The following is a 255978-nucleotide window of genomic DNA, read 5'->3' on the forward strand; positions in this document are numbered from 1 at the left end:
GAGGAATATAATATAATATATTCGTTAAAATAAGCATAACTAAATCAATAAAATAACCCACGGAGCTCCAAGGGCTGGAATAGTTTTCTACATTTACAAGTGTACTTTTGCTTATATCGGTTGATGTGCTTATGCAGATTGATGGAGCATCAGAAGGAGCTAGAGGTTTTCCGCAAGAAAGACCCTCCAGTATTGACTATGGATGACATGGTGGAGAGTGTTCACGCTGTAGAAGCCCTATCAGCTCTACTGGCCAAGGACAAACACACTGCTGATGTTAGTACTTCTCTGTGATTCAGAATTATTAGGTCATCGGTTTATTTCAGAGAACAGTCAGGATTAAACTATTTTAATCATACATATTTTAGTAGAAGAAGTCATACTTAAAAAAGTCACGCTCAAAAGATTTGTTCTATTTCTAAAACTTACTAAAGCACATTGTTCCCCCAAAAATTGAATAATTCATGAGAACAGAAGTAATGGAGAAAAATGTCTCGAAGGCCTGATTTCAAGGCACCAATAGCAATTTTTGTGACCCAGTAGTCCAGAGTTCACTTTAGGCTGTAGGGCCCACATTTCAAGTAAAAAAGGGCCTCTCAGAATAGAAGAAAATTTTATTGTAGATCTCTATTTATAAAAAGTCATGAAATGTTTATTACTGATTGTAACCAAATAAACAGTTTTTTTGGGACAATCTATAAACAATCCCACTAAGCTCATTGTGGACGATTATGTATAATGTAACGAAAAAGGCAAATTATTGTGTTCCTGCTTTATCTAACTCTTAAATTGCTAAATTTAAAGTTGTCATCTTAAACTTGTTAAGGCGATCAATGCAGAGGAACAGCTACTGGACTTTGAGCAGACTCCGTTCCTGATCTTGATGAACATGCTGAACCAAGTAGAGCCGTTTGATCTGCTCTGGCACACCGTGCTGGAGTTTCATCAGTCGTATGATAAATGGTACTACGGTAAGTATTTTTGTCAAATGGTGAAATAGTTTTGATAATATTAGTTTGGGCATTCACAATCCTTAGAATTTATAAGGGTGGAAATAAATATAAGCCTTCTCATTAACTGAAAGTAAAATTGTTTAAAATGCTTTTTAAATAGTTCTTAAGAACCTTAATAATTACAAAAATAAATTGGTTTATGCATGACCATATTTTTACGAGTAATACAAAAATAAAATAAGATTGTTAAATTATAGTTTTATTTGTTGGCGATTAAATATACTGTATTTTTAACAAATAATACCTACTGGGGTTTATAAATAAACCAAGCAGAATTAGGACGTGGTCCTGTCTTCCACTCTGCCTGGCGGGGTATGGCCCTTGAGGGAACCATTCCGGCATTCGCCTAAGTGAGGAGAGGAACCATACAAACTCTCCTCAGAATGGCCGGCCTGATAGTCAGACCTCCCGAATGTGAGGTGATATTATCAACCTCACTCGGTCAGATTGATGTAAATGTAACAATAAGAAACTTAATACTAAATTACAAATGAAATACTTAATACTAGATTAAATACTTTACAATACTTAATATTAATCAGAACTTCTCCATCTTGTTCTTCAGATTGAGGTCTTGATCACTGTTTTATCCTCTTCTTCCACTAGTACGTACTTGTCTCCAAAAAAGTGTTTGCTTGTTCTTTTGTAATTCATTGAAATTCTCTGATTCTTCTTCAATTTGTGTATCCATTTTATTTATTTTGTCCATGGTTCCTTTGATGTTGTTCCCAAAAAATATTGTTGTTGCCTTATTTTATTCATAACGATCCCTCGTTGAATGTCGGATGTATTTATCATTATCTTCTTTGAGCAGTATACTATGCAATCTGTCATTGTGATTCTCAATCTTCAAGATATTTCTATGATATTTAAGTTCCATTGCCTTCTTCTTATCATTGTGTATAACTTCCATCTTGCTTGAAATTCTTGGTATGTAGTTTATCCTTTACTATGATTTTTATTTAGCTCAAAAACTTCTGCAACTTTTGATTCAATGATTGAATATAAAATTAAATTGTTTCTATAGAAACAAAACTACAGTATTGACTGGTGGTTGTAATGTGTGTATGTGGAGAGCCACTAGTTAGTTGTGTGTAATGCCACCTTTTATTCTGCAGTGCCCCTTGTGTAATTTTTACAATTGTAAAATCTAAATGAATTGTTGAACTCTTATTATATAGCATACTAGCTGTAACCCGCGGGCTTTGCCCCGTTTAACTTCTTAATTATCAAGATTATCTCGTTCGCATGGTTCAATCACGTCCTGGTTGAAGTTTGTTCGCTACGCTCACTCACCTTTATGTTTGAGCTCGTTCGCTACGCTCACTCACCTTTAGGTTGGAGCTCGTTCGCTGCGCTCACTTGCCTTCAGGTTAGCTCGTTCGCTACGCTAACTCGCCTACAGGTTGAAGTTCGTTCGCTACGCTCACTCACCTTTTGGTTGCAAATTAGCTGTTGTCATAAATGTAAAAGAAATAATAGTGCTGCACCCTGTTGGTAATCCTTGTAACTTTAATGCTATTGAACATCATAGAACAGAACCACCTTGTTTAATTTTCAATAATTCCATTTCTCATAAGGTTAACATGGGAAACTCAGGAGCCACTGGGGCGGAGCCTGAAAGGATTTGTGAAATAAGAATATGCCTATATGTTAATTGGGAATGTGAGCTATCATCATGCCAAATTTCAGCCCGATCCGACCAGTATTTTTCGCGTTCACTTGTCACAAACATACATCCATACATCCATACATCCAAACTTTCTCATTTATAATATTAGTAGGATTAAATCATTTTACATGATCTTATTCTGTAATTGAGAATAGTAAATTCTAGTTTCTATAAATATTCTATTTTTGAATATCATCTTAACCAGATCAGATTAATCAATAACGTAAATCTGAAACATTTATCCACTAACCAAATTTGTTTATCTGGTGGTGTAGCTCTGAAGTAGTTATAAATCATCAATATTTTTTATGTTAATACATTTAACAAATAGATAATCGGTAGAAGTTAACCTGAATCATGTTTTTTTCTTCAAGAAAAGCTAGTAGAACAATGGCAAGTGCCAAGGTCTGAAAAATGTTCCATTTCAACACAGTCCTAGCTTCTTAACAAAGTACCTAATGTAATTCCTTTACTGACATTTTGAGGGTTGTAAATTCATTGCCAATTAATTGTATCGTTTTCTTAATATCTTAAATGTAAGAGGTTTAAGTTTCCAGTGAAAACGTAAAACTATAGACTTTTTGTAAGTTTAAAGCTGGGTAGCGGAGTGGTTATAGTGCTCGCCTAACAATTAAGAGGGTAATTGGTTAAATCCTGAGAAAAGTTAGTAGCTTTTTGATGTTTGAAAACTGGACCCAGCCGTCCTTGATCACTGGGCCTTCAAAAAATCACCATGGTTTAACACATATACCGAAACCCCGGTCTGACAGGCCCACGGGAATTTTCAAAAACGCATGTTGGCAGCACTGTTTACTTGGGAGATTTCATTCCCCAAATATCTTCCCCCCTTTTCCTCCCCTACCAATTAATATATTGTTTGTTCATTTTGCATGGGTGCCGTGACCTTGACTGTTATCTGTTCATAACATGTCCGTTTCATAAGCCCAGCGTTAGTGTATTTTTAAGCGGGGTTTTACAGGCCGAGGGTTTCGGTTCGTGTGTTTCTAAGCGGGTTCCATTATTTTTCAAATGGGGTCTCACAGACCGGGGGTTTCGGTTAACGTCAGCCTAGGTAGGATTTCGGTATTAGTGTTAAGAAAACAAAGCTTTGTTGTCCAGTAATATAGCTACGCACTACACAGGTCTTATCACTCCTGTCTTCACTCATCCAGCATTCATATTCAGCTTTAAAAAGACACCTAGATACGATACGTAAAAAAAAATGATAATCTGAACCCTGTGGGAATTTGCTATTGGGATATAAATTATTTATGCTATTGAACAAAAGGTTGAAATCAGATAGTAACAAGACAAGGTTTAGGACCATTCGCTTAAAAATATGTCTATGGTGTATTAGATCAACACAAATACATAAAATAAAAGCTCTAAAGTATTTCTACAAGCTACACATTGTAATTTATAAGATTATCTCTGATGTTAGGCCCATTCAAGGACCTGGATGCTGAGCTCATCAAGGAGAGTGTAGAGACGATGTGGCGAGTGTTGTACAAACTGGCGAAGACACTGTTTGATGTGCCGGGCTCCAAGCGCATTGCTGAGATGGTACGAGCAAAGGTGGAGAAGTTCAAACAGTTTGTACCTGTCCTGCAGACTATCTGCAACCCCGGCATCCAGGAGCGTCATTGGCAACAGGTTTGATAAATGGAGTTGAATTAGTTAGTTATAGTATGTTGCCTAGAAGTATACAAAACCGTGTTTTTTTCTGTGCAGAAAAACTGTAGGTAACCAGACCCATGATGAATTTCAAAATGTGTCAAAAATACTCAAAATGGATTAAAAAAAGAACATTAGTATTTAAGGAAAAGTCTAGAGTTACATGGAAAGTTGGAACCTGATTAATTTTTATATTTTATACATATTTTTAGGTCATGTAACAAGAGGGCTGCAACTTTTTAACTTCAAGACATTATTTTAAGGGTTAAAAAGATAAATTTTTGAAATTTGTTTTAGGTCTGATGCCTGGCAGTTTTACCAATTATTCATTTTTAAGATTACAAGTATCGCCTTTTATCTTTGGAATATACAGTAACTTAAATAATGGATGGCACAATCAAGAAGAAATAATACCTAGATCAATTCAAATATCCTCAACACATAAGAAGCTCTTTTAACACTAATACCGAAACCCCGGTCTGACAGGCCCAAGGTGAATTTTCAAAAACGCATGTTGGCAACACTGTTTACTTGGTAGATTCCATTCCCCCAATACCTTCCCCCTTTTCCTCCCCTACCTATTGATGTATCATTTGTTCACTTTGCATGGGTGCCGTGACCTTGACAGGTCGTCTGTTCATAACATGTCCGTCTCAGAAGCCCAGCGTTAGTGTATTTTAAAGCGGGGTCTCACAGACCGAGGGTTTTGGTTTGTGTGTTTCTAAGCGGGGTCCATTATTTTTCAAATGGGGTCTCACAGACCGGGGGTTTCGGTTAACGTCAGCCTAGGTGGGGTTTCGGTATTAGTGTTAAAATCTTTCAAAGTACTATTGACCTTAATTGCCATCGGTTTGATAATGGGTCAAACCTCAATAATGCATATTAAAAGCAGTTCAAAATAATGTGCACTTTAAATAAGTTATTAAACAGCAAGCACGGTTACTGAGAATGCATATCTTTCATCAAAATACTATTCCATAAAGTAGTTTCAAAATCGTAACTGGAGTACAATTTATATTTATTCATCATTTCCTTTAGATGAGCGAGGCAGTTGGAATCACAATTTCGCCTACTCCAGAATCAACTTTGTCAGATATGATAGAACTGGGACTTACAAAACACATTGCCAAACTGGAAGAGATTGGAGTCACAGCGAGCCGAGAGTTTGCTCTGGAGCAGAGTTTGAGGAAGATGAAGCTGGAATGGGTTGATATCTGTTTCGAACTTGTACCTTACAGGTCTGTAATCCAAAGTATAGTTTAGTGTCCCTACCATACAAATTTATAGCTTTTATAAAACTGGCTTGGTATCTGAAGGTTACAGTGTCTATTCGTGCAAGTTCACTAGTTGGAACTTGAGAAAAGTCTGTTAACTCTTTGTGAGGTTAAAACTGGACACTAATAGATACGAACAGGATGGATAGAAAGATGAATAGATTGAAAAATACCAAACCAAGTTTGAAAACTTTATTAATACAGTAACCATATGTTACAGTACTAATGTATGTAAACAATTCAAGACGGCTTGAAATTAAAATTAGTGGTTTTCTTCTCGCACAGCTAAAAAAGACGCAAGACTTAGTCCATGTCCACCCTATATTTATATTTATATATGTATAAACCATAAATTTGTGTCTGTTGAGGTCTATAAGAAAATGATGCAAAAGAATTATGTAAAAATTGATTTACAGCAAGAGATACCTTTATGTATGATTACACTGTTTTAAGTACACAAATAAAGAAGTACCTTGTTTATATTTTTTGCATACCTTTTTAAGATCTTGAATTTTAAATGTTAGACAATTTTAGCTTCTCCACTCTTGAATAAATCCTGGTTCAGTTAAGATACTGTTATGTACAAAACTTATATTTGACATAACCTTACTTTTCAACAACAATGTTCTGCAGGGAGACGGGTGTCTCTATTCTGTCAGCTGTTGATGACATCCAGGTTATGTTGGATGATCACATCCTCAAGGCCCAGACCATGAGAGGCTCTCCGTATGTGAAGGCGTTCCAGGCGGAGATGCAGCAGTGGGAGGAGAAACTCATCTCTATGCAGGACATCCTCGACGCTTGGCTGCAGGTAAACAGATGGTCCTCTGTGTTGTGGGTCTAATCTAGACATTTACTGATGTCATCCAGTAGTTTTTACTATATAAAGCATAGACAACATTCATTATTTGATGATTTATTTACTAAACATTTTACTGAACTGATGTCTTGTGATTGGCTTATTCCAGGTGCAAGCAACATGGATGTACTTGGAGCCAATATTCAGCTCTGAAGACATCATGCGTCAGATGCCAGAAGAAGCTCGTAACTTCCGTAATGTAGACAAGGCTTGGCGACAAATGATGAAGGAAACCGAAGAAGACACCCATATTCTTACTGCCACTGAATATCCTGGACAGTTGCAGATACTAAAAGATTGTAACAGAGTTTTAGATGAGATTCAAAAGGGACTCAACGACTATCTAGAGAAGAAACGACTGTACTTTCCAAGGTTTTTCTTCTTATCAAACGACGAATTGCTTGAGATTCTGTCTGAGACAAAAGACCCGCTTCGTGTCCAGCCTCACCTTAAGAAGTGCTTTGAAGGCATAGCAGAGTTGCAGTTCACTACTGAGGACGTTCATATCACCGGTATGATTTCAGCGGAGGAAGAAGTCGTACCTTTTTCTGGAATCATTATCCCAGCAGATGCAAAGGGGATGGTAGAGAAGTGGTTGCTGCAAGTTGAAGAACTAATGATAACATCCGTGAAAGATGTGTGTAACTCTGCCATTAAAGCCTATAAGAACGTCGCTAGATACAACTGGGTGCTGGAATGGCCTGGGATGATAGTGATATGTGCGTCTAGTGTTCATTGGACTGCCGAAGTTGCCACTGCCATCCAGACTCAAACCCTAGGGCCATACTTACAAAAATGTAATGAGCAGATAGAAGAGATGGTGGACTTAGTCCGTGGAAAACTTACAACAGGTGGACGCATTACTATTTGTGCTCTCATAGTCATCGACGTCCATGCTCGAGATGTGGTCAAGAGATTGAATGACTTGCAAGTGTCATCAGTAGCAGACTTTAACTGGATCAGTCAACTCAGATATACTGCAAAGGATGGATGCATCTGGGTATCTATGATCACAACAACTATACAGTACGGCTACGAGTACCTGGGCAACACTCCTCGATTAGTAATCACTCCTCTCACAGACCGATGTTATCGGACATTGATGGGCGCTTTGAAATTGAATCTAGGAGGTGCTCCTGAAGGTCCTGCTGGAACTGGTAAAACAGAAACGTGCAAGGATCTAGCTAAAGCTGTGGCTAAACAATGTGTTGTTTTCAACTGCTCAGATGGGCTTGATTATAAAGCGATGGGCAAATTCTTTAAGGGATTAGCACAGTCAGGAGCATGGGCATGTTTTGATGAGTTCAATCGCATAGAGCTGGAAGTATTGTCAGTCATTGCCCAACAGGTGCATAGTATTCAGATGGCTATTGTTCAGAAAAAAGAAAAATTCTTTTTTGAAGGTACCGAAATTTCACTTAACCCGACATGTACAATGTTTATTACTATGAATCCTGGCTATGCGGGTAGACAAGAGTTACCCGACAACCTGAAAGTTTTGTTCCGTACTGTTGCCATGATGGTACCAGACTACGCTATGATAGGAGAGATATCTCTTTACTCTATGGGTTTTGTTGTTGCTCGAAGTCTGGCAGAGAAGATTGTCGATACTTATAAGTTGTGTTCAGAGCAGTTGTCTTCACAGAGCCACTATGACTATGGTATGAGAGCAGTAAAATCAGTGTTGACTGCTGCAGGAAATCTGAAGTTGAAGTACCCTGATCATGACGAGGCAGTAATTGTTCTCAGAGCTATCATTGATGTTAATTTACCCAAGTTCCTCATTCAGGATCTCCCTCTGTTTGAAGGCATATACAAAGACTTGTTCCCTGGAGTTGAGCTACCAGCTCTAGACAGAGATGAGCTGATTGAAGCTTTGAAGGTTAAGTTAGCAGCTCGTAATCTGCAAGCTTCTAGTTGGTATCTAGGGAAAATAATACAAATCTATGAGATGATACTGGTACGACACGGACTAATGATTGTTGGAGAGCCAATGGGAGGAAAGACTTGTGGGTATCAGAGTTTAGCAGAGGCACTGACTGATATAAATGCTAACAAGAAATCAAAGATGGGGGAGTTTAAGGTGAATTATCGAATTATAAATCCCAAAGCCATAACAATGGGACAACTTTATGGACAGTTTGATCCTGCATCTCATGAGTGGTCTGATGGTAAGATTAACCTGTTTGTAGAAAGTAGAATGCAGTTGTGGTAGCCTGTAGATTTTACTTAGCATAAATAATTCAGTTATTGTGAGGTACCTATTGGCATCAATTTGTTCAAGTCATAGGGGAAATGCTAGTCCAAGAGCGGAGTCCAAAACTTTGAGGTTTTATTGTATGGTATTTAAATTTTATTTCCAAATATTTTTTTACATGTACCGGTAGTATTAATCTGCTAATGTGTTGTAGGAATACTTGCAAACACATTTAGAGAATTTGCAACCAACACAATGCCAGATAGAAAATGGATCATGTTTGATGGTCCCGTAGATGCAGTGTGGATAGAAAACATGAATACAGTCCTTGATGACAACAAGAAACTATGTCTCATGTCAGGAGAAATCATCCAGGTTTGTTCAGATCACTTGTAGCTTAAAACTGTTTTTTGATATTTTTTGGTGTCAGGCTCTTTAAAAAGTGTTTGAAATATTTCTTAGGACCAAACTTGTCCTAAGCATTCTAAATAATTGAGCAAATGAATAACCTACATTTTAACTTATACTTACTTTATTCATGTTTTCAACATACTTGAAAGAGATTTCCCATTATGCATTGTAATCTTGTGTTGCGTTAACATGTCCACATGAGCCTCAGGCCTGTGCATTGAACACATCAAGCAGTTCAAGGGATGAGCTGTTACATTGTAAAATGAACTTTACTGATAAATTTTCAGTGGTGGCATTGGGAATGCAAATCAACAACATACATGCCTTGGTTTTGAAGTTCATAGCGCAACCAACTCTCCCAATAACAATTGATAAACACACTAGATACCTTTAGCTCTGTTATTACAGCTGAAGCCGTGATTGCAATACAAGTAAAAATAGAGTCTTCAGATACTCTTTTCTATTAAAAATGAAACTTGCAATTACCAACTAACTAATCTACAGTAATTCTTTTTTTGCAGATGTCAAATAAAATGAATATGATTTTTGAGCCAGCAGATTTGGAACAAGCATCCCCAGCTACTGTCTCAAGATGTGGTATGTTAATTTTTGTTGTCAGTATCAATCAGTATGGTAGCCTAGAAGCTGTTGTATCAACTTTTAGTATATTCAGAATAAACTACTGGTACATTCAAACTGTCCCTTGTGCCAGGTATGATTTACTTGGAGCCCAAGACCCTGGGTTGGCGGCCACTCATGGACTCCTACTCTGCTATCTTGCTGCAGAAGATACTTCCAGAACAGTATGAGCTACTAGAGGAGCTTGTGGATTGGCTCGTCCCATCATGCCTCACCTTTATACACCAAAACTGCAAACTGTTCATTGAAACATCCGACTTACACCTCTTCCATGTTGGTTTCTTTGTTTTTATGTTTCGATGATTTAATTTTCTGACAGGGATTTTTGAACAGGAATAGAGTTCAGTTAGCTTACTTGAAAAAAATTCCTGATGTAAGAATTCTTTAGAGAGTGTGCTGAGGAGAGTGTAGTATCGAGTAGGACAAAATATCAGTGTCATGTTTAGTGTTCTTTTACCGTGTATGGACTCTAATTTTCTCATTTAATCTAGTTGAACTCTTTTCATTTTCCAAAAAAAAACCTTACTAGGCAATTGGCTTTACTTTGAAATATAACTTAAATTTTTTGACAGTATATGTTACTACAACTCTGGTTCCTTTGTCTTCCTCACATATTAGTCTTAGGTTTTACCAATTGTATTCGATATTATACTATTACTGATATCTGATAAATATTCTCAGAGTTAAATTTGCCTTTTGGCTCGAATCTGTATATAATTAATAATAATGCAACGGCCAATCTACCTTACTAATGGTTTGTTTTTTTCATACCATGTGATTTTTTTGTTCTTACTCTTACCTCATCTGTCCCAGAGCTTCACTCGTCTGATGACGTGTATGCTGGAGGGAGAGTCCCAGAGTGGAGTCAGCACTCAGTGGCTACAGTGTGTGTTTCTCTTCTCCCTGTTGTGGGGTATAGGCTCCACACTCACAGGTAACTATGTTACGTTACACTTCGATTTGGTTACTTATTACTTTATAACATGATTATTTGACTTATATGTACTTATTAGACTTATGTCCTGTTACCTTTTGACCGTGTGTAATGGATTAAATTAAAATTAAACCCTATGTTAATCATTTCTGAGTCATAAAATTACAAAAAGAAATTCTCCCAGGCACATGATTGCGTAGAGGATTGTGACTTTGAGTACAAGGGTATATACTTTTCATTTTGACTACCTACCTGACTCTGCTGCTGGGTACTACCTAAGTCTTGGATAATGTTGTACATAATATATTTGAAATGACACTCAAGTTTGGGGAAGGATTACTTTGTGATACTGTAGACCTATGTGGCTATGCTAGAAAATGCGTACCGCTCTTATAATTTGATTATTATTTATTGAATTACAAATAAAACATGAAATTTTGTTGTGCAAGCCATTCTGGTTACTCATGTGTGTCAATGATAATTGCTCTCAGATTGATAAATACATTAATAACTGTCCTCAGGTCTAGAAAAGACAATTGGGTTTGAACTAACACCATTTTTTTTATCTCAAAGCTTATTACCTATATTATTTTATGATCTAACTTTAAGGGAATGTTGCTGAAAGTCAACAGTCCCGGAAGATCAAATAATTTATACCTGTGCCGCTAGGTCAAAAACTACAATGTTTGCAGTGTCTGTAGATCAAAAGTCCCAGTAAGTCAAATAGTACAGTCCGAGCTAAAAACGTGGTCTATGTTAAAGCAATTGACTTATTGGGAATTTGACCTAATGCAACAGCAGTTTTAATATAACGAAATACGGTAAAATACAAGTTCAGTTTCGCTGAGTCAACAGTGCCGGAAGATCAAAAGCAATAAAAGTGAACGTCGATTCAGTGTAAAGTAGACCTCCTGCAACGCTTACTACACCAACAAAACTTGCTTTTAGTTACTTCGTGTTTTGTCATAATTAGAATAGAGCTAAAATTATCATATTTGGTACATAGCTTATCTATTAATGCTTCTTGCCAACTGTTTGGTCAACACTGTAAATAGGTATAGTTTATGTAATGAAAAGCCTTTCGTCAAAATTTGTGGCATAAAATACACGCAAGGACGATCTGAAAATTTCTGGTTATTATATACGTTTGTAAAAGGAGATCCATTTAATTTTAGAACTATTTTATAAGTTTTAATGTAGTCTACACATAAACTGTGTAAATGTATTACGCCTCGGAAGGGTTGAAACCTGTCCAAACTATCATATATATTATTAAAAAGTAAATATGGTTTTTTCACATTCTGAATCAACCAGTCGACGGATTTTCATTATTTTTGTGTTGAAAGAAAGATAATTTTGAGAACTAGGGAATGTCAAAGCCATAATTATAATTAAGGGTCCCAGTTTTTTAGAAATTAAGTTTTAATTTTTTTAAAGTCTAGCAGCCGACGCTAACCTTCTAAGCCAGCTTTTAGTACAATATAATTTGCTTAGCATAACAGCTGTAAACATTCAGCATTTGTGACACAAATTCAGCATTTGGAAACAAATTTAAAGACATATTTAGAGTTGACTTATTTATACTATGTGTAATGCTGACCATTGATACATTTAATTCCTAGGTATGAGGATGGCAGATTATTTAAATTTGCATAGAAAAATAGTAGGGTGTTCAAATTATTTTTTAAAGGAATCTTTGTAATCATCGATTTGTTTTAGTCCCATATAATTTGTTTTAACTAACAGCTGGTTGAATGTAATATTGTTCTATATAACTATTAGGTTTTTGGCGAATTTCCCATATAGGGAATAAGCTATTACCGTAGTACTTATGGTAACACCTGGACCCGGGACCGATTTAATTTTTCGTTTTGAGGTCCCTAGAGGCCAAAAACACCATCCGTTCAAATTCATATATACAGGGTGATCAACTCAAGGAGGCCACCATTGGGAAGTCGGAAACGGTAAGAATTAGAGAAAACATTAAATGGGGGACATTCCTTTATTTTTTGTGGCAGTTAAAAATATGATTTTAGTTTTTTTATCATGTTTTCGGGTAGAATATGCAATTTAAAAACTTTTTTAGCCTTGACACTTTTTCGATAAACCCACTCGTTTAGGAGTACAGCCTATGGAAAAATGACTTCCGGTGTACATTTTACATCATGTAGCTCCTAAACGAGTAAGTTTAGAGCAAAATTGCAAAAAGTAAATTAGTCTTAGAATTGCATCTTCATTCCTTAAAGACTATAAAATAAAAAGTTTTCCACTTTTCAAGTTTGCCGCCATTTTTTTAAATAATATAATTTATATTTTTAATTAATTTTATGGTCTTTTTGGAATGTGGATGCAATTGTAAGACTTTTTTACTCCTCGTATTTTTGCTTACTTGTTTAGGAGCTACATGATTTAATATGTACACCGGAAGTCATTTTTCCATAGGCTGTAACTCCTAAACGAGTGGGTTTATCGAAAAAATGTCAAGGATAAAAAAGTTTTAAAATTGCCTATTATGTCCGAAAACATGATAAAATATAGGGTGTTCGATAAGAAATGTCAAATTTGGCCGCCATTTTTGAAAATGGCGGCTAAATTTCAAACGACTAAAATCGTATTTTAAACTGCCACAAAAAATAAAGGAATGTCTTCCATTTTAAGTTTTCTCTAATTTTTACCGTTTCCGATATCCCAATGGTGGCCTCCTTAAGTTGATCACCCTGTATAGCCTATATTTATTTATTTATATATTTTTCCTGGGGGGAACCCCAAGACCCCCTCCTTTTTGGGGGGTATTCCATACCCCCCAGGCCTCCGATGACCCCCCCCCCCCCAAAATATATGTCTAGGAGCGCCCTTGTCTTCTTTACCTATAAAACACATGGGATACAGCCTTTTCTTCACTGATCACGTAATGCGAGATTTTCTATAAAGTCTTGGAAAAATAAAAGGTAAAATAGATAGAATAAAGGTGTACTGTATGTGGTTTACACACAAATATTCATCAAACTCTGTGATATTTTGTTATTGCAATGAACAATTTGGGAGTATCGTATTGTTTAAGTCGATGGAAAATCTCTGTTGATCCTGTTTTACAAGCAAACCAAAAAGATACATTAGTCACCACTCTATGCGACATATTCTAACCAGAAAATTGTAATCGTATGATTCTATAAGCATTGATAGGATTGCAAAGTACTTCACAAACATTATTTCAAGGGTAATAACAGTCACAATTTCCGCCGACTATAAAAGAGTCAACTAAACTACTATACTAATGGACACACAACTAAATGAAACAACTAATGGAACAACTCACGATGTACATATAACAGTTCGATATAAGCATTGAGTATACACGTCAGTGAATACGTGTATACCGTACCCAATGATATAAGCAACGGTTCTTGCAATTTATTGCTTATTGTTTTTTAGAGTTGTTTTCGGACTTACTCTGTTTTCGGACGTACTCACACTCGTATAAGGTTGTCCACGTTTGTCATTGATAATGTAGCCATGTTACATGGTTACACCCGTTGTCAAGAATATGGTTACAAGTTTTCCGTCTGTTTTTGAATAGCGATACATTTTTTCACATACAACCACCTGATTTCGTGCATTACATGTTCGTCTCAATTTTAATTGCTTTAGTAGTCATTATTTTGGTTGATGAGGACTTCAATCGGTCCTTTAAATGATAGCTCATGAAATATAGTACTTTGTCCATTAATTTTATTGTTTGGTAAAATGGATTAAATTATCCTGCAAACCCAAATAGAAATAGTAAATATAGTATTTGAAACAAATCAGTAACATGTTAATAATGTAACCTACATTATTTCCTTGAATTGCATAACAGCAATTAACTGGGCTGATCCTAATATAAATAAATCAATATGTTCTTCATAGGCATAACATGGGTTCATAACATGAGCCGCTGGGGCTGAGCCCAAGGGATTTAAAAATGTAAGGTTGGTTTGCAAATGTACGTGACACGCTCTTTCTAATGAGACATGAATGGTCAAAATCACCTAAGAAATTCGGAGGAGTTCAACGGATAAATTTCGTGTTGGCGTTATACAGTATGGTTGAAAAGTCCTGGATTGGCTATATTTTTTTAACAATATAGATAAAGTAGTGAGACTTGGTATATCAATAATATTATAATAGCCATAAATATCTACTGTCTTAAGCTATTATCACTGTTTAATCCCTTAAGGGGGATGGACCACAAAGACCACAGAAAACGTACTGCACAGTGCACAAAGACTAAGACAAAATTCTTATATAATTTATTACTATTTTACCTGTTTTTGAAATGGCGACCATACAAATGTATGCATTTTAAGCCAAGTATGAATGGAGTTGAGTGTGTGATGAGTGGAGCGATCTTGTTGTCCTGTTAGTGACTAAGGCCGATGTAATCCTTAGACACAGCTGTTAATTAATAGTCCATACAGTCAATTAATAGCAGCAGAGGTCAAGTTTGGTAGGTATCAAATTAAAGGTTTTAATTATAAAAATACATTGCCGCAAACCCAAACTCAAACGCTGATGATGATAATAATGTTAATGATGTAGCTAAAACGTATCGTTTGAAATTTAACAGCTGAAAATAAGTTAAATAGAAAAGGTTTTGGTTAAATCCATCAAATTGTTATTGGACACTAGTAAGTACTAGTGCACTTTTTTATATTGATTATATGATTATATTGATTTACTTTGGATTTTAAAAATGTGAAGGTTTTATTTTATTAAAGATTTATGGTGATACGTAAATATTGTGGTGTAGTAAAGTATATTATATTGTAGTTAAGTGTTAAATTTTGAAATTTTAGGGTGAATCGAGATGAATCTTTTTTTATAACATGGGTCTCTCCTACCTACATACCAAGTTGGATACATACCAAGTTTCATAAACATCGGTTGGAAAAGTGTAAAGATAAATATTTGTATGTAAAAAATACAAAATGGCAGATATCTGGTTAACGAAACGATTTTGGAAAAAATGTTATCCTTCATTTTCTGTTTATTTTGACCCAAGGAATTACTAGGTAAAGTATCTCCCCGCTTATTTTTAACACCCTGTTTATGATGTATTCTTATAAGTGAAAAATGTATGCTGGTAATACAGAAAGATGTTTTATAAATAATATGAATGTACTGGTGATCTGTATATTCATCTTTTTCTTGTTCTTAGAACTGTAAATTAAAAGTCCACTCAGCAGTCGCATCGTACGATGTAGTTATTTCCATGCGTTGCGAAATGTTAAATTTGCCGTCCTCTTCAACCCAAGTTATCTATTAAACCACTGATTGTAAAAAATTCAAAAAAATATATTTTACGCATCACACTTTTGGCTACAACTTTGCCACAGACAAAACCTCCTTAACCCAAAAACAAACAAAAAATCTCGCATGCTAACTTTTTCATGCTAGAAATCATGATTTAAAACTATTTTACCATACATATCAATTTTTATTAATTAGATCGGTAAATAGTTTAAAGTTCCAACAAAATAGTCATCGAGTAGGACTAACCAAGAAGCTCTGTGCCAATTTTCAAAATTTTAGCACAACTTTAAGTACACCAAAACACGAAATTATTGAAGTCATGCGTCGAGAGGACTATCGCTGTTTTTAACAGATTATACTTTTGACCTTCCGGCACTGTTGACTCAGCGAAACTGAACTTATATTTGATCTTATTTCGTTATATTAAAACTGCTGTTGCATTAGGTCAAATTCCCAATAAATCAATTGCTTTAACATAGACCACGTTTTTAGCTCGGACTGTACTATTTGACTTACTGGGATTTTTGATCTACAGACACTGCAAACATTGTAGTTTTTGACCTAGTGGCACAGGTATAAATTATTTGACCTTCCGGGACTGTTGACTTTCTGCAACGCGTCCAACTTTAAATAGTGCTTTCATTACATTATTGTGGACATTTTACAGGAGAGAGCAAGAAGCTTTTTGATGTGTTCTACCGTTCCATTCTACTTGGAGAACAGCCTAACTATCCCAAACCAGTAAAGTTCAAGCTCAACAAGCACCAGCTGTTTCCTGAGAAAGGCACGGTCTGGGACTGGATTTATGACAAGAAGAACAACGGCTGCTGGATCAGCTGGATGGAGACAGTTGACAAAGTTCAACCCCTCTCTCCCACAGCCAAGGTCTGGATTTAGTTGACAGTTATAAGTACTATAGCTATATTTAAAATATTAATTGAAATAAAACTGAACTTGATAAAATGTGTGTTTTGTAAATCCAAAAGGTTGACAAGTTGTGTTTCTGTCAGAACTTCACTCTTGTATTTGTGTTTCAGGTGACTGATTTAATAATTCAAACAGACGAGACTGCTCTTCAGAGGTTCTTCTTACGAACATACTTGGCAATGAACATTCCTATTTTGTTTGTGGGCCCGACCGGCACTGGAAAGTCAGCCATTGTTCTCAACTATTTAGTCAATCTTCCGAAAGAGAAGTTCATTGCCAATGTGATTAACTTCTCAGCAAGAACATCAGCGAACCAGACTCAAGAAATAATAATGTCAAAACTTGACAGGTCTATTATTTAATATTTTGTTAACTAGAGATGTGTAATTGATTTTCTATAAGATATTAAAACAAAACATATCTGGTATCCCAAGAACTAAAAGTCATCATAAAGCCATTTTTATCAAAGTATTTTAAAGCAAAAGAAAAAAAAGAAAAAAATAAGCCCCAAATAATAATACAAAAAATAACAATAATAATTTAATTTAACCAAAAACTATTAATTAAGCCACATTTCAGTGGTCTTTGGCCAGTCTTGAAACCATTACCTTTGACTATTAATACACAACATTACCCACATACTGTAATACCGTACTTCAAATTTACTCTTGTACTTTTCCCCTTCACAAAATTTACCCCTTCAGGATTTTTCAAATTTTTTAAAAAGTCATTGCTATTTTAGGGTATTCTTCTAAAGTAAACAAGAAACATTCTGAAAAACAATTTATGCAAGGGCTTATTAACAGTTTTCAATGAGGGATTCTAAAAGTCACCTAGAAGTAGACTTCATGTTTCACAGCAAAATTAAAAACCAATCTACTTCAGGAAATTTCTAGCACTTTTTCTTCAAGGTATCATCTTTGACTATTAATATCATGCACGTTCAATCCTGGGAAAATGCAGAAGCATTTTGATGGTTCAAAACTGGACCCAGCTGTTCCTGATTGTCAGTTTTTAGTTTCTTTTTTAAGTTCCAGCTGATCCTAGTCAGAAACATTACTATAACCTCATAATTTCAACCCTCATGTTTCAGTCATCATCACTTGTAAGATGTACTGTAATGTGACAGCATTACACTAGACTTCCTCTTATCCGGACTCCTCAGGACAGAGGCCAGTCCGGATAACTGGTTTTCCGGTTAAACCGACGTCCTCAAAAACTCGTTAAAACAAACTGTTTACTGTGATATTCGACTTAAATTTATGAGAGCATTGTATTTAGGCACGTGATCACTGGTCTCAAATCTTTCCCACGAGAACATCGTTTCAGTACAGTACTGCCTACTTCCTGCCGATCTAGTCCAGTTAAACCAAAAATGTGCTGATAAAAATTGTCCGGTTAAAGAGATGTAATTTCTGCTGAGTGTAGTCCGGTTAAACCGATGTCCGGTTAAAGGGTGTCCGGATAAGAGGGAGTCTACTGTATTAAAATCCTACCTAATCCAATTTATGGATTGTAAAAGGTATTTTTTAAGAAATTGTCCAAGCCAAATTGCTTCATGATGTGAAAATATCACTGATGGTTTTTAGTTATTTTTATTTCACTTTCACAAGCTGTAAACATAATGTTTATGTCTCAATGTTTGTTGGCAGACGTCGCAAGGGTGTGTTTGGCCCAGCGATGGGCAAGCACTGTGTATTGTTTGTGGACGACGTCAGTATGCCGCTCAAGGAGGCGTATGGAGCACAGCCTCCTATAGAGTTGCTGCGGCAGTGGATTGACCACGGTCATTGGTACGACCTAAAGGACACTACGCGGTTGGACCTCGTCGATATTGTGAGCATTATATGTACACTCTTCCTAAATATCCATTCCACTGAAGATTTCAATGGAAAAACGCATCAAAATAAAAAAAAAAATGAAATTAGGCCTATAAAGAGTTTATATTAAAACTAAACCTTAGATACTGTAATGTTGATACTTACTTTTTTTTGTGGCAAATTGTGAAGTCCATAAAGTATTATTATATACATACATTATATTATATGAAGTTTGCTAAACATGTTTTGTCCTGCCTTGGTAGTTGTTTGTCGGAGCTATGCAGCCCGCAGGAGGAGGCTCTAACTTGGTAACATCCCGTTTCATAAGACACATGAACATCATCAGCATTGATGTGTTTGACGAGTCGACCCTCAGCAAAATATTCAACAGCATCATGGAATGGCACTTCAACAAAGGCTTTGATGAAAAAGTTTCTCGATTAGGGAAGGTAGGTTTCTGGGCTATGGCATTTGAAATACATCGTATCAACTGACAGAATCACCTCTAAATTAGGTTTGCTCTCTTTTTTGTGCTGAAATGAAGACAGTTTCTTTTGTATGAAATATATCAAATGAACTATAACATAAAAAACAAACTGTATTAAAAAAATTGCGTTGAGGTTTTTAGCTTAAGCAAGTTTAAAAATCTCTTTTCAGAATGTATGACTGCTATTGAGCTCAAAAGAAGTTGGAGCTTGTACATTCCAAAACAAGGTTATTATCTGTATACTTCCTTCATATCATAGGATGTTAGAACACGTCCTATAACTGTTTTACACATTACATCACACAAGACCTGGAGGGTCACAGCATTATCACATGGCTAAAGGCATTGATGATTGGTGGTTGTTGAACCCGGGCCTCATAGACCAAAGCCTATTGACCAGTTACTACATTCCATACTAGTATAAACCCAGTTAATTGTTGCATTGCTGTCCTGTGGCTTTGCTGTTAGTTGAAATCTAAAATTTGTCCATTGCTCAGAAGGAGATAAAATTATAAAGGAACTTCAAGGGTGTTTTCTATTAATCCATGATCTTTAACACCTCATTTGACCGGATTAATGCTTTGAAATAATTTTAAAATTTATTTTTTAGAACTTTGTTGTAAAAACAAACTATAGCAAATGTTTTAATTTGAACAAAATTATAAAACAATGTAGTCAATATAAGGGTTTACATTTATATAGCAATGTGCATTACAAGACACCTTCATTTGTCAATATTTCCTCAGCCAATAGTGAGCGCCACAATGGAGGTTTACCAGATGGCGATGCTGTCATTCTTGCCGATCCCAGCCAAGTCACACTACACGTTCAACTTGCGAGACTTTGCCAGAGTGATCCACGGTGTGTTGTTGGTGCCTGCTTTCCGCATTGCCGATCAGGAGAAGATCATGAGACTCTGGGTCCACGAGACATTCAGAGTCTTCTACGACAGACTGGTGGATCAGGAGGACAGGTGAAACACTTTTCATAATTCCTTCGAGTATTAGATAATGTCGATTAGAATGGCGAGCGGGATTTGGATGCACACCCTTCACCGACGAGTGTGGCTTTTGTTACTTTTGTACGGTCATCCCAACAATTAACGTGGATTAATTCAATATCACTAGTATATTGTGGAATGTTGTGTGACTCTGAGCCTTCCCTCATCTCTCAACACACAGCATCCTAATTGACAGGACTTTTATCTCTTCAAACATTGATCGCCTACTCTTTATTTTGGAGCTCCAACATCTGTTTTTGTAAACTTCTATTATTCTAGTTACATATTATCTGATACCTACTTCTTGTGTGATAAATGACCAAAGACTCTTTGGGAAACTTTATTCTCGGAAACAATAAGTATAATTTGTAAATCACCAAAATGCTTCAGTCTGGAAATAAATTAGTTGTGTTTATTGCAGATTTATATTATCTGTTATCGTTAGTCACAATATTAGAAGAATCATATATTCCATTGTTTAACGCAGCTTGGTACCATTTATCCCCAATGCCCTTTCTAGGATTTGATGGCATATCATTCATTTTTTAAAACATTACCAATTCGGTAAGAACAGGCAAATTCAGAAAGCATTAAATGAGTTACACTAAAAATGTTCAAACTATGTGTACAATTAAAGACACTACTGAATTGCAGAAAGTACAATATCCAACCAAAACTCAATCTTGTTAACACATTCATCCACTCTAGAGAGAAGCTTTTCGATGTTGTCAAGACTGCTTGCCAGCGACATATCCGCACACCCCTTGACAAGCTGTTGGCAGACCTGATCCCAGAGGGTGAGGCCAAGTTACAGGTTGACCACTTGCGCTCTCTCTTCTTTGGTAACTACATGGAACCAGACGCGGATCCTAAGATTTACGATGAGGTAATACTGATCTTGGGAAACTTCAACAAAATTGTATGTCTTGATTATGTTAAGTAATTATCACGAATACAAATTGCTTGTACAATCAACAAATCAGAAAATCTGATCAAATAAAAAAAAAACAGCAATAAAATTTATAAAAATGTACTAATCTACAACAGAATTGTTTAAACATCTAAATATTCTTTCTAAATACTATACAGCCGCTTGTGAAACTAAGGGATACAAATTCTAGACCACTTCAAGAAGTGCTAGGGACTTGAAATTTGGCACGCTTCTTGGTCTTGGGCCTAAACCTCCAGGAAATTTCCAAAAAGCCACATTTTCAAATTTTAACCCCCCTGAAATTGTGTTTTTCTCCCATGTTATTCTTAGAAAGTTACCGACTTTCTTATGCTCATCTGAACCTTTTAGTAAAGGGTTAGAGGCTTGAAATTTGTCAGCTTTCTAGTACTTTATCTTAAATTAACGGTAAAATTTGCAAAAGTCACATTTTAAAATTTTAACCCTTCCCAAAATTTAAAATGGCAATCATCTGAAAATAACAAAAGCAACGTTTTTTAAACGGCTATTACTAGAAAACGGTAAGAGCTATAGAAAAGATTTGAAAAAAATGTTCATGGCCAGGAATTTAATTTTCTACAAAAACCTTATTGAAATTGTACCCCTTCACCCCAAAAAACGCCCTACTTAAAAAAATTGGCAATTTTTATTCAGATTTTAAATGGTTTTCGCTACTTTTTCCTACCTAAGTAATAGTAATTGTAAATGTTTTGTACTCTCAGTAGTTTACCTTAAATTTCAGTCATTACATGTTTTTCATAACCTTACTCCTTGACCCCTAAAATTTAAGTTAATTGTCAAAATTTGAAATAATTTACAACGTTTATGAGGCTTTAACAGTTTCCCATGTTAGGGAATAAGAGCTTGAAAGTGGCTGTGTTTGTTTCTTAACCATTTATAAACGTGATAGAGAGATAAAATTTGGCAAGGATGTAGATAGTGGCCTTGAACTATAACAACAATTTGTAGAACTATATTTTTTCAAATATTAACCACCCCAAAATTCCTAAGTGGAGGACATCTGAAAACGACAAACCACGTTTTTTTTTTAATGGCTATAACTCAAAAACGATAAGAGCTATCAAAGAATTGAAAGAATTTTCATGTTCAGGAATTAAATTTTCTACAAAACTCTCTCTGGAGTTTTCCAAAAGTCGCACCCCTTCACCCCCAAAATACTCCATAACTTCTGAAACTTTTAACTTTTTTTTTTGCTTTCTACATAATTTTCAATTTTTAAAATTACTTTTTGGACATATATTTGTGTTTTAATCGTTCTCTACTTTGAAGAAAAATCGCTAAAATGATATTCTAAAACTTTCAACCAAAAAAAATTTTAAATGGCAGATTTTTGGTAAAGCAGTGATTCACAGAGAGCAAATTTCCCATGTTGGGAATGGTTAATATCCAAATTCCCCTGATGTAATCCTCAAAGTATGCGGCCAAATGGTCCTGGATATTTTTTAAATGTATAAAATTTAAAAATTTTGTAACAACCGAATAACTTACAGCGTTTATTCTCACATTGACTTTAATAAAAAATGCCACTGGCGTATAAAAAAAGAAGAAAAAACTTATAGTTGCAACACCAGGAAACCAAAAATGTAGACTGACCCATTACTTTTTGCATGCTTACTAAGTAGATACTCTGGAATAAATGTTTAACTTTTGAATGAATACACAATGAGTGATCTGAATCCTTCTTTACAATATAATCTTGGGTGACTTTATCAGGTGACAGACCTACAGCTGTTAACTGAGAGGATGCAGTACTACCTAGATGAGTACAACACACTGTCTCGGACACAGATGTCTCTCGTCATGTTCAAGTTTGCCATCGAGCACATCTCTCGTATTAGTCGCATCCTGCAGCAGGACAATGGCCACGCTCTGCTAGTCGGCATCGGCGGCAGTGGACGACAAAGTGCCACCAAGCTGGCCACTGCTATGGCACAGTACGTGCTCTTCCAGGTAAAGTTTGGGCAATAGAATAACCATTGATACAACTGTTTTGAGAAGTGACGACACAACAAATTTGGTTTAAGACAATGTACAGACAAAACTCTAATTTTATTTATAATTAATAATCACACCTAGTCTGTATGACCATTAAAACCTGAGTAAGTTTTTGACTCTCCAACTTGGTTTTGAAGCCTGGCATTCACATTGGTCTTACATCCTCTCATGTGTAACTTAAACATTTTTATCTTTTCACACTTTTTTTAAACTTCGACATAAGTTGTTTTTCTTGCTGTTTATGTCAGTGGATTTTTTTACTGGAGAAATCAGAGGATGAAGTACTTAAACTTTTTTAGAGAAAGCGGTCCAAACCCATATGTGTTGTGGATGTAACGGTAATCAAACCCGTCCCTCCCACACCGAAGTCCGAGATGTTAACCGCTAGACCAGCAACAGACCCTTGTCAATCTAACAAAGATTTAATTGAATAACGGAGTTGGTAGTTAAATTTATTAAATTATAAACTATTTTTGTTCAAATATAAGACTATTAGTATACACTAGTTGATCATCTCTCTGGTTTGCCTTCAGATAGAGATAGTTCGCAACTACGGCATGCTAGAGTGGCGGGAGGACGTCAAGAAGCTGCTACGTCGAGCTGGCTGCGATGGAAAACCACAGGTGTTCTTGTTCTGCGACACGCAGATCCGCGACGAGGCGTTCATAGAGGACATCAACATGATCCTCAACACCGGAGATGTGCCTAATCTCTACGCTGGAGATGAGAAGGCTGAGATCTTAGAGAAGATGACAGAAATTGCTAGGGAGTCTGTGAGTCGTTTTTTGATGGTTTTGGTAGTCCTAGGTGATCATTAAGAATAGTTAAAATATCTCTCACTATTGTAACTTAGGTACTTTTATTAATAACTCTTAGAAACACATAAGGTGTTTATAAATAAGTCTTGGAGTATTTATTTACATGCAACTTAAACTTATAAATGACACATAAAATGGAACTAAGATAGTTTTGTCCGTAAGTCTGCAAACAGTTCGATGTGTGGAATACTCATCACGGGGTACAAATCTAGCCGATATATGAATTATCCTTAACATTGGTAAGTGTACTAGCAGATGTGCATGCAAACTTTCCTGAAAACCCAAAGATAGAAGTTGTAATGGTGTCAGGTTGAAAAATTTCCCAAATTTTTTAAAGTAGCTAGTATACTCAACTTATTCAAATGAAACTCTAAAATGAAACCACAGAAAGATATTATATGGTGTACTACTTTAAAACATGTGGGAAATTTCCAATTAGAAAGTAATTATTCAAACTGTAATATATCTTTTGATCCACAATTATAATTATGTTTTCATTAAGAAAGAAGAGCTAAAAAAAATAACCATCACCGAAATGCATATGTTTGTTTCAGAGCAAGAAGACAGACACAACTCCATTGGCTCTGTACAACCTGTTTCTAGAGAGAGTCAAGGCAAATCTTCACATTGTGTTGGCTATGAGTCCCATTGGAGACAACTTCCGCAACCGGTTGAGAATGTTTCCTTCCCTCATCAATTGCTGCACAATTGACTGGTTTGCTAAATGTTTTTAATATTCAGTCAATAATTATTTTAAAGTACCGGTAGTTATACTAAGCATCATCATCAATAATGTCATTAAATTTTATATAGTTCATAAAAAAATTGAATGTTTAAATCGGTGCAACTGTTATTGTGTGAAAAACATTCTTATCCAGTTGGTTATTTTAAGCTAAAGGTGTTAATGATATTATTGTCAGACTAATATGCAGATTGTAATATTAGCAGTCAATTCAAGTCTGATAATTTTTCTCGACTGATCTTAGGTTCACAACATGGCCTGAGGACGCCCTAGAGAGAGTGGCAGAAACCTTTCTATCCAAGATGGAGTTGGACAACAATATCAGCCTGAAATGTGTTAGTCTTTGCAAGACTTTCCACACCTCTGTTGAGGATGCTTCACTTAGGTAGGAAATGCATACCATTAGATGTCAAATGTTATGCAATATAGTTTTATAATTGAATACTTCTATACTCACAGCTTATGTCTTTTGTGCCATGACATCAAGGGGTAAATGTATAGGTTCGATTGTCTGACACTCCATAACCTGTTAAAGTGTCTCACTTAACACCTATAATCCTATCCTATGGAACGCTTTTGTATAGAATTACACTATTTCAGTTTCTTTTTATTGGTTTGAACACACTGTTTTGTTGGTTCAACTCAACTGGTTTGAAAACAAAGCCAAACTTTTTGACTGTTAATTTAGTTAACCAAGTTTTTCTCTTTCTTCAATGTGAGTGAAATATTTATTTTAATCGTTAATGTAGTTTGTTAAAACCTACACATTTAGATTGATAACCAAACTATATGCTCTAGAAGGGCCAATGTTACAATGTGTTTTACACACAAACGGCGTAATATTGATTGATGTCCTACCTTACCTTCACATCCATTACTCTAGTACTCTATCCCATTGAGTACTCTAGCCCAGAACAGTTTTGCTCAAAAAGCCTTTGGTGATTGCCGGGATCTGAGCCTGGGACCTTGGCGACTGTAGCTTCACAATTGATCTCTAGACCAGGTTGCTCCTCATACACACTCATAGTATAAAATCATTCAAGATGTAGGCTATAGTTTTACGTGTTGAATTACTCAATGAAAAATTCAGGTCTTCTGTGTTATAACTTATTTTTGTCATGAGCCGAACGCTTAACCACAATCGTCTTTTACACTCTTTAGATTCTATGGAGAGTTGAAACGCCATAACTATGTCACTCCCACTTCATACCTGGAGCTCATATTGACGTTTCAAAACCTTTACCAAAGAAAGGTAGAACAAATAACAAGTATGCGTAACAGATACGAGGTTGGGCTGGAACAGCTAGGCTTTGCTGCGGGTCAGGTGAGATTATTTGCGTCTTCTGTTTCATATCAACATTTTTTGTACCAAAACATAACTAATTAGCAAAATACTATATACATATTTATCTAGACATTTTTATTAGGCATGTATTTGCTAAAGCATTTAAACTAAAGAAAACTTACAATTAGTAGAGGATTAAATTATGGAACCAATGAGTAAGCTTCGATACCCTGTTTAAAGTAGTTTGTTATGCAATGGATAAAAATAAAACCTCACTAATATTTGAGTCTTGTAGAAAAAAGGTTTTATCCTTGTTATTCTCTCCTTATCCAACATGCTCATGGATTCTAGGCTGGAAAAATTGTTATGGAAGACATACAGTACAATTTTAACATGTTCTTTCATATACAACCAGTAGCAGCAGCAGCTGAAACGGTAAACACTTGATTTGTCCATCACATTAATAATCTGGTTTTTTTCTAGGTGGCATTGATGCAGGATGAACTCCACAAACTGCAGCCTCAACTGGTCAAGACCTCCGAGGCCACAGAGAAACTGATGGTCAAAATAGAACAAGACACGGTTATTGTAGAGGCCAAGAAAGAGGTAAAGTTTGAGAAACTAAACTTCCAGGAGAGCGAAAGAATGTTACAATTACTACACACTGTACCTCTTTATCAGTAAACAGAGAGGAAACGGTATTATATTAGAATCAACTATTAGAAACTCGGACATGAGTCATTTAGTGAACTTTTTTTTATAGTAGCAATACTACAAAAGTAAGTTGGCTTTGTTGAAAATGCCTGCCTTTTCTATTTATTTGTAATAGTCATACAGATGATATGAATGTTGTTTTTAATATCAGCTGTCTGTTTTGTGTCCAATATTGTTCCTTGTCATGAAAACATTAATGAGAAATAAATTTGATTATTTTATAGTTTAAATTCGTTTTTCGTCGTAGTTTTACTTAGATTATCCCTAAACACCTCCACTTGGGAGAATAATTCAAGAAATTATGGTCGCCAGCATCGTTTTATGTACATAACAGTGTTGGGAAATCTAGTCTACTACGTACACGGTAAGAACAATTTATACTGACTTATTTTTCTGTCTCAATTGGTATATCTTTCGATCGAGTTCGTCCAGCTCTACAAATGGAGTACGTGAAAGGTATAAAACCATTGAAAGGAGCAGAAGATTGGCCGACGTGGAAAGATCGAGTGTTGGACGTTCTAGAGTTGTTCGACGCGGTTGATATCGTCGAGGGAAAGAGAGAAAAGCCTACCCTCTCTGAGCCTCCAACTAAAGCCGAAAAGGAAGAACTTCAGAAATTCAACAAATCCACGACTCAGGCAAAAATAGTTATTTCTCAGTGCGTTAGTGATGATCTACATCAACGTATTTCCGGAAGATTATCAGCTAAGGAAGCGTGGGACATTTTGATCGAGCAGTTCGATAACAAGGCAGAAGATCAGTTGTTTCGTCAGTGTTTGGATTTCTTCAGTATGGAATGGGATGATACCGAGGATACCCCGACCGTGCTTTCAAGATTGAAGAATCAAAACCGCGAATTTGCAGCTGGCCTCAAAACGCGTAACATCCAAACAGTCGAAGATTTTCTTGAGCTCCTGTTTGTGTCAAAAGTGTTACACATTTTGCCGAAGCGTTTTGAATCGTTCAAGTCTAGCTACTTACTTATGAAGGCAAACGAGAGCAAGAAACTTGAAGATGTTTCATCTGCATTGATCCTTCATGAGCGTAATGTTGCTCCTACTTCAAAAGCTGGTGACATTCTTAGTGCCACAAACAGCGGTGGTCAGAAGAATAGGAAACCAAAAGGTGACACTTCGTGCAAATACTGTTCGGGGAAAGGTCATTGGATTCGCCAGTGTTCTAAATGGAAAGCTGACGGCAAGCCTGCGTATCCAGCTCGAGCTAACGGCATTAGCACTAGTTCAAAAGCGAGTGACACTGATAAGAAGAGAACGAAGGGCTCGCAAGTTAACGTGACCGACAACCGAAGTGCGCTGATTTCCATCAGCAGTGACATGAATATCGTGACCACGAACGACCAGTGGTGGATCGACAATGGCGCTACGCGGCACATTACGTCAAATCTGAGTTGGTTCACGGAGTACAAACCTTTTCCTGCAAACTCGAACGCAACAGTAAAGGCGGCGGGAAAGGAAGTTATAAAAGCTCTTGGCAGTGGAGTCGTTGAAGTAGCGAACTATGAAAATGGAAAACTGGAAACGTTCACACTCAATGATGTCTGGTATGTTCCTGATGTTTCTCGGAACTTAGTGTCCATTCTCGCAGCTCATGATCGAAACCCTAATAGCAGGTTTGAATCGACTAATACCGAGTGTCGGTTCACTATTAACGAACAAACTGTATTCAAAGGTACTCGAAACTGTGGTGGAACTTTGTATCGTGCCTCATTTCACACAGTACAACCATCTGAGGTTTGCGCTAATGCAGCAGAAGACAATCGCATTCTGCAGTTATATCATGAGCGCTGGGGTCACATGGATAAACGCTACGTCCGATCGAAGCTCGAATCCGAAATGGGTATCAAAGTGCCAGCCAACTACGAGATCTGCGAACCGTGTCAGTTCGGAAAGGCACACCGTCTACCATTCGGAACACGAGAACGCCCCTCAGCCCCCGGTGAGTTGTTATCCGGTGATGTTTGCGGCCCGTTTGACCCATCCTTCGGAGGTCGCCGATACTTGATCGTCATAAAAGACCACTTTTCAAGGTACCGATACTGTTTTGTCGCAAGGGAAAAATCTGCTGTGAAGGAAGCGTTGCGTGAAGTATTGGCTAAAGCACGCACAATTGGTCATCACGTCAAAGAGTTTCTCAGCAACAACGGTGGTGAGTTTGACAACGCTGAAGTTCTTCAAATCCTTAGAGAATATGGTGTTAACCAACGTCTGACAGCGCCGTATACACCCGAGCAAAATGGTGCTGTAGAGAGAGAGAACAGAACGATCGTCGAAATGGCCCGGACCTTCAAGTACGCCAATCCAAATGTAACATTTCCTGCAGCGATCTGGGCGGAACTTGTCATCACTGCTGGCTACGTTTTGAACCGAGTGGGAAAGTCAGCAGTTGCCAACAAATCACCCTTTGAGCTCTGGTTTGGTCAAAAGCCGAGGATCAAACATCTGCGAGTGGTCAGCTCAAAGTGCTACGTCCATGTTCCTGTTCAGAGGAGGCGAAAAATGGACAAGAAAGCTGTGGTTGGTTACCTGGTTGGATACGATGGTGATGAACGATATCGAATCTACGTCCCGGAGAGATGAGATATCGTAGTCTCTCGTGACGTCGTTTTTCACGAAATCGTCGGAAACTGTGACAAGAAAGTTGAGTGGCCTATCAAGATTGATAAAACCAATTACATCGAAGAAGATTGGCAAGAAGTTGAAGAGACTATTGACGAACCTAGTTCTCCAGTGAAGGGTAATGATGAGCCTATACCGACTGAGGACCCGTCAAGTAGCAGTGATAGTGAAGATGGAGAGTTATCCAACGATCCTGCACCTCGGCACTCGACTCGGGAAAGAAGGCAACCCGAGTGGCTAAACGATTACGTCTCGTCTAACTTTGCCGAAGTTCTTCTTGTTGACGATGAACCTAAGTCTTACACTGAAGCCATCAGTTCAGAAGATAGTGCTGAATGGAAAACAGCAATGGACAAAGAAATGGGGTCCATGCATAAACACGGTGCATGGGAATTGACCGAACTCCCTCCGGGAAAGAAGACTATCAACAACAAGTGGGTCTACCGAATAAAGCGCAATCCTGATGGAAGTGTTGACAAATATCGAGCGAGATTGGTCATCAAAGGATGTGCGCAAAGACCTGGTATTGATTATGCCGAAACCTTCAGCCCGGTTGCTCGTCTGGAGGTCGTTCGATCAATATTGTCCATCGCAGCTGTTGAGAAGATGGTTCTACGGCAGTTTGACGTCTCAACTGCGTTCTTGTACGGAGACGTTGAAGAAGAGATTTTTATGAAGCAGCCTGAAGGATATTCAGATGGGACAAATCGTGTCTGTTGTCTCAAACGCAGCTTATACGGCCTGAAACAGGCACCTCGATGCTGGAATAAACGGTTTGACGACTTCATGAAAGGCTTAGGATTTCGACAGAGCCGTGAAGATCCCTGCGTCTACATTTGTCCTACCCCTGCTGGAAAAATCATCGTTGCACTCTATGTTGATGACGGATTAGTCGCAGCGACTAGTCAGACTGAAATGGACTTATTTATTGGCCAACTTCGTTCACAATTTGAAATTGTTGCTAAAGAAGTGTCATACTTTCTAGGACTCGAAATTTCTCAAAGTGATGGTAACATATTGGTCTGCCAATCAGCGTATATCAAGAAGATCATTTCTCGATTTAACATGGAAGGATGCAAGCCAGTACCATTGAGTATAAACCTAACCCGATGGTTAGGTTAGGTTTATACTCAATGCCAGTACTTACTCCCATAGAGAAGCTCACTGCTCAAACACCAGGGAAAGCCTCCGATTTTCCATACCGATCGGCAGTTGGAGCCCTACTTTATGTTGCTCGTGGTACTCGTTTTGACATTGCATTTAGTGTAAGTGTTCTATCACGTCACTTAGAAAATCCTACACAAGATGATGTCACAAGAGCAAAGCGTGTTATACGCTATTTGACCGGCACTGTGGACCAGAAGCTAGTGTACCAATCCAAACCTAAAACACGTCTACTGGAGTGCTATAGTGACGCGGACTTTGCTGGTTGTCCAACTACAATGCGTTCAACAAGTGGAGTTATTATTAAATACGCGGGTGCAGCTATCACTTGGCTTAGTCGTTGTCAGGAGTTAGTTGCGGACTCAACTTGTGAAGCTGAAATCATTGCAGCTAATCTTGGTTCAAAAGAAACAATCTGGATTGCTCGTTTGTTCAAAGAACTTATAGGATTGTCTGCTGTTCCTATCCTGAAAGTTGACAACGAATCAGCAAGAAAACTCTGTGAAAACCCTGAGTTTCACTTTCGTACAAAACATATTCAGCGGAAGCACCTGTTCATTCGAGACAGGATAAATATAGGTATGCTGATTGTAAAGCACATCGGTTCAGAATATCAACTAGCAGATATACTGACGAAGCCTATACCTCGACCAAGACTTCAAGTTCTGCGAGAAAATCTTGGACTCTCGGCATGACTATGCAAATAAGGGAAAGTGTTGAAAATGCCTGCCTTTTCTATTTATTTGTAATAGTCATACAGATGATATGAATGTTGTTTTTAATATCAGCTGTCTGTTTTGTGTCCAATATTGTTCCTTGTCATGAAAACATTAATGAGAAATAAATTTGATTATTTTATAGTTTAAATTCGTTTTTCGTCGTAGTTTTACTTAGATTATCCCTAAACACCTCCACTTGGGAAAATAATTCAAGATTAAGAAACTTCTGGACCCAAATTAAGAAGCAACTTAAAATTGACATTTGACTTTGTCAACAATAAAAAGACCAACAAACCACTTTGTTTCCATTAGATTCAAACAAATGGATACCAGAATACATGCAAGATATTTTGAAAGATGGATTGTGCTTTTCACCAAGGATAAAACTAGACATTCGATTCCCATTTTAAGTTGTGGCTAGTTATGAAAATGAATGAGTTGATTGTGCAAGACAATGTTGTATGTAAGCCTTTGGCAGAGTGCACTGCTGATGCATCGGTCGGAGTGCTGGTGTGCTACTGATTTGTTGATTTCTGTCTAATATGCCTACTTTTTAAAATATAATCTCAAACTGTAGCACACTCTGTAAGTCGCTTGTTTAACTTTGTTCTTCTTGATGAAAAAAGTGCTACAGATAGTCCAAGGATGTCTATACCATACAAAAGTCAATGGTTGTGTGAAATTTCTGTGTGTAGATTGTAGGAGCGGACGAGGCCCTGGCCAATGAGGCGGCTGCCGCAGCCCAAGCTATCAAGGACGACTGTGAGAGTGACTTGGCAGAGGCCATCCCTGCTCTGGAGGCTGCTGTCAACGCTCTCAACACTCTAAAACCAGCTGACATCACTGTGGTCAAGTCCATGAAGAACCCTCCACCAGTCGTCAAACTGGTAGGTAATCAGATGAAACTGTTAGTTTGAGGAGTATGCCTACTTGTACCTCCCTTGTGTATTCCTGTTTATTATACTTTTAAGAATAACACAAACATATTTGTCCGTAATCAAGCAGAGGAGGAGAATGCAAGGTGAGTATAACAAGAAGTGAGTCAGCTGTTTATTTACCCACGATCATTCATTAAAAGCCTAGCGATCAAGGATGTATTGGCCTAGTTTTGCACCATCAAAACGTTTCAAACTTTTCTTAGCATAGAACCATGAAATTTTTACAGGCAAGCACTATACCCAATCAGCGAGCCGGCTAAGCATTTGAGTGTTTGTTATGAATCATTGACGAAGATTTTTCATTTTGACAGGTGATGGAGGCAGTGTGTGTGATGAAGGGAATCAAGCCAGAACGTAAGCCAGATCCCAGCGGCTCTGGTAAGATCCTAGAGGACTACTGGGGGCCGTCCCTCAAACTACTGGGGGACCTAAAGTTCCTAGATAGCCTCAAGGCGTACAACAAGGACGAGATAAACCCTGCCGTCATGAAGAAGATCAGGGAAAGGTGATGCAACAAAAAAATGTCAAATAGGACGAAAAAGAAACAATTTATTTTGTTGATATTTTAGTTGGATGCTTATAGTATAAATTATACATATCAGATGCAAACGTTTTATTGTTTATATAAAATAAAATATAAGTTGAGCACCAAAAACAATAAATACAGCAATAAAATTTAATGAAAATAATGAAAAGTTCCTTTTATAGCTCAGACCTCTCTAATGAATCTGTTTCATTAAAAAACTCTTGTTTTTATTGACCTATTTTTAAGTCTGTTTTGAAGTTCAAGATCTCATAAGAGTTTGCCATGTGATGCGAAATCAGGGTTATATCACCATTATCACCTACAGTACAGCCATGAAAGCAGCAAAGTCATAAAAATATCCCACAATAGCAGAGTCATCATAATCGTCAAACATGATCGCAACTTATTGTGAATTTTTGATTGTGACACCTTTGCAGACCCATTCTGCGATTACAATAATATCCCTCACTCACCTAAAATTTTCAGTCTTTTGCACAGTTTTACCACCCATAAAAATTTGCCGCTGTGGGCTCGGGCTCTTATGGCACCATGTTAAATGCGGCCCTGGATACTTCATAAATGTACATCCATAAATCATCAACTAATAACTTAAATATGCTTCAATCAATAACCTAAACTAGTTGCTACAGTAGTTGTATGGTTATTACTAGGAGCTTAACATAAATCTGAGACTATCAACCATTAAGAAGCTATAATTTATTATAAAGATGTCATATTCATTGGTGATCCTCAGCCACTGTATTGTTAATTCCTGTTATGAATAAATTGAACAGAATAAATTAAGTTAACAATAATAATAATTTATTCAATATACACAGCAACTATCTAATAAACCAATGAAGTTAATTCAAAAGAATTACTTTGAGTAATACAAAATATGTTTTTGTCTAAAATAGATACATGCCAGACCGAGACTTCCAGCCGCACATTGTCAAGAACGTGTCCAATGCTTGCGAGGGTCTTTGTAAGTGGGTCCGAGCGATGGAGGTGTACGACCGAGTTATCAAGATTGTCGGACCCAAGAAGGCGAAATTGGCTGAGGCCGAGGCGGAACTAAGTCAACAGATGGACAAACTTAATGAGAAGCGAGCTCAACTGCAAGAGGTACGATAAGTAGTGAGAAACAGTTTTTAAAAAACCAAAATACTTTAAATGTTGATTTTTTCATAAGGAGAATTGTAATAATGTCACCCTGTATTTTAAAGGTTACAGATAAACTTCAAGCGTTGAATGATGAATTTGCAGCCAAGACCAAAGAAAAGAAGGAACTCGAGGATCAAATTGATCAGTGTCGCCAACGGTTGGACAGAGCGGAAAAGCTTATTGGTAATGTAAAATCAACTTACTAACATGTAATACTGAAACAAAATATTCATGTACTCATGTTGTCTGTAAAATGAAGTTTTCATAGAGCTTCTGTCACAAACAAAACAAACTAGCTAGTTCAAATCGCTGTGACCAACGTCACACTCCTTTATTCATCAATTACTATTTAAGCCAGTTCCCACACTTCTTGGACGATTAGTCTTGTCCTAGTATTCGAAAACGTTGTAAAAAATAGACGCTCCCGCTAAGAATGAATCGTATTCTATGATTAGATTTCTGAAGGAAGAGGATAAATGTCCACTGCTTCCTGTTGCCAGTTGACAGATGTGTACGTAGAAAAGTGTTTTTACATATAAAATGTGAATAAGTGGTTTAGGAAATTTTAAAAAGCCCACAATTGCACAATGAGGCTAGTAAAGGGTGCCCATCAGTTTCCGGCCTGACAGTGATTTAAGAAATCTTTGCTCCCTGATGGGCGTGTTTCAGACTTCCAGGGCTGACCGTAGTTTTTGATAGTCTTTCAGAGACGTTCCCTATTATTTTGACAACCTCGCTCAGTCAGACCTCGTACTAAATTCCCCTAATTTTTGACACTGCTTCAAAGTAGAATGTCGAACTAAAACTCTGATAAATTTAGTAGATTTATTTGTGATTGCTTTGAGTGTAGAATAACAAGTCTTTAAGTCTTGTTGCACAATGTTCAGTGAGAATGGTGATTATTCCCTGTTCTAGGGGGTCTGGGTGGAGAGAAGGCTCGGTGGAGTGAGACAGCACGTCAACTACAGTTCTCTCTGGTCAATGCTGTCGGTGATGTGCTGCTGTCTGCTGGCATCGTGGCGTACTTGGGAGCATTTACTGTCAATTACAGGAATGTGAGCGACTAGTTTGCTAAATTATCTTAAATTTGTTATGTAACTAAAAACTATATTGACTGTTATCTGACTTCTGCCTCCTTCACCGAATGTTGTGAATAGGCAGTTTGGTTATAATATATTTTTCTAGGATGAGAAAGGATCATAAATGGAGATTACGTATTTCATATCCTAATGCCATTTGGGATACAAGCAGTGCAAGCATAACTCAAACAAAAAAGTTTTACATCAGTGGACACAATAATGTATTTAAGCTGCAAAACTAATTTTCCATCAAAATGGCATAATCAACAAAACATCAAATCAAAATTTCTTTTATTCCGTATAAAATAATTGTTTTACAGTTTTTACAAATAATGTATTACAATAGAACTATAACTAAATACCTTAAAGTATACGAAATTAAACCCACATGGGAAAACCCGTGCGTGGGAGTGAGTCGTTTTATATTGCAGCCTAATAAGAAAGAAAAAGAAACTTTGATACTTATTAAAAAACAAATCAAAAAACTTCTAATTACTGGCATGATAACAAAGCGCTAGCGGAATTTTGGCTAATCGCATAGGAACATAGATAATGATGTCAGATTGACTCGTTGACTTCCCCCTACCATTAACAACCCAAAACTCCCCCCTCCCCCCACACACACACACACGCACACATACTCACCAAGGCACACTCACGCGCGCACACACAATCACACGCTGTACCAGCTGTCAGCTGACATAATGGCATAATGGCATAATGGCATTGGCATAATGGCAAATCACAGAGAAGAGGAAAAGGACGAGTCATATGCTGAGCTGCTAACTTAACTTGAGTACCTAATAAGCAGAACCAAACAAATGGAATATATTTATTTTCTTTCGGACAAAAGTGTCCACTTAAACATTTTCACAATGTTTTAAAAATTACTCATCCAGATGTCACATCTCACATATCCGCTTCACTTCTAATTACTATTCAATTGTTTTTGGGCATAAGTAAAACACATGTAGCTCTTTTGATACCACTTGCAACAAGCTACTACCAGATATAAATATGACTAATCCTAGCCCTACTCCTATCAGGACCTTATCCTGCAGTGGGGCAAGTCCTGTCGTGACTTGCGCATCCCCTGCTCTAGAGATTACTCCATGACAGGGTGTCTAGGAGAGCCTGTTCTCATCAGGTCTTGGACCATTGATGGACTTCCTGCTGACACTTTCTCCATCGAGAACGCCATTATTGTCACCAACGCTCGACGCTGGCCACTCATGATTGATCCTCAAGGTATTGATTGATGTCATCGAGTAATCAAAATTATTTGTATTTTAACATGATCGAACCAACACTCTTCTGATCGGTCTATATGCACATACTGTTTAAATGGTTTTGTCAAATCTGTGATGAGGAGTTTAAACATAAAGAGGTTTTGTTGAGCAGATATGTACCAAAAAAGTTTCTTTTTGTAGCAGACTTAAGTAACTGCAGTTGTTTCTCAGGCCAGGCAAACAAGTGGGTGAAGAACATGGAAAAGGACAATAAGCTGTCAGTAATCAAACTCAGTGACCCAAACTACATGCGAGTGATGGAGGTGGCCATAGAGCAAGGACTGCCTGTACTGCTGGAAAACATACTGGAGGAGGTCGACGCTACTCTAGGTAATATGATGATTCCACAGATCAGCTGTGGGTGTTGTTATGTGTGAATCCATCATGACATAAGATAACAAAGATTGAATTCAAGTATCAGTGTACATTCAAAATTGGTTTGTTTTCCAAACACCAATTAAATTGTTTATTGCAGAAACCCCTTAACCAAGATTTTTTTCGATTTTGACTTTTTAGCATATTAATGAATAATGGTGTACAAATTGAAACATCGTTCAGTGTAGAAATCACACATGACACAACTGCAAAAAAATATTGGTTATGGGGCTTCTGCGATAAAACGATTCATCTTCCCATTTCATTCAATCTTCCCACAACATATACACTTATCATCTCCAACAATGAACTCTGAAGGACACATAATCTATTTACCACAGATAACTTTATTGAGGGTTAATAGACCGATGTTTATTTATATTTCATCGCAAACACCAATTAAATCGTTTATTGCAGAAACCCCATAACCAAGATTTTTTTCGATTTTGACTTTTTAGCATATTAATGAATAATGGTGTACAAATTGAAACATCGTTCAGTGTAGAAATCACACATGACACAACTGCAAAAAAATATTGGTTATGGGGCTTCTGCGATAAAACGATTCATCTTCCCATTTCATTCAATCTTCCCACAACATATACACATACCATCTCCAACAATGAACTCTGAAGGACACATAATCTATTTACCACAGATAACTTTATTGAGGGTTAATAGACCGATGTTTATATTTCATCAGACCCTATCCTGCTGAAGAATGTGTTCAAGATGGGTGGAGTGGAATATTTGAAGCTAGGAGACAATGAGTTGCAGTGGAGTCCTGACTTCAGGTTCTACATCACCACAAGACTGAGGAATCCTCACTACCTCCCAGAACTCGCTGTCAAGGTGACTCTCGTCTATATAAAATTTATTGAGATTCTTTCTCTTCTAAAATTCTTTTTCCACACTGGTTTTTACTTTACTATGCTCTTTTAAATTTTAGACATTTCATATTTTCAACCTTAGAGCCACACTTTTTACTCTACCATTTGAAATTTCTTTTGTTACAATCAATACATCTACTTGCTTTTCAGGTAACTTTGTTAAACTTCATGATAACAACCCAGGGTCTTCAGGATCAGCTGCTAGCCATTGTTGTGGCAAAAGAAAGACCACAGCTGGAGGAGAAGAAGAATCAGCTGATTGTGGAGGGTGCAAACAACAAACGTCAACTGAAAGATATTGAGGACAAGATTCTTCATGTTCTGTCAACGTCTGATAACACAATATTGGAAGATGAAAATGCTATATCAATTCTGTCCTCTTCTAAGGTCAGTTTATTCAACATAAAAAACACTGTGATAAAAATGATTGAAATCATCCTGTATTTCATTAAACAAGAATTGCCAGTTTCTTCCTGACACCTGTTTAAAATCTGTTTATTGTTTCAACTAACAAAAATTTTTACCAACTTGCTGAATCATTTTTTCATCCTAGCTTTGCCTCATAATTTTCATAGCTGAGATTTACCACTAATATTAAGGTTTTTAAGTCTTAACGTTGTATTGCTTTTATTCGTCTTCCATTCATATCTGGGATCAGACAAGCATGCCTACCGGTATCTTATAGGTTAATAGTTTTATAGTTGATTTTGGTGGAGGAGAAAACTAATTTTTTTTACATGAGCTCATCATTTTTAATTGTGCACGCACACTGAAAAATATGAATTATCTTTGTAAAAAACTAAACAATGCCCCTGAGGGATATTTATTTATTACTACAGAACTTAGTTTTGACTATTCCTATCGTATAGGTACTACATTTTGTGAATTAAACTTAATATATTTCTCTGCTGTTTTAGGGCTTGTCTGAAGAAATTCAAGCTAAGCAGGAGATTTCTGCCAGCACAGAGAAGGAGATTGATCATGCTCGTAACCTTTACGTTCCTGTGGCCAAACATTCCTCTGTGTTATTCCTGTGCATATCAGAACTGGCCAACATAGACCCTATGTATCAGTACTCACTGGTGTGGTTCATCAACTTGTATTACCAGGTGAATTTACAACAAATACTCAGTATTTGGGCTCCAAAGGCATATAAAACTAGGGTAACATAACCAAGCTTCCACAGTATACATCTTTTGATGCTAACTAACTCGTTACAATAGTCTAAAAGCTACACGAGACATTTGCTGCAACCTGGGAGTCAAGCTTAGAACTGATAAGCTTGGGCTTTTGATTGACCTCTGTTAGCGCAGTAAATTTGTAATTGTAGCCGAAACTTTGATCAAAGGCTGAGCAGTCCCTGGCCATGAGACATAAGTATTGTAAAGAAAAAATAAAAAAACTCTACTCTCATATATTTAAATATTGTATTTAAATATATTTACTCCTTGCAATGCTCTCAAAGTGAATTCTTTACAAATCTTGGTTGCCCCTAGGTTGGAAGAACTTGGAAAATAAAAATACAAAACAGAGCTTGGCAGTGGAAGCTTGATGTTAAATAAATAATTGTGTGGGCCCTGTAAAATAAGAATACTTCCCAAAGGTCCTTAGGGGACGTTCTTGGTACTGTTTGAAGTTCTTCCAGACTGCATTACCTTTTGTAATAATATTTACCAATCTTAATTCTACACTGAATTTACTTGCTCACTACCACACTGATATTTAGTGTTGCACTTAAAAGGTGAATCTTTTGTAGTGGCCCATTGTTTTACTGGATTACCTGTCATAATGAAATGACGACGAAATGAATTTAATTTGCACGAACGAACGAAAAGGTTTCCGACTAGTCACGGGAGAGGATCAGAACACACTGGGACAGTCGTTGCTGGCGGCTAGTCCATCCCTACTACTTTTTGATGGAATTCTGGGTAATTGATCAGCTGACTATTGTTTGCGTCTGCTACAGGTTCGTTGTTTATACGACGAATCGGTACAGTATGTAGGTTAGATTTACCTTTGTTAAATGTTTTTAAAGGACAAAAATGCAATTGATATTCTCTATTGCGAAGGGGGTAATTTTGGTTTAACAAAAAACATAGATCAGCAGCACTTACAACTGATTGAATGCGCGGGAAATCGGCTGTGTTGGCATCAGCGTTGGCGAAACATTTTTGCGTTTTCTGAAAATACTCACTTTTGTCACTTGCAACATTGTGTGCATTTAATGCTATGATCAAAAAATATTTCTTCTCAATTAAATATTAAAACATGCATTTGAAAAAATTATGTTAATTTTGATTAAATTAACTATTTAAGTTAAACATAAACTGAATATTAATTTTACATTGTTTTGAACTATCTTCAAGGCGATTCAAAACAGTGAGAAGTCAGATGATCTGGACCAAAGGCTTCAGTTCCTCAACAACTACTTCACATACAGCATCTACCGCAATGTGTGCCGATCACTGTTTGAAAAAGATAAACTCACGTTTTCATTTGTACTGTGCACAGGAATCCAGAGATCCAAGGTAGGAGTTTTTAAATGTTTTGTAGTTAGGACATTTTCTTATAACTAGGAGAACAACCAGCTACACCATATTATTACTTTTATGGTATTGTAGATGTCATATATGAGAACTAACTCACTAATTAGGGATATTCCTGCAGTTATTTCAAGAAGAGCGAGGGTTGAGCAGTGGCCGTTGACATCACATGTTGACAGTGCAGCCACCACGCACATAATTAATATCCCCAATTAGCGAGTTAGTTCTCATATATGACATTAGTTTACTGATTTTTCACACATTATGAGTGGGTTTGAAACATATTTTTTCATTTATGTGTTGAGCTCCGATGGTTTAGCCTTGTTCATGTTCGGCCAAAGGTCTGATTCCAAGCCGTCCGAACAAAGATAAAGTCTATACTGTTGGGCAATTTTTCTTTAAACTTGAAAAAAAACTTTAAAATATATTTTTTTGCACAAACATACTTATGTCCTTTTTATACTGTCTTTTAGACCTTTCTTTGAGTGCCGTTAATTTCAAGGTACATGTTGATGGCAAACATTACACACAGCCAATGCCAGCACTATTTACTCCAGCGCCACTTGAATTTATTGTTGTACTTGATAGTATTCTTTTAGTCGTACAAGTCGCCTCGCCAGCCTAACCAGAGTGTTTTTATAAAAACATTTGATGTGTCTGTGGTTACAGGGAGAGCTGAGTGAGGAGTACTTGGTGTTCCTGCTGACTGGAGGGGTAGCCCTAGACAACCCCCATCCTAATCCTGCGCCAGCCTGGCTCTCTGACAAGTGCTGGAATGAGATTGTTGTAGCTTCCGATTTACCTGGGTATCGAGCAGTATAAATATTGTATAAATTAGCTTAATTAATCTATGACTAAGCAATGATTTTGAAGTGTTATTAGCAATTAAAGAAGTGTTTTATTATATCTTGGCTTAGTCAACTAATAATTTGTAATCAGAAGGTTGCCAGTTTGATCCTGACAAAAGTCAGTTGCATTTCAATTGTTGGAAACTGGACACAGCTGTTTGTGATCATTAATATAATCGTCTTGACTAAAAACAGCTGATTTCATTAGCGAAACCGACATATAAGGCTTTAGAATTGTTCTGCTCTCAACTTTTATTTCATATTTGGACTAAAAAAATGTCCATCACATTTTCTACTCTGAAGGATGGAAGTCTCTTTCCTGGATCATTTCAACACATAACTTCAGGCTAGATCTTGGTGGGTAGTGGCATTATCACATGTTTAACAGCAATTGGTAACATCTGGGTGCCCTTCCCCAAAACTTTTGAAAACTACACTTTCAATCTGGCCATTTTACATAATATCTCAATACTAATACAATTGCAGAAAAACCTGATAAAACGGACAGTCTTAGGAAGAACCATCCACAGCGTATGTGACATTTAATAACAACTTACTGATGTCAAGATGAATTATTTTTTATGAACAATAATAGGCCTACTTACTGTATATGTATAGTTTGTTGTTTAACCATTTTTCTTCCAGAAGTTAATTTAAATAATCAGTGCCGTTAGGACCTTATCAATAAATATATATCATTACATATGTATTATTTTTTTAGTTTGGGGGTGGTGGTTGCCCCCCCCCCCCCCCCATTAGATCCCTGCCTGACAAGGTGTCCAAAAGGTAAAACTAGAACTAATATTTACTGAGCGGTGTTGGCACTTTTTGTTTTAATTGTTATCATTCCCGACAGGTTGACAGGGCTGAAGTCAAGTCTACAGACCAACACGTCGGTGTGGAAGCAGTTCTATGACTCAGCCAATCCAGAGTTAGCTCAGATGCCTCCACCGTTCGCACAGGCCGAGGACCTCATGAGGATGTGTATCCTGCGCTGTGTAAGACCTGACAAACTGGTAACTGCAGCTCAGGTGAGCAATGGTGATGACTTTCATGTATAATGTCAGTTGACTGATTGATTGTTCTTAGAATTCCTCTCTAAAAATACCACCGACTCTATTAGTTGCAGTTAATTGGCCTCAAAATTGGTCTTGCATAACTGAGTTTGCACCAGAAACCTTAAGATTTGAAAACAACCAATACCAATATATTATCATTTGGCTATTGAGACTTTTTTTACGAAACTAATCATTGTTTATCCTTTAGGAATAAATTCAAACTCAAAACACAGTTTATATACATTGAATAATTGACGTCATGCTATGACAGCTTGATTTCAGCCTCACTTGTTTCATCTTATCGTGCTGACATTGTACATTTCATTTGTAGAATTTATTGTTTTCATTCAACATTTTTTGTTTCTCGTTATAAATACTGTACTGTGTGATATTTTTAAATTTTCAAGCTTTGGCTTAATTATTTTATTTATTTATTTATTATTACTTGGTACAGCACATATTTACAATGTATATACGATACAAAAACTGCATAAGCCTTATAAAAAGGCTTGTCCGCAGCATTAATTATATTACTAATTGTCTTTTCCATCCTTTTCTTCATCTTGAGTCCAGTGTGAACTTTTAACTTTACAAAAATATATTTCCTACTTCTTTATCTTGCTATGTTTTGGTACTTTCTCTAGACTCAACATCCAGTAACTTTTTAAAAACTCATTTGTATGGTATAGATCGTAATGGAAAATGTCTGGAATAACCCCTTGAATAACGTGACTAATCGCTAGAATGTTGAAAGATTTTTACACATAAACTTAAACAAATATGGTTTTGGCAGATCTATGTAAACAAGCACCTGGGCCCCAAGTACACTGAGCCTCCTCCATTCAACCTTCAAGACTCGTACAACGACTCCCACTGCTGCTCCCCCCTCATCTTCATCCTCTCCCCGGGCGGAGACCCCATGGCTAGTCTGCTCAAGTTTGCTGATGACCACGGCATCTCCCGGTCAACTGTCATGACCATCTCCCTCGGCCAGGGCCAGGTGAAACTTTTATGGATCTGGTTATATGTAGGATGAGGTTTTAACAAATAATGAATTAACTAATCCATTTCAATTTTTTTTGTCATACAAATTAATAGCACATCAGAATCTTTCAAAGTCTCTCAAAGTAATTGGGAACTGTATTCATATTAGCCAGGAATGCAGTAAAAATAGCAACAACAAAAAACTGAAAACAATGTATTTTTCATCCCTCTGCATAAAAAGTAGCTATTTTTAATAACAGCACTCGCTTCAATTATTCCTGTCCTCGGCTTCGCCTAGTATGTGAAATTCAATGTTCCTGTGTTCGGCTGTGCCTCACTGATGAAACTTGAAAATACCACCTACGGTACTGGTAATGAAATATACCATTGTGGCCAACGGAAGGATTATGATGAATTAATGCTCAGCCATGGGTGTTTGATAATTATTTCAAATTTCCTGGTTCTATACAAATTTCCCTAGCAATTCACTGACTTTTTCCCGCTTATCAAAATTTATGTACAATTCCTGGTGTTTCATGTTGGCTGGACACCCTCATTATAGTATATCAGGACACATAATCTTAACTCCTTTACTTTTAGTTTTATATTTATTATTTGCTCATACATGTTTATTCATACAATGTAGTAACTTTCTTAATAAAACTAATGTTTTACCAATGTAACAGACTACTACAATGTCTTAGTTTTTTTACCTCCTTTCAAAGGCTATTCAACTTTGTACTCTGTACCATGTTTTTTTTACAACAAACAATTTTACTAAAATGAATTCAACAATGCTTCATCAAAAACAAAACTTTTTAAACCTATGGTGTATGTGCACTATATTTATAACAAAAAATACCATTTCTCGACTAAGACAATTTGGTAATTCTTTACAATGTAAATGTAATGCAAGTTGTATCTCAGGGTCCCATAGCATCGGAGATGATCAAGACTGCCATCAAGACCGGTCAGTGGGTCGTCCTGCAGAACTGTCACTTGGCTGCCAGCTGGATGAAGTCTTTGGACCGAATCTGTGATGAGGTCATCGTTCCAGCTACGACTCACAAGTCCTTCCGTATCTGGCTCACCAGCTATCCGTCAGATGTGTTCCCTATATCCATCTTACAAAATGGTGCTTGTATTTTGTTATTTTTTATTCTTATTTAAAGTTAAGGGTGTGTTTAATTTGATATCCAAAACATAGGAACGGTTAAATATTTTGGCAAAGTAAAGAAGAGCAACTATCAATATTTTTCTAAAATTTAACTATGTTTCTGATATACTGTCAAACACATATTACATCTGGGAATTTTTCCCAATTCATCGCCCTTTTTAGTAAAAAAAAAAAAAAACATTATTAAATAATAGCTCAATGAGAAATGGTGAGGGTTCAGAATAATTTCTTTTCAGGACCCAGCTACCAAAAATTTGAAAACACTCCCTAATTTTTCGGTTTGACTGTCAATAATTTACTAGGTACGTTTTTTAAGTAAGGGCCGTTTTTAAATTTCTTCGTTCCAGCACTGCGATTGGCATTTTCGACATTTGCGCTGTGTATGTGCATCTATTGGTAAGACATAGCCGGAAATTCGAGAAAAATCGGCCGTGTTTACATCCGGTTTTGAGCATTCAAAATGGTGCCGCCAATTGAGACTGCCGCCGACTGTGAAGTGAGCGCTGTAATTAGATTTTTAAGAGCTAAAGGTGTGAAAGCTATTGAATATCATCGACAGATTAGTGAAGTGTATGGCAAGAACATTATGAGTGACGGAATGGTACGCAAGTAGGTAAGGGCATTTTAAGACGGCCCCACCAACGTTCATGATGAGCAACGCACTGGTTGTCATCATGGGTACGGGGCAGTAATGACGCCGCCCAGTGCGTTACTCATCATGAACGTTCGTGGTACCGTATTTCAATTCCCATATCCACTTGCATACAATTATGACACTCATAATGTTCTCGCCATACACTTCACTAATCTGTCGATGATTTTTAATGGCTTTCACACCTTAAGCTCTTAAAAATCTAATTACAGCGCGCACTTCACAGTCGGCGGCAGTCTCAATTGGCGGCACCATTTTGAATGCTTGAAACCAGATGTAAACACGGCCGATTTTTCTCGAATTTCCGGCTATGTCTTACCAATAGATGCACATACACAGCGCAAATGTCGAAAATGCCAATCGCAGTGCTGGAACGAAGAAATTTAAAAACGGCCTTTACTTAAAAAACATACCTAGTATACCAAAGAGGGAAAGTCTAAACCTTAGAGTTGAAATTTTGAAATTCACACCTGTTTGAGGATAATTGTTTTAGTGCAAATGAGCAAAAGGCAAATGGACCCATGATGGAATCTTTTTTTAATATCATCATGATTGCTGTTAACAAAATGCGTACTTGGCTTGCCAATTTTCAACATACGAGTAGTATTTAATTTTAAAAGAATAAATTTTCACTTTTCAGACAAGCTGTACCAGATAGAAACTATGAATTGAATACACTGTGTTCAATATTTGAGCTACTTACTTCTGCAGCTCAACAGATCCTTGATTTCACAACATCATGTCTCCAGCTGATCCTCGTTGCCGCTAGTTTTACAGTAATATAAAAGAGAGTTTGTTACAGTAATATAAAATTAATGTAAATTACTCTTTTCTTGTTTTAATTCTTGTTCTTTCTTGTTTCATGAGTTATTTATTCCGTAGGAGTGAAGATGACCAACGAGCCCCCCAAGGGTCTAAGAGCTAACCTGCATCGCTCTTACACGACAGATCCCATCAGTGACCCGGAGTTCTTCGCCGGGTGCCCCAGCGCTGGACACTGGCGCCGACTGCTGTTCTCTCTCTGTTTCTTCCATGCTGTCGTACAAGAACGGCGCAAGTTTGGACCTCTCGGATGGAACATTCCGTATGAGTTCAACGAGTCTGATCTCAGAATAAGTGTTATGCAACTGCAGGTAGCTTCCTCAAGATTCAAGATTCAAAAAGTCTTTATTCACACAGTATAAATTTATATACATGAATAGTGTCTATTGTTACTTACTACCTAAATTAGCAATAAGAAACAGTTAAACTGTTATTTGAACTATTATTAACAGTAACAGTTTAATCGTTATAGGAAGCAATAACAATGATTTATAACATACACATAACTGACTATGAACTTAATTGTAAGCCAGCTAATATGAATCGACATAACAAAAAAGTATGGCATTGAGATGAAAATCAAGTGCATAGTTACCTCCCAAATCAGATAGATTGTAACACTCGTCCTCAAAACTTTGAGAGCAACTCACGATCTTCAGGGTAAAAATAATTTAGTTCAAAACATTTATACAACATTTAAGTTTATTCCAGGACAGTATTGTTGGAACCTTAAATGTAAAATGTTGATTTTGGCTCAATATTAACGGAGGAGAAGTGTTTTCCTCACAAATTTAAGCGTCAGCATCAGCTGTACTAATTATCATGTTTATACATACTACGTAATTGCATTAGGCTTACATGCATAGGGTAGTATACTAATTGATGATCATCCATAATGCTGTTTTATAAGGAGTAATGTTTGTCTGCAGATGTTCCTGAATGACTATGAAGAGGTGCCTTTTGATGCACTTAATTATCTGACAGGAGAGTGTAACTATGGAGGAAGAGTCACGGACGACAAAGACAGACGATTACTCAACTCTCTCCTCTCCATCTTCTACAACCAAAACGTCATCAATATTTCAAAGTATGAAGAAAATGTTTTAATTTAAAAGTCGTGACTTAGGTCAGTATTTGGTTTTTCGAAAACATTGGTCCATCCAAAAGTGCTGCTTGGTAAAAAAAAAAAACTCGCATTTTGCCTTTTCTTTCCTGTTCACCCACAATTCAGTCTTTTATTTAAATAACAAATAACATACTGTGTAAAGAACAAGTAACTATGAGTATAGCTTGTGCGTTTCCTGGTGAAGCCTGGGAGTAGGTGGTTAGAGTGGCTCTGAACCGGTTTTGTAGGGGCTTCAACCCAACCCCCAGGCTTCACCAGGAAACGCACGAGCTCTACACTTAACTGGTTTACAAACTAGTTTTCTCAAAAGCTAGTGACTGTTAATTCACTAATAGAGTAATTTTTCCAGAGCATTTTTACTAGCAACTATTGACCAAGTTTGGCGACTACAATGGGCTAAGCTTGTAACTTGTAAAAACACACTGTGTACATGACCCTTAGGTACTGTATTTTAACTACCATTTTGTATAGTAAATGAGATTTCCACCAATATTTGGTAGCTAAGCTTATCACAGTAGTTTCTTCATCACAACACCATATGAGATTCAAAAAGCTGGTTAGGCAAACTTGTGGATTTAGTCTTTTATTATTGCTAACAGTTAGTCTGTCACAAGACTAGATTTGCTACTGTGGAGCTTGATCGTGAACAACAGTTTTAATTTAATTGAATATTTACATGTAATATTAAAATGTATAAAGAAAATGGTATTTTAGGTACCACTTTTCACCAAGTGGTAAGTACCACATACCAGAAGAAGTGGACTATGACAGTTGTCTTCAATACATCCGTTTGCTCCCTTTGTATCCTTCTCCGGAAGTGTTTGGGCTGCACGACAACGCAGACATTACCAAGGATAACAAAGAATCTCAAGAGGTTTGTAAACTTTTCCTTTTTTTCAGTACCTAGAGTAAAATTTTCCCAAAATTTATAAGCTATCCGAATAGAAACAAAACAAGTCATCAGTTTGACCTGAACTTTTGTCTTAAAACATGTTTTGTTAGACAATACAAAGTTCTTACAAATTGATTACAGTTGCTCAGCAGTGTCTTGCTCACGCAGCCACAGATCACTGAGGGTGCAGGGGGTGGCGAGATTGACACTATGTTGGTAACACTGGCCAAAGACATTCTTGCTCGTCTGCCATCACCCTTCGATTCGGAGGAGGTCGAGAAGAAGTACCCAGTCATGTATTCACAATCTATGAACACTGTACTGAGACAGGTACCGTTGGACTTGAGACTTATATCTTTAAATTAACCTATTCAATAACCTTAATTACCTCCTAGTTTCTTTTGGATTTTTACTCTTCTTTAATTTTAGTACCGTGTATGATAAAATAATATTCCCTTCAAAATTGTTCAATATTGAATTCTTGGGAGAAATGTTTATTTCAATAGTGAATAAAAATTGTTATTTTCAGATTTTTTTCCATATAAAGTTTAGTAAAAATATGTGTTGAAAATAGATTATGTACTAGTTTTCAAATGTCTATTCATAATTTTTAAATGTTTTTTATACTAAATGGCAAGTTAACTAAGTAATTTAACCTTGCAAACCCATAAAGTAATAGGTAAATGTAAATTAAAAAACTAGTCTAATGAATTGAATTAAACATTCATCGTCTTCTTGGGATGTTTTTACTAAGTATAATTAGTGAGGAAATGCCGCTTCTGTACCAACCCCAAAATACAAGGGTCTATCTTTTTTGTGTTCCACTTATTTGTATTGCTCAGACAGTTCTGGAGTCTAAACCAAAAAAAGAAGAGGGCTTCCTTATTGTGACCTTCAGCTTCATCTAACACAGCCGGTTCTAGACCAGAAGAAGACAATTGTCTTCCATCCCTTGTCCCTTTTCATGTCTCTCATACAGTAGAATATATATTTGTGGCCTTCAAGACATTTTTCAAGGTCATTCCAATTTTAAGATTTTAAGAGAATTCTCTTAATTTTAAGAGAAAACAGCCTCTTCCATCTTGGACGGCTCTACTCTTTATTATCTAGTTCTAATCCGAGTTTATGATACAGTTTAAATATTCTTGTTATGAAATACGTATTTCTCTTTGTCATAAAGTTTTATCAACAGTTTGACCTCTTTCACTCCTTTTGGCATGTTCTGTTTTGTAGGATCTGCTAGACTGAAGAAGGCAATAACAATTTGGCATACACCACAAATGGGACAAAAATTGATTTGTTAAAATCTTCAAATTCAATGTTCCCTCTTCTGGGAGATTCTTGGGGGGTCAGTTTGAGCCGTGATTATCGCTTGAATGTTATTTGGGAGACAATGGAACAAAGAGTGCTCAATCAAAATTGTCCTGCAGTTGAGCTGAACACTGTATGTGAGCGACATAAGAAATGTTATGGTCTGCGATCTCCTATGTTCTCGTCCTGGTCACTGATCAAAGGACAAAAAGGTTGTTCTTCATTAGCAGTTAGCCTTTGGAGTAGTTATCATGCCTGAGATAGTGAATTGGAAATCTTCCTGAGAAAACCATAAACTAGGACAACCAGCCCAGATTGGTAGAAGCTTTACTAACACTCGATGGACAGATAAATCACCAGTTATGTTACCCCATACATCAACGAATATAATATTGAGTATCAGGCCCGTTTTTGACCATGTCAGCGCCCTAGGCACAACTAATAGTAGCGCCCCTTTGCAATATATAAATTTTCAATTCCTACAGGGTGACCACCAACCGGGAAATCCGGGAACTAAGCGTGATTTTTTTTTGAACCAGGAATTATGTGTTAATTTTCTATTTCTACCTGGAATTGTCAATTTACAACAGTGACGTTTCCGTGACCACGGGAGACGGGAGGCGATAATATGTCTCCACAAGGCCTCGAGGGATGATCAGAACTTTGCCGCGATCGCATGAGATGATAATAATATCTAAACGACCGCGGGATATGATCATGATTTTACCGCGATCGCGCAATACGATAATGAGATCCACAGAGCCGTGAAGGATAATCAGAATATTGCCGCGATCGCATGATACGATGATAATGTCTAAACGACCATGGGATATGATCATGATTTTACCGCGATCGCGCGAGACTATGACAATGACTAAATGACCGCGGAATATGATCATGGTCCACACAACCACGGTAAACAGTCAGAAATTTGCCACGATCGCGGAAGACGATAATGATGATATCCTCATAACTGCGGGATATTATTAACATTTTGCCGTCTTCACGGCATGATGTCTTCACGGCTGTGAGGGATTATCAGAATTTTATCGTGATCACGCAAGAAGATGATAATGTCCACACGACCCCGGGAAAAGATTACAATTTTGCCTCATTCGCGGTAGACGGTGATAATCTCATCACGACCGCGGGATGTGTTCATATATTGCCGCGATCAAGGAAGACGATAATTATGTCCACACATCCGCTGGAAATAGTCAGAACTTTGACGCGATCGCGGGAGACGGACGATGATGACGTATATACAACCGCGGTAAATAATTAACATCTTGCCGCAATTGTGGGAGACTGTTAAGGTGTCTTCACGGCCGCAAGGGATTATCAGTTTACCGCGATCGCATGCAAAAACGGCCACAATTTTTTTCTTTTTTCCAATTTTTTGGCGCCCCCCAAAAAAGCCAATTGCCTCGCACCCTAGGCACGTGCCTACCTTGCCTATTCGGTAAATCGGCCCTGTTGAGTATCATTTTGCTGACCTAGGAACAGTAAATCTTAAGGCAAAAAATAACTCTAGAACAAAACATTCAACAACCTACTAACAGCTATTACAAATATTGAAATAAAATGAAGATTAACACAAATCTGGCCAGACCCGCAGATGAAACATAGGTTTATAAAAAAACCGATTCAGGATTAATAATATATTGTTGTTTCCAGGAGGCAATCCGGTTCAACCGGTTGTTGAGTGTGATAAAGAAGTCGCTGGAGAACGTGATAAAGGCAGTAAAGGGTGCAATAGTCATGTCTAAGGACCTAGAGGAGGTGTACACCAGCATGGTGGTGGGTCGGGTGCCAGCAGTGTGGGTCTCCAAGTCCTACCCCTCTCTCAAGCCTCTTGGCAGCTACATCAGTGACTTTCTCACCAGGTATGTACAACGTGATGTAGGCAGTGAAGGGTTCAATAGTCATGTCCAAGGACCTAGAGGAGGTGTACACCAGCATGGTAATGGGTTGGGTGCCACCAGTGTGGACCTCCGTTGGTTAAGAATTAATTCTTTTAATTTTTCCAAGTCCTACCCCTCTCTCAAGCCTCTTGGCAACTACATCAGTGACTTTCTCACCAGGTATGTACAACGTGATGTAGGCAGTGAAGGGTGCAATAGTCATGTCCAAGGACCTAGAGGAGGTGTACACCAGCATGGTAATGGGTTGGGTGCCACCAGTGTGGACCTCCGTTGGTTAAGAATTAATTCTTTTAATTTTTCCAAGTCCTAACCCTCTCTCAAGCCTCTTGGCAGCTACATCAGTGACTTTCTCACCAGGTATGTACAACGTGATGTAGGCAGTGAAGGGTGCAATAGTCATGTCCAAGGACCTAGAGGAGGTGTACACCAGTATGGTGGTGGGTCGGGTGCCAGCAGTGTGGGCCTCCAAGTCCTACCCCTCTCTCAAGCCTCTTGGCAGCTACATCAGTGACTTTCTCACCAGGTATGTACAACGTGATGTAGGCAGTGAAGGGTGCAATAGTCATGTCCAAGGACCTAGAGGAGGTGTACACCAGTATGGTGATGGGTTGGGTGCCACCAGTGTGGACCTCCGTTGGTTAAGAATTAATTCTTTTAATTTTTCCAAGTCCTAACCCTCTCTCAAGCCTCTTGGCAGCTACATCAGTGACTTTCTCACCAGGTATGTACAACGTGATGTAGGCAGTGAAGGGTGCAATAGTCATGTCTAAGGACCTAGAGGAGGTGTACACCAGCATGGTGGTGGGTCGGGTGCCAGCAGTGTGGGCCTCCAAGTCCTACCCCTCTCTCAAGCCTCTTGGCAGCTACATCAGTGACTTTCTCACCAGGTATGTACAACGTGATGTAGGCAGTGAAGGGTGCAATAGTCATGTCCAAGGACCTAGAGGAGGTGTACACCAGTATGGTGATGGGTTGGGTGCCACCAGTGTGGACCTCCGTTGGTTAAGAATTAATTCTTTTAATTTTTCCAAGTCCTAACCCTCTCTCAAGCCTCTTGGCAGCTACATCAGTGACTTTCTCACCAGGTATGTACAACGTGATGTAGGCAGTGAAGGGTGCAATAGTCATGTCCAAGGACCTAGAGGAGGTGTACACCAGCATGGTGGTGGGTCGGGTGCCAGCAGTGTGGGCCTCCAAGTCCTACCCCTCTCTCAAGCCTCTTGGCAGCTACATCAGTGACTTTCTCACCAGGTATGTACAACGTGATGTAGGCAGTGAAGGGTGCAATAGTCATGTCCAAGGACCTAGAGGAGGTGTACACCAGTATGGTGATGGGTTGGGTGCCACCAGTGTTGACCTCCGTTGGTTAAGAATTAATTCTTTTAATTTTTCCAAGTCCTAACCCTCTCTCAAGCCTCAATAGGTATGTAAAACGTAATGTATGCAGTGTAGGGAGTCATAGTGTTGTCCAAAGAGCCAAGACTTTAGTTTCAAACAACTACACAAAACCAAATAGTGCTTGCCTAGTTGTAATCAAAAGGTCGCCCGTTCAATTATGAAAAGGTCAGTAGCTTTTTGATGGTTTGTAACCAGGCCCAGCTGTCCTTGATTCCTGGGCTTTTAATAAAATCCAGGCTAAGAATCTGCTGCTTTTAGGAACAAAGCTACACAGATTATCTCAATCCAGCCTACGCTCTCGCTCATCTTGCTTACATATGAGGTCTGTTCAAAAAGTATCCAACTTTACTTACTATCTAGTAATCCGACAACTGCATTGAACTGCAGCCTAGCACTTAGGTCAAGGCAACTGTTAAGCACGTCACGTGACCTTAACATGGCGTCAGTTCTTTGTCGGCCGCCAAACGTTAAACTGTGTACGTAGTGCTTGTCGTTTTTTTGTGCTAAGGAGGATGACAGAAGGGGGGGAGCAGCGATACTGGATTAAATTTTGCCAAAATCTGGGTGATCCCTAGCTCAAAATGATTCTTAAGATTCAGCAAGCCTTTGGAGAAGACGCTATGGGTGCAACAAAGATAAATGAGTGGTACAACAGATTCAAAGATGGCCGCACTTTGGTGGACAGTGAACCTCGATCTGGGAGACCATCAACAAGTCGAAATGATGAAGTTAATGATCAAGTTAAGAGTATAAGTGAGGTGGATAAAAAGTGTTATTGTTGGTGAACTAGCTACGGAAGTTAGAATCAGTATTGGTTCAGATCATTCAATTTTAATTAAAGATTTGGTTATGTGCAGAGTTGTTGCAAAATTTGTCCTAAAGAACTTGACTGATGAACAGAAGGAATTGCGGCTTAAAGTTGCTCAAGACATGCTGAAATGCATTCACAATGCTACAACAGGCACCCTACTCACCGGATATGGCACTGTGTGACTTCTGTTCCCTCTACCTGTAAGAAACCGCTTAAAGGGGCCCGATTTCAGAGCAGAAATGAGATAATGCATGTGACAGCTCGTCTGAAGTGCATTAAGAAGGAAGATTTCCATGCTTATTTCCAAAAGTTACAGGAGCGCTGGAATAAGTGTGTGAAGTTGCAAGGAGACTATTTTGAATGAGATCAAATGTTAAAACAAATTCGTCAATATGCTTTTCGTGAACAACGCCGGATACTTTTTTAACAGACCTTGTATTCAGCTCAAAATACACACCTAGATGAAGTTTTTTCAAAAGCAATGATATGATAATAATATGGTGTGATATAATGCCAAATACAAGGTTTACATGTTGTTACTATTTTGTTTTGTGTAGCATGTAATTATTTTTAAATCATTATACAATTATGAAATTTGTCTGTCATCAGAATGCAGTTTCTCCAAAAGTGGATTGACTATGGGCCTCCAAATGTGTTTTGGCTGTCAGGGTTCTTTTTTACACAGTCTTTTTTGACTGGAGTGCTGCAGAACTTTGCTCGCCGGGAGAAGATCCCCATCGACCAGATGTGCTTCCAGTTCACAGTCACTCACTATGAAACTGACGCTCCTAGAGAACCTGAATTTGGGGTTTATTGTAGGGTAATTATCCAAACCATACATGCTATTGTAAAGTAACTATCAAAACCATTTATGGCATTTTAGGTAAACTTATACAACCTTCAGTACTATTGTAGATTAATTCTATGCTATTGTAGTGTAACCATGCTAACTATTACCATCCATGAAATATTGACATGTAGGGTGGTCATCAAACCATTAATGCAATTTAGGGTAACAAACATCTGTAATCTAGTAGATTAGTTTTGTGCTATTGTAGAGTTACTAGCACATGTGGCATAACAAACTGAATCATATACTTATGCTACAGAATTTTCACTATGTTCTTTGTTTTAAGTTCATTGTTGGTGATGATGAGTTACCTAATATTGCTTAAAGGTTTATTGCGGACATTTTCCATTATTGTATATCACCACTGTGATGGAAAATGTCCGCAGTAAACCTTTAAAAAACCGTACACTTTTTATTTTCCAAAGCAAGTTTGTTTATGTAATATTAATTGACATAATTTTTGTATTACTTGATAGAAGATCATTTGTTGTATGGGAGTCAATTTAGTACCTACCTTCTTGTAGCTAATTTATCTGTAACAAGTATTTTTAGTTTAACAGCTAGATTTGTTCAGTAATCTATAAATGTACAATAATTGCTTTCATGCAGCAAAAATATAAAGAGGAGGAATTCGGAGTCATGGTGGAGGTAAGTCGACTTATGAAAAAAAAATTCTAACAATATTTCACTTGGCAAGTCTGCAATGTGCAGTTGCATGGTAAACTTCTCCTAGTGCTGACTGCACTATTTTATTTTACTCCTGCGTTTTTTAACAAAATCACTGAGAAAACTTGTCAAACTTTATACTTAGTGCAAATTTATTGTGTGAGTATAACCAAGAAAAATATCAGCATTTAAAGTTGATATAAAAATATAAATAAACAATAAATCACAAGTCTTACAAATCATTTTGCTGATTTAGTTAAACTAATAAGGCAATTTTTATTTTCTGGTTAATCTTTTACATGTTGTTAAATATTAAATGCAGATTAGGTTGATTAGCCATGATTAGTATTATGGTTTTTTACTTACTTCCTAAATTGTTTAATAATATATTAAGTTAATAAGTTATAACACCTAAAAGCAGCAGATTGTTTTATGCAGTGGATTACTACACATTAAATAACTTAAATGTCTACTTATAAAATGCTATTTTCCCTTCCTGATTGACCCCTAATTTATGTTAAAGGGGCTGTTCATCGAGGGTGCACGATGGAATCGTAATACTAAACTAATCGATGAATCTTACAACAAAATTCTGTATGACACGCTGCCTATTATATGGTTCAAGCCGGGCGAAAAGGTAATGTAGCTCTTAATTTATGTCCTAGAAACATAAGTAGCATTTCTTGATAGTAAATGTGTTTAATGCATAGACCTTACATACATAAAATGCCATACAGCTTAGGCATATTTTAAGATAAGTAGGAATTAGTGGAATCATTTTTTAAGTGCGAGTCAGATGCTTAGACATATTCTTAGTACAAACGATTTTCTAATTTGAGACAGATTTTACGAATCAAATCTAATGTGAGGATGTTTTTTTTTTTTACATTTCATTGTGACGAAAACTTGCCAGATTTCCAGTATTGCCACACCTTTGCAGATCTCAACAGATTTTTATGTTGTAGGCCAAGTTAGTGGAGGAGCCCACTTACAACTGCCCCATATACAAGACGAGTGCAAGGCGAGGTATACTGTCTACCACCGGACACTCTACCAACTTTGTCATGTACATCCGTCTACCGTCCAACAAGTCTGAGAACCACTGGATCAACCGAGGAGTTGCGTCTCTGTGCCAGTTGGACGACTAACAACCAAATTCTAATTACATCTAGTCTAGCATATACTTTTATACTATTTGTACATTTATAAAAAAATGTTATTAATTTGACAACCTACTTAAATCTGACATGTCTTTTCTTGATCCAACCTATACTTATGAGAGAAATTAGTGATGCTAAAATTACTAGAACATCATGTTTACGGTTATGCGGGCTGTGAGACTGCCTTTGCGACATGAGTAGATTTTGCTTATTTCTGTAACCTAATAATTTTGATAGATTCGTAATTTTTACTTAACGATTTGAATTTGGACTTTGGTATAGTTAAAATTAGCAAACAAGTGTAAGAAAAAGGTAGAAGAATGTTTTGCAGTACCTGGTGTTTAGGATGGCTACTAGGCCTATCGCTGAGACTGCCACACGAAAATACATGACTTATAAAGCCGCCATACTAAGTGCAGCGACCGCAAGAATCCTTATAGAATTGACTAGGCCTATTATACAGGGTGTCCCGGAACTCTATACCAATATTTTAGGGCATTGCTCCTGGGTAAGAAACATACCTAAATATCATATTTAAATTGTCCGGAAGTCCTTAGTTACTCACACAGCCGCCATTTTGTTTTTTTAGTTATTAATTTTTTTCTAAAGAATGGTTAAACATACGAAATGGAAACTTTGCATGAACATTTATGACAACTAGACAAAGCCACAAAAAAATTATGACGATTTTTCATATTCATAAAACAAAATGGCGGCCATTTAAAATTTTGTTTCTTAAATAACTCAAAAACCGTTGATTTTATAAAATTTAAAATGGCCGCCATTTTGTTTTATGAATTTGAAAAATCGTCATAATTTTTTTGTAGCTTAGTCTGGTTGTCATAAATGTTCATGCAAAGTTTCCATTTCGTATGTTTAACCATTCTTTAGAAAAAAATTAATAACTGAAAAAAACAAAATGGCGGCTGTGTGAGTAACTAAGGACTTCCGGACAATTTAAATATGATATTAAGGTATGTTTCTTACCCAGGAGCAACATCCTAAAATATTGGTAGGGAGTTCCGGGACACCCTGTATAATATACAGGTGCGGCAAAAGTCAGGGTACCAAAAGTGCAGCTAAACTACGGTTAGTATTAAAAATTACTATATAACAGTATTATTGTAAGTACCTATTAGAGAAGCTGCTCAAAGTGATCACCACCATTGTCTATACACATGTAGCACCATTTCAACACTGATTTGCAGATTCTTTTACATAGTTGTGGTGTGAATATAACATCAAAATGTTCCATTATCAATTCTTTTAAATGTTCTAAACTTTGAGGTTTCTCCGAAAACACGTTTAGGAGGTTTTGTTCCAAGAAACTGTAGTTCATATGCTGCAATAACATCCATATAATCACGATCATATTTTCACAAATTTTTCAAAAGAAATACTTGTTGGTCTTAAGATAGTTTGCGATTCATAATTATAAACACTGATGTATGTGTTAATAGAACAAACACTACACTCACCAACTTCACTTCACAGTCACAGGTGGTATACTGCCAAAACAAACAATCCTCGATAAAGAATAAACGAAGGCAAAATAAAACATGACTTGACGTTAGATTAGAGATAGATAAGAGATAAAAATAGCGTGAGATATAAACAATGTCGCTTACCGGTCTGCAGCGGTACGCTGACTTTTGCCGCACCCGGTATAATCAAAAGAAATTGTTAGAGATTGAGACATCAGAGAAAATTCAAACAGAAGATAAAAACCAGTTCATATAGGTGGATTTTCCTTTATTTTACAAGTGTACATTTTCAATCACTTTACAAATAATATACATCCAGTTATTTATAAAATACAATATCTGCAACGTAAAAAGCAACTGTTAATAATTTTCAATCGTTTAAGTAGCACTGTTAGTCGTAGTTATATTTAAACAATAGAAATTGGATATTAAGTTTTTTACAAGAAGAGTGATACATTAATCCACTCTTTTAATATTCATAGTATTTAATTTTTTTTTATAGTTGAAAATATGTTATTGTATCTAAAAAAATATATTAAAAAATGGAATAACTAGACATACATTTTTAAATATCAAAACAATGCATATTAACAAAGAGAGGAATGTATTTAAAAAGTTTTACTTTCAAATTTGTATATTGTTGCATTTATTGTGCCACTCCTGCCCGGTGACTAAGTGGGTAGCTGAGCAGGAGTCTCAGGCATTAGAGGGGGCGGAGAGGCATGGAAGTAGGACAGCATGAAGCCAGCAGCCAATAACACATGACAGCCAAGAATGACTACCAGAAGCACCATACTGCGCTGACTGATAGCAGGCCATATAGCAGTCACTAGCACATAGCCTGCACAACAACACAACTTGTATGACTGAAAGTTACAACAATGAAGGTGCACATATTTATGAAAAAGGGTTGATGATGTAGTCACAGATATGCATTTCACAACAAGGGTATGATCATCAGAAGGGTATACACTAAATATGAAGAACTAAATGTTGCTGTGTGTAGGTATTTGTGAAACTATTGCTTTTTCACACAATAGCACAATGGAGACGGGCACGTGACGAGTGTGTGGTCATGTTGTTGCCGGTTTTATAATACATTGAGAGAGCTGAGAGCTGGTTTCTATTTCATATATTGTTTTAAAACTGACAGATTTGGACCATCATTATTCAGATGATTCACTGCGGTGTTCTTGTTAGTATTTTAATATAAATCATTCAAACTAGTGATGGACGTAAATCTCCCACAACTCAACAGGTGCTTGTCATAATGCCACAAAGCCATATTGTGAACAAACATTCACCATACCTGCCAGAGATGTGACGTTCAATTCTAGGGGGGGGGGGATAAACTAGTATTCACAAAGTCAGGCTAGGCATACACCTAGAACCAGCCACACTCAAATTTCTTCCCCGGAGTGCTCAGAAGGAGCCAAGAAAAATTCAGGGGTCGATACAAAGTTGTTCTTATCATAGGTTTTGACAAATCAATTTATTCCATTTAATCGAAGGCTCAGAGCTCTAGAAGCGCTCAGGAAATTCTGCAGATGCTCAGTTGGAGCTTTATCATCCGTGCCTTCTTTAGAGTGTTTTGAAATAGGTTGCCTAACTTTTTGACTGACTCTGTAGGACAGACGAGTATTCTATCTCGGCCAATTTGATAAAGCTACTCGTGTTAAATTTTAAACTTTGTAACTAAAGGGTCTTGTAAAATAAATTAATGTGTGGCGATTGAAGTATCAAATATAATATAAAAATCCCTACAGAGTCGTCGGGGCCTGACTAATTTATATTTAATCGGAGAGTTTTGCGTAATACAGTTAAAATAAAGTCAAACTATTATTTTGTAATTAATTGTTAAAATCTGAAAACTTCCATAACATTTAGTTTTTAATATTTATCGTTCATCTGAAGATTGGAACACAAAATGTGCATCAGTGACTAGAAGCAAAAATACTTAAAATAAATAATGTACCAAAAACTGACCTGAATTGAATCGAATTTTGTTATTTCTTTAACCTTTTGAGTGCCATGCAACGATATATCGTTTTGCACAACACATATGAAAAATACTTCACATTACATCACAACGATATATCGGCCCGGCGCAACTTTCGATCATGTGAGTTTTAATGGGCATATTGGTTGACTTGGTTGTCATTATAAAACGATAATTTCAATCAATTTCTCATACAATCGAGGCACAATATATCATGCCATGGCACTTTTGGGATGAAAAATTATACTTTTACCGATTTTTATTCTTGCGCACTACGCTTCGCCCCCACGGAAATCCTGGCACTTTTCAGACATACCTCGTAAAAAAACTCCGGCACTTTTTGGAAAGTACCAAAATAAATTTCTGTCACTTTTCGGAAAGTACCAAAATAAATTTCTGGCACCCAAAGGGTTAATTGAAAAATTCTTTCTCACTGCTATATTATTTACTTTGAATCTATTTTACTTATTACTAATTGATTTTAAAACAATTCACGCTAGAAATTATTTAAACTATTTTTAAGGGTTACCCCTTTCCCCTTGATAGATAACTTAATAGCATTCAATAACATTTTAATGACTGGGATTAAAGTTAGCTGGTCAAGAACTACATAAAGGGGACTAAGAGTCATCAAATAACTGATGTTGATTCGAGGGGACTACCTCACTGTCGGCTTAGTCACACTCTTCATTCACTTTCGCTAGCGATCAAACTGTTACCGGTAAACACTTTACCGACAGGTGTCCGCACTCTAGAGCCGAAACCATTTAAATGTGTATTTCGCCAGAGCTTACTCAGCAGGCCTTCTCTAAAGTCACAGTCACATCTGTCAGTTAAGGTGAAACTACATAAGCTTTATAGTGATTTTTAAAGTATTTATTAGTGTAGTTTAACGAAACAATCCAACTTTTGATGATCAAGGGTGAAGAAATCAACAGTGTTGGGGAAGCTACTTTTAAAATGTAGCTAGCTACAACTACTGCTACATTTCCAAAAAAGTAGCTTAGCTACAGCTACAGCTACAGTTCCGAAAAAGTAGCTAGCTACAACTACAGCTACAATGAAATGTAGCTACAGCTACAATTTTAGCTACTTTTCCAAAGACGTTAGGCCTACTTTTTATTCCACGCACATTAGGAAAATGTAAAATTAATTGCAACTACATTTTTACTGAACAAACATTAAAAAAATTTCAGTATTGTATCTTAACATTAATTGGAAAACAAATTATTCCTAGATTGTATTTAATTTTTTGGCATTATAAACCTAACATTACAACAACAGAACCAAATAGTTCGGTGTCCCATCATATTTAGTACTTATTTTTAAATATCACATTATTTTTAAGCATCTTAAATGTAAATTTCATTAAGTTCAAAGGACATACAACCAAACTATATTTTAAAAGCTCATTTTATTTCTTTAATATAGATTCATTTATAGATGTCTTATATCAACAATTAAGACCAATAAAACTGTAAAACGATTATTTAAAAATACTTTTTTGTGTTACAGAGCCTAGCCTACTGAAATTGGAGTTTATTGCTTTATTTTAATGTTAAAAACGACATTGCTATAAACTTTTAAGTGATAAGTTACTTGTTCTATGAATAACACTTTTCAATGTCAAGAAATCGTCCTTTATTGTCATTATGCATAGGGCAAATTGTACTTCAACCTAGTTGGTACTGTACAGAAAACAGTATCCAGTAACTTATCCTGAAATAGGCTTTTAATTTAAACATGTTGAAATTTGTAAAGTAAAAATAACATGTAGGCCTACTTGGCTATGTAACAAGTTGGCTATAGTAGGCTTGTTCTTGCTAGGACTAAACAGATAGGATTCCTAATAATTGAACTTGGAACTTGGTATTCGTCTTAAACCATAGTATAGCCTAGGAATTAATAGTCCTATACAAGAGCTGTTACCAGGAGCAAACTATGCTATTTTTTCAAAGTAAGTTTCATGTTATATGGAGATTTTTTCGTTACAATTATCATTTAGTCTATACATATCTTAAATCACATCAGGTAATTTCCTCTTTGTTAATTTAGTAAACCTTTGAAAAATCTTCGTAATCTAACCAAGGAAGGGCTTTTGATGATGAACCACAATCAACAGCTGAAGCAAAGGTTGATAGACCAGCTTTCTCATTATTTTAAGGTTTAGTGTTGGTTTCCATTAAAATCCAAGTTGAAACACTATCGGTATAATAAACAAACTAAATTGATTACTAATTTCCCTGTCAATCACTTGCAAGCATTCAATAGCTTCTCTTGTCACCGGTAACGTTTAAACGTCGTCTGCATCTAGCGATTTTATTTTATCTGACAGTAATCATAGAGTAGTAAATTAAGGAAATGAGAGCCAAAAATGTGGATAACACTCATTTTAATGGCCTCCATGTCCACACAACGTTGTAATAGGGATGAAACGGCTGCAACCAGCTGTATGAAGCCAAGAAAGTAAGGCCTAATTTTTTTGAAAATCTGAGTTTGAAAGAGGTTGTTTCACGTAAGGTTGAGGTTATGATAAAAATCACTATCTCAAACAATGTTAATGTAGCGAGAAAAGTAGCTAAAACTCCGCTACAACTACTTTAAAAATGTAGCTAGCTACAGCTAAAGCTACAAAATCTTAAAAGTAGCGTAGCTACAGCTAACGCTACAAAAAAAGTAGCGCGCTACTGTAGCGTCGCTACTTGTAGCGCGCTACTTCCCAACACTGGAAATCAAGTAGGCCTAAGTACTAGGCTAGGTACTGATTTTACATTCATTGTAAACTCTGATGTTTTCAGACAATAATTTCACCCTGTGGCCCTAAATAGGTTTGGTTGGTTTATGCCATGGTGTTAGAAACATTTTATATGCTATACTGTAGGGTATCCTATTTTACTATTTAGAATCTACTTTTTGTAAGGCTGACAGTTTGGTTCATAACTCTAATTAGCTTTAAGGTGTGTTGACTTTCTTTTAATACTTTCTTATGAAATGGCGACCATACAATGTAGGTATTTTAAGCCAAGTATGAATGGAGATGAGTGTAGGATGAGTGGCGCGATCTTGTAGTCTTGTTAGTGACTAAGGCCGACATTCCTTAGACACAGCTGTTGATATAGGTTTCTTTAAAGTAGAATAGGCTAATGCAAAGATGTATTTTACCTGACATAGTTGCTCCTACTATGAGCAAAAGCCATTGTAGCCAACCAACTTGGATGACCCAAAGTACAGAGACAGGAACGTAAATGGCCAGTGAATAGCCATAAACACAAAGCAGCTCTAACAACGTAATGGTCCCCTGTAAAAAAAAAAGCATTCAACTAAGTTATGTACGGATGGCAAAATGAATTTGACTAAAGTAGGTACCTAGTTAACAAATAACTGACTGATTCATTACCCGTTTCATATGTGTGTACAGGTTTGCATACAAAATAAAAAGGGCACAAGTTAAAGTTTTATTCGGCCCTAAAAATAAAAGTAATAGGATATTGAATCCATACTGTAGGTTTATGTATATGGTACCTACTATAACATATATGTATAATAGGTAGGCCTAGCCTATAATATTTGTATGAAAAGTTTGATTATGGAACCAACCACAATTTGTCATTGGCCTATTATATTACTGTACCTACTCAAATTAACTCTTAAGCCCCAACGTAACTAGATCAGTCTTTACCGAGCTTACAACTATTCGTCCGAGAGCATAATTCAATTTTAAAGGCAAGACTCTCTTCCCGATTATATATCCTCTTAATTGAGTGAGACAATTAATCGTGTGATGACACTGTGAACAAGCTTGTAACTTTTAAAATTAGTCAAGCTAACCAACCTAGACGTACCATCCTATTGATCAATTATTAAATCTGATCAGCTTTAACCCTACGAGTGTTGTGTCGAAAAATCGACACATAACACACTTTGTGTAGTGTTTTGTGTCGATTTTTCGACTCACAAACACTGTTTACGGCGACAGGCTCTATGACTGACAAAATCGGATTGAACTGGATCGAGTTAGGTATCGTTTTATTTGGCAGATTCTAAGATTTCTCCCGAGATCTGTCTCTAAGCGCTTTTTTTTCTCGAGCCGATCATAATTGTACCGGTAGCAGACAGCTGACGTGCGTATTTGTAAACAGCTTGGTTAACCTCGCACCGATGACTGATGTGTTTTATTACGTTTATCATTGTTTTAGTGTTAAAAATACTCCTAGCTATGGTTAGGCTATGCATTCTTAGCTAAACGCTATGTACCAAAATCTGTTTTTTGCCCATAACTTATTTATTTGCAAATCTACCTATATATAAGCTAGTAGGTACTTCCTTATATTATTCTATTTTTGGAATCCTCATAAAATTCTGAACAAAGTGGCTATTTTCAAATATTTATAGGCATAGGCCTATAATTTATAAGTAGGCTACAATTTCATTGAGCGCAAACTTATTTTTTTTTTTAATTTTCCAAAATATTTTTTTTTTCCTAAAAAATTGTTTTGAAACAAATGTTACTTATATTTTGTGTATAATATTGAAGCCCATGATTTTCCAAACAAAATGGTATATAGAACAGTATAATTAACATTGTTTTTAAGCTTCTCAGATCCGTTTTAATAAAGCCTTGCAAATGCGCAAAAAATAGGCAAACATTAAGGCCAAAACTAGGGACACTCGGAGGGTTAGGGCATGACAGTAGTGAATGATTTTAGGTTGATAAGGATATGATTTTAGTGTAATACACTAACTCACCTCGTGAAGTGCACCTTGATATTTCAAAAATCCCCATAAACAAGATGGTAGTAGCCATGCATAGGCAAATATAGCTGTTCCTGCCAATGTGACGGCGTGAAAGTTGTATTTCCAGTGGTAGTGCATACTTGCAGCTGTCTGAAGGTAGTTAGCTAAATTACCGCTGATAGCAATTGTAAATACTAGAGTTACACATATCCAAAATGGTCCATACAAATCTGGTTTAGATTGAATGTGCTGTTGAAGGAAATTAACCCCTGGCTTTGGCACCATAGCCCACAGTATCCTTTCAACAACCTGGTCTGTATTTACATCAAAAAGTTGCTGATAATACTCAAGGCTCCAAATAGAGAAGGATGGTTTTTCGGAGGTTTCATTGTAAATCGGTGTACTAGATGCACCTGTGGATGCTCCTGGTGTTTGGGGAGTCTGGTTGAAAGTAAGAGTATGAGAATTGTGAACTTCTAATTTTGCTGCGCCGCCAAGATCATTAGAGGTAAACTCTTGAAAATGTAACTGAGTAGAAAATGAAGCTGGAGGGGAATCAATTTCAATCAGTTTATCTCCCCTATTAGGTGCAGCCATATTTTTAGCTAACTTAGGCCTACAGTACTTGAAAGATCAAGATGAGTATCACATCAAAATGATTCAATGCCGACTCACTTTTCTAGAAAATTGGATAGCCTATATTCCAATTGAATATAGCCTAATTAAGCTTCACCTCAAAGTAGAAAATTAAACCCTAAACAATATTATAGATTATAAATCAATGAAGAATAGCAGGCGACAACTGAACTGATTCTTGACTCAAAGGCAGACTACTCGTACTCGACTACTGACATGACGATGACAGTACACAACAACGATCAGGGAACCAACCTAACCATCCCTCTTAATACGTTTCGTTATTTTCTACCAATCATGTATTTTTTATACCAAAGTTCCTATCTGAAATAATTTTTCTAGACTTCTGCCAAACAATATAATTTATGAATATATTAAAAGGTTGGGGAGCAAGCTATTTTACTGGTTAAGCACGGGGCTTTGGTCCTCAAGGTCTAGGGCTCAAAGCCCTTAAGTCAATCACCATTGGTTTTTGGCTGAGTCATAATGCACGGCCGCCAGAGAAGGTGGCCGTGCTTATGACTTAATGTCGTGATAATCTTAAAGCTGGGTTTTCCTAGACGCGGAGTCGGCCAGCGGAGAGCGGACAACGGAGAGCGGAATTGAAATTAACATGGCATTCCGCTCCGCTGCTAGGAAAACAGTAACATTAAATTACCTAAGACAAGCTGAGTCCGCTCTCCGTTGTCCGCTCTCCGCTGGCCGACTCCGCGTCTAGGAAAACCCAGCTTAAGCCCAACCTAAAGTAATAAGTAAAACGATTTCAGGTGCAAGTATAGGGTTCTAGTTTATGTAGGTAAGTCTATAAGAGATGTTTTATCTAAGACATACAACAAAAACTAAAACTATCAAAAATAAGTGCCAAATTTATTGATGAATTCTATATCTTTCATTTCTATATATTTCAAGAAACATCAATATTATAACGGAATCCTGCTCTTCAATGCTTTGCCGAAACATCTAAAAATTGAGTCAGACCCTGTCATTTTTTAAAAAATCTCCGGAAATTACTAATCTAAATGCTACTACCGTGTCCGTGAGTTTATTGCTGACGGGCAGTCATGGGCATAATGGGTGAATTAAAAAAAAATTAAATGTAAACCAAATGTAAATATCTATGGCATGTAGTATAAGGAATTTTTGATATATTGTATGTATTAACTTACTATAATTGACAAAACCAATGAATGTAAACTATGTAAATCTGGTTGAATAAATGACTTATGACTTAATTAATTGAACTATCCTCTATTTTGTAAAATTAATTTAAACTGTAATAAATGTATCTTCAATCCTAGACAAACAAAAATATAGTCAGGTTGGCTTCAAAATCTAGATGAAGTAGCATTGACTTTAACTAGAAAACTGGATCTGACTTTTCAACCGAAGTTTGTGTAGCCTAAATCGCTTGTTTTGTTTTCACATATTATTCCTAATAACATGGCTTTTTACTTTCTCCTCCTACCATAATATATGGAGAAAGTACTTTAAATTGCATGTATTTTAAATTGTCAAAACGTTACCATGGGATCTCCTTATACGTATGACCCTGTTTTACACAATCATCTATGTGGAGTAACAAAAATAGATAAAGTGAGGAAACACGCTCATGGGACAACTGTGCGTGTTCAGCTCTGGTATGTTGTGCCAGAAATATACTTGTGAAGAGCAAGGAAGAGACCGAATGGTGAGCACTGCGCGGAAATTCCTATCCCACAGGGCACAGGGACATAGGGGGTGGGATATGCCTCCACCGTGCGCGTTGTAGTTCATGAGGACGAGGGGGCACTATTGGACTTTGCCCTAGACACCAGCACTAGTGCACACACCACTCACCCCTAAGTGTAACATGGAGTAACCCCTTTGTTCATTTTCTGTGTTTCTTTTTGTGTATGAATGTATATAGTGTGAATATTAGTACGGAAATTAGTTTAATATGACCCAATCCATGCGTATCAACGGTCTAGCGCTCAAGTATCAAGGGTTTAGAGTACTATTAGGCTGCATATATCCGTTCATTTCACTGAACTGATTTAATTTTGTCCTATCCTGCAGAACATGCTATAACTCTAACTTTAGGGAATTGTTTATATATGACCATTACTGCTCATTATTTTAGTGCTATTAGTGCTCTGTACCACGGCCACCTTTAACTCCAGGCCGCGGCCTTCAACGTGGCAACATCGCAAGTAGGGTTGTATTGTAACAGCTGTTTTGTTTTGGAGGCAGTATTTGTGTATTTTTTTATAATATGAAAGCTTGGTTAATGGACTATGAAAATACTGACTCCACTTTAAATATACAAAATTCGATTTTCTATTTTAATATTGTTCTTTTTTCAATTCTATATGTTTAAATGTATTAAAAGATTTAAAATAAATTAAATCTTTTAATACATTTACGTTCATATATTTACATTTAAATGAATAATACGCGAATTAATGAGCTGGTGTCACCTGTATACCACGTTTTCTTATGGGACGTGTCTGGCGCTAGACAACACTACTGGCCTGAAGTTAAAGGTGGCCATGTCTGTTCCATTTTTTGTGGATTTCAGCGTCAATAGGTATCCTATATTCAACGCCTTTGCGTTACTTATAACACCCACTTTTCTTGTTCTGGTACCTGCCCTGTATTCGATTCTATATTCTTTCTGTACTCGACGTTCTGTACCCACGAGCACCTCAGCTTCCACATGCACAGGATAACAGCTATTTGTGTAATAGCTTCACTGTATATCTTTAATTGGACCTGTTTAGATAGTTGTTTCGTTTCAACAGATGCAGTTTGCAGTTGCGAACGGTGCATTGTGATTTTAAGTACACCTTAAACACCTTAAAATCACAATTCTTTACTGTTTGTTTATGTTTATTTTTGACTTAAGCTGCTTGAAATTGAAAAGGTGTTTTATGATTATGAAAATTAAAGTGTTGTGAGTAAGCTGAAGCTGATTATTTGTTATTAGGTATTCACAATTAAATATTTTGCGTGCATGAATTATTTATGAAGTTTTAAATGTTCACTTAACCTATCTTTTTCGGATTCCTCAAGAAAAGTGATTGTTAATGTTAGGTTGAGTTGCGTTTGTGTGTGAATTTGTTAGATTGGAGTTTTGGTAGTGGTAGGTCTAGGTTTATTTTGATTAGGCTAAGTTAGTTGGGCCTTTCAGTGGAGTTTAGGTCTAAGTTATTGCCTTTGAAAAAGTTAAATTAATAACTTACCTAACTTATCTATTAATAAGAGTATGCCTAAGTTACCTTAGAGGCTAACTTAGACCTACCACTACCAAAACTGCAATCTAACAAATGGGTCGCTGTCAATGCGCCACCACGTCAAACCGCCACCTCGGTGTTTTGGTCAGAGGCGTCAACCCGCCACCACAAAAAAACCGAGGTGGTGGGTTGACGTGTACGTACAGGTCAACCCGCCACCTCGACAACAGGCCACCACGACAACCCACCACCACACAATTTTCCGAGGTGGTGGGTTGTCGTACACACTCAAGTCAATGAGCCACCACGACAACATGCCACCACGACAACCCGCCAACACCAGTTTTTATAAGAGGTGGCGGGTTGTCGTGAAGCTCCATGTACGATGTTGGCAACCCGCCACCTCGTACGTAGGCGACAACGTGCCACCCCGTCAACCCGCCACCACTCTTTTACGAGGTGGCGGGTTGACGTGTACGCTCAGTGTTCGGTGCCGTCAACGTGCCACCTCGACAACCCACCACCTCGCGGTTGGATTTATCAATAAATAAATCGGTTGGATTTATATTCTGTAGCATTGAATATATTGTACTTTGATTCAGTTAATTTAGAGAAAGTTAATGTACCTAACTCTTAAATAGCATTTCTGGACATTTTAGTTTATTTTCGAAAAAAAGATTGATAGGTAATACAATTATTAACATGGTGAAAACCCGACATTTGAAAGGGTCTCACGCCCTTAAGGGTAGGAACTTTTAAATTCTAAAACCTTAATGCAAAACTACGAATTGGTCCGAATCCTTTAACACCAACACCTTAAACGTTGAAATTTGTCCACAAATAAGGGAGGAGTAGTGATCACAAAACACAGTCCTCGCGTATTAATATGAGATGATAAAAACGTATACCAAAAACAAAAATAGAATAGTTATTTTACTTAATTGCCAGTGAATAAAAAATTTTTTTAAATTTAAAAGGTAATTCGGGTGAAATTATCGGTATGCTGTGATTAGACCACGAATACTAGAAGAGACCCGGTATGGATTATAAACATAAGCAAATGATGTTTTTAAAAAATAGTACAACACCCCATTGCTGTAACAATTAGGCCTATGGTCCAAAAGTTATTTCAGCTTTTGTGATTTTGAACTTACTATCACCGCTTTCCCATTATATAGGATGTTAACAAGCTTAGGGGAGAAAGTATGTTTCAGAATGCTGATACCGTTTATTTTTACATTTATTTTGTCATTTCTAATGTTTGATATTAAGTAATCGTCTGTGATCCTACTAATATTATAAATGAGAAAGTTTAGATGTATGGATGTATGGATGTATGGATGTATGTTTGTGACAAGTGAACGTGAAAAATACTGGTCGGATTGGGCTGAAATTTGGCATGACGATAGCTCACATTCCCGATTAACATATAGGCATATTTTTATTTCAAAAATCCTTTCGGGCTCCGCCCCAGTGGCTCTGAAGTTTCCCATGTTAACCTTATGAGAAATGGAATTATTGAATCTTAACAGCTGTTTCAATTAAACAAGTTGGTTATGTTCTGTGATGTCCAATAGCATTAAAGTTACAAGGATTACCAACAGGGTGCAGCACTATTATTTCTTTTACATTTATGACAACAGCTAATTTGCAACCAAAAGGTGAGTGAGCGTAGCGAACGAACTTCAACCTGGAGGCGAGTTAGCGTAGCGAACGAGCTAACCTGAAGGCAAGTGAGCGTAGCGAACAAACTTCAACCAGGACGTGATTGAGCCATGCGAACGAGATAATCTTGAAAATGAAGAAGTTAAACGGGGCAAAGCCCGCGGGTTACAGCTAGTATGAAATAAATTGAATCGCGTATATTGACGCTTTCAATTGGCTGAAGGCCACTGGGGCAGGGCCCTGATGGAATTTCAAATGTGTTTTGTTTTATGGCAAATTTACATGTCACGACCTACCCAACGACACCTTAAACTTGATGATCGGATGTGTAGCATTTTCAAAACAATAATCACAACATTTGTGTTGGCCAATTAAATATTTAAATAATGATGATGTTTATGTGTAAACGTATCCTCGACTAAACAATTTTCACAATGTGCAGTATATCGTATCTACATAGGTTAAAATAATATTACTGATTCATTTGAACCTTAATTATGCATCAAGCAGTTTCATTACGGTATACGATTAGATACAAATTTGACTTAGGATTATAACCTGAAAAAAGTCAAAGCCAAAGTCCTTTATTTTTGTTAACCTGATTTTGTTTGAAAAAAAAAAATGTTTTTTTTTTCACAAGATAATGACTTTTGGTACCATTTGCCTCCGTTTAATAACTGATCAACGCTGTTTGGCGAAATAATATTACATTTGGATGTTAAAAATGTAACTGGCCTAAGCGTTTATTTCAAGTTACGGCCTGATTCATACGTTGAAGTACAGTGCTACTTTACTAATATTACAAATGAATGTTTGTTTGGGGTTCAATCATTCAATAACAATTCATTGGGCACATCGGGATTAGGCTGAAATTTGGCATGATGATAACACTTTTCTGATTAAAATATAGACTTGTTATTACCTCAAAACTTTTTTCTTTCTTTTTGCCTTTTTGAATATCTCTCGTATGTATTTAGAACAATAGCACAATATGCATCGTTATTAAAAAATCAGGAACGAACCACGAATTATTACTGGGAAAGGTGAACGAAATGCATGTTGTAAAATGTAGACGTGGACACCTGGTGCAAAGTATTTGGCCGATTGTTTAATATAAAAAAACCCATAACAGTCAGTACTAGGAAATATTAGGGAATAGAATACAGGGGTGTCCAGTTAATCCCCTCGCACGTTTCTACGAATGGACTTAATATGAAATTTCTTAGATTTTTCTTTCACATCAACAGGCCATTCCAGTTATTGAGGTGTCGGGTCACTCAGGTCCTTAAATTTCCAACCTAAATACTGTTTTCATTTCACGTAGTAATCACAAAAGATAACCAAACTAATATTCTGCTGTTGATAAAACTATTCTATTTCTTGTATTAATTTATTTTATTTAGTCGTCGGATTATACTTTTTGAAAGATTTTTTAGACAAAACAATCCAAATCACTGTTTTGAATGATATTGGACACGTTTCTTTAAAATTGTACTAAAACGTCACTTACCAAATACCATAATGTGACGAGATAATACGTTATCTGAAAACAATTGGTGACCTGTTTAGTGTAGTCGTCTTCCTACCAACTGTCAATTATATCTTTACGTTATAATTTATTTACAATTAGTGAATAAACGGAACTAGCTGCTGTGCCCGTGATTCGCAACGGGAAGATGTACCAAAAGTCCATACTGCCTAATCCAAACACTTGTTAAGTAGATTGAATTTTTAAACAAATAGCAATCAATTTTTTACAAAAATGTATGCCCTACATTGTAATTACCCTACTGTTTACATTAAAATATATCAATAACATAATTTTTATAACTTATGGTTATAGAATTTTTCTTAATTTCAATAATCAATTGCATAAATAAACCTACCACATAGTTGTGTAAATTACATAATGTTTACAATTAACATATGTTCTTCTTCTCATTTTTAATTTCTGACAACAGCTGGAGTTACATAACAATGTCTGTTTCCCATGAATCTTATGAAGAAATATGAACCTGTAAAGGGCCCCAGGGCCTCACCCTAATTATTTCCCTAAAAAGAAAGTTTCCTGCACAACTTCACGTTACGCTCTTTCCAAATGACACCAAAAACATGCCAATCGGTTTAGTAGTTTCGGAGGAGTAAATGTCACAGAAAACCCTGCTTGCGTATTAAATAAGTTAAAAATCCCTCACCTCAGAATTTTGAAAGACCGTGGAGCAGATACTAGTTCAATATCGAAGGTGGGGGGTCGTTCTAATCCTCGGAGCGGTAGCTTGATTTTTGTCCAATTTGAGTCCAATCGGTTCAGTAGCTTACAGTTTATCTCATACAAACACACACACACCACCTCTTCTTTATAATAGTATAGATAGATTTAGTAGATGATAGATGGATAGAGATGTCATTATTATGTGATTATTGTTATTGTTTATATTTGATTTGTTTACAAGTTGTACACAGATTTAGTTTAGTTATACTTTTAAATATGAATCAATTATTTCATACAATTTTCAACAGTACATTAGTGGAATGCCCCGAACCCATTGTGCCAAGAGTAAAAGTATGGTATTAATGCTACTTTGATATTATCCGGAGGCCACCCTTATACAGCGTGCTGCGGCGGTTATGTTAGGTTGGGTCATCATAAATATGTTTGTAGAACTTTCTTAGTTTCGTTATGGATGGAATGATACCAGATGAGTCATACCATCGCCAAATCCCCTCCAAGTAGGCCAAGGTCAGGTCGTTGACCAATAGCCGGAGCGCGCGCATCACCTGTCACCACCTGTATCTCAGGTATCGTCACTCATGTTGTATTGTTAGATTCATAATGAAATGAGGAAACCCTACCTAACATAACCGCTACAGCGCGCAGTATTTACTCAGTATCTACTCGGCGGAGTTCGTGTGGCAGCTAGGGACGGTGACGCATTCAACTCAATCTTGCCTTCTGGGAGGCAGAACTCAAAAACCACTAATTGCAATTGCAATCATTTCATTTTTGGACAGTAAGTTAATTAAAGAATGTTCTTTCTAATCATGTGTTTTTGTCTTAGGTAAAAAAATCCCTCTAGAAAACAAGTGGCCTCCGAATAATACCAAAGTAACGGGCGGTACGGTATTTCCTGAATCATGAAATAGAATTTTAAGCAAAGCATGATAAATTCAATAGAAATCTTGGTTTAAGATATCTCCTAATGAGATTTTTGGAATATATCTGTCTGGTATGAACTTTTCTGGGCAATACCCTTGACTCAAGAGGTCGAAAGTACGTTACCGGTTAGGTCGAGTCTAGTTCTGTATCCTTTCTCAAATTCTTCTTAATAGAAAAACAGGTGCGCGCTAGTCCACACAAAGTACATTTTAGTCTGTTGTACTCTGTATCAACGATGTATATTTTGTTTTATGTTTTTGGTTGAATGTATTATTATTTTCACCACAATACGGTTTTAAGAGAAATTATAACCGAACAATATTTTCATAATTTTTGTTTAGGCCATACACACGTGAATTACAATTAATTGACGAAGTTGTTAGGTAACTTATTTTGTAATTCATTGTCATAATGCTGAAAAAGAAAATAAATATGGGTATTATACCAGGTATACACCTACAAAAAATCCTAAGAAACTAATAACTTATTTTTCAAAATTATTAAAGTTTCATGTTTTTGTCTTCAATAAAAATATGCGAAAACATAAAAAATATTGTTATTTTAATTCTAGAATGATCCTAAGTTGTTCATTTGTAGCGAGTTTATCTTACAATTTTTTTTTTAAACAATAACCGTTGATTAAAAGGAAAAATTGTCTTGCGTGGATGCGCGTGTACTTTGTTTCTATGGCAGATCTTTTTAGGAAAACGATTCGAAAATTAATTAATTCACAATAACTAACGTCTCTTTATACTTATACTTTATACTTTCTTATGAAATGGCGACCATACAATGAAGGTATTTTAAGCCAAGTATGAATGGAGATGAGTGTAAGATGAGTGGCGCGATCTTGTAGTCTTGTTAGTGACTAAGGCCGACATTCCTTAGACACAGCTGTTAATTAATAGCCCAAACAGCTAATGGCAACTAAGGGACCTACAGTTTATAGTGGAATCCGAACCACATTTTTTCCTTGGTATATACGAATTGGTCTAACTATCAGGATAGTACTGCGGATAGTCGTAGTACTCACTAGTGCGGACGTTAATCCACACCAGGGAGTATCCCATCCACAGTGCATGCCTATAAATATCCACAATCCGTGACCTCCAAGTAGCTGGATTACAGGACGACGCCACCCGTCCCAGTCTCGTTAACTTAACAGTAAACTAGATATCACAAGTCCTGGTAAACTGCAAAAAGTGATGCATTTTATAATACACAGACAACAGCGGCTTTTGCCAACAAAGATGGCGGGTTGTCGTGTACGCCTCATGTTAACTCTAGTCAACCCGCCACCTCGCATGTAAGCGACAACGTGCCACCACGTCAACCCGCCACCTCGCACGTAGACGTCAACCAGCCACCACGTCAACCCGCCACCACACTAAAGAGGTGGCTGGTTGACGTGTATGAACACGTGGGGTCCCAGTTTATCGACATCCCAAAAGATCGACACTGAAATAGTCCCACAATGTCGACAACTCAAAATGTCGACAGTGTCGGTGATATGGGATGTCTGTAAAGTGGGATGTCGGTTATGTGGGATGTCTGTTATGTGGGACGGTTGTGTACATTTTCCCACTTTATCGACACGCAAAATGTCGACAAGCAAAACAGATCGACAAAGAGCGGGAGATTCAAATTGAAGGTGAACAGCTCTTGCTGAACAGATCGGTTGAGTATAATGAGAATCGTTCTTTTTTTTTTTTTTAACTCCGAACGACTTCTATTCACGGCGCTTGCAGTTTGCAGTCTCCTTCAAATTTGTCAATGCTATATCAACTATCTTGTGTGTATAATATGTGTTCTGCCGTTTGAAGGCTTTACAATAATTTGACATTTGTCACACTTGTATTATGATTCATTATACTGTTTTTTTTTTGTGTAAGAAGGTACCTAGTTAAAACTTGCTACCTAGGCCAAACTTAGCTTGAGGATGAATATGGTATCCATCAAAAGTGTTTTCAATCATAAATTTATTTGAAATATACAGGGTGTTCATTTGAAAACTTTCCATATCTGTTGTGAGCAAAGGTAAGGCTTTAACACTTGTTTGTTCTCATCCCCCCTAATTTGGACATGCAAAATCCAATAAAATAATTTTTAATTTTGAAAAATGCCCCAAAAGGGCCCAATTTGGGGGGTAGGGGTGCTTTTTGAGAAATTTTCAAAGGTAAACATGGGTTGTGTGATACATCAATTTAAAGGTCTAATCACCCCGATCATTTTTGTGCAAAAAAATTTAATTATCTTTAACCGTATTTACAGGGTGGATCAAAACGTTTTACAAAAGGACTTTGAAGTTAACTACCGTAATACCCTAACTACTGAACGGAACAGCGCCAAATTTCTTTCCAAGCTTATTCATGAGCTACTCTTTAAGATAAATTGTAGTAAGGGCATCGGACATGGAACATGGGTTCCATGTTATTTTCTAACTATAAAAAAATCTCGAATTTGAAGAATAAAAGAAAGCTGAAAACTCAAAACTGTTAAATAGCAAGCTAGGCATATAACAAATCTTCTATATATATAAAATCCAATGTATGTTTGTTTGTCCTTTATGGACTCCGAAACCGATCGACAGATTGTAATGAATAAACTTTCAGTTATTATTAAGCATTATTCAAGGATGGTTTGTGTGAAGTTTGGTGCAGATCCGTCAAAAGGGCTCCGCCCCAGTGGCTTTGGAGTTTCCCATGTTAACCTTATGGGAACTCATATTTAAATGGAATTAAAGATTCTTAACAGCTGGTTCAACTAAAGAATTTAATTCTATGATGTTCAATAGCATTAAGAAATTAATAGGTTTACCAACAGGGTGCAGCACTATTATTTTTGTTCAATTTATTACAACAGCTAATTTGCAACCAAAAGGTGAGTGAGCGTAGCGAACGAACTTCAACCAAGACGTGATTGAGCCATGCGAACATGCTCATCTTGAAAATGAACGAACATTTGACATAAAACCACATTAGGACAAGACGACGTCTGTCGGGCCAACTAGAAATATATAAAAGAAAGTTGTGTTAGTTACAGCGTTTATAACTAGAAAACTACTGAATCAATTGGCATGAAAATTTACAGGGATATTCCTTAGGTACTAAGAATAACATAATAGCCTGTTTCCGTTTCAAAAACCCTTAAGGGTAGCGTCCTAAGGCCCTTTGCAGTTTACATGTTAATCTTATGGAAGAATGTTTTATTTTAGCGAATTTCCCATATAGGGAATAAGCTATTACCGTAGTACTCATGGTAAGACCTGGACCCGGGACCAATTTACTTTTTCGTTTTGAGGTCCCTAGAGGCCAAAAACACCATCCGTTCAAATTCATATATATATATATATATATATTTATATATGTGTCCGTTAGCGCGATAACTCGAGCAAAAATCATCCGATTTTTATGAAATTTGGTACAAATGTGTAAACCTACATTTATTCAAACGAGTTCGCGAACCAGCATGATCGGACTATGGAAAGAGGGGTTTATGGGGGGTTTTATGGGGTAAAAATTTGTTTTTCCCATTTTTACCCTAAAAACATAAAATTTAGCAACTTCTTTCCAAACCATTTTGTAGAGCTTAAAAAAACAAATAATTTAGTATATTGAAGCGTTATTATGCGCCTAATGGCTACGGAGAAAATTCAAAAAATTGTAAATTTAAAATTCCCATGTTATTCTTATGGAGAAAATTGTAAACTGTTGTAGTTTGCTTGTTTATGAGCATATTTTGATCAAATTTGGAAAATGCATTCATTTCATACTAAACTATTAACATTGTACAAAAAAACACTTTTTTACCACCCTCCCTGTTGCAGCAAACCTAAGTACTCGTTAAACTAATGCTATTTAAATAGGGAATAAATGTAATATTTTTAAGGAGACATTTTAGTGTAAATCCAATCAGGCAAATGGAAATTCGCTTAGTCTGCAGGTTTGCTGCGGCGGGGGTATTGTTTACTATGCCATGTTTGTCATTTCTTGATTAAATTAAATTAAGGAAACAGCTGTTGTAATGATAACCTAATTTTTAAAAACAAATCTATGCATAACAAAATGAGAGCTATCAAATAGGTTTCTATTCAATTTGTTTTTTACGAATATTTGTTGTCAAATGTAAATGCCTTGACTGAGCTCCAATATTGGCTTATAAAGTGGAGGATAAAAGTCAACGAAAACAAGTCCAAACATATTGTTTTTACTCTGAGAACAGAGTACAATCCTCCAGTAACCATTAATAATATGTAGCCCGGAGGCAGACAGTGTAAAATATTTAGGTCTAACTCTTGACAAAAAATTAAATTGGAAATCTCATATCTGGTGCAAAGAGACAGCAAATGGAATTAAAAATTTGTAAACTCAATTGGCTACTAGGTACGAATTCAAAATTATCATTGGCTAAGAAAATTTTACTGTATAAAATTATGATCAAACCAATTTGGACATACGGAATTCAACTTTGGGGGACCTCGAGCAAATCCAACATCGAAATTCTTGAACGATTTCAGGCTAAGACGCTGAGAAGAATTGGCGCACCTTGGTTCGGTGAAATCAGTGAAAGAAGAAATTACAGACCTTAGCAAAAGTATCAAGAAAAATTAGAATATCATCCGAACAGTCTTGCTGTTAATCTGCTGGACAATAGTCAGTGCATTACCAGATTAAAAAGTGTTGTGCATGTGCTGGACCTAAGCTTCAGATTTCTGTAAATATTTATGATTGATCCAATTTTTGGCAAGACTTGTTGATGAACAGGTGCTTGCTTCCTGACATTGTTTTGATAAATGTTTTACTTTTTGTTCTCATATTTGTTTGAACAGATTGTAGAATAAATTCTGATAAAAAATGTAACTGAAGGCAAGTGAGCGCAACGAACGAGCTCATCTTAAAAATGAACGAGCATTTGACATAAAACCACATTAGGACAGGACGACGTCTGTTGGGCCAAATATAATGTGAAATGTCCTTTTTAAACAAACATTTTACGTATTTGAGTTTTCATTCTATCTCTTACCGTAAAAATTGCAGTAGAAAAACATAATCTTCTATGGTAAAATTATAACTAGTTGTCTAATAAAACACATTGCATTTGCTCAACGATGTAGTAGGATTAATTACAAATTGATCAACTACTTTTAATTGTGTCAGTTCATCTTGGACCATTCATCCTGTCCCTTTGTCATTGGTAACTGAGAGTAACTGGAAAACTTCCTAATTTAATAATTTACAGCTATTATGACTTCAATAATCTCGTTTAAGTGACTAATTGAATGATATACGGTTTAACGAAAAATAAAAGGTGTTTGTCAAATGACTTAGAATAGGCTATATGAGTTCCTGTTAGGAAATGTAAATTAATTAAAAATGTTAATCTATTTCGATTATTTTATTTAAAAATCTAAAGATCAACTGTTGTATGAAACATTTGTACATATTCATAAACAGGCTGTTATTGCCGTAATGTCTTATTTGAACCGTTTACCTATTAACTTTTTACACTTATTGTAACTAGCTGTTACCCACGGGCTCCACCCCGTTTTACTACATTAGTATTAATAAAACTATTGATTGGTTTAAGTTAAGATGAAATAAACAAAACAGAATACAGTTAGTAATGGTAATACAATAGTTATTTGTGTAACTAGTGGTGAAAGTGGCACTTTGCTGCACACGAGAGCAATGTTTACGCACGAGCCACAGGCGAGTGCGGAATGATCTCGAGTGCAGCAAAGGCCTTTTTCACTCGTGTTACACATTATATTTTTCCTACAGTCACTATAAAGCATATAAATAATTAGTCTTTCAAACACTATACAACACGTTTTTAGGTTCAGCTGGTGCCCTAGAGAAAGTAGTACCCGCGGTCCGTATCACTCCGCTATTTTTCCTCGGCAAGAAATGTGCTCCGCGTTTTGAGAATATAGTTCCGTATGTTTTTGTAATTTGAAGTGGTTTCCGCAGCTAAAAAAATGCTTTAAAGGTACCTATTTTCTTGTTTATTAAGATCGTAGGAATGTTTTAAAAACGTTTAAAAGAAAAGTCCAGAAAGTTAAGAAATACCGAAACTATAAACACGAAATGACAGGTTAAATCGTAGTTATAATAGTCAATCAGCTGCTCATAGTATTATTATCTTTAAGTGTTGCCAACCTATTTTCCAAGCTTACACGGATTACGTGTATAATAGAACCACGCTGTTTTGTGTTGTTTCGTTGGAATCCTGATGTGCGGCAAAGTATAAATCGTGCGACAAAGTATAAACCGTACGGCAAAGTATAAATATGCAGCAATTAGCAGCTTTCTGTACTATAAACAGTACAAGGAAGCCAACTTTGTCGGGTGACTGTAGGAAAACAAATAATAACAGCTGAGGTATTTTTAACATTAGGTAAATGGAAGGTTCCCTTTGGAAAGCAATTACGACCTTATAGGGCAATTTATGAAAATAATGGATAATTTTGCGAAAGGTTTCTCGTCATGACGAACATTTTAAGTATATGGTTTATGGGGGTGTGACTTGTAGTTTTCTCAAAAGTTCATGGGTACTTTTGGCTTTATATATAGATAATCATGTGATTGCGTTTACCAAAGTTTGTTTAGTGCCTAAGCTAAGTTATACAATAAACAACGCACAATGAATTTTTAAATTTTAGCTAATAATCTAGCTCATAGAATACTTTTTCGATTCTCATTTTTTACTATGTTATAATTGATGATTAATGTCTCATGGCACACTCTCTTATATGTCGCTCTAAACACAGATTGTTTAAATTCCTCTTAACGCTGATGTTTTAACACTAAATACACAATTTAAGCTAGTCGGACGGCAATAACCCATTAAATTTAGTAAATAAATTAGCTTTTATGGACGAAGCAACCACCCCCTTCATACATTGCAATGTAATTACTAACGTTGATTGTTTCAACTCTTATAATTTAAACCAAACAACTGTAATGCTATATATGATTTTAAAATATTACACCAAAACATAAGAAATGGTAAAAACATTGACGAATTTCTAGTTTTATTACAAGGTATTAAATGTAGATTTAATTGTATTATTCTAACGGAAGCATGGTTGAATCATCAGGGTGATCTTATGCATGGTTATAATACTTTCAGAACCTATAACAATCTGAATCAAAGTGACGGTATCGTTGTCTACATCGATGACTCGTTATCAGTGTCCTGCAATCAGCTGCTGCTCGCTGGCGTGGCTACGAGCTCGTCCTTGACCTTCGACTGGGCCGGAGCTACATGTAACCTGCTTTGTATACACCGTAGTCCGAATACATCTTTACAGATTTTTTAACGACAACTTTAAATAATTTTTAGAACTTAACACAATAAGTTCTCAGATAAATGTCTACGCAGGGGATTTGCATTGCGATATTATTCAAACTAATTTTAACTCACAAGAAGAGCGGTAGCTCGATATCCTGTCCGACTTAAGTCATTGACAAGACTACGAGATCGCGCCACTTCCTACACTCATAATTGGGGTTGAATTAAAATACGCACAGTGACTTCCTCGTCTTAAATAATTGATCATCGATAATTGATAATTAACGTTAGAATGTGCTTCAGCTTCACTGACCACTAAATGTGTATAGTTTTTTTTTAAACTTCTATCTTTACAAGTATAGTTAGTTAATCTTCCCCATAATTTGAGCCGGACTTCCTATAATCAAAACAGTTAGCGTTTTGTCATCGCATTGGAAGCCGGGCTCGAACGGGAAATTTCGTTCCAACATACTGACTACATCACTGCATTTACCTAGCAGTGTAGCCATGCTGCGGGAGGAAAGTTGAAATCAGGGGCGTAGTCTCGCTGAATTGAATTTAAAATCATTATTTAGCCTTAGCCAATCCATTACCGTCATCGTCCAACCGTCATTATAATCATCGTACCAAAGCTTACAAAAAAGGTTTCCACTCATTGACGGTGCTTCAAGGACAGTTGTGTAAAGTGCAAAGTAAAAAAATCACAACTGCAGTGGGTGATCGTGGATGCTGCTGCGATCTTGGAAGATCTTTAATTCTGATTTCGCTGTGGTCGTAACAGAGGTTTAACTTACAGATGTAGCTAAACTCGCTTTTCCAATGTGTCACTTTGGTTTCTACTTACGGTACTTACATTTCGACAACGATATCGGTACTTTTCCTACTTAAGAAGTAAAACTACAAACGTCCAAAACCCCAAATTTGTGCGTTTTTTGTCACATTTCCTCCGAATATTTGCTAGATATATGTACCGATTATCGTTTAGAGATTACATAATCTTTTAAATAAGAAACCTTTGTTTGGATAAAGGTGGTTTCTTCAAACTGTCATTAATATGTTAACATTAAAAGTTGCTTACAAATAATGCTATTAATGGGAAATAACTTTGATTTTCGAAAACTAAAAAAAAATTGATATTAATAACTTTGGTACTGCACCACATTAAGTGAACAGTGTGAGCAAACCATAGTGAGTTAAAGCTTTACATTGTTAACGTTACATGTTACATGTTTTGTGGCCTGTGTATTTATTTATTTGCCAACGGATTAACACCTATAATACAGTTTGATTAGAAGGACAGTTTGAATTGGTTGTAAGTACTAGCCTATAGTTCTTTTCTTAAATGTAAACGTTGGTTTTTGTACTGCTACTTTTCCTTAGAACCGGTGGTAGCATTAAGAATCATTTTTACGTACAAACACATCACTATTTACAACTATGGTTATAAACTAAACTATGGTTAAAACTAGTGCTGCACCTTTATTTCTTATTAAATGTAATTGATGTCTTACTGTATAATTTTTGCATTTTCTGTCTGGACCCCAAAATGTTAGTTTATGCTATGAAAATGATAAAACATTAGTGAAAGATTTGTTTTAGCAAACCATCATGAATTTTTAAAGCTTGGCGTTGATAACGTATCAATGTTTTGTGGACTGTGTATTTATTTACTTATTTATATATTTGCCAACGGATTTACACACCAATTTTACAGTTTGATTAGGCCTAAAGACGATTATCATAAAATTGTATGACACTATCAAAACTTTCAAATAATTATTTTGTTTGTAATTTGCTTTGGTTAAAGCGTAGCAAATCCCCTAATTCAATTTTGTATTTGTGTGTGTGTCTATTGGTAACGCATTAATGTCCTTATTTCTCAGTGTTTCGTGGAAAAGACAAGAAAATTTCAACCCGAATAAAGTGAGTCGGTGGCTCAGTCATCGGTAGCGTCGCGGACTTCGGGCCCAAGGCAGCGATGTCGTAGGTTCGGGTTCAGATCCTGGTCACTGCCACTAAAATTTATCAGTACAGTCCACCTTTGTACTGTACCACCTTGCTTTGCTGTAAACGTTCCAAGCACGGGCGGTTAGTCTATGTGGACGAGCAAATGCAATGCAAGGTTAAAAGAGGCCGCCAACACCTCTTTTAAAAAAGTAAAGTAAAGTGTGCAGTAGTGAGGTTGAGGTACAGTAGTATCTCTTCCAGTTTATAAACGTTCGGTAAGCAGTTGGCTGTCGGAGATTGGGCTCGATCAGTCTGAGACACTTATCGGTTCAGTATACAATACCTAACAATAATTATACACAAGTACACCAAACAATATTTAGCGTACATATATCAGTAACTGCAACTCCATTCACTCGACTACCTTTTATTTAGCATTAACTGTTCCTGTAGCTGTCTCATAGCTTAGTTGTAAATAGTATTTTGATTAATTTAGTTTTAATTTTTACGAATATTTCTAATTTGTAATAGAGCTCGTCCCGCGCACAGGTCTTTTACGGCCTATGCGGGACTATTGTTCGTATTTTGTATATGTATATATTGTAAAAATTTTTTGGAAATAAAGCAGATTTGATTTGATTTTTTTGATTTTGATTTAGTATTTTAACTACTTTTAACCAGTGTCAAAAGTTTTTACCACGCGGTTGGCATTCTGGGTTATAGTAGTACGTTTTCTGTGCTTAGGGCTATGCCTCATAGATCTATAAAGCAATTCCTTTTGTCATTAGATATGGACTAACACGATCGGGTGACATTTAATTGCGAAGCCGAACTAACATTTACAAAAATAACTATAAAATAACTATTGTTTGTGTGAATGTATGATGGTTTTGGCTTTGAAACTGTCAGATATTGTATTTGCGAAGGTTTATAGGTATTCCTAAACAGTAATAGTTTTGCCAGCATATCTGGAAAAATGCACACTAAATATGCAAACCAACTCCTGTTCTGAATATTAGGTTTCAAAGATTCCCGTACGTAGAACGGGCAAACAGCTAGTTTATAATATTTAGTAAGATTATTTATATCATTTGCTTATTGTTCAACTTGAACAGATTGTAAATTAAATAAAGTAAAAAATTGCATATGGGCCATAATATGGTGTACCGTGCTGGTGACGAAATAACAACGAAATATAAACAGAAAATCAAAACAAATGGAAGAAATTCCAATCGCATGTTTTATGTACAGTGCGGGTGGAAATATAGAACTCTGTACCTTATAGATTATTTTGGTCGAGTTTTTGGCCACTGGACGACCTCTCTCGTATATGGTATAGGCTACATTATATGGTAGGATAGTTGTAAAGTTGAATTAACGTAACACCATCGACTATTTAACACTTAAGTTTTACTCAAATTATATTCATATATTACGCGTTTTTCACAAAGGCCATTCAACTTACAGTTCTTGGGCCAGAAGAAAAATTAGAAAGAAGCTCTCTGTTTACGTACGCCTGTATGTGGAGTCTGTGACTTACCCAAAATTCCCTGATGAAGGCCTTATTCAACCAAAAGGCCTTCAATTTTAATAAGGATAGGTACTAATTTTAATATTAGTTCATCTATGGCTATAGTTCGCTGACGCAGAATTTCCAGACATGTGTTTAAGCTTGGTGTGTATTTGGCGAGAAGCAATTTAGGTTCTATGTATTTTTCATGCAATGTATAATCAACCTTGACAATGTTTGTTATTTAACAAATAAACAAAGTTTTACCGCGTTAGATAATTTAAATACCGTACTTAAAGATTAAAAGTATGCAAACATTAGTATTAACGGGTACCCCAAAAAAGGGCTGTCGGTGCAATCGTAGGTACTAATCCCTGACCATAGGTGCAATCGGGCAACTACAGGAGGAATAGTACACTTACTATATATTGTTAAATGAAAGCAATACAGATTACGTTAACTGTGTGTTTTATTGATTTGGCGAATAAACCCATCCTGACCTTTTTACTGACACAATTCTTTATATGGAGCTTTAATTATATGTTGTAATTGATAATTGATAATAATAATTGTATTGCTGTATTTTAAATGTACAATTATTAAGGGGCTTCGAAATTATATCACTCTTCTTTTCAGTTGGACAAAATATTTCATATTGTAGGGTGTAATATTAAATTTGTTCTTTACTGAAGTAGAGTTATTATTTGGACGCCACCATATGTGAGTATTTTAAGGAAAAGATAAAGGAACAACTATACAGAGTGGAACGAAGTTAGTGTTAAAAATTTTTATGTGTTAAACTACTAAGTATTGGTGACAAAATGGCACCAATTTAAGTTTCCTTACCCTCAGGTAGGGAATAACGGACAATTTAAGATTTTTTCAAAATATTTGTATTTGCTTACATAAAATGGCCATAAGTGCACTAAACATTGTTTTTATTCCGAATTCATTGTCATTTTTAGAATCCTCGTTAAATTTCCAATATTAATGTTACAAATTCATTGAGATGAAACATCTGCATAAGCCCTTATTTGGCAGTGGAAGTTTGAATTTGTGATTTTTTAGAAAAAAGTAATAACTTTTTCCAAAGTTTTTCTACACTACACTGGACTCTAGAGAGTGTCAAATATTACTAAAAACTTCTGCAGTTAATAACCTTTAAAATGATGTATAAACATCTACTGTTCGTTTGATTTGTCGTTCTCAAATGTAAGAGTTTCTCTTTTAAAAACACGGAATGGCCAAAATCGCCTCCCTTTAAAATAACACATGTATTTGCTTAAATAATATGGCAATAGCTGGAATAGCAATTATATTTGAATAGGGTTTATTGTAATTTTTAGAATCCTTGTGAGGTTTATTATAAGAATATTAAAGATCTATTGGGATTAACATCCATAAAAACGTGTGTTTTGTGAAATCGCGTTAAACTAGTTTAAATTTTATATTTTGAATACATTGAATATTGCTTAAAGTTACACATGGTACATTTAACTTAAGATTTTGTTCTAAGCATGAACAAATACTTCCAATGGAGTAACCTCTAAAATTATGTAGATACTACACTTTACAATGTTGTCAATATGTTCACTGAAAACCCAAAATTAGCCTAAGTAAAGTATAGCAATTAATTGATTGTAGTTCTTAGACACATGCTAATGGAAATAACTCAGCCAAGTGATATATTTCTTTACTAAAATAATTGTTAAAACCTCAGAAATACGTAGTTTAACTTATTTACACAAAATATAAAAGTTAATTCTAAAACACACAATATTCGAAACTTAAATAACGGTTCCTTACTTCCTTAACGTTTTAATAGTTGCCTTCTATTTGATGCCAACTACTTGAGTTTTTTTTTTTCAAAATCTCCTTTATTTTCCCTGATATACAGCCAAGTTTTTTTGCAAGTGGCACCAACAGTAACATTAAAATACAACGTTCCTCTGACTAGCAGATCTGCATTCATTATCCAGTTGTAAATTTCCTTATTATCTTCCACTAAAAATGAAGAGACCACTCCACATAGCCACGCAAAACAAGTCTAGTGGACTTAAGGTCTGGCGACCTGGCATGCCAACAAGCCACACCATGACACAATGACTCTTCGTTATCATTGTTATCATTTAAGTTGTGTATTAAGTCAATCTCGCACATTGGTTGAATGTACCATAGAACTAACACCGTAAACGATATTCAAGCTATGCCAATAAATAAGAAAAAACCCCTAAATAAAGATACGTCACAAAACATAGGCATCGAGGTAGACTTCAGGTTCATAAAGTGTTAATCCTAACAATTCCTCAATATATTAGGAATTTTACAAGGATTCAGAAAATTGCAATAATAACCATTTAAACATGATTTTTAAAGCAGCTGCTGCCATATCTTTGAAGCCAATACATGTTTTTTTTACAGGAAATTAAACATTAGCCGTTCCTTGTTTTTCAAGAGAAATTCTTAAATTTGAGAGCGACAAATCAAACGAACAGTAGATGTTTATACATCATTTTAAAGGTTATTAACTGCAGAAGTTTATAGTAATATTTGACACTCTCTAGAGTTTAGTGTAGTATGGAAACATTTTGGAAAAAGTTATTACTTTTTTCTAAAAAATCACAAATTCAAACTTCCACTGCCAAATAAGGGCTTATGCAGATGTTTCATCTCAATGAATTTGTAACATTAATATTGGAAATTTAACGAGGATTCTAAAAATGACAATGAATTCGGAATAAAAACAATGTTTAGTGCACTTATGGCCATTTTATGTAAGCAAATACAAATATTTTGAAAAAATCTTAAATTGTCCGTTATTCCCTACCTGTGAGGGTATGGAAACTTAAATTGGTGCCATTTTGTCACCAATACTTAGTAGTTTAACACATAAAATTTTTTAACACTAACTTCGTTCCACCCTGTATATACAATACAATTGACTAGTCAATGACAATACATGCTCATATCCTGTGTACAGTCGGGAAACGGTCCTTACTAGACCTAGACAATTTGAATAGTACAGTACTGAATATACATAATATACTGAATAGTACAGAAAAGTACAGTACGCCGTTGGGAGGCTCACGCTCACATCGTTGGGTGAGCTTTATGATATCAATGGTATTTCCGCTCGGGCATTGTATAGTGCTGGAGAGATAGACAGCAATTGAGATAAGGCTTGTTTGAGTTGTTTAAGCTTCTCTAATGTATAAAATGTAAAAATAATCAAAAATATATAATTCTGAGCAATGTACAGACTAAACGCTAATTTTATTTATGAAGATTTATTGTTTGTTTGTTTAGGCCTACTCTATTACCTTTGACTCACGATATTTAATAGTGCTTTGAAATAATAAGCGCTTCTTGTAAAAATATTTTAGCATTTTTTGGACCCGGCATTATTTTTTTGTGTTTTCTTTCCCGAATTAAAGCTGTTACCAGTAAACATTTCTTGCGCGTATTTATTTGATCTGACTTTAGGTAGGTTTACTAAAGATTACCTTGGTGACAGATTGTTACCACTGTGACAACATGATGTGTATATTCTTCATGGTTTTTTTTAAGTTGCTTAATATATCTGGCAAAAATGATTCATCTCCCGAAGTATGATTGTGTACCTGGATTTACTGTGAGACCAGGCATCTCCTCTACTCATCTAATACAAGTAAAATTTCCTATTAATTGTCTCCTCCTCCTGTTTTCAATATTTCTCCTTTAAACTCCAGAAATTTTATGTTCTTCCAGCAAAACTGATTGACTGTTTAGATTCGTCTATAACCGCAATCAAGAATCAAGAACTTTTATTTCCACAAAATGGCATTTTGAAAATGCAGTTATATTACTGGAAAACGTCAGTACAACTACAGCTAAAATAAAAACTAAAATAAGAGAATGGTACAAGATTTCTTACCAATATCCTATCCTATCTATATCTATAAAAGAGGAACTATGTATGTATATATATGTGTATATACGTTATGGACTCCGAAACCGCTCGACTGATTGTAATGAAACTTTCAGGCATTATTAAGCATCTTTCAAGGATGGTTCGAGTGAAGTTTGGTGCAGATCCGTCAAAAGGGCTCTGCCCCAGAGGGTTTTAAGTGGGCCAATGTCAGACTTTTTTATCTAGAATGTTTACAAATAAATATAATTTAAAAGCAGATGTTTACTTTCACCAACTGTTTTGTACGTTTGAATAACTACAACATTCTGTATTAGCATTAGTCATGATTTTAAATAGTGCCACAGTGTTTCTACAGATTGCAGCACAGAAAACTATTTTACTTTTGAATAAGTCCAAATGTATTAAACCTCAATCGCAGCACACCTGTGCACTTAACAACGTTTAAATTCTCCAATGTTAAATATTAAAACATAAAAACCTTTATAAAAGTACTGTATTATAAACAATAAAAGGGATGACTTTTTAAAATGTATGACAACAGCTAATTTGCAACCAAAAGGTGAGTGAGCGTAGCGAACGAACATCAACCTGGAGGCGAGTAAGCGTAGCAAACGAGCTAACCTGAAAACAAGTGAGCGCAGCGAACGATTTCCAACCTGAAGGTGAGTGAGCGTAGCGAACGAACTTCAACCAGGACGTGATTGAGCCATGCGAATACTTATGAAGTTAAGCGGGGCAAAGCCCGCGGGTACAGCTAGTACTCTAATATGAACAATGTTTGCTTGTATGTATGTATGCATGTATGCTTGCACCAAGATCTCAAAAACGGCTCCGACGATTTTCTTCAAATGTTGTAAATAGTTTATTACTGGCCTGAAAACGAGTTTACTGCAGTTAGAACTGCCAACAAAAATCTAACTACGTAGAAAAATGAAACTGAAAGTCACATTTTTTAACATTAGTCTTATGGGTTGCTTAGTAACCATCTTGGCTGAATTAGATAACAAGAAAAAGTAAACAAAAGACTTGTAAGTAGTCTATTCACAGTACTAGCAATTACAAAATGAAAATACAGTACAAAAGGAAAAACATCAGTTGTTACTATAATTAAGCAAAGATTATACTGAAGATTACTCGATACATTGTAGTCAAGGGTAGCAGTGTGGAGTGTGAGATCTGTTTATGACGATTAGATTGCGGTATCTGCAATCATTAAATGCTATGGAAAGGGAGGGAAACAGGTCAGCGACTAGGAAGTGGTGAAGGAAATAGTAAAGGCGAGCAGTCCGGAGTGTGGGAACTGTTTATGACGATTAGATTCAGGTATCTGCAATCCTTAAATGCTATGGGAAGGGAAGGAAAGAGGTCAGCGACGTAGGAAGTGATGAAGAAAGTAGTAGAGGCGAGCAGTCCGGAGTGTGGGAACTGTTTATGACGATTAGATTCAGGTATCTGCAATCCTTAAATGCTATGGGAAGGGAAGGAAAGAGGTCAGCGACGTAGGAAGTGATGAAGAAAGTAGTAGAGGCTAGCAGTGCAGAGTGTCGGGAATGGATTCATATCTGCAATACTAAGAAAGCTTTTAGAGTAAACTAATGATTTTCCCCGAGCGGTCTCCAACAAATATTCTTCACATTTTAAGTAATTCAATCAGCTGATTTATTTATAAGGATTCTTCTAAACAAACTGGAAGTGTGGAGAATCTTCTTTTGTAAAGTAGCTCATGAGTAATATTTATAAAATTTATATATTACTATTCCATATTATTCTATAGACTAAAGGGTGTCCCAACAAGAACGCCGGATTTAAAATTTTAATAAACCATATATTTTCTCGCTAAAATTACAATATGAAACAGGAATCTTAAAGCATAGTATCTCCGATTAGTAATGTATTATCATGTCTCTTAAGTGCCCACCTGCTGCCTGCTGACAAGCCCGACATCGTTTGACAACGTTTTCCATAACTTTTTCACCAACTTGCTGTTGAATTCTATTAATGGCACAAATAATTTCCTCCTTCATGTCTTGGATTTTTTAAGGATTATTGGCGCAAACAAGCGACTTTAAATATCCTCAAAGAAACTAGTCACTCGGTGTTAATCGCACAATGAATGTGTGCTTCATTGCTGAACAGCAAAGTTTTTGAAAACATGTCATTTTCAGCTTGATTTCCAACCACCTATCTTACAAATTCAAGCCGTTTTATGGGATCTCTTGGCTTTGATCTCTTGTGTGAGTTGAATTTTGTAAGGGAACATGTATTATACAAAAATTCTTTGTACTGTGCTCCGAGCTAGGCCTAACTGCTGACTACGCCGACGAATTGATGTTCTTGCGTTGTCCTCTACACTATCATGTACAGCATCAAATATTTTCAAGGGAGCGACCTGCCCGACTGCGCACTGGGCTTTTAATTTCCAAAACTGAGCCAAATTCTTCGAACTTAGAAATCAATCTTCGGACAGATGACTTTTGCGCATTGTCTCAGCCGAAAATTGCGCGCAGCTTCCGCACCGTTTCAGCGAAACATTCCCCGTACTTGTAGTGCACTTTAACTATGATCACGTGTTGATCCGTCGTGTAACGATTCATGACTACAAATGGGACCTAATACTGATTAAATCACTAATAATTTGGAAATTCCTATTGAAATACAGATAAGAATAAGACGCTCCTAAAATCCGGCGTTCTTACTGGGACACCCTTTACTAGCTGTTGTACCCGTGCTTTGCAACGGGAAGAGGATACAGAACAGAAACATTTTAATCTTTACATCTGTTACATATAATAGTTACACATCCCCCAACGCTTTTAGAAACAAAATTCAACGTTTATGGCCTTAATAGAAACATTTAAGTTATGACTTTTAAATCTGGTAAGTAGTGGATACCACCATTTTGGTTTTGATTAATTTTAAATCTTGTGTTGGCTGATATGCGGAAAACTGACCAAATCCTCGAATAAAACTTTGACATACATTATTTACCTTCATCTCCCTTAGTTACATATATCTTTTAATTTATTATTGACATTTTCAATTTCAACTTTGAAGTTGCAAAAAAACTAATTATTAGATTTAAATTAACGTTTTTTTTTTTAATTTAACTCTTCTTTATATTAAATCACAAATCCTTCCATCTTCAGTTTCTTCTCTCACAATAAATCATTAGCAAAACTAAGTAAGCTGTTATAAACTTTAGAAATATTGCTGTGCCTTATCAATACAGTCTTTTGAAATATTAAAGAAACTATATCTATAGGTACTATAAACAATGTTAAACAAATAATTTAGTGTTAAAGACAGCAGACAAATTAATATGATTATCAAAGCATCAAGGACTAAAAAATGTAATAGCAAATACAGTATATGTTTCATTGCATCTCTGATTCTACTCTAAAAATATCAAAAACCAACTTAATATACAAACCAGTTCTTTAAATCAGTTCCATTATCAATTGCCTTTACATTTTCACACTTACCATTAAGTAAACATAGTAAAAGATATTTCATAGATTTTAGAAACAAAAGAACACTGTGAACTGCAGTTTTATGATACCGGTATTTTCCTTGGTTTAATTTAATCAGTGTTGTGGCAAAACACTAATGTATCAAATAAAGTAAATATGAGCTGAAAGCTATGCTAAGATAAAATAAGTATGTTGTATTATTAAATTCAAATTGTAAATATTTCATTTCAACCAAGTCAGTAAATGTTTGTAGCAAACTGTTAAACTAGCAAACTTAATTGACTGTTTACAATTATCATATGTTCTTCTTCTCACTTTTAATTTTTGACAACGGCTGGAGTTTCATAACAATATTTGTTTCCCATGTTAATCTTATGGAGAAATACAAAACTATTGTCACAAAAAACCTGCTTGCGTATTAAATAAGTACTAGTGTCCCTGTGTTGCTCGAATTCGAGCAATTGCTAAGTATTACAGGCGTTATTTGAAAACGAACTTCAACCAAGTCAGCAAATATTTGTAGCAAACTGTTTTATTAGCAAACTTATTGACTCTTAACAATTAAATTAACCTATGCTCTTCTTCTCACTTTTGATTTCCGACAACAGCTGGAGTTTCATAACAATTTTTGTTTCCCATGTTAATCTTATGGAGAAATAAGAAACTTTAAAGGGCTCCAGGGCCTCACTCTCTCATTATTTCCCTAAAAAAAATTTCCTGCACAACTTCACGCTACGCTCTTTCCAATGACACCAAAAACATGACAATCGGTTCAGTAGTTTCTTAGGAGTAATTGTCACAAAAGATCTGCTTGCGTATTAAATAAGTACTAGTGTCCCTGTTGCTCGAAATCGAGCAATTGCTCTCGTTTTTTTACATTGTAATATTTACGCCAACCCAAATTCAAATAGTAACTATTTCATTTCAACCAAGTAAGTAAATGTTTTGTAGAAAACTAACTGTTAAATTAGCAAACTTTTTGACTGTTTACAATTAACATATGTCCTCCTTCTCGCTTTTAATTTCTGACAAAAGCTGGTGTTTCATAAATGTATTTGTTTCCCATGTCAATCTTATGGAAGAATACGAAACTTTAAAGGGCCCCAGGGCCTCACCCTCTAATTATTTCCCTAAAAAGAAAGTTTCCTGCACAACTTCACGATACGCTCTTTCCAATGACACCAAGAACATGTAAATCGGTTCAGTAGTTTCGGAGGAGTAATTGTCACAAAAAACCTGCTTGCGTATTAAATAAGTAATAGATATAGATATAGATAGACTTTAAAAAATTAGGAACATCAATCTCCTCAAAACCAAATCACCACAAATCCTTCAACCACTCAAAAGTCACAATACAATAAATCTATATATTAATTTGAAACTGTTTTTCTTTGTCACAGCTATTTTGAGAGAACGGCTGGGCGTAGAAACTCGGTAGAGGTGTCTAAAGAAAGGTCTTGGTCTGTAGATGAGCCATCAAAAGAGAAACATGGTGAATTCCCTTGGGGCTCTGCCCCCGTGGACTTTAAATTCCTATCCCATGTTATTCTTATGGAGGAAAACTGGGGTTTTGTCACAGCTAATTTGAGAGAACGGCTGGGCGTAGAAACTTGGTAGGGGTCTCTAAAGAAAGGTCTTGGTTTGTAGATGAGCTATCAAAAGAGGAAATAGGTAAATTCCCTTGGGGCTCTGCCCCAGAAGCCTATAAAGTTGTCTCTTCAGATTTGTTTATATTACGACCATATGCATAATTTTTTTTTTTTTTTTTTTTTTTTTTTTTTTTTTTTTTTTTTTTTAAAGAGGTTGGCGGCCTCTTTAAACCTTGCATTTGCCCGTCCACATAGACTAAGCGCCCGTGCGTGGATCGTTAACAGCAAAGCAAGGAGTGAGCCGGTACAGTACAAAGGTGAACTGTACTGATAAAATGTTATCGGCAGTGACCAGGATCCGAACCCACGACATCGCTGCCTTGGGCCCGAAGTCCGCGACGCTACCGACTGAGCCACCGACTCACTACACCAATTATCATATGTATGTTGTTACAGGGTTTTTAGTATGGAATTCTACACTACTTTTTAATACAACAGCTGTTAATATTTAAATTGTGATTTACTGAATTTGTCAAAATGAAGTACAGTATTTGCAATGGATTTTTCTGATTTTAAAGTTTATTTTCTTCTGCATCGTGTCATGTTTTGCAATATAATGTTCTATTACCAAATCAGTGGAAAATCCTAATATCACAGTAACTTTTACAATTATTTCTTATGGAGTTAACTTATATCTATTGTATGGGTTGGTTTCTGCCTTTTTTACCACTACTTGGAGATTGTACATAGGTGATATTCTTTGGCATATTGCATCTGTAGACGAAACTTGGGTTGGTGTAATTATTACAATGGAAAAGAGCGAGAAATCCTGGAAAATTTGAGATAGGCTAAAAATAAAACTGTATTAACACTGTGCTACATTTCTGGAGCAATCATTGAAATAACCGATTTGCAAACAAAGTAAACATAGAAAAAGTCATAGATCACAACCAAGTAGAAGAAATAGAAAAAAAGTTTTTTTCTTACACTAAAAAAACAAGATCAGCTTTTTTGAAAAAAGATAAGACATTTACAAAATATTTTGATTATATCTAACTGTTATGTAGATCGTGAGTACTGTATTTCTATCATCTTTGAGTCGCCTGTAATGCTTCGCAATTGCTCGAATTTGAGCAACAGGTACACTAGTCATTAATAAAAACACAAACATCAGCTGTTATAAACTTTAGAATATTGTTATGCCTTATCAATAGTGTTTCATCAGAATATATAAAAAACAACATTTAATTTCATATAATTTTATTCATTTCAGTACATCAATACAGAAATAGCGATCTATACTATATAAAGTTGGAAATGATTAATTTACCAAATATCGAAATATAAGAAGGTTTCAACTGACTTATACGATCCCCGCCCATAGATAGAACAGGCACCCTGCTAGTTAAATATCAAGATATCTCTTTTCACCCAAGACAAGGTCCATTAGTGGAAGTAATCATTTTAACAAACATAATAAACAGTTTTGTTTTTTACCAGGCAGAAGTACAAACAAATATTAAAAATTTAAGAAAACATCTTTATAAAAATAATAAAATTTTCTTAATTAAATCATCTAAATGAGAAAAAAAATGTAAATAAAAGTATACTGGTATTCAAAATAAATATTAAACTAATCATTATAATGAATCTAAACTGATTTGTCTCCACTTCTTCAGCCTTCTCTCCCCCAACCTCCATGCCTCCATCGCCATCCACCCTGTCATCAGGCCTGGAATATAACAGAACAAAAATTAATATTGAAAACTGTATTCTGAACAAGAAGTCTTTTTATGCAAACTTCTATCATTATTTAATGTGCTCAGTGGCGTACCTAGGGGGGGGGGGGACGCAATTCGCACCAGGTCCCACACCAACATAGGCCTCCAAATCAGGGCCGTATTACCCTAACGGCGGACACTGTGTGCATTTGCGAACAGGGTAAAATCTGTCCGTTTTGCGAACAACTTTAAGATGTCATACGTCAACTGTCCGTTTTGCGAACCCATATTTGAAACGACCCTTGAAACCCAAGATATTACCTGGAACGCGTAGCGATAGCCCTAGTAGCTTTTGAAGTTGGGTAGTTTTTCAACCGCTTTTGTGTTTGATCATTTACTCTATTGGTTTAAACGAAGAATAGTTAGCCAATTTGTCAACAAGATGTATTTAAATTAAACTAAAATATATAACAAATAACATGTTTGACATAATTTGGTTATGTGTAATCAGTTCAAACTCAAATCCCATACGTATGAATATCATTGAATTTCGTATAATCTTTTGACAAAAAATTCATAAATAATCTTTAGTATAGTACTTAGAAACCTACCTCATACTTAAACAATACCATAGTATAACTTTATTTAAAAGCAGCTAAATTAATATAATAATTTGTGAAAATGTTAACACAATACTGATCAAATATATATGGCACATGAATTCACTGTCAGAAAATAGAGTAAACTTACAAAAAAAAATTAATTTGTAATTTATAGTTTAAAAATACGACCCATTTGTTTTTGCTAAGTTTTCAATGATTGCTTTTTCATTTCCGTAGTTATTGAAATTTGGAACATTCTGTGATTGTGAATTAAAACTTGTCATTTTGTGTTGTCATAGGGCGTTGGAATTTATTGACATAACGAGATCTGTTTGGGTTTCTTTTGTATAAATTTTGAATAAATGGTTTGAACTATTGTACATTTTTCTACTTGTTTCAACTGCTTCTGTTGACAGGGCTATTCCATTTGTCTTAAAATTATTGCTGTTTCAGTACTAACCAAATGTAAACACTATGACATATTCAAAATAATTATTATTACTGTATGGTGTCAAAAAATATAGCCTACATTTCCTAAAAAACAAAGCAAATTTTTGGGCACCTCTCCAGTTAAAATGCTGGTTAAATACTAGTAATTCAGGAGGGTTATGCAACATAGGCTTTGGGGCAATGGACACGGCCCTGGATTTATAAGTATTAAATTTAAGTAAATGGCAAAACTTACCATAAGTTAGTTTTCTTCAATCTTAGTCTTAAACTGGCCCCATCCTCCATCTCCTTTTCCTCTGACACCTCTCCCCTGTATCCTCCAGTGTTGGAGGACATTAATTACAACACCCCCATTTTACTGGTAGGCTTCAGCTCTGTACAGAAATATTGCAAAAAAATAGTGTTATACAAATAATTTTGGTCTAACAAATAATACAAGTGTGTACACTCCTTTCTATATTTGCGATATTCAAATAGGTACACAGCTAATAGGAAAATGTTTGAGCAAATCTGGGTCAAGTTAGTACAAATATTAGAATTTGTAACAATAATTTGGTTTAGACAAAATAAATTGCTTCAAATATTAATTCATTGTTATTTCCTAATTTGCAAAAATGCAAGCTATAGCCTAATTAAGTCATTTCCAAACAACATGTTTCGAGATGTAATCCAAATAAATTTTAAGTAGGGGCCTAGTTTTAAATTGTTATAAAAAACTATAAATTTGCATACAGATTATAAATTATCCTCATGTTCCACCAAAAACTATAGTAACTAGTGGGCGAAGTGGCACTTTGCTACACATGAGAGAAATGCTTAAACGCACGAGCCATAGGCGAGTGTGGAAAGTATCTCGAGTGCAGCAAAGGCAGTTTGCACTTGTGTTACAAATTTTATTTTTCTTACAGTTATTATAAAACATATAAATAATTAGTCTTTCAAACTCTGTTCAACACGTTTATAGGTTAGGTTAAATCCAAACATTGGTGAAATGGTAAGCTGTACCAGTTGATTGTAGTCGTAATATCTTGAATGGGTAGCCAACTTATTTTCAAGTGTACGTATGTATTACGTGTCTAATAAAACCACGCTGTTTTGTGTTGTTTGGTTGGAATACAGGAGTGCTGCAAAAAAAGAGCGCGGTAAAAGTAAGTAAATGCAGCAATTAGCAACTTTCTGTGCTATAATAAGTACAAGGAAGGCCACTTTGTCAGGTGACAGTTGGAAAAATAATTCACATGCGCTTCATTTTGAAAACTGTGAATGACTGACTTAAACAACCTTTTTATTATTACTGTTATCATGTTAAAATGTGTAATTTTGCGCACAGGCCGCCTAGTTATTAGTTTATAACTAATGTAATAACTGTATACACACATTTTTTTGTCCTAGGACGCTACAGGCACTAGTCCGGAATTTTAATTCACATTTCACACTTCAGCTTAGGTCTAGGGCTGTGGTGTTCACAAAAAAATAATAATAAAAACAATAAATAAAATCCATTGGCCATCTGGCAGGATTTGAGCCCGGTACTGAAGTTCTGCTCGCTCCCCTAGGGTAAAGAATTTAGTCAATTGTAGGCATTAGGCAGGCCTATAAAATACGTAGAGGAGGCTATGACTTAGAGCATTGGAACGCCGATAAATATGATCAGCCATTAATATTAAACGGGGCCAATTGATGTGACGTCAATAGGCCTATGAGCGAAGACAGAATCATATTTATTAAATAAAGTTGTCACTTCCAATTGCTTGGTGTTGAAAACAATCAGCTGTAGGCTTAAGTTACTTCACCCACAGTTCATTCCACTTGTTAATGTCATCCACTCTACCTTGACTATTTAAACATTTTGAGCGGTGATTTATTCCGTTTCAGTAATATTCATCTGCAGTGAAAAATAGTGGTCTTTGGATTCAGTACGTAAAAATCTACGCAGAGGATACGGGTCCAGTAACCGGACGTGGATTAGGCATCCGGCAGTTACTGTCATAACCTAACCTAACCAACCAAACTTGCTGATAATGAAAAAAATCGAATGAAGGTTAAATTCTGTCCATAAAATAAATTTATAAACGCAAAAAATTCAAACAAAAGATATTGTACAGTTAAGAATAAACCCACCCAAATACGGACAGTAGGCCTAGGACATAAAAATGTTCTTTCCATGATAACCCAACCTAACATAACTTAACCGCCACAAAGCGCTGTATTTCTGTAGCTTCCGGATAATACTTACCAAAGTACCGATTTGAACTTTGAATTACTCAGTTAACAAACAGCCTAGAATCTATCCCAAAGGAGAAAGAATATTGACTCACCTCACTTAAGTTATGGTTAGACCAAGGAACATTATCACAGCAGTATGGTAATTGCCTCCAGGGTACACAACTCTGGTCTCTCTTTCTCTCTCATCTGCAGTGATGTCGATGGCAATGTCGTCCAGAAAAGTTAGTCCTCTTAACTTATTGGTTCAAGACAATATTTAAAAAAGAGACCAATTTGGGTTCAGGTTAAATTACAGCCTTTGCTCCAGGATCATCTATAAAACTAACATTGAAGTCATCAGCAATGAATGATATAATCCAAGTCTAGTCTTACACCAAATACAAACAGCTCTAGAATATTTGACAGCACTTAAGTTTACGTCCTACACTCATTCCATTTCTATCTTTAATAGGCCTACTTTCTTTCTTATTACTTGGCAACCATACAAAGTAGGTCTAGGTATTTTAAGCCAAGTATGAATTAGTTATGGGATAACCGAATGGTTTCCATGACCGAATAATCAATCAGTTATTTTTTGCGTCAATCGGTTATTTTTAGTTGAATGAATCACCGAATCAATTTTAGTCATTAAGTATTCACTATCACAAACCAAAAATAATTTTTATCCTAGGGGAAACTGAATGGCATTTAGTCTTTCAGCGTCAATCATTGATTTTTAGTCGAACGAATCGCCGAATAAATTTTAGTTACATTACCTGATGATGTGACAAACTAAATCAACTAAATCACCGAATCGCACAGTAAGACTAATTTAACCGAACCAGGATAAAATAACCGAATTAGTCTATTCAGCATCAATAACCGATTGATTCGGTTATTTTCATTCGGTGATTCCAACCACTAGTATGAATGGAGATGAGTGTAGAATGAGTGGAGCCATCTTGTAGTCTTGTTAGTGACTAAGAAGACCGACATTCCTTAGACATAGCTGTTAATAGCCCAAACAGCTAATGGCAACTAAGGGACATACAGTTTATAGTGGAATCCGAACCACATTATTGCCTTGGTAGGTATAGGCCTATACGAATTGGTCTAATTACCAGGATAATACTGGGGAGAGTCGTAGTAAGTACTCACCGTGCGGACGTTAATCCACACCAGGGACTGTCGAATCCACAGTGCATGCCTAAATATCCACAATTCGTGACCTCCTAGTAGCTGGATTACAGGACGACGCCACCCGTCCCAGTCATATTGATTATTTCATTTGATAAACTTAGGCCTAGGCCTATATCAAGTTTGGCTAGTTAGGGTAAAACCTAACCTAACTAAAGGAATGGGGTACAGTTTCTTAACTGGGCTATGCTAATATCGATTGAAACTATGGGGATCATAATAGCCTAGAGATAATGCCTATTCAAACATTTGCTACAATATTGCTTGATGATCCAGAATTAGCCTATGAATAAGCTGTATCTTAGGATCTTGTTGGTGACTTACCTAAGTTAGTGTCTGGTAGGGTAGGACTAATGTTATCATGTTGATTAAGTTTTTTATCCTATAAAAATTAACTTATTTCTCATTATTCCTTAAAAACTATTGTTTGTAACACTCGAGTCATCTATTTTCTTGTAAACAAGGAAAGAAATAAAAAAAATAAATATTTACAATATAAAAGTTTTTTGTCAATAAATGGCCAGCTTGTAGATGCCCGTCGGAATTCGGAATCAAATATTGCGACTCGTGAGTTGAGGAACTGAACGATGGATTAGAACAACTCCTTTTCAAGAGTAGCTCCGAAGAACGGGAGCTTGTCGATATACTGGGACTATTTCAGTGTCGACAAAGTGAAACTATTTCATTGTCGACAATATGGGATGTCGAAAATTTGTGGTGTCGATCATTTGCGACGTCGGTTATTTGGGATGTCGGTTAAGTGGGAATATTCCAGTGTCGACAAACTGGGAATAATTCAGTTTCGATCAATTTCTACGGTTGTCGATATTATGGAACCCACCCTATGAACATGTCTAAGCACCACCAGGACAACGTGCCACCACGACATCCCGCCACCACACATTTTTCCGAGGTGGCGGGTTGTCGTGCACGCTAGAGTCAACGTGCCACCCCGACAACGAGCCACCACGTCAACCCGCCACCTCAAACTTCTTCTTTTTGATGGCGGGTTGACTTGGTGGCGGGTTGACGTGGTGGCGCCTTGGCGCGTTCCCTAACAAATTCACACACAAACACCTAACCTAACCTAACAATCACTCTCTCTTGAGGAATCCGAAAAATATAGGTTAAGTTAACATTTAAATCTTCATAATTAATTCATGCACGCAAAAAATTTAGGCTAATTGTCAATACCTAATAACAAATCAGCTTCAGCACACTCACAAAACGTTAATTTTCATAATCATAAAACACCTTTTCAAGCAGCTCAAGTCAAAAGTAAACAAACAGTAAAGATTAAAGAATAAACACCTTTTCAAAATCACAATGCACAGTTCGCAACTGTAACTGTTGAAAAAACAACTTTTAAAACAGAAACAGGTGCAATAAAGATTTACGGTGAAGCTATTACACAAATACCTGTTATCCCAGGAACTGTTCGAAGGCCTTCTGTGCTTGTGGAAGCTGAGGTGCTCGTGGGTACAGAACGTCGATTTTCTTTATGTTCGTCTCTCACTGTTTTGTTCTTCTTTCTTATGTTTTGATTTGGCGGATAATGGTATAGGTTAACTTCGTCTGACTGACTTTGTTTGGTAAGTTAAGTTATTTCTTTTTCAAAATGAATACAGTATTTTTGTATTCAACAAATTTGTTATAATCTGCAATTTTAACGGTATAGAAATTGATTCTTTGATTTACAACCAAACATTAGAATTTGTTTTTCGTTTAACTGTACAGCCACTCATAAAAGCTTCAAAGTTCGAATAGGCTACCAAGGGGTAAAAATGTATAATTTCTTGCCGGTCAACAGAAAACCCCTGTCTGTTGTAACTTGTTCACTTGTCAAATTTAAGCATAACTTGAAAACCAGTCTAACCCAGCCTGCTTTTAACAGAAAACCCTTGTCTGTTGTAACTTGTTAAATTTAACGCAGAGGATACGCGTCCGGTAACCGGACGTGGATTAGGCGTCCGGCAGTTACTGTCATAACCTAACCTAACCAACCAAACTTGCTGATAATTAAAAAATCAAATGAAGGTTTAATTCTCTTTATAACATAAAATTATAAATGCCAAAAATTCTAACAAAAGATGTACAGTTAAGAAGAAATTACATTCAAAGCAAAATCTGTGACAAAAAGTTAAAGAAACCGATGGGTTTCGAACCAGGGACCTCTAGGATATTAGCCGAGCTCTCTATCCACTACACCACGAACAACGCTGACCGAACATCGTATCGTTGTGGTAATGGCGTTCCGGGACCCCACAACCCGGTGACGTCACTACCGGACGCCTAATCCACGTCTGGTTACCGGACGTGTATCCTCTGTTTAAATTTAAACATAGCCTAACTTGAAAACCAGTCTAACCCAGGTCTGCTTTTATAAATAAGATTATTTTTTTTAAGACTTTTAGTTTCGAATTATAATTTTTTAGCGAATTTCCCTAACTTATAGGCCTAGGGAGTAACTTAGCAATTAAATTACCGTAGTTGGCACGTTAAGACTTAGACTCGGGACCGATTTACTTTTTTACTTTGATGCCCCCAGAGGCCAAAATCACCATTCGTTCAAATTGTTATAAGTTATGATGTATATGAATAAGTAGTGGATCACTGAATATGTGATAAAATATATTTTTATGTCCAGTAACTTTGTGCAAAGTTCTGTAGGTAGCTCTATTTTAAATATTAAAAAAATATCCAACCGTCCCGGGACTTTTTGGACACATTGTATAAGTTATACCTATAGGATATGTAAATAGATTTATATAATAGGTAACCTTTGTGTGTCCGTGAACACACAGAGTCGATCATCAAACCTCAACTAATTTTGCACCGATTTGAATGAAATTTGGTTTGAAGAAGGTGTAGGGAGGGATAAGTATATCCCCCTGGGAACAGGGTATATAAGTTAGGCTATAGGGTTTTAAAATGTTCAAAAAATGTTTTTTTTTTCAAACTTTTTCTCCTGTAAACATAAAATGACCACTTTTCATTATAGTCATTGTGTAAGTTTATAGCTTAAAAAAAACAAATTAACTTTGTTTGCTAACTTAAAGTGTTGTTTTACAATTAGGCTAAGTCGGTAGAGAAATGTAAAAAAAAAACTGTACACTTAATTTTTCATGTTATTCTTTATGGAGGAAAAGAAAACTTTTGTAAGTTAGTTTGCTTGTTTCATGTAGATCAAATTTGGCAAATTTATTTAGGCCTATGCTATTTCAGTCTAAAGGCAACTTTGGTAAAAGTTCACTTTGGTAAAAAAAAAACAATTTACCTTCCCCGTATTAGAAAACCTAGGTATACTCATTAAATTTAATGTTATTTAAATGGGGAATAAATAATATGTCTTGTTTATGGAAATATATTAACTTAGTAAACATCCAATCAGAAAAATTCAAATTCGCCTAGTCTGCAGGTTTGCTGCAGCAGGGATACCTATTAATTTGATTGTAAAACTAAAGGCATCTTGTTTAAGTTTTTTTGTTTTAGTTTTTGACAGTTGTCATGAACTGTTACATAGTTTTATGACAATAAATCATTTTATTTTAGAACTGGCTATGAAACAGGAAGTAATTAATTGAAGTATAGCCTACTTTCATAAAAGCATTGAGTATACACGTATAAGAGTGGTCAGATAATGTTAATAGTTGTTACCGATTTTGGCAACGTAGTTCGGGCCGCTGACGCTTGGGTCGCGGTAGTCTCTTGGTAGTAAAGTGCACCTCTGTGGACCTTTTAATCATTTAGTATTAACAATTTATTAAAAAAACAACGAAACTACGAACAAACAAATGAATTTCATCAACAAAAATGACATTTTACAACCTACAATGAAAGCAATAATAAAAAACAACCAAACTTCCTTACTGACAAGCTCGAAGTGGAGTAGTAGCGCTGTTCAGGTAACGATAGACTCCATTGAGTGGCCACTCTAATACGTGTATACTCAATGATAAAAGTCATTAAAATTGTTTTTAACTTATTATAACATTGCTTCGTAAATTAAAAGTAATCAGTTTTTAAAAGTATTCTAGAAGAGCCTAATTATTCTTTGAAAACAATAATAAATACTTTCTCTTTGAAAGATGTGTGTTTTAGGCAAATTTTTTAGTGAATTTCCGTATAGCCTGCGTAAGTAGTGTTATTACCTGAAAAGACAAAAATATGTCAAATAACACATGTAATAATATATTTACACTTATTACACATATTTACCGATGTACTTTTTCATTTTGATATCTTCAGCTGCTAAAAACACAATTTATTGGTTAACATTTTTATGTGTTACCTATACTTTGTACATACAATCTATACAGAAGTTTTTAATTAGCCTAAGTTACGTTTGGTTATCGATGAAATCGATACTTTTATGTTTGATAGTACGATGGAGTCGAATATCAAAGTTTTGCCTTACGGTACTTTTCAAATTTAAAACTAAAATATTGGAATTGGTACCGTAACATTTACTGCCTCCAAATTATCTTGAGTATTTGTGATAAATTTAGGATCTTTCTTTGTATAGAACTGGCTTTTGAGCATCCATGTTAATAATCTAGCTTTGGATTGTTCGAGAGCCAAATATTTTTAGAAATTAGTTTGATTCTTGATAGGTAAGACATCAATAAATGAAACAGTAGTTCCAAGCTTTTGTGCCTGAAATGTATAGCTAACCAACAATAGTAGGTATGTTACCTGTTGTATTACCAAGTGGTCCTGTTCTATTTAGTTTGTTAGACTACCATGGTTTTAAAGACTTTAGGCCTATTCCTTCGTCAAGTCTACAAGGACATTAAGCGTGATTAATCCTCTTCAACCTGGTCGGTGAGAAGATTTGTTGAAGGAAACACGTAACCAGGGACACATTTGAAAACATGAGTAGCCTATAAAAACGAGATCGTGTTTTCGTGTTTCTTTCGACAAATCTTCGAGGTTGAAGAGGAATAATCACGCTTAATGTCCACGTAGATTTGACCATGAAAGAATAAAAGTCTTCGAAACTATGGTACTCTAACAAACAACAAGAACAGGATTACTTTGCAATTCAGCAGGTAAAATAAACCTACTATTGTAATAATCATAGTGATCCAGAGGATACACTATAATAACCTATTTTGTTTGTTGTTTGTCATTCTGGTTGTTGAAAAAGGTTTATTGTTGCTGACAATTGATTGATCAAAGGATGTTGTTCTACAAGAAGTTGTATTGTTTCAGAGATGATGTCAGGGGACTGTCAGAGTCAAGGCCTGGCAGAATGGCTGCATGCGCTCGGCTGGCACGAGCGTCTCAAACAAATGGATCTGCGGAAACTCAACACACCCAAGATGCGATCAGTCTGGAGACATTTGCAAGCTCAAGTAATGCGAACTGATGTCGCCAGTACAATACGCAAGAATGTTCTACTCAACAGGCTTGAGAACGAAAATATACATCTTGGACAGTTTAGAAACTTCAAACTCGATTCTGTCAATCAGCTTCACAAAGTAAAAGAAATTCTTGAAATTGAAGAAGAAAAAGAAAAGCTAAAGGAAGAGATAAGGGTGATCGATGAGAAGTTGAAAAATGAAAAGTCCAGCCTTTTACAAAAAAAGATTGTAGAAGTGTGGGAACAGGACAAATTAAGTGAAATTGAGACTAAAACGACCATCTTGGACTTGAAACTTTCCAGACTTTCTAAAGACTGCAAGAAATTCAGTCTAGACGAAGAGACTGTTGAAACATTGAAAGCTGATAAAACATCTACTTCTTACAACGAGCTTAGCCACCAAAAGTACACAGTCAGTAATTACGTTAAGAATTACAGTTATCCATTCAAGGATACAGATGATGATAGTGAATACATGTGCGAGATGATGAGTTCAATATTGGAATTTAAACCTGATAACATACTGGATGGCACTGTCCGAAATGCTAAGGAAGCTCTGAAATCTCTGCATTCTAAGATAGATGTCACACCCGATTTAAGAGATGAAACTTCGATGATGTTTGAAGAAAAGTTGAGAGACCTAAAAATTATGGTGATAAAAAACAGACAGAAGATTCAAAAGATTGCCCAGAGAAAAATATTGGACTCAAATGAACTCCAGAAAGAAAAAGAAGAACTATTAAAGGAATTCATAGATGTATACAGAAATAACAAAGAAGAAACTGACAAAGGAAGCTGTCAACTTAGGGAAATAAATGAAGAGGTAGATGAAGATGACATGAATAACAAACATGTGCAACTACGCCTAAATGATTTATTGGAAAAGATTCAAAAAGAAAGAAAAAAAAAGAAAATTTGGGAGGAAAATAATCTGCTGATTTCTGATGAAGATTACCAAACTTTAGAAGATCTGAAGCTGTCAATCCTCACTCTCTCAGCCGAAGTAAATGAAACGTGGAAGAAAGTTGAGCATAAAGTCAACGAGTTTAATGCAGTAACTTCAACAGCATACAGTACGGATTTAGCTAAAGTAAATGAACTTATTGATGAAATTAAACAAGTAGCGTCAGATTTTAAGAATGAAACCAGTGTATATTGTAACAAATCTATTGACAGTAATGAATTCACTGATATGATATACAGAGAAATTGAAGTGTTCCAGAATATCCCAATGATTGCCCTTCAAAGAAAGTGGGACACAAGTAATGAGATGTTGCGAGTTTGCTCAACAAAAAGATCCGCAAATGACTTATCTTTATTGATGTTTCTCTCTCAGACAGAAGAAAAAAACATAATCATCAACGTTCTTGAGAAATATCTTTGGTCTTTGTACATTAGTCCTCAGTTTCATTAAGTTGCCTTTTTGCACTTATATTTATTTCAAGAGAAAACCTCAATGTAATAAATATGTAAATATTGTCAGCCGACAACTTGATTGCCATTCACACACAGTTGAGTCATGGTAGGACATAGAAGATCTTTATGTTTGTCCATCTTACCCTCACAAAATTGAAATTTCGTATTGGATCTGTAATAATGTAACAAAATTAAGCTATCAATCATTTCAGCCTCTGGATTGCTTAATAATCAAATAGATAATGTAAACTCTTACCTTAGCAATCCTTATTATGGTTGTCCGATATTAATTTTGAACCCGTAGGTTCATCTTCAGTCGGAAGTTTAGGTAGACCAAATGCTAATTATAAGATCCACCCGATGGGCTTCGTAGAAATGTTGACATTTAACACGAACACGATACACATTACAATTGACATAAATAATATACGGAGTTTAGGGATAAAAACCACGGTTTTATAAACAATGGGATAACCTCACTTCAGTCAGGGAACACGCTGCCGGTAGAACTGTCAAAATAGTCAGGATTGTGGGTTGAGGTTATGTTGACATTTTCAACATAACCAAACAAATGTCAACATAACCTCAACCCACAATCCTGACTATTTTGACAGTTCTGCCGGCAGCGTGTTCCCTGACTGAAGTGAGGTTATCCCACTGTTTATAAAACCATGGTTTTTATCCCTAAACTCCGTATATTATTTATGTCAATTGTAATGTGTATCGTGTTCGTGTTAAATGTCAACATTTCTAAGAAGCCCATCGGGTGGATCTTATAATAAGCATTTGGTCTACCTAAACTTCCGACTGAAGATGAACCTACGGGTTCGAAATTAATATCGGACAACCATAATAAGGATTGCTAAGGTAAGAGTTTACATTATCTAAAAATAAGCTACTGTAAATTTATGATCTGCTTAGATAGTAGGATACAGAAATTGTTTTAAATAATATGCACACTACAATGGATTATTTAATTACTTTATCATTGAAATTAGTGAAATCCGTCATCCACCGAAGTTTGATTGATTAATATGATGTAAAGGATGAAAATGACAATTTAACAAATGGTTAGTGGATCCATTTCAATCTGATATTAGTAAAAACTGTTAGTACAGTAGACATTGAACTGTCCGAATTACCGACTATTTGAATCGCTTACGGAAAGAATAAAAAAAAAACCTAAACTACAGTAGGCCTAATAAGAATCCTATTTAAGATGTTAGAAGATGATTTCAGAAACAGAAGACATGATCACGGTAAAATCCTGTACGTATCTCGCGGTCATAGACATCATTATTGTCTCCCACGGTCATTGAAACCTCTTCATCGTCCGTGGTCGCAGAAAAGTACCTATTTGAATGTCTTCCATGGTCTTGTAGATATCATAATCTTCTGCAAATGCTGCAAAATATTGAAAATATTTTGCGTTCTTGTTCTTCTAGACATCGTCTCCTGTGGTCACAGAATCTCATCATCGGCTCCCGTGGTCACAAAAAGTATTCATCAATCATGATGATAGAAATGCATTTTTCAATCGTGAATTATTCACAGACATATAACAAAAAATTAAATACTCAAAATTTGGGTAAAAATCAAACTATCCAAATGTTTGATTATCCAAATATGGTACGGTTACAAATGGTTCATAAAGCCTAGTTGGAGTTCTATTGTATGCTCTTATTAATTATTACATTGATTTATGGATGAACTATTGAAAAAGTGGATATTATTAGATTAAGAAGCTGTGTATATTTTTTCTGTTAAATAACATGAATGTATGAATAAAAGTTTTGTTCAAACACTGTATATTTTCTTACTTGGTTTTTTTTAGAGTCAAAGTAACAAACTATGGTGGTTAAAAAGGTTCTAGCCACCAAAAACCTGCCCTGGCAGATTAAACTTACTCTCTTATGAATCAATCACCCTAATCAGCAAGGATAAAAAAATATCTTTATGCCCAGTATATTATGTAGTGTGTTTCTATTTATATCTTATGAGTGTAAATTCACAAACTTCAAAACTATTTTAACCTAATAACACATTCTATTCAAATATTACAAAAGAAAACGATTACTTGTTCTTTGCTGCTATGAATGAGTAAGGCACAAAAGATAAAAACACATAAGAGTCAAAATCAGCACACTGAATTGGATTGGAACTACACCAGGCTTCAGATTTTATAATAAATGGGATGTTTGCTTGCAACATCTAATGGATTAATTTTCCTATATACTGTAAAAGGCGGAAAAAGTATGTGAGATCCTAACAAGTACTGCAAGAATTATGATGCGAACAAAAATGTTTTCAACCAATGTATTTTTGTTTATGTGGTGATACTTTTTGCTTAGGGTAACTCCTGAGGTAAGAAACGGGGGTCTGTTCTTTGCAGTGGGGGTTATAAACTGTCAAAACCGTCATTTAGGCCCGAGTGCCGTTTGACTCCCCAGAGCCAGAGCGTAAGCGTGATTCAGGGGGGTTATTAGTGGAAGGGGTGGAGTGGGCAGGATGTAACGGAGACCGGGAGTAATCCGAGCTTATCAACTACCGGGTACAGTTTCTTAACTGGGCTACCCTGATATCAATTGAGAATTAATATAGATTCGATTAGTAAACATTCATTCAATTTTTTTAATAATCAGCAAGTTTTACTTAGGTTATAACAGTTTAATTTTATCCCTAAAACAAATTTTGCTCACCCCCTGGTTGATCTTTCCACCCCCATACCTGCTGCACCATGGCACCGGTCATTGATACCTGGCCGGCACTCGCCCTGCCAAACCTCATGCTGTAAAATGGCCCTCGTCAAAGTGTATAGACAAACAGCACTCGGCCCTGCACTCCTTGAGGTATACCCAGTTCATTACTTGAATTTCAACAAATCTGGATCAACACCCCGAGCCCTAATCAATATGGGTGAGTTCTACTGGGTTTTAAATGGCAGACTCAGTGATACTAGATGTCACCAGGACTTGTGCAACTCTTCTTTACTTTTAAGTTGCTTCTTTAGCTTTTTACAACTAATTTGACAAGAGAAAATCCAGATCATCAAGGCAAAATACCAACACATGTTAATGGAAGCGTGAAGGTACAGAAAAGTAAAATGTACTCAGTGAGAGTCGTAAAGATGTTGATACAGATAGCTTGACTATCTCCCTAAGATATTTATTTACTGCACAGAGAAAGTGGAATTGAGGAGTAGATAAGATAGGTACACTTTTGTACATAACACGGAGTTCCTTGACCTATTTTTAACTTCATCCCCTGGGTATTGTTTATCTATCGTATAATTTTGTTTGAAAACAACCCTCAGAAAAGGTTATCAAATCAGTTTTGGAAAACGGCAAAAAATCCTAAAAGGGGAGAAATATGTTTTTAAAATCCAAAATGGGAATTATTACAAGAAACTCAACCACAGTGAAATATTATAAAAATATTTATATTGTACAAAATTGAATATATAACATGATATGAACAATAATTAGCTTTTTACCAAAAGTATAAAAGAGAATTATTTATGATGGAGTTAAAACAGTAAGTTATTTTTTCTTTCCTCCAACAATATCAAATATCAATTTTCTGGTTCTTTCTGATTCCTGCAAATCTTTTTCTTTCTCAGCAAGACGTTTCTCCAGATCACCAACCTCTTTTTCTTTTTCTTTGATTGTTTTTTCCAGCCCTTTTATAAGGCCTAACATTTTAGTGTTAGCTGCCTGAAGATCTGCAATCATCAAAATTTATTGTGAGAGAGTCAGGTAAACTATAAAAAAATTCTACCATGAAAAGGTTAATTAATTTTTTTTAGTTAAGTAGAACTCAATAGTAGTCCTGAAGATGAACTACCATTTAGAGTTCTCTTTGTGCTTTTATTTTAACAAGGGACATAATATATTGTTAGGAACCACTTGTGTGAGTTCACTATGGGCATAGCTACCATTTTTGTTTTATATATATAAAATAAGTATTTCAAACTACCTGATTTTTCTGCTTCGAGGTTTTGAAGGGTCTGTTTCAAAACTTCTGACTTTTTCTCCAAATCCGCTGTCTTTTGGTCCAGTGTTTCACATCTCTTTTCTTGATCTTCAATAACTCTCTTCATTTTAGATATTTCTTCGCTCTGTTCTTTAATAATCATGCTTTTTGAGCTGACGTCTTGTTTTAGCTGTAAAATTAATAAGCTCTTAGAACAGACTTTGGTTGGAAATATACACAAACATTTTATTGTTAAAAAGATGAAAATATATAACTCGATCATGCATCCTTCTACTTGACATTTCACAAATTAATTCTAAGTGGAATTACCATTACACATTTGGACACAGTAATCAATATAAGTAAGATGGAGTCTGTCTGTCTTTCTATTATACAAAATCTACTGGTCTAAAAGTACAACTTAATTTTAATACAGAGATATTCTATACTGTATGTATATCCAGAAGTCTCTGTAATTTTTTAATATTGTTAGATGTTACTTCATTTCAATTACTCAATCATTAGTATTATTTACTCATGTCTGATACTAAAGAGAAGAGAAACACATTAGATCATTTACTACCAGGTACCACCTCCTACAAAACCTCAATATCAGATAAAAAAAAGATTTAAAAACAATAGGCCAATAAATAAGCAAAGCAAGAAGACAAAATCAAATGGTCGATCGCTATGGATCTGCTGCAATATTACAATCGGTTTATAGATGATATTGTTCATGATCTTCATATTGCGGTGCAATCATGAACATCTTCTGCGGTTGCAGCAAAATCAAAAACATCTTCCACAGTTACAGCAAAATTTTAAACATCTTTTAAAAGGGGCGATTGATAACATCTTCTAAGGTCATGGCGAGATCAAAAAACATCTTCTGATATATCACGAAGAAATAGGGAACATCTTCTGCTGTCACAGCAAAATAGAGAACATCTTTCGCAATCATTGTAAAATCTTGAACATCTCTCATTGTCACAGCGACATCATCATCGTCTCCCTCCGTTGCAGACAAACCGTGAATATCACCTGCGACTGTGGCGAAATCATCAATTTATGATTGTACATCCTCAAAAATGCTTTTTGCTATCTCAAAAATAAAAGAGTTATGTTGTCAAAAGGAGTGTCGAGTGAAGCCCTACCTGAATTTGGCCCAAACATTGATTCTGTGCCAAACTGATCTCTAGGGAGAACAGTTGGTCCGACCCAAAGATATTGTAGACTCACAGACCCCTATTGTTCGCTAATCTAAACAAAATTTCATGTGTCTAGTAAAATATGGACAATTTGAAACGTTTACCTGTTTGAACTTGATGTGTGATGAGCTGGCAGACTCTTGGGCCGCTCGTAGCTGCTCTCTCAACAACTCTGACTCTGACTGACAACTCTCTACACTCTGATGGCTGGAGTATAATAGCTGATGTAGTCGACCAGTCTCTGCAGACAGCTGTGCTACTCTATGAGATAGCTGGGTCCTGAGACAGACACTAGGTTAGGTGGACCTAGGAGAGTACTAGACATCCTATGGTTCAGGTGTAGCCTGTTTTACAACAAAAAAGGACCGTAGTTTAATTGAACCATATACAGAGTTTGATGCTGTCAATTAACAATTTTATGTTGTATTCACTGACCTTATAACACTGGATGGGATTTTACTAAATTTCCTGACAGGACAGGAATTTATTTAAACAATTTTTGGGACTGGATTTTCCTTGCGAAAGATTATAAGGAAAAGGAGCATGCCGAAGCCTCAATGCGCTTCATCCGGTTTTGTCAAATGGTTGCACACCCAGTCAGTTGATGTATTCAGGGATCTTCAATGTCCAGACACATGATACATTCTACCCATCTGTTTCTTTAGGAAGGTGACTTTGCAGGAAGCAGGTGATCTTCAAGTAGTCTTTTTGAACCTGCCACATTTCCTGCATAGTGGGGCAACATCATACTAACCCAGACAATGCAGATGCTTTCTTAACAGTTCATTCCGTTAATCAGTCATATTGTTTTCTGATTCTTCTCCTATCCAACTTCAGGGTATCTGAGGCAACCTGTTTTGAAGGTATGTGAAAAGTGAGCTTAGTTACTTTTAAAATAAGTGAATTAGCCTAACTCCTAGGACTTTCTCTGTAGCCTCGAATTTGATGGTCCACATATACTTACCTGAGATGCCATAGAAGGGACCAGACAAAGTTTGTCACCAGCATGGTAACTTCTAAACCAGAATGAACAAGCAGCCAACAAAGAATCAACCTGTTCAATGGCTTGACAAAGGAGTATTTTTCGGACATGTGATCTGCTGGCATATCCAGTACTTTTTTATGTACCACCTGAACGATTTTGGAGTGAGCCCAAATCATACCTGTGGTTAGCCTTAAGTTTTTGCATCTCATGTGGAGGGTTTCCTTCCTAGCTACTACACTAATGAAGATGTCACTGGGTAGAAGGTCCAGTAAACAGTCAAGGACATCTCATCCTTGCCCCAATGATGATGAGGCCAGCAAGTCTTTGAACCAAACCTTTCATCGCAGCAACTCTCTCAACCTTGATCCACCATAGAAGCGAGCCGTGTGGCATAGCAGGCTGGACTACGGATATATACAACCAGTGCAAGAGTGTGAGCAGTTCCCCATGTCCCTCTCACCAATCCGCCAATTGCCTGTATGCGATGAGGGACCACTTATCTCGGTCAATGAAGGTGCAGTCCCCAGTAAAGTGATCTGACTAGTATTACTCCAAGATACTTTAACTGGTTTTGCAATGATATTTCCTTACATTGTAGTCTTAGAGGGCCAATCCCTTCCAGTTTTCTCCTTCTTGTGAAGGAACTAATTTTCAGTCTTTACTGAACTGCTATCGTTTCACACAACCGCACGGATATCATTATCAGCACATTCCAAAGCAGCAAAATTCTGAAAACCTCCGGTAATTGCAGGGAACACACACCATTATCTCGACTGCCAAAACGCATCCTCATCCTCATCTCCTGTGATTACAGAGACATGATCATCGTTACCCACCAAACCACCTAGGTAGGACAATAGCCTAAATGTGAATATAACGACTTGGGTGTATATATCAGTAAGGGTGATTTTTTTGTGATATCACCTCAGATGTCATTAGGCCATTTCCCCCTAATTCTACTGTGAGTATACAAACCTGTTTTACAAGTTTTGATTATTGTGTTTTCTGTTTTATTGTTCCTAAGATGAAGGAAAACATATAAAAAATAGGCATAACTAATTCAACAAATCCCGGGGGCTTCAAGAGTTAAAGCTGTACCTGTGTTTGTCGGCCGCCTCCAAACTACTCTGCAGGGATCTTTCTGCCCTCTGTACCTCAGTCAGCTTATAGTTGTACAGCTCGATTATACCAGCCAGTGACAAGTCTTGTATCTAAACAAACATCAGTTATAAATAAAACACCACACTTCAAAAGGTATACAGTACACCAGAGTCTGAATAGCACTAACCCGAACCACCTATTGGGGAAAAAAAGGTTGCTGTATTTAAATAAATACTCCTGCAGCAGAAAACCTCCATTTTCACTCATAGCAAATAATTTGTTATTTTTGTATGCAATTTTACTGCATTTTTGGCTAACATTTGCATGGTAAAAACAGGGTAAAGGCCTATTTACTTTGGAATAGAGACTTTGGTCTAATTGTATCCAACAAAACAACTTCAACAAAACCCTTACATAAGATATGGGTAAAGTGGGTAAAGACTGAATCCTGAATCAATCAATAACTGGGAAAAGCGCCTGTTATTAAGAGTCTTCTTCACCCCTGCGAAAAACATTGAAAACATGCCTCGGGCGTCCCTCGCTCCTGATAGAATTCGTAAAGATATATTGCTAAAACTTTTTTTCCTTACAGATTAATGTTGGTTCTAGGTCCCTCATACACGATATATCCAAGAAAATCAATAGTATAAGTACAACAAAATCTTAAAAGTAACGTAAATTCAGTTACTTTTAAAGTTCAGTAAAACTATTTTTTAGTTTAATTTTCAATTTTTGAGGTATAAGAGACATAGTATAACTATTCAACTAAATTGTTGCCAAGTTTCAAGAAAATCTGTTGGAAAACAGCGTCCGAAACGAGGGACGAAATTAACATGTTTTCTCCCAAACGCCGGTCTGCCGAAGGGAGGCTACTGCGCTACTAGCCTTTTACAAAACTTGGCTCAGACGCAGGTGAGTCACCAACACGTGGTCGCTATTCGCCTACTGTCACTGTCACTGTCACTGTCCACACACCACACTAGAGGACTCGTGCATTACGTGAGTGAGGTGTTGGTATCCTGTTGCTTACTACAATAGTTGTTTCTATATCCAACATCATATTGTGTTGATTTAGTATTATTTTCACTGTTTGATGCAAGAAAATGGCAAGAAGGCGCGGCAAGAAATCTAGGCTTTTATTGAGTGCAACGCGGAGGAAAAAAGTTGTGAACGCAGGACTTGTAAAATGGCGACAAGACAGATGTATGAACAGGTGAGGCATTTTTGTATACTTTGTAGGTGTACGTATAATATGATCAATTTATTATTAGATTGAAGATAAAAACAGGGCGTGTTTTTCATGTCTTAAGTAAATTTCAGTGTCCCGTAAAGCATGCATTCCTACCTCTAGCAAAAGTTATTCGAATATTTTTTAGAAAGCATAGCTTAGAACAACCTGACACCAAGTTAAATTATAGTAATAGTACAATAAGCTGTCTGAGGGTGACAAACATTCGGTCAACTTGTACCGACAATTTTAATCTAATATGATTTTAATAATGTTTATTCTGTACACATATTAACAATTTATTTTAAACTTTTAGGTTGCAAGGTGAAAGGGAATTGATTGCTAATGAAATCGAGCCACACCAAGTAACAGATGAAAATTCCAACAATTTAAACTCTGTTGCAGAATTACAACCGTAAGTACAAAATCGATGGAATATAATAGTAGGCTATCGCTGTATAATAATTATTCTGAGGGTGTAAACTCTTTGTGAGGTGAAATTCAAAACGTTTACAGTTCTTTTGTTCATTATTTCCTTAACAAAAACGACGACGAAAAAAAACCTAACTAACATAATTTTTAAGCATTATTTATTCTACATAAATAATTACAATTTTAATTTTTAATTTTAGGTTGCAAGTTGAGAGAAGTTTGACTATTAGACAAATTATACCAGAGATAACAAATGGAAGTTCTAAAGATTCCACATCTGTTGCTGAATTTCAACCGTAAGTACAACGTTAAACTGTCAACAATATTTGACAAACAATGTTTATAATACTGACATAAAATGCGGTACAGTGATAGGTAAACAAAATCCACATACTTAATTTGCTGTGAAACTTACATCTAAATTTAAAATTCAAATGCGAATGGATTTGTATAGAATGAATTTTCTAGACGAAATAAATAACAAAATTGAACGAATGTTTAGAACTAGTGGCTAACAAAAGGGCGTGTTCAGGGGCAGTTGTGAGCTTCTATGACAGGTGCCGGGATTAACTGTTAAAGTGATAGTAATGTGAAGAACTCATTTGCATAGCAAGTTCGCTGATTTAAATTACAATGGGAAATTGAATTGAATTTCGTAAAAAATCTATTCAAATTGACTACTTATCTATTATTAATCACTTTGGCTACATAATTTTAATTTTAACACAAGTAGGCCTACAATTAAAAAATTCGAAATCGTATATATTCATTTTAATTCCATTTTTTCAGTTTGTGTAGCAGTACGCCGTGCGTACCTCGCAGCCGTAGGAGTTTACCGTACAGCGTGCCTACAAAACCAGATGAAACGTTGAATTATGTAATTAGTTTTGACAACAGTGACAGTAACGAAGGAGTTCACTCAGTTGATGAGTACGGAGATGACATCACCCCTTTAGATATTGTTGGAAGAAGAGTAGTGGACTTTAGTTATTTTTTTCAAGAGGTTAAAAAGATAAATGACCACAACAACACGATGGGATGCACAATATCAAACATGAACTGCATCAAAGAAAATAGATTCGGTTTAAAATCCGTGTTTACATTGAAGTGCAATATGTGCAATCTCATTTGTAAACTAAGCACAGAAAGAGATTGCAATGAAATAATGGACATAAACACTGCTAGTGTAGCAGGTACCATGGCAATTGGCATTGGTCATTCTCAGCTGGAGGAGCTTTTATCAGCCATGGAAGTTCCCTCTATGTCAACCAACACGTACATAAAATACCATGACCAAGTTTCCGATGGTTGGCAAGCTGCGGCTTTGGCGGAAATGGAAAAGGCAGCCAAAGAAGAAATTCAACATGCGATCGATGAGGGAAGATTTACTAATGATGGAATTCCAGTTTTAACGGTTGTCGCGGATGGCAGCTGGTCTAAGAGATCCTACCGTACAAACTACAATGCATTGTCGGGGGTGGTAAGTAGGCAATTTATTCTATCAAAAAAAAAGAACTACAACCAATAACAACCCTCACATTTTCACACTTTACCCTCACTTTACCTTACTCTTATTTCTATATAGGCTAATCTGATTAGCTCACCACGCAAAAATTCCAATATTCGCGATGCATTGTTTATTAATATTTGTTATCAAAGTAGATAGTACATGTTCACTTACTACTGCCAATATTCGAGTCTCCAACCAAGCACATTTTTAACAATACTTTTGATGGAGAATCTTACACTTTATTGACCATTTTGTGTAAGGGATCTTTACAACCTGCTCTTTACCTTACTTCTAACGGGTGACGTTTTACTTTATTTATTTTTATTTATTTATTTATTATTTTTTTACTTTAATTTAGCATCTAATTAATAAAGCTGGTAGCCGTTTAGAATGTGTTTTGACATGGAAATTCAAAAGAAAGAACAAAGAAATTCTAGAAATCTTTTTAACTATTGACTAATTTTGTAATTTTAACTTGTATCTTTGTTATAATAACTGTAATCTTATTTAATTTTGTACAGGCTGCTATTGTTGGTGCACACACAAAAAAGGTGTTGTTCTTGGGCGTTAGAAACAAATATTGTACCATTTGTTCTCGAGCAGAAACAAGTGCGACCCCAGTGACAGACCATAGGTGCTACAAAAACTGGGATGGATGCTCAGCCAGCATGGAAGCAGATATAATTGTGGAAGGATTTAAAAGGAGTGTGGAAATGTATAATGCAGTGTATGGAACTATTCTGGCTGATGGAGGCTCTAATGTGTACAGTCAAATTTTGGACACGAGACCATATAATAATTGGACAGTAGACAAAATTGAATGTTCAAATCATCTTTTGAGAAACTACTGCACGAAACTGCGTGATATTGCTTCTGATACAAAATCAGGTCCTCTGGAAATGCGGAAATTGCTTAGGAACAATATTTTACGCCTAAGATCAGCAGTGACAAAAGCTGCAAAGCACAGGAAAAATGAAAGTAGTACGGTCGGTGGTAAAACGGTGTTGCTTCTGCAGCAAGATTTGACCAATTCCGCCAGCCATGTTTTTGGTGAGCACCTCCAATGCAAGAGTCTCAAGTATTTTTGCCAAGGACCGAAAAAGTCAGAAAAAAACTATGTTCCTGCCATGAAGCAATGTGGAATGTATCAGAAGATAATGAAGCACATAAGCTTTTTGGTTGATAATGCCAGAAGTTTGATACTGCAAGACAGCAACAATCCAGCTGAGCATTTTAACTCAGCCGTTGCAAAAGTAGTAGGTGGAAAACGAGTCAACTTCTCTAAGGGCAGGTCATATGAGGCTAGATGTTCTGCAGCGGTTGTGTCCCATAATACAGGACAATCACTGTACACCCTCTACAAATCGATGATAAAACATAGTCCAAGAAAAGTCTTAAAATCAATGCAACATAGAAGAGCAATGAAAATACGCAAGGCTGCACTTAAAAGAAAAACAAAAGTAAAGAGACACAATTTGAAAAAAAATTCTATTGTTGAGAAAAGAATGTCGAAAAGTAGCTATGGACCCTTAGCTCAAAAGCCAGACATGCAACCAGACGTTCTGGAGAGAAAGAAAAGGGAATTTATCAAAAGCCTTAAAAGAACAGATGAAGAAAGAGAAGAGCTTGAAAAAGCTACTGTTATGCAATCAGAATGTGGAATGTGGAAGGAAGAAAGGAGGAAGCTTCTCACTGCCTCTAACTTTGGAAGTATTTGCAAAAGGCGAAAAACTACTAGCTGTGAAAACATGGTTAAACAATTGTTATATACCGACATTGATTGCCCAGCAATGAGGTACGGAAGGGGTAATGAAATTAACGCTATAGAATGGTTTGAAGAGCACAATGCATTATCTGTTTCAAAGTGTGGACTCTTTGTAGACAACGAAATTCCTTATCTCGGTGCAACACCAGATGGGCTTGTGGGAGATGATGCAATAATAGAAGTAAAGTGTCCAGAATCCTGCAGAAACTTGACCCCTGAAGATGCCATAAAAGAAAAAAAATTCAACTTTTGGACTGTTACAAAGACGGATGATGTGGGCTGTGTAAATAAAAATCATAATTATTTTTACCAAGTCCAAGGCCAGCTTCACATTACAAAAAGAAGCATGTGCTTCTTTGTGTTGTGGACACCTTTGGGAGCTCGAGTGGAGGTTATAGATCGGGACGACACTTTTTGGCAAGAAAAAATGGTAAATTAATCTAAAAGCCTTTTATATAGATTGCCTACTGCCAGAACTGATCGATCCACGGCACACCAGATCAATGCCTATTAGGAATCCAGCAAACTATGTGCATCCAAAGACAATAAAATCGAAGAAGGATTAAAAACTGTAGGCGTACATTAATCAAACCTACATTTCTTTATAGGTACTTGTTGTAAATAGTTTTAACTTATGTAATGTAAATTATTGTCTCATAGACTTGATTATTAAATACAAATTAAATAAATTGTAATTCAAAGGCAATAATGTATCCATTAAACCTACATTTTGTACATTCTTTGAGGTTGCATATCATAATTTGTCAATAGTAAAGTTCAAATTTGTTGTCAGTCTAAACACATTTATATTGAAACACACTCATACAAACTATTATTATTTTATATTTGTTCTGAGCTTACGTTGTATTAAATTTATCTTTCCATGATGGGTGCATAATTCATTATTACCTAGGTCTTTTATAAAAAAAACTACTTTGAAATTTATCTTGATTGTATCTGTTGACACTATTGACATAATAACTAATTACTTTAGAGAAATTGTGATCTAAGCTAAATACGCACGAGAAACATATTATTGACAACTTTGTGAGGTACCAAATTTTAAGGGGGGTAAAAACGTATTGCTAGTCAACAAACACCATAACTTACCCGATTTTTATCCACAACATCCTAATCCTAGGCCTATGTGTTGGCCCTAGCTTGGGCTATGGGCCAAAGAACGTAGGCCTACTTTTGATAACAGTGAAGTACACGAACACATCCACAACTACATATTTATTCATAATAGCAATCCTTTTCACCAAATAAAGTTAAAACGACCGATTTTACGAATATTTAACGCCGATGACAACATCACTTAACCTCAAAATGGTGTTTGTTGACCAACGACAGACGACAACTAGACCGGCTCAACAGGCGAATCCCCGATCAGCTGTTGGCTAGTTTCCGAAATCGCCACCGCAGCGCTTGAGCCGCGGCCGAGGAAATCGGGATTTGAGCCGGACAAGATTTCGCTGTTCGACCGTCGACTCGTTAACGAGAAGCCTCTTCGCACAACGAAACTAACTTCGCCATACGATATCGATTCAGGTTAGCTACGTTTTCAGACTTTCCTACTTTCTTTTAAATATTCTTTTTCTAACATACGCATACTCGTCTGCCATTTATTTTATCCGTTTACGTTCGATTATAATTTTCTAAATTTTATTAACTTACTTCTTACCGACTCGTACAAAACCCGCCAGTTCCTGCCTGCCAGTGACTAGCGGTTGATATTTTTCGGCTCTTTTAAACCAATTGGCTATTAAATTACGTTAATTCAGTTCGTTTCACGATTAAATTATTACTTAAGTTACTCCAGTTAATTCGACGTTTTAATACCCCGAGACTCGTCGTCTGAGTTCTAAACCCCGTCTTTGGCGGGTGAAAGAACCAAGTCTTGGGAGCAGGCTGATTTGAACAATCAGCTACGTAAATTGATACTAAATTTATTTTTAATCATCTCACGTTAAATTATCCGTTCAGTTATTAAGCCCCGACGACTCTGTAGGAATTGCTTTTACACTATATTCGATTTTATATTATTTACCTAGACCTTTAGTTAAATATTTTAAAGTTCATTACGAGTATTTATATCACATTGGCTTAAGATTGGATACTCGTCGGCCCTACAGAGTCATTATAAAAGTTAGGCAAAATTCTCCAAAACACTTTTACGAAGGCTGGGATGATATAACTCCAACTGAGCGTCTGCAGGATTTCCTGAGCGCTTCTAGAGCTCTGAGCCTTCGATAAAATTTTAAATAAATTGATCAGTCAAAGCCGTGACAACTTCGCATCGACCCCTGGATTTTTCTCGGCTCCTTCTGAGCACTCCGGGGAAGAAATTTGAGTGTGGCCGGTTCTAGGGGTAGGCCTAGCCTGACTTAGGTGAATACTAGTTTATTCCCCCCCCCTAGAATTCTGCGTCACAACTTATTCACAACTGCACATGCCAAAATAATGAAACTTTTAAGTAATTGCTGTTTTAAGCTAGAATGATCAATTTCAGTTATTCTAATAATACACAATTTCATGGTATTTTAAGACTAATTAATTTTACTTTCTAATTTAATACTTTCTGAGATTTAAAAACTACCTATCTCATGACTTTGAAAATTCGTAAAATGTAAACCAAACGTCAGAACCTAATAAAACTTTAATACAAAATGAATTAATGCTTGTTTTGAAGGTCATTGTATTTATTTTGTAAATATTCATAATGCTAAGGCACAATGTTACGCATATTATTGATATTAAATTAACAAACAATATTAGTTGCGCTCGCCACAAGGGCTCCTCACGCTCACAGCTAGTGAAGTAAAAGATCGATAAGATCGCCGCTGCACGTGCGTAGGTGCGGAGTCGCGTCTTTAGTAGTAGTTTGTTTACACGATGTTTTCAGAAAGGCGCGCATAATGACCCCGCGCTACCTGCCCGTCCACACCACCTCCCCCCCAAGGCTATCCCCCCAAAACGGAATTACACCTAGGGTGATGAAGACTCTTAAGGACATTTGTCACAGTAAAGAAGTCAGAAATCCCTTAAACAACAAAGTGGTAGCATTTGATCAATTGTAAACATTAGTGACTACTAAGCTAAAGAAAATTGTCTATTTAATTGTGTTTCTACACTACTGCCACTCTAGGAATAATGTTTTTAGACATAGGCATACTTTATTTACACAAAACAATCCATACATGCATACATGTCTAGGTGAATAGGTACATTCGCAAACCCTTTAAGAAGCAAATTTGCAACCAAATCGTCCAATCCTTCCTGTTTGTACAAATTGTATTAATATGAGTGTGATCTACCCTATTTGATGACTAATCCTTCAGGCAATGGGTGAAATAGAATATTTTTGGCACAATAGCAATGCCCGCATCCCATTATAATAAACAAATTGTAAATAACAGCTGGTAATATAGAGTGGCAGGGTGTGTAATATTTGACAAGGATGTTAAGCAGAGCTATCAAAAGGTGAACAATGTCAATAAATACAAACCCTTTAAGAAGCGCAATGTCGTTTTTAAATATTCAGTCTGAGAATAATTATTTTAATTTTGGATAGTTCTTGTGGCGGCCGCTAGGTAGACTTCATTCTTCTTTCATTTATTCTTTTGTCGAAGGAGCCAAAGCACCCCGACGGCTACCCGGTACCCATAATTAAACATAACCCGGGCCCCATAGTGTCAGATGGAGCTTGCGCACCAACCTTGAACACACCATGGGTGGATGACTTAAGGCCATCAAGCTCACCGGCTGCCGAAGCAACCCTTCGGAAAGAGGGTTACCCCTCAATCCTAACCAGGGATACCGGTTACTTGGTTGCACATACACTCCAAATGGTTTCCACCAAGGCCGAAACCCTGAAGGACCATAATGGAAGATATTTTGTCTGAAGATAACAGAAAAATAGATTTTGTTAATTTATTAAAGTTGCACAACATGTACTATACAGTAAACATACCAACTAGAGTTACAGATACAAGTGAAACAGCAATAGATAACTTTATTACTAACATTGACAAAGCCTATATTAAAGTGCTGTGTTTAGTAACTGCACTCTCAGATCATGATGGACAATTGCTCACAATAAATACTATGAGTAAAGAAAAATCCAATAACCCTAAAATATTATTGGAATCAAAAAGGATTTTTAGCAAAAATAATATTAATAGTTTTATAAAAGATTTAGAATTTGAGAACTGGACACAACTTTACCAAACCCCTATTGGTAAAAAATTTACATTTTTTTACAATATTCTAAGGTTTTACTTTGATAAGAATTTTCCTGTGACTAATGTTCGTACAAAACACGGATTTAAGAATTGGATAGATAGAGAGATCAAAGAAGAAAGGCAAAACTTATTAAACGCTTGTAAAAACAAAAGGAAAAATAAAAATGTGACATTTAAATTGAACATAAAGCAGCAAAAAAGAAGGTTAAAAAAACTCATAATTGAAAAGAAGAAACGATACTTTCACAATAAAATCACTTTATCTGAAAATGTAGCAAAAACTACTTGGAATTTAATCAACACTGAACTTGGAAGAAATTCTGCTAATTTACCATCCCAGATTATTTTAAAACATAATGGAAATTCCGTTACTGACCCTGTGGAAGTTGTCAACATAATGAATGATTACTATGCAGACTTAGTTGACAGCACAATAATTCCAAATTTGACTAATAAAGATTCCTTTGGGGATAGCCCCAAGCAGTCCAATGCTGTTATTGCTGATAAGTCTAGATTTAAGTTTCACACTATATCTGAGGAACAGTTAGATAAAATAATTAATTCAGTAAAGAACAAGTGGTCATCTGGATACGATGACATCCCAACAAAAGTCATTAAGGCTTCAAAAAGAGCAATTCTTAAGCCTTTACTGCATGTTATAAATGCTTCTTTGATATCTGGAGTATTTCCCACAGAATTAAAAATCTCAAAAATTATTCCAATATTTAAAAAGGGCGACAAGAAGGATCCTGCCAACTACAGACCTATTTCAATCCTACCATCATTATCAAAGTTTTTTGAAAAGTGTATGTTGATGCAACTGATTATTTTGAAAAAAATAGCTTATTAGATTCGGAACAGCATGGTTTTAGACAAAATAAATCAACTATTACTGCAGTCATAGCTTTTGTTGAACATATTGTGGATAAATTAGACAAAGGTGACCATACTGTTTCTGCATTTCTAGATCTGACTAAAGCGTTTGATAGTGTATCCCATTCTATTTTACTAGAAAAACTAACTTCTAATGGAATAATTGGCAAAGATTTAGCTTTATTAAAATCATACCTAATAGGTCGAAGGAAATATGTGGAAACTAAACACCTCAATGGCAATAAATTATTTAAAATAAAGTCAAAAACTAGATTAATTAAATATTCCGTTCCCCAGGGATCAGTCCTGGGACCATTCCTATTCCTTGTGTATTTAGGAAAGTTACCAGAATGTCTTTCAAATCTAACATTAAATAACAAATTTTGTATTTTTGCAGATGATATTAATCTAACGATAGCTAGTAGCAATAGAAGTAATGTTTTTGATCAATTATTCCTAGCAACAAACAAAGTCAACAAAAGACTAAGTAACTTGAACCTTTTAACTAATAAAAATAAAACAACAATAATTAAATTCTCTTGTAAAAATGGTAATTCAAGGAATGACACAGAACCAACAGACTGCCTTACTGTTGACCTTGCTGAAAAGTCAAAGTTCCTTGGTATTCTACTGGATAGAAAACTGTCTTGGTCAGATCATGTAAAAGAGGTCTGTTCAAAAGTTAGTTCAGGAGTCTTTGCTCTGAAGAGATTGTCCTCTTTTTGTGACATCAAAACATTGCAATCAATGTATTTTTCAATGGTCCATACCCATATTGCGTATGGTCTTGAAGTATATGGAGCAACATCAAATTTTAACCTCAAAAAAATTTTACATCTTCAAAAAGATGCAATAGGATCAATGCTTAAATTGGATTTTGATGCACACTGTAAAAAACATTTTATTGGATTGGGTATCATGACAGTTTATAGCCTTTATATTTACAAAACTGTTCTTCATGTTAAACGTAATATTTCAACATTTACTAGAAACGTCGATAATCATAATTACAACACAAGAAACCGATATAATTTCCAAATTAATAAGCATAAAAAAGAAATATTTAAACAAAAACCATCATACATTGGAATACAATTTTTTAATCAATTACCAATAAAAATCAAAAATGAAACAGATGACAACAGATTTAAAAACGCTCTAAAATTACATTTAACACAAAATGCTCTCTATAAATTCAAAGATTTCTGGGCTAAGCAATAACAGCATTGACTTAAAATGTTTTAGGCCTATTGCTGTTTCACTGAGCTATATTTTTGTTTTCACTGAAGTATGCTTTTGTTTTATACCTACTTGAGAGATGACTGTATTATTTTTTTGTTTTGTTCTTGTATATTGTATTTGTCTTTTATTTGTGTTTATATTTTATGTAATGATGAATTTGACACCATTCTTGTATATACAATTTTATATACTAATGAATAAAGATGTTTTGAATTGAATTGAATTGAATGCCCTAAACGCAACACAGTGCAAGCAACATTCGGGACCTATCTGATCCCTGACAGGCCGAAACCCGCCATCAAAGCCAGGAAGAAGGGGATCCAACCACCCATTTACACCACTACCCGATCGAGGCCAACCCATTCACTGGGAAACCAGAGATAACCAGGGCGATAGATCCCCAGATACCCCTAGAGGTTCCAGGAAAAACCCCCCACACTCTAGATAACCATACCCACCGGGCTCAGAGACAGGGATAGGCTAATGGAGTGTGACCACCGACCATTACCCTCACACTGCGGAAGGTTCTGTTCCCCTAGTGTCCCCGTGAGCTAACGGGGCCGCTAGGTAGACTATCGCAAGTGCACGGCCAAGTCAGCTTACTGAGTGAGACAAAGAATCGGCTTAGAGAGAGAGAGATGCGCTGCCGCGCGAACGATCCTAGCGGCGGCCGCGCGAAGCTCATTTCAGCGACAAAATATCAGTTTGATTAATTCCCCATAAGCATTTTGCTTCTTAAAGGGTTTGCATTCATTGACAATATAGTCTTGTAATTTGTTACTTTTATTTAAATTACATTTTGTCTCATTGATGTATATAAAGGGGTACTAATGCTTTAAAAGTTTAAAATAGCGGCTACATTATTTTCATAACTATTTGTTTTAATCTTACCTTATTTTTTGCAATCATATCTTCTAATTTCTGGATTAAACTATTCAAACTTTCACTTTGTCCTTTGCTAAACCTCGGAGCAAAATCAATCTGTGTTGTTGGGCTTGGAGTGTCGGTAATCAAATCCGGGCGAGGGTTTCTGGGGGGAGGTGATGGCAGTAAAAACAGTTGATTAAGATCAGCAAGATACTTGGACATTCCAGTCAAGCTGAAAATAATAACTGTTGTAATGAAAATTCCATAAAAAAATTCCACAAGTCAACCTACATAATACAAAACAAATTCCTCACAAAACAAAACCTATTGAATTGTCATCGTCATATAACAATCTGATAGGCATTGTAAGCAATAGCCTAATCAAGTATATAAATTGACTTGTCATCGGTATAAACTTGACTTGTATATTCTGATTCTCTTGCTTATGTACAATCCCTGTAGTGGATGAAGGGAATCACTGTCTGAATAGTGCCAAGGATGGTAGTTATGTTAATCAGCCCTTGCCTTGCTGTGCAGTATTACCGATTCAACCAAGTGAAGTGCTAATGCCTTTTTCTATTATCGTACTGTTTTAAAAGTTCAAAGGCAGTTTTTCCAATGACTATAGGGTTGTACGAATGCTGTAATTGTTTGCATTTAGGTTTTAATGGTTTAGGATACAATTTGTAAATTTTTCCCAGATTCCAGTTTCAACACAAAGTTTCATTCCAAAAAACTACAAAATCTATAAGGAGGGTGTGACAATGAAGTTAAGTAAGTGTTTTCAATATTTGAAGCTAACTGCACACTTTTATAATCAAACAATCCTAGTATGTTTACTTACCAGTCGCTTGAGAAGCTTGTTGTGCCAGCTAGATACAGGATTTGTTTCTTCACTTCATAGGTTCCAGAATAGAGGGCAATAGCTAATATTTTTAGTATCTGCTTTTTTTGCAAGAGCTCTGAATATAAAAATAACCACTCCTTGTCATCCAAACTCAGCTCTGACAGAAAACCTAAAACCTGAAAAAAAATGTAAAAAGTTTAGAAGATAGCAGAAATTTAGACTCTACTTATGCTGGGTTTTCTTTTTGTGTGTTCGTGTATTATATTGTACTTTTCATGTTTTAAAAATTTACAGTCTTCAGCAGAAAATGGCTAAGACATTTGAGTCTGAGGGTGGCACCAATTCCATGCCAAAAACTGTTGGATGCAATTTTAAGAATTACAGTATTGTAGGTAGATCAGACTGAGTGATCATCACTACATAACTGGCAGTGGCAGCCATCCCGACATGTCACATATGTGGAGAGAGAAAGAAAAGCAACTGCAGATTTTACACAAGAAAGAAACCAAAGATAATAACACCGCATCATGTCTCACGAGGCAAGGGTGCCACCACTGGGTGTACAGTGATGTCTCACTCAAACTTAGCCCACCTCCTACACTCCACAATTTTAAATATGCACTGGTAATAAGGAGACTGTGAAACTATCATGAAGTACCAATCAACCTTTACATCCTCCACCTTTATGCCTAAACTGGTCGCCAAAAAGACAACTTAGAAAGCATTACTTTGGCAATCAGGTTGCTAAGAAGCAAGTAAGGTTAAATAAATAAATATTTCTTTATTGTCACATAACATTTTTTTACATAGCATAGCTAAAAAACAGGTGACATTGTCAAATTATGTAATCTATATATTTAATACACAGTTGTAACACTGTTTTCTCAGTAATTACTGGACCGATCTACAAGATTTATGTCTCAAATTAAAGGGGATAGTGTGTAGATTTGCCGAACTTCCTTAGAATTTACGTTTTTTCTAAGGGTTACGACCTACAGCCCTTTAAAAGTCGAGTCAATACAATTCTTATTGAAGAATATAATACATAGTTGATAAATTAATCGTCAGCTGTTTAATGTTTATCAGACATTTGTTATTATTTTTATAACCTCACTTTCAGTATGCAATTATTAAACTTGGAGTTTCTGTTTATAAACACACGATTTTGATCAAGGAAAGTGTATTTGTTAACTTATTTTTGAAATGTTTTAGTTTTCCTGCAAAGTGATCTAAAGGAAAGTGGTAATTGAGTTTAAGTTTGAGTATGGAATGTGAAATAATACCCATAGTAGGGAACGGAAACTTATTGTTTTTATCAATATAATTTATTCTCTACGGCCACCAGAATAATCATGGGGAAATCCGCTTGCAAGTTGTACATATAATTGCTAATGAGTGGGAAACATACAAACATTTTATAGTAGGTGACGAATCTTACTCAAGATCAGTGTTTAGACGTTCAGTGGTACCAAACTTTACCTTCTCGAGATGGCGAGTACGCTGGGATACGTGGAACTACAATATATCAGTGAATTTTTTTTTTCAAGTACACAGGGAAGTTGCTTGAGAAACTGTGACTTACTATTTGGTTCTGGGGAAGAAGTATGTGACTTGATGTTTAATGGCAATGTTGACTCGGGTCATTATAGCGTTATAAAACTTTATCATTAACCCCAGGGTGTGAAAAGTACAAAAAGAAAAAGAAAAGGTAATCATTAACCGGGCGTAAAGAGACATACCGAACGAAAAAGAAAGTAGAGAACCATCGAACTAAAAAGGTAAAGAGCAGTGTTGGTGTTAAATGTGCTCTGGAATTCCCTACAAAAAAATACCAACTCTTTTGAATTGGGGTCGTTATATTGGATTTGTCACTACTTCAAATCTATGAATTCCGACTCAGAACCGACTAACTGGGACACAAAAATGTTTTAGTTTTCCTGCAAAGTGATCTGAAGGAAAGTGGTACCTAATTGAGTTTAAGTTTGAGTATGGAATGTGAAATAATACCCATAGTAGGGGACGGAAACTTATTGTTTTGATCAATATAATTTATTCTCTATAGCCACCAGAACAATCATAGGGAAATCCGCTTGCAAGTTGTACAGATAATTGCTAATGATTGGTAAACATACAAACATTTTATCGTAAGTGATTAATCTTACTCAAGATAGGTGTTCGACGTCCAAATTTTACCTTCTCGAGATGGCGAGTACGCTGGGATATTAGGAACCTACAATTTATCAGTGAACTATACCCTAACTATATTTTTTCGAGTAGGCCCTACACAGGGAAGTTGCTTGAGAAACTGTGACTTGCGATTTCAGTTCTGGCGAAGAAGTATCTGACTTGATGTTTAATGGCAATGTAGACTCGGGTCATAATAGCGTTATAAAACTTTATCATTAACCCCAGGATGTGAAAAGTACAAAAAAGAAAAAGAAAAGGTAATCATTAACCGAGCGTAAAGAGACATACCGAACGAAAAAACATGTAGAGAACCATCGAACTAAAAAGGTAGCCTAAAGAGCAGTGATGGTGTTAAATGTGCTCTGGAAGTCCCTTCAAAAAAATACCAATTTTTTTGAATTGGGGTCGTTAAATTGGATTTGTCAGTACTGCAAATCTATGAATTTTGAGTCAGAACAGACTAACTGGGACACAAATATTTTTTCCTTATGTTGTCACAAGGGGAAGGTAAAATGAACTCCTTATCAACATTTTGAGTTTATGGAAAATCTTATCAACAGCGACTATAAAAAAGTATTAAGGGTCAAAAGAGACAAAAAACGATTTGAGTAAAATATAATACAAATCTGCATTTGAAATGGCCAGTTCTAAGTCTCACTTGAATCAACATCTTTCTGGTAGTGGTAGTCTACATAGTTTTAAAATCCACGACTCCTTTTCCATCAAATTGGACCGTTAATACCCTCTAACATTGAACAAAGTATGCCCAACTTTATATATACGACGTAAACACAGCTTTTACTCACAGTATGGGTCAAAGATTCGTGAAATGCGACCAACTGCTGATGCGTGATTTACATGTAGGCTAAGTGACTATCTTTATTCCATACAACAAATGTAATGAAAAAAAAACGAGGAATATAGGAATATACTTGAGCAAATTATCTAAATATCATTAATAGCTGCTTATTAGGTTATCAGCATTGCCCAGTTCGTATACTATTTATTTTTCAAATGAAACTCGAATTAATATAAAACATTCATTTGGTTAAAATAATATATCGGTTTGATTAACATAAAATAGTTTATACAGGCAAACTATCAGTTCTATTTCATGTAACAAATTAAACAACCCCTAAATAAAATACAAAGATAAACAGTATTTGTTAATTATTATTTCTTTTATTGCTGACAATATTCCCGTGGCGGAGCACGGGCGGTTAACTAGTAATAACATTAAATAGTAAATATAAATATGAATAGCTAGAATTAAAGATTAATCCAATAATTACAAACCATCCAAAATGTCTTAGAATAGAAATAAAATTACAATAAAAGGAGATTAAGTGGAAAGTTAAAGATTAAAATAATTACAGAATCGAGCTGTCCATTAAAAATTCATTAATGCTGTAATAAGTTTTACCTAGTAAAAAGTTGGCAAGGCTGCTTTTAAAAGAATTAGTATTTATTAATATTTTTAATTTTGGGTCTAATTTATTAAAAAATTTTTTCCCGATGTAGGAAGGTGTTTTTTCAACAAGTTTGAGATTGTGTCTAGGATACTGAAAATTATTTTTGAATCTCGTATTATACGAATGCTCAAAGTTTCCGCTGCAAAATTGAGGGTAGTTGGATTGTACAGTTAGCAAGGTTTTATAAATAATCAAATTTGGAACCGTCATTATATTTAACTGTTTATAAATTGGTTTACATGAAGCTTTCCATGGTGAAAAAGTTATGATTCGCAAGTAAGGTTATTTATCCTTTACAAATAGTATTTACATTTTTGTACTGATAGTATTAGGCTAAAAAACTATGTAAAACACCGGCATATTGAAACTGATAACACGATGGATTTTTTCTGGTGGTTAAATTCTTTAGCAATAAAAGTAAGCCAGCTAAACCTACCTCCACACACAGCTCTGTGAGGGGATGATGGAACAGCTGGTTTTCATCACTGGGGTTCAAAGTGACTAGGGGAAGTAGAAGGTTCTTGACAAGCTGTGAAAAGTTAAATATTATGAAATAGTATTTAAGCTACGAGGCTGGGAAGTATGTGTTTAAGGTACAAGTATGAGAGTTCCCATGGGAGGCTTACCCAACTCACGATTTCATGCATTAACACCTTCCCAGGCGATTATTGGGATGAATTTTGGAATTTAAGAAATGTTACATAAATTATGGGTAAAAAAGAAGATTATTTCATTTATTTTTAGGCCTACTTACTCTACTTCAATTTTCTTTAATAAGATAATAATTGTTTTTCAATTTTTTTAACACTTTTCTTATACTATTTTTTTTTTTTAACAATACAACAATTTTTACACTATTCACAGTATGATTTGTACTGTGACTGAAAAAAGAGAATTTGATTTGAATTGATAATAACCTCCTTGTCTACTTGAGTAGCAATGAGACTACAGAAGGCAGAGTTTTCATTCAGTTCATGGAACAGATGAAACAAGCCAACCAACAAATCCCTCACTGACGCTTTGCTTGTATCAGCCTTGCAGTTGGTGTGTAAGATCTCGATGAACATCTGGAAAATTATAACAGCATTTGACCAATGGAAAAAAGAAAATCTACAGAATAACATTGTTTAGAATAGGCCTAACAATATTGTTTGCAAACATTATTTATTTATCATCTTAAACTAAGAACAAATACTTTGTATAATTAACTTGATTTTTTTCAAAATTTATTGTACAGGGAGCTGCAAAATGATCTAACGGTTTTTTTTGCCGCCCTGTCGAGCAAGTGAGTGGTGGAAAATGTTGGGAATAAGGGCATTCCAAAGCCTATGTGCGGATATTTTTATTAAACCATGGAGCTGTGGACCGCTGAGCACTGTGCGATTGTAGGGGAAGTGTTTTTAAAAGTTGCAATTCAGTTAAAAGTTTCAAAGTTTGTAGCTGTTCAGCGGCAGTTCCGTAGACGTTTCAATGCGGGTCCAAGAGGAAAAGTCCCAACTCGAAACACAATTTTGCTGTGGGTGGGTGACTTAATACTAATTCATTGAAACAAAAATCAACAGGCCGTCCAAGCCCGGACGCCAGAGAACGTCGAGAGAGTGAGAGAAGCTGTGAAAGCTAGTCCTCTGCGGCCTACATGCAAACAAGCTTCAGCTCTGCACATGTCTGGCCGCTCGGTAAAAGAATATTATGATACAAACTGCATTTTCATCCATACAAAATGGCAATAGTGCAACAGTTGAAGCCCAGTGGTTAGGCAAAAAATAACTCATTTTTAGAACAAGTGATTGATTTGCTCAAAAGTGACAAAATTGTCATTATTGAAGCACACTTTCAACAACACCACACAGTCTTCCTCACTCTCTTGATATTCTCTGGCGTCTGGGTTGACCTTTGTTGATTTCAGTTTCAATGCTGAACTATAGTTCGGCCGCGTAGAAAACGACCTGCGCGCTAATGCTAAACCAATGCTGGAGGAGGTCGTTTTCTAAGCGGCCGACCTATAGTAGCTCTAATGTTACCCACCTACAGTAAAATGGTGTTTCGAGTTGGGATTGTCTGCAGGTAGGCTTTGGAATGCCCCTATTTCCAACACCCTCCACCACTCACTCGAAAAGGCGGCAAAGAAAACTGTCAGATCATTTTGCCGCTCCCTGTATTTGTATGTTTGTTTTCCCCAAAAATTATATCTGGGAAACAGAGTAGCTTGTTAATACTTTTAGTGCAGTATGACCAAGACAAAGATTTGGATGGAAGGAACTAATATTGTACATGTGAGAGTTTGGAGTACTTCAATAACATGAAAACTACTTAAACCAATGATTTTTCCCATGAATAGAGCCAATGTAGGCCTACCATAGGCTTGATCGACATAGTAATTTTTTATTTTAAAACTCTCCTAGGGCTCTACCCTAACGGCTTGCATAGTTCCTATGTTATTCTTATGAATACACTTAATATTAGAATTGCCAAATTGAAATAAACCACACAAATTTTTTTGTGCTTTATCAAAATTGTGGACATTTATACATGAGTTAATAGCTTTTCATACAGCAGAACTATAGAACATAATAATTGTTTTTATCTTTAGTGTTCCCTTCCCGTTGCGATGCATGGGTAGCCTATGGTAGCAAGTTTATCTACAACATGACTTGATTTGTCAAGTCACCCTGAGGGTGGCGCTCTACATCGAAGTCGAAACGTCGGAGAGTGATAGTAGTGAGATTTTGACATGGACGTCACCAGAAGACCACTATTCTACAGTAAGTGACTGTGGAAGCCCATCCAGAAAGATACTTCTGTTTTTGTTTCAACCAAAATATTTTTCTCTTTCAAAAACTTCCAACCATATTTAATTCATATTGACTGGTTATAAATTACATTTACTAGTTTAAAACTACTTGCTAATTGTAATCATACCACACAATTACCTGAAGCTGAGTTCCTAAACAAGAGGTAATACGTTTATACTCCTGCTCGTCTTTGTTGCGAGACTGACGCAGCATCACAGAGAATAGCTGCAGAACAGCTGGGGCGACGTTGTCCACTGATACCAACCTCAGCAACACCTGGGCCAAAAAGGTGAACATAGCTGTGACAGCTGGCATCTCCAGGTCTACCAACTGTAGCAGAAACTCCACCATCTGCTGGGCACACTGCCAATCTGCTGACTCTCGGCTCTTGACAGCTTCCATCAACTTGTTGATCTCTTCTGGGTAGCTATTTAACATAGAAAAGTGGCATAAGTTTTCTAAAAAAGTTTAAGTTATATTAGTTTCTTAAAGATAGATATTTTAGTTAAAACAAAATTTAAAAAAAGGCAAAGTGACTGATTGCAAATTTTTGAAAAGGGACCAAGTTCAGGTAGCTTATAGATTGTGCCAAGCGAGATGTGGAAGCGCCCAATAACAACCATTCCACTAATCTGAGTGGTATCCTTCAAATACAGCTGGGTAGCTGAGTGGTTATAGTGCTTTCCTGGTAGTCAAAACGTTGCTGGTTCAATCCTGAGAAAGGTTAGTAGCTTTTTGATAGTTCTAAACTGGACCCAGCTGTCCTTGATCATAAGGATTTTAATAAATGTTCCTGGTTAATAAAACAGCTGGTCTAAGGCAGTAACAAAGCTATACAAGGCATCTCAATTCATTCTACATGCATCCTCATATTTGGGCCAAAAGACGCACCTAGCAGCTCAATTGGTAATAGGGATGGACGGGTCCCAAAATATCGGTACATTTTTGGGAAAAAATATTCCCGGTTCTCGGGACGGGATTTGATCCGACGAGTCATACCGACAATCGCGCCGTGACCGCAAAGTCATAACGGAGATCATGCCGTGACCCGTGACCGCGAGTCATACCGACAATCACGCCGTAATCGCGAGTCATTTTGACAATCGCACCATGACCGCGAGTCAGATACAGCAAGATACAGAGGATACAAGCTTATGGGACAACCGTGCGGTTTTATCTCTGGTATGGTGGGGTGGAAATGTACCTGTACAGAGCAAGGAAGAACCCGACCGGTGGTGGTCACATAGCATTTTTGTACAGCAGTTGTAGAACAGAGGGTCTTCCTATAGCGTGAGTGCTGTAGTACGTGATGGAGAGGGGGAAAGGAGAGCAGAAGCGGACGACAAATAGAATTTGCTCTAGAGACCAGCGACTGGTGATTAACACCACTTAAGTTTACTATTAGTATACGCCTCTACTGTTATTCTTTCTTATTATTTAGAGTAATTTTACATTTACAGTATTCATGTTTAAAGGGGGCTCAGGAGAACGCCATTAGGAGCACAAAAAGCCAGCAGTGTGATTGACGCGCCTTCGACCTCCGTTTATCAATAGATTAATAATTTAACAAACATGTTACAGCAGACACTTGATAACCCTTGTGACTTTGGGGGTGCCGGGTTATTAAAAATACCGCATTAATGAACTTCTTCTAAAACAGCCGTTATTTTGAGAATAGAAAATATACTGCTAGTTTTAGAGCAGCCCTTATTCGGGTTTTATTGTGCTTTCTCTTATTTTAGTTGTAATAAAAAAAATACAACGACCACAAATTCAATCAAGTGCAACCGACATCTGCTAATAGCTCCCAACTCTCCAAATGAGATATGATAGCTCAAAATAGCACTCAAAAACATTTTTGTTATATTAAGTCTGGTGCCGGACCATCAGATGCTGGATTAGCGGGCTTTTACTGTATCTACCTATTCACTGCTTCAAGATTAGGTACTAAACTATCCTTATAAAATACGTGAAGGTGATTTCTACGAAACACTACTCCTCCATTAATAATGGACGGATTTTTACAAACATGTGTCAAAACTAAGTATTTTTTGTATAGACGCCCCCTTTCACCAATTCCTGCAATAAAAGTCCTCGGGCTTTGCCCCAAAGGCCATCAAAATCCCAATGTATTTCTTATGAAGAAAGGATTTTGTTTACTAAACAGACGAATAATTTGTATTAATTACAGCTGTTGAGCTGTTCATAGTAAACACAAGAGCGTTCGTTTTCAGAGTGAGTTTGTTTTCAGTTTCAATAACTACTGGAGTGGAGTGATTGATGAAATTTTTTTGAGTCAAATCTTTTAAGTCATCGGAAATTATGACTGTTGGTCGTTTTGAAATAACGCCTGTAATACTTTGGAATTGCTCGAATTCGAGCAACAGGTGCACTAGTTATATTGAAAAACTGAACTATATATGGCTTACTGTGGATAGGTCAAGAGGACTTTTCGGCCATGTTTACTATCTTTCGCATCTCTGAAGAAGTGGACAATGTGGCGCATGTGGTAGTAGTTGCCAGACAAAAATGCTTTCCTGATTCTGATAAAAGACACTCGTACAAACGTCAATATCTCAGCATCGGGAACATTGCTGGAGAGATGATCAAGAACCATGAGAAGTTTGCAAACCTGAAACAATCATACTTATATGTACAACTTACATTGTAGGAAACCTGAACCTAATGGTGGTCACTAAGCAAAAATTGGCCCTGCAATTAGACAACAAGTCATAAACATGAAAGTAGGGGTAGGCAGAGTAACTAAAATTCCCCCTCCAGTACAAAAAGCCTTGCTCACTTATACTATAGTTATAGTACCCTAATCACGATATCAATGGATTGCTGACAATCCTCATTCAATCAAGTAATAGGATATAATAAACAAAGACAAAATATTTTAATTACCGTACTAATATAGCACGATATTTGATGGTTTTATTAAACGAATGTGTTAAGTTTTTACTGACAACTAAACATAAATATTTGTTTACATTACTCCAACTCTAACAAATAAAACTAATAAAAAATCGTTGTCCATAGCATTTAAATATCAATACACTTTCTAATGTTTAAACTGTTGTTAAATAGAATTTTATAACGGTACAATGATTCTAAAAAGTTATAAGCCTATCTTTATGTTCATTTGTTTAACATATTGTAATGATGAATCGAACCTGAAGATTCAACTAAAGATGAAGCACTCACCAAGAAACACACAGAAAAGGACATTATTGTAAGGTACCAAACTAATATCTTATACGTACTAGCCTTGGCAAATATATATAAATAAATATCCAAATTTGAGAAGTAGGAAAATTAATGCTAAATGTTTAACAAGCTTTGTTGATAACCATCAATCAACTAGGCCTACAGAAAACATACCTATTGGAATATATAGTATACCTGCACACTAGTCTCTACATTGTCTCTGTGCAAATTGACAACTTTGCGGATCAACTTTTTGATATCCACACAGTCCATGAGTGTGTAGATGGCCGGCTTGTTGTTGTGAAGCAGGTTTACCAACACCCCTAGTGAGAGAGGAGTCAGCTGATCATCTTCATCCATCATCAGACTCACTAGTATTCCAATCAGCTTGGACAGGTGAGCCTCCTGCCAGCTGATCACTACTCCAAAACTCAGCTCCTAGGACACACGTTTCATTACAAATGTCAAAATATAGTAGACTCTAAAAAACTAAACGATTACAACGGCCACTAAAGTAAAACAGTTCAATACTTTGACACATTAACTTATGATACCGTACACTGATTAATTTGGTAGGTTATTTAATACTTCATGCGGACCTAGACATGTTTAAACCTGAGTCAAGTTTTCACTGCTTCATGAATCTTCAGTGGCGGATTATGACCTCAGCGGCCCCTAGGCACATGTAGTTTAATTGTAGTGTAATCATGTAAATGTTTTGTGCAAATAAAGATTGATTGATTGTAAACTTGCCAACCCCCCCCCCCCATGGGCGTTATTTCAGACTTTAAACTAGGGTGGCAAAATCTACCCCCAGGTGGACGGCGGGTCCGGAAATTTGAAGAAACTGGCTTTAAATTTGTTAGTTTTTTGGCTTTTTCAAACTACAACAATTTTATTTTTATTTTTCTGTCTGCGGCCCCTTGGCAGTTGCCTATCGTGCCTAATGGGTAATCCGCCACTGTGAATCTTAGTAGGCTTCACATGATAACCAATGTGAATAAAAACTGAAAGTGCATTCTGATACAAACGGCTTTCATTTGTGAAATGGGAATGATTACTCAGAATCTTGAAGGTACAAAACCCAAAACACTGTGTTTGAAAAGAAACAAAAAAGGTGACATATAAGTGGCGGTGAATGGTAATAATTTAACTGACTATAATATATCAGCTTGGGAGAAATCTGGAGTAGCAAGAATGTTCAGCCTCTTTTTACTACACATAAGGATGCATATTGCTCTATTGTAGGCTAATAGGTAGGCCTACTGTAGCAATTTATTTTAACAACTGAAGTAGGTACCTATTAACATAGGTAATTTAGGCTATTTATTTTAAAAGCGAATAAGTAAAACCGTAGCAGCAGAAGAATTTTAACTTTCGTACTAACCTGTATGATTTTGAGTATGGCAGACTTCTTCTCCCTGGTGAGTTGAGTGTCCAGAAGAGTGGTGAGTGGGTGTATGAAGTGGTAGGTGTGGACGAGGGTAGCTCTAGCGCATGGGTTATGAACAGCCACCCCTAACACACTGACTACACACCAAACCAGCTCAGAATCAGACGAATGGTTGGTGAGCAGCTCATAAAGACTGACAAACAGCTCTGACCCCTCGTAACTACTGGCCTCAAACACTGACAGGTCGTCTGTGCCACTCAATATCTGGAAAATAATATTCAATTAGGCTAATTAGTAAGGCATTGATTCGTTTGATTTTAAATATTTTACCGAACAGAATGCAGGGTGAGTGTAGAATTAGTTTAGTGGCCTGTGAAGCAGAGCAGAACAAGATCCTCGAAAAATCAAAACCCAACAATTATTAACAACTAGCCTATTAACTATTTAACTTTTAACAACTATTAACTATTAACAATTTATTATTAGCTTTGCTGACTAAAATCAGTTGTTTGTTTACTTAAACCCAAGAATCATGTTAAATGCATAGGGGTAACTTAAACTGCACTTAACTTAGGCCTATCTAAAATTCAAATTGCAAAAGATTGTGCAAGATTGATCAAAATAATATTTTCATATTAGCACCATCTACTTTGAGGGTTAATGAGAGAAATTTTTTCTTTCCATAAGAATTCCCATGATTTTATGAGGTAGGCCTACCGGTACCATATTTACTAACTTAGGCAAAGGATACACGTCCAGTAACCGGACGTGGATTAGGCGTCCGGCAGTTACTGTCATAACCTAACCTAACTAACCAAACTTGCTGATAATGAAAAAATCTATTGAAGGTTAACATAAAACAAAATTATAAATACCTCAAATTCTTTAACAAAAGATGTAACTACAGTTAAGAAGAAATGACACTCTAAACAAAATCTTTGACAAAAAGATAGTGTCACCGATGGGATTCGATCTAGATAAGTTAACCTCTTGTACATATCAGCCGAGTACTCTATCCACTACACCACAAACACCAATGGCTGTACATCGTATCTTTGTGGTACCTAATGGTTTACCGGGCCCCACAACCCGGTGACGTCACTGCCGGACGCCTAATCCACGTTCGGTTACCGGACGCGTACCCTCTGCGTATTTACTGACTTACTTTCTTCCACCAATTAAAGTTTAGGTACCGGTAGGCTAACTTACTTAAAACTAATAAATCTGAGTACCAGTACCTATTTAAGTGGTCATGATGATAAATATAAGCTATTAAATTAATTACTCACTTGAAGGTTTGTTATAAGAGCCCTTCTATTTTCTTCTTTATCAAAATGTTTCACTTTACCATTCAAATCTTTCACTATCTTCTTTAAATCCATGGTAAATCACTTTTTTACAATATCCTGTGGAAAACTAGAACCACGCAAGATGATAGTAATGAATTTCTCTTTATAGCCCTACCACACTCAAAAACTTTGTTTTACATGAGACAATAGTATGAAATATAAACTAGTAATTAAGTTTAGGCCTAATCGGATTCACAGAAGTACGGTAACCTGTGTGACATTTGCATGCAGTTAGAGAATACTGTATTTCGTTGAATGACTTAAAACTATGAAAAAGTTCTCAAACCTCGATAGCAAAAGAAAATTCTTAAGTTATAAAACTTAGCTAATAGCACATGCAGAGCTGAAAAAATTTCTAGTATTCTAATTCGTGTGGAAGTGTCAATGTGTGGATCTTCAGTTCAAAACTTGTTAACAACCAGCAACCAAGAAAGAAGAGCTAAACAAAACAACAGAAGTTTGAAGTTTAAATGTTGTGTTCTTCTTCTTGATTTGAAAAAGACAAAAGAGGGAGTCCTTAGTGTTTAGCAATAAGGATCATTGATTATAGAACATTCCCTAGATTAAACTCACAAGGATTATATTACCGTAACATAATTAATTATATTAAACAAACCTAGGATTATCATCTTCATGCATCTCAGATCATGAATAAAATTTAAAATATTAAAATATTAGTTCTTTAAAGTTCATCTAAAGGACAATTTGTGTATAATTACTTTTTTTGTTTCACATATTTTACATTTTTTTTAAATAAAAATATATAATTACATAAAAAGCTCATATTCTAATTTGTTAACCAAACAGTAAAGCACAAATAACCCTAAAATAAAGGGAAAAAATATTTCTTAAACCCTACCAACTAAACGTTACCAACATAAAACAAGGTTGAAAAAACGAATTTGAGGGGTTCGTTTGGTTAGGGTTCACTTACTCTACGAATCATTGACACAATGAGCCTCCAAATATGTAATTCTTAAAACACATGGCTCACTTACTCTACAAATCATAGTCTATACGAGCTTCGTAAATAATATTGAAGGTTCACTTGCACTACAGGCTCGTATACTATACGAGCCGATCAAAAATATCAAATAAATGAAGAGGGTTCACTTACTCTACAGATCATTGTGCCTATGAGCCAAGCGTATGAATTCTTGAATAATTCAGGAATAAGCTCGTATAGTATACGAGCCAAAATACTGAATTTAAATAAATTACAGGAGTAGGCTCGTATACGAGCCTATTTCATGATAACTATTACACAAATAGAAGACGGCTCACTTACTCTACAGTTCATTGGCACAATGATCTGTAGAGTAAGTGAACCCTCTACAAATATTAGAAGGCTCACTTACTCTACGGTTCATTTAGCTACTCGTCGCGCGGTTTGCAGCGCATCGTTGCAGGCGTGTATGGTAAACCAATACCGCAGTTCTGCCGTTCTGCCTTACTTCTGCCGTCTACTAGTCTTGCAACGTGAAAGAGAGCTTGTTATGTTAATGCATTGTTGAATTTTTAACTTATCAAGCAATTATCAAGTACCGGTATTACAGGAGCTATTTTAAGAGTTATTACAGACCTAATTTTCAATTAATTAAAAAGACTCACGTAAAAGCTTATGCAACTAATGGAATTACTTACTGTGTTATGAACATTTCTATATAATTAAAGTTGTAAATATTTTAAAATTGTTTAGAAGATTGCCTTTTTAGTGTTTTCTACAAACGTGTCTCAACTTATACACATAGACTGGTGGAATGGTAATTTATATTTCTAATCATTTAACTTTTAATTATGAACGCTTTCAGTCACGTGAAGTTGAATTAATTAAACTGACATTAGTTTTTACCATAAATGATAAACCTTTTGAAATTGACTAGCTTTGTATAGAAACTATAAATATGATTTGTATTTTTTCCGCAATGATTTGCAACGTATTTTGAGTAATTGTAAAACACAGCTATTATGTTAGGAGATATAAATTTATGCATTTTAGAACAAAATAACAGTGTCATTGATTATTTAAGTATAATGAACTCATTTGGTTTTGAGTCGTTTATAAATGAGCCAACTTGGGGGAGAGAAAATTGGGTAAAGTGTTTAGACCATGTATTCATCAGAAGTAAGACTAATTAATTTAATTTTTCATAGTAATTTAGAAAACTATGACTTTACTGATCATGCTGGAGTTAATGTAAATTGCGTAACAAGTTGTGATAGTGCTTTGAAAGAGGAGTTTGTCAAGGCTGTAGATCATTCAATTTTAAAAAGAAGGTTGGCTGAAGTGAGCTGGATGCCAGTGTTTGATTGTGAGGATGTTGATAAATCTCTAACAGTTTTTTACGATATTTATAATAAATGTATTGAGCAATCAAGTTTTTAAAGGCCTATTAACAGTAAAAATAGGCATCGAACTCCATGGATATCGGACACACTAATTAAAAAGATAAATGAAAAACAGACTTCACTCTCGATTGAAAAAGCACTATGACATACATTTGTTTAATAGATATAAAGAACTCTCTAGAGAATGTTCTAATTTGAAAAGACGGGAAAAAATTAATTATTACTCATCTAAAATTGAAGCAGTAAAGGGTGACTCAAAGTCTTATTGGAATATATGTAAATCGATTATGAGAAAGTCAAAAAATGAACTAACATCGATTAATATAGATGATAAAATTGTACAGGTTGAGGGTAATAAAAAAATAGTTGCTGACTCATTCAATAACTATTTTACTGGTATGCCGGATAAGCTGATTAGAGAATTGTAAAATGGCATACACATGTTAATCAACTATGTAAAACACGTAGAAAAATCAACTATAATTTCTTTCATTTGAGACAGTTTATTACTCCTAAACTTCTTAGAACGCTATATTTATCCTGGTTTGAATCTACTCTTAAGTATGGTTTAATTCATTGGGGAGGGACGTTTTCAACAATACTTAAACCAGTTAAAAACTATTTGTGGTGTAAAGAAATTTTACTCAGCTGCACCACTGTTTCAGTACTTAGACGTAATGCAGCTAGAGAAGATATATTTATATTCAATTTTATGTTATTATAAAAAGTTAACTAGTTTATTTCAAACAGTTGTTATTAATAGGAATACGAGAAACTATACTGAGGGTATGCTTATGATACCACCTGTTATGAAAGACACAAGCAGGTTACAGTGTTACCATAAAGTAGTAAAATGTTTTAACTTTAATTTTAGAGTACTCAAAAATATGCAGGATTTGAAAATTGAATTATATAAAAATAAATTAAAGGAATTGATAAAGAATAACTCAATCAAACAAACAACGTGAAATAATTAATTATCGAATGTAGCCTATACCGTTAATCGATTTGTAAATATAAAATAGTATGTAAGAGTGAATAGCCAGTGAAGGGATGAACCATAAGTGTTTGAGAAAAATCAAATTAGATATAAGGTATCAGTGACAGTGAATTTAAAGGTAAACAGAAAAAAAGACAGTTAAAATAAAATGAACCTACTCAAGACAGTGTTTATAGAATATAAGTATAGTTTTAAGTTTTTCAACCGCGCGTGTTTTACAACACATGGTTGAATATTTGTATAAAAAAATGTTTTTTATGTGAATAAAGATTTTTGAACTCAACTGAACTGAACATAGCCGCATTAATGTTAATGTGCATGTGCATTTTCGCCAATGATAATGTACCAATGTCGACCGTACCAATGTCTAAACTTTACTTTCAAATGGATTTGTTGTAAAATTTTTTTATATTTATACATCATACAGAATTTAAATGTTTTTACGTGACAAAAATAACGAAATATAACAAGCTACATTACATACAATATAATTTAGGCTTGAGCTAATGGAAAACTGTAGTTTTCGCATACTTGTCTTAACTTACAGATTCAATTACATCCTTTGTTTACCAAACTAGATATTTACATTTATTGAAAAAATAACAATTAGACAGATCAATAATTGTAAATTACGATGACAACTGCATTTACATAACAATTATTATACAAAGAAGTATGTTTTTGTGACAAAGAGGTCAAATAGAAATCTCTTTTAGAACTATATAATTTATAAAGACCGGCCTTTTACAGTAATATGGTTTACAGTACTTATTAATTGCGCGGTTGTTAAATGCCCTTATAAACATATGGAAATTAAAAATTTAAATTACTAGCAGAGTACCCGTCCTTCGTACGGGGTTGAAATATAAGTATAAAATGTTTATTGCAGTTATACTCAAGCTTTGCGTTTGCAATGGGTGGAGGACACAGTTTGATAAAATTTGCTTTTTTTAAATTTACAGTATTCTATAGTTATTACACATCTACCATAGCCATAATGTTCTACCACTTCACCTAAACAATAGAGAAAAATAAATTATCAACAATTCGCAAAATATCACAAATTATGCAATTAAAAACATAAACATAACTGTAAACAATCCTACTTTGACAGTTCTCATTGCGAATCACAGTTTTTATTTGCTGCTTAGTTCAAATTATCTGTTTTCATAAATGCAAAAAATATAGTGCTGCTCCCTGTTGGTAAATCTTATAACTTTTTAATGCTTTTCCATATCATAGAACCAACTTTTTTTAGTCCCCTGTCAAATGTACATATACAGGCTCCCGTGTGCTCCTTAATGAGGCAGGTGTAGGCATGGCCCCCACATTTAATTGTGGGCCCTGTTACCAGGCTCTGGCTCGGGGCCCCCTACCAACCGGGGGGTCGGGGGGGTATGGAATACCCCCCAGCGTAGAGGGGGGTCCGGGGGTCCACCCCCGGGAAAATTTTGAAAATGTCATGTATTTTAGTGAGTTTTTAAGGCAATCTAGGTATTAAATTTGTGAGTGGTAAATGGCACTTTTGCAGCCTTTTTTAAGGAAGAAAAGAGTTCTTCAATGAGTTTTATAAGACTTAAAATTACAGGAATTCAGCAATTAAAACTATTATATCAATACACAAAAGCTCCATGCCTATTAATATTTTGTCCTTTTTATTTCCCTGTAAGAGGGTTTGGCTATCTTAACTGCTATAATTGTACTTTGTAATATGGAGTAGGAAAAAAACTTACGTAAATTGAGTTTAACAGCTTACACCAATGAAATCATATTTTATTCAGTGACAATTTTCATCAAGAATTTTAACAATACTACATTTTTTGGGAGTGGATGCCTGAGCTGCCGAACTTGCGCGAGTAGTACTAGCGCCGAGTAGTCACGGAGAAAAAAATGTGCACGAGTAATGCCGAGAATGACCGATGATGTCGATGCCGATGCTATCCAATCCATGCTTTAGTACAGTATTATACCGAGCAAATTGGGAAGAAAACTTAGGTCAAAATTATTAGGCCTACAATCTTTCATATTTTTAAAACTCCAAAAGTAAAGAATTTTTAAGTTTGTGTCAAATAACCTAGATTGCAATAATTATTAATTGAAATATTCCATACATAAAAGTGCAACCGGGACCAAATGTTGATCAAACGGGACAAATAAGCGTCCCGAGAGGATTTGTCGGGATGGACCAGTCCCCCTAAAACGGGACGTTTGGTCACCTTCGCTATGGTACATACAGTAGTACATGTCAATTTTTCAATGCTTTACAAATTTTATTTTAACTTATAACTATAAGGATTCATTCTTGAAACTATCAGTTCAATTATAAAACCAAACTTTGTTTATTATGGGGGGAATGAGGTAGGAGTGGCTAGGTGCCTGGCGGGGAGTTTGTGGAGCCGGCCACTGGGGCCCGAGCTGGCTGTTCTGCTGTTGTATAGTACATACGCACCTACGCACCTATAGAATGTAAATATAAACTTCCTTAGAATCAAGAATTAATACATTTTAAATTATTTAACTTTGTTTTTTGTAAAATATTTAAATATTATTTTTTTATCTTCAATTTATGATCTGCTGTAAAGTGATCTTCAATGGGGAAAAAAAGAAAAAACAAATGGGTAGGCGAGGGCCCGGGCCCTGTGACCAGAGTTGCGCCAGCCCCACCCTTGTGGGGGCCATGGGTGTAGGAGTAGTCTTAATCTCTTCGTTTGACCTTGGAGAAATACAATTTCGATGGTGGCACTCTTGAAAATGGTGCGTTTGAACGCTGTGGGTAAAAAACAAAATGGCCGCCATCGCAAACTTGTTTTCTTACTTATATCAGTAACCGTTAGAGTTATGAAAAAATTGTTGATACCAAAATGTAGCTATTTTAAATCTGCACCAAAAAGATATTACAGTTTTTATGTAGGATCAACCATTCTGTCATAAAACATAATTTTATATTTTTCATAAATAAAATTAATCAGTGTGGATGTAATGTCCCAGGACAGTTAAATATTTCAAAAAGTAATAAAGGGTGTTTCAGTAAAGTGTGATGGGCTATGCAGATTCAGATTCAATGTGCAAAAATAAGTCGAAAATGTTGTATAACATTGTTTCGATTTCGGCTTAGTTAAGCCGAATTCCGCCATTTTGTATTTTTTTTTAAATAACTCATAACTCAAAATCCCTTAGAGATATTTTTATGAAACTTGGTATAAACATTAAGTCTACAACTATAAACATTCTCCGAAAAAATCTTTGATCAGGCCCATCGAATCTCAAAATGGTGGCCATTAAAATTCTTTACAGTCAAATTCCATGAAAACCAGCAATTAAAACAAATTTTTGAAACACAATATGTAAAGTCCTTTTTATTACAAATCTAATGACACTTTATTCGCGAAAATCGGATAATAAATAAAAAAGTTATGTAACTTTTATTATGTTTTTGTCACTAGTTTCTATGGAATTCAGCTTTGTGATTTCAAAATGACTGCCATTTTGATAATTACTGTTAATAATAAAAGTTAAATAACGTTTTTATTTATTATCCGATTTTCGCAAATAAAGTGTCATTCGATTTGTAATAAAAAGGACTTTAAATAATGTGTTGAAAAATTTTGTTTTAATAGCTGGTTTCCATGGAATTTGACTTGAAACATCTTTAATGGCGGCCATTTTGTTTTTACCCACAGTGTTCAAACGCACCATTTTCAAGAGTGCCACCATCGAAATTGTATTTCTCAAATGTCAAACGAAGAGATTAAGACTACTCCCACACCTGCCTCATCAAGGAGCATACGGGTGCACATTTGACAGTGGACTATTTAGTTGAAACAGCTGACTAAATTCTTTAATTCTCTTTAAATATGAATACTCATAAGGTTAACATGGGGAATTACAGAGCCACTGGGGCGGAGCCCGAAAGGATTTTTGAGATAAGAATATGCCTATATGTTAATCGGGAATGTAAGCTATCATCATGCCAAATTTCAGCTCAATCCGTCCAGTGGTTTATGCGTGATTGAACTTCAAACAAACAAACAAACAAACAAACAAACACACAAACTTTCACATTTATAATATTAGTAAGATTAAATCATTTTCTTTACAAACTCATGAACAATACAAAACGTTCGCTGACCCCTCATAGGAATGAAAAGTAAAGATGATCGCAAGATCTCAAGTTCAAGTCACGTTCTCATGGGCAAAGACCTGGCTGAGAACAAGCCAGGCATAGATTGAATTTCGATCTGGAATGCATCGTAGAAGAAATTGTAACCGATGGGAACAATCGACGAGAAACAATATTGTTCCCACCGATTCCAAGAAATTTTACATGCATAAAGAAATAATTTTACTTACGGTCAGCACCACACCCTCTGGAGGCTGGTCATGAGGGGAGAAGCCAATGCGGACGATGATCGAAGATATTCCACCGATGATTGGAGGGTAGGCGTTTCCCGAAGACATCGGGGGGAAGAACCGATAATCCAGGAGGGGAAAGGAGGTCTTGGGGAAGAAAAGTGTTAATCAGTCTTGGAGAGGTCTCAAGAAGTAGCACTTCAAAGAAGAAACCGTCGGGAGTCCCGGATCGAGTAGGGACAGTGACTTAACAGGGTAGTCTGAAGCACCTGTTAAGATCCCGACCAGACTCAAGATCACGAGGACACAACCACGGCTATTCTTCAAGACCAAAGGCACCACTACACTACCACGCTACCAAGGACCAAAGCAACCCGAAGAGGACGGCCCATAGGACGAGCGACCGACGACGAGAGGAAGAACTACGGTTGGATCAACCCTTGAGTCTCGAGCGAACAACCCCGGAGTCTACGCCCGCACCAAAGGAACGCCCCGGGGAACCTTCCAATCGTTGCCCAACTGCCTCGTCTTGTGGTATGTCCAAATATCTTCACTCAATTGGTAGCGTGCACAACTTAAATGTTAGGGAGAAACTCCATAAGATATAACAAAATCTATATATAAATGAAATAAATAAACTATAAGAAAGATAAAATAAATATATAAAAATAGGGCAGACGAAGTAGAGTTACTTTAAAATTCATATAAACATCAATCCTCAATTAAACTAAAAGGGGTCAACCTAAACAAGAGCAATTTTGAAGTTTGAATAAAACAGGATTCAAAACGAATCCAAATAAATAAACCTGTTAGTTAGACTATTAATATAGACGTGTATATAATAGTAGAGACAATTTCAAATATGAGTAAATATTTGAAAATTAGGGTGTTAACCACGTAAGCACGTATTTTAAATGTATGTTTAGTTAATATATATTATCAGAGGGATGAACTAACTTGTATGTAAATATTGGGTTTAATTTAGCTTAGAATGTTTTAAGTGTTTACGATTCATATAACTAATGACATTTAAGTGTCAAGGGAAATATTTTATTTCTTATCATTTGTATAAAGAAATTTTAAATACAATTTAAGTGTTAAGGGAAATTTTCTTTAAATATCCTTATATAAGAAACAGAGTATAAAAACAAAATAGGGTGTAAATAGTCATTTATATTATTTCAATTTTATTTATAATTTTTCTATTCTGAATCATTATAATATCACTGTATAACAATTATCTTCATTTTATGTACTTATTTTATGTGTGCACATTTAGTTATTTTTATTAAATCATAATTATTATACTGGAACTGGTGTTCACTTATTCCACGATCCTAGAGGTCCTCCACCTAGTGAGTACTCTACCCTAGTTACATTCCCCCCCTTTGAAGTAAATTTTGTTTGGTCAAGGTTTTCGTAAGTTTCTTTTACCTCTACAGAGGAGTAGAGGCTAGAGAGTTTTACACCCTCAAGAACTAACTGTGTAAATTTCTTTAGTGTGTTACGTTATATGAAAGATCCATGGTTTAAAAAGATCAAAATCACTCATAGAGAGGCTTACTGATGTGATGAGGTGAGGGAATTTACTTAGCTAAATATATAGTAATCCTGGTAATTATATCTCAGTACAATTATATCTATTGTACCAACACGTACAATAGATATAAGATAATTCGATAAGAAATAATTTTAAGAGTTATTGTAGTATTCAGATTTTCCAAAGATTTCGTAATTGATCGTTATATTGCAAAACATCAGATGATGCAGAACAAAACATCATCATCATCATCTATCTATATATATAATACGCTAAGCCGATTTTTGTAAACAGAACTCCTCCCTCATTTTTGGACCGATTTTAATGATTAAAGTGTAAAAAAAAATGTCCTAATCTGTAGTTTTGCAAAGTGTTTTTAAATTTTTGAAATCTTTATTAGTTTGGGCAGGATTATCCATCAAAGTTAGGTTTTCTCCCATAAGATTAACATGGAGGAATCTAAATATTTAATTGGAAACTTTGTGTCCACTAATTCGAGAGAACGGCTGGGCGTAGACACTTGGTAGAGGTGTCCAAATAAAGGTCTTGGTCTGTAGATGAGTTATCAAAAGAAAAACTAAGTAAATTCCCTTAGGGCTCTGCCCCAGAAGCCTTTAAAGATCCCTCCACAGATTTGTTTACATTTTGGTCATGTGGATAATACTTTTTAATGAAACAGCTGTTAATTTTTAAATTGTATTTTAAACAACACACATTTATTAGGAGTTACTGAACTGTCCAAAAGAAGTATTTGCAATGTTATTTTCTGTTTTTAATAGCTATTTACTTTACAAGTGTAGTAAGAGCGTTTTTACATCACGCAGGTAAAGGTTGTGCAACGAGCGGAAGCGAGTTGCATAATTTACCTAAGTGATGTATAAACACGTTCTTGCGTAACGTGTAACGTACAAGATTTTACCTGACCCGACAATATACAGGAGGTTACGAACAATATTAATCATTATCCATTTCACTCATCTTCTAACAGTAACGTTCATTTACAAACAAAAGCTAGGTTAGGAAAATTCTAAATTCTAAATTCAGTAAACGTTTGTAGCAAACTGTTAATAGCAAAGTTATTGACTGTTTACAATTAACATTATGTTCTTCTTCTCACTTTTAATTTCTGACAACAGCACAGCTGGAGGCTCATAACAATTTTTGTTTCCCATGTTAATCTATGGAGAAATACGAAACTTTAAAGGACCCCAGGGCCTCACTCTCTAGTTATTCCCCTAAAATGAAAGTCTCCTGCACAACTTCACGTTACGCTCTTTCCAATGAGACCAAAAAACATGTCAATCGGTTCAGTAGTTTCGGAGGAGTAATTGTCACAAAAATCCTGCTTGCGTATTAAATAAGTACTAGTTGCTCTGCCCGTGCTTCGCTACGGGGTGAGAATGCAGAAAAGAATCATTTGGTTTTACTTTAATCCTACTATAAGGTACAGTTACAACACACTTACCAGGAAACATATAGGCAAAGGCTCAATCGTACCTATTGATTATTTAAATGAATATCTCTTAATGTATTACAGAACCATCATTTTATATAGTGTATATAATTTAAAATATATGCAAAAGTATAACTCATTGACCACATGGCACCAAGAAACTTCTCCTTGTAAACAAATTAAATTAAATAGCAGAACAGCATTTCTGACAACAGCTGGAGTTTCATAACAATGTTTGTTTCCCATGTTTATCTTATGGAGAAATACAAAACTTTAAAGGGCCCCAGGGCCTCACTCTCTAATTATTTACCTAAAAAGATAGTTTCCTGCACAACTTCACGTTACGCTCTTTCCAATGACACCAAAAACATGTCAATCGGTTCAGTAGTTTTGGAGGAGTAATTGTCACAAAAATCCTGCTTGCGTATTAAATAAGTACTAGTTGCTCTGCCCGTGCTTCGCTACGGGGTGAGAATGCAGAAAAGAAAAAATCGGTTTTACTGCAAGATACTATAATACTATGAGAAACAGTTACAACACACTTACCAGGAAACATGTAGGCAAAAGCTCAATCCTGCTTATTCATTATTTAAATTAAGATCTCTTAATGTATTACAGTACTATCATTTTATATAGTGTATAGCATTTAAAATATATGCAAAAGTATAATTCATTGACCACATGGCACTAAAAATTTGAAAACTACACTAAATTTAGAATCACATAAAATCCGTAATATCTCTTTAGTTCCTATTTATTCAAAACCACGGATTATTAAGTGCGTATAGTTTCTTCTACTGTCAGCTACTGGTGCGTTTACCTTATATAGATACAATGCATGTTGGGCTATATTATTTTAACCTTTTTTTCCTTGGAGCAACAGACAGTAGATACCTGGTTAAAATCTACTCAAACAATTTTATTTTTCCGCCCATTGGAATTTGTTATAGTAATTAATGAAAGGAATATATGTATTGCCTGTACAAACCTATTTCAAATTTTATTCCCAGGTTATTCTCTAGAGTAACTGTTAAGGTTATTCCACTCGATACAAAGTATAGATTAAACACTACAATTACGTGTCAAATTAAATGTTATGAAATTTAAAACAAAAGTTTTGAATAAATTTTCAACATATGTTTTGAAATAAAAACAAAACAGAAGTTTTCTAACTAATCTTGCATCGTTGATTATTAGTCAATGGGGCTTTCATGTTAAACATTCCTTCAGCACAACAATAACCTACTAATGTGAAGAAATGTAATCAAAGTAAAATAATTTTGTAAACTTCGTGAACATATGTTTAAAGAAACCAAATCTTAAATGTTTCAGCCATTCTACTTCCATTTACTTTGATTTTAACCATCTCCCACGATTCTACTAAATTTCATGCGCTTGGCTAATTTACATACAAATTTGCAAATTGCACAGTAAAATTAATTTCAACATTCTAAGACATAACGACAAAAGTATCAATTGTAGGTAACGTCATCCCTGGTTTTATATAGTATACAGTACATTGCAGAATTTACTGGCAAATGAGTTAAATCCAAATGTAATATTGCTTACTGGCTTAATGATAAATCACGATCAGCTGTATTGAGGTAAACAAAAATCAACAGACAAATGGCTTCTAATGCTGTTCTTATGGAGAACATTTTACGTTATATTATTGACTAAGTCAAAGGTTATATCTAACTAGATAACACGTTGCTCGAAATCGAGCAAAACTGAAACTTGCGGCGGGGCACACGGAAGATTTCTCAGGTGCCGTTTGACGTAACTAACTGCTGACATCACTAACTGCTGCGTCTGAAGAAACAGACAATTTTATATAAATTAAACTGTCATAGCCTAACCAAACTAACCAAACGTGCTGATAATGAAAAAATCGAATGAAGGTTTACTAATCTAAAAAATAGTTTTGTTCATAAAATAAAATTATAAATGCCTAAAATTAAATTTTTTAATTTTTTAATTATAAAATTAAACTGTCATAACCTAATCAAACCAACCAAACTTGCTGATATGAAAAAAAATTGTTGACAAAAAGTTAAGGATACCAGCGGGATTCGAACCCGGTACGTTCGGATTATCAGCCCGACACGCTATCCTCAACACCACCGAGGCCGATGGTTCAATTCCGTATCGATGCGGTAACGGTGTTCCCTCAAAGTGACGTCAGCAGTTAATGACGTCAAACGGCACCTGAGAAATCTTCCGTGTGCCGTTTTGCTGAACCTTGTATGACAAAATAAACAAAAAACATAAACAGCAAAACCTTAATTAAAGAGTCGCTCTAAAATAATTTATATGACTGATTATAAAAAAAATATATTATGATGAAAAAAATATAAAAGTAATCTACAATATTTAAATTTACATTCACTCTCATACTGCTTTGGTTATCTCTTATATAGTAAGCGGGTGCACTCTATGAATATGTAGATGTCAACCACACTGTAAAATGAGCTTTTGACCTAATGTAGCTCAATTCCTCTCTTGACGCCAACCATCACTATTTATTCTAGCATTGTTAAATTATTTCTTTGATGTGTTCTGTTTTAGGCGTGTTTAAATTAGGGTCCCCAACCCAAGTCTCCAGTTGGGAACATAAGAGGGTAAGCATATGTGGATCTAACGACAGATCTAGAACGGATACGCGTTTAACATTATTAGTGTTGGAAAAAAACTATACAATTGCTTTGTTTTCAGCTTTACAAATTGTAGCGAGGGAAGACACTTCTTCTTTCTCTTATTATGTACATAAGAACTTTACTTGACTCCTCGGAGCTCTCGTCCCTACATAATGTCTGCCACAGTCTTCAAAGATTTGAAAATTGGTTGGCATTGTGACCCTATTTCCCGCATATTTTTTCATTGCATTTGTTGTTTGAATTGTGCTTAATTCTCTTTTGGGTTCTAGTTCATTGTTGTACTTCCTTATATATCTGTATAATTTCTGGATATAAGTCTCACAGTCCTATTTTCAGATTGGGAGTTTCCAATAAGAACCTGAAGGTATTGTGAATTGCACAAATGAGGTAAACGAACCTTTCATTTATGACAACAAAGAGTAAAAACTTAACCGTATCGGCCAGTCTTTTCTCGCTTAAAAATGTGTAAGCTACTACAATGTAAACATTTAACGTTCATCTGTCCGAGATTGGATTATCACGACGGTGGTACCACTATGTACCTATCAAATGTTCAATTGAGAGGTTAATGCAAGCGGTCATGTTCGCGGTTCCCTCCAGCCACTCACAGTTCTTCGTCGTACTGGCGGCATTTGATTTTAAATTGAAATGAAATAAGGAAGTTAACCAAACAACAGAAAATACTTTAAAGGAATTGGAATTTTGATACACATTAATTACATGACAATATGGTAATGTAACGGATAACTGCCCTGCAAATAATCACTTTTAAACATTCACTTCATCACATCGAACTGTAACATGATAATCAGTAAAATACGATGTAAGGTAAATCAATTTAACTATAGCCTACTCAAAAAGAATAAAATATTTATTTTAAATTTTTATTCTTAAACTCTTCATTACGAACCAGAACCAGACTTAGTTACAGATTGAAACAAAATATAAATTCCAGCTTTGCTCTGGAAGTTTTAAGTCCTGCAGTCTGTAGTTAACCTTAAAAACTATTTCAAACTACGTCCATATGTTATTTGTAAACAAAAGGAAATGAGTTTGATCAAATGTCAACAGATAGCGCCGCCTTCCAAACTTTAGCCCTTTTGTGTACTTCAGTGGTGCCCTTTCTTAATATTCTGAGACGTATTTGCACATATACGTGGAAATACCTTAAATTTGACACCTCAAACGTTAAAATCCGTCAAGCCGTTATCGAGTTATGACTGTGAAAAGAAAACTGCTTGCGTATTAATATATAGATTTTGTGTTAAAATTTGGGGAATTTCACTATTTTTCCGGGATCGAGACCTTTAATTTGAACCCTCTCCCGTCGTTCTACGACTACCCAGTCGCCCACAATTTTGACGCAAAGAATCGGCTTTCGTAATTAAAATATAGATAGATATTATTTAATTTCCACAAAATCAGTTAATGTAACCAATGCGTTTCGTTGAATTGAAAAACAAAGAACACAATTAAATTAAACAGCTGATGTAAACAATATTATGTTCTTCGCAAGGATAACATGGGAACTTAAAAAGCCACTGTGGCAGAGGCCAAGGGACTTTTTCAAAAATTTTAGGCCAGTTTGCAAATCTACGCAACACGCTCTTTCCAATGAGACGTCAGTGGATAAAATCGGTTAAGAAATGGTGGAGGATTCAACCGACAAACTTCGTGTTCGCGTATTAATTATATAGATTTCATATGTGCATGAAATGTTGGTGTGAAACCAACTTGTATAACTTTAAGCTAAATGGTTTAAGTTACCTGGCTTCGTCAAGTGATCCTTCTTCAGTATTACACTACTATAGTTTCGGACTTGAAAATAAGTCCATCTTCAGAAAACGTCAATAGGTCATCTAACCAAATTGGTTAGATGACCTATTGACGTTTTTGTTAACATGAAGATGGACTTCCAGAGGCTACCTCACCATGTATACCTTTGAAGTAGAGGCTATATTTATTCCCAAAAGGTATCAAACGCCAGCTACTGATCAAATCTTTTCTATCACTTTTTTAAAGTTTGTTTCGTGTTTTTAGTCTTCACGTACAGAGACTTAAATCTTTGTATTAAATTGTTAGCAATCATAAATCGTGGACAGAATCTTCCACAAAAGATAAATACAATATAGTTTAACACCCTAGAACTCCTTAAAAAAAATATGTTTTGTTAAGGCTTCGTCATAATGTTAAAAATACTCAATACAACAAATTCATTAATTTTACATACTAGCTGTGTGCCCGTTCTACGCACGGGGATCTTATTGTAGTCAGTTATTATTGAAACATTTTTATTAAGAACAGAATTTGGTTTCCATATTTTCAGATATGCTGGCAAAACTATTATATATAAACCTTCGCAAATACAGTATCTGACAGTTTCAAGCCAAAACAAATGCTTCGAAATTAAATGTAACCTGGGTCGTGTTGGTCCATATGTTAAATCCAATGATTAAACTAAAAAATGCTTTATAGATCTATGAGGCATAGCCCTAATGTAGGCACATAATTGAAAGTTACATTCCACAATGGTTAAAGTATTTAAGGTACCTCAACCTCCCAATTTAACACTTTATTCGTGTTGACATTTTCATTATAAAGGTACTTTTGTCCTTTCCGTGAAACACTGAGAAATAAGGACATTAATGCTTTACTTACAGACATACACACAAAAATACAGAACTTAATTAGGGGATTTGCTACGGTTTAAGCATAACAAAGTACTTGTAAAATTAGTATCTGAAATATTATGTCATCAAATTTCATCATAACAATGTATATTTGCTTGGACCGATGATGACCCGAAATGACGGCTTACTATATGAAATGAAGTACTATAGACGATTGGTAATTTATAATAAATATTACCAAAATAGGCCACGAACTATTGATGGCCATAAACAACGTAAAGCGTTTAAACAATTCATTATGGTTTGCTGAATAAATGTTTTACTAAAATGCGTTATCGTTTTCTTAGCATAAACTAACATTTTGGAATCAAGAAAGAAAAAGCCAAAATTGTACAGTTAAGACATCAATCAAATTGAATACGCCTGTAATAATAAATAAGGTGCAACACCAACGATAACTAATTTTTAAAGTACAGTGATGTGTTTTTGGTACTTAAAAATTATTCTTACTACTACCAACAGTACCAACGGTTCTAAGGAATAGAACCGGAACCAAAAACCAACGTTCACAGTTGATACAGTAACTATAGTACAGCCGACCAATTATATGAGTTAATCAAGTCCCGAGGTTATTGATCTCTTGGTTTTGGATTTTCTCGTAAAACGTTTTAAAACGACAATCAAAGTTATTTCCCATTAATTGCTTTATTTGTAAACAACTTTTAATGTAAACTTATCGGTGTCAGTTTGAAAAAAAAACAACATCATACAAACAACTTTTTGTTATTTAATAGATTACGTACCTATTCTCTAAACAATGATTGGTAAAGGCTATCTAATAACATTAGAAGGAAATGTGACAAATATCACACAACGTTGGGTTTTTGGACGTTTGTAATTTTATTTCTTAAGTAGGTAGGCCGTGTATTCTAGGGAAAAGTACCGGTATCAAGGATCGCCGTCGAACAGTTTGTTATGAATAATTGGGTAGGCGTACGTACCCAAGAGATGGGCTATGGGCCTATTGGCTGTATGGTCCAGCGATTACATCACACGGTGAGTAGGTACTATTGACTATACAGGGTGTTTTTTTTAAAAACTTGCATCTTTATTTATGTAAAAACCGCAATAGATAGAAATATGCAGTTTGCGGGAATCATCTATTGACGTAGGGGGACCAATTGTTTTGAATTCAACGTTACATTCACATTCCCCCCCCTTTCCACCCCCGGCCCCCAACTTATTTTTTTTAAATAGCAAGGTACCCCTTGTGACATATCAAATAAAAGAGCATAAAAAAAGAAAATGTTTGATGAAAAAAAATTGAAAATCGGTTCATAAATTTGTGAGATATTCCCCCCCTCACCCCCCCGGAACTTAATTTTTTTTAACAGCAAAGTACCCCTTGTGACATATCAAATGAAAGAGCATGAAAAAAGAAAATTTTTGGTGAAAAACATTTAAAATCGGCTCATGAATTTGTGAGATAATCACCCCCCTTTTCCCCTACCCATAACTTGTTTTTTAATAGCAAGGTACCCGCCCTTGTAACATATGAAATGAAAAATAAATTTCGCCAAAATGTTTCTTTTTTCATGCTCTTTCATTTGATATGTCACAAGGGGTACTTTGCTATTAAAAAAAATTAAGTTCCGGGGGGGGGGGGTGAGGGGGGAATATCTCACAAATTTATGAACCGATTTTCAATTTTTTTCATCAAACATTTTCTTTTTTCATGCTCTTTTATTTGATATGTCACAAGGGGTACCTTGCTATTTAAAAAAATTAAGTTGGGGGCAGGGGGGGAAAGGGGGGGAATGTGAATGTAACGTTGAATTCAAAACAATTGGTCCCCCTACATCAATAGATGATTCCCGCAAACTGCATATTTCTATCTATTGCGGTTTTTACATAAATAAAGATGCAAGTTTTTAAAAAAACACCCTGTATATATAGTCAATGGTAGGAACAGAAAATAACACATTAGAAAAGCGAGTTTAGCATCATCCGTAAACCTCTGTTACAATCACCCCCTGCAGTTGTGATTTTTTACTTTACACTTTACACAACCGCCATTGAAGCGCCGTGTCAATGAGTGGAAACCATATTTCTAAGCCATTTGGCGACGATCATTATTAAATTTAAAGTTTCCCAGCCGTATACAACACTGATTCAAGGTCTTCTTTCTGGTTATCAAAACTCAAGAACAATTTATACACAAAGAATCTCTGGTTCCTGAACTGGATGATGCCTAGTTATTTAATTTCATTTACACGGTTACACTATTACACTATATTATTGCACTTTCGATTAATTAAATCGGTTATGTAAGAAAAACGTTTTTAATCACTTGGGATTTACATTCAAAACGTGATTGAAAAAGGTTGCGGTATTTGTAAACAACATTTGTAAACATATCAGTGACAGCTAGGAAAAATAATCTTGATCCGAACAGCTGTTCGTTATTTCATAGATGATTATGCAATAAAAATTGGACGAAAACTTGACATAAATCGCACAAAAGTACATTTTTGAACGTTCGTAATATTATTTACAAAGTAGTGAGGCCATATTTTAATGGCTTAAGACAATCTCGCCAATCCAGTGAATACATTAAAATGACTTGGATCTTGTTAGGTACTCTCGTTTTCCAGGAGAAGATAGCGTAAAATGCCATCTTGAGTGTTACAGACAAAGGGACAGACAGACAGACAGACAGACAGACAGAAATTGAGATAAGACTCGTTTCTGCTTATTTAATGTATAAGACGTAAAAATAACCTAAAAATATATAATTCTGAGCAATGTACAGACAAAACTCTAATTTTATTTATATAGATAGATGTAAACGTTGATAGTTGTGTGCGTATTGTATTTTAATATATTTTCTGTATACATATAGTCCTCTATATTTTCTGTGTACACAAATGCTTCTGTATACACTTTTTTTGCAACTCACAGTAACTGAGAAATATTCTAAACTGGTGAACTGTTTTTATAAATTTTTGCCATTATTTCTCAACCCGTGCTTAAAAAATTGATGACTCGTGGATAAATCCAGATACAAAATTTAATCTAAATCGGACCACAGGTTTTGTCTGTAGCTCTGTATCTGGATCATACAAGTGTGTATTATATAACCTGATATTAGTCAAAATATTTTTTATTCTATAACGTTTAATTTAATTAAACATAAAAGTCATGCTCCCTCCATTTTTAAAGTATTCAGTCCAAAAATGTAATAAATTTACTTGTGCATACATATTTATTTCGTTTTAATAAATAATTGAGGTGATGCAATACACTTATGTAGGCAGTCGCAGCAGTCGAAGCCGGGCATAGCGCCTAGAGTTTCACGAACGCAAACCGCGCAACGAGTAGCTAAATGAGCCGTAGAGTAAGTGAGCCATCTAATATTTTGAAGAGGGTTCACTTACTCTACGGATCATAGTGCCAATGAACTGTAGAGTAAGTGAGCCATCTAATATTTTTCTGCAGGCTCGTATAGTATACGAGCCTATTCCTATAATTTATATTATTCATTATTTTGGCTCGTATACTATACGAGCCGATTCCTGAATTATCAAATAATTCGTAAGCTTGGCTCATTGTCACTATGATCTGTAGAGTAAGCGAACCTTCCTACTGTATTTTTAAATATAATACACGAGGCTCATAGGCACAATGATTTGTAGAGTAAGTGAACCCTCTTCATTTATTTTTTATTTTCGATAGGCTCGTATAGTATACGAGCCTGTAGTGCAAGTGAACCTTCAATATTATTTACAAAGCTCGTATAGTCTATGATCTGTAGAGTAAGTGAGCTGTCCCCGTTCGTTTGTGGCAACAATCTGCCACTTCCCTCAACAGGAGGAGGTGTGTTGGCCTAAAGGCCTGTTGGGCATCTTGTCCTGTCGCAGGTTTGCGAAGTAGTGGCAACCAGCCACCTGTTCTGGTACCATAGATAAAACATACTCCTCAAGGATTTATGCTGGTGCGTTATCAGGGGAGCTCCTTGACGGGAGTGAGCACACCAACCTGAAAATTCAGTCATTTTGGCATTTAGTGTACCTCGAGGCTGCATGGATTCTTAAAAAGCCATAGTCATCGGCAACAAAAAAAAAATAAAAAAAACTTGTTCAAGAAATTGTGAGATCAGACGAGACAGAAGAGTGAGTGAGCAAGGAGAGGAGAATGATAAGTAGGGGGAGAGATTGGAGAGAAGGATTTTAGGTTATGTCATATAAACATCCAAATTAATAGACCTATTTTTTATAGTTTATACTCCGGCTCCTACAAGTAAGAGTGAATTGGATAATCTTCATTTTTAAAGCATTGAAATATTTTACCAGTTTTAGGTGAGGCTAAGTTATTTTCTTTGTTAATATAATAATTTTTAGTTCTTGAACAGATAACCTCAATTATTGCCATTATTTTTAAATTTAAAACTGAAACACCGTGGTTGTCATTATAAGCTTGATATTAGATTTAATCAATGGTTGTATCTTTTATGTATTTGGTACAACAATTAATGGTGTATTCACTTTAAATTTTCTTTTAAGTTAGGCCTAATGGATGATGGCAAGTTAACTAGGGGAAAAAACTGGCAAGTTAACTAAAACTTAAATGGTCTTGTTAAGTTGATTATTGAGGGGAATTGGCGGCTGCACTTTACTTGACGTCCTACACTCATTCGATTGTTTTTTTCGATTCGATATTTTCATTCGATATTTCGTTTGGTTAGTTAGGTTAGGTTAACCTTACCTAACTAACCAAACGATATATCGAACGAAGCAACCGATTAATCGATATTATCATTCGAATGAGTGTAGGACGTCAAGTAAAGTGCAGCCGAATTGGCTTGGTTCTTGCCAATGTATTAAGAATAGAAACCCTTGCCGACAGACCGCCACCGCCCACCACCACCTACCACTGCTCGAGCGAACACCATTACGGCAACGATACATTGTACAGCCACTGGTCTCGGTGTTGTAGTGGATATCGCACCGGGCTGATAATTTGAAGGTAGCCGGTTCGAAACCCACCGGAGGCATTAACTTTTTGACTAGATTTTTTTCATTTCTAGGAAGTTTGGTTGGTTTGGTTAGGTTATGACAGTTAAATTAATTTAAATTTAACCTACAAACGATACGTTTTTACAGCGACAGTGATAGAAATAACAATTTCCCACACACAGTTCGGCTACGCACGGTATGATGCGTTCTGCATGGCCCGGTGGTGGGCGGTGGCGGTCTGTCGGTAACGTCTCGTATTAAGAATGGCTGGGCTATGAATGAGCATCAATAGTCAATATTTTTGAAACATCAATGTTTTTCCATCGATGTTTTGCACAACGATGGCGGGCTAAGTTATGACACTGATTTTTTTGTGGAACATCGAAGTTTTTGGTTAATTATCGAAATATCCACGTTATCAATTACAAAATGTGTTGGTTTTTGTAATAACTAAATGGAAAATTAAAATTTATTTTTGTCTTAGAAAGTAAATTTTTGTAGGCCTACCTATTAATTCTATTGAAAGCCTGATGAAATATCTTAAGTTACCTTACCTAGCTAGCAACAGCAGGTTTTTGGCCTCTTCAACAGCTCTGTGCCATCTTTCTCGGTCCTTTATCTACTCCTCTGGTAATGGACATTCTTCTCATATCCCTCCGGACTTGGTCCCACCATTGCAGCCTTGGGCATCTTAAAGGTCTTCTTCCTACATGTACAGCATCCGTCACTGTTCTTAAGACTGACTCTTTAGGTCTCCTGTAGACATGTCCTGCCCATCGAAGTCTTTGGCTTTTAATTAAGGCAGTAATATCCGGATCTTTGTAGACATAGGCCCTAATTCTTTATTTGTTCTAATCCTCCAAATTCCTTCTTCTTCAATTGGGCCATATATTCGTCTGAGAATTTTGTTTTAGAAAATTATTAGCTTCTTTTCATCTTGTTTGGTTACTAGGCCTACCCATGTTTCAGATCCGTAGGTAGGCCTAATTATAGGCAGTATAGTCTTATAGACTTTGAATTTGGTTTTACTGGATGAAATTTTACCTTAAGTACTCGCGGGGGGGGGGGGGTACAAAACACCCTAGCGTTCGAAATTTTGTGTTATTTCCAAACATAGGTTAGCAACGCAGACCAGTAGTTCAGTACCTTCAAGCTAGGGTGCAGGCTACCTGTCAAAATGGTTTTCGTCAGTATCCCATCGGTCTCCGAGGGGTACAGTCACGTCAAAACTCTTCTGGGATACTCAGACAACCCGCGCGATCACTTGTGCATTAGTTGCAATTTTATTGGTGTGATCCAAAGTCCCCGTGCGATCGCTAGTGTTCACTTGGTAATAGGCCTACATTATTTGTATTACCAAGTATGGGGTGTTTTCATCTCCCCACGTGAGTGTTTACGTTTTTCGTAAAAAGTGCAAGTTGCTGTATAAGGTTTTTTTTCTTTTTGCAAATGACTCTAAAAGTAATTAAGGGAAGTTGTTTATTTACATTTATTTCAATAATAAACAAGTGTTTTTGACATGCCGGTTTAAATAAATTTGTTTGCACAAAACTTGTTTGTATTATGATTTTCCCCCCAAAAAACCCTATTTTTTAGTTGTAAATTTTAGTGCAAAATGATAGCTTTTAAACCATTCCACAGACATAATATAATCTTTTAAAAATGTTATATTATCCGGGTAGTACATATGCTAGTTATTCAATATCAAACAATTTAATGACAAAATACACATTTTTTTAATACAAAAATGGTTTATATGCAAAACTTGACCAAATACACCACAAATTGCAGTTGGTAAAAGAAATATATTTTTTTACGTTGTATAATTTAAAATAAATAACTCTTTCATATTGGAACAGTAATAAACTTAAATAATGGCAAAAAATGTTATTTACCAATTATTAGTGCTAATAAAATTTATAACAAATATATAATAATGGGGTGTCAAAAACACCCATGAGTACATACGTTACTGAAACCCGTGCGAGTAGTTAAGGGGTAAAAGGTTTTGCAAGGACCAGTAACATTTGTCACCACTGAGCAGTCGTGATTTAATTTCAGTTCCTTCTGTAATATATTTAGTTCAATAATTATTCCTAGATATTTAAATTCTGTACATCGTTGGAAGGAGTAGGATTCTACTATTAGAGGAAGATTTCTTTGGGGTATATTTCGTCCTACTATTAGATGTACTTTGTTTTATTTTTGTTAATTGTTCTGCATATATTTCTTTTGCTTTCCTTGTGTGAGTTCCTGCTAAAACTTTTAAATCACTTTCATTTTCTGCCATGAGCGCAATTTCATCAGGATAAGCTAGAATTTTTATCTTTCTCCCTATCTCCAGCCCAGGTTTGAATTGGTGAACTTTTCTGATGAAATTTTGAATCCAAAATATCACGAAGGTAAGAGTGAGAGAAAATATCTACAATTTAAATATGTGCTTGTTCTTAATGCAGCCAGAATTTTCATTTGTAATAAAAAAACTTCAACGGCAGCATTCCTGCTTCAGCATAATGAATTAAGACCGGTAATTTGCCTTGCAGTTGTGAAAGAGAAACTACCGTTCCTAATCTAGAATGTCTATATATTTAGCTAGGTTCCTAAGTTAATCAGCTGACACAGAAAGCAGATAAAAAACTCAAAATGAAAAAAAAACTTTTGATTATCGATTTGTTTACCTTGAAAACATCAATTTTGATGTCCTGAAAAAACATCAATGTTTTCGCGACGATTTTATCAGTACATTGATGGTCAATACCGATGTTACCTTGATATATATCGATGGTCGTTATCAATATCGATGGTGAACATTGATGTTTTCCTATCGATGCTCATCCCTAATTGGTAGCTGAGTGGTTAAAGTGCTCGCCTGACAACCAAAGTTTTGCTGGTTTGATCCTGAGAAAAGTCAGTAGCTTGTTGATGGTTCGAAACTGGACCCAAATGTCCCTGATCGTTGTGCTCTAAATAAATAATTCTGACTGATAAAACAACTTATTTTAACCAGTAACGAAGCTACACAGATCATCTAATACCATTCAACACTCATCATCCTTCATTCATATTTTGGGTTAAAATACGCACCTAGGTGGCGTCTACTAGAATAAATACTCTACTAGCAGAGTACCCGTCCTTCGTACGGGGTTGGCAAGTAAGTATGAATGCAGTTCTTTGCGTTTGCATTGTGAGAAGGACATGGTTTGAGAAAATTTGCTTCCTCAAATTTTTACGGTATGCTATAGTATTACACATCTACCATAGCCATAATGTTCTACCACTTCACCTACACAATAGAAAAAGATAGATTATTGAAAATTCGCAAAATATTACAAATTATTCATGAAATTAAAAACATAAACATAACTGTAAACAATCCTACTTTGACAGTTCTCATTGCGTATCACAGTTTTATGTTGCTGAAAAATGTAATAGTGCTGCACCCTGTGGGTAAATCTTATAAATGTGTAATGCTTTTGCATATCATAGAACCAACTCTTTTAGTTGAAACAGCTGGCTAATTTTTTTGATTCCCTTTAAATATGAAAACTCATAAGGATAACATTGGGAACTGCAGAGCCACTGGGGCAGAACCCGAAAGTATTTTTGAGATAAGAATATGCCTATATGTTAATCGGGAATGTGAGCTATCATCATGCCAAATTTTAGCCCAATCCGTCCAGTATTTTTCGTGTTTACTTGTCACAAACATACACATCCATACATTTAAACTTTCTCATTTATAATATTAGTAGGATTATGGTAGCAACTGTACCTAGTTAGACTATCTTCAGAGGATATAAAATACAAACAACAAAACAGCCGACTGTAAAAAAACCTTTCCTGTAAGCTGACATTAAATACCACCTGTCAATGATGATTATAGCCTATGAAAAAGAATGTTGGCTACTCTACTTACATTTAATCAACTTACACTTATATTGAATTAACCAATCTACCAGAGTGTAGTATAAAGTTTTTAATTTGTTTCAGGTGAAACACAAGAACTCAGGCACTGAATAACGACGTGGGAAACAAAATAAATATTAGGCTAATTTAAAAAATTTAGTTTTTCCGGCAACTATAATTAGTATGCTATTGGGGTTAAATAAAGACATTCAACTTAATTTAGACGATTCCCATAGCCTATTGTCATCCGGAAAGGGAATAAACACAATGATCAAAAGAACGTTTTAAATTGTTATACTTTCCAAATTTAAACAAAACTGGGTTCAAACTTTAGTAAATAGAAATTTATTTTTAAATGTTCTTTACTTTGGTTACTCTTTGTCAAATCATTCCTGTAATCAAATTTCTATCTGAAAGAATATCGATAACTAGTAAATATTGTGCAAATGTTGGCAATACAGATATGTCCTGATAAGTAAAACTAGTTTTTTTACCAACAGTTATTAATTATGAATCACAACTTAATGTGCAACAGAATTCTCTGCTGTTTTAGATTAAGATTTTATAACTTTTCTAAAACGCTTGCCACAAAATATGAAACCCACACTTTATCGCAGTTTAGTCCTACGACAAGCAATTTTCCCAAAAGATTTCACTGTTCACCTGAAAGGTTTAACGAGGAATCAATAGAAGAGACTGGGGAACCAGAAGACTTGCTTTCACCTCAAAAAAGTATCATCTTGGAGGACTACTCTGAACAGTTCCGCAACACACTTTATCCAGAGTCAGACGATCCGTTGATATCTCAGTTGAAATCCTGTGATTCAATAAAGGACCTTTTCTCCACTGTAAATAGACATAAAGGAACTTTGACTCCATCACACTACTGTCAAGTATTGCTAGTTTTGTACGATATACTTCATGTCAACAATTGTCTCACATTTGGGGCCATTGTGGCTAACCTACCTGAGAGTATAAAAAGTGAACTACCTGAACCTCTCTCTTCAGTTATCTTAAACATATTAGACGTCATAAAGGATAATGTAGACCGACTGAGTGCCGATGAACTTGTTTGTTGTTTATTGTACTCAAAAAGATTGGGCGTAGACATAAAACACCCATCAGTCCAAACTATTTTGACAAAAATTGACCACATGTTACTAAACCAAGATGCTGAATCGTTTTCAATATCTGCTTTATCAAGACTAACAGTTGTATTGGACAATCGAAATGAATTGTGGACGAAATTGTTTCTAATCAAAACATTACCACTTATTCATAGTCACTTTGGTAAGTACTGTACAATCTTAATTTTTAACTTAGTAAGTTAATACATTTTAACTAGTTAAAATTATACGTTAATATCCTAATTTCTCCAACTCTGCTTTTCAGTGCTTACAATTTATGTACTGGTAACACTAGTTATGGAGTGATTGATTAATATTTTAGTCTAAATGAGACATCTCAAAAAGAAAAATTAGTTTATCGATAAACCTTCTCCTAAGGGCTTGAATCTTAGTTAAAGAGTTTTATTTTATCACATTTAAATATTAAAATTTAATATTACATAATGTAACAGCTGATTAATATTTAATACGAACCAGCTGTTACATTTGTTTTCATTCATAGGCGTTTCTTTACTTTTTCTCCGAGTTTACCTTTTGATTCCTATAGATTTTCCATTAACATGAAGGCATAAATTTCCATTACAAAGTTATTAGTTTTGATTCTGACACCCAGCCGATTGCAAATGCACAAACCAGATCTTCATTGAAATGAACAATAATAAGTACAATTCAGCAAATTTGCCGTGTGGATTCTCTACTGGTGATTGCAGGGTAACATGGTTGCCACCCGTCCCGATTCTTTTGGGACAGTCCCAATTTCGGTCCCTTGTATATTAATATATTGTCACTGTTTTATTGCAGACAGATGTAGGAATGCTGATGAGTTTAAAGCACTCACAATCAGCATGCTGTCAACAGTGAGTTATCTGAGAGAAGAATTACTCATGGATTATGAAGCACTAACTGAAGAGTTTCTACGGAAAGGAATAATAACTAAAGAGAATCGGTCAGTGATTGTTAAAGCCATTATGCTGTTAAACCATGTATATTACCATCCTGCTGCTCGGCATATGACGTACAAACTTCTTCACATGCTACATGGCCAGTTTCATGAAATGTTTCTCCCCCATCTTTCAGAAATTCAAAAGGTACTTTTTGACAAGTTAACTGGTAATGTTTAGCTCAAATAACCATTTCCCCCAACCTGTCCTTATGTAACATTCATTTATCGGTTTTATAGTAGTTAAACACGTTCGCTGCAATGGACGTCCCGGAACGTCAGTGGGACCATGGCGCCAGGAGCTAGAAACGTTCCGGCACGTCACCGTTCATTGTTGTTAAATGTTTCCATGGATCAGCCTGCTCATCACGAGCGTCCTATATTTCTTTGCAGCTCGTGGGGACGTACTTTTATGACAATAGTTTCCCAAAATCACCACCAGGGTCGTTTGAACAGGGCTTTGTCCCACCTCTTTTCTGCTAGATAGCAACACTACTTTAGGAACTGCAACCTGGGTAGTGCTGCTATCTATCAGAACCGCTTAGTACTATGTCCAAAACCAGTTTTATTGCAGAACCTTGCTTTCCAGTATTAACTACTGTTGTTTTTACTGTAATTCAGCGGGGATGTTACGCAGCGAGCCCTAGTTTAGCTCCTGGCACAGTCGCGGCATCTAGCAGTTGGCAGCGAACGGGTTAAAACAATAATTATACAGTGAAAATGGTTATTGTGTTTGAACTGTTTTTAATTTCAAAATCTATCATTGAAATTAAATATTGTTTTATTATAGTTCCTAGTTCCAGAGCCTAGTCATGGCCCTACCAGAAAAACAGGCCATGCTGCAGGATCCATGACGTCACACTTGTGGATACATTCACTGCCATATCCCTTATGTTTTAGGTAAATAAGCTAGCTGTTTGTCAGATTTTTACGGTAAGATTTTAGTACAACTACCCACCACAGTGACTTAGTGTTGCGATGCAGCATGGCCTGTTCTTCTAGTGGGGCCTTGGCCTAGTTTGTGTTCTCTTGGTTAAAATTAGGAGTTTTATTGTTTTGTGGTTACAAATTATATTATATCAAACATTTATTTTTCAAGCAAACCTATAACCTATATCCACCTATACTAATCCAGTATAGTGTCTGAAATAAATTATGATGATATGAGTGTAAAAATTATGGATTAGATTGAAGTACTCTACGTAGATTGAAGTCATAGTACTGACTACCTACATTAAAAGTATTTTTCAGTATTTATTATATTTCTATTTGCAGTATTTGTTATCAAATAAATACTGCTCTTTCTGATTTGCCAGTTACGAATCATTAAGTTATTATTGACTAATTTTTTTTTAAGGTTCTACAGCAGCAAAAAGAACCGCATGACACCATTATGTTGTTAAATAATTTCAAGAAAAAGTCAACATTTTTACCAAAGCATGATGATGCAAATTTACATTTCTACCTACCTTTGTTGAATTTATCTACAGATGCCAAAGGATCTCAATTTATGAAGGTAAGCATTAGAAATACGTGGATGAAAATCTACATTCAAGATGAATTTTAAAACCTTAATAGGGGAGACTTCCGCAGAGAACCTACGATATAGTATCGGATGAATAGTGATATATATAGTTTTTTAATCCGGTTCGATAATAACATTGGAATGATTTAACCCTTTGCGGTCGAATGGCGAGTATAGGTCGCCGCCCGCCATTTTGCTGACTGCTCAAAAATGGCTACCTACAAGGACCAAAAAAATCAAAAAAGTTAATTTTTTTGGTCGAATGGCGAGTATAGGTTGCTGGGCGCAATTTTCCTGGCTGATTGAATGGCAAGCTAAATTCGCCAGAAAATGTGGAAAAAATTCGACCTCAAAAAGGGTTAAATAAATTTTAACATATGATTTTTAAATAAAAACAAAAACAATAACATTGACGAATCTTTTCATTTCTTATATCCCTTGTTTCCTATCAAATAGTTTATTCATCTTATTCCTTCCACCTTAAAATCGGTTTCATAAGAGAAAAGGCATATGGGGAAGCCAGGTCAGGCTTTATGAGGATTTGTGACTACGTCCTTTGAAGGTAGGTTGGATTAAGTAAGTTAAAGTGTAGGTTATATGCAATCGGTTTGTTTATTGATGTTACACCCATATTGTTTTTTTATCTTTTGGGATAGCATTTTTGAAATTGTCTCGTCATTTAATCAACAATTACAAAAGATAAAATCAATATGGGTGTAATATCAATAAATAACCCGATCGCCTATAACCTACACTTTACCTTCTTAATCTAACCTAACTTCAAAACACTTAATGCAGCCACGGATCCGCATAAACCCCGACCTGACTTCCCTACATGCCTAAATAAGATCATTCATTCATTGTTTCATTTTCAACTGAAGTAGATCCGTATCACTACTTCTTGTTCCTTGGTGTGGTGTGTGATTTGCCCCGCGTTAAGAAAGTAGTTCCATCTATTTCCGCACCTTGAAAAATGTTTTAAAGTTATTTTATTGTTTATTAGGATCGTGAAGATTTAGAAGAAAAAACCAGAAGTTCAAAAATACACATTATTAACTAGTAAACTTAAACAAACCAATTTGAAATTCGATAGTTACAATAGAAAAAAAAGATTATAATCGATATATCAAAACGAACATCGAAACAAACAAGTTTCGTTATTTATCGTTATTCATCTGATAATATAACGTAGGTTCTTTGCGGAAGTCTACCCCCTTAATATTCATCAAACTGTTTTTGGCTCGTGTAAATAGAGAATAGGGGGTAATGAAACATATTGAAAGTATGAAAAATAAATAGGCTGTAGGAGAAGAAATGTAAAAAAATGTTTTAGAGCGCAAAACAATTTTATAATTGTTAAATTGCAGTTAAATTTAGAATTTAAAACAGTTATAACAAGGATCAACAAAAAATCTGTTTAATTTTTTTTTTCACAATTTTATTTACAATCTGTTCATTTTTAGAACATTTAGCAAATACAATAACAACTTTTAATAAAACGTTAGTTAATCTCTGTCCATTGACAGAGCTAACTTAAAAATATTTCAATGAAAAAATAAATGTTTAATTGAGTTACTTTTTATACAATCTTAAATACCCAAATGAAACTTTGTTTTTGGTACAACTGGTGTGCCTAGCAAAAAATTGTCCATTGTCCGCAAATGAAGATATTTTGTGTTAAACTTAAAAACAAGGTTTTAGTTAAGTTACACACCCAACGATGGAGTGACCTTCAAAACTGCTGTAGTGCAGTATTACCACTGATTGTGAAGCCAGGAAGGACCAAATATATGTTTATGTAAAAATTCTCATTATGTGGGTAAACACAATTAAAACTTAAACATAACTAATATCCAATCAAACGTTTATGATTGTTATTGACTGTTGGTGTGATATCGCCAATTGTTTGTTCAGGAATTGATAGCGAAAAGCAACAATCTTGATATTCTACTGAACCTCCAAACCCACCTGACAACTGCAATGCCTGATGTTTGCAACATGTTCTGGTCTAAAGTGGCAGAGATGTTGGGGTCATCAACTCCATTAGACGTCTCAACACTCATAAGAATCCTCTTCAGGTAAATTAAAACTCTTCTTCGCTTTACAAACTCTTTATATCCTATCATGTGTCAACCTACAAATACTTCGGTGTTGTAATCTATCCTTTGTCAAACCTCATGATCTTATTCTAGCTGATCTACTTATGATTTTTTGTTGCATACATCTAAAAAAATTTTGTTATGGAAAATTAAGAAAAGAAAATTAAGATAGTTTTTGAGCATAAATCTATAAACTGTGTTTGGCTATTTCTATAAAGAATACAAGGGCTATCCAGGAAGTAAATTGTGTTTGTATCGACAATGGGTAGAGCTACAATGGCTGTTTAAAATATCTGCCATTAAAATCAAATAGTCGGCAAATCGAACACAAGAATTTCTGAAATCTTTCAATTGGGAGTTATTTCCTTATTCACCATACAGTCTGGACCTTGCAGTGAGTGACTACCACTTGTTTCCTTGAATAAAGAATTGGTTGGCGAAGAGTGTTTCAATAAGGATACACAGGAACAAGAAGTAACGAGTTGGTTGAAGAACAAGCAACGGCATTTTATGAGGATGGAATTGTCAAACTCATTCATCACTATAAGTTTGCAAATTGTAATGGCAACTTTAATGTAAACCATTATTTACGTGAAGCTTTTAACTTTGTTAAGTATACTTTGTTTACTTTTAATTCCAAAATGCAGTCTACTTTCTAGCTAGCCCTCATATTATGTGATATTAGTATCTAATAAATATTGTTTAAGACTGAGCGTTTTGTTCTTGTATGATTATCCATAATATTGTTGTTCATCTTTTTAACGTAGGTACTTGAACTTCTCCAATCGCATGGTGACGTACCACCACCGTCAGTTTGAGTCTGTGGCTCTACTATTGGCTGCTAGAGAGCTAGTGGATGGCACGACTGTGATGCAGCCTAAGAAGTTTGCGCTCCTTGCCTACTTTGTGTTGACAGTGGATACTGATAGTGGAGTGGCCAGTCTGTCTAACGATGTTTTGTCTCGTCTTCTTGTTGTCATTAGTCAGCTGGACATCCTCAGTTGTAAGTGGGTTTCCAAGGGCATTGGTGACCGACTTCGCAAGAGCAAGGACGTCCATTTGCTGGTAACTTTTTTTAACAATAATAGATTTACAATCTGTTAGCGAATTTACCATATATGGAAAAGCTATAAACGTTGGTCTCATGGTAAAACCTAGGGCCTAGGATAGCTTTACTTTTTCATTCTTATGACACCAGTGATTAAACGTACCATCCGTTCAAATTCATATAGATATAAATACTAGCAGAGTACCCGTCCTTCGTACGGGGTAGGCGTATAAGTATAAAATGCTTATCTCATGTAAAATAAGTAGACTGTTGTAGTTTTCTTGTTTATAGATATATTTTGATAAAATTTTGTAAATTTTTCAATTAATACCGGTGAAGCTATTAACTGTTTACTAAAAAACACACTTTATTATGTTCATTTTAGAAGCAAACCTTAGTAGGCTACTTGTTAAACCTAATGTTATAAAAAAAAGAATAAATCTGACAAGTTTAAGGAAATATTTTACTGAAAATGCGATCAAGGAATTGTAAAGGCCTATTTGTTTTTCACATTAATTTTTTTTTTCTCTCACAAAAGATATTTTTTTCTACGCCCGTGGCATTTTGTAACTTGTTGCATATCACGATGCTTTTAAAATTTATATAATTAGTTTTGATTAAATAGTTAGTATGTTTTAGTTTTTAGCGAATTTCCCATATAGGGAATAAGCTATTACCGTAGGTCTCATGGTAAGATCTGCACCCGGGACCGATTTAGTTTTTCGTTTTGAGGTCCCCAGAGGCCAAAAACACCATCCGTTCAAATTTATATATATATATATATATATTTATATATGTGTCCGTTAGCGCGATAACTCGAGCAAAAATGGTCCGATTTTGATGAAATTTGGTATAAACGTGTAAACCTACATTTATTTGAACGAGTTCGCGAACCAGCATGATTGGACTATGGGAACAGGGGTTTATGGGGGGTTTTATGGGGTAAAAGTGGGTTTTTATAATTTTTCACCCTGAAAACATAACATTTTGCAATTTCTTTCTAAACCATTTTGTAGAGCTCAAAAAAAAAAATAATTTAGTATATTGAAGCATTGTTGCATGCCTAACGGTTACGGAAAAATCGCAAAATAATGTAAATTTAAAATTACCATGTTATTCTTATGGAGAATAAATACAGTGTTTGTAGCTTGCTTGTGTATGGACATATATTAATGAAATTTTGAAATTTTGTTTACTTCATACTGAACTATTAATATCTCAATAAAAACCCCCTATTTTCTTCCCTGTAGCAGCAAACCTAAGTACTCATCTATACTTATTTAATACGCAAGCACGATTTTTGTGACAATTACTCCTCCGAAACTACTGAACCGATTGACACGTTTTTGTTGTCATTGGAAAGAGCGTAACTTGAAGTTGTGCAGGAAACTTTCTTTTTAGGTAAATAATTAGCGAGTGAGGCCCTAGGGCCCTTTAAAGTTTCGTATTCCTCCATAAGATTAACATGGGAAACAAACATTGTTTTGAAACTCCAGCTGTTGTCAGAAATTAAATATTAAATTATTCGTTTCCATGGAAGCATGAGAAAATTCACAATGTTTACATTTGCTTTGACATTTTATTGTAAACAACCAGAACTGTCGAATTTCTACTTCACAAATTCCGACAGCTGATCCAAAAAAATGTATTTTCCTTTGACCATGTAAAACAACTATTTTTTAATCTTAAACTTTTGGATAGATTATTTATTATAAATCTATTTCAATGATTATGAAACAGATTTTTCCCGTTGCGAAGCAAAAATTAATAGTGAGAAGAAGAGCATATGTAAAACAGTCAATGTGTAAATTATCTATGTTGTATTAAAAATGTGTTTAGTTTTGGATGTTGGTTTGTGTTGAATGATATCGGTTATTAGTTATTGCATTTTTATTCTAAGGATTTGGCATATGAGTAAGCCTATGATAAATAACACCATTTAAGAGTTCTGCCAGTTTTTGCCTAACTCTATCCTGTAGAGTTTAAAGTAGCCTACACCTTATTGTCTACATATTGGCTAAACAACTTAGGTACGGTACTTTATAAAAGCTGACAGCCTTTTTACGTTAACTTAATGTAAGCTTACCTTTTCCCGTACATGGGAAGATTGATTGTTAAAAATTAACCCTTTAAACTGGAATAGGACTGTCATGTAAATAGTGAGTATTTCCTTTAGTTAATAATCTTATAGTTGACTCTTTTAAAATCATCAGAAATTATGACTGTTATTAGTTTTTAAACAAGTTATTTGTTTATAAATAACTCCTGTACTTCTTTGCAATTGCTCGATTTCGAGCAACATGTACACTAGTTAATATTAATGATGTTTAAATAGGAAATAAATCTGACAATTTTAAGGGAACAATTTAGTGGAATTCCAGCTGTGTATATGGAAATTCGCTTAGTCTGCAGGTTTGCTGCGGCGGGGGTATTTGTTTTTATAGTAGTATAATTAGTTTTTATAACTAGTATTAAATACTATGGAATTTGAAGTTGTTCTCCAGGGATGAATACCATAAGTCTCTTATACAGGTTTCAATAAAATGTACAAATTCTGTGTAGTTTGTTTTACCCAGATCATTTTGAATTAAAACCATTAGCCAATCTAATTTGTTTATTTTCAAGTAAAAAAATGAAGTCTCGTGTTCAAAATGTGGACATATTGTGTTTAAAGATTATGAAGTTGACATCAGCCAAAAACTTCTAACATTCATAATGAAATTTGGAAAAAGGGTTAATGACAATAAATGTTTTAGTTACAGTTGGATACTGCCATGAACGAGCAAATCAAGGAACTATCGAAGACTATAAATCCTGGTTCTATAAAATACTATAACACAATTCTGAGGTCGTTTATTAGTAGAAAACAATCAGTAGAGAGTGATCTAATGCGGGATGCGATCAACAGGTAATGTGTAAACACTTTGAAAATTTTTTAATAGCTAAAATCGAGTAATTATCCTGACATATTAATGCGTAGTGTTTATTTTATTAATTTTTTTCTTATCTCCATGTTATTTATTATTTTTTTTTTTTGTAAGGATCCATCTAAACCCTCCCCTAAAGCTTGTTACTATCTTACGTTGAACTTTTGTTAAGTACCATCACTAATTTTTAGCACCATTTTATTATAATGTGATGGACTGCATTTGTGACAGAGATGCATAGAATTTAACTATATTGGCTTAACAATTACGTAAGTAATATAGTCTCATATAATTACACCAGATTATAGGCTACTAGGTATATTAATTTGTGCAGTTCTAAATATCAGCCTCTGTTGCAGATGGCGAATGCTGGACTGGAGTCGGTTGACGTCAAGATCCCTGCGTAACCTGGTATACAACCTTGATATTTCGAATGTTCTCATACCTCAAGTGGTTGAGCGGATGGTGGATTACTGTCTGAACAACGATGCTTACGTGACGGCAGGCACGGTGGGCAAGTTGTTGCATATGTGTTACCATCTGGGATACACACCAACACATGTGGACGCGTTGTGTGGCCTCAGTGCCGACCTGGCCACTAGGTAATATTTTTGAGATTGTGACATTACGTAAATTGTTGTCAAAAAGTTATAAGAAGTTCTTCAATTACTTTGTTTGATTTAATTTAAATCAAACGTGTGTTTAGTACGAGGTACGTTTGAAAAGTAAGTTCCGCTTTGAAATAAAAAATAACGAATACAGATATAGAAAAGAAATTAGTTTTAAAAAATCTACAACCCTTGCCCTATTTTTTGACATACCGGTAACTCACTTGATTTTTCAGGCACTTGTACAACTTTGAGTATACCTTCCTCATGGAATATTACCGCCTGTTTAGTTAACCATTTGGTAACACGTTCTTTCAGCTGTTCATTGCTGTTTAAACACTGACTGCCAAGAAAAGTCTTCACATGCGGAAAAAAATGAAAATCGTCCGGAGCAAGGTTGGAGGATGGTCAAACACGTCCTAGCCAAAGCCCCGAAGAAGTGTCTTCAACAAACTTTGTGGTGTGTGGTCACACACACACACACACACACATTGTCGTGAATGAAAGCCACTCCTTTTGTGAGCATTTTTCGGCGCTTATTCTGTATTGCGCGGCTTGAGCGTCTCGCAAAAAACATCTTTATTGATTGTTTGGCCTCGTGACTTTTGCCAGGGAAGTTGTGTGCATCCATTTTATTGAACGATTGGTTTCAGGGGTATCATAAGTAAAGCAACCCAATTTTTGTCTCCCGTGACTCTCTGCGATAAAATTTTATTGCTATCCTCGTCATAACAAGTCAAGAAATCAAGTGCACTGCCATCCAGCGGTTTTTGTACCGTTCAGAAAAAACTTTAAGCACCCAACTTGCACAAAGTTAAAGAAAATCCAGTTTTCCAGTTGTCGGTGAATGTCAATTGCTTTAACAAATCACCGATCATTTCAAAATCGGCTGGATTCTCAATTAATTCAGCCATTACAATCAAGTGCTACAAAGTGTACGACAACAATAACAAGTTAAAAAGGGCGCCATTTCCTTCTGGTAGACACAGATTAACTGCTGTGCATGCGCTGAACTGCGATCGCAGCGCTACTGCGAAGAATAGTGGAAAGGAAACGGAACTTACTTTCCAAACGTACCTCGTATTATAAACAATAAGTGGCTACTGCTTTTTCTGTGTTTGACCCAAAGAACGCAAAAACTACTGAACCATTTGAGCTAAAACTTAACTAGGGTCTACAGGCCAGACTTAATTTCTTTGGGTCAGTTACAAATTTTGCCCTTTGGATCTCAGAATGAAATAGTGTCTTAATTTATAAAAATATAAATGTAATATTACAATCTGTTTATACAATTTATTCTACATTATCTCCCTCAACTTTTAACATCTTCCATGGTCACAGCAAAGTTGAAAACCTCATCTGCAATCACAGTAAACCTGTTTCGCAGTGTGTGAAACACATAGAAGCTGAATGATTATATAACCGAGCTGAGCTTTCATTTGTGCAATCGCAGAAAGCAAAAATTTTGCCACGATTCAGGTTACTTTAATGAAAGTAACCTGAATCGTGGCAAAATTTTTGCTTTCTGCGATTGCACAAATGAAAGCTCAGCTCGGTTATATAATCATTCAGCTTCTATGTGTTTCACACACTGCGAAACAGGATTCCTTTGGTTCTTTTATATTCCAAATCCAAGTGAAGACTTTTGATGGTAATGGCTTTTCCATGTACTCCATAACTTGTATCTCAATAATCTTGCGCCTTAAGGTACCCGTATTATAAGTTATTAGTATCCTAAGAGGCTAGATGAATAATAAAACCATTGTTTATTATTATTTCTAAATAATGTATAATGTTTTCACCAAACTGTATACCGTATACTTGTTGCAGGGACGAGGTATCATTGAATGGATTGAGTATCCTGCAAGTAGCTCTAGCTCTAAGTTACTTCGACCGTCTACCAACCTCCCTCATTAAAATAATCTTCACAGTTGACTTCCTCGAAACATTGGATAATGAAATCAAACATTGCTTTGCCAAAGTAAGTTAGATTCCTCTCTGTATACTATTTTTGTTTAGTCATTGTTGTGGCTTGCCCCTGAACTAGTAAGACAAATATATATAGTGGTTTATTTACCTTTTCTTTCGTCCAAGTTCAAAGATAGTTGCATCATCTACAATCATGTTTTCGAAGCTAGTTGTGTCATGGTCACGTAGTTAGCAAGTCGAGAAGTGTCTTTTTGTAGTCGGTCCCTTGGACGTCGTCATCTTACACTAACACAAACATAAACACAAACGTACATTATTACAGTAAAAATAGAAAAATGGTTCTCGGATTCATGGGACGAAAGTGAAGGTGAATAAACCACTATTTTTGTTTGGATCTATTTGTAGAGAGAGACTTTTGAATGGTCGAACTAGTGATGTGTCAAAACCAAACCTTAAATTCAAAACCCTTTGAAAAAAATAAATTTGTTATTTTTGGGAATCGATACTAAACTGCCAAAATAACCACAACATCATTTAGCCTAGATTCCAGTGTTCTCCCATAGCCAGGTTTCATGTAGCCAGATTCTCTGTGTTCTTGAATAAATAGATATCTGAGAGCTGCAATGCAGTCTTACAACTCAGCATTCAAAAGTAACTCTAACATATCCTGTGCTACCACTATTTATTTTTCATCCAGTTTCACTAAAGATCTCCAGTTTTACTCAGTCGTTATTTTGTAAGATTCATACCAAAGAAACATATTCTGGCCTATGCAATTCAGTCATAGGTAGCGGACAATGAAATGAAATGTGTTTATTGTCTTGTGAATTTATACAAATTATTGACAATGTCCGAAAAACTGCTAAAACTAGCATAGTCAGTTAATGAATACAATATACAATATCTACAAGAATACTACACACAAGGAGACATGTTACAATACATACTTTAATATTACAACCAAATAATCTTATTGTTCAGAAAAATGCAAGGCATTTAGAATAATGAAAGTTATTAAACCCCATAACCAACTAAATCCAACAGTAATTTGGTAAATTTGCTAGCTCTACTTAAAAATTAATAAAAGGCATTTCAAAAAAATCTTTTAGAGAATAAAAAGGGTTGTTCAAAAGCCATTTGTAGAATTTAGATTTAAAAGTTTTATTAGGATATTTTGTTATTAAATGTATTAGCTTGTTGTATATTTTAAGTGAGATTACAATATGACTTTTAAGAGTTTTAGACAGTCTAAAAAAATCTATGGTAGCAACGTTTTTATTCCTTGTATTATGAACATGAGAATTTTGTTTGATAAGGTTGGGATTTTGTAGAATATATGATACAGAGTCAAATATATAAATGTTAATTACTGTTGGAATTTGTAGCTGAATGAACAGGGGTTTACAGTGTTCCTGTTGGGGTTCACAAGATATGATTCTAACTAACTTCTTTTGTAAGACTAAAATTTCCTCTATCCTACTGCAATTTCCGTAAAAGATAATATTGTATCTGAAAATGGATTGGAAATAAGGAAATAAGTAGGCTGTTTTAATATAATTTTGATCTATACAATGTATTAGTTTAGTTATAAGACAAATTACCCTTGAAAGCTTAGAACTTATGTAATCTATATGATCTCCCCAAGAAAGGGTCTTATCCAGATAAATACCAAGAAATTTAACATTGTCTACATAACCATCCAACATATTTAATTCACAGGGTCTAAGGCTAAAAACAATTTTTTGAGTTTTATCTTTGTTTAAGAGGAAGCCATTTGATTCAAACCAAATAGAAGCTTCATTGATTGAGTTTTGAGCTAACTCTTGAAGTTGTTTAAGATCGGGATTAATATTTAAAAACTAGAGAACCCGTGCGGCTCAATGAGCCGCATAGTATGAAACATAACTCCGAGGAAAACGTTATGCTTAAGTTCGAGTAATTCTAGTTACATCTTAGAGTTGTTTAAATACTTGTTTTAAATATCTCTATTTACATCGTCAAGGTTTACCTACATCATTTCTGCTCTCAGTTTTAACTGATAACTTCTAATGAATGCTAAACGATCTGCTTCAATTCGAGTTAACATGTTGCAACAAACTTTTTCCAGCATTGAGTATTGAAGAACACTGTTATTAGTAAGGATACTGATAACCTGTGTTGAGTAATTTAAGTTGGGTCATTTTAATTCTTTGATTTGATACATCCCCTTAATCAAACAAATTTTCTCCGTAGAGAATCCTGAAAAGTGGGGTTATATCTACCATTTCATGTGCTCCATTTTTACCGACAAACTCTGGGTTACCAACTGGACAGCCATAATCTGCTTTGAATAGGCTAAAGCAGCAACACTATTGAAAGTTGGTTAACACAGTTTAACGTGGTGTCTCTCAGTCACGGTATATGCCTCACATCAGAGCGTTCTCACGTTGTTTAGTGGAGTTTCTCTTAATACCTGAACAAAAGTTTTGGAAGTATGGATTCATTTGTCGAAATAGGTTGGATAACTCTTGTAGTTATAAGATTTGAATAGCAATTTTCATTTTCTTCTTTTGAATAGCGTATATTATTTGCCTCTCCTGAATCATTTATATAACCATAAACTTGACCATAACTACTCGTTGAATACATAAACACCAATTTCTCCACTTATGGTTGGTCTAATATTGCCACTATAACTCTCAATAGCAAATGAGTTTTTGAAACTTCTTATTTTTGACTTGAAATGTCTGGATTGTGTTTGTGAATTCAGTAATAAAACTTTGTATAAGTTTGTCCGAGGAACTTGCAACACAATCTAGAAGTAAACAATCCATTTACGTTTTTTCTCAATTGAAGTAGAGCGATAATAATGTCAATGCATTATTATAGTTTGTAGTATATATCTTATATATATATATATATATATATATATATATATATATATTTGTATCTGGATGAGTATCTGATAGACCATGCCTCTCTTTTTCTACTCCCCTCATACGCATAAGATATCTTATTACTAATTGTCTCCACATCCCGTTTTCAATATTTCTTCTTTGAACTTGATGCATTTTCTGTTCTTCCAACAAAACTGATTAACTGTTTAACTTGGTCTTAACCTACTGAATATTAAAAACATTAATATTTACTACCAAAAAGCTAATGAGTTTCTTTTTATAAACAGCTGTTTTTGTTTTTAAATTTGTTCTGTGTATTTCTTATAGGGAAACCCCGACCTTTGAGAGGGTGTCACGCCCTTAAGAGTTGGAATTTTAAAATTTTAAAACCTTATTGCAAAACTACATATTGAGACAAATCTTTTGACACCTTAAACATTGAAATTTGTCCACAAATAAGGGAGGAGTTGCATTAACAAAAAACGGCTTCACGTATTATATATATAGATGTTGTATCATCTGCATACAAATAAGTTTTACTGGTTATACATTCTGGGAGGTCGTTAATACAAATTAAAAATAATAGAGGACCTAGAACAGATCCCTGAGGCACGCCATATTTCATTTTTAATTCTTGGGACCATTCTCCATCAATATTGACTTTTGTGACGTGTTTTTCCGTTTTATTGTAAAATAGTCAACATATTAATTTAGGTTTTCGGATGGCTCAGTGGATGCCAGGATTCGTCATCGCAGATACAGTAGAACCCCTGATATCCGGCCTTGGTTTTTCCGGTCCTCTGTTTATCCGGCCACTTCCAGGAAGCCAATATCAAAATGTTTTTCTCAAAGCTTACAGACGTTTAGATGCAAGCACTAGTCTTTGCGACTTGTTTGAGCTAAACTATTTATCTGTTTGTTTCAATACATTTTACTGTGTCACTAAACTCAGTTGAACTAGGCCTAACCTCTAAAAAGTTGGGGGTTGGGAAATTAATCTTTGTATTTATTTCACAAAAAGGATAAGAAAGTTGAGTAGAATTGTATTTACTATTAAGGTCCTAAACATCTTCAAGGCTGATTTAATGTAACTTTTACCTCCATCGTTTAATAGTTTTTGTTACCTGAAATCTTAATTTCAGGTTTTTTTAACAACTTTAGCCTACAAATAATTTTTTTTATTTGTACAAACATGTTAATTCAAAAAATAATCCTAGAATAGACTTAAATGACACTTTTGACAGCATGTATTGATTAAACATTATTATAGGTATGAATCATTTTCATTTTTGTAGTAGGTTGGTTTATCCGGCCAAATCGCTATCCGGCCAGGGGCTTGGTCCCGTGGTGGCCAGATATGAGGGGTTCTACTGTACTAAAATAATTTTGAGTGACTCAGACAAGATACCTAATTTCGGTAATATCTCACTATCATCATTGTCACTGTTTTAGATTGCCAATTGAACTCTTCCAGGTTGCCTTATACAGCAACACACAAATACTGGAAGGGACGTGTTTAATTACAAAACGTTCGGTACACGAAATTTAGGTTCAGCTATGGGTGAATTTAGAATATTTATGGGATTGTCTATATCCCGTCGAAATACGAAAATACGTGGTCGATATTTGGCTAATTAGAGACCAATGCTTTTCATTAGGTAACAAAACGATTCTAAGTATTAAAGGACCTACTCATAAAACACTAAATACAAACGTTATTAACAAGAAAGCCCAGGTTGCTTCAGCAGCAACAAAACGATACTGGGATTTGACGAGGTAATTGTTACAAATATCGACGTTAAACGACCTACAACAAAATACACCCAGGTTGCCTCAGCGGCAACAAAACGATACTGGGATGGAACGAGTTAATAAAATGAAATATCGACGGTAAACAAAACAAAACAAAACGCACCCAGGTTGCTTCAGCAGCAACAAAACGATACTGGGAGGAAACGAGTTAATGAAACAATAAAATATCGACGTTAATTAACACACAATAAAATACACCCAGGTTGCCTCAGCGGCAACAAAACGATACTGGAATGTAACGATTTAATAGTTAATAATATCAACGTTAAACAACACACAACAAAACACAATACTCCCAGGTTGCTTCAGCAGCAACAAAGCGATACTGGGAGGAAACGAGTTAATACAATTAAATTATGGATGATAAACAACACAAAACAAAACGATAGTGGAATGTAACGATTTAATAGTTAATAATATCAACGTTAAACAACACACAATAAAATACTGGAATGTAACGATTTAATATTTAATAATATCAACGTTAAACAACACACCAAACAAAATACTCCCAGGTTGCTTCAGCAGCAACAAAACGATACTGGGAGGAAACGAGTTAATACAATTAAATTATGGATGATAAACAACACAAAAAACAAAACGATACTGGAATGTAACGATTTAATAGTTAATAATATCAACGTTAAACAACCCACAACAAAACAAAACACTCCCAGGTTGCTTCAGCAGCAACAAAACGAAACTGGGATGTAACGAGTTAATAAAATAAAATAACGACGTTAAACAAAACACAAAACAATATGAACCCAGGTTGTCTCAGCGGCAACAAAACGATACTGGGCTGGAACGAGTTAATATACTTGTGAAATTGATAATTAGTTATCGTATCGAAAATAATTTAATGTATTCCTAGGTTGCTTTAGCAGCAACACGACGTTACTAGGAATCGAAGCTTCGAATGGAAACGAAAGCAAAAGTTACACTCAATGCTAGTTAATTAGGCCTACCGTGAGATCAGAGATGGTTTATGGCTCCGTTATTAAGCCAGTCGAGGTTACCGTGCACGAGACGACTGCACGGTTCGGAGGTATTGCGTCGAATGAAACTACAAACCAACGCAGTGGCCCTCGTCCAGACAGTGGCCAGTGCGCAGGCGCGGATCCCCTACCTCTCCTGTCGTCCCTACTCTGGCGGTAAGGACAGAGTTTGGTTGTGTGTTAGAGAGAGAGCGCCGAGGAGAGAGAGAGAGCGCCGAGGAGAGAGAGAGAGCGCGAGTGTCTGGCACTACTGTACGTTCCTGATTTGACGTACCGACCGTCGGAAACGTAAAACTGTAACGGGTGTGGAATACATCGTTACACTTTTTGTATTCTATTGTTTAAGTATGATTTGAAAAAAGAAAGTGGAGATCCGTTGATACCATAAAAACTTAATTTCATTATTAGGTCATCATGGTCGACACAATCGAAAGCCCTACTCAGGTCGCAGAAAGTGGCCTGAGCAAGTGACTTCCTCTCAAAGACCATTAGTACCTCATTAATCAATTTATCTATTGTGTCTGATGTACACTTGCCCTTTCTAAATCCAAATTGTGATACACTTAAAAAGTTGTTTCTTTCAAAAAAAGAATTCAGCTGGTCAAAAACCATGATTTCAAACAATTTTGATACTACAGGAATGATTGATATTGGGCGATAACTTTCTGGAATATCTTTTTTACCTTTTTTAACAATGGGACAGACTCTGGTGACCATCATCTGTGATTCATCTGGAAAGACACCCTCAAGGAGACAGAGATTAAAGCAGTAAGATAGAGGTTCAGCTAGATTACCAATAATCTGTTTAAGCAAACTATTAGACATGAGATAAACATCATTACTGCTAGAGTTTTTTTATTTTTTTTGTGGCTTTTATTAGATCATTAGGTGTGATAAAATTCCAGAAAAAAGGTACAGGAGTAATGGAAGAATTATTAACTAAATCTTTTGAACTGTAAGCATTACTAACAATTTTCATTTTTATGTTTTCAATTGATTCAATGAAAAAGGTATTGAAAACATCAGGAGATATTTTGGGGTTTTTTGTATTGATTAAAGAATTGCTACTGGTTTTAATGATTTGCCAGGCAGTTTTACATTTTGTTATTACTTTTTTCTATGAGATTTGTGTTATATTCTATTTTGGCCTTCTTAATTGAATGCTTATATTGATTTTTAACCCATTATATGCTTGTTTTGTTTCATTTGAAACGCTTTGACTATTTTTTACTATTTTATCTACAATATTATGAATATGCTGTGCACTGCTGAAATATGGGGAAAATATTTATAGATTATGCAGGAGCATAAGATAATGATTCTTATTTCTTATAACTATCACAATATGTGTTGTGTTAGGACAGATACCCCCAGAGAGTAAGAAGGGCCCTGATGGAGCTCAACAGATCTGTGTGTCTAGACCAACCTGAAGCTGACGTCCCATGGTTCCATTCTAAATTCTGTGAGGAGCAAAAAGCGTTAGGTAATCTAGTTCAAGATTAATACAGTTAATTTTGCTTAGCACTTAATTTCTTTCCCTTTTTCAGGTACTCTCTAAGCCTGAAAAAATACATAGATTTTGTTGAACAACAATTTTGTAAACACCAAGTTTAACCCAAAAAGGATTTTACTGGCTGAGCCTGGGTACAGTCTCATGTTTCATGATGAGCGTTTTTCTATTGTTGCCTGGTAAGATCAAAACACAACGTGAGATATGATCTCAAGATGGTAATTAATGTCTTTATTGGAGATTAGAAAACCATAGCAGCTATGAAGCTCAAACTAGATAAATTAATTTTTACCTTATTACATTACATCTGTATATTCAAACGGTATTTTCAAAGTAAAAACTCTATATAAGCTTTTCTTTGGCAAATTTCCGCATTTATTATTCAACATTTTACTCTTCAAGAAGATTAATCCCTGAAGCAGTTGATACATCCTCTAGCAGTAACACGTACCTACCTTTTTGTCACAATGGCCAGTGAATGTCTTATACTTTAAGCACAGAGTATTATTTTGGGGTGAGGAATAATTTTAACAGCTCTGTCACTTTCTTAGATCAAAGACTTTCTTGCTTTTCCTAGCTGTCACGACTTAGATAGTGAAGTTGACACCTGTTTTTTTATATGTACCAGCTCCAGCTTTACTAAAATTTTTTAATAAAAAAAACAGTTGAATGAACCACGCAGAGAAGGTGCTACAGTGTAAAAATATATTTTATCCCCTTGTTTTGGTAATGTAATAGTAAAAGGGACATAAAATATGCTATGATAACAATAAGTTGTACTTTTAGTTTGACTTGGTTATAAAGTTGGGGTATTGATAAAAACCGGAATTTTCACCAGCACACTGTTCCCATAGCTCAATTCCACTATGTTATTTGTTTTTAATTAGTTAAAACTTTAACATTGGAATGGGAATGTCAAGTTATATCAATATACAAAATCCACGTTTTCACGTGGCCAGTAGAGCAGGCAGGTTATGGGGCAGGTTACTTGCCTCTAATGTATTTCGTTACCTGAGGCAAGTAAACTGGCTTTGTGTAAATATTGTCCACCGTCATTTCACCAAATCATATAATAAACCATCTGTCTGATTCACTTATCTTTGTTTCTCAGGTCAGCTCGAAGTAGTGCCCAAATCACTTCTGTTCACTGATGTGTACAGCACATTGCTGAAACTTGTGGGAGGCAGTCAATACATTGGCACCAGGACTTTCTCACCCTACGGCTATGTGTTAGGTAACTAACTATATGTTCTACTCATGTAATGAATCCATTCATCATTTGTGTCACAAGGTGACTGAATAATCATTTATTAACGATTAAATTTATTTGTGTGACATCAACATACTCATAAACCTATTTTTGTGCGACTTAAGTTTTTTTTTTTCATATTTAATATAATGATCAAGTTTAAACGAATAATGTTTGGACAAGAATCTTGGGATTCGGGAGATGACCACGTCAATAAATTGACAGAAATTCAGCTGATGTTTCGAAAGCGTTGCCTAAATCCATCTTCAGCTCAAACTTCAATTCAACTGCTATTCAACTACCTTGTCATATCCTAAAACCAACAGTCTACTTTGATCGTGGAAGCCTACCATTGAGATTAAAAAATTTTCACTTTAAAATAGGGATGGACGGGATTAAATTTTTAGTTTGGGACGGGACAGGACGGGATTTTTTCCTGGGCATAATAAGAGAGTCTTGAGTATTGCAGTTACCAAACAAGACAAACAAAATCAATTTTTATCATTTGTGGCACTGATCTATAAAAACAAAAAACGGGTAAAAATTTACAGGCATAGAAACTTGTGACTCGCGGTCGAAATGATTCGCAGTCACGGTGCGATCGTCAAAACGACTCGCGGTCACAGCGGTTTGACTCGGGGTCACAGTGGGATTGTCGAAATGACTTCGCCTCCTGCGTTTGGGAACTATTGTGAACATCTCTTGCGATAGCGGCGTCATCGTCACTCGCGAAGCGTCAAAATCGCCAACGATTGGATCAAATCCCGTCCCGAAAAATTCCTGAATCAAATGTAATCCCGTCCCAAATTTGGAAATACTAAACTAAAAAACTAAACTATAAATTTCAGGACTCGTCCTTCCCTAGTTTAAAATAAAGATTCTGTACTTAAACTGTAATTGTTACATATTTGTTCAGTATGTCACTCAATTATAACTACTCTCACATTTCATGTAAGACAAAACAGTGTTGTTGCACTAATAAGAGGCAATATTCATATGGTCATAGAATAGAATGATGACAAATTTGTGAATTATCTTTCTCTGGTTTCAGATATGCAAGTAAATTTAGATGCAGCATTACAACCAGTGCCTCTGAAAAGTGACGAAGGTGTTAACAAGTAAGTACTTCTTATTCTTTTGCTTTTCTAAAATAAATATGTTGGGGGCCACTTTAAACTTGTGTTTTTCCGTCTACATGTGTCTCGGATGTGTGCATTTACCTTATTAAACAAAGTACCTAAGGGGTTAACTAAACCTTAAGTCCATTATTTGTAATTTCACAAAAATTTCTGCCTTACTAGAGAAACAAATGTGAGTTTTTTTTACAAAAGATCTTTCTTAATAAAATCTTTAATTGATGAAATCCCTTTTTTGATTTTCTACTTTATCACAATATGATTGATTGACATTCATTATGTGCATGAAATCTCAACCGTTTTTTAACACAACATTACACTACCTACATAAACACGTTGACTGCTGTCGCTAGCACTTCAATGTGGCGCGCGCCGACAAAAGTCGGCACCAGACCAACAGAAATATATTGAGTCAGTGTGAGCTTAGCCTCAGACGGAGACGTTATAATCGTTGCCAGCCTGCCAGCTTAGAATGCGAGCTTTACTTTTGTGTAGGTTGGTACTAAAATTTCCCGTAAAATCCTGTCTGGCAATGCTTTTGTCCCGGTTTCGGGGATTTTTTCTCTTCAACCCACATTACAAAGACACTGGATACGGATCCGTGCAGTGCTGCTACCTTTGGGTGTTTCAGTGAACTACATCCACTCTCGGGGTAACACAGCACAGTCACCACTGCTCTTTTGTGATTCGTCAGACTGAAATATTTGAATGCCAATTGCGTTCGCTGATTCGGTTGCGTGCCGGGGCTTCGCCCGCCACTGGGGAGCGCCTGTACGTTGTTTTCAGCAGTCATCGTGTTAAGTTTTTTTATGTTTTTGGTAGTAATTCAACAGGGAAGTCTTTTGAGCATATTTGAACATATCGTTAAAATGTAGATGGCCATCAAAACAAGTATAATTTAAACCAAACAAGAGAAAGTAAACAATACAGAAACTTCTCAAATGTTCTAGTTGTACTATTAGTGTAATGGGGTGTCATTAGTTTTGGTAAATACAAGGATAGTCCAATCCTTCCAATCAATGTTTGTGATATAGGCTAAAGTGGCTGTTTGTAATAGTTTAAAGGTGATTATGAAAGACAAAATGCTCAAATGCTATTAGGCCCATATTTACTGAGTGAAGTCAACCAAAAATTATAGGTTAATGTGTTGTGTTGATCCATGTAAGAACGAATATCAGGAAGTAATTTTGTTTAATGTGTAATTAATGGAATTCTTGATGACTGTAACATAACATTTGTTGTAAATTGATTCATTGATTTAAGCCAAACATAATTTCTGATTGCAGGATTTTACACTCTGTATAAAATATTTGTAATGCTTGAAATAACATTTTATGAGATTATTTAGAGCAACAATTTGCTTACATTTAGACACAAATAAATCATAGCTTGAACAAACTATTTTGTAGGTAAACTGTAGAACATTTAAAATGGTCTCATTATAAAATTTATTTTCAAAATTAGTAGTAATCTAGGTTGTCATTTACAAATCTTACCTCAAGAACATTTTTTCTAAATTAAAATACAAAACTAAGATAAGGGACAAATTCTTAATGGCTTTTTTCGCCTATTCACTCTCTATGAATGGATTATAGTGCTGGGTCTTATTTTTTTTTTCGTAAAAAGTTCTTTAAACTGTTTATAGGATCGAACCAGCAGCCATTATTTCTAGGGTTGTGTTTTTATTGTATGTGGACCCTCGCGGATCACTCCAAAGAGGCCTTTCAATTCTGATTATGGTATCTGAAGCTTATAAAAGTTTAGAAATACAGCCTGGTTAGTATTGCTTCAATGTGTTGAACTCAACCATCTGTTTTCTACAATCGGATCTGTAAATACACCTAGGAGTACACCAGCTAACAAATTATTCCATTTTGATTTTAATAATAATATAAGGGGTCGGCGGGTCACACATTTTTAACTTAGAGCCGGGTAAAAAAATATCCCTAACATCTCTGGCCAAAATTGAGTTGGGTAAAAATCAGGGTGGGGAAAGGATTTATATGAGATGATAAAGTGTGCTTTCAAGTATTTGGAAGTTTACATTAAAAAAAAAATATCAATTGTTGGTTTGAAGGTTGCCTGCAATGTCAGTGAACCTTGTCCTCAGTCGTGACAAAATCGTATGAGTCAGTGAATTTGTGAACCTCTCTTTCACAGTGAAATTATGAACTTCTTCTATTATCGTGAAAACAACATAATCGTTCCTCCGATCATGTAAAATCATGAGCGTCTCTAGCAGTTTCTGTGAAATCCTAAACATTTTTTTCGGTCCGGGAATCTTCATCATTGTCTCACACAATTTCAAAGAAATCTTGCTTTTTGATCAGGTAATCTTCTCAGACGCTTTTGGCTATTGGGAGAATAAAATCTCAGCTCAAAAATCAAACATTTCAAATGGTGAAATTATTTTTTTCAAGTTTAACAAATAATGTTTGAGTCCGTAAGTGAGGCCCTTCCGGTCTGAAGCCCTTGGCATTCGCTCTGTCCGCCTTTAGAAAAATTCAGCCCTGATTTGGTTTGCTAGTCAAGTGTGTATTTATTTATCATTTGGTTATCTTACCTTATTGAAGGTTTTAGTTTTAATCCCAAAGGCTTTGTGGTTGGAAATCACCCAGTGCAACTAAGATCGGCTAAATATTATGGTATACACAAAACCGTTTCAAACTACAATAAAAACCTAAAAATACATGGGCGACAAAAAAAAACATTGACACATTAAAAAACACTCGCTAATTTAGTGTGTTTGTTCTCTGTTCCAGATTAGCCTTGCTGTTGTACCACGGAGACAGTTACACAGCGTTTGAGCAGCGACTGAAGGGCTTCCTACAGATGAAGCAGAGACATTTGGAGATCCTCGGCTACAGAGTCATCAGCCTGTCAGACTCTCTGTGGAACGCTATGTACATGACAGAACCCAAGGTCAAGCTGGAGTACCTGCATAGTCTCATTTGGCCTTCATGACAGGTAACTATAACACACCTTGGCTGCAGTTATGGCCCATGTCGGCCATGTCAATTCAAATATTTGATAAGAGGGTAGTTTTGTTGGCCCAAGCTGTTCAGACTGAGGGATATTTCTGAGAGTCAAAGAAGGGGAATGAGAAAGAGAGACTTGTTAGGTAAAATATAAAATATAACCTGATTGCCATTGTGGACACAAATTAATATGTAGTGAGCTTTGTAATTAAAGAGACGATAGTATAAAAATCCTATTATTGTCGTAGACTGAAATGTTAGATGTATGTGAAATGTTAGATTGAAATGTGAGTTTTTGATTCAAATTTACATTAGATTCCATATTTTTTATTTTGTGATCTTTGCTGTGGCTGGTCCTTTAATGAACCTTTTGCGCACTATTGAGACACGATAAGCCCCAGTAAGAAAACCATGTTGGGTTCAATTTTGAAAAATGTTGATCTAACAACATTGTTTTTAGTTTTCCCCAAATAATTAGATTCAACAAATTTAAACAAAAGTTTCCCTGTATAATAATACACTTCATTCGATTACATGGACACATAGAAATAACAACAACATGGTTGTGCATTAGTTACAACTACAAGTTGCAACATGGTTGTCGGCTTAATTGTCTATGATCTGATAAAAATGTACTACAAATTAACCGATTTATCGCTTTTAACAAAAACTCAAATTATTTGTTACATTAAATTAAACAGCCATAGTATTAAAACAATTATGTCTTCACTAGGAATTCTCAAATGAAGATGAAGATCCAAAGTGACGATGCCAAATGCTGCAAAAAAACTGATTAGTGGTAAGAAATCTGTTGTATAGCATTACAGTATTTTCTTTTGTAAATAAAAACCTTATTGGTATTAATTGTTATTTGATTGTTATTTTAACCAAGCCTTTAGTATTTAGTAGTGTATTATTTTTAAATATTAGCTTTCATTTCAAACTAAACTAAACCTTAATTTTTGAGGTGTTGCCCTCTGGGTTGATTTTAACAATACTATTTTAGAAGTTAAATACCTTTTTGTTGCCAATGTAATCTCTTGTTCGCCTGGATAGCGACCGTTTTCAATACTCAATGTGTCATTGTCAAGCCTTAAGACATGTTGTCGCTCCTAGCAGGTCGTCAGGAAGTCTTTAAAACATAAACACGAGACATTAACAAACATTTTCACGAATAAATAAAATTAATTAAACAAAATCCCTTTGAATAAATATTTAGCAGACATTTGAGTTATGCAAGAGGTGATATTGACAATTTATTCTTAACTCTTTCACTGACCAATCTTTGTCTTTTTTAAATCCCGTTGGCCAGATGCCAAGATAATAGATAATACAGAAAGGACATTTTAAAATACTTTAGACTATAAATGGACTAATTTAATGGAATTTGTTTGCACAATTTGATTTCCTTTCCCTAATTCAATGATGAGTAGCTTGCTCAATAAGTGGTCAGATGTGCTAGACGCTAGACACAACAAATTCACTATTCAACTTTCACTTGAGGTGTATTTATTTTTAGTGTCTCACCTATCAATACTGCATTACCAGGTGAATTCTGTAGGATGTTTTCGGTCAACCAAGACAGGATTATAACCTTGAAACCTTCAATAAACTATTTTTTGATAAATCTTTACATCACTGTGTCACTAATCACTGATTGGATATTATTGATATTAATACTTTAATACTTTTCAATAATAAACTAGTTTACCTTGTGGTTGCCAGATTCTTGAAATGAGTATATATCTTGCTCGATGTACATTTCGCTACATGTGTAGCATCGTCAGGAGCACAGTTTGTCACATTAGGCTATTTAACACAAACACTATTTACAAATATTTACATTTACGGTCGGATGACGATTTACGGTACGTAAAGTCATAGGAACACAGCGCGCGAACGCGTGCGCGGACCGGAGGCACTACATGTGTCACTATTTGACTGACAACTGGCTTGAGGAGGTATGTTTGGGGAGGTTCGGTCAGGGGATGGGGGTGAGTTTACGATGTTAGAGCTTTCTCTTTTTGGACTGCGACGTTGCCAAGTCCCTGCGCTGTTGCCACATTGATCTTCTAGATGGTTTATAAGTTTGAAAATTATTGAATTGTTGTAATCTTCTTTTTTGTTTAACAGGGTGTCTGTATTTGAACTATGGGTATGTTTGTATATGTGGTAGCTTTCTTGGACTTTTGCTATCGACTTAACTCTTTCGCTCCACCTAACATCATAAACTCACCCCCATCCCCTGACCGAACCTCCCCAAACAAAGCTCCTCAAGCCAATTGTCAGTCAAATAGTGACACATGTAGTGCCTCCGGTCCGCGCACGCGTTCGCGCGCTGTGTTCCTATGACTTTACGTACCGTAAATCGTCATCCGACCGTAAATGTAAATATTTGTAAATAGTGTTTGTGTTAAATAGCCTAATGTGACAAACTGTGCTCCTGACGATGCTACACATGTAGCGAAATGTACATCGAGCAAGATATATACTCATTTCAAGAATCTGGCAACCACAAGGTAAACTAGTTTATTAATAATTTGTTCTTGAAGCTGGAATAATACACAACTTTTCAATACTTTTTATTTAAATGGCGACCATACTAAGTAAGTATTTTAAGCCAAGTATGAATAGAGATGAGTGTAGGATGAGTGGCGCGATCTTGTAGTCTTGTTAGTGACCAAGGACGACATATTCCTTAGGCACAGCTGTAAATTAATTGCCCATACAGCTAAAGGCAACTAAGGGACCTACAGTTTATAGTGGATTCCGAACCACATTTTTGCCTTGGTATTAACGAGTTGGTCCAATTACCAGGATAGTACTGCGGATAGTCATAGTACTCACTAGTGCGGACGTTAATCCACACCAGGGAGTATCGCATCCACAGTGCATGCCTATAAATATCCACAATATAACAGGTATCCACCTAACAATGCCAGTACACACTGAACACTGAATACAGAGTGTTTCATGGTAACCTTGACAAAAATCGGGAAATGGTTATTTGGATCAAAACTAGATAAAATGTCCTATAAGCATATGTCCTAATCTCACTCATTTTCTATTTATACGTAAAAATAGTTGTTTTTAGGTTTTCAGTGTATCTATTGAACATTTTGACTTCTAGATTGAAAAATTGACAAGATATTTTGATAAAACTTGCATTAATATATAGAATATTACATTTCATAGAGAATTCATTACTATTTTGGGCAAACATGTTGGTTATGACTAATAAAAATAAGTTTAAAAACAAAATATTTTTGAAAAAAATCTAGATTAAAAATTATTTTTTTGTTTTTGACAGCTCTTAATGTAGTAACTATTCAAGCTTTTGGCTTGCTACTTTACCAAAAGTTGTAGAATTTAACGGAGAACAAGGAAATGTGAATTTATGTATAACTTTTATTGGGATTATTTTTGTCAACATTTTGTAAAATATAAAAAATTATTAAATTAAGCGAAATAAACATAATTGTATATTTAGCTTATTTTTAAACTAATCCTAATAAAAGTTTAGAATTTTTTCACATTAATTTGTTTTATTGGAGTAAACCTGTTAAGTGTTTGAAGATAACAGTTGAAAAGATTTGTATCTTTTGAATTATATGGTAGGCCTATTTATTTAAGTTATCAATGCAAGAATTACTTAACCTCTGTGAATGGAAGTATTTGTCAAAATTTTCTAGCAGGGTATAGCTTTATTTCTTTTTAACATTTCAGAAAATACTACTTTATACAGCACACTACAATGGTACATATATTTTGCATTATAGGCATGCATGACTTTTGAACTATTTTTTGTTTTAGTTTCCAATCTGTACAACGGTTTGCTAAGGGACCAATAAAGTCAATTGCTTTAGTTAGAAATTATTTATTAAAATAATAATCTCACTTTAATTACAAATCTACATACAAACCACAGTCTTACAATTACTGGATCAGAGCTCTTTACTTAAAACACATAATACAATAACAAAATAGGCCTAACTTGTTGGTTTATTTAAAGGTGAATTATATTACACCATGTTTTTAAACTACTAAACAGTTATGCCTTGTATCAATAAGGACTTTGGAACCCGACATCAACAGAGGTTTGAAAACATTGGTAAATCTTTCCTCTTTGATGATTGAGCGTGTGATTTGCTTTACAGGGTATAATGTGGAAGTATAGCAAAACCTTATTATTTGATAAAACTTATCCAAACAAATAGCAAGCTTGCATTTATTAGCTGTGTGTCTGTTTCACCACTAGAAACAAATCTCAATAAATTAGTTTTTTAGATATACAAAATTAAAACAGACCACAAAATTATCAAGCCATACTTTCTTATATCCTTAAATGAGGGAAAAAGACATTGTCCAGTCCTTAATTGACAAAAAACAAGATCCAAAACTATGGTGGATTGGGCAGTTTGACTTTTTTCCATATCATTTAATGAGATTGTATTATAGTATCTAACATTTTTATTTTCCTTATGAATAGTTAATCTATCACAGCAATACGTATATCAAAGATTTATAGCATTTTTGTACCGTACTTTTAATCTAAATTAATACCAAATAAGAAAATAACACTAGCAGACTGCCAAAATAAACGTAAACAATACACAAACAAAATATATGTTACATTTATGAAATTTGTTTTCATTGAATGAATGTTTAGGCTTTTTAGTTACAATCATTAACTTTGGACCCTTCGTAAACAGTCGAAAATCAATTAAATGAGCTTACACATTACTAGTTTTGAGCAAATTAAAACATAATCCTAATATAACTAGAAGTAATTTAAACGGTATTGAGTATTATAGTTAATTCTTATTGATAAATATTTTTGTACGCTACAATTAAAAGACATATATTAACATTTATTATCACAAAACCTTAAATATTAGGAACTACATTCTAATCATAGGTACTCAGTCGCTTTCGAGCCTCCGTACTAGAGAGACTTTGTCGTAGAGGAGTTGTCATTTTTGTCAAGTTCTTTCAGGACATCTTGATGTTACAACCTGTTCATGAGGTGTATTATGTCTTTGTAGAGGATAGTTTTAGCATTGTTTCCCCACAAGTAGTCAATGTGGTTGAACATCTTGTAGGGAACTTTGAACACTCCGATGACATTCGGAAGTTTTTTGACTATCTTCATAACGTCCTGCAAAACGCAGAGCGTTAACTACTTAGTCACAAAAATGGTAGTTTGATAAAAATAAACGGTATTGGTAAACTGACACATACTTTCTCCTATTAGCTTCTCAACAAACCTTAAAATGGGGGTGGGAGAAAATATGATATTTTATAGGTAAAAACACAAAAATTGCTGTAACTTTTTAACACCAATTTTTACAGCATTGTGGGTTACCATATTGATTAGAATTAAATAGACCATGACATATTAAATTTTAATCAAAATAATTCTAGCTATTTTTGTGAAAAACCTATTTTTTGAGTTTTTAAGGAAAATCCACATTAAAAATTAACGGTAACAGCAATCTGACTCATACTTTCTCCCATTAGCTTGTTAACAACTTTTATCATGGGCAAGCAGTGGGAGTAACTAACTAGAGTTAAAAGGACTATAACATACTAAATTTAAATCAAAACTGGTCAAGCGGTTTTTTTGGACTTTGAAGTACACACTAGTTTGGTTTAATGTATTTTCTGTTATAAGAGTGTGGTAAGTATTACCTTCTCAGAAGACAGGTTATCGTTGGTGCTGTAGTGGATGGATACTGGAGCTGTGACTAGTGAGAGGTCGTACTCAGGCGCTTCTGTGTTGCCGTAAACCTTGAGGTTGTTTGTCGGTCCGTAGTCAAACCATTGGAACCGCCCTGCAAAATTTATTGTGACTTATTACAACTTTACTTACAAAGCTAACATGTTTAGACGTTAAAACATTATTTCTCAGAACCTCCCAACTTCTCACTACTAACATTTTGGGTTGATTTAGTACTGGCAAGAAATTGAATGCAGGGATGAAATATTAAATCCTTGGAGTGTTCTAGGTGACGTGGGCAGTTACAGTCACATTCATTCCTCTTTGAAATTTTCTCCCACTAAAAGCTAATTATATGTTAAACCTGTTACCAAAACCCCTTGAGTATTCTGTTGAATCTTTGGTCAGTTCTGGTAACTTTTCTATTCCACGGAACTCTCCCTTTCATAGCTCTGAAACCCTTATGCCCAGAGCCTCTCACTAAATTATCCCTTGTTGAGTCTATGGCTTAAGAACCCCGCTAAATCTTAGAACCAACCCTAACAGAACTCTTTTTAAGTTCCAGATAGACTCTTTTCCTATGAAACTCAATACTGGAAAATGGAATCGCCGATCCTCCGCACGCTATCCTTTCCTGTAGGAATTCGGTGGTAGGATTTGAACAGGACCTCTTTATCGCTTAGAGCGTTAGCGATAAGGTCAGGCTGTTCTCCTTCTGCTACGTTTGCATCATCAATCTGAGTTCTCAGGTGACCGATACCACTTCCATCTCTCCCTGGAACCACTGATATGTCCTCTTCTGTTGGTGTTTTGTCGTCTTGTCCCGAAGGAGTGCTAAAAGTGAAGATAATTGAACAGCTGTGATGCTGCGGTGCAGCTGAACGCGGTGGATCATTATGGCTGAAATGCCATCTCTGGCGTACAAAGGCACCCTCTTGAAGTATTGTAGATAGCATTTCCGAGAGGGTTTCCATTGCCTGGACCGATAGGTTTTTAGTGGGTGAGAGTCCCACACGCCAGGGTAAAAACCATCTTTAGACCCTGACGGTGCATTAAGCATTTTCCTGTCGTAAAAAAAAAATATTTGTGTTTTATAAACCCTGATTTTCTTGTCCTCACATCTCTAGCAAAGCACAAGAGCCATCAAAATTAAGAAAGAACAAACTGATAAAATTTAGTGGCTGTGCGGGAATTCAAATTCCCAATATTGCTCTCATGGCTTTAAGCCACCAACTCAATCAAATATTTATATTTATAGGAAATAGTGATGCAGTATTATGAAACCATCTTTGTTATAATTTATTACAAGAATATTCCTTTACCTGAGTCAACATTTTGAGCATAGTGAGCGAGAGTTCTGGGGTTGGTGCTGGACAGATGTTCTATCATAGTTGGCAGCATGCTCTAAAACATAAAGTTCAATTGTCATGTAAACATTCTGGTAGAATAATGCTAATGAGTACAGGCACATCAATGGAGTAGACAACTCATAAAAAAATACTCATACATTTCCAGTATCGTTTGATGTAAATTTATAGTTTAGTGCATGCATTGACACAAAATAAGATGTTTAGCAATCATGTTAAATTACTAGTTGCTTTACCTGCACTTCAAAATTGACGAGAATACAGAGAATAATTTAATTCTTTTAACTTACACTGAAAACCAGTTACACATCCACCATTATTTAAAGTGAAGAACAAACAAACGGTATCAGCAATCTGACACATACTTTTCTCTCTTGACAACAACCCTTATCATGGGTAAGCCGGTGGGAGTAACTACGATATTTTATGGGGAAAATCACCAACGTTGCTATAACTTTTAAACGGTAGTTTTTACAGCAATGGGTGCAATACTCTTTTGTTTAGAGTTAAAAGGGCTATAACATACTAAATTTTAATTAAAATCGTTCAGGCAGTTTTGTTTTATATTCCGATATTTTTGGTATATTATGCTTTTTAAAAATCACTACTAAAAAGCAAAATTTGAAAAAAATAATAAAAATAAACGCTTGAAAATACTATGGATTATACTACCAACATACCAAATTTCATCAAAATCGGACCACAGGTGTAGTCTGTAGCTCTATACACATCCACACACACAGACATCTGAAAACCACTTTTTTGCGTTCAGGGGGACCCAAAACAGATATATCCACCCAAAACTCAATCTCAAACAATTTGACAAAAATAATACTTTCTCCATATACTATGTAAGGGGAGAGAAAGTAAATGAAACAAAACTTTATTTTGCTCTACCTTATTGAACTGTTTGTAGTCCCAGCCTGTAATAGAGAAGACTATCTCTACACAGACAGACTGCAGTGGAGAGCCGTCTCTACACAGATTAGCCTCTACTGTGGATAACCACGGCATCTTGGGCCACACCTGGTGTATACCCTGCTTGATAAACATCTCCTGCAACAATCATCACATGGATCACTCAGTGATTTAACTAAGCATCTATATAGTTAATACAATAAGGATTTTCTCTGTTACATCCTTTTTTCACCCATCATACTTAACCGAGTCATACGATTTTGGAGTCATTTCAAAGCTTATGATCCAGCGCACCAGCGAATCTATATAAATAAAATTAGAGTTTTGTCTGTACATTGCTTAGAATAATGAACTTTTTGGTTATTTTTACATTTCATAGGTCAGAGAAACCGAATCAAACCTTATCTCAATTTCTGTCTGTCTGTCTGTCTGTCTGTCTGTCTGTCTATCTGTCATTCTCTTGGTAACGCTAAAATACGCACTTTATTACAACTACTCCTCAATAACTATAGCACTGTCCCGCCTGAAACTTATTTTCCAAATACTATACATATATGAGATGGTTTTAGACGTATTTCATCGAATATGAGACAGTTAGATATTTAACAGTAAACCCTTGAAAATCAAGTTTTTGTCGATTTTTGACGTGGAATTTCTGGAAGAATGTTGCTTTGTTTACAACTAATCATATGCACATGGTTTTAATTGAAATACAATCTTAATTTTGACATTGGCATACAGCTGTGATTAGAAAACGTTAGCCTATTTGAACTCAAGGTTAACCATAGCCTTATCGATTCACACAACTTAAAAACCATACGAAATGTATACTATATTATATAACTGAACACCAGTTCTGCTAATTATAACAATGGGTTTTGTACATTTCATCCATTACCGTACAAATAATTAAAATAATAATACATTAATTGGTTAGAAGTAAATTTAATTCAAATTACAGATTCAATACAAAGTATTCAATATAAAAGTTAAACATTTTAGATAACAAAATTACGATCAGCTGATTGTTATTCTTTAATATCTGTGCGCTACTAACCAGCAAACAAACTTGACCAGTTTATTATTGTTCATTACTCTTTACACCAAAATAAAAGTTATAATAGTTAATAATGTCCTAAATTATTTCACGTTTATAAATAAAAGAAAATCTACTCTTCTTTTAATTTATTTTTTTTTGAGGTAATGTTTTTAAAAAAGTTCATATTCCCATATGAATTTGCATCAATCAGATGTTTCATACTGTACAGTAGAGATATTCGTTGAGATAGTGTCAAACACAAATTAAATTTGTTTACAACTAAACATATGGACAATATTTTTGTTGCTTTAGTTGAGAGGTTACAAGTTAATCTTTAATACATTATTTGTTGAAATATTTTCTATTGTTTCTAAATAAATATGTCCTGAAGAGTATGCCTCGCAAGAGAAAAAGCAATTTGGGTAGAAAAACAAATAATGCCAAGAGACAAAAATTGTGTGTATCCACGGAATCAGTTGATTATGATGATTCGGACTCTGATGATGGTGTACATAGCAATAATGAGTCGACAATTTTAAGTTCCGTTGTGGTTGAAGATTATGCACGACCTTCAACCAGTCGAGAGCGTGTCGCCCTATTTAGGTCTCAGCAGAATGAAAAAGAATGTGAAAGCAGGCGAGACACTGAACGTTTAAGATTTAGCCAAAGAATACAAAATGAGACGGAAGAGGAGCGAGAAGCTCGACGGAACAGGGACCGAATACGGCACGTCCAGAGAAAAGAAAATGAGACAGAAGAGGAGCGAGATGCACGTCGGTGCAGCAACCGAATACAGCAAGTTCAGAAGAGGGGAAACGAGACAGAGGTTGAGCGAGAAGCACGTCGGAACAGTGACCGAATACTACACGTTCGGGGGAGGGAAAACGAAACAGAGGAGGAGCAAGAAGCACGTCGGGAGAGTGACCGAATACTACATGTTCAGAGGAGGGAAAACGAGACAGATGAGAAGCGAGAAGCACGTCGGAACAGTGACCGAATAATACACGTAAGGAAGAGGGAAAATGAAACAGAGGAGGAGCAAGAAGCACGTCGGGAGAGTGACCGAAAACTACATGTTCAGAGGAGGGAAAACGAGACAGATGAGGAGCGAGAAGCACGTCGGAACAGTGACCGAATACGACACGTACGGAAGAGGGAAAACGAAACAGAGGAGGAGCAAGAAGCACGTCGGAACAATGACCGAATATTACACGTCCAGAGAAGGGAAAACGAAACAGAGGAGGAGCAAGAAGCACGTCGGGAGAGTGACCGAATACTACATGTTCAAAGGAGGGAAAACGAGACAGTGGAGGAGGGAGGAGCACGTCGAAACAGTGACCGAATCCTACACGTTCGCAGGAGGGAAAATGAAACAAGAGAAGAGAGAGAAAGTAGGCAAGAACGAGATAGAGTTCGGCAAAACCAACGTAGGAATAATGAAACTCCTGAAGAGCGGGAAGCTAGACATATAATCGACAATGATAGGTACCGTCGCACTGTTGAAGAGCAAACTCTACTTTTGCATGACGAGGCGACCCGAGTGGAGGAACTTCGAGCAAGCCAGGACATTGCTGACAGAAATGCCCGTGTTGCCGCTGATTCTGAAAGACATAGGGTGAACAGAGTCGTTGAGAGCGACGCAGAAAGACAAACTAGGATCGCGCGGGAAAGAACTCGGCATGTCGAAAGAAATTTAACAGAATGGCGAGACACACACAACAGTGGATTCCAATATGATCCTTTTACACGTTACAGTGAAGCTGCCAATATTGGAGATTTTGATAAAGTTTGTAGGTTTTGTCACGCTTTGAGTTGGTCAAAGGAACCACGTGGAATATGTTGTGCTTCTGGTAAAGTGTCCATACCGTCTATTTTGGAAGCACCTGAGCCGCTACGTACATGGATATCGGACGAATCACCTCAATCGCGAAATTTTCTTAGACATATCAGGGCCTACAATAGTGCGTTCCAAATGACTTCTTTTGGAGGTAATGAAATCCGTGAAGGACCATATATGCCTACATTTAAGGTTCAAGGACAAGTGTACCATTTGATCGGCTCTCTTTTGCCACCCCCTGGACTTCCGCCGTCTTACCTTCAGATTTACTTTGTTGGGGATGACCAAGTCCAGCTTCAAAGAAGGCAAAGTTTATTTCAAGACCTTGATCATGACATGTTGGCCGCTTTGCAAAACATGCTTCAGAATAATAACGCCTACTTGCTCAGCTTCAAAACTACTTTAGAAACATTTCCTGTAGATTCACCTGATTTCAAAATTGTTATTAGAGCCGACAGACGCCCTGCAGGGGACCACCCAGGTAGATACAATGAACCAACAGTCAATGAGGTTGCTATTTTGATGATTGGGGATCCAAGTGACCATCGAGACATCATTTTAAATTCAAGAGAACAGGGTTTGAAACGAATATATGAAACCCACCGATCTTATGATGCCCTACAATATCCCCTTATGTTTTGTAGAGGCGAAGATGGATATAGTTTCAATTTATATCATGTAAACCCGGTTACTAAACAACCAACCACAAAGAAAACTAGCTCACGAGAGTTTTACGCCTATCGCATTATGGTTAGAGAAGGTGAAGCAAATCACATTCATAAATTCAAACAGCTTTTGAACCAGTACTTGGTGGACATGTACGCTAAAGTTGAGAGTGAAAGGCTGCTGTATCTTCGTACGCACCAAAAGGAACTGAGAGCAGAGAATTACATACACCTTCAAGACGCTTTAAGACGAGACGACAACGTAGAAGAAATGGGGCAAAAGATAATTTTACCTGCCACCTTCACTGGAGGTCCTAGATATATGCATTCTCGCACACAGGACGCCTTTTGCTATGTTCGGAAGTTTGGTCGTCCAGAACTTTTCATAACAATGACAACAAATCCAAAATGGATAGAAATCACGAGTGTAATTGGAGAAAGGCAGTCTGCTCACGACCGGTATGATGTGGTATCACGAGTTTTTCATTTGAAGCTTAACTGTATGATTGCTGTTCTTATGAAAGGCCAGATTTATGGCTCAGTTCGCTGCTACATGTACTCTGTTGAATGGCAGAAACGTGGTCTTCCACACGCTCATATCCTGATTTGGCTTGAAGAATCCATTCCTCCAAATAGAATAGATCAAGTCATTTCTGCAGAGCTTCCAAATCCTGAAACTGATCCTGAACTTGCAGATATAGTCAAGACTCACATGCTGCACGGACCATGCGGAGCTTTTAATGTGCGACAGCGCAAGCTTCCCTGTATGAAGGATGGTCACTGTAGCAAAAGATACCCTAGACCATTTGTCAATGAAACGGCAACAGGAGACAATGGATACCCAACATACAGAAGGCGCTCCCCAGATGATGGAGGCCATCATGTCCTAATCAGAGTAGGTAACGATGAAATCCCTATGGACAACCGATGGGTAGTACCTTACTCGCCTGTATTGTCCCGAACATTTCTAACACATGTTAACGTTGAGTACTGTAGCAGTGTAAAATCTATAAAGTACATCTGCAAGTACATAAACAAGGGCAGTGACCAGGCCACATTTGCAGTAAGTAATGACACAGACGAAATTAAAATGTACCAAAGTGGTCGGTATATATGCACATCTGAGGCGGTATGGAGAATTTTATCATTTCCTATACATGAGAGGTTTCCCGCTGTGTTGCATTTAGAGGTCCACCTTCCAAATGAGCAAAGAGTATATTTCCAGCCAGGCAATGTTCGGGAAAGAATGGACCAAAGTACAACTCTTTTGGCCTTCTTCAATCTCTGCCAGACGGACGCCTTTTCAAGAACCCTCCTCTACAACGAGTTGCCCTATTATTACACATACTCTAAACAAAGAGGTTGGTCCAGGAGGCGGAGAGGACAACCAGTACCAGGACATCCTGACGTGAGACAAGATCCGTGCATCGGTAGGGTGTACACTGTCCATCCAAGCTGCAGTGAGCGTTACCATCTCCGACTCCTCCTACACACTGTTCGAGGTCCAACATCTTTTGAGGATCTCAAGACTGTTGATGGTGTGCTCCATCCAAATTTCCAATCCGCATGCCGTGCCCTTGGTTTACTAGAGGATGATGCGTGCTGGGAGGGCACTCTTGCAGAAGCTGCTGTTTCTGACAGTCCCACCAAGTTGAGGGATCTCTTCAGTGTCTTATTAGTATTTTGCAATGTGAGCAACCCTCTTGAGCTCTGGATCAGATTCAGAGATTCCCTCTCAGAGGACTTTTTGAGATCTGCACATCAAGTCGACATTAACACCACCTTTGAAAACAATCCTATCATATATGACCAGTGCCTAGCAAGCATTCAAGAGACAATCACTCGCATGGGAGGACTTGGGCTCGAAAGCTACAACTTACCAGTACCAGCCATAGATGTCAATCAGTTAAACCATGATTATATCAGAGAGACAAGTTACGACCATCCCGAACTCATTAGGTTTATTGAACAGTGTACGCCAACTCTCAACGAGGAGCAGCGCCAAGTGTATGAGCAAGTTTTGACGAGCATAAATGGACAAAGAAACAAGATGTTTTTTCTTGATGCTCCTGGAGGTACTGGAAAGACCTACCTCATAAAGCTGATTCTCGCAAAGGTTAGATCAAACAGTAAGATTGCTCTTGCTGTGGCCTCTTCTGGCATTGCAGCAACCCTTCTGCCAGGTGGAAGAACTGCCCATTCCATGTTCAAAATCCCAATAAATGTAGAGCATATGGACATCCCGATTTGTTCTATATCGAAGAGCGCTCCCATGGCACGAGTTCTACAAGCAGCCTCCTTAATAGTCTGGGACGAGTGTACGATGTCCAATAAACTGACAATCGAGGCCCTCGACAGAACACTCAAAGATATGAGGAACAGTAATAAGATCATGGGTGGAGTGACGGTATTGTTCTCTGGTGACTTCCGCCAAACTCTGCCAGTTGTAGTGAGAGGCACAAGGGCGGATGAAATTAACGCCTCTATGAAAAGATCTACCCTATGGCCAATAATGAACAAACTGGCGTTAACAAAGAACATGCGGGCCAATATTGGAAATGAGGTGGAAGAATTCTCCAATGTTCTGTTAAAGTTGGGAGATGGAAAGCTGGGTAACGTTGATGGAACTATCGATATACCACCTTCTCTTGGTGTTATTGTTCAAACCCAAGATGAACTCATCGAGAAAGTCTATCCAGGAATTGAAGACCTCCCAAACAAGAGCAGTGCCTGGTTATGCAATAGGGCTATTCTCACTCCAAAAAATGAAGTTTCAACAAAGATAAATAAGAAAGTGATGTCCCTATTCCTAAGCGAGGACAAGACATATTTGTCGGTGAACACAGTTCTAAGAAATGATGACGCAGTGCACTACCCGGCAGAGTTTCTTGACTCGGTGACAGCACCTGGACTACCCGCCCACGAACTTAATCTTAAAATTGGTATTCCCGTTATGCTTCTAAGAAATTTAAACCCTCCTAAATTATGCAATGGGACTCGGCTTCGAATTCGAAGTCTCCAGCGAAATGTCATAGAAGCCGAAATTCTAACAGGCTGTGGTGCGGGAGAAGTGGTGTTTGTCCCCCGGATCCCCCTCATCCCAAGCAACTATCCCTTTGAGTTTAAGCGCCTGCAATTTCCCTTAAATCCATGTTTTTCCATGACGATCAACAAATCGCAAGGTCAGACACTGTCAACAGCAGGGATTGAACTAGGTGACGCGCAATGTTTTTCACACGGACAGCTGTACGTGGCGTGCAGCCGAGTGCGATCGCCAACCAACCTTTACATACATGCCCCAGGCGGTCGAACCACTAATATAGTATATGAAGAGGCATTAAGTTAGGCAACCTTTTAATTTTTTGTGTTTTTTGTTTTTCTTCACTATTTAATATTTATTTTCAATGTATGTCATTTGTTGTTTTTGAAATTTTGATATTGTAATTTCGCTGTGACAAATGTTAAGCGCTTCAACTCTGCTATCTTTGCCAACTTTGTTATTTAAAACTTTCGAATATTTTTTAAGATTTAAGTTTTTTAATGTATTTTTATGTACTAAATTATGTTAAAATAAATTAATCATTGTTATTACAAAAAGTTTGTAACCTTATTCTTGAATAAACCCGTACGAAGAACGGGTACTCACAGCTAGTAGTAACTAAAAAGATAACATCCTTTAAGGCTTTTTGATTTATTTTATCTAGAGTTTGCTTTCAACGATCCAGTGATGGTGACCAATTTTTTTATAACAGTTTAATTTATTTTAGTTGTAATTTAACAGCTGATATTTAGTTGGATGTTTGACCACAGTCCGATTGTAAACAAGAGACAGACAAAAATGTTTGAATAGTTTTTTTTGCGAATTTCCCATATAGGGAATAAGCTATTACCGTAGTACTCATGGTAAGACCTGCACCCGGGACTGATTTAATTTTTCATTTTGAGGTCCCTAGAGGCCAAAACACCATCCGTTCAATTTCATATAATATATATATGTGTCCGTTAGCGCGATAACTCGAGCAAAAATGATCCGATTTTGATGAAATTTGGTACAAACGTGTAAACCTACATTTATTCAAACGAGTTTGGTATCCAGCATAATCGGATCATGGGAACGGGGATTTATGGGGGGTTTTATGGGGTTTTCCCATTTTTGACCCTAAAATTTGCAATTTCTTTTTAAACCGTTTTGTAGAGCTTAAAAAAAGAATTAATTTTGTATATTGAAGCGCTGTTGTATGCCTAACGGTCACGGAGAAAATAAAAAAATAGTGTAATTTAAAATTCCCATGTTATTCTTATGGAGAAAATTAAAATGATTGTAGTTTACTGGTTTATGGATATATATTGATAAAATTTATTTATTTCATCCTATACAGTTGACATATGGCCAAAAAACACTTTTTACGTTCCCCGTAGCAGCAAACCTAAGAACTCGTTAAATCTAATGTTATTTAAATAGGGAATAAATATGTATTATTTATGGAAATATTTTAGTAAAAATGTAATCAGACAAGTTGAAATTCGCTTAATCAGCAGGTTTGCTGCGGCTGGGGTATTTTTTTAATGCAACCTGATTGAGGTAGGTAACTCTTCAGTCTTTATGGTGTGGATCTAAATCCTTGGAATTATGTTTTTTTGAACCCTATTAAAATGTGTAATTTGTTCACAAGTCCCCTCATATAATACTATGCCCCACAGGCCACCAAAGGTCCAGTCATTTTAGAGTACTGCTACGGTGTTTCTATAAGCTGTTTTAAATATACCAGCCGATGTAAAAAGCAAAGTGTTTTTCGTTTTTTGATATCTTTATTAGTTCGGGCAGGATCTTCCTTCAAAGTTGGGTTTTCTCCCAGATTAACATGGGGGAATCTAAATATTTAATTGGAAACTTTGTCTCCACTAATTTGAGAGAACGGCTGGGCGTAAAAACTTGATAGAGGTGTCCAAAGAAAGGTATTGGTCTGTAGATGAGTTATAAAAAAAAAAACGAAGTAAATTCGCTTAGGGCTCTGCCCCAGAAGCCTTTAAAGATCCCTCCACAGATTTGTTTACATCTTGGCCATGTGGATAATACTTTTTAATGAAACAGCTGTTAATTAATTTTAAAATTGTGTTTTAAACAACACACATTTATTGGGAGTTACTGAATAGTCCAAAAGAGGTATTTGCAATGTTATTTTCTGATTTTAAAATTGATTTTCTTCTGTATTACGTCATGTTTTGCAATATCTATATATATAATACGTGAAGCCGTATTTTGTTAACGCAACTCCTCCCTTATTTGTGGACCAATTTCAACGTTTAAGGTGTCAAAAGATTCGTCTCAATATGTAGTTTTGCAATAAGGTTTTAGAACTTTAAAATTCCAACTCTTAAGGGCGTGACACCCTCTCAAAGGTCGGGGTTTCCCTATAAGAAATACACAGAACAAATTTAAAAACAAAAACAGCTGTTTATAAAAAGAAACTCATTAGCTTTTTGGGAGTAAATATTAATGTTTTAGTATTCAGTAGGTTAAGACCAAGTTAAGCAGTTAATCAGTTTTGTTGGAAGAACGGAAAATGCCTCAAGTTGAAAGACGAAATATTGTAAACGGGAGGAGGAAACAATTAATAATAAGGTATCTTATGTGTATGAGGAGAGTAGAGAAATAGAGGTCTGATCTAACAGATACACATCCATATACACATGCACTTGGTGAGATGAATTATATTTGCCAGTTTTGCTATGCAACTTACTTTGGAAGTGAAAAAATATACGAAGCCCATACGAAGCCGTGTTGTCACGATTGTAAAATAAACTTGCCTAATGTCATATCAAATTAATGTATGCAAGAGATTTTACTTAGGCTATGACACTGGCGGATCGAGATATTTCAAAACATTTATTAGAAACCATAATAATGCCTTGAGTTGATAAGTTCAATTAGTAAGATTATACCAAATCTTGGCGACTTTATGTTTTCATTGTAAACTTTTGTATTACTCGCTCTACTTTAATTGAGGAAAAACACAAATGGATTGTTTACTTCTAGGTTATGTTGCCTGTTCCTCAAAAAAACGTATAAAAAGTTTTTTGACTGAATTTTAGTTGCAATATTAGACATAAGTGAAGGAATTAGTGTTTATATATTCAACGATTGAGTAGTTAAAGTCAAGTTTATTTTTATGATTAAGGAGAGGCAAATAATATACGCTGTTCAAAAAGAGAAAATGAAAATTCCTATCCAAATCTTATAGATACAAAATTTATCCAACCTATTTCGACAAATGAATCCATATTCAAAATTTTGGGACAGGTATTAAGAGAAACCCCACTGAACAACGTGAGGACGTTCTGATGCGGGGCATATACTGTGACTAACACACAACACGTTAAAATACGTTAACAAACTTTTAATGGTGTTGCTGCTTTAGGCTATTCAAAGGCTTTCCAGTTGATAACCCAGAGTTTGTGGGTAAACAATGGAGCACATTAAATGGTTGATATCACTCCACTTTTCAGGATTCTCTACGGAGAAAATTTGTTTGATTAGGGGGATGTCTAGGCAACAGTTTTCTTCAATTCGCAATGTTGGAAAATCTTGGTTGCAACATGTTAGCTCGAATTGAAGCAGATCGTTTAGCATTCATTAGAAGCTATCAGTTAAAACTGAGAGCAGAAATAATGCAGGTGAATCTTGACGACGCAAATAGAGATATTTAAAATTAGTTTCTAACAAGTATTTAAACAACTCCTAAGATGTAGGCCTAACTAGAATTACTCGAATTTAAGCATGGCGTTTTCCTCAGCGTTATGTTTCATACTATGCGGCTCATTGAGCCGCACGGGTTCTCTAGTAGTTAATAATACTATTGAGTATACAGGGTGTTTCCAAATTTTCTGGACAAAAAAAAGTAAAAGAGCATGAGAAAAGGCAGAAGAAAAGCAAATTAATTAGCCAAGTAGTTATGCTCCTTTCACATTATTTAACACTAGCAGAGTACCCGTCCTTCGTACGGGGTTGGAATATAAACATAAAATGCTTATTGCAGTTATACTCAAGCTTTGCGTTTGCAATAAGAGAGGACACAGTTTGATAAAATTTGCTTTTTTAAATTTACAGTATTCTATAGTATTACACATCTACCATAGCCATAATGTTCTACCACTTCACCTAAACAATACAGAAATATAAATGATCCAATATCACAAATTATTCATGAAATGAAAAACATAAACATAACTGTATAAACAATCCTAATTTGACAGTTGTCATTGCGAATCACAGTTTTTTGTTGCTGCTTAGTTCAAACATGTTCAAATTAGCTGTTTTCATAAATGCAAAAAAGTATAGTGCTGCACCCTGTTGGTAAATCTTATAACTTTTAATGCTTTTCCATATCATAGAACCAACTTTTTTAGTTGAAACAGCTGACTAAATTCTGTAATTCCCTTTAAATATGAATACTCATAAGGTTAACATGGGGAATAACAGAGCCACTGGGGCGGAGCCCGAAAGGATTTTTGAGATAAAAATATGCCTATATGTTAATCGGGAATGTAAGCTATCATCATGCCAAATTTCACCCCAATCCGTCCAGTGGTTTATGCGTGATTGAACTTCAAACAAACAAACAAACAAACACACAAACTTTCACATTTATAATATTAGTAAGATTTTACCCTCACCTTATGTAAATAAAAATTCAAAGGACTTATAACAAAAAATTATGACAAACAAAAATTTGTAAATTCCTGACTAAGTGCAATCTACAAAGCATTCACCCATCCCACCAACTTTCATCTGAGCCATTCACCGTTTATTTTAGGTCGTCTCTCCCATCTAGCACAATGCACACCACACCTGACTCAGATAGGATTTGTTCTCTTAATTTATGATTCTTTCTTCTGTCCAAAAAGACAACCCATAGACCATCCAGACATTGATAAGACATATCAGTCAGTCAAGCACTTTTACAACAGGTCAACCAAAACCCCAGGCATGTAGTTATACCTCACCAGATACAACGATACAAGTTATACAGTTATTCTTCCCAAATAGCAGCAAATGCTGGTATAGCTTTCAGCCGATTTTTACTGTAAGTGTAAATAAAAGTTTGGTTGTGTTAGTCTTTCGTCTGATATATTGGACGTTGAAGAAGAAAGTGATATGATGGCGATGGTGCTAAAATGGATCCTAAACCATTACAACTCAAGTTGCAAGTTTTGGCATAATAATTTGTAGAAGATACTATAAAGGTATGATGGGTTTTCAAAAACGGTTGTTAAAACGTAGTTTTATCTTTTTTCTATAGCCTAAGATAAACTGTAATGTTTAATCAAGTCTCAAAGGAAGAGACAGTTTTTGGATTATTGACTTTTTAGGATTTTTTCAAGTAAATGATGTAAAAAAGTCACTAAAGTTCTTCAATCGATTCAAGACTTAAATGTTACGTGGTTAAACCAAAATCCAAACACTATTGCTCAAATTTCTCTTACTGAACCTTAAAAACTTAAAACCCCTTTGGTTTCAGAAACCAACATTTTGGTTTATTCTTCTTATAAAAACCTTTTAAAAAATGTTTCCGCTTTGTGAGCAAACATTCAAATTTGTTTAACAGATTCACTACCAGGTGACACAAGATCACTCTTACAGCTGAGTGTGACAGTTGGTAGGCATCATGTCTACATACTACATACTACATACTACATAACAGTATTGGACAAAGCTATGAATTTTTCATAATTTATATTTTTTTACATACATTTATATGTAATAGACAAGTTATTGTCTACCTTTACCTAATGGGATTAGCCTATACATCAATTTTTTTATTTAGTACTTACCCAAAGCTGGTATCGATATTTGGCCATCTGCTTGAGGAAAGCAGGGAATTGAGACATGTATGCGACGGGCGCGAGCGCAAACATGCCTCGTATCTTGTTGTTGTACTCTGGCCGAGACACACACATGGTGTAGAACATTGTTGTGCCCATGGAGTGGCCGATGTAGAACAGCTGCTTGTGACCCGTCGTTGCTAGGATGTGGTCGATCATTGCAGGGACATCGTAGTACCCCATCTCATGGAAACTAAACACCATAACACACAGTGGATTAGGTTAAGGTAAGTAATCATAGCTAATTTTATTCAGGGAATTTACTAACTTTTTCTCAAACTACTAAGCATACTAGGAAATCAGTATCATTGATACTCTAGGACAAGAAAAAAGCGCCCTCCGCTCTCTTGCTCCTAGGAAAACCCAGCTTTAGTGTGCTAGTGTATTGTGTATGTGTGTCTTAGACACCCTCTAAATCTCAAACCACTAAAATGCTGGGGCTCATAAAGAATTGCAATAAAAATGTGTATGTTCACATCTGCTGTAACTAGTGTTTAGGTTTTCTTGGTAACCTATGTTTGTTCAAAGTATATACTTACGGAACCAAACTATGAAGAGGATTGACTTAAAATAGTTCAAAGACCCAAAATGTAACCTCTAGTGTTAAAAATCAAGTGAGAGTTCAGCAACCAGTGTTGACGTTAACTGACGTCAATTTTTTAGTTAAAAGGGAAACATTTCTTATTACAAACAAATGTTGTATGTACTTTACAGCTTAATAAACTTCAAATAATTTTAAAATTATAAGATTTTAGGTTCTTATACTGAGAGGTTATGATATTCTTTGGTCAAATTATTTAGGATTTCAATTAATTGTTGACTATCTTCAAAGTATCTATTTATTTTTAGTCAAAATCTATGCCACGAGCTTCTAGTTCTAAGCTAGGTTTGTGTTTTAATTAAGTTGTTCCTAAATGTTTGCCGCAATTAGACAACTCGTACATGATTCTGTCGATGTTTTTCAAAATAAATTTTATAATTTAACGAGGAGAAAATTTCACCCAGTTTAAACTATTTCTGCTAAGCCGTGTGACAGTGACAATGGTGTTGTGGTCAGCTGTTGTCAACCTTGCTCTACAATCCAAGGTCATTGTCACAGCTAGACACCTGTTATGTCACTCTCACAGATTTCCCAGCTGTACTTCCTGTCCTATAAACTGTTCTTTCTCCATTTAGTCCTTTCTCTTTCCTTAAACACCTGTATGGTCAAAGTTCAGGGACAGTAATATGTACAGGGTGTGGTGTTTGATTGTACCGAGAGGGATTTTAACGTCCAAGCTTTACAACTAGATATTATTTAGTACTGATACACACCTGTAGTCCCAAAAGTCGTCCATTGTATCGTTCATTGTTACATGAGTCTTGCAGTAGTTGTTTCCCCTGACGTTCCCTAGCCACACATCGTAACCTGCCTTGGCCAGTACAAAAGCTGAAAAGAAAAAAAAACATACTTATCAGTATCAATATTTTACGGTAGGCCTACAATTAAAATACCTAAATGAAAGTTTTATTTTAAAAAAGTGTTAATTTATAAAAAACCTAATCTGGAAAAATACCTACCTTTACGTAAAATTAAAAGAGTAGTAAAATCAAAAAGAGAATCCTTATTCAGTACAATACAAAATTATCTGATAAAAAGATAGGGCATTTGCTAACAATAAAAAATTAGTTATTTTTCAATTTAAAACTGTATTCTTATAGGTGGCTTACTTGAATCGGAAGAAAGTCCATTATGGCACTATAAGAAATAAAAAATATTACACAACAAAAATTATTACAACATTTCACTGTTGTTATATGTGGTTTAACTTTCATCTGTACTCAGGGACTGTTTCACACTCTAAAAATTTTTGGAAAAGTTGGTGATATTTTCCAATTTTTTCCAAGTGAGTGAAAACAAAACTAGACTTAGACGCCTGTTTGGATGGTTTCTATGTTGTTACTGCAACAGGGATGCAAATAGAAGTCTCTAGGTTCCTAAAAAGAAAGGTTTTAAAAATCGAAATGTAAAAGGTTGGTTATACTGACCGGTTTTAAAATTCTAGATGGTTAAAAAAAATCTACAGTAGTGATTACAAATTAAATAGACAAAACATATTAATTAAATACAAAATGTTTATTCCATTTGTAATCACCCTGTATTATCTGGGCAGATGCGGTTAACCTTAGTAGCAAGTGATCTGGTTTTTGTTTTTGTTAACTATACACAAGTATTTGAGTTGTACAGGGTGAGGCAATGAGAACGCTACAATTTGTTTTACCTGTCACATGTTAATTGTTGCAACAATGAATGATCAGCTGTGCTTAAAACATCAATTATACTATGCCATTTTAGTAAATATTATGCCTGAGGCTATTAACACTAAGATTTTGATGTGGAAACCTATTTATAAAATAGTGGTTCTTGTGCAAAAACCCAGAGATTGTTTGGACCGTATTCCATCCTTGATCAACATGGCGTTGTTCCAGATTGGAAAACAATGTTTAACTAGGTAAATTTATTTAGGATAATCGCTTAAACAAAAAAAAAATAATCGGTGGGTGCCGCAAAACTCTTTGTACTACACCAGCAAATGTTAAAAGAATATGAGTCCAAGTAACTCAAAGTCCGAAGAGATTTGCCAGATAGCTTTTGTTGTTGAAAGCTTTACGTTGGCTAATTTTTTTGGGAGGGGGGGTTGTTCTAATAAGCTACTTGCCGTTCTAGGTTTTTCAAAGTCACCCCACAGATTTGCTTGAACCGAAGCTAAGGATAGTCCAAAAACTAAAGTGATTCCTGAAGAAGTGCTGGAGGAGTATTTGATGGAGTTTCAAGTGGCTAAAAAGGAATGTCAAGTAGGACAATGAAGTCACTTGTAGGATTTTGTTCTCAAGAAATGGAAAAATGACTTTGTTAAGTTAAAATGGCAAAAGATAAGCTGTGTTTTGGTGTGCTATTTATATTCATAGGGTGAATATTATTGAGTTTGTACTGATTATAAATTGGGGCGCTTTCATTGCCCCACCCTGTATTAAAACCTCTACAGTATAGAAAACAGCAATTTGTTTTTATTCTCTTGAAGGCGCGCTTCATCGAGACCTCTCACATTGTTTCGCTCTCCATGGTCGCGGTATTATCTTCTAGCTAAAAGCCCTTGGTGATTGGGGAGATTTGAACCCATGAACCCAGGACCTAGTATTACTTACGCAAGTCTTTGTCAGAGCCTCTCAGTATCCACATGTCCGAGGCCCCGAGGATGCCGTGTTGTAGTAACACTGGAGGCTTCTTGTTCTTGCTCTTCTTGCTCACTATCCTGTGCAGTGGAAGTATGTAGCCGTCCTCTGTGGTGATTCTGTGCTCTTCAGATCTCCACCCGTACATGTTCAGCAGTGCCATCTAGAACAGTTGTTGACTATGTAACAGGAGTAGCAAATGTAAAGTAACAACATAGCTTACATGAATACTTACAGCATAGAAATGAAAATGATTTTTTAAATAAAAATGATTTATTTAAACAGGCAAAGCTAGGGCCACATGGCCCTCTCTTACACTTAACCTGTCAGTAGTGAATATTGTATCGGAAAAAGAATAAAGCTAAGCGCTCACTGGGTCGTTACGGTCGTCACAGCCGTCTCGGCACTTTTTAGAGGGGGTGTGCACACTGCATCGGGCGTTCCGCACTGTCCTCAATCCACCTTTCACCAAAACAGAAGTAAGTTTGGGAGAGGATCAAAAGATGGATGTGGAGTTAGAAATTGTGGTAGTGAGTGCATTTTTTATAGAAGAAGTAAATTTGTATTTGTGTTGTATACAAATCTTTACCAAAAGGAAATAATTAAAATGTGAAATCCTGCAAACTGGAAAAAAGTACAAGAAATCAACTTAGGCATACACTAATTTGGCTATTTCTACTAGTGAATTGATTTCCTTAGGAGAGAGTGAAACATTTCTATTTCAATATATAATTTTCAGTTTATGTTTCGGTTTTGTTTAGGTAATCCTGTACCTAAACGAAAAGTTTTTCTTAAATTCACGCCAGTGTGTTCAGTTTAGAAAAACCAAATGTTTCACCAGTTAGGAAAATATAATACGTTTATACTACTTTTTTATCGCAATGCTGAATGTAAGTTTTACAAAACGGCTAAATTTTACATCTAGCAAAAATAAAAACTTTTCTTCCAAAATTAACCATAAATATCTCAGAACAGCTTCTTATTTTTAACCATTTTTTATTAAGTATGTAGTGTTCTTTTTACTCTCAACAAAAAGGTACAAACTTTAGTAGAACCCATAATGCTGTAAAATTGTGGTCCAAAAAGTATAGGATTTGTTATCTTCCTCATTAAATGTTATAGCTATTCCCACGCTTACCCATGATAAGCGAGTTCTTGACAAGCTAATGAGAGAAAAAAACATGTCAGATTGCTGATACCGTTTATTTTTGGCACTATTTTCCACAAAATGGAAAAATGTAGACTATCCTAACTTCAAGCTAAAAGAGAGTTTCGTTAATGTTCAAGCAAATTATTATGTAACAATCCAACAAATCTTCTGATTACCTTACATCAATTACAGGAAGTACATTAGAACCATTAAGTAAGTACCGGTACTAGCTTCTTAACGATCGAGACTTTAAGGAGATGCAAGTCAGCAGCCGGAAGCTGGATACAGGAAGATAGGAAGACGGAATGAGAAAGAAGAAGTGTCGGCCTGAAGGTCACGTGGTTAACTGATAACAGTAGTCAAGGTCAGCTGATGACAACAATGATCAGCTGATTGAGGCCGTTATCCTCCGCTCGGCGCTCGTCCGATAGGATTAGCATTCCTGCTACCTAAAACGGATTCCACCTTGACCTTTTGTGTATATTTTAGGAAACATTTGCATTTACAAACATTAAAATCTTCAGTTTTATTTTCGAACTGAATCAAATTAACGACATTTAATGCAAAGTTGCAACTTATACATCCTTTGGAACACGGTCAGGGCAATGTCCCAAAACAAATTACGTCACCTAGTAAAATATAAACTTATTTTAGGTGGTATTTTGAAATTCCGATGTTTAGTTCTTTTACATAGGTATCTTTTTAATTAATTACGATAACAATCTTACAGATAATATTATCAGCTTATCTTATCGTTTAATATTGACATTCAAATATCTTTTAGAAAACTGTATTAATTTGGTATATATTTGTAAAATTTTAATAGACTACATTTTGGGATATGTCCCTCACTATGCTATGTCATTGACTATGACTATAAGTAAACATTTAATCATATACAATCTGAATCGTGTTTTGACATGTATTGTAATGTCCGGTAATTTTTTAATATGCTGATGTTGACTAGTTTCCTCTTTAGGGTAAATTTCTTGAGTAAAATATACACCCGAACATGTTTTGTAATCGCCAAATCATGTAGCATCGCTGTACAGATTTTCGATTAAGTATTCCCCAGACACTATTTTATAAAAAAATACCCCCGCCGCAGCAAACCTGCAGACTAAGCGAATTTCCATTTGCCTGATTGGATTTACACTAAAATGTCTCCTTAAAAATATCACATTTATTCCCTATTTAAATAGAATCAGTTTAACACATACTTAGGTTTGCTGCAACAGGGAGGGTAAGTGTTTTTTTTATGTAAAATGTTAATAGTTAGTAAGAAATTAAAACATTTTCCAAATTTGGGCAAAATATGTTAATAAACAAGCAAACTACAACAGTTTACTTATTCTCCATAAGAATAACATGGGAATTTTAAATTAAAAATTTTTTGGAATTTTCTCCGTAACCATTAGGCGCATTATAACGCTTCAATATACTAAATTATTTGTTTTTTTAAGCTCTACAAAATAGTTTGGAAAGAAATTGCAAAATGTTATGTTTTTTGGGTCAAAATGGGAAAAACCCATTTTTACCCCATAAACCCCCGTTCCCATGGTCCGATCATGCTGGTTCGCGAACTCGTTCGAATAAACGTAGGTTTACACGTTTGTACCAAATTTCATCAAAATCGGATCATTTTTTCTCGAGTTATCGCGCTAACGGACATATATATATTAACTTGAACGGATGGTGTTTTTGGCCTCTAGGGACCTCAAAACGAAAAAAAATCGGTCCCGGGTCCAGGTCTTACCATGAGTACTACGGTAATAGCTTATTCCCTATATGGGAAATTCGCTAAAAACAGGCCTACAAAAAAAATAATAAAAACAACTCTGACAGATACATTCTCAGAAGCTATTCTCAAGATTTTTCACATGGTTCAGTATATGGAATGTTTACTAGTGATGGTGCTTATTTTGAGTGTTTTGGGAAAATATCGTAATTTAAGGAAATGGCTCCGAGGTATCATTTGTCAATGAGATCGTGTTTTAGTCAATTAGGTAAAGCTTGCAGCCTTTACAAGCCAAGTCATGATTTTCCTTATCCTGGGGTTGTTTTCTCCCCAGCATGATTAGACCCTACGCCTAGACAAAATAATATCTAGGTCAATGTTTTTATAATCCTCACAAAATTAGGCTATGGTTTCTGGGTTTGTAGAAGGGGTTTTTTTATAATTCTTAGCTTAGATTTTGTTGCTTACGGAGGTTTTGGCAAATTTGAATGTAGCCATTAAAACCACCCGATTGTATGAATACAGGATAATTGCGGACACGGACAATTGGGGACACGTCTTAAAAGCGGACAATTGCGGACACTAGGGATTAATGCTACCTAACAAGGGTTTAACAGGTATCTACAAATATTTCACTTCCGGACAACTGCGGACACATGTTCTGGAAAGAGTCTGATTTCCACCTAAAGAACAGATTCATACATATGATTTTAAGACTGATTTATATCACACTTTACACACTAACCTAACCTAACCTAGCCTAACCTAACATATATCGTGTATGTATCTGTTCCTTAGGTGGAAATCAGACTCTTTCTAGAACATGTGTCCACAGTTGTCCGGCAGTGAAATATTTGTAGATACCTGTCAAACCCTTTGTTAGGTAGCATTAATCTCTAGTATCCGCAATTGTCCGCTTTTAAGACGTGTCCCCAATTGTCCGTGTCCGCAACTGTCCGGACACCGATTGTTTTATTTTCAAGCAAATCCATAAGTTTTGTCAATTTTTGTTTTATTGACTACTTGTAACATATTAAAAATAACAATACGTCCCTTATAGCAGCAAACATCAGAAAACTTTTCTTCCCTGTGTTCATTAAATGCTAGTAGTATTTTTTAAACATGTTTCAATAGCTTACTGACTAGTATGAAAGTACACATATACAACATATATAGGTATATATAATATATGGACTAATTTTAAGTTTTCCTTTCACTTATATTTCTTGTATAACGCATTTGCAACATTTCTAGATGTTTGTCGCACAATAACCAATTACAATTTTTGTTATTTAACCCATTACATCAACACTATTATTTATGTGTTTATTATTCGAATAGCACAATTCAAGCGATTGTAGTTGTAGAAAGGATCAAGGGAATGTTGCTGGACCAGTGGTCAGTGGACGTTATGGGAAACAGAAAGGCATAAACATCGTTAGCCAACTTTCCCACTTAAATTTAGACGAATTGCAGAGCAAACAAAATCCCTACTAAGATATGAGATGATGATTTGCGTGTCAAATAACAAGACAGTTAGTATTTTACATGGTGGGCCGTGAGCGTCAAGTCCTGAGCTAGGTTGGTAACGAAAATTACAGAACATACGTCGCTTATAAAAACAAACAAAAAATAATAATTAGATTTAATAGGTACGCTGATTTATGAATCATTTTCAAGAGTTGTTAGCCTCCGAATGACGTTTGAACATTTATAATGGTTTATGTACCTGCATTCAGTAATCCAAATCGCTGCTTGTGACAACTTTAGTTTCGTTTCTGCTAAGGAGCCATCTTCAGGCTGTACAAGGTGTCGTTCAGGTTATTTACCTACACTGTATAGTGTATGAAAGTCGTCATTGATAATACAAATACATAAAACACACACACGGTTGTTTTAATGTTTGGCGTTTGTCTATCAATGTTTATGTACAGTACTTTTATTATCAATGACGACCCTCATATACGGTGGAGGTAAATAACCTGAACGATACCTTGTACGGCCTGAAGATGGTTCCTTAGCAGAAACAAAACTATAGTTTGAAACAAAACAAGTAGTAATTTGAATTACTGAACAAATTAAAGCTATAAATGGAGTGTTTGATATCTAAGGCTGGACGATTCCTGTAAACCTAAATCAGAATATAATGCCGTTTAGGCTCTGCCTAGCTGCACGACGAAGCAAGTGTCATAAATATAGGACACGTTATGCATAAGTTGTCAACCTTAAAAAACACGTTGATTCCAAAAAATCAACAAGAATTTCTCAAACTTTAAAAATAGCCATCTTTCTCATTAAAAATATTATTAGACTTAAGGTTGCGTAGCAGAACAAATTGTCCAGGTTTTGTGTTTTTCAAAGCCAACAAACTCTTTTAAACACAAATTGTTGTAAGCAATATAAGGCAAATTATGGTATTTTTAAATTTTTGATTGATTCATAAACATTAGCATATTTGAAGTACATTAGCATGAACACTAAGGTCCTACGAACCAATGAAATTCGTTAATCAATGCCACAAATTATAAAGTTAAGCACAAAACTCGTTTACCGGTTTAGCCCCAAATTGAATTACACAACGCTAGTTAAAGCACGATATCAATTACGTTTGATTTTTCAAAAAGTACACATTTTGTTGTTATAAAAAGCTATTAAGATTTTTATAAAAACTATCAATCTCACTACTACTATCATTGTCAACTATCTATCTCTTGTCTATGTCTCGTAACCTTGTATTTTTTTATATCTCACCGGTGGCCTTGTTACATGAGGAATCACAAGAGGAAGTACTTAAACACTTGTAGGCCTAGGGAAAACGGTAAAAACCCATGTGTTGTGGATGTGTCGGGAATCGAACCCTTCCCTCCTGTACCGAAGGCCGAGGCGCTAGACTAGCAACATACCCTTTGATTTGACAATATATCAACTGCCCCTATCTATCAATTTACTCATAGTGCAGTTTTTTTATTATTTTAGCATCTATTACTTATGAAGGTTTTTGTTCAAGAGATTTTCGAATCGAAGTATGACATATTTTGTTTGGGCGGGCATTAATTGCCCCCACTGACCTGAGTCAGGAAGTCGGGTATTCCTGAATTGCGCCAACTACTTCAGGGAGCCGCCCAATACTTTAACTGCACCTAGTGGCGTCTCTCTTTGATTGTAGGTTGGGTTTAGTTAGGTTAGGTTAAGTTAGGTTAGAATAACAAGGTCATTCGTTCTGCCGGCTCACCCCTACCTGGCTTGGACTTGGCGCAACTAAGGGACATTTTTTGGGGCCATTTGAGGTCTTAGCGCTATTGAGGAACTCTTGGTCCAATTAATCCATTGGTTTACCTTAACTTGGAACTGCATAACCTTTTGATAGGGAAATTCAATGTCCTGAGTAACAATTTACATCAGAACATGCAAGGATGATGTTCTCTTCCTCCTTGATCCTTGACTACATATAGATACCGAGTTGTCTTGCCATAGATGTTGAACTGCAGATGGTGTTGTCATTGCTTCAGAATCGGTAACACTCATAGCATACCGCGCTGAACATGGCGTTTTCAAGGCTCACGTGCTCGTCTTTTAGAATGCAAGTAAACAACGTATAATATAATAGCAGCATTTTGAATTAGTAGTGATATTACATTGGCAAAGACCCCATAAACCTCGAAAGTAATAGTAATAAATTGGAATTAGGAGAGTTTTTAAGTTGTAATTTTAACAAGTAAAAGTTTATCCTCCCTAAACTAAACAAGAAGGACACTTGTTGGTGCTCATTGACGAATGGACGTCTCCGGCTACTAAAAAGCCCCTCTTGCTAATTTCAGTAGTTTTGTTGTCCGTGGGTAAGCAATTTACGCAAAGAATTGTACTGCGTTTATTAACATGATAACTTCGTAAATGCAAACCTGAAATAAGAAAAGTATACAGTACTGACTTAAGATAAAATAAGTAAATTTATCCACAGGAAAAGCTTTATTGAAGTGATATTTCAATATAAATAATGTTAATAATAATTTACATGTGGTTATGCAATAAAATGTCAAAACGAAAACGAAATGCTCTTTAGTGTAAAAAAAAAAATCGATAGCGTTTAATAACTCCAGTACCTACTAATTGGTCGATGCAGTACTTGTTCTCCATTACAGTAATACAAGCTGCTATACCCGTACTTTGCAACGGGATGACAATGTGACCTAGAGAGCTATTATTAAAGTGGTGCTGATGTGTGTTTTAAAATACAGCAACTCTATGATTTAGTTTGAAAATATAAACTAATTTAAAAGCGTAAACCTACTTACTTTCAAACCCCTACTTTTGATGTTACCTGTAATAGATCTCTAAGAATATGACAACATACCTTAGTGCAGTTATAGCATCAAATGAGCAATACTTTACAAAACGTATACAACCTCACTTTAAAACCAAACATAACCTCCTCAATCTACATAAAGCGTTACAAACATCTTATTCGAGTAAATAAACAAACACCAGTTCATATATTGTACTGACCAGCTGTTTCATTAACTAAATTAAATTAAATCATGTAAACATTGGAACCATGCCAGGCGTAGTCCTTTAGAAATCCGCCTGTGGGGCAGAGCCCTTAGGAAATTCGTCCATATCAATACTTTTCGGCAAATCTACACACTCTAAGCTTCATTTTGATGTGCCATATGCCTATATTTTTATTTGCTAAATGACCTTAACCGTTTACATAAAATTTGATTGTATCACTTTAATAATATAATAGATGGTAGATCGTGGGTTATTTCATACACCAATCATCATTTGTTTTATTGTAAGACATAAAAATGCCATCTTTATTGCGTCGCTGCTTGTATTGTAAAAGGGTGATAATTGGGCTGTAAACTTATTATTGAGACATTGCATGGTCAATTAATTTCGTAATTTTCTAGCGTTTTCCTCAATTCGCCATAAAACATAGCATAAGTATAGTAATAAAGTGTTAATAAATACCATTATGTAAAGTAAAAGTTTATTTTTGTCTGGATAACAATTTGTTAAATAATACAAGCCTGGATTGCGATGGAATTTCAAACACTTCATTGTTAGTAGATAAGTACTTAATTTTGTTTAATTATTCAATTTTATAGCTATGCTCTACGGACCATGAAATGTTTCAAGTAATTCTGTACAATTATTTTATGCCAGCTACCAAAATAAACAAAACTTTACGCATACATTCGAAAATTGGTTTTAAATAATGTTCATAGTAAATATTTCCATAATTTCATTGACTGTGGATACTGAACAACGTTTACTTTATTCTCAAGAGAATTTATTAATCAAAAATTAATTCAAAAAAAGGTAAAGAGACATTCTTAAATTAGTTGATTAATCTCTTGATCTTGTTGATTATTGTACTATAGAAATGTTTTTTTATGAATGTTGTAGTAAGAATAAAGATGATATTCTCAACAAAATTGCATTTTAACGTAAGCCTGATGTATTTAATTTTGAATTATCCAATATTGAGGTAAGTTTGTGTGCTGCGCCCTAAACAAGTTTGTTAAGCGACATAACCTTTTTTCATTACAAATCGTAGCACGGGATAACTAGGTCCTAATAACATATTGCCTGTATCAACGCTTGATGAGTCAGCAAATTCTAACACTTCCACAGTTAGTCAACTATGAAGATAAGAGTTGATTCACAACTCGCGCTAGACATCACCTGTCTACGGTGTCGTGTCGTCATTGGGTTATAATGACTCTTGGTTGGTGGATCCTCTATTCATTCCATCTATAGCGATTTGACTAAATAAACAGCTGTTCTAATTTAGAAACAAAGTTTCATAGCCCAGCTTATAAAAACTGTATGCACACAAGGTGCGGTGCTATTTAAATTAATAAAGTGTCTGTATGTAAATAAATTAAATTCATACCCAACCCTTATACAGTAACGGATTTATTTGGCTTAGGTTTGTATTTTTGAACACTATTACTACTAATTTAATAGATCCAATAGCAACTACACGTAATATAAATAATTTTAGTGGCAGTCATTTAACATTTGTATGGTTAAAATTAATGTTTGCGAAATAATTTTGGTTTGCGTCCTTTAATGTTACTTACATCTATGAATGGTACAGTATTTGTATATAACTGTTAACAATATTTTACTGTTGTTCGAAATTAGACTAAGACACGATTATTGTTGATTATTTAAAGAATAATTTACAAAAACCACATTTCTTCTGGAATTTACAGTTTCCTCAGTGAAAGGTTATTTGCACCGTTAATCGTATTAAGTTTAGCTCTTGGATAGCGGATGAACCCTAAGACGAACTCACTTAGATAGCTAAACGACAGTTAGATAGTAAATTATACTGCAGATATGTACGTGCGGCTCCCCACACCATGATAGCAATGGCAGTGATAGAAAATGGTAAACAAACTTTGCTGTGTTTACAGTCCTAGCTCGATAACTGGGCTGGACATTAGTAAATATTTGATTAACTAAAACCTGTCTGACATAATTAATGAATACCTCCCAATGCGCACGAAATTGATACTCGTATCAGTTACTAAAATACATAGGCTAATCAATTGCTAATAGTAGTCACTGATATGAATGTCAATTCCGTGCCCATCTTCAGGAACGTCTTGGACATCAGGCCTTAAGATTATACAATTGACGAAATAAAAGTGTAGATGACAACATAGATATACTGGAATGTATGTATGTAGGTGCGATGTTTGCGATAGAGTCATTGTTTAACCTAACTCATGAGTCTATGGTACAAGATTCATCCAGTATTTACTGATCTATTCTTACCGTACAACATTACTAACTAAAGCTACGAAGGATTGAACAGCAAAAAACGCGGGTGAATATGTTTTCCAAATGAAAATTTCAGTACTGTTTTTGAGTGTGACTAAGAAATTAATTCCTTGATATCTACCGCCTTTGGCTTGTTACTTGATAGTTTGAATTGAATATCCTTTATATTTTTTGCCATAATACCTTATGGATTTTGTATGTGTTGATAATATGCGTTGACATTTCCTGAGCAGCGTGACTGAATCCATGTCTTGCAAAGTATGGCAAATCTGAGATAATAAGCACTTACTGTGGTTATAGTTAATGTCGATTAACAAATTTTACCTTTCAGTAACTTAAATAGTTCAACAGGTAATTTCCAAGAATCCATAAATGTAGAATGAATTATATGGTAACTCACTTAAATATCCTGATCACTTGTACTAGGTTCAGAAACTATTCTATGTTTGTAGTTCAGCTACATATACGTAGTTTAAGAACTATCAAGAACTTCTTATTTCAGTTTTGTTATGTGTCTGATGATGCCAGCATAGCTGGCAAAAGGCCTCATAAAATTAAAAATTCAAAAATATTGGTGAAGTTTTTATTTCAAATTTATATCAAGAACTTATTAGTATAAAAGGCTTTGACCATGATATGTCCTTCAAGTAAACATTTTGACCCGAAACTCGTCAAAGGTCGGACAAATGCGTGGCGAATCAAAGATGAATGGAGCCGATCATACAATGAACGTCCATAAGGAAAACTTGTAATAGTTTATCAAAACCTTTAATCATACGCTTGGTTGTTGATCATTATCATTGTTTATGCGTAAACCCGGCGAAGGTCGATGGACCCAAACTTTGCTGATATGCATAACAACAACGATAATTAATAAGAAATAAATCCTGCCAATTATCCCTAAAGGAAGTTACATCGTTACCGTCTCCGTAATTACAAGACTGCTTTGGGACAGGTTGCTTGCTAATTTGTATTGCTTTGGGACAGGTTGCTTGCTAATTTGTCTTGCTTTTGGACAGTTTATCTTACTGATTTGTCTTGCTTTGGGGCAGTTTATCTTACTGATTTGTCTTGCTTTGGGGCAGTTTATCTTACTGATTTGTCTTGCTTTGGGACAGTTTATCTTACTGATTTGTCTTGCTTTGGGGCAGTTTATCTTACTGATTTGTCTTGCTTTGGGGCAGTTTATCTTACTGATTTGTCTTGCTTTGGGACAGTTTATCTTACTGATTTGTCTTGCTTTGGGGCAGTTGTCTTGTTAGTTTGTCTTGCTTTAGGACAGTTTGTCTGGCCAATTTGTCTTGCTTTGGGGCAGTTTGTCATGTTATTTGTCTTCCATTGAGTTATACATGATTTGGGAACTTTGGTCTACAAAAGAAAACTGATCAGTTGTATTTGTTGTCTGACTGCTGTAGGTAATACAGCTGATAATGACGTCACAGACGAGGAAATACTTGACGGGTAAAGGGCTAAGCTCGTCCACAACTATGCGACTACTCCTCTAATTAAATATGTGATTTCAATTAACTCTAACTATGTGATTTCCTCGTAATTGACTAGAAGGTCGTCGGTTCGATGCTGAGAATGTCAGTAGTTTTGATGATTCAAAACTGTACCTAACTGTTACTACATACACAAGTTAAAATTTTTGAAATGTTTAACTTTAATAAATAGTCCTGACTAATAACCCAATTGTCAGTAACAAGAATACTCCAATAATCTTCGCATTAATACGTACCCAGATAAAATAAAGTCGTGTAGCCTGGATCTAAAAACATGTAAAAATATTTTCGCACAAACATCATTCTTTACTGTGGCTTTTAGACTTATACGTAGTTCGTTGTAATCGTTGGCGACATGGCGACATTACTGCCTTGCGTGCTTGACTGTTTTTCTCACAATCAATCGTATTCATACCCCAACTCATGCAATCTTCAAAACGTATAAAAACCTACAATTACCACTTAACCTGTCATAACCACTTGACCTTGTAAGTTTATTGCTGTTGCGTAAAACGAGTAGACTGCACTGTGTAGTTAGTAGTTATGCAGGTATGCTAAACGTTTTTCAATAACGGAATTGTATTGTTTAATAGCTAATCTTTCAGAGTTTGGCTGTTTATTTTATTCTTTACAATTATGTGTCTTTATTCAAACGTAGTGTTAGGATTTTATTATACATTTAGGCCTCCATTATAAATTTATAATTCCATAGAGTAAAGGAACCTTATCTACTATTTGTGCCCATAAAATTATTATACATCTAATAAGGAGGGAATTCGAACTGGGGAAACATTTAATTGTTAAATATTAAATGATTTTAAACTCAACTTTTAAAAGTTTTTTTTATATTTTCACTTCATAGCATGAACATTTCTGAGTCTGCATAAACTAACTTTATCTATAAGAAAATATCGTAATAAACCTTGATGAAAAACTTTAAGATTACATAAAAAAACCTAATTTAAAAAATCAGTACTTAGAGGTTGTCCAGTGGTCAAAAACTTGACCAAAAATAATTTGATCTAATGCACATACTTCTCTATTTTTACCCAAGCTGTAAATAAATAAAACATGTGATTGGAATTTCTTCCATTTTTATTTTGATTTTCTGTTTGTATTTCATTGTTATTACGCCACCAGCTTGGCAACCCATGAAGCCGTTAATTATTTCAAATTTTAATTAATTTTCTTTTTGCTTATTTTTGAGCCTATTTTAAATTATAAAGTAATTCTGCACATCTACATTAAAATATTTTTCTAACAGTATGCATAGATTGTCTCTGCAATGCGCAGGAGCTAGGAAAAAAGGTTTAAAAGAAACATGCTTACCTATTAACATATTTGATAAATAAATTTGTAATCTCCATATTAACAGTAACATTGTTATTTTAATTACATATATTTGCCAATTAATTTTGCAGGCTTATAAACAGGACGGCACAAATCACCACGGTATTTCGTGGTGTTTTGTTTACTCTTTCGATAACAGTTAAACGAACTAAGGCCAAACTCACAGCTTCGTTTACATTAACCAATACGCCATTCCTATTGATTGACGAGGTACATAATTTAAAATGTTAATCCTAGACTTAAATCTCTATTTCTATTCTGTGTTCCTCACGAACTGCACTAGTTAGACGGTCCAAGGATTTTTCCGTTTCGAGCCAAACTAGTTCCGACGCATACTTTATCCATAGATTTAGACTTGAGAGGACAATCTAGTTTTGAAATGCAATTTACGAGTCTCTTCCCTAGTGGGATCAGTCAATAGGCATTCGTGAATATTTGTGTAAATTAATAGAACGTTTTAGAAATAATGCGGTAAGTAGAAATTAGTGTGACAAACATATATTTCATAGATTAGGTAATCCACAACCATGGTGTTAGGTTAATATGCGATTACTAAACGATGAGTGTTTAATGAATGAAATGATGAGTTACTAAGCGCTGTTTTCCTCGTCAGAATTCATTCATTAAGAGCCCTATCTATGATTAATGACTTAGAGTTCAGTTTCAAAAGTCGCTAGGCAGCTACTGACTTTTCTCATTATAGAACCAATCATACACTAGAATAGTCAAAAAACATAACTCGACTTCCCAAATATTAATACATATTGGCGTACCTATTTAAATTTGCTAGACCAATACATTTATCAAGTTGATTTTATAGGTACTGTACAATTGGACATATACAGGGTGATTGATATAAGTGTGCCAGCCGTTTTATTCGGAAACTATAAGAGATATCAAAAAAAGTTAAATGGTAAGTGCCTTGGATTTTTATTTTAAAAATTGTAGTCAAGTCAAAAAAATTATTTTAGCCGCCATTTTTCCAATATGGCCGCCAACTTTGATTTTTCTTATGACCCTGTATTTTATGATGTATTCCGGTAGAAAATGTAATTTTAAGACGATTTTATTCTTGTAATTCTTTTCATAAACCTAACCGTTTCTAAGATAATAATGGTTAAAGTTTTGAAATTTCTGCATGAGAAAGAGTTTCGATAAAGGCCTAAGCAAGCATGCCAGCCGTTTTATTCGAAAACCATTCAAAATTTCACAACTTAAACTATTATTATCTTTGAAACGGTTAGGTTTATGAAAAAAATTACAAGAATAAAATCGTCTTAAAATTACATTTTCTACCAGAATACATCATAAAATACAGGGTGTTCCATAAGAAAAATCAAAGTTGGCGGCCATATTGGAAAAATGGCGGCTAAAATAATTTTTTTGACTTTACTAAAATTTTTTAAATAAAAAGTCAAGGCACTTACCATTTAACTTTTTTTGATATCTCTTATGGTTTTCGAATAAAAAGGCCTGGCACACTTATATCAATCACCCTGTATGCACCTGTATTAGTCAATAACTCACATGCAACGTTATTCGCCCACCATAATACATTATTTACCTACGACAGTTTTTTAAAGTAGCCGTTTCAGTTTAGTTCTCAGAATTGAAAAGATTCACTTAACATAATTTGTTTTACTTAACAACACGGGTAACGGACCAACGAGGTTCAAGGATTGAGAGAAAAGAAGTAAAATTGTAATGCTTCGAACTTTAATCAGCTGTTAAGACCAATTTAATTGTTAATGACTGCAATAGTGTTTGGTACAATGATTTGTTGCATCACTGTCAGTGGCAATGAGAGGCTATAAACGAAAACATAACCTCTCTTAGAAGTTATGAGTAGTAGTTGTTAGTAATTAAAAAACTGTCATAGGTAAAGTAGTGTACGCAACGTGCGTAAACAGCCTTTAACGACACTAGTAGTTGTTTTTAAGGCACTAGCCAAGGCTCGTACCTTAAATTTCTACTCGTGTCGTTAACACTATCTTTACGCGATCGTTGCGTAAACTACTATTGTACGTGTCGGGTATCCGTTATCGTTACTTATGACAAACCCCTGGAAATTCAAGGTGAAACAAATCCGGGATCTACCACAAGGACTGAAACTCAGTCAATAAGTTGTTCAGTGAACTGTTGCTTTTAACGAGCATTGCTTGTGCCAGGTTGGTTAGCTCAACTCCAAACCCTAGATGAAGCTGTGTTAGCTTTATTTATTTATTTCGACAATTTACAATAGCTATAGGTAACCCAAAACAAATAACGACCGCCTTTGGCTTGTTACTTGATAGTTTGAATTGAATATCCTTTATATTTTTTGCCATAATACCTTATGGATTTTGTATGTGTTGATAATATGCGTTGACATTTCCTGAGCAGCGTGACTGAATCCATGTCTTGCAAAGTATGGCAAATCTGAGATAATAAGCACTTACTGTGGTTATAGTTAATGTCGATTAACAAATTTTACCTTTCAGTAACTTAAATAGTTCAACAGGTAATTTCCAAGAATCCATAAATGTAGAATGAATTATATGGTAACTCACTTAAATATCCTGATCACTTGTACTAGGTTCAGAAACTATTCTATGTTTGTAGTTCAGCTACATATACGTAGTTTAAGAACTATCAAGAACTTCTTATTTCAGTTTTGTTATGTGTCTGATGATGCCAGCATAGCTGGCAAAAGGCCTCATAAAATTAAAAATTCAAAAATATTGGTGAAGTTTTTATTTCAAATTTATATCAAGAACTTATTAGTATAAAAGGCTTTGACCATGATATGTCCTTCAAGTAAACATTTTGACCCGAAACTCGTCAAAGGTCGGACAAATGCGTGGCGAATCAAAGATGAATGGAGCCGATCATACAATGAACGTCCATAAGGAAAACTTGTAATAGTTTATCAAAACCTTTAATCATACGCTTGGTTGTTGATCATTATCATTGTTTATGCGTAAACCCGGCGAAGGTCGATGGACCCAAACTTTGCTGATATGCATAACAACAACGATAATTAATAAGAAATAAATCCTGCCAATTATCCCTAAAGGAAGTTACATCGTTACCGTCTCCGTAATTACAAGACTGCTTTGGGACAGGTTGCTTGCTAATTTGTATTGCTTTGGGACAGGTTGCTTGCTAATTTGTCTTGCTTTTGGACAGTTTATCTTACTGATTTGTCTTGCTTTGGGGCAGTTTATCTTACTGATTTGTCTTGCTTTGGGGCAGTTTATCTTACTGATTTGTCTTGCTTTGGGACAGTTTATCTTACTGATTTGTCTTGCTTTGGGGCAGTTTATCTTACTGATTTGTCTTGCTTTGGGGCAGTTTATCTTACTGATTTGTCTTGCTTTGGGACAGTTTATCTTACTGATTTGTCTTGCTTTGGGGCAGTTGTCTTGTTAGTTTGTCTTGCTTTAGGACAGTTTGTCTGGCCAATTTGTCTTGCTTTGGGGCAGTTTGTCATGTTATTTGTCTTCCATTGAGTTATACATGATTTGGGAACTTTGGTCTACAAAAGAAAACTGATCAGTTGTATTTGTTGTCTGACTGCTGTAGGTAATACAGCTGATAATGACGTCACAGACGAGGAAATACTTGACGGGTAAAGGGCTAAGCTCGTCCACAACTATGCGACTACTCCTCTAATTAAATATGTGATTTCAATTAACTCTAACTATGTGATTTCCTCGTAATTGACTAGAAGGTCGTCGGTTCGATGCTGAGAATGTCAGTAGTTTTGATGATTCAAAACTGTACCTAACTGTTACTACATACACAAGTTAAAATTTTTGAAATGTTTAACTTTAATAAATAGTCCTGACTAATAACCCAATTGTCAGTAACAAGAATACTCCAATAATCTTCGCATTAATACGTACCCAGATAAAATAAAGTCGTGTAGCCTGGATCTAAAAACATGTAAAAATATTTTCGCACAAACATCATTCTTTACTGTGGCTTTTAGACTTATACGTAGTTCGTTGTAATCGTTGGCGACATGGCGACATTACTGCCTTGCGTGCTTGACTGTTTTTCTCACAATCAATCGTATTCATACCCCAACTCATGCAATCTTCAAAACGTATAAAAACCTACAATTACCACTTAACCTGTCATAACCACTTGACCTTGTAAGTTTATTGCTGTTGCGTAAAACGAGTAGACTGCACTGTGTAGTTAGTAGTTATGCAGGTATGCTAAACGTTTTTCAATAACGGAATTGTATTGTTTAATAGCTAATCTTTCAGAGTTTGGCTGTTTATTTTATTCTTTACAATTATGTGTCTTTATTCAAACGTAGTGTTAGGATTTTATTATACATTTAGGCCTCCATTATAAATTTATAATTCCATAGAGTAAAGGAACCTTATCTACTATTTGTGCCCATAAAATTATTATACATCTTATAAGGAGGGAATTCGAACTGGGGAAACATTTAATTGTTAAATATTAAATGATTTTAAACTCAACTTTTAAAAGTTTTTTTTATATTTTCACTTCATAGCATGAACATTTCTGAGTCTGCATAAACTAACTTTATCTATAAGAAAATATCGTAATAAACCTTGATGAAAAACTTTAAGATTACATAAAAAAACCTAATTTAAAAAATCAGTACTTAGAGGTTGTCCAGTGGTCAAAAACTTGACCAAAAATAATTTGATCTAATGCACATACTTCTCTATTTTTACCCAAGCTGTAAATAAATAAAACATGTGATTGGAATTTCTTCCATTTTTATTTTGATTTTCTGTTTGTATTTCATTGTTATTACGCCACCAGCTTGGCAACCCATGAAGCCGTTAATTATTTCAAATTTTAATTAATTTTCTTTTTGCTTATTTTTGAGCCTATTTTAAATTATAAAGTAATTCTGCACATCTACATTAAAATATTTTTCTAACAGTATGCATAGATTGTCTCTGCAATGCGCAGGAGCTAGGAAAAAAGGTTTAAAAGAAACATGCTTACCTATTAACATATTTGATAAATAAATTTGTAATCTCCATATTAACAGTAACATTGTTATTTTAATTACATATATTTGCCAATTAATTTTGCAGGCTTATAAACAGGACGGCACAAATCACCACGGTATTTCGTGGTGTTTTGTTTACTCTTTCGATAACAGTTAAACGAACTAAGGCCAAACTCACAGCTTCGTTTACATTAACCAATACGCCATTCCTATTGATTGACGAGGTACATAATTTAAAATGTTAATCCTAGACTTAAATCTCTATTTCTATTCTGTGTTCCTCACGAACTGCACTAGTTAGACGGTCCAAGGATTTTTCCGTTTCGAGCCAAACTAGTTCCGACGCATACTTTATCCATAGATTTAGACTTGAGAGGACAATCTAGTTTTGAAATGCAATTTACGAGTCTCTTCCCTAGTGGGATCAGTCAATAGGCATTCGTGAATATTTGTGTAAATTAATAGAACGTTTTAGAAATAATGCGGTAAGTAGAAATTAGTGTGACAAACATATATTTCATAGATTAGGTAATCCACAACCATGGTGTTAGGTTAATATGCGATTACTAAACGATGAGTGTTTAATGAATGAAATGATGAGTTACTAAGCGCTGTTTTCCTCGTCAGAATTCATTCATTAAGAGCCCTATCTATGATTAATGACTTAGAGTTCAGTTTCAAAAGTCGCTAGGCAGCTACTGACTTTTCTCATTATAGAACCAATCATACACTAGAATAGTCAAAAAACATAACTCGACTTCCCAAATATTAATACATATTGGCGTACCTATTTAAATTTGCTAGACCAATACATTTATCAAGTTGATTTTATAGGTACTGTACAATTGGACATATACAGGGTGATTGATATAAGTGTGCCAGCCGTTTTATTCGGAAACTATAAGAGATATCAAAAAAAGTTAAATGGTAAGTGCCTTGGATTTTTATTTTAAAAATTGTAGTCAAGTCAAAAAAATTATTTTAGCCGCCATTTTTCCAATATGGCCGCCAACTTTGATTTTTCTTATGACCCTGTATTTTATGATGTATTCCGGTAGAAAATGTAATTTTAAGACGATTTTATTCTTGTAATTCTTTTCATAAACCTAACCGTTTCTAAGATAATAATGGTTAAAGTTTTGAAATTTCTGCATGAGAAAGAGTTTCGATAAAGGAGTGTAGGACTTTCGGCCTGGGGTGATTATGAGAAACTTACCCTCCGCAACAAACAATAGGGAACGTGGGTAGCTCTGAGTCTGCTGTCCCCAAAAGATTCCCTATAGGTAAATTGAAAAGATTTTGTGGGTAAGAGGGAAGTAGGGAAGGGGTGATATGGGGTGTTTGACACAACAAGCTGGCCAAAAACTATGAATAGGATTAGGTACGGTACTTCCAAGAAGGACCTGAGCCCCAGAGCACTCCAGAGCAAGAGCAGGTATTAGATGGATTTAAATCTAAGTTTGGGCTAGTTTAGTTACAAACACCGTGCTAAAAGTTGTATATTTAAACAGTTTTTAACCAATTTTAACGACGATTTGACGACATATGTGTCACCTCAGTTCAAGATACAAAAACAGTGGATATGTATAAATTGACCATCATAATATTAGTTATAGATATTATAGTTTTGTATATACATTATAGCTTTTATAGATAGGCTACTGCAGAAGGTGGGGCCACCATCCGCCTATTGTCACTATAGCTTTCATAAATCACAAACGTTGACGAATTAGTCTCACTTAATATGATTTCAAGGCTTGTTTACATAAGAATCCATCCACTCAATAGTACAAAAATATTATCCATACAACAGTATATTATATTATTACAGTGATACAATCAAATTTTATGTAAACGGTTAAGGCCATTTACCAAATAAAAATATAGGCATATGGCATATCAAAATGAAGCTTAGAGTGTGTAGATTTTGCCGAAAAGTATTGATATGGACGAACTCCCTAAGGGCTCTGCCCCACAGGCTGATTTTCAAAAGGCTACGCCTTGCATGTTTTGGAAGTTATTATTTGATTAATTTAGTGAACAACAGCTGGCCAATGCAATCGACAATATAGTTTTCCTACAGTTGTTACCTAACAATGTACATGTTCTCTCACTGATTTGAGAAAGCAAAGTGGTCAATTCGCTCATCAGTGAGACAATGTTAACATTGTCTCACTCTAATTACTTTGTCTCACTCCAGATTTGCAACGTGAAGGCACGAAATAGTGAGCGCGTAATATGCAGGCAACGTCGTATGCTCGCGAAACACCCTGTACGTTGGCAGCACTGGCTGTAAATCAGCTGGTCAGCTGTTGTACTGTTGTATTTTCACTTCACGTTAAATTTTATATTAAAAGTTCACTTCTGTGTAAAAATAGGTTATGTTTCTTCACCAATTTATTTGTTTTATGGTAACTGTAGGAAAAGTATAATGTGCAACTCGAGTTCAAAGTACAATTGCCTCACTCGAGAAACCATTCCTCACTCGCCTACGGCTCGTGAGTAAGGATTTCTCTCGAGTGAGTCAATTGCTCACTTTTCTCACTAGTTGCACAATAGTTATTTGTGCAACTAGTGAGAAAAGTGAGCAATTGACTCACTCGAGAGAAATCCTTACTCACGAGCCGTAGGCGAGTGAGGAATGGTTTCTCGAGTGAGGCAATTGTACTTTGAACTCGAGTTGCACATTATACCTTTCCTACAGTTACCATAAAACAAATAAATTGGTGAAGAAACATAACCTATTTTTACACAGAAGTGAACTTTTAACATAACATTTAATGCGAAGTGACAAATACAACAGTACAACAGCTGACCAGCTGATTTACAGCCAGTGCTGCCAACGTATTTCGCGCGCATACGACGTTGACTGCATGTTACGCGCTCACTAGTTCGTGCCTTCACGATGCAAATCTGGAGTGAGACAAAGTAATTAGAGTGAGACAATGTTAACATTGTCTCACTGATGAGCGAATTGGCCACTTTGCTTTCTCAAATCAGTGAGAGAACATGTACATTGTTTGGTAACTGTAGGAAAATAACTATTGTTTGTTTACATTTTTGTTTACTTATTTTATTATTTACTTTTACGTTCTTAAAAGAGTCGCGGTGAATGGACAGTGAAGCTATTTATAGCTGTTTGTTACAAGTGAGTAACTAAAGGTGTTCGAACCATGATGACTATGAGATTAACAAACCATGTATGTTGTTCGTTCCAAGAGGTTGTCACCGATCTTTAACAGATCGCAATTTCATTGAAAAGTATTAAAGATGTCGTGAAAGAGAGCTGCGTGTTCAGGTACAACCTCGGCCAACCTTAGGACGTAAGGTATGAAGGTTCCACTGCCTTTAACATCCTTTCACATGAAAATTTCTCGAACTTGGGCCCTTTAAATGAAATATAAAGTCATAGTTGATTAAATTAATTTAATGGTGGTTTCTGTTCACCCGTGAATTCACGGGTAGAACCTCTTGTTTCAGTTTAAAGTGTGAATTGTAGTTTAACAGCTGAATGTACATTCGTAGTACATTCATTCAGATAATTTAAACAAGAGACGTAGTATAAAAATAATGATAGGCCTACTTTAATTAAATTACAGTCTGGTGTAAGGTAAACAAAAAACTGCAGTGTTTAAAATAATGTTTACCAAAAAAAAAACTTCTGGTAGTGTCCTATTTACAAGCAAATACAAAGTGAAAGTAAATAACAATTTGTTATGTAAAAACCAGATAGACACTAAGTATAAAATACGAAATTAAAAACTAAACCAATGTAACAAGAGACAAGTATGTTATAAAAATGCGTTTAAAATATAATCCTATATATTAATTAACAGTCTGGTGTATTGGTACAAAAAAATATTAAAATTTAACTTGTAACTGCAGTGTTTAAATGATCAATTACTACAAAAAGGCTTCTAGTGATGTAGATATTTACAATCAATAAAAGAAATTTACAGTTTGTTATATACAAAATCAGAAAATTCAGTTGGATGGAATTAAATGCTCCTATGCATTTCATTCAACAATTAATTAATGTAATTTGCAATTTAATAATTGGAACACACAATTCAACATTGTGCATTTCCAACAAAAATTATGTTGGATGGAATTAAATGTACTGTTGTTATTAGGTGAAATAACACAGAACAAGTAAGTATCAAAATTAAACTTTTACGGCCAAAATTTAGCGTACGCAGCCAACGAAATAAAGAATTCAAGTTAAAATTACTACAAGTATTTTGCATTTAAAGGTTTCGTAATACAGTAAAGTTAAATAGACACCTTCTAGTGATGAAATGCACTATTTTGTATTGTTTTACTACCTTACACAAACATCTGTTACTTTTATATTTAGTGTTCGCGGCCAACGAAATAAAGAATGCAAGTTCAAATTACTACAAGTATTTTACATTTAAATGTTTCGTAACACAGTAATGTTAAATAGGTACCCTCTAGTGATGAAATGCACTATTTTTTATTGTTTAACTACTGTACACGAACATCTGTTATATATTTAGCGTTCGCGGCCTAAGAAATAATGAATTCAAGTTCAAATAACTGCAAGTATTTTACATCTAAATTTGTCATAATACAGTACTAAAAACCACTATCATATACAGTATTAAAAGAAGCATAAAAAATTTATTATATGTAGTAAGAATTTGCGTATTTTTGAATCTAAAATTTTGAAACAAAAATAGGTTTATTTGGGGCGGATATCCACCACCCGTAGACACCATCACTTCCTGAGTCGTTAATGCCAAAGATTACAGCAGTATTCTAATACAATAGTAATGTATTTCCTAGAAGGTTGGCTCCAATGCTATTTGCCCTGTTTCCTGTGTCGACGACCCTGTCCACCACCCCACAGGTATTTCCGGGAGATTCCTGGGATTTAGTGGGTAAAGCGCAAGCTTAGGTCAGGTACCTACTCCCGAGAAACCTACCCTTTACACCACATAATAGGGGCAGCCCAGGCCGAGTCAGGGGCAGCGCAGGCCGAAAGTCCGTTTCCCTCGATAAAGGCCTAAGCAAGCATGCCAGCCGTTTTATTCGAAAACCATTCAAAATTTCACAACTTAAACTATTATTATCTTTGAAACGGTTAGGTTTATGAAAAAAATTACAAGAATAAAATCGTCTTAAAATTACATTTTCTACCAGAATACATCATAAAATACAGGGTGTTCCATAAGAAAAATCAAAGTTGGCGGCCATATTGGAAAAATGGCGGCTAAAATAATTTTTTTGACTTTACTAAAATTTTTTAAATAAAAAGTCAAGGCACTTACCATTTAACTTTTTTTGATATCTCTTATGGTTTTCGAATAAAAAGGCCTGGCACACTTATATCAATCACCCTGTATGCACCTGTATTAGTCAATAACTCACATGCAACGTTATTCGCCCACCATAATACATTATTTACCTACGACAGTTTTTTAAAGTAGCCGTTTCAGTTTAGTTCTCAGAATTGAAAAGATTCACTTAACATAATTTGTTTTACTTAACAACACGGGTAACGGACCAACGAGGTTCAAGGATTGAGAGAAAAGAAGTAAAATTGTAATGCTTCGAACTTTAATCAGCTGTTAAGACCAATTTAATTGTTAATGACTGCAATAGTGTTTGGTACAATGATTTGTTGCATCACTGTCAGTGGCAATGAGAGGCTATAAACGAAAACATAACCTCTCTTAGAAGTTATGAGTAGTAGTTGTTAGTAATTAAAAAACTGTCATAGGTAAAGTAGTGTACGCAACGTGCGTAAACAGCCTTTAACGACACTAGTAGTTGTTTTTAAGGCACTAGCCAAGGCTCGTACCTTAAATTTCTACTCGTGTCGTTAACACTATCTTTACGCGATCGTTGCGTAAACTACTATTGTACGTGTCGGGTATCCGTTATCGTTACTTATGACAAACCCCTGGAAATTCAAGGTGAAACAAATCCGGGATCTACCACAAGGACTGAAACTCAGTCAATAAGTTGTTCAGTGAACTGTTGCTTTTAACGAGCATTGCTTGTGCCAGGTTGGTTAGCTCAACTCCAAACCCTAGATGAAGCTGTGTTAGCTTTATTTATTTATTTCGACAATTTACAATAGCTATAGGTAACCCAAAACAAATAACGACAAATAATATAAAATTAACAACTAAAAGTAAAGTAAAATATCCCCGCCACAGCAAACCTGCAGACTATAAGCAAATTTATATTTGCCCGCATTGATTTTCACTTCGATTAAATTCAATAAATTTAATTTAAATTACATTAGGTTCACGTACCTAAATTTGCTGCTACAGGGAGGGTGACAAAGTGTGTTTCATGCAAAATATTATAACCTTAGTAAATAATAAATAAATTTGCCAAGTTTAATCAAAATATATCCATAACAAACAAACTAATATTTACTTATCCTCCATAAAAAAACCCTAGGAATTTTTAATTTAAATTTTTTTAAATTTTCTCCGTAACCAATAACCGCACAACAGAAGAATCAACACTTGACCACTTATATTTTTAATTACATATAGTTGGTATATGCTTAGTATATCACGGTGGACTTACACGGATATGAAGAGAGTCTAGTTTCCTCTGAGCTTACATAATTGTTGACATCATCTGGAGATCCTGAACGTTTACATCCGTCGTTAGCGACGCCTCGTCAATAACTTGTGAGATTTCGATATTTGTACCACGGTTATCATGGCTAACTTGATAATTTGCTAAAATGAATCTTAAGAAGCTTTTCTTCGTAGATAAAAAACCTCATAAATTATTATTCTAATCATAAAAGATAGATATTGTTTGACACTTATTTGTCTTCACAGCAAATGGTAGTATAAAAACCTAAAAAAACACACACATGCCCTGTTTGCTCTTGGTGGTTATGTTTCATTTTTAAGTGACAGTTCATTTAAAATTAATCTTGCCGTATATTACATTTTTTAAATTTGTTATTGGAAGAATTCCTTAAAAGAATCAATGAGGATACAATTCACTTCTCGCCATGCAGCTTTGTTGAAACGGTTTTGCAGGTGCATAGGTATGTGGCTAATTGCCACTTTTGTAAACGCAATGGACCACCTTGATATGGGAACGGGGTTTTATGGGGTAAAAATGGTTTTTTCTCATTGTGTATTGAAGTGTTTTTTGTACGGTTATTAATTAATGACATTTTTTTAATTTAAAATTTTTATCTTAGTCTTACAGAAAATAAGGAAACTGTTATTTTATTTTCTCCGTAACCGATAACCGTAAAAAAACACTTCAATATACAAATTGTTTAAGCTGTATAAAAGGAAATTGGGACATTTTATGTTTTGAAGGTAAAGAAATGAGAAAACCCATTTTACCCCATAAAACCCCCCATAACCCCCTTCCCATAGTCCGATCATGCTGGTTCGCGAACTCATTCAAGTTTATCCCACCCCACACCTTTAAGCAAAATTTTATTGAAATCGAACAAAAATTACTCAAGTTATCGCGTTCATGGACATACATTATTTATACATACATATATAAAAATTTGAACGAATAGTGTTTTTGGCCACTAGGGATATCAAAATGAAAAATCATATCGGTCCCGGCTCTAGGTCTTACCTTGCCACCTACGGTAATAGCTACTTCCCTATAGGGAAATCCGCTAAAACGTAAACGTGTTGTAAAACTTCAGTCTTTAGGCTACTGGTCAGAGATGGCCCAGTCTCTAGCAAGGTTGTAGCATTGTTGTAGTTCACGTTCAAGGGCGAGGACAAGGTATAATGTACGTATTCCGTACGTATTCCTCTCTCTTATAACGACATAATGGTCATTACGTATCCTTGAGAACAACCCTGCCTAAATCATCGTAGATCATCAAATAAATGACGTCATATTTCTCAAAATTTGAACGCCCCCGCCGCAGTTGGCCCTCTGACTGCAGAATACAAAATAGCTAGAGTCACTAAAATTGGCTATTCTTTATTCTAGGCTCAGGCAAAGCTAATCTCTAGTTGCTTGATAAAATCTAGGGTTGAGCATGTACGAGTTTGATAAAAATCATACTTCAATATAAACATATAAGCAATTACGGTGAATACAAAGGCCTGCGAAAGAAAACATAAAACCTATGGCTTGGATAAACGCCAACACATGCTCATTGTCCATGGAATAAATCTATAAAATTGTATCAGGGAAGATCAGAAGTCGAGAAACTAAGCTCAGCTATCTAATAATAATTTTTAAAATTAGATGTTCTATTATTATTTCTCTATCATCACTCTGTATTCGAAAATAGCCCATTTCCATACAGCTGAGATCTTCGAAAATCTTCAATTTCCATACACCAAAAACAAATAGTAATCAGCTGAATTTTCCTGAAATAAACATTACTTTCGCTCCATAAACAATATAATACTTTGCCTGATATCAACAAAGCTACAATCAGCTGAATTTTACACTAAAATTAATTGTACAGCCGTATTGTGTTTAGATTAGAAAAATGGATAGACTACTAAATATCAGATACATTTTTAAGTTTGATGAAGTAGTTTTTTTCTCCGTGATAAAAAGTATCGTTCAATACTCGTCACCAAAGTCCCATTTCGGGGCTCTATAGAGTTTTTCGGGGCTCTATAGAGTTTCCCATACACGTCTTAGTAGTGAAATATGCCTGGACAGTATGGCATTAATATTGTTCGAGTAAATTATTTTTTTAAATTTGGATATATTTATTGTAAATTAAAATTTGTATTTTGCGCTATAATAAGTTATTGCCGTGGGTAGCATAGTATGACATAGACCCAGGACCGATTTAATTTTTCGTGTTGATGTACGTAGAGGCCAAAAACGCAATTCGTTTTAATTGTTATACAGGATGTCCCGTAAGTAAACAGCCAAACTCCGGGAAGTGGTTCTATGGGTCAAAATAAAGAGAAAATCAAGAATAATATTTTTTCCAAAATAGCTTCGTTAACCAGATATTCGCCATTTTGTTTTTTTCACATAACATGTTTATCTTTAAAGTTGTTCAATCGATCATTATGAAACTTGGTATGTATGTTAAGGTTATAGAGACCTATGTTACAAAAAAATCATCTTTGTTCATCATAAAATTTCAAAATGGCCGCCATTTTGACCCATTATTATTTGTAGACCCGACAACGCCCAATTTGCTAATACAACCATAGTGTAGAGTAAAAACTAACAACTTTTTACACAAGAGCATTGCAGTACTACCATTTTACGGAGATAATTTTAAACCCCCTGAAATTTTAATTCCATGTTATTCTCAAGGAGAAAAAGTAAACTTTTTTAGTTTTATTGGTTATGGGTATATCTTGATCAAATTTAATAATTAAATACCATCCATACGATTACACAATTTACAAACTAAACTCGTTAACCTTCCCTTAGCAGCGAATATAAGTACCAGTTTAACCTAAAGTTATTTATATAGAGAATAAATCTGACTAAAGTCTGCGTTTTAGAAAATGCGGTGTTTTTGATTTTTCCATAAAAAAATATTATTAAATTTATTTTTAAATTTAGCAAAAAGAACGCAATTTTATCAACTGCCTCATACAACTTATGTTACAAATGGCTCTTAGGATCACTAACAAATTGGTGGTTTGATAGTTTTGTAAACACTATAATATGACGAATTACACTAGTATTGTTTATAAATATACTTAATAGAAATACTAGCACTGCCTTTAAAGTCTTTTTTATGTTTCCTTGGACAAAAGAAACTTCAAACTACATAAATTAGGCATCTTATCTAAAGCGCAAATGATAAGTATGGAAATAATTCTAAGTTTTGTCGATGGTAATTTATCAGGTAGTTAAGCCCTTGGTTTACTTTCTCTTGTTTTTGTAAATTTTCGAAGGCAGATGCTACCTTAGTTATTTTTACGTCAGTGCCACATCAAAGATTTTATGACAGTCGTTTCAAAAACAAAATAAACAGAGGATTAACTACACTTGCGATATTATTTCTACTCGAAACCCAAAATTCTATGAGGAATAAGGAAAGTCATATGGGCAAGTTGTCTCGGTTTAGTTCTGCCCACAAATTAATGTCAAACGTTTTAAATCCTAGGATATATGAAACCAAACAAAAATGCTAACCTAACCTAACCCAACCTAACCTAACCTATTAAAAAGTAAAAGTTCTGAGATCTTATCAGTTCTTCCCTACCTTTTTTTATTTTTATTTTTTATTCATTAAAATATGTGCCATCTAAGTCATTGTGTAGATTTTTGGTTTTGATTAACTGATTCAATTTTAAATCGATCTGTTTGTAAAAATTCAAAACCCTTTTTAAATCACTGAATTGTATATAGCAAATTCGAAATTGTTGCACATATGTGTCGTGTCAAAAGTCATTTGCTCTTAACTATTGCACGCAATACTTCCAGTAACGAGGAAAAATGACTGGCTATTGCAACGAATGTGAATTTACTTATTGATGTGTTAATCACATTTAAAATGGTAATGCATTTCCACGCTTGCAATCAGTGCAGTAAAACGATTTGCTTTTGTAAACAATGCCATGTTGATCTCAGAGGTGTTAAAAGACCATACTTGTTGATTTTTTACTGAGATTGACCAACAAATTTGACTATATTTTTTTATTTGGCAAATAATCGGAGTATAGTGAATATAGGCAATATGCTGCAATATGGTAGCGTCCAACTTAGTAAGAAGTGAAGGTCTTATCTCGGTATCAAATTTTATCCTCTTAATGACTTTAATAAAATATTTTCCCACGGAATTTTTTTATGTTTTGGGGGCGTTTTCCCACTCAAGTATTATTTGCTATGTACAATACTGTTAATACTGTTCAATGAAATGGCGACCATACGTTGTTTAGGGAACGGTTCAAACGGTGTAGTTACACCAGTCTTATTCGCAATCTAAGTTCTAGACATTGTATATTGCTCTGTCAAATATCATTTATAGTCGAATCGAGTCAAACATTTTCCACTTGAATATTTTCATTCATTAATTTAGTTTACGCAAACTGTAAAGGGGACGTCGCTGTAAAATATGATTTTTCAGGGATTCATTTATTATTTACACGTTCTTCACCAGCATTGTAATTGATACCATGACCCCAAATACTTTATTTGTAGATGTATACAAGGTTAGGCAACATTATGGACACCCCCTATTAACCTTTTAGGCCCCAATGAGTTACGGGGGAACTCCATAATGGGGTATTTTTGGGGCAGCTCAAAAGTGTTAAATGTCAAGTCCCATCAAGTGACACTACATTTTGAGGGCTGTATATTGAGTGTATTTTATATTTATCACTCTATGGTAAACACATTTAAAAAATATACAAATGGTCTGAGTAGGCTTAACACAGTTTTCCAGCGATTAAAATTTATATATTTAGACTGGCACGTGTGGATTTTATTTGAGTAAATCACAGTGTCGCACTTAAAAGGTGGAATTTAAAATTGTGGAAAATCTTAGCTAAGTTTAAGGGGAAATTCTAAAAATGTTAATATATTGTACAAATTGTGTATTGTGTCAGTGTTTTATAATTAAAGACATTATGGTCAAGCATCACCAAAATTAGTTTAATATGAAAATTATATTGTATGTTTTAAACAACAAATGCATAATGAAAGCACTTGCACCTGTGATTAAGTTAGGACTTAATTATTTTTTTAACAATTGATACACTTAGAGCATATATGTAGGACTCACAGTGTTCATTTTCTCCATGGCGCGGGAGTTGGCAGCAGCAGGGTTGGTCAGCACGAGTGACGTCATCAGCATCAGCACGGCGCTGATCATGTTGTGTGTGTGTCGGCCTCAACACTACTGTCTACTACCACACCACTGTCTACCTATACTATAGGCCTACACCGGCGAGGTAGTGATAGCAGACAAGGTCAGGGGCAGAGCTAGTCTTATACCCGCTGCATCCCCTCCCCTACCTACTACACACACACATCTAGTAATTGGGGATAAGTTATGTGTTAAATACAATATCAACTCAAGTTGAAGGACACGAGCGGCTTTTGGGGTGATACTGAGGTACGCGAAAGAGAGAATGTTGTTCTTTAGATCTGCTGTATTATACAGCATATACTAGGTATGTACAGTATGTGTATGTAGAGTATGTGTAGGCTGTATGATAAACGATATTTATTGTACAACCAAAACACTTATTTTAACGATTTTCTTTAAATTCTGATAAGGCAACCAAGTATCATACACAAGTGGTGCTGATGCATGTTTAAAAATATTTTAACTCTTTGATTCAACTTGACAAGATAATCTTATACAAAACTGTAGACATACTTACTTTAAAAACTCTACTCATTGTGAAGTCAATAGATCCAGAAGATATACCGTAGCAATAAAATAAATTACTTGAGATTGTTATTGTTAGGTATGTCAAAACTGTTAGTTTACCCTAATTCTTCAATTTTAGTGTCAATTCTCATTTCTCTTCAATTTTTCTCCTCTATACAATTTTTGGATATGAGGGGCTACAATAATAATGGTTGATTGTGAAAATGATGGGAGTGGAGTTAGGGGTTAGCTCGAAGATTTTGATTGGGAAGTATGGTCGATTTAGGTATCATTTTATAGGTCTTGACGAAACTAAACAATTGACATAATGAAAACAAAAATCGGACCACTAATAACAAATTGGTGCCCTAAAACGATTCAAATACAATTAAGAATGAGGGTGGCAAAAAGTAACTTGCATCCCCATAACTTTTTAACTATTTGAGATATTTAAAACCAGTTTGCCGCAACCTTCTTAGATATGAGGGGGTACAATAATGATGGTTAATTGTGAAAATTTTGCCCTTAGGGTAGTGGGGTTAGGGGATAGCTCAACATGTTAAAATGGGAAGTATAGTCGACTTTCATGTCATTTTATAGTTCTTGACAAAACTAAAGAAATAAATAAAAAATAAACATAAATAAAAAATAAATCGAACCACTATTAACAAAATGGCAGCAAATTGTTTTTCCTACAGTCACCTGACAAAGTAGACTTCCTTGCACTGATCATAGTACAGAAAGTTGCTATTTGCGGCATTTACTTTCTTTTGCCGCACGCCTTTTTGTCCCACACCAGCATTCCACCCAAACAATAGAAAACAGAGTGGTTTTATTAAGCACGTAATTCGTGTACGCTTTAAGATACTACGACTACGATCAGCTGTTGCAGTGATTCTTATTTCGTTCAACGCTTGGATTTAAGCTAACCTAAAAGGTATTGTTTAGTGTTTAAGAGACTAATTATTTCTATGCTTTATAATAACTGTAGGAAAAAACATGTGTAACACGAGTGCAAAGTGCCACTTCACACACTAGTTACACAAATAACTTAAGGACGTTGGCTATTAAAAGTAATTTTTAGCTATGTTTTACTTCATAGTCTGTGACCATGCTATACTCGCAGTATACTCACTCTGAAAACATCTAAATCATGTTTTTGGCCAGAGTACTTTTCCCACTGCATCACTAGGTTTACACACTTAATTTTCCAATAGTACAGTCAGTTCTTCCATAACTTTACTGAAACATGGTATACAGTGTGTAAATTAAGTATTAAAACAAGTCTGTATTTTAACAACCAAAATAGATAGAAATATTCTGATCGTGGCAATAATTGTTAACAAAGGTTCCTCAATTTTTTACGTCAAAAATATTTTTTAACCCCCGAACAGGAAAGGGGGTAGGGGGTGATTTATGTTTTTCAAATAGCAACCCCTATTGAGTAACCCCTCATTTTGAAGGGGTTGTCAAAAGAAACACAATGATGCAAATCCCCTAGCCAAAATGGCGGATATTCCAAAATGGCTGTTTTTTACAAAAATTAAATTTTGGAATACCCGTCATTTGGGCTAGGGGGGGAAATATCTACCTCGGATTTGCGTCATTGTTTTTCTTTTAACAAACCCTTCAAAATGGGGGGTCACTCAATAGAGGTCGTTATTGAAAAAAATAAGTCACCACCACCCCCTACCCTGTTAAAGGGGTTGACAAAATATTGTTGATGTAAAAAATTGCTGAACCTATGTTAACAATCAATTCCACAAACAGAATATTTCTATCTATTTCGGTTTAAAAAATATAGATTTCTTTCCATTATTTGTGAAATTGGTGCTTTTTCACATACAGTAAATCAAATTTTGGAATGCCTGCCATTTTGACTAGGGGTGAGATATCCACCTCAGATTTGCGTCATTGTGTTTCTTTTGACAAACCCTTCAAAATGAGGGGCCACTCAATAGAAGTTGCTATTTGAAAAAATTAGTTAATATTTCTATCCAGATGTAGGACAGAGTAGTTACCAGATGTGCCTCGGTCCTCCCTGGCTAATTCTGTGGCTGAAGGATTGACAGTTTTATGACTGAAGCTCCTCTGTCCGTTTCCCCTAACGATTCAACTAGAAAAGATAGTAGCGCTCAGGGGAAAACTATCGGTTTTTGGAGAAGTGAAAGCCAAAGCAGTCTTACACATAATGACAAAGGTTGATGAACTCAACACCTTAAGGGACGAGGGAGAACACTATGAAGGTCAACTAGTTAAGGTAAAAGTGATTGTGGAACAAAACAATTTAATTAGCAGTAATGTTAAACAATGTCTTAAGGACGTTTTGATGGGTAACATTATTGACTTGTCTGAACAACCTGGTAAGATAAAAAACTTTAAAGCAAAGTTAAATATGAAAGATATCCGTTTAGTAAACGTAATTCTGTACAGAAAGAACTTGATCGAATGGAAAGAGAAGGAATTATTAGAAGCCTGGGGTAATGAACAAAATCAAAATCGTTTCTTTTTTTATTTTAGTTAGACAATATGCATTGTAATAAAAACGTCAAAGTTAAAAAGAGTTCAAAATATTAATTATATTAAAAAAAATATTAATGAAAATACAAAACTGGTAGCAATCAATACCAGTACACCAGTTATACATAAAAATAATAAAATACCCCCGCCGCAGCTAACCTGCATTTTTTATGGATTTCTAATAAAATATTCCCTAAAAATTTTCAGATTTATTTCCTATTTAAATAACATTTATTTTAGTGAGTACTTAGGTTTGCTGCTAAAGGGAAGATATCAAGGCGTGTTTTATATTTCAATGTTGATAGCTTAGTATGAAATAAACGAAATCTCCAAATTTGGTTAAAATATGTCAATAAACAAGCAATATATATGAATTTGAACGGATGGTGTTTTTGGCCCCTGGGGACCTCAAAACGAAAAAGTAAGTCCCGGGTTTAGGTCTTACCATGAGACCTACGGTAATAGCTTATTCCATGTATGGGAATTTCGCTAAAACAGCGCAGGTAGACTTCGCTTATGAGCTTAGCTATTACTGAAATATTTAAACATGATATGTTTAACAAACTATTAAGTAATAGGAATCGCTTGCACATTTTCTGATTTAAAATACAATTTCAAAAACATCTTGATTTCATCTATCATTTTTATTAAAATACAATGTCAACTCATCTCAGTTAATAAATTTAATTGAATCAGCTATTTAATTGATTAAACTGAATATGTTGGTTAAGATTCAACAACTTTATTCATTTCTTCCTCCTTTCTTCTTACTAAAGTACAAATTTATCATTTCTTTACATATATTTTCAGGTTACAGCGTAGCAAAGGAAGCAATAATGTTCACTTTACATTATTTTTATTACGAAATTTGTCTTTATTTAAAACGTATATCCCCAATTATAAATAACTACTTCTAAATTCTAAGGTAGTCTTTTAGGCTTCTAGTAATAATTTGATTACAGTTTGGATAATTATTTTTGTAAAACCTCTAAAATGTAAGTAAAATTAGTAATCCACAGCATAAATTAAAGTCAATACGTTGACGAACTATTTAAGACTATAAAGATTTTTGGGAGTTATTTAGAATTGGGGATATACGTCTTTAAATAAAGACACGTTTCATAATAAAAACTAGCAGAGTACCCGTCCTTCGTACGGGGTTGGCATGCAAGTACAAAGTGACATTAGCGTATGGTTTGACAGCTCCATTTAAGTAATGTTAAATAATGTTTACATTCAGAATAGTGACATCATTATTTTAAATATGATCTTTACCCTCTCTGTTCTAATATTCATGCAGTATTTAAATGAATGTTTGAACCAGCTGTATGGAATTGTGAAATCAAAATTAATTTGACAGTTAGTACTGCTTGTTTACATTTTTAAACTTTGTAGGTTTGTTCTTTGTTGTCATGGATACCATCAATCAAAATTTACTTTGAAATCTCTCACCTCCGATTTTTGAAAGCCCACGGGGCAGAGCCCGAGGTCAATATTGAAGCGGGAATAGTTCTATATGTATCCTCGGAACTGTAGCTTCATGTGTGTGCAATTTGAGCCCAATAGGTTCAGTAGTTTTTGAGATTAGCTCATACAAACACACACACAGACACCACCTCTTCTTTATAATAGTATAGATAGATAATATAATGTGAAATAAAGGTTCATGCCTCATTTTAAATTTGTCAGATTTTATTTAGTGATAATAAAATTTAAGCTAAACATTTACTGATTAATTTGAAACTCGAAAGTACTTGGTGACTCAAAACAAACCCGAGATAATAATCTTTTAATAACAATTTATTTCTAAAAAGTTAAATTTAATATTGTGTTGGGGTTTGTAGCTGGTCTCTAACCTGTCTGTTTTAATCTAGATACATATGAAATACTTAACCTTAGATACACAACATGCATAAGGGTTTCAGTTTTTTACATGGGTAGGTGTTTAGCCCATCGCCAAAACCCCCAATATGGAGGACCTACTTCTGGTCAGCGGGTCCATCGGACCCAGCCGGGAGGACTGACAAGCAGATCCACCGACCTTCCCCCTATCCGCCACCCAGGGGACGCTCCGTATACGCTGAAGTAGGAAAGCGCACGGATACTTTATTACTACATACATAAAATTCTAAAACTAAGTACAAAAGATACTAAATGTTAGATACATAGCATACTTAATACTAACAAGTTCGTACCAACTATTGTTTTTTTCATCTTCTTCAGACTTTTTCCTTCTTTTCTATTGCAAATTGTCTTCAATCGGCAGAACTTTTCGATTTCTTCATCTTTAAGTTTCCCAGATATTCCAGCTCTTCGCCCTGTCTGCATTCATCTCCCACATTCCATCATGTTCTTCAATCATTTTCCTATAGCGTATCCTTTGTCCCGTACTCTTGGCAATCCTTTCAACTATGAGGATCCTTCTTGCTTTACTGGAGCAATAAACATCAGGATCCCGTGTAGCTTTATAAACTTCCATTTTCCTCAGAAGTCCCTGTTTGGTCGCTTCCTATAGCAATCATCTGCAACTTAGGTCGTATGAAGCAGTACTGACAAAAACAGACGAATCATGCTAAGTTTTCACTGATCTTCCAGAACTGATCCACTTGCTGCAGTAGCAGTACCCTCTGGAATGGAGCTAAGAAACTTAACTTTCTTGAGTCTTTACTCTTCCTTGTCATAATTTTGACATAAGGAAAAATTTCGTCTTGCATTGATTTATTGAACTGACGAATGAATAAAATTAATGGTTTCTATGGAAATATTTATATGCAGTACTGTCAACATGCAACGGTTTAAGAAGGTTAGACCTTATACTACAGACAGTTCGAGACATTTAATTTCCTTTCAAATGTTGAAGCAAAATTTAAAATAAAAACCAAAGTATTTAAATTGAAAAGATCTTTAAAACGAAAAAGGATATTTAATAACGGATTTTGGCATTGAAATCAGCGTCAAAATCTATTTTATAATTATGTGCCACAACACTATCATTACTTGTTCCCTATCGAAATGAATTACTAACCGCCTAATAAATATCAGCAGTGGTCCCAAGTAAATTTTTAAAAAATGTTTATAAAAATGCACGTGGCATCATTATTTAAAAATTTGCCCAATTTTGGGAAAAGCATTTTGATCGTGATTTTAGTTTTCCCGTGGACCGATTTTGGCCAAATTTTAGTATGTAGCTCTGCACACCCAACACTACAAAATAAAAGCATAAAACGTTTTCTTGCATTTTTTAACGATCCCAGTGTCTGTTTTTTAGTTTGCTTGGACTAAATTGATTTTAGTTCATTTATTTTGAAGGTACGTAGGCTATTTCGGACATTATTTGCGCTACATAGCCTACTTGGTGTTGGGCTTAAACTGTCACAAATTTATACTCCGTTTATATAATAAAGTAATATTTTCAGTAAAACCAACCGTTCGCGAGGTAGAGTTAAAACCCATAGGGATGGTCAAATATTTGGTGTTTCGTTAACAAGTGGTACCTCGAGGTGGAAAACTTGGATTTTATGTTATGGACCCAATACTAACAACATATTATCAAAAAATCAAAACCACCCAACCTTTTGCATACCAAAATGTCTTATTTTACTGTACTATATTAATATATAGATAATGAACACAGAACGGCAAAGATATTGAACAATCAATCGGATGGATCTGAGATCTAAATTAGTTCCGAACATCAAAAGTCTCTCGTCTTCAGGTCGTGATATTCCAAAAGTCAATAATACTCTTTTTAAAAGTTCAATTGATTGGTGTTATCGTGCATTTAATATTTAGTTAGTCTACAGTATATGCATCTGGAACACTAACTCACATCGTGATGTCATGAACTATTTGGATTTGGAAACAACAGACTGAGACATAGTTTTAATAAAATTAGTTTCAAAAGTCTTTTGAATCCTTGACATAGTTGAATAATCTTTACCTTCAAACTATTTTAATCTACTCCAAGGATTGCTATCACGTAAGTTAAAGACAAGATTTTTGAAAAACCTTGGAGGAACTTGTCCTTTGGTAACCGGAACACTAACTAGCGTCAGGAAATCCGTTTTGTGTTACATTAAAATGCGATTGAAAAAACTTCTGTGTAAGTTTAATTATTGTCACACCTAAAATTATCCACCCTGTATAATAGTGATCCATCCTGTATAATTGATAGTGTATAGTATAGCTAGCTGTTAACTGAATGAATCCACGCGCAGTAATCGTATGTCGATCTAGAAAAACGTTAGAAGTTTTTATGGCACTAAACTAGACCCAGCTGTTCACCTTGATCATTGAAATTTTAATAAATGATCCTAGCTATAAAAACAGCTGATCTTAGTCGGTAACAATGCTGTTATCTCATTCATTCAACGCTCATCTTTCACTCAACTTTCTCTTCAAATCAGCTGTTGCGTCAGCGCTGCATACAGCAAATCTAATGGAAATGCACTTGTAGAAGGTTCAACTAACAAAACCTTTGCTGCACGCCAAAGGTGAAATTAGCTGATTAGTGAGTGGCAATGATCCATTCCCGCACTAGAGCGGCAATGAGCTATTTTGCGTACTCTTTACAGGTATGGCATTGTGATCATTCCTGTGCAGCAGTAGAGAAAATATTATGTAGATTTTTAAAAAAAGAAGGGGTTTTACACGAACTCAGCCATCTTTTATTTATGTTAAATGAGAATGCAATTTGATAACAAATAAATTATTTAGAAAGATACTTCGAATCCTGGTCTCTGGAGATGACCACTCATTATAAAAATTGGAGAAGATAGTGACAGACATCTGAACGTGTTGTAACTACGGGGCAAACCATACAATTCAACCTTGAAGATATCTGAACCTGAAGATTTATTTCGCTAATGTTTTAGCTTTTCCAACGATGTGATAATCTCCCAACCACCTACTTTGACAATAAAAGCCAACCATGAAGATAAAATACCCCCGCCGCAATAAACCTGCAGACTGAGCGAATTTCAATTGCCTGATGGATTTTCACTTCTATTTATTTAAATTACATTGGGTTTAGCGAGTACCTGGGTTTACTGCTACAGGGAGGGTAATTAAGTGAGTTTTTTAGTGAATTATTAATAGCTTAGTCTAAAATAAATGAATTTGCCAAGTTTGATCTATATCCATAAACAAGCAAACTACAACAGTTTACTTATTCTCCGAAGTAAAGAATATCCCGTTTGATGACACGGGAATTTAAAATTTACAATTTTTAAACTTTCTCCGTAACCAATAATGGTTAAAACACTTCAATATACTAAGTAATTTTTTTAGCTCTAATATCTTAATAAATATGCATTTTCGGAGATACCTTTTCATAACCTTTTTTCTCCCTTTTTAGTATGAGGATTCATATCACAAAAATCTGAAACGTTTGTTATGGACACCCTGTATATACATATGTGGCTAAGTTGACCCCACATTTCATATCGTGGTGCAATTATTTCACACAAATTAAACATCACTATACATATATGAAAATTTGAACTAATAGTGTTTTTGGCCTCTAGGGACATCAGAATGAAAAAGCATATCGGTCCTGGGTCTTGCCGTGCCACCTACGGGTAATAGCTACTTCCCTCTAGGGAAATTCGCTAAAATATCCCCAATCTTTATTTTGAGTTACATGTTTGTATTACAGGATATCGTGACTTCACAAACTCTAATACTACAAGGAAAATCGGTACGTACAACAATAGCGTACCTATTTTTACCTTGTCTACGTGACACCAGGTGTAACCTTGTATTTTGTCGAGCAGTCCTCGTCTTATCCTCAAACTCATCTACATTCCTCGTTAACAGTTAAACTACTGTACCACCTGTAAACAAGTTAACGGGCCTGTCTGGTGTACAAGCTACACGACATTGTGAAAAAACCCAAAATATAAGTCATTGAAATAACTAGAGGAAATAACACGTATTTTATGTGATTCAAGGTATGCGTTTGTGAAAGCAAATGAAAGCCCCAAAAGTTAATTTAAAACCATTTTAGAGAATAAAAATTTACGATTGTTAAAACTTAAAAACAAAAGTCTATGAATAGATTAAGTTGCCAATTCATCCGGGCGTTGGCATATTCAAATACAAGCAGAGTCTCTTATTTGGAACTGTTGAATTAAATTATTGGGAAGAAACCCAAAAGCTATTTTTCATCTTGCAATTATCTGCTAGGCTTGTTAAAATAAAAGAGCCGCCGCCTGGAGAGGGCGTGTCGAGCGAAGCGATCTTCTATATACGGTTATTCCCTTGCCCGTAGGCCTGATACAACTTACAAGGTCAAGGCCACGGGTGGATCCCAGACATTCACGTAATCTGAAATTGCGATCGATTTGTAAACACTTTTCCTTCAACATCACTTGTCTGAATAAGCAAAACAACACTTTGAGATTTGAAAGTAAGTGTGCTCTTCCACTTCAAAGCTGTCATGACTTTTTAGAGAAAACTGGATCCAGTTGTCCTTGATCATTGGGCTTTTAAAATAACCATAGATAAATCATACTCCCTTAGTTACATACTCCTTGTGTTGCTTAGTCTATGAAATAACTTAGCTTAAGAATCAGCTGATCTTGGTAAGTATAAAGCTACATATATCATACAGTCACACCATAGACTAACTAACGGAGACTTCTCATCTCTTAGTAAATTTTGAAGCTCGTTTTTCGTGTCCAGTTCATGTTGATGGCACTGATCGCGACGAAATTTTATTTCTATTATTTTAGTATTAATTTCACGATTTGTACTTTACTGTTTGATTATTTAACTAGGGGATTAATTATTTTTATGATTTGGTCGTTGGTTTTATTTGGTTAAACGAGGTTTTCAATGACTGAAATAACAAGAAACAAATTGTAAACCAAACACGACCTCTACAGTGCACCGTACAGAACTAAGAATAAAATTGTCTTTAGCTGATCCATGAGGATGAGAAATCTACTAAAGGAGTGTGTTTTATCTATGATTACACACTCTCACTCAATTCAGCATGAAATAGTATAACTGTATGAAATACGTTTCTGTCTTATATTGAGTGATTAGTAATAGGCACTTAAGATTATTAGTTTGAATATTTCGGTGTTCACCTTTTATTTTGTTTTCATGGACTTTGTCCACGATTAGAACTTGACAAATAAGTACGCAAAACAACGGTCTTCTAGTAGAAATTATTCGCATTTACTTTTCCTCCCCACAATTATCAGTCCCAAAATGCAATTCATTTAAATATTTTTATGTTGACTCTAATGTCTTCCTTGACACTTTTCCTTGGCCAGCATTTGCTTGGGTGCGCAATACAGACCTTTTACTTAGAAAGTAATTAATTGCATTTGTTTTTCCTCCACACGATTATCAACCTTAAAATAATTCATCTGGATACTCTGACGTCATCTACAATGACAAGGACGATGGTTTGACGTCATAGTACAGCTGTGAGGTAATGCTAAGCTTGGCTTTACTTCACGCGCCCTTTAACCCGCAAAGCTTGGTCCCCTCTCTATGACCTCATACCACATCAAATACGTCAATATACATTCTCGAAGAAAGTTTTATTTTTTAAGGATACAAAATATAGAGCTACACTATACAGGGTGTTTCCAAATTGTCTGGACATATTTTGTGGACTTGTTCCTTGGGCTAAGACAAACATAAAATGCCATATAAGTATCGAAAATGACTACCATATATTGTTTTGTAAAATAAAAAACAATAAACAATATGGAAATTGCTATTAAATTGCGTAGTCGAATGTAGAAGAAAACTGATAACTCTGTTGTGTGTCATCCGATTTTAACAAACAAGTTTTCATTTGATTTGGATTTAAATTCTCTATCTTTTTATCTGATAAACAATTTTCTTAATATTTACTGTTTTTATTAAATTGACATCAAAGATTTTAAATGGCCGACATATTGAAACAGTTTGTGATATTGGAACGAAACTGTGTAAGCTCTTTTTGTCTACTAAAATACACATTTATACCATTTTTGAAATATCTATCCTGAAAAATGTTCAAGATATAAAATAATTCTTAAATCACAAACAGACCGACAAACAGAAATCTAGCACTTTAGACCCATACTTATATGGCATTTTATGTTTGTTTTAGCCCAAGGAACAAGTTCACAAAATATGTCCAGACAATTTGGAAACACCATGTATTCAAACGAAAAATTACAGTTATAGGCCTACTTAGATTTGAAGGGCATTAAAAGCGTCTTAAATTTAACTATTTCTAGGTAGTTCGTGAGCCTAGCCGTTATAGGTGTGACTGTTCCCTAACAAATCTTTACAGTAATATTATCTTTCACATACAGGATACAGTCATAAGTATAGGAGTTGAAATGGTAAAAATAAATAATCAATAATATTGGATAGTAAAATACTACTAATCTATCAACTACCAATAACGATTCATAGAATGTCTGGCAAATTAAATTTGCTAGGTTTTGACAAGAGTTACCTAAAACCAGTTTAATTAACGAATGTTTTGTGTCAATTTAATTGTGAGTTAATTGGTGACAGAAATAGGATGCCGGTGCGGTTATATCGACGAGAGTGGCGAGAATTTCGAGGAACCGAATTGCAGCTCCAATTGTTATTCAGTAAATGTTTTACGATAAACGTTTTGTATAATTAGGCTAATTAGTATCGTCGCTGACTTTAAATTTACTGTTCAACGGAAATATAATAGACTACTAATAAAATAAAAATAAACTAAAAAAAACCTTTAAAAACACAATAAAAACAAAATATATAAAACTTTTTACCTTTTACGAACTTCGTGCATCATCTGGAGGGTACTGTCAGAGAGGCCTCAGTACCTGAAGGTAATAGTCCAGGAGCTGAGGGGGGTTGAGCATGCATGAAAGTAGTACGCAATGTTATTGCTGATTATTGTAATATGGACTGTGGTGATCAAAATTACGTATGTCGCCTATTTCAAAAGTGGTCGATAAGGTGGGGGGGAGGGGGCAAACATGGCGGTTTGCGCTATGCGTTAAAACGCTGATAGTTCGAAAACGGTAAAAGATAGAACAACGGGTAAAACGTCGTTGTAATCCTAAAAATGTGGACAACAATAATGGTTATTGGGCCGAGGTTTTTTTTCGAAAATCTTATGGATTGTTGATAAATAATAGTGTAATTACTTAATTACTCGGCTAAATATTAACTAGATGCATTTTCTTATAAGAAAAAAATATATTATTACGAATACATATGGTTTAAAATGTAAAACACGGCCTCTAAACGCCTTGGGGTTCGTCCGTTAGGTTGCGTTATAATTGCTGCTGTTTTTAAAATAATGATTGCTTGTATTTTGTATTTCATTATACACTGAGTATATAAATGAAATAATGATAAATAAATAATCAAACAAATAAGATAATAATTAAATATGAAATATAATATATAGTAGTTTAATTCCATTGTAAATATAAACACCATAAACTTTTAATTTCTTGACCGCTCTCATGCATTAATTATATATAGATGTATATACATTTGTATCAAAGAAAATATTTACAATTTTTTATTTGTATTACAGGTGCTAAGAGAAATTAAAAAGGTACCTATTTAAATTCAACAAATAATATGAACAACCAGTGTAATTGTTATGGATAGAATGGAGAGATTTGCCGTATTTTTTATTATAAGGTATTTACTTTTGTAGTAATGTTTTTTATTTCATATAACTGTATTAAATAAGAATCTGTTACATAATCATATTGTAATAACCTACAACATTATAATAATTAAAATTGGATTTGTAGTGGTAGTCTGTATTATGCATTTGATTGCGGCCAAACCCCAAGTATTATATGTAGTTTGGAGGCCGTGTTTTACATTTTAAACCAAATGTATTCGTAATAATATATTTTTTTCTTATAAGAAAATGCATCTAGTTAATATTTAGCCGAGTAATTAAGTAATTACACTATTATTTATCAACAATCCATAAGATTTTCGAAAAAAATAGCTGTACGATGTAGATTTTGTTAAACTTATTATTGTTATAACTTTTTTATTAGTTAAGATACGACTTTTTACCCAATGATCTTTTCTATTGGTAATACTTTTTGGATTAAAACTACGTTTTACCCGATGTCTTATGTCGTACCGTTCTCGAGCTACAGTCATTTCGATGTATAGCGCGTTCCGCCATCTTTGCCCCCCTCCCCCCAAGTTCTCGACCACCTGAAAAGTAGGCGACATGCGTATTTTGTATCACCACAGTCCATATTACAACTATCAGCAAAGATGTTTGATATTACTTCTTTGCGACACTCACAAATTAATTCTACTTTCGGTAAAAAAACTACACGAAAAGTCCATTTTTACATATTTTATACAATAACTTGTTTATTTATAGAGATACGACCTCGGACCCAATAACCATTACTGTTTTCCACATTTTTAGGATTACAACGACGTTTTAACCGATGTTCTATCTTTTACCGTTTTCGAACTATCAGCGTTTTAACGCATAGCGCAAACCGCCATGTTTGCCCCCTCCCCCCCACCTTATCGACCACTTTTGAAATAGGCGACATACGTAATTTTGATCACCACAGTCCATATTACAATAATCAGCAATAACATTGCGTACTACTTTCATGCATGCTCAACCCCCCTCAGCTCCTGGACTACTGAGAGCTCGCTCTGAGATGCGATCCCGATGCACACGGCAGGATGACATGCTGGAGATGCCCCGTGTGCGCTGTGAGACCGACCGTTGTGGGTTTTCTTATTTTGCCCCTAAAATCTGGAATATATTGTCATCCATGACTGAGCCAGGGGTGTTGGACAGTGAAAAGTCGTTCAAAAAATATATAACAAATGGCTTGAAGAATGGTAAAATAAAAAGGAATAGAGAACATATTTTAATTTTTAATTAGCTTAACTTAAGATTTGAAAGTTTCCTTTGTTTTATATTATTTATTTTGACGTGAGTTGTTTTGAAAAACATATGTTGTAATATGAAACACGCTCAAGAATAAAGACGATTTTCATTTCATTTCATAAAACTACAAATATAAAATGAAAATACCATAGACTAACCAACACAAGTAGACTTCTCATCCCATTGTAATTTTTGAAGCACGTTTTTCGTGTCTAGTTCATGTACGTGACACAAAGGCGCTAGTGTCGATGAAACTTTGTTTCCATTATTTTAGGGTTAATTTCTTGATTTGTGTTTTACTGTTTGGTTATATAACTAGGGGACAAGTTATTGTTTATGATTAGATCGTATTATTTGGTTAAACGAGGTTTTAAATGGCTGTAATAACGGGAAACAAATTGTAAACAAAACACGACCTCTACATAAACCGTACATGAACTAACAATAAAATTGTCTTCAGCTGTTCCATAAGGATGAGAAATCTACTAAGGGAGTATGTTTTATCTATGAAAATACTCTGCTGCAGCAAACCTGCACAGCAGGCTAAAATAATTCCTTTTAAAATTTCATATTTGTTCCCGAATTCAAATAATATAAGGTTTAACGAGCACTTAACTGCTGCAGGGACAGGAACAACGTGGGATTTTAGTAAAACAGAATACCTCAGCATAAGTTTGCCACATTTTATCAAGATATGTCCATAACAAGCGAACTATAAAAGTTTTTTTTCCATAAGAATAAACATTGAAGTTTTAAAGTGTTGCTTGTTGTTTTATTTTCTCCATAGCCGTTAAGCGTACAACAATGCTTTCATATACTATTTTTGGGGCCTTTAAGCTCTAAAAAATGGTATGGAATGAACTGTAATGTTTTGAGGGTCAAAAATTAGAAAATCAAATGTTTACCTCATAGAATCCCCTATAGAACCCCGCGTTCCTGTAGTCTGTTCAGGCTGGTTTGTGAACTCGTTCTAATACGTAGTTTACACGTTTGCACCAAAATGTCTTTAAAATCGCAGCAAAAAAACAAAAAAAAACTATAAGTCTGTAAATTTAAGATTAACATTCTCGTGGTTATTCTTATGAAAAATTAGTAAACCTGTATTATCTTTTGTTTGTTTATCAACATATTTTAATCAATTTTTTTCTGTAAAATTATGATTTTGTAAAATTTGAGACCAGTCGGTTCAGTAGTTTGTGTGCCTAATAGTAATAGACATACAGACAGACACCATTCCATTGATATATAAAATTATAGATATAGATATAGATAAAATGCTCATCTAGTAATCAGTAGCTCGTTGGTTCGATTATGGGAATTCGATAGCTTTTTGATGGTTTGATGGAGCACCCATCCTCGATAGTTGAAATTTCAACAAATTGATTTAGGTGAAAGAAACAGATAACAATATTCAGAGACATTGACAAATATATACACAACGTAACTCGTTCCATT

General features: G+C 35.3%; 6 protein-coding genes and 1 long non-coding RNA gene across 9 annotated transcripts; 3 read left to right on the forward strand and 4 right to left on the reverse strand.

Annotated features, from left to right (window-relative positions):
* The first annotated feature begins 868 nt into the window (after positions 1-868).
* LOC128981890 (dynein axonemal heavy chain 3) lies at positions 869-55812 on the forward strand. Its single transcript, XM_054400879.1, has 44 exons — positions 869-971; positions 4127-4338; positions 5398-5597; positions 6267-6444; positions 6602-8663; positions 8904-9064; positions 9622-9697; positions 9813-10012; positions 10553-10673; positions 16633-16850; positions 17003-17241; positions 18545-18728; positions 18976-19161; positions 19946-20172; positions 20908-21085; positions 22883-23119; positions 23698-23937; positions 24537-24697; positions 24969-25109; positions 25886-26048; positions 26493-26615; positions 31938-32129; positions 32492-32685; positions 33624-33831; positions 33933-34053; positions 34786-34925; positions 35996-36197; positions 36410-36568; positions 37317-37465; positions 37654-37890; positions 38421-38612; positions 39870-40031; positions 40716-40852; positions 41751-41925; positions 42746-42952; positions 43864-44071; positions 45648-45898; positions 46517-46674; positions 47428-47587; positions 47747-47935; positions 50594-50802; positions 53660-53870; positions 55090-55203; positions 55532-55812. The coding sequence occupies exons 1-44, from the start codon at positions 884-886 to the stop codon at positions 55712-55714; spliced, it is 9753 nt and encodes a 3250-aa protein (XP_054256854.1). The 5' UTR covers positions 869-883; the 3' UTR covers positions 55715-55812.
* Positions 55813-57461: 1649 nt separating this feature from the next.
* LOC128981892 (protein YIPF1-like) lies at positions 57462-64774 on the reverse strand. Its single transcript, XM_054400880.1, has 3 exons — positions 63956-64774; positions 62372-62507; positions 57462-58051 (listed from the first exon to the last, which is right to left on the reverse strand). Exons 1-3 carry the CDS (start codon positions 64538-64540, stop codon positions 57882-57884), a joined length of 891 nt encoding a protein of 296 aa, XP_054256855.1. The 5' UTR covers positions 64541-64774; the 3' UTR covers positions 57462-57881.
* A 28801-nt stretch (positions 64775-93575) lies between these two features.
* On the reverse strand, positions 93576-98462 carry LOC128981893 (uncharacterized). The gene is made up of 3 exons (XR_008489519.1): positions 97424-98462; positions 95341-95479; positions 93576-94064 (listed from the first exon to the last, which is right to left on the reverse strand). It is a non-coding gene; the product is annotated as an uncharacterized LOC128981893 (long non-coding RNA).
* A 1592-nt stretch (positions 98463-100054) lies between these two features.
* On the forward strand, positions 100055-105565 carry LOC128981894 (serine/threonine-protein kinase MRCK alpha-like). Its single transcript, XM_054400881.1, has 2 exons — positions 100055-100099; positions 103722-105565. Exon 2 carries the CDS (start codon positions 103724-103726, stop codon positions 105284-105286), a length of 1563 nt encoding a protein of 520 aa, XP_054256856.1. The 5' UTR covers positions 100055-100099; positions 103722-103723; the 3' UTR covers positions 105287-105565.
* A 3262-nt stretch (positions 105566-108827) lies between these two features.
* Positions 108828-138379, reverse strand: LOC128981878 (uncharacterized). The gene is made up of 13 exons (XM_054400851.1): positions 137906-138379; positions 136611-136880; positions 135419-135661; positions 134443-134645; positions 132152-132440; positions 130139-130288; positions 129658-129750; positions 125560-125738; positions 124740-124947; positions 112552-112664; positions 110573-110747; positions 109264-109450; positions 108828-109009 (listed from the first exon to the last, which is right to left on the reverse strand). The coding sequence occupies exons 1-13, from the start codon at positions 137996-137998 to the stop codon at positions 108828-108830; spliced, it is 2385 nt and encodes a 794-aa protein (XP_054256826.1). The 5' UTR covers positions 137999-138379.
* A 19757-nt stretch (positions 138380-158136) lies between these two features.
* On the forward strand, positions 158137-195757 carry LOC128981886 (FAST kinase domain-containing protein 1, mitochondrial-like). Of its 3 annotated transcripts, XR_008489517.1 has the most exons (15): positions 158137-158302; positions 162950-164155; positions 164794-165080; positions 166290-166448; positions 168372-168535; positions 169324-169621; positions 172361-172512; positions 172891-173133; positions 174970-175120; positions 182114-182237; positions 183376-183498; positions 184565-184631; positions 187412-187616; positions 188361-188426; positions 195646-195757. XR_008489517.1 is itself a non-coding variant. In XM_054400865.1 (14 exons), the coding sequence occupies exons 2-13, from the start codon at positions 163375-163377 to the stop codon at positions 187611-187613; spliced, it is 2751 nt and encodes a 916-aa protein (XP_054256840.1). In that variant the 5' UTR covers positions 158137-158302; positions 162950-163374; the 3' UTR covers positions 187614-187616; positions 188361-188471. The 3 variants fall into 3 exon arrangements, 2 of the variants coding, with proteins under 2 accessions (XP_054256840.1, XP_054256841.1); XM_054400865.1 differs by lacking the exon at positions 195646-195757 and having other exon boundaries at positions 188361-188471; XM_054400866.1 differs by lacking the exons at positions 182114-182237; positions 183376-183498; positions 184565-184631; ... (1 more) ...; positions 188361-188426; positions 195646-195757 and adding an exon at positions 182302-182422.
* Positions 192636-240661, reverse strand: LOC128981879 (lipase 1-like). Its single transcript, XM_054400852.1, has 8 exons — positions 240498-240661; positions 211242-211431; positions 209370-209484; positions 208005-208248; positions 195611-195769; positions 194669-194750; positions 193319-193461; positions 192636-192785 (listed from the first exon to the last, which is right to left on the reverse strand). The coding sequence occupies exons 1-8, from the start codon at positions 240585-240587 to the stop codon at positions 192636-192638; spliced, it is 1173 nt and encodes a 390-aa protein (XP_054256827.1). The 5' UTR covers positions 240588-240661.
* Between the last annotated feature and the right edge of the window lie 15317 nt (positions 240662-255978).

This window comes from Macrosteles quadrilineatus, unplaced genomic scaffold (assembly GCF_028750875.1).
Source record: "Macrosteles quadrilineatus isolate MER2022 unplaced genomic scaffold, UCM_ALF_1.0 Scaffold_55__1_contigs__length_795759, whole genome shotgun sequence".
NCBI classification, from domain to species: Eukaryota; Metazoa; Arthropoda; class Insecta; order Hemiptera; family Cicadellidae; genus Macrosteles; species Macrosteles quadrilineatus.

Coding starts and splice junctions, on each gene's coding strand:
- LOC128981890 (XM_054400879.1), top strand. CDS start 884: ATGAACATGCTGAACCAAGTAGAGCCGTTTGATCTGCTCTGGCACACC. Junction 34,926..35,995: donor TTACTGTCAATTACAGGAAT/GTGAGCGACTAG, acceptor TACTCCTATCAG/GACCTTATCCTGCAGTGGGG. Junction 46,675..47,427: donor AACGTCATCAATATTTCAAA/GTATGAAGAAAA, acceptor ATGGTATTTTAG/GTACCACTTTTCACCAAGTG.
- LOC128981892 (XM_054400880.1), bottom strand. CDS start 64,540: ATGGCTGCACCTAATAGGGGAGATAAACTGATTGAAATTGATTCCCCT. Junction 62,508..63,955: donor ATCAAGGTGCACTTCACGAG/GTGAGTTAGTGT, acceptor TTTTTTTTACAG/GGGACCATTACGTTGTTAGA. Junction 58,052..62,371: donor AGTAGGAGCAACTATGTCAG/GTAAAATACATC, acceptor GTTGTTGTGCAG/GCTATGTGCTAGTGACTGCT.
- LOC128981894 (XM_054400881.1), top strand. CDS start 103,724: ATGATGTCAGGGGACTGTCAGAGTCAAGGCCTGGCAGAATGGCTGCAT.
- LOC128981878 (XM_054400851.1), bottom strand. CDS start 137,998: ATGGATTTAAAGAAGATAGTGAAAGATTTGAATGGTAAAGTGAAACAT. Junction 134,646..135,418: donor ATGTAGAGACTAGTGTGCAG/GTATACTATATA, acceptor TGATTGTTTCAG/GTTTGCAAACTTCTCATGGT. Junction 125,739..129,657: donor TCACAGAGCTGTGTGTGGAG/GTAGGTTTAGCT, acceptor ATTTTTTTTCAG/GTTTTAGGTTTTCTGTCAGA.
- LOC128981886 (XM_054400865.1), top strand. CDS start 163,375: ATGAATCACAACTTAATGTGCAACAGAATTCTCTGCTGTTTTAGATTA. Junction 168,536..169,323: donor CTCATAAGAATCCTCTTCAG/GTAAATTAAAAC, acceptor TTTTTAACGTAG/GTACTTGAACTTCTCCAATC. Junction 175,121..182,113: donor TCAAACATTGCTTTGCCAAA/GTAAGTTAGATT, acceptor GTGTTGTGTTAG/GACAGATACCCCCAGAGAGT.
- LOC128981879 (XM_054400852.1), bottom strand. CDS start 240,587: ATGATCAGCGCCGTGCTGATGCTGATGACGTCACTCGTGCTGACCAAC. Junction 211,432..240,497: donor CCATGGAGAAAATGAACACT/GTGAGTCCTACA, acceptor CAACTGTTCTAG/ATGGCACTGCTGAACATGTA. Junction 193,462..194,668: donor TGCTCAAAATGTTGACTCAG/GTAAAGGAATAT, acceptor TAAATTTTGCAG/GGCGGTTCCAATGGTTTGAC.